Genomic DNA, 288,358 nt, shown 5'->3' on the forward strand with positions numbered 1-288,358 from the left:
ACAAATGTGCACCTCTTCAGAGCACAATCACTCAAAAAGAGAGCAGTGACTAAAAAGAGATAAATGAAAACATACTCCCTCCACCATGTAGCAGCAGAGGTAAGCTCTCAATACAAATTACTTGGGGTTTTGTTTGTTTGTTTGTTTGTTTTTGCAAGGAGAATGAGTAATTACATGAGAAATTCATGTGACAGTAGATGGATGTCACCATGGATAGTTCAGGAAACAAAGTATTTTAAAAAATTCTAATTACTGCAAATCTTAGTGGATTTAAAGCATTTGGGGGTCATCCATCAAAATTAAAGCCTACTGGGATTAGAGAACTATACTAGGATGGGATACATCTTGCATTACAGGGGGCTTTCCAAATTAAAGCCAAAATTCAGGGAACTTTGAACTTTTGCTAAAATTTAGACAAGTTGTAATTAATATGCATACAGGATGACTTGTAACTTGGTGGGTCATGTGTCTTTTTAAAAGTTGATAATGTTAATGCCATTTTTATTAATATGATTAATGCAAGCCAGTTTGTCTGATGAGAGGGAACAGAAGCAAATCAAAGTTAGCTGTCTGCTTATTTAAACTCAGATTGGTAGGAATATACACTGTTCCCTGGCCTGAGATATCAAATAGAGGAGAAGAAAAAAAAACCTTACAGAAATTGAACCATTATTTACTGAAGAGGATTGGAAGCTGTCATCCATCGAACAAGGCTTAGTCAACCAAACTTTTGGACATAATTGTACCTTCTACAAGATGCCAAGATAATGAATAAGGATTTCAAAGGAGTTTTATTAAAAGACAGTATTTTCTAGGCTGAGAAAGGGCTTTAGTTTGACAAACATCCTCTGAAAGTGAGCTAGGAAATCAGAGGGACAGTTTAATCCACACTGCCTTGATTTAGGCTCACTACACTTAGAAAAATAACTGCTGAAGCACAGGGCTGCTATTTATGAAGAATCAAACTTTCTCCTGTAATGTGACATGCCGCGGCTGCTGTGTCGAAAGCACTTCCCTCCCGTCCGAGCAGGGGGGGAGGCGGCCGGGGCTAGCTCAGAGCACAGCAGCAGCTAAGGGGGCACTACCCAGATCCGTCAGGGACGTCCGGGCTGCGCCTTCCTCGGCAGGACAGCAGCAACAGTATCGAAAAGAAGCGGCAAGGCGGAGAAGCCGAGAGAAAAGAGGGTCTTGACACGCCCGGTGTAGCTCAGTGGTTTTAATGTATCATTTCTCCACCGCGTCCAGGCGGGAAAAGACGCCACTGCGTCCAGGCGGGAAAAGACGAGACAAAAGGGGGAGAGGCAGTATATAAAGGGGTGTACAATAACCAATTGGGAGAAACTGAGGAGGGGAATTCAACATGACTGACAGGGGTGGCAACAAGTGGTACACGAACGAAGGAGGGGTTCAGGGCACCTGCCCAATCACCCCCTGTGGAAGGGAGAAGTTTCTGGAAGGATGGGGTGGTTTCAGGAGATGAACGGGGCTCTGGAGGAGGGGAAAAGGGCAGTCGCCAGGGGAACGGGGGTGGAGACAAGGGCTTGGCAGCGAGCCCAGACAGGGAGAACACCATTCGAGGGAAAGGGGGAACCAGGACTGAACCATCGAACTGGGTATAGGGGGGTAACTGGGGGGAAGCATCACAAAACAATACAAAACAGGGAAGATAACTCAATTGGGAACTGAACACACACCACAACAGTGACACCCATTAATGAATGAACCTGTGATGCAGCAACTCAGGCTCAAGAAAAGAGGAGACAAGAGAGGTTGGCAGCTCTGGAAGCCAAGCGTGCAGTGTCTCAGACTAAAACCTTGTACGGCATTGTTTCCACCCCTCCAGGGTCCTACTGAACTGCGCTAGAACACGGGTGATGTGAGTATGAGCCACGAGCCCACAGCTAACATCCACCCTGCAGCCCTGCTCCACAGCAGCTCCCCGTCCTGTGACTGTGCCCTCCCTGTCCCCACAGCTCCCCTTTCCTCCCCTCTGCTGCAGCCATGGCAGAGGCATCGAGGGGCTGCCTTGTGCATGCAAGCAACCCTGCAGAAAGTCCATTTCTCCTGTGTTTGCTGCACAAGATTTCATGCACAGCAGAAGTACTACTCCAGGCTTTACCACCCTGACAGCACATCTTCCTCACATCAGGAGGATGTGCCTGTCCTCCGTGTTCTCCTGTGCACAGGCACAGAGGGATGGACTGAATGTGCAGGGAAGTGGGAGTTTCACAATAGCCCTGGGCAAGGCTGAGCATACACACAGAGCTGTGCAGATCTGATGAACTCAGTTTACCAGCAAGCTCCTTCAGCAGACAACACAGCTAGGTCCATTGTTTTGTAGGGCACAGGCTTTCACTAAGAATTTGGTCCAACAGCTCTGAAGTGGAGAAATCACTATCTGCATACTGAACTGATTCTAAACTCTAGTGAGAAAGTCTTCACAGAGAGAAAGCTGAAAAAATGGAATGAATGCAGTGCTGAAGCAAGAGCCACATGTTTGCAGGCAAAGCATTGAAGACACTTCATCAGTATTGAGTCAGGGACTAAGGCAGGCAGTAAAAGTTTGGAAGAAGCATGCCTCTGGATAAGTTAAGTGCACTAGACAGTCCATACTCCATCACCAAAACTATTTTCAGAAGAGATGTGCATCCCCTGTCAAGTAGTTCCTGGACTCCTATTGTTTCTTCTTTTACTACCAAACCCAACCACAAGGAGGGAGATTCTTTCTACTCTCCCCCTTCCTCTGCCTTCTACCTGTTTATCTTTTGTCTGATCTCCATCCTGGAAAGCTCCCTGCAGCTAGTTTTTCACCAGATAGAAAGTGAAGCAAAAAACCCAAAATCAGTCTTCTTGCAAAAGCCTTTTTGTCCATCCTGCCATTAAATTCCTTCAAACATCTAAATTGCTATCTGTCTATCCCAATGGCTTCATATATTTACCATAATTTAATCCTCTGTTTTCACCGCTAGTGGAATTCTACCTCCTTTCCATCTTATTTGGTCACTGGTCTCCCATTTGGTTTTGATCTCATGCCCATGGACTGGTGGTGATGTAACTTCCAGTCTTCCTTCAGCATGTGATTGACACAGGTAATTAGACAAAAGGAGGAGGAAAGTATCCAAGTTTTTGCTTGACCCACACACTCTCAAAAAAGATGCCAGCCAATGAATGTGCAGATAACATGAGCAGTGTGTTGTCAGGACTGACAGCCCCTGGGGTGTACACAGCACTTTCTGCACCAGAGAAACCACAGCAGCTGCAGAGCTTCAATCAAAGCACATTTACATTAAATTCTTCGTTTCCAGGGCAGAGCCAAGACACCAACCCCCTAGAGCCAAACAATAAACAAAAATTTAAAAAGACCCCTAAAATACTGCAGATATCCCATGAAAGAGGTGGCACGTCATTAAACAATCTTTTCAAACAGCATTCAGCAGCTTAAATACTCCCCTGTGGAGTTACAAACCAGCTGTTACAAGGCAGAAACTGGGTCATTTCAAAGCATACAAAAATGCCCCATTTCATTATAAAACTTAAGATTTGCTAAAAAGTGGATACAAAATTGTAGAGGAAAAGAAATGTTAGAAAACCCATTATTCTCCCAGTCTATAAGATTAATCCAGTTCTCTTTAACATCATTTCTCTGCACTGCTTCAATCTGCAAGCTCTTACACATTTGAAATGGTTATTATATGCTCAATTCAGTGGGCTCCTGTTTGAAGGTGAAGGAATATGTTGTTAGCAGAGATTGCAGAGAAATGTAGATGAGTTTCTTTCATCTGCATCTTCTGACTCACCTCAGGAAGACAGCTAGCACCACAGCTTTCCTGGCTAGCACACTTTACCACAACCCACAGGACATGCTAATATCAGCATTTTCACAAAACAAAAACAAACAAAAAACGTTTTACAGGGAACCAGGGCATGTTGGGCTGACAGCAGCAGTCACATCAGTACTGTCTCAAACAGCAGCCATCATCTGGAGCCAGCACAGAGCAGCAATGGCCTGATGCACTGATTGTAGAGCTCAAACCCTTGGCAGCTGTACCACAGCCCCCACTGCTCCCCAAGAGTTTACCTTAAGAGATCCCACATGTTCACAGCCCCGGAGCATTCACAGAATCACAAGGCTGGAAGAGACCTTAAAGACTGAGTCCAACCCAAGCCCTAACACCTCAACTAAACCATAGCACTGAGTGCCACATCCAGTCTTTTTCTAAACACATCCAGGCATGGTGATTCCATCACCTCCCTGGGCAGACCATTCCAGTACTTCAGCACTCTCTTGTAAAAAACTTTTCCCTAATATCCAACCTGTATTTCCCTTGGCACAGCTTAAGACTGTTTCCTCTGGTTCTGTCAGTGGCTGCCTGGAGAGAGAGACCAACTCCCACCTGGCTCCAGCCACCTTTCAGGAAGTTGTAGAGAGTGACAAGGTCACCCCTGAGTCTCCTTTTCCCCAGCTCCCTCAGTCATTCCTCACAGGGCTTGTGTTCCAAGCCCCCTCTGCCTATGGATTAGGAGTTGCCATTCAGGATCACGCTGCAAAGGCAACAGAACTATGGAAACACACAGACAAGTACAATTCCAGCCAAGAAAACAGACAAACCACTGACACAGTTAAAAGCTTAATGGTCTCAACACAGCATTGATGCTTTGTGCAGACAAGGCATGACTACACTTAAAGCCACTTACAGAGCTGGCCAGGTACTTCAGGCTGGCACAAACAGCTGTGGAACAGCTAATGAACAGCTGCTAATGAGACATTTGCTCACTGTGGAAGACAGAAGGGGCGAGAAAGAAGCAGAGCATTTCTGTCACTGAATGTCCCTGGGCAACAAAAATTGTAAAGGAGGAGAGAGTTCACGGCGTGACATGTCAGGATCTTGAAGAGATGGGCACAGGCTCTTGGCAGCTGGGGTACTTAGGCTGCAATAGCCAGCAAGGGCGGGAAGATAGGATTTCAAAATTTCTGAGGAAAATCTTAATAACAGAGAAATTGTATCATAATAAGTAAATAGAATGGATGAGGGAAGTTTAGGAGATGAACCAAGAGAAAAATATAAAGTCTGAGACTGAATAAGTTGAGGTGAGACTACCAGCCAAACACTATAAGAGAGCTGTAAGAGCATAATTCAAAAATGGGCATGTGCTTTTATTGAAAATGGGAAGGGGAGAGAAAATGGATGTTCTAATTAGGTTTAGAAAGGTACGCAGGCTTCCCCCACTGCCATATCTCAGGTGTTTGCAAATTTAATCTAATTGCATTTTACCAATATCTACAAGGATATCTCAATACTATACATAATTTTACTTGGGTAAAGTTCCTATGCTACCTTACACAGTTGCCAGTATAAAAGAAATGGTACCTGTCAAGACAGTTGTTTGCTTGTACTCTCCTGTATGGCTATTTCCTCAATTTTTTGCTTATCTTATTCCTATTTTATATTTCAATAGGAAATTTATATATTTATATTTATCTACATGTTATGGTTCTGTCTCACATTGGGGACAAAATTATTTGTAGAAAACTTGTTTTTCTATTCTGTGTTTCCCACTTTTCCAGCATCTAGTTCACTGGGGTCTCATCACTCTAACAACATTTTTGTCCAGGATTAGATAAATAGCAAGAATGACAGCAACATGTCTTTAATTTCCATGTTTTTTCATATCTCCCAAATATGAGGAAAAAAGTCATGCCAAAAGCAGTGCATTTAATGTCAACATCCTGCTAGTTTCTTCTTCATGGAGCTCTGTGTGCTCTGAGGTGGACAGGAAGAAAAAAAACTCAAACTCGCAGCAGTTAGACTCCTGACTTTGAGGCAGCAGAAATTTGGTTGAGGAAAGGTCAGAGTGGAATAACAAATTTGGTTTTATTATATCAGGAAGAAGCTTAATAGAAACAAGATATGTAGATTAACCAGAACATAAATCTCTTCTAATGACTTCAGCCCAGATCATCATCTTTTAATAGCCTTTCATTTCAAATCATGAAGGTTTTTGGCATATGTACTATATTTCTATTGATTTAATTTTAAAATCAATAGAAGTGAGTCACATAGAATTCAACCTTTACTGACTTCAGCATTTTGATAGAAGCCTAAGAAACAGAAATTCACACCAAGGAGTCCAAACTGCTTGAACAGGGCTCCGTAACCATAATATAGACTTTAGATCTGCTTTTACATGAAACTTTCCTCCTTTATAAGACCTTAATCACAGAATCATAGAGAGGGTTGGAAGGGCTCTTTAAAGGCCACCTAGTCCAATCCCTCCTGCAATGAGTAGGGACAACTTCCACCAGAGCAGGATGTTCAGACCCCTATCCAACCTGGCTCTCAATGTTTCCAGGGTTGGGGCATTCACCACCTCTCACAGCAACCTGTTCCAGTGTCTCACCACCTTCACTGTAAAAAACCTCTTCCTTCAATCTAATCTCAATCAGTCCTGCAGTTTCAAACGTTACCTTGACCAATCTCAACAGACCTACTTGCATCACACACAGAAAGTCTGGATAAACAGAAGAGAACTTATTCAAGAAAAAGAGAAAGAATAGTTAAGGGAGAAAGGAAACAAATTGCAGACACTCACATGATGAGAAGTTCTGTCCCTTGGCAGAGGGACACAATGGCAAAAAAATAATTGCAAATGCCACTATTTTCACCTACTCCTTGAACTTTTCATGGCATCTCCTGCTGAACCCATGATGGTTTGACTCTCCCTTTAAAGTTAACCGAACAAGTTCTTGTCTTTGCAAAAAGACATAAAGTCACTGCATAACAGAGCTTGGGAAAACAGCAAAACTGAGCCTGAAGTGCTTTGTTCCATCACTTACAGACTGCCCTATCTGCCAATGCTCACAGTCCAGCTGTAGAAAGGGGAAATTTCTTACTCTCTAGAAATGAGAAGGAGTAGGTGTTTTGCAGCTTCCAGTTTGCCATCTCCAGCATTGTATCAACTTTCAAGAGCACAAATAAATGAGCTACACTTATGATGTGTATTTAAATTCCAATTATCATACAATTAAGCTACAACTATGCTTCTTGAGAAACAATATGCTCTGACAGCATAAACAAACCATCAGCAAAATTACTGAGATGGTTTCTTAGAGACAAAACCCTTTTTCATTTCTTACTGCTTGCCACAAGGATATTGCTTTACATCCAAAGGATGCCTCTCTCTATGTATGTGAGTTCTGGCATCACCATTCCTAAAATAGCTTTCAAAGCGTTTTTAAAACTACTCTTGTGGAACTTCTTCCCCCCTTCTTCTCCTGAATTAATCTGATAGGGCTTTCATAAATAAACACAGTCTCCCCTTCACAATGGGGAACAGAAACCATGGATTTTAGTCAACAGCATTTAAAGGAATTAAATCTTATCTTACAACATTTGAAAATAATTGTCAGTCCCCTCCCCCTCAAGCCCAGACAACCAAATATCCTGTCTTTGTCTTTATCTGGTATTTTTAAGTTCAGTCTCAAAGTCCAGCTCCTCTCTAAACTCCAAGGCCAGTCCTTGCAACATTTCCTCTTGTCAGGATATGGCTTTGTAAAACTGATCCCCTGGTTTGAATAAGGCTCAATTCATTGATGTAAATGGAGAATGCAAAAAAGTGCCTAAGTCTTAAGAACTTTCCCCTTCTTATTCTCCAGCCCAAGAAAGCCCACTGCCACTGCAGCTTCAAAGCAGCTGACATGCAGCCCAGAGATCAGGCAAGCGTTTCCTAGCTTATTATAGGCTGGTTTTCTGTGAGTCTCCCTCTCTCTAGATGTTATTCAGCAGACATGCAAATGAAGTATTGTCCAATTTGTTCCCAAGTTTCTTACAGAAATGCAGAAGCAGTGCTCTCCTTTGTACTCCCCTAAACTGCCCTACTGGCTGGCTCACAAATGTCTGCAATCTCTAGATGTGTTTCTGTATTAAAACAGAGTGAAATAAACTGTATTTCTTGAGTGACAGAACTCACACAAGCTTTACTAGTACTACATAAAATAAAACCTTTGCAAAGAGATCTCACTAAACCTCTGCAGTTTAGAGAGATAAATTACAGACACGGAAGTAGAAAGAGGGCACCTCCCTCCATTCCTTCTCCCTTCTTTCTTCTACATAATGGAACACCTATCAAGGCCAGAGTTTCTCTGGATAAATAGGTTTAAAAAGCAGCTATGGATCTCGGGTGCACAGGTAGTTTTAAGTGCACCAAGAAATCTTAAAATATGTTGGATGACAAGGAAGTAGCTTTTGAAACTGGACTACCTAAAACTGAGATATCACAATTGCCCCCCAGATAATTTCATTATATTTGGGCAATAACAATTTTCAGCATGCTTGATGGCTGTATGATTTATTGGCAGTCATGAGCATAAAGCACAGTCACAGCATGAGTGCTATGTAGCTGGAAAATATTTCCACAACTGCACTGAAAAGTGAAACCCAGATTTCAATTCTGAGAAAAAAACCCCACAATCTCCCATTTCAAATGAACCTGTAAGGTCTCAACAATTTCCAGATTTACCAGATTTACAAATTGGGCTCGGATACAAAACTTCCAAATGGCAAAGTTTTCTTTGCTTGATCATTCATTCTTGGCAAACTTTCTCACTATCAACTTCAAACCACTTAATTCTGTGAATCTTTTCTAAACTTAGACATCAACTAAACATATTTTCATTAGAATATAAAGAACAAAAGAAAGGCTCATTCTTTCTGCGGCTTGTTCATTTAAAGCAGCATTAAATGGGATTATTAAGATGTATTACCTGCCACCATTTGTGTTTTAGTTAATGATGGTATTTACACTTCTCATTTAGTTATGGAGAAAGTTTTTCATCAAATGAACTCTCTTCTGTCTTCCTTCTTGGGTTTTTTTCCTGCATTTTTTTCCCATAAGAGGTTTTTCTTCATTTTTTTTCTTTTCTTCCTTTGCAGATACCTTTGTCACATCACTCCTTCCCATTTCCTCTGAGAAACCTTTTTATCCTATAGTCACTGACGTGCCAGCAAAAGATTAACAACAAGCTCTTGTTCAAACAGTGCTGAACAAGCACCAGTAAGTTGGCACCATTTCAGAAAGTATAGGGAGCAGAAGTTTTCCTACTTGTTTATTATCCAAGAAACATATAAACAAAAAAAAAAAAAAAAATGGAGGACATGCAGCTCCCTCAAAGCCACTGCTGAGTGCTAGCACCTTTCTGTTTTTAAAGGCACATGCAATAGCTTCCAAAAACTGAAAATAAAAGCTTCTCCACCCTAAAACCTATTCTCTAAATAAATAAACAGATAAAAAATGCTTCTCCTGGAGTTCCTTATCTCCCACAAACATGCTACTAACAAGTCAGGCAACTAGACTCACTCCATACATCTCATACAGCTCTCCTGACAGACTTTTCTTCTGTCATGAGAGGGAGACTAGGCAGCCCCAAGAGGCATGACATTGCTGTAATGGAGAAAGCTCAAATACAACAATGATAAAGTATCAATAATACAAGGTCCCATAGGGCAGATCACTGAAAAATAAATTTCAGCTCAACGAACCAAGGAAAATCAATCCACATTGCTAAGGTAGTTGGTACATCAACAGGAGTCTGTGTACGAGCTGTTATTCCGCATTGCTGTGCTCATCACTAGCAAGAAATTAGCCTTTGTCCTGTGCACCCCATCAGAGGAGACGAGTGCACTTTATGAGGCAGAGTACAGCAACAACTAACAGGAATGGAAATGGCACGGGGTTCAAGATAGGTGGAGTTTTACAGCATTATGCTCGTGACACCACCCAGGAATACAGCAAGTTACACAGCTACAAATAGTGCAAAGCATACCCACACTATCTTTGCATGAAGCCACAGTCAGTTTATTTTGTCTCAGGCCATTACAAATTGTTATGGAATGTGGATAAAAAGGCAACTAGTAGCCAGTCTGATGGCAGGTTCACAGCCTGCAGCAATGCCCTGGTCAGGCAGTATCCTAAAAACAGAACACAGATACAATCATGGCTCTGTAATAGTGGAGTAATCTTGGAGACTGTTTACTCAGCAACACCAACACATCAAAGGAAAGGATGGCAGTGCATCAAGATCAGTCTGTGTAACTCCAAGCAAGGTTTGTTTATTGCTAATAGTTTTCCTGCTTAAGCTAAACCTCAAAACACAAAAGCCTTGAAGGGTCTGGAAACCTCACTTCAAATCACAGGTAAAATACGTCTCTGTGAGAACTGACTGAGCAGATTGCCACAAAGAATTTCAGAGCTGTGCCACAGACCACTACAAGGGTAGGGGTAGGTGGTGTGTGAGGAGCAGTGGTGTGAGGGCAAACACTGAAATAAGGGCATTAACTATGGCACAGGTCACTCTGGAATGATACATGCAGGAACATAAGGCCCTTTTCATGTGACTCTCTTCTGCCCCAAGTGTGGCAAGTAAGATTTCCCCCAATAAAGCACACCCTTGCAAAGGACAACTCAAAAATCCCCCCCACCCTCCACTCTGAAACACTTAAGTTTGCACCAAATGTCAGATCTTTTCTCATCTGATTCCATTGCCTCCTGCTTCCATTACACAACATTCCTACTCCCCGAGATAATCTAATCACAGTTCTAGCACCTCCCTGCTCAGCCAGGTTAAACATTATCAACCCCTCCCTCACCATCCAGCCGTCCTGTCTCTGGAGGATCTCATCCAGGTAGGCAATCTACACTTCTTTGAGACCTAATGAAGTTCACCCATCTCTGTTAGAATTTGGGAAAACTATAATGTGTATCCCCCCCCAGGCAGCAGCATGCAAACCCACAAACCTATCTCTGGTTCACCTAAAAAGCTACAAAATTGTCATCAACACAGCCAACATATGGGCAAGGTAACCTGACAAATGAGGAAGAAAATACTTTTGGAGGCCATTGGTGGAATCATTCAGATATAGTGCTTTTACCTTCTCTGTGTGGAAAATTTTCAAGCTGTATGATTTGATTTCAAAGGTCAATCTTTTATCCCAGCCACTCATGGTAATCAATTACCTTTATCTGCAAGTTCCCAATTTCACTGGCACATCTTATAAAATTTATCCCTTTCACCTGCTCCTCAATTAGTACTAGAAGTAAGCTAATGTTTTTGTGAGTTTTCAAGATACAAACCAAATTCATTGGACAAACTTCTTAACTCCCATATAAAATAGACACAATTTATCTCAAATATAAGGACTGCTACTAGCAGATGTCATCTGCTAGTTTCTTTCCACATCTCAAAAGCAAAATTGGGTTCTGCTGCAATAAGAAGTGGATTTCATTTTCATTCCTGACAAGTAAATCATGAAACACAAGAGTGATCTTCCAGATCAAGAAGGGAACAGGAAAAAAAACCAAAAAAACAACCCAGTGATAATAAAGAAAACAAGTTTCTCATGGAATTCTCAATCCATTTTGGATGACCACGCTCACAGGCCATTGAGATACAGTGCAGAGGATCTGTATAATCACTGAGACAGGCAAGGCCAGCAAAACACTTTATGAGGGACCTCAGAAAAAAATCCTGGTGTGGTTGCAAGTTGAGATAGGAAACTGCAGTGTCTGTCATTATGGAGAGGAAGGATGTGCTAGTGATTGATGTCACTGAAGAGATCTGGGGTGGGAGAAGAAGATAAAAACAGTTTTAGGGACTGTCTGAGGGAGCAGATGAGGATGCAAAGTGATATATCCATTGTAGGACAAAGATCAGGCTGAACATGGCTCAAGCTGGGATGTAGAAGAGCAGGATAATTTTAATTTTAATGCATGAGCCTAGGTAATAAAGGTACTACTGACAACAGCCATAGTGAAAATAGAATAAAAGCTTTTAAATTAAGGCTCAAGAATTTCACATGGAACACAATAAATTGGTAACAAAAATGTTAACAACAGGAAACACTTGAGTCACGTGTTCAAGCAAATTAATAGCTTCAAAAACCTACCAGCCACTTACCTTCAGGTATTTCTGGAGGGCTAATGATGTAAATTTACTAATGTTTGTAAAGAATTTGAAATTCAATGACACTCCATTAGCAAATTCAAAAAGAGTTATCCAAGGGCACTTTCTGCATTGTGGTCTAATGAGAACTAGGTAGCAGATATTTCTTTCAGTGCTCTGATCACTACACAGACCCACAGAAGCCAAGCTCTCTATTTTGGAGTGAATGTATGCACCTCCCCAGCTACACAGGGACAAGAAACTTGCCTTGTAGAACACGGGTGACTGTAGCAGCTTGACTACTGTGCAGATCCAGCTACCCAAAAGAGCAGGTATTTTCTAACATGATTACCACATGATCTGAACTCCCCACGCTGGCATCACCTGGCGTTCTCTCTCCTCCACAAGACCAGCACACACATCTCAGTGTACATACATACATCCTTCCAAAGCCAAGATGATGAGCCTGAAAACAGAGGTGTTTCCACTGGAATCCTTATAAAGCTTTTGGTTATTTTGCTAGCATGCAAACACTGTGTGAGCAGAATGCTATTTCACACTTCCCTCTGCTGCTAAAACCCTGGCATCCTGCTCCTAAACACTGTGACTTCTAAGTAAGGCACACTGTCCTCAGAGATGGACACTCCCCTGGAGAAGAACACAGTAACTGAGAACTGGAAAAATCATAAACAAACACTCCTTTCTGTGCACTAGATCTCCAGGCAATTCACACTAGCCAAATTTACATGGCAACAGCAGAAAGGGCCTTGGATTGCTATTACAAAATTATCTCCTTTGCCTAGTTACCTCCTCATCTCCCATCCTGCTGGCTACTGTGGCACTTACTGCAATAAAAGAGGCTGTTTTCCAAGCAGTACTGCTGTAGTTGGACTGGCCAATTCCTGCACAGATCCAGACAGATGCAAGCAGCTTCACAGTGAGAAGATCACTATTCAATGGGTTTGAGAAGATCATTATTCAATGGGATTATGTTTTTACTTGTGGCAGGTCTACGAAGCAAGAATCTTGTCACAGTCCACATTACTCCGAATTTTCTAAGTTCTTTACAATGTTGAGGATGTTTATGCAATTAAGTTTCACAAATTTAAGAATTATTTTTTGTTTTAAGATTAAGATTTGGGAATTAGCATTCATTCTGAATAAGAATTTTCACTGCTAAACATGAGATTATCTAAGGCCAAATTGCATGTTCATATGTCAAAGTAACACACAGCGTTTCAAAATCTAAACTTATCAATTTCCTGATGGAAACTGATAAATGGAGGCAGGTATCTCACACAGAATAATGGCTGGGTCTATCAAACAAAAATTCCTGAAACATTCCTAGAACACCCAGCCACTAAAATTTGATTGTAACACAATAAAATAACACCTAACTTTCACATAAGAAGAGCAAAAATGACAGAAATAGGCACCTGTAGTACTAAAGACAAGTATCCCAAACAGGTAAATTCTCTAATCAGCAATGTGACTAGTGACATACACAGTGCACAAGGATTTAACACACTGAAGGAAGTACCATGAAAATCTCAGCACTGAAGGTCTAATCCAACTGCAGGGAACAGTGATGAGGTTTAAACAGCAACACTTGTATTGTCATGCATAGTAGAGGGCTTCGATTTGCTAAACTTTTTCCAGAACACTGCGATACAGTAACAGAAAAAAAAAATGCTTTACACAGCTAAAATATTTTTGATGTTAAGAGTACAATGCTTGAGAACATAAATGCACAGGATATTAAAAGTATCAGTGTCAATTATTGTAATTTTCTTCAGGAAAAAATCCTATAAATTAATATACAGTCGGACTATGTGTTCACCACTTTGGATTCTAAATATTTAATGGTAGCATCTTTCTTCTATACAACTATTACATGCACATTCCAAAATTACTGCCAATTTATTAACTTTTACTACTGAAATTTAGAAATGAGGTAATGTGTGGGGATGAAAAACGCATGTCTCAAAGCAATGATTCACCTTATTTCAGAACAAGGCCTCATTTTTGTAGCTTACAAAACAATGTTTTTTAAGGCCCCTACACAGGACAGGTTATGCTGCTAAAGCATCATATGAAAAGTGGTAATATTCAAAAACAGAGACAGAGTCTTGAAAAATCATGGACCAACCCAACATTCTCTTAACATTAATTTTATAAAATACCTTACATGAACAGATAAAGAACTTGAGCATACATAATAACCAAAATTTAAAAAGAATGTTGAATAAAATATAAATTAATTGAACACATCACTAAATTTGCCACATTAGACAAGTTTATAAAAGGCATTTTCAGATAAAATAGTTATTTGAAAGAAAATCCTTCAAAATGGAAACTGCTGAAGTCCTTTTTCAAGAAGTCACTCCTAGAAGCGCTAAATTCCAGGTCATCAGGTAGCACCTGAATGTGCTTTGAATACGGTGTTCATTTGCTTCAAAATTTGTCAATATTTAAGACACAAATTTCAGGTCAGAGTTGTCAGTGCAAAGTAAAGCTTCAAGCTGAAAATGAGAGAAATACAACAGAAGAAATGATCCTGGTACAAAATTTCCTAAATTCACATTGTAAAAAAGCTGTGCCAGATGCACTCTTGAGATACTAGACATTAACAAATTTTACCAGAGGCCATTTTAGGGTTCCAGACAAGCCATTAACATGGCTAATTATACCAGTTTCCTTTACCACAATTTAAAGTTTTCCTACACATAGCCTTTGGAAAAGATCTGTGCTGCTGATATCCACTTGCTCTGCTTAACTTCTGATTAAGCCAATTTGCTTAAAATGAAGTAAAATGCAGTAACTTAGCCAAAAGGAGAGAAAAGGTGAGGCCAACAGACAACACAAGGATGGTCTAAAGACTTCAAATGTTTCTGAGTTTAACCAACTTTGTTCACCCAAGCACTCTCATTCAAGTCAGCCTCCCTTAAAGTTATATAAGTGTATAACATACTGCCAGGCTCAAACCCAGAAGTCTTTAAAAGGTTAAAAATATATTTAGAGAACTATGTCTTTAGAGAACTAGACTGCAGCCAGATTAATTTATTTTAAGCCTATTAATTCCTGCAGAGTAAACATCAACACTTTAGCAAAGCAATTTTGCTGTTTGACTTTAACCAGAACAGGTTTGAAACAGTCTGCATGCTCCACTATTTAGAAGTGTTATTAGCACACTCATTTAAAGATTAATGGAAATATTTTCAAGTTAGCACTCAAAATATTACTAATCAAGTTTGGTTTTTTAACAGATAATAAAAAAAGTGTCACTGGTGGGCACAACCAGAAAGAAGGAAAACTTTAAAAACCTTAATCTATCAGGCAGCAGTTTCAGCCTCTAATTGAAATAAAAGGATGTAATTTATACTAAGCTGCTGCATAAAAAGGAGAAAATGAGTCCCTCATTACAATTCAAAATTTCAAAACTCAATCTGCAGATTGTTTGCTTGTCCTTGTAAAGTGCTCTTTTTTTCATCATTGCTATGCTGGCAGTTATGCTAGAACCTCATTTCAGTAATTCCAGTACAACCAGAGTGTATAATTTAATAGCCTGAATCATTTTCAATTTACAGCTAGCTAAAATGCTACAGTGATGTTGCAAAGAAACCGAATGAACAAGAGGGTTCCATACTATACAAAACTTGTTCCCAAAACAGAGGAGATTAACTTGAGCCAAAAGCACAGAATATAACTTACACCAAAACTTTCCTGAAGTTGTACTTGAGGCATGAACAACTACAGGAAGATGCACAAACTCAGAAACATTTGCTTAAATCCAAATGCTGCAGCAGCTCTTCCCTATACCCCGTATTCTCCTGATCACCTTTTATCACTGTTGCAGATTAACAATATCCATATTATGCCTTGTGATGATACAAAATAATTTAATGGGTTTTAAGAACAAATTTTTTCATGAAACAATGGGACTTTGAGATAGCAGAGTAATTTCCAACATGTGTTCTCAGTTACTTCAAATATTGCAGTTCAACCACGTGCTGTCTTTAAAAACATCTTTACGAAAAACGCACTGGCTGATGAGATCTGATCCTGTAAGTGATAAAAATTCTAGCACTTGCTCAGAGTGAAAGAGAACACTAACAGCTGAAAGGGAATAATGAATATATTCTTCACACCCAGCCTGGCACACTGAAAATTTTCATATACTCATCACATATCAAAATGAGAGAAATATTCTAAATACCACATGTTATTTTTTATTTGTTCAATAGTATTAGAAGAAAAATTTCAAAGTTTCCTAAAAAAAAACCCAAGAAAGCAGCAATCTTAAGAATTTTTCTGGAAATACTTGGACTCAACTTTGAATGTACTCAGAATAGAATTGTCTTCTCTCTCTCTTTTCAAAATCAGGAAGATTTTTAAATTGGCTTGCATCAATTTGGGCTGAAAAATAAAATGTCAAAGTTTGGAGTATCACTAACCAAGTAAAGCAAAAATGTATTTCCAACTAAGCAGCTGGAAAGTGACTGAATGACTCTTGGTGTTAAACACATCCTTGAGGATTATGAAGTATACAGGGGAGGGAGGTTATTAAAAAACTTCGCAAAAAATATTGCTACAGTAGCATTAGGAATTAACAGTGCATCAAAGATTTAAAGCTTCCAAGTTAATACAAACTGATCCAAGCCACAATAAACCACAGGATAATCACTCAAACAAAACATTAACCGCATTCTACTTTACTGAATCTAGAACTGGAATTTACCTGAATACCTTTAATATAATTGAAAAAGATTCCTTTTAGTCTTGCCATGAAGAACTGGTGCCATTAGTGTGTAATCAATACACAGTATTATAATGTGCATTTGGCTTTTTTTAAAAATCTGCAATCAAATACTCAATTTTGAAAGAGATTTTACATGTGAGAACTCAGTATCACTGCTGCATGAAGCGTTTTATTTGTTGGTTGGGATTTTTTTGTGGAAACTGTATATAAAAGTCCTTGAGACTACAGGTCATGGAATTCTTGTTAAACAGAAAGCTGCCCAACATTACTGTCAAAATACCTTTAAAAAGGCAATTCACAGAATAATGTGTTTTACATTCAGATATTTCCTCTCTCAGAAGCAAAGGAATCTCAGAAGAAAAAAAAAATCAGTAGTGAAGGCCACATACTTTTTGCATTTGATAAGCTGAAATGCAAAAAAAAAAAAAAAATTAAAGCATCTTGTTAAAGGAAAAAAAAGACCAAAAGAAAAACAGAACTCCTGGAAAGTGATGATTTAGTTGATGAAGTGGTCAGCATGGAAACTGTTGGGAATGCTACAGCAGAACTGACCACAAGTACAAGGGAATATGAACAGGACATAGTACAGGCACATACTAGAAAACTGTAACTTGCCAACTTGTAAACAAGAAAAAGCATTTCACAGATTAAAAGTTCTAAGGAAGTAAACTTTTCTTAAATTATTTTGTAAGTTCAACCCTGATTTAAAAAAGTATGGCTAGCAAAAATACATAAGCCTCAGCATATTTATAAGTCTTGATGAGAGCAGCCAGGAGCCTTTGATAAACGGCTGGAAACAAACACCCTTCTGCTAAGGATGAAGAAAAATATTCCATTCTGTTCTTCCTCTCATTCCCCAATCCACATGTGTATCTGCAGAATTCACATGCTCCAAGAAAATCTTGATGCTGCTATAGATTGAGACGTGGGGAGACTGGTGGAGGAAAACAGACAAACTCTCTTAAAATACTGCGGGCCACATCAACATTATTCTGGGCAATTTCAAGTGCCCTCTTGACTTCTTCAAAGGAATAGCCCTCTCCCATAAGTTTTGCAATTTTTGCATCCACATTTTCCGTGGAACTGTCAGAGCTGTATGCTTTCCTGTGATGTATTTCTGGTGCAGTTCTCCGAGGAAGTGGTTTAGGGGGCCTGGCTGGTGCTTGTGAACCATCTGTTTCAAATAAAAGAGATAAAAATAATTATAAATTGGCCTAAGACCGTTTTATAGTTGGGGCTGGTCAAACCCCATGAAGCTGTTTTAAGAGTAAAATTCTAAAGGAACATGAAGAAATATTTTAGTTAACCAATATAGCCCATTTTAAAATTTTGACAGAAGCTGACATCCTCAAGAACACCCAAAATGGAAATAATGTAGCACTACACTATTTTAATAATAATATAGGAACATGGATTATTGAAAGCTGGAAGAAAAATAAAGTATGATGGAACAGAAAAAACAGTGAAAACAACCAGTCAAATTCTTAAATGCTATCCACTCTCCACCCACAATTTGAGAATATCTGAGTTTAAAATCAGAGTTAAAAAAACCCAAAACAAACTAACAAAAACCCACAAAGAAACAAAAAATCCAAGAAAAAAAATCCCTACAAAAACAAACAAATGAGCAAAACCCAAACACAAATTTGATTACAATTTTATTGAGGACCATAACTTGTGTAGAAGAGGAATCCAGACAAATATTCCTGAAGGAGAAAAATCCTTATTGGTCCATCATCTAGATTCTGTTCATTCAATTGCTACTCATGTCATGCACAGCAGCTAAACATAGGTACATAAACACGTGGTTTCTCCAAAAGACCTCCAGCCCTATTATTCCCATGATGAGAACAGAACACACTCCTTCCTCTCCAGTCCCCCTTTTGGAAATATCTCCTGGTTTCTTTTCTTCTATGGAAAGGCTACTTTCACAGTTAATGCTGGTGACTAAAAATCATGATGTGCTGGTGAAAAAAAGCTAGTATTCAAACTTGCTAATCTTCTCAGAGTCAAGAGTTCTGTGCTCAAGTAAACTTGGTACTTTACTGAAATGCCTTTATCCTCACTGATTCCACAATAAGAAGCTTAAATACAAGCAGGCACAGCGCAGAAAACACTTTCAAGAGCAAAGCATCTAAAAAATTAAGAAGTCTTTAATCCTTCAAAAATGGTTTTAACAAGTCCTATCAACAGTGACTTTGATAGATAAATTAGATGAATTTCTGGCTGTGATACTTCCTGTTTACTTACACTGAGAGCAGTGGCATTTTCCAGTGTTAAGTACTTCAGAGACTGTTCTTTAGGCATGGAAGACATGTTATATATCCAGTATTCTTGTTGTAACCTCATCATAACACTGGACAGAGAGAACTATAATTCAACCAAGTGCATTAAACACTTCGGATAAATAAAAGCAGTTCACACAAGAGCATGTTTAATGCAGGTGTATTTTCCTTTCAAGTTACTTTTTCCATCAATTTGGATGCATGCTGCTATAAAATTTAATTCCACTTCTTAATTCAGAGAGTTAATATTACCTTTAGCAAGGTGGTGATATTCCTATGACAAATGGATGAAAGAAATTTGATTAAACATTTAACTGTAAGGGGCTAAGATCTACAGGTACTAAGAGCTACTTCATATTTGTTTTGATTTTTTTCTCTCTGAAGATAAAAAGAATTATGTAAATGACCAACATTCTGAACAGATCCAAACCTGCTATGAAGGTGTGGAAGATCCATGAAACACTTGTCTGAGAAATTAACTACAGCTCAGGAAATGCGGTTAATCACTAAAAACTGAATCAGAAACAAGTTCAAATTTCTCACTTCACTTATTTTAGTAAACTCAAGGCTGCAAAAGAATAATATTCTTTATTTTTAGAATAATGGCACATCATTTAAAACCAATCTTTTTTCTTTTTTTCCACAAACCTTCAAGCTGTTTTAATATGTACATTCCATTAAGGACTTCATTTCTATACAGTGTGAAACAAAATTAAAGTTACAAACTTTGCATTTTCCCCTGGGCTTGAAGTACAGAAGAAATTCCTTATGCATAAATCAGATCCTTCCCTGTGCTTGTGTTACATGATGATATTTTTGCTTGACTCAGCCTAGTACAGGCTTAAAACTGAAGTTATTTCGTGTTTAAAACCTTCACTTCACTGAGGCTAACAAACTTTATTAAGCAATCACATCATTTAGAAAGGTCATTTTTAATTCCGTCAGCAGATTTGAAGCATAGGCTTTTTATTCTCACTACAGCAACATCTCTCTACAGCACAGATACTCTGAGATCTTCAGCGCTCTCAATTCCCATTATTATTTTTTTAAACGCTGACATCTCTTTCAATATCTTCACTTCCATTTAAAATTTCAGCTAAAGCTGGGTATCATATTGGATCCTGAGCTTAAAGATACTAAGCCTAAGCTGCATGTCCATCTGGACACTGAGATAGAGGTATTAAGCAGAACTTTCCTTCCCTACCTCCCATCCTCTGATGTTTCAGCCACCACAGATGTCTAACCAAAAATTCAAATAGATTTTCTAACTGTGCAATTCAATTATCAGTTTCTAGCATGAGCAGCTTCTTCCACCGCTCCCATTTCTGTAATTCAGCACTATGTTGAACCCTTAGGTCAGGGGTTAGTACAAAAGCAGACACAGGCCCATTTAATAAGTGTTTAAAAAGCACGGGGAAGGTGGTGAGAGCTCTATGGCACAGTGGGAGAGGCTGTTTGTAACAATGCCAAGTGTCTGCTTCTCTCTGCTGTGAAATGCCCTTCTTTTCTTCCCTCAATGCTTCTCCTGGATTCCTTGGTCTTTCACCAACAGCCTGAGGAGCATCAGAGAAACTGGTAACAAAGGCTTGTTGTGAAGGCCCTCTGTGGAACAGTGGCAAGCAGCTACACCTCACCTAAGCAGAGTACAGGAACAAAGCACATCCAGGGGACATGTGCTCTAAGGAACTCAGAGAGCGGGGAGGAGGTGAGGGAAGGACCCACTGCACACGCTGCTCCATCAAGCTGTAAGGCATGATCTTTGTACTTTGCAATACTGTGGATTACATTATTTCCTCTAGTGTTAACTGAAATGCACCCTGGAATAATATTTTTGTAAAAGGAATCCAAATTTGCAAGCATTTTCATAAGGCAAACTGAGGGAATGAATAGGCAGCAGGCAAATATATTAACCAATCATTTGAATCTGTATCTTACAGAATAGCTAAGTTCAGCAAAATAGAGCAGACATCAATTAGAGGCTTAATTTTCTTCTTCCTTTCCCTCTTATTATTGGCTGTGCTTAGGTAAAATACTCTAATTATTAGCAATACCATAGAATAACAGAATGGATTGGGTTGGAAAGGACCTTAAAGAAAATTTAATCCCACATCCCCTGCCATGGACAGAGACCCTTTCCACTAGACCAGACTGCTAAGAGCTATATCCAATCTGGCCTTGAACACTTCCAGGGATGAGGCAACCACAGCTTCTCTGGACAACTTAAGCCAGGGCCTCACCATCCTGAGAGTAAAGGACTTCTTCCTGATACCTCATCTAATCTCCTTCAGTTCTCTCCTGTCCTCTCACTGCCTGACTTTGTAAAGTCTCTCCTGCTTTGTTCTACACTCCTCTTACGTAGTGGAATGTCACAGCTAGGTCACCCCAAAGCCCTTCCTTCTCCAGACTGAACAATTCAAATTGTCTCAGACTTTCCTCACAGGAGAAGTGCCTCCATCCCTCTTATCACCTTGGTGGTCTTCTCCACTCACTCCAGCACGTCCATGTCTTATGCTGGATGCATTTCTCCAGGTGGGGTCTCACGACAGCAGAGCAGAGGTGCCGAATTCCCTCCTTTGCCCTGCTGGCCACACTGCTTTGGATGCAGCCCAGGAAAGCAGGATGCAATCCTTTTGGCTTTCTGGCACACACTGCCCGTTCATATCCAGCCTCTCATCAACAGCATCCTCAAGTCCTATCCCCTTTTCTTGCTCTTTTTGTAATAATTTTAAATAGTTGTATATAAGAAGTTGGAGAAACCGTGCCTTTTGGGGAGTGGCTTGCATGCCTGAGAACTACTTCTGAAGTGTTCAGTACTGGGTATCTGAATTAGAATAAATTACTCCGTAGACTTTAAGGATTCAGTTACACATGACAACAGCAATCTTAAAAACAGTGAAAGTGAAGCAGAGAAGTCAAAGCACTGCCCATGCTATTCTAGGAACCCAGTAGCTAAATTATAATTAGATTTTAGAGTGAACTCTGTTTCTTTTTCAGCTAGTTCAGAGATCTACCTTATAAAAGCACTGAAATGAATAATTTCTTAAGTGAGCTGAATAGTTCAGAATGAATGCAAAACCAAAGTTCCAAATACAGTTACACTCTCTACATTGTCTTTTTAAATCATAGATGAAGGTGAACCTGCTCATCCCGCAGCTCATCAGTTCTGTCCTTTGGAATTACTGACACTGTAAAAACAACTTTCCAATTAAGAGAATGACATGATCTATCACACAGTTTTCATCTAATTGAAATTAAATGGAATATCTTGCTGCATATCATGCTGATTTAGAATGATATTTATAGCAAAAGCTGACACGTGAAGTGTTTTAGAAGATAGCTGTGGGAAACAGATCGAAAAGTATTAAGTAGCACCAGAAAGCTCCAATTTCTTAACTATCAAGTATCTTGCAGTAATTTAGGAAAATTAAAAATGGTTCTATCACAGAAATGCAAGAATTGCAGGAAAATTCCATAGCTTTAAAAGTAGTTACATCATTGTCGTAATTTGCATTATAAGAGAACTCAAAACACCCTGAATAAATCAATGGAGCATTTAAAGACAAACAAATCCCTCATAATGCCACTTATAAAGCATTATAAACTCTTCCAACAACTGGAAACAAAAAGAGAAACAGCTATATTTGTAAAGATACCCTCCCAAAATAAATAGTATTTACCAAAGGCACCACACTAATTCACAATTATGCTATTCATTAGAAAAAATAAGTAAATCTGAAGAGAGCTTACAGAAATTTCCCATTTAAGTTGGAAAAACTTACTCTTTTTTTCCCCCTACACCTCAGCAGTACAAAAATCTGTATTTCTGAGAAGGAGAATGCAATTACTACTAAAAAATATCTTTTTTTTTCCACGTGGGAATGCTTCCTTATAACAATGGTGATTATTACAACTGAAAGATTTGAGAAAAGTCCTTTTCTTTATGCATAAAAAGTCTCTACACAACATTTTATCTATCCGGAGAATGATAAATGGTTCAAAACATCCCTTGGCTTTTCTTTGTGTGGTTTCTTCATACAGGAAAAGAATGTGGTTGGGCCAATGCTCCCCATTCCCCATGCACCATGTACATCTAAAGGAAAAGAAAATTTGTCTAAAAACTGGTGAAGGTACTTCGAAATTTGTCCATGAAGATACTTTGAAATTTGTACCATGCACATCTAAAGAAAAGAAAATTTGTTTAAAAACTGGTGAAGGTACAGGTAATACTGTTATTATTTTTATCCACTTAGTAGATTTCCTTTAAATTTACTATTTTTGTTGCCTGAAAACCGTAACCAAAATTTTTTTGGCAGAGGAATTGTTTCTACTGTACCTGTTCAGTTGAAAAGGAAGACTGAATTTTAAGTGGTTTTGATTCTTGCTGTTTTGTTAAAAAACGTCTTTAAAGCTTCTTAGACATTCAGACAGACATATTAGCAAAAGAGACAATAATACTTTAGAGAGTTAAGCTAGTTTTTTTTTTTAGGAGAAATGAAACAAAGATGGAAATCAGATGCTTGTGCTCCTCTCAGTACTTCTGATCTCTTATGAGCTTGAAAGGTGTCAGGAAAATCTGTGCTTTTCTCAAAAAATAAGGAACACTATAACTGACATAAGCATTCAGTTTGGCAGCTAGTAAAACAGATACTATAGTATATACACCTACACACAAGTAGCCACTCCTACCTCTAAAGTTTGCAGAACTTAAGTCTGTTACCCTTTGATGATTTCATACTTTTGTAGCAACATTACCATTGCAATTTGTTGTCCAGAATGACAAACTGGACTTTTATGGATGAAAGTTATATTCTTCACAGAATTGTAATTTTCTATAAGAACAGTTTTCTGCCTTACCTGAAAATGGAGGAAGTTGATCATAGTCTTGAGATGTCCTATTTGTTTTGATGTTTTCTCCAGGTGCTCTCCGAACAGGTGGCAAAGGAACATGACCAGTTATTGAGTCAAAATGGGGATCTGTGATAAAAGAGTTTTAAAAGTGTCTTAGAATAATCAGAATTACTATTTGAGGGAGGGCTGAAGCATAGAAGGTAGGATTAGAATAGCTTCCCATCATGCAAAGGAACCCTGAATCCAGAGGTGTCCTCTGACAGCACGTGCACATAAAACTCCAAATTCAGCATTCACAGTACACACGTAAATATGATTTGAAGTGCCAAACACAGGAGCACAGCTTAAAGGTGATTTGTCCTGCACTAACTGGGCTCTCTTTTCCTCACATCCATGAGGCACTTTCAACCACCCAACCCTGACGCTGCTGGGATTGTGTCTGGCCAGGCATTGAAGAGGTTGCAGTGCCTGAAGCAGCACAATTAGAAACATCCCAACTATTCAGTTTGCTTAGAGCTTCATTACACTTCTATGCTTTGCAGTTCACAAAGACTGCAGGGCTGATTTCCTATTCATACAGTCCCAGCTGTGGGTAAATATTACAGGAACAGAATTTGGTAAATGAGAGAAGTAAACCATTCTGATATATTGTCCCCTTCTCTTCTTTTTTCTTTGGCTACCAAAGATGCTGCTGAGTAAGTGCAGATCCATCCTGGACCTGGCTTCTGCTCTGGACTCAGTACTTGCAGAGTGTTTGTTTTGTATGTGAGAACAACTTCTTGCTGGTGTTGATGATGAGATTATTATTCTAATCTGACAGGCTATGATGGATAGCTGAGAAATCACGCTCAAGACTTGTATGGAAACCAATCATCAAAAACTCATCATAAATCTTCAACAACAGATTATGTGACAAGATGCAAAGCGAATAATATGGCTTTAGAAATACCATATGAATAAAAAAAGACCAATTCACACAACCATGCATGCCTAACTAGATGCAATCCATTGCTAAGATTAATGAGAACTGCTGCTGTACGATTGTATTCCTTATGCAAATATGAAGAAGAATACGTGGCTATAGATACATATTCCAGATAGTTATTTTAAAGCTATTAAATGTTTTTTAACACTATCAGTGACATTCTTAGATTATTTGGAATTTACACTTAAACATGTAAAACTCTGCATGCTTCTGGGCACTGGGCACAGGCAGATGGAGCTTGTGTGCATCTGTGTGTGAGGGCTCCTATTTTTCCTTTCTATTCCCATCAGAACTGAACAATGCAGTGTTATGAACTTATGAACATCAACCTTTAAATTCTGTAGCATGCTAAGTCTTTTCATCTGCATGCATTCAACAACTTAGATGAGAAAGTAACACACCCGAGTTGAATTTGCATTATAAAATACACAAAGCTTTGGCAAATTACTCAATGTCAGGCCTTGACTGGCAGCAAAACATACATAATAAAAGCATTCCACAAAAGGTCACTGCACTTCAACCTAAAGTAGCTCCTTTTCCCCCACACAGAGTTCCACTCACACAGGTCAGCCAAACACCAGAGAACCTGTCAGGCCATCATGCAGCTGCACATGACTGCTTGTCATTCACACTCTGGCCTTCCTGTAAAACTATCACCAAAACATTTCATTTTATCCCTCTCCATAGAGCCTCTAAGAAAAACAGAGAGGGGGAAGACAATACCTAACCCCATCACAAGGCAGATCACCCCTGAAAATATTCACAGAAAAGGTAAACTTAAGACACCAGCATCCTTTGAAAGCTTCCACAGAGAAAAAAAAAAATAAAAAATCACTTCACAGACATGTGCTATAACCCACAAAAATCCTGCTGTAATCTGTACCATAATCAGCAAATGTATTCAACTTCATTACCCTAAAACTCTTTTCAACTCAAAGACAAAAATCATAAATTGTAAACAAAGTTTTCATACCTTTTTTAAGCAAAATACCAGACTGAATGTATCACAGTGATTTATAGGGAAAGATAGGTGAAAACCTGACTTAGCAAAAAGGTTATGAACCCTAAAACTTAGCAACTGTATTAATAATATAGTTTTATAGCAAAATTTTACAACAGTTCTAACAAAGCTGAATATTCTTTTCCCTTATTTTATAACTTCTTTCAAAGTTTCAACATGAAAATATCCCCCATTAATTATGTTTTACTATTGAAAAGAATGGAGCTGCCAAAAAGATACAGACTAATATTACAGACTACAACGAAGAGTAGAATTAACTCAAATTAGATTGACGTAATTTGTGATAGTGAAAAGTGAAGTCTTTCTATTTTCTGAGTAGCTTCACCTCCACCATTTAAAATTTTGATTTTTTTTTAATGTTTTGCATAATGAGTTCTGAGGCCTGGTGACAACTTTATCATTGAACCTCTGAAATAAAGGAAAATAAAGCCTCTGAAATTAATGAAAATGAAATGAAACATGCTGTTTCCTCTGTATTCCTACCAGAATGAAGGAACAGTTCATGTCCTGAGGAGGGTCGGCTCCCTGAGCCAGCAGGCTTTGTGTGCTCAATCATGCTGTGCCGAGCAGGCGGTGGTGGTGGTGGAGGTGGGAGTGAGGGGGGTGAGTGATCAAATGCATCGTCACCTGCAGTTTAGAAATAAATTATTAGATGAGCAAAACTTCATTCAGAACTGCAGAATAAAGAAAAAAGCTAAAACTTTTATTTTTCTCTGGCTGCTGAGGCCTTTACTCCTACGATTCATCTGAGCAGTTCAGTGACTCCAGTAATGAAACTGTAAACCTGACTGTTAATACCCACAGTCCTCTTCTAAAACATGCTCTGAATGACCTTTTGCAGTGCTCAGTTTCTTTGCTGGGATGGAAGGAGAGATTGCTTTTAGTGACCCAATTGCCAAGAGTGTACTACAATGAAGGCTTCACAGAGTATCACAGCAGAATAACAGCTGTATTTCAGTGGCTAAGCAAGTGTGTTTATATACAAACACCAAAGCTGACTGCACTCAGTCTGCTACATTTATACTGTGTATTATCTCTATCTGCTTTTCAAAAGCTCTGACTCCAGATTTAAATGGAATTTTCTAGAGCTTGGCAAAAGAATGCACCTCTTATACAAAGGTGCTGCAAGCAGGAGTTATCAAGCACTGTGATTCTTATGTGTTATTTTGCCTTCATTTCTCCTGCATCTCAGGAACATTTCAGGGACCAGAGAGAGCATAGTGCAGGAACAAAGCAAATGTTCAAAAGGTTTTATGGAACCAGAAATTTGGATGCTGACACATACAGACACAACCATGCAGCTGAGTTTGTCAATGATAGTGTGGGTGGTCCCCAAGCATAGCACCAATATATATGCAGAGATCACTGATTTTTGTGTAGGAGAACAGAAATCAGGGTTGGAAAAAGGAGCTTTTGGTGCCTGTAGACAGCAGTGAGTTCTGAACTGTCCCTTGATGGGGAAAAAATCCCAGAACTTAACTTGTTAGTTTAATTTAGTGGTTTCAGTTTTTTATTCAAATACCATCTTTTTGGCATTCTTCTTTGTATTTGATAAAATAAATGAAATTATTTAAGCTATAGTAGGAAAAATGCTCCACTACTGCATTAAATTGCAATGCTCAGACTTCTTAGTAAGAGACAATTAAAGTTTATTTCAGGGAAAATGGTTTTTACTTTTCTGTATAGCTGGAATACAGATTTAGTATACCTTTTTGTTTGTCTCAAGTGAGGCCTTACAAACAGACTCCAAATGACACAAAATATTGACTGACAGCTGTAATATTTAGCTCATAGTCTGTTTGGTACTTCTAACCTACTCATCAATGGCTGTTTTTCAGTAAACATGGCATTTAGTTCATCTGGGCAGTGTTAACCATTTCATGTAATCAGCAAAAAGTCTGCAACCTAAAGGGGGCACCAGAAGATCATAATCGGAGGGTGTCCTGTTGAGCAAAGAGCTGTGTTTGGGGCTGTCTCTGGCAGGAGGCCGTGCAGGAGGCAAAGGTACCGGAACAGTAGGTGCATCATAGGCATCTCCTGAATGACACAACCACAAGAAGTGAATGTTTTCCTGCTGCACCCCGAGGGCAAGCAGCACAGAGTAAATCTTGTCAGCGAACAACAAACAACCAAAAACTGTACCTGACTCTGGATGTTTCGATTTCTTTATCTCGGAAGTAGCACCGTGGGTTCCATTCGCACATTGGCCATTCTCACACACCCTGAAGACAGACACGAAGCAGGAAGCAATCAACCATTTAGCCAAGCATTCATTAATTCCCTGAATGAGCAGCACCTGGCAGTTCACCATATGGAAACGAATCGGGGACAATAAGCTGCATCAATTTTAAAATTTACATTTTTAGATGTTGAGAGCAGATACTGGCTAACCCTCATTAAAACTGCTTTGAAGGATTATACTGCTTTCTTGGTGATGAACTGACATGGCTTAAAATAACACAGGCTGCAGTCCAAATTAGAGAAAAAACTAACATTAAATACAGTCCTTACTTCAGAGCTCAGGTCATTACTTTATTCACACAGTTACATCACAGGCTCAATATTAGTTCACCTTCACAGATGCTGAATTTTCTCTAGCAGAATTATGAGAAAAGGGAAATGTGGATTTTATAATGTAATTATCCACACCAAAGCATACCAGAAATAACATTAAACAAAACATAAGAAACACAAAAAAAAAAATCAAACAGAACACCACAATACACATTAGTAATAAATTTTGATTCAACTTTGCCAAACATTAAAAAAATCCTAGTGAAAACCCCTAAAACTGAACTAGCCAAAGCAGTTTTGCAGGAACGCATTCATTTCTGCATCAAAAAACTGAGCCTCGCTGATACTTCTACCACAGTTTACTGATTTTTTTTTTTAATGGATGCATATTCTGCCCTCAAAACTTAACAGTATCAAATTAATATGAAAGTCATCCAACCAAACAGTAAAGACTGCCTACAATCCTGCTGAAAATATTGGAGATTATTTTTGTAAGAAGACTTTATTCAAATATGGCAGGGAAAAACATTGAACAAACCTTTTCATAATCTTAAATACTGTTTAAAAATACGAAAGAAACAGGAAATTGCTCCTGTCACTGTAACAGTGGGCCCTGTATACTCAGAAAGTACCAGAGATTTTACTTGGAAAAAGGCCACCATACTAAGTAACTCCACCTTAAGGACACAAATCCCATTCCACCATGCACAATTATTATTAAACATTGGGAAATCTGCCAGAGTGATACAGTAAAAAAATTCAGATTTGGGGTTTTTACCAACAGGATTAATAAACCTATCAGCTTTGGCCAAACGGAAAGGAAGAGTGAATCAGGGTCTGGAATCTTTTGAAAGATTCCTTATAAACAGGAAAGAGGAAGTGAATTGCATTTGTGGTCCCAAGAGTTACAACTAAGAGTAATGAAATAAATATAAGAATAATTGAAAGATTTAAAAACAAACAAAAGCCCCTAGCGGTAAGAGATCTTTTGCTATAAATTAAATCCCCCAGAGAAGTGGTAGAGGAAGTGTTGCTTCTTACTTTGACATTAGATTGGTTCAATCTTTTAAATGCAGTGGATGCAACACTTCCTTTGACTCCTCACAATATACACCAAGTAATTAACAATATTTTCTACTCTAGTTTTAATGAATTATGCATTTTCAATAATGTAACTAGCCACAGGCAGCAAGGCAACTTAACATGGCACCACTTCAGAAGTAATCAGTCCATGATGAGCCCAGCCAAGTGATCAGTTTACAAACAATGCTGAAATGTCTGTTTACATTAACAGTAAACACCAGAAAAAAGGACATCAAATGAGTATTAACAAGCAAGCATTCTGTCCTTTCTCCTTTTGGAAAAAAAACTTTACTAAGAAAAGACAGCAAACATTCTTCTAAATGTAATAATGTAACATTCTTCTAACAATAGCCTAATTAGTAATGCTGAAATTCTTTCCTTTTATTTCTTATTTCTGAACTGACATTCATTCAGCAGTAACAAACCAGACAATTCAATGATCTGCCAGAGAGTACGACTGTGAATCATTTTTTGTATTATTCTTGAGATATTTTTAGATCTGTCATATCTACAGGTAAAAAAAGAGAAAAGGTAACACCAATTTGGAATAGGACGGAGCAATTACATAATTCTAATCTACAAAACATTCTGAAAAAATTTTAAGCTCTTAAGCTTACTGAAAACTCCAAGTACTATCCAAGAAGTTAGGAACACTTTGGAAAGAGATAAGAGAAAGTGACAAGTGACACTAGGGGAAAAAACTGAAATGTACTAAAAATGTATAACATTAAAAAAAAAAAAAGTTGATAAAAGTTTTGATGAACAATAATGAGAAGTTAAGTTTCATTGAAACAAAACATCCCTCCCATGTTACCTAATGAAATGCATTAACACAACATCAACCAGGAAACAGATTCCTTCTTGAAAACTTTATCTCAGCTTTCACATCTAAGCAGTGACATTAGCTAAAAGAAAGCATTTTAAGCATGCAGAACACCAGAATACTTTTTTTTTTAATGCCTGGGAGAATGGTTTGAGTTAAATTTTTTATCAGAATAAGAGGAGTTGGTGGTTTTAATCATGGAGCAACCTGAATAGCAAACGAAGGCATTTTATCTGTAGCGAGTCCTGAATTCATGTAAAAAGAACCCACCATATGAACAGTAAAACTGGAGAACACTTGGAAATGATCTTTTTATCTATAGTGTCAATTAATAATTCCAAGGGTCTGGTAAAAGACTGTACCAGCCAACTGAAGGCACTCAATTTTTTTTTCCTGTAAAATAAAAATTTTAAGATTCTATTTCTCCAGCTGCTTATTTGCTTAAGAACCTTTCAGTTTGAATCTATTTGCATCATTCCCACACAAAAGCACAACATGACCCCATTAAAATGGCATAGGAAAAAAGGATCAGGAATTGGAATTTTTTTCTTCTTGCTTTCCATTTTTTTGGTCAGCCAACATAGTTTTATTTATAATTGATTTTTTTTTTTTTAAGACTCATACAGTAGATAAAACTTTCAGTCTTGAAGTTCATTAAGCTTTGGCAACTGCTCAATATTCATGTCTATGCAGTGAAGCCTGGATCAGGATTTCTAGGAGACAATTTTTAACTTGCATGCAAAGAATAATCATATTATAAGCTTTTTTCCAGCTGCTTTAAATTATTACTTAAAAGGTCTAAAAATCATTATTGGCTAATTTTGGGGTGAGGGACATGTTGACCTTTATTGATAGTGGGTTCTCAACATCACATTCTGACAGAGAAAGGGGAAAAAATGGCAGAACTTTTTAATCACAGGAAGGTCTAAAATTTTTAGACCAACACCTGATTTTAATATCATACTTGTAACCTACAAGACAGGAAAACATTTGCCCTTTCCCCCCGCTAATGACTCCAGACTTATTGTTTTAATTCCAGCCATTCATATCTTTTTAAGGAGCAAAGTTGAGCAGGAACGCCACAGCATTCAGTTGCCACGTCCCTTGCTCCAAGCCTCCTTGTCATAATCCATTAGTAATTCTAAAGAGCAAAACTTTGGAGGTATTGTTTCAGAATATATTTAAAGCTAAGGAGACCTATTCCACCTGTATTTAAAAAAAGTTCTTTTTCTGAGAAGCACAAAGAAAATATACTGCCAAATGGGCTCAAAAAGCTAAAAAGACACACTATACATTGGGAAAACAAAGAATCAAAGTATGTACATACAGCTGCCAGTTCACATACTTTTCAGTACTGCATTGCTTTAAAATTGAATTATATAAAATGGAAAAGGCTAAGAATTTCAAAGCTGACTGGAAAGTTCAGTCACACAATTCTCCTTAAAATTAAAGTGTAAGAGTTTTAGGGTTTGTATCTCCTGGTCAGTTTTGAAAACCTCAATGTAAGGGAAAAAAAAAAAAAAGACAACAACCCAAAAAATAGTATCCAAAGGCAAAAACTACGCAGTTCTGACACAAGAGATTCAATGATGTGAATTTCATAGGTTTATATCTGTGGTGGTGGCCAAATGAAAAAGAAACATGGATAATCCCAGCTTCGAAAGCAGGCACGCTTAACCATCATTACAGACACTGAATACAGTTAATTTGGAAAAAGCAGAGGTTTTGTAAAAAAAAAAAAAAAAAAAATTTCAAGACTACTAAATCACCTTACCGAGCAAGAGGTTTTATATTATGACCATGAGGTGGTTGTGAGCTCAGTATTACAGGATGTGAAGAAGGAATTTTGTATTCATCATCATCATCTGGGTGTTCCCTTGATTTATCAGACAGAGAATTTGCTGAAGGACCAGGGCACCTAAGGAGATTAGAAAAATAATGGTTTATCTTTAGCTGTCAGGTACTTGACCTCAGATAATACTGAAAATACTTTTCTTTAGCCCAAACATCCTTAATATGTCTGCTACATATAAAGAAAGAAAAGCACCACGACAAACATACTTGCAAGGTTACTGACTTTTTGTCACTGAGAATGCATAGAGCAAAGGGCAGCTGCCCTTCCAAGAGTTAAACAGCTACTTTAAGCAAGCAGAGAATTGCAGCTACTTTAAACATAGCAGAGAATTGCAAAGAATTAGAGTACCAAATGGGCACTTCCAAGACAGCCTGTTTGCACTTATGGAAAGCACTGAATAGAAGTTAATTCAGGACAAAAGGTGTTTAGCAGTGCTGAGTGATGCAGAGGACATTCAGGCTTTCACTAGCCTGTCAAGCTGTGGAGTCCTCTCACAGGTCTGGAACGTGCCCTTAAGCCCTGCTCCTTCTGTCACTGGCTGATCTCAAGGGAGACAGGAATTCCAAGCCACAGTTGGCCTTAATGCAACTATGACTTCACCTTCAAAATTTTGTTAGCAAATGGGACAGACAGCAAGAGGAGAAATACCTTTCGGTGCTACTTTTCCCTCAACTACCTCAAGGCAACTAAATATTCCTAATATATTCAAAGACTACAAAAGGCGCTTGGAATTGGATGCATCGTTACATACTCAAAAATGGATGCTTCCTCATGCAAAATATCACTGTGGTTTATGGTACTTTGGAGACAGAGTCTGCTACTGATGTAGCAAAATGGGAGCTACTCACTGGAATGAAACAAACACTACTTAATGAAGTAGTGAGGGAAGTTTTGGGAAGAATCACGCTGTATCTTTGACATAAGAGTTTTAGGTATCTTTTCAGGAATTAATAGAGCAACTTGATCAAAACTGCTAAAAAAGTCTGACAATTACAGAAGTCGAATTAAAAACAACTATTTTCACATGTTTAGTCAGAAACATAGGGGCTGAGTGAAAAATAAAAATCAGATGTTCAGTTAGCAAGAATCCAATATTTCATTACTGAAGTACAGTTTATAATAACTGCTTTAGTAAAACAAAAAAAAAAATCAGCACTGTTTCCAGGAAAAATAAAAAAGCCAACAAAAACCTCCAGTGCTTTTCTATTAATGTAGCTTTTTAAGAAAAAAAAAAGTCATATTTGTAACATTATATTCAGTAAAAGCTGATTAAACAATTTAAGTAGGGACATTATAGAATTGTGAAATTTCAAATAAGAGCAATTTTGCCTCCTTGTTATTTAGAATAAGACATTTCATACATTATCAATGTATCCTTCAGTCAAATGTTTGGAATTACAGACTGATTATAACAAATAGAAAGAATAGAATGCCTTGGAGCTATATGAAACAAACTAGCTCTCAGTCTACCACACTGCACATGTTGGAGAGCATGAAAAAAATGAGCAACTTGCTCAGATTATTTGGAGTAGCACAGTTGTGAAAAGCAGAGTATTTTGAATCAAGTACAGTTCAACATTTATGAGTGCTGAGCGCAGTCACTTCAACAGGAGGAAAAATAGACTGTAAAAATATTCTCTCTGACATTTCCAAATAAATCATGCTAGATATTATTTGAGTTACATTTTTTGAAAGCAAACGCTGTGGTTGGTGGAAGTTGCTGTTTTTAAAGATTTTTTCCCCTTCCTCCCCAGTTTTTCTACCTACATATTGTCACAGAATATTATAGATTACTAGCATCTTTCCTAGTGGTGACAAAAACTTAATAATTTAAAATAAATTGAAAATAGACATACTAGTGTTTAACGAAAGAACATACAATGATCAATTTTTAGCAGTCATTCCATGTGGTATTTTAGTAATTAGATAATTTGAACTTCTTACTCCTAATGTTATGCATTGATAATTTTATGCTTTAAAACTCAAAATCTAAAATTGCCCATGCAATTTTTAAAAGGTGTAAGTACAAAGCCAAAACAGAACCAAAAGTTAACTTTTTCCTCAAAAATCAATGGGGTTTGGTTTTCACAAATGAGGGTTTTTCCTTCTTCCTGGAATTAATCAGTTTTCAATTCAGAAATCTTTGGCTAATAAAAGAATTTCTTTTGACCAAGCAGAAGTCACACATTCTAGCTTTGGACTGGCCTGACACGGATCTTCTGCCTGTACATATTGTTACAATATCGTGTGGATGTTCCAATGCTCTGTGTATACACTGTACTTTGGTTCTAGGCTACATCTGCAAGCATCTGAGTGAAAAAATGGGATTCTCATGAAGGAGAATGTTTTCCCATGCTATGAAATATGGAAATAAGAATATTCCCCTCTTCAGATTTTCATTAAGTTATGAAACAGACTAGAAGGGAACTGATTACACGAGGCATCAAGCTGGTACTCCTCTGAGATCCTACCTCCATCAGGTTACATCCCAACATTTAATTACAAATATGTCTGGATAACATGCTAATATTTTCTTCTGAACTGAAAAGAGAGAACTTCACCTCAGCAATTGCTCCACCTGAAAATAGGCTTCTAAATAAGAAAGTCAATGCTCCACTGCACCTTTATTGCAGTGCTCGGTGAGAAAAAACCCAGCATGTTAATAAAATGCTGAAATATATTTGTCTTCTATATTAAAACTAACTGAACACAAAAATGAAATGAGAAAGTTCTCAGGACTAATATGAACTGACTGTCCAATTATATTATTTAACAGCAAGAATCACAAGCAGAACACTGGAAAGAAGTTGTAGAATAGCATTATCGTGATACGCTCCAATTTCCTTAGGAAAACACAAAATAAGGACAGACCACACTACAGGACTTACAAGCTTTCAACTTTAAATATATCTTCTTCTGTACAAAATCCTGTGTCATTCCAAGTCTGAGATACTTGCTATGACAGCAACATCTTTATTTAAAAAATAAACAGTCATTTTACTGGAAGACTGTACAGTATTCTGTACAGTCTGCACTTGAAATGACAAATCTTCCCATGTTCTGGAACTCAGAAAGGTTGATCATATTTCAAATTATATAAAATGGTTTGGTTTTGGTTGCTTGTTTTTTAGCCACAACAAATAAGAGATGATAGTGTGAATCCTGGATAAAGCTCCATGTACTGAAAGCCCAGAAAGCCTGACTAGATTATGGGCAGAACAGTGACAGAACACATTTTTCAGCCCTAGCACTTTCCCTAGAATCTGTCATCTCCTGTGAAAAATAGCTCCGACCACACTTCTCCTGTAGTAATAGAAGCCAAACCAGACAGTATCTGCTCTCACTGCCAAATTCCTGTGAGCAAGATCTGCCACAATTTACCCTCTCTCCCTATACAAACATGCTGTGTCCAATTAACATTGGGACTGTTCCCACTTAATCAATACCATTTACATTTCCTTTGTCAAGGCACATTAAAATTCATGGCAAGCATATCAAGTTATATTAGCCAATTTCTTTCTTTTTCCCATTTTTTGTTTTGGCAGCAGAGAGTCAGTGCCATTACCTTACATTAACTATCACTTTTCTTTATAGATAAAGTTAACTTACTTTATACTAGGGATGACAGAGCCAGCTGGAAGAGGGGGTGAAAGCCGTGGAGGGACATCATATTCTTCATTTATCAGATGACCATTTGAAAAAACCTAAAAGTCACACAAATATTACAGTGAGTATCTCCTATCACTGTAGAAATTCATCAACTAGGTATTATACAATAAACCTTGAGAAGCCTGTGAGTAAAGGATTTCCCAGGAGTTCACACCACAGAGCTGTCTCTGAAGTGACTCTGAGGCCTGTTTTATCCCATTCTGGAGCTGTAGAATGTGTTAGTTTAAAACCTCACCAAAAGAAGAAGTTCACACGGCAAGGTACTAGACAGACACTCAGTTACAGCTGAACTGCTTGGGGGAAAAGTAAGATTTCAAGATTGCAAAGTGAGAGAGATGAAGTGTAATGGCAAAGCAACAGGTACATCATGCTGAACAAATTAATTATTAAAACGGTGATACAGCACCTGCCAGAATCCATCCTCTACCCACAGGATTATCTTTCCAATTCTTGGCTTCTACCAATAGCAAAAAGTTTATATTACAATTGATATATAAATCAGGGAAGAAAATTCATTCCATGTTTCCCTCATGAATGTAAATACAGCCTGAGATCGTAATTGAGGGTTGCTTCCTCTAATCAAATAGTTCAGATCTACAACCTGAAGATGACAGTTCCAGCAGTACTTGGTTAAAGATCTACATATGTAACTCCTCCAGACTACACTTCCACACTGACTTGGTATTCTAATTTGGGAAGTATTCATTCCATCAGCTTCAGTATTGTGCTAGACCACAGCAAGAATGCTACATGAAAGTACAGCTGAAGATACAAATTCAGTATCCTTTTAAAATCAATAGAAAACCCGCAGCATTTAAAAAACAGCCTAGTTCTAAGTAAAATTTTGGTGCTTTGCCTCAATGCTGAGGAAAGCATTATGTGGTAATAATTTAATTATATATAATATCATAGATGACTTAAGTACCTTTCATCATGTATGTCAACACTCCTTATAGACAGTAATGCAATTTCAGAAACCTACTTTCAAAATAACCAAAACTTCCATCTATATATATACACAAACACACACACACAAAACCAAAACAAAACTGGACATAGAAAGTTTAACTAGCTTGTGGTCTTGGGAAATGCAAATAGATGAAAAAAACGATTTCTAACTACCATGGCTTAACCACAAATCCATCAGTCTAAGTAAGAGCTATGTAGTCTTGCACAAGCTGTGTAGTCTTCAAAAAAACAGAGGAGCTTTGAGTTAACCTCAATGAATAAATTACTGAGCTGCTTTGATAAAACTGATTAAAGCAGAACTAGGAATTTTTTCTTAGGATATCACCATTTGATCTCTTTTCAAAGCTAAGTCTGACCAGCTGTAAATGGCTTTGCAAGTGCCTGAAGCTGCTAAATGCCAGAATTCACCTCACCTACAACAGAGCCAAATGGATCATCTACTATTCCATCAGAAAACGCACACACAGTTTTGGCATATGACAGTTCCAAAGTGGACTTGAGATTCTGTATTAGTACAGCATACAGGGATACGTTGTTATCGTGGATAATTTGCTAGAAGAATACAGCAAATCTATAATATTCTCTCAAAGATATTTTTCGAAAGTTTTACGTGAAAATTGTAACTTGAACGATCGTGTACTGTTGCTTTATAAATTACAGCACTTAACAAATAATTTCTTTATGAGCAGCTTATTATTAAGTGAGATGAATAGCAGATTTGTCTTTACAAACAAGCTGTGGGTCTGCTGGTAGATAAAACTAGCACTGAGAGATAAAAGAAAGAATGGGAAGGATTCCACTGACTGATGAATGGAAAAAGATATCTGTTTTACAAATAAACTTTAGGTTTGCTAAATGAAATTAGGCATTGAAAAATGAAGGAAACAATGAGGAAGAAAAACCTCTAAATTCCATAAGAATTAAAAAGGGAAGGTTATATGTTAGAGGGGAATCTCTGGTATCTGGCGTTCCGTTCCGGGAAGTCTGTGCCTCTCAAGTACCTCAGCCAATGGGAAAAGAGAGAAGGGAAATGTGGCCAGGAAATTTGGATAAAAAGGTAGGCTGCGTCCTCCAAAAATTTGAGAGACCCCAGGGGAATGCCCCATGGCCTCTCCCTTTATTCGAATAAAGCCAAAAAGGACTCCTCTGTCTTCTTTTTAGACATAAACCTCTGGTGTTTGTGGATTAATTTTCCTAACATTGACAGAAAAGATTCAGAAACCACGAATCAGCACTGGCCAATACAAACAGCGTGTTAGCCAAGGCAAGACAATGCTGCAGTAGGGTGTGAATTCAGGATTCGCTGGAAATACCTTGGCACTTTCTGCAGGCAGCTCGTGACGTCTGTGCTTCCTGATGAATCCCTGCTCCGAGCTCCCGCGGCCGAGCCTCCCGTTCACGTTTACAATGGCGGTCAGTCCTGCCTTGGGCGAGGCGTCGCCCCCGCCTCGGCAGCCCGCCAGCTGGCTTGTCCCGAACACGTCCCGGGGGCACCAGCCCTCGAGGGGTACGGGCTGTTCCCGGGCGGGCAGGCTCTCGGCGTGGTGCAGGTGCCTGGCGGCCCGGCCCTCCGGCAGCCCGGGCGGAGGCCGCTCCGGCGGCGGCGGAGGAGGGTCTCGCAGGGGAGGTGGCGGCGCTGGCAAAGGCTTGTCCTGTTTCCTCATCATGCAGGGAGAAGACTGAACGACACAGGAAGTTACAAAAAAAAGGAAAATTACACGGGGGCATGAATGTTACTCATGACCAAGTGTGGATTCATAATTTCGGAGATATTTTCTTGGCCCCGCAGCAGCACCTGGCAGGAGGTTAAATGCAGGCCTTGCAGGCATTCTGCAAACAACCCGGCCCTTCAGAAAGCACGCCCCCATTTCTGATGTTGCTTGAGTAAGCCAAGCAAGGAGTGGAAAGCAGAAAAGCCAGCTAACTCGGGCAGATTTATTTGACCCATAGTTTTTTTTCCAGTATCCTTTGTTTTGATCATCTGAATCACTTATTCATCTGCTGAAATGAGTTCTGTGGAGTGTTTGGAAGAAACAGGCTTCCTGATGTGGAAGAGAAACCCAAAACTCCAAACAAAATAAAATCCCAGAGGAATAACTCACTGACAGCAAATGAGCACACACAAAAAAAATATTATACAGCAAAGGGAAGAAGAAACAATTATTTCATTTTTGATTATATACCTAGGGATGACTCCAGTCTTGACATGACATGCACTATGTCAGAGTGCTGAATCTGTTTGAATTGCGGTTCAGTTTTTCAGGTAGCCGCCTAATTAGTTCGTAGTTTTACTTGCAATTAGCTTATCTGCAAGGAGCATTTGTCAGAATACTTGCTTTCTAAGAATTGAATTATATCATTGTCCTGGATTGCCAAGCAAATTGTATTCTATTTGCCATCTGTAACTAGGACAATCATAAATGGTTAAATGTGGTCTAAAATTATGTATGCTAATACTGAAAAGCTGAAACTCAGGTTATCAGGAAAAAGACCTCCTTGCTGCACAAATCTGAGCACAAATCTGACAAAACCAAAACATTTTCATTATGACTGAATTACTAATGGCAATTTACAAAGTAACAGTTGGGCCAGGTCTTTACAAATATTTTATCTCCAGCTACCATAAGCAATGCAGGGAAGATTATTTTCCTGGGAATGTATAATTTTCTTGGACTTTGGTAAGCCTGCATATTATTACCACTAAAATAAATGGAGGTCACCAAACTTTTTAATAAGAACAGCATTTGCTCTCACTTCACTGGCTAGCCCAGCACGATTCTTCAAGCAGTACCTCAACACGTCTTGAATTGAAAATAAAGTTATTCTACCTACAGGCCTATGGATATTAAGAGGAAGTAAACTAAATAAAGAACTGTTTAACTCACTTGCTAGTCAAGTAAATAAGTTATTTTCACCGTTAACACAGGAAAATAATACCCTGCTCTAGATTTTTTGTTATAACCTTATAGTTATAAATTATAGTTTTTAACATAGCAAAATAGAAGAGTTGTGGGGTATTTTTCCTGAAGGAGTAGTTTTGGCAGGACTAAATGATCTTTTTTTTTTTCTCTTAAATATAAAATTTTTTAATGTATGAGATTATTCTTTGTTGCCCCTGTCCTGTTTCTCTTGCACCCCACAATTTTTTTTTCCCAGGAAACGTTTAATATAAAAAAAGCACTGTCAATGCTTTTTCAAATTTCAAAGCAGCATCATCGCTATTCCTGGTTTAATTTCTTTTTTAAGCCATGAACCCTGCAAAAAAACCCTATTATAAAACTAGTTTTTAATGGATGTGGGATATGTCTGGTGTATATCCTTAATGTGTTATAATTCCTTTGCATAACATAAGAAGTTAAGAAAGAAGATTAAAGAAACTATTGAAACCTCTATTTTTTCTTCCAAATTATAAACCACTAAAATCTTAAAAAGATATTGACTTTCACCCTTTAAGTAAAAGCCTGATGAAAGAAACAAGCTACTACAAACTGGATTATTATGAGTACATAGGTTTCAATTCATGTCCTGAGCTTGAATTTGAATAAATCATATAAAAAGGAAAAATTTAATCTAATTTGCTCTCTCTATACAGCAATTATAATAAAACAATCAACTTGTTACAGAGAGTAGCAAACAGTATTTGTTCTTGTTCATGCTTATCCCCTCAAAAAATCATTGAATCTTTAGTATCACTAGTTTTACAAAACATGGCATACAAGCTTACTGGCTATAGAGCCGTTATTATTTCCCTTGAAATTTGAGTCCTATTATATGCCATTTAAGGTTTTGAAAGTAGTGTATCTGCATATATTTTTCTTGAAGGACACTGTGAAAATTGAACATAAATCATCATGAATAGAAAACATATAATTTGAATGAGATAATGACCTTTATTTTCAGAAAATTTTAGCTTCTATTTATTTTCATTAGTCAGAGTTTGTTACAGAACTGATCCATTACTGCAACATCTTTAAAATTCTGACCATAACCAAGTACAATATAATCATTAGACAAACTGAAGTCAGTTTGCAGCCAGAAATATTTAACTACATAAGGTATTATGGAAAAAGAAGAGACTTCATCAATCTGGACTGAATCTAAAGTTTCTTTAAACTAAAAGTAATTGAAATTCTTTTGGGCAGAGCAAAATCCTGAAAAAGCAGTATCCATGGAAAGGTTTAAAACAGTCCGCCTTACAAAACAAACAAGAAGCTCACCTTGGAAAGAAAAGCAAGTGCAATTTCTCAGAATTCTTATATCCAGAAATAATGGTTCAGTAACACTTACCTTTGGTGACCCGGTTGGGCTGGCACACGGTGACCGTGCAACTCCCTTCTGAATCAGATCCAGTCGGGGAGGGACAGGTGGAAGACTAAGATGAGGGATTTGCAGGGGGTCTGGAAGTGGTTTTCTTCTTTGTGCAAGAGGGGAAGATCCTGGGGAAGTCACTGGTGAATTCTGCCTGTCATTGCACTTCAGGAGAGAAAAAATAAAATTACCTTTTACCTGATGATCAAGTATACAACTTCCATTCCCCACCTAAGACACTTGATACTTATCAGATACTTACTAAGAGTCAATTATAATAGTCATTTTTCATAATGAACATCTGGTCAGTAGAGCTCATCTTATAGTTACTGAAAAAGAAGCCTACAAGTCATTCTATCTCAAAATTAAGACCCGTGTTAACACTTGTGATGAAGATAAAAGAATATGTATTCCAGCAATTTGTATAAAAACCTAACAATCACTGCCAAACATGAGGAAAAAAAAATCATAAATTCTACCATAGTACTGCTACCCTTGATAACTTTTTTATTAATAGAGAGTGTTCAATCTAAAGTTCTACAAATTACTTTTAAAAGCTGGACATCCATGATATTGCCTCTTACTGCCTACTGCCCATTTTCAAATCATACTTCCATACAAAACAGAATGTATGTATTCTGAAAATTTACCAGTCAAAGTCACCAGCAAGACATTAGGGCAAGAAGCGAAATCAGCAAAAAATAAATGAAGAGATTATAAAAATAATTTTAGAACAATTAAATCATTTAAGCAAATACTGAACTAACAACACAAACATTTAACATCCCCCTCCTGGGACAAATTATGATTTCTTTTTTCCTAGACCTATCCTTTCAAATTCATCAGAACCAAAAAAGATTTCAACTCTCAATATAGGGCTCCATCCAATTTTGCAACTAGTCCCTACCGCTCATCTGGCTCAGTTTTAACAAACACAGCTCAGGTGTTTGTTCAAGTTATTTCTCTGAACTAACTGTATGAGTATCAGTGCACTGTAATAAACCTGAATGTCTGTGCTATTCTGTGCTTTCCCTGAGAGTAGACACAAGTAGCTGGAAGACATTCCCACCAATGATCAGCTTTGGGCCACTTGTACGCTGAGGCATCCCAGTGTTCTCATATCACAGCTTGCCTAGAGAGGCAAAAAACCACCCATCTTTGGGCTAAACCCCTTGGATAAAAACTTCCCCCTCTCTTCATAAGCTTTTTCTCATGAATGCTGAACATCCCACAGTGATAACTGGGAGGAGAGTAGAAAGTTCTTTAACAAGAAAACAAACAAGCAACACTACCTTTCTTTACACACAATCATTATGTTAAAGAAACTGGAAACTTCATAAATTCAAAAGGAGAGTGAGGAAAAGGATCTAGAGCACTGATCCTTATCAATGCTCTGTACTACAGCTTAGTTTAATATCCCATTCTATACAACAGGGCTTGCTACCACATTTCCTTCAAAAATAGAAGCCACCACAGAATTACTGTCAACAGTGCATGAAAAAGCAGGAGAGGGGTGAGAAGATCTTGATAGCTAGAAGGGTAATGTGCAACTCCATCATCGGGATGATTTTTTTTTTTTTGTTGCTATTTAGAGTCTTCTCCACTTCCTCTACATGTGCAAGCTCAATGTCAGAACTAAACATTCAAATTCAAGAGACAGAGCAGTTTAAGATTTGTGGTCTTCATGGCTACCAGAAGTTTCTCAGTTTCTCCCTTCAATGAAGAGGTGGTTTCAATATTCATATTAAATGCCTTGAATACAGTCTTTAAATTTTCCTTGTTTCCTTTAACTGGTGAATGACCCTGTCCTTGACAGGAAGACCATAGAGATAAGCACATAAATTACCAAAGCATTTGGCCTCTCAACATTAAGGAATGTTGAATAACTAAGCAAGATATGTATCTTGCAATCATGCCTGAGCAACTATAATTATGGAATTACTATAAACTGAATGTCAATTCATTTTCCTTATCAGAAGGCATCTATCAGTTAAACAGCATAATAAACATTGTATCATTTAACAGCATTAGTTTTCAAAGTTTAGTTACATCTCCATAAAGCATTCCTGAAAGCCAAGAACTATGCAATACAATATACTCAAAGGATTAACTTCAGCAGATACAAAATGAATTTGTTTCCCAAATTATCTGAAATAGATCTAAATAAGCAGGTCACGCCTCCAAAAAGATTCAATTATTTAAAATAAATGAAAGTGATTCAGTTAAGTCTCAGCATTTTATGGTATTGCACAACATAATGCATTTCAGCCAGCAGGGAATTGTTCCAGAAGAGCAATCATGTATGTGATAGGAGTAGGAAACGAAGAGTAAGAAACATAGGAAATACTAAAAACCAATTATTGGACAGGAAGCATTTGTTCAGAATTTAGGATGTTCTAATTGTCGCATTATCAAACTAATTAACACAATTTCCTGAGAGAGCAACCTGAGAGTCTCAAATGGGAGACTGCCTGGAATTGTACAAATCCCAGCTAAGTGAACAGCATTGTTGTGATATCATTTTAAGAATATCTATCCCTGATTCTATCTGGTAAACTTCTCTTATACAGTTCTGCCCTAAAAAATCATTAGGCAAAATGATGCCCTCTTCCGTCAGTGTGCTCACTAGTTCCATCCATGTCAGACTTCTCTTCTGCTGCAACGACAGTCTAGCTTTTGCAGAGACAAAAATCATGGAATATTCACATTTAAAACCCATTCATTTAAAAGTTCAAGATACTTAAACCCTGACATGCTTTTAAACCCAATGAAGCAAGCAATTTAATTTATGTGATAAACTTCTAGTTCCATATATTAGCTTGGTGTTTGGCTACCTCTATGACATTCCACGGACAGTAATCCACAACTAAGAAAACAAAATGGAAAATTTTCACAGTAGTAAGTGTGTGAGAGGACTTGAATTTAGGCTTATATCCACGCCTTGTTATGTCTTATTTCAAAATAGCAAAGTAGTGTTTCAGTCCTCTGGACTACTACGCTATCGTACAGCGACAGCGCCAACAGAACAAGCTGTGACCCCCACAGATTTCAAAAAGGGAATTGATTACGGCCAACAAGTTAAAGAGTAACTTATCAGGCACAATTAAAAAAACCAAACTGAATAGCTGCAAGCAAAAGCAGCTTTTCTCCCCCTACAAGGAAGCTTAATCTGTATCAACACTTGGTGCTGAAGTAAGAGCAAAAGCTTTGCTGGGACAAATAATTCTTTGTTGGATCTACTGATACTAAAAATAAAACAAAACCGAATATTCCACAGCAGCAAACAGCTTTTCCTTGGCATTCAGTATCAGATTTCCATCATATTCCGAAAATCCCGTATTTTTCAGTCCACCCCCATCCAGCCTGTCCAGCTGCATCATTTGATGAGTGACAGCTAGGCCAACAAGATGGCTGCATCTCATGTCCATACCAAGGCATTAACAGACACACTAATATCTACTCTTTTTGGCACTCTACTCTCCTAAAATTCCTGTTTGTCACCTACTGGAGGTTTTTGTATATTTTCTATATGCTGGGAAAAAATGTGCAATGGGAGAGAGCAGTGACAAAAAGCAAAAACAAGCAAGTGATTAAGACATAATCTAGCTCAAATGAACTGGCAGTGACAGAAGACAGACCTTCAGTGTACAAAGGGGCTCTGCTGCACCACACAGAGACCTGGGCAATAAAGATGTAATTAAGGAGAAGAACACAGACTCCTTTGTAACAACATGGACTTCATCTGGTCGGAGTGACTGCTGCCAAGGGAAAAGCAGCTGTGACTTACTTTGCAGTTGTACTGCAGAAGGGACCACACTTGTGTTTTTCCATCAGATGTCCTTGTTACTGGGATACACTGGTTATCAGTTTGCCCCTCGCAGTTGTAAATTCAAGAAAAAGCCTGCTTCCAACACTGATTACAATTTCTAGTCAAGTTTTTATCTGATGGAAATATTAACAGCCAGGCTATTCAATCAAGAGTTTTCAAATACCTTTATGCTAAATAGGCACATATGAAAAGCATTCTCAACATAAATCCTAATGATTGATTCATTGAGGAATACTATCCTGCCTGTTAATGCCCTTGGAGCAAACTCAAACTACATGAGACATCTAAGAGGGTCCAAGCAGACCACCACAAGTAGTTCTCTGAAGTTTATTTATAATCAGGTGAGAGTAACTCACATATTTGTTATTTCTTGTTAAGATAAGCTGTGACCTAGGCAGAGCTGTATTATCTAGGCTCAAAACCTTAAATGAGGATATAAATTACATCACTTAACACTGATGACTGAAAACATGTTTTTAAGTCGATAGATTTACTCCTGTTATATTTGTTGACCCAAGAAAATGCATGTGAAGGAGGGAGAGGGAGTGAGGTCTCTGAGAGTCAGCAGCATACAGCCAAGGGAATCAGTAATTAGGGGAGGCACACTGCCTCCCAGCATTTATGCCCTTCAAATACTAGTAAGTAATCAGTTAAGTAAGTCACTCCGGTTGAGTGACATGATCTTAACACATTCCACCAATCAGGTGTACCATTACATAGGAAGTGATATATATATATATCAGTTCAGGTACTGTCACTGACATGTTTTATGAAAAATCTTTTCTTTAGGATTTTTCCCCTCTTGAGAAACTGAGAGGCCTCAAGAACAAACTGTAAACAATTTTTATCTGCTGCTGTGGAATGCAACAGGGGGAATCTGTGATTGGCCTCATCAGGCTGTTTCCAATTAAGAGCCAATCACAGTTCACCTGTCTGGCCAGTCTCAGTCTGAGAGAAGACTTTGTTATTCATTCCTTTTCTATTCTTAGCTTAGCCTTCTAGTGAAATCCTTTCTTCTATTCTTTTAGTATAGTTTTAATATATTATCTATCATAAAATAATAAATCAAACCTTCTGATACATAGAGTCAACTTTCTCATCTCTTCCCTCATCCTGGAACCCTTGTAGACAACACCACAAGGTACTGCTGGATGGAATATATGGCTACGTATTTCAAGTCTTATTTTACCAATTTTTATATTTTATACAATGAAATGAAAAACATTATTACCATGTGATACATGCCTTCTTCCATTACCAGAAAAAAAAGTTGATTTAATAACATGGAAATGAGTGAAAAACAGCCTCTTCCCATATATTGAGAGCCAAGGTCTTTTGTCATGATTTACCAAATCTGACCTAACTCACCTGCTGGAAGAAGCCTAGTCATGGCAAACTGTCTTTCAGCCTTGACAATTTCCTATCATTATTTTAAAGTACAGTGTGAATCAATCAATCAACCAGGGTTTTGCACATTCAGATATCTAGGAAATTAATTTCAGAGAAGACAGTAACACTCCAGATGGGGTAACTTCATCTACTTTTAGACAGAACTGTTTATAAACAATATTAATTCACTTTAAGGTACTGAAAACCTCATAGTCTTTTATACTGGTTGAGTCCTCTTCTGTGTTTTCATTGGATATTATTTGGATAAAAAAATTACCTTAAACACGTATGAATTCAAAATTATCTGCTCTTAGCAAGAACTCCTGCACTACCCATTTTCCTTATTTTCTTTCTTTTTAAAAGAAATCAAATTATGCCTTGTACTAAAGAAAAGCGACAGAAAACTCTTCATTTATTAGGACAATTAAATATTAACAGTATAGAATAATTAACATGCATTACTAGAGACTAAAATGTCCTCTTTAAAAATTAAAAAAAAAGAAAAGCTATTTTCAAAATTTACCTGAGCCTGTAATCTCCATTTTATAAAGGTGCATTTCGTAATGTTTTGCTTTGCTAGAACATAAGCTGAGAAGAGGAACATTTTGGGCAATAACTGCATTAGCTAATCTGATACCACAGGGCTGAAATTTCTTGGTGAGGAAACAATTAACAGAGGCTTTTGGCACAACTCTTCCTCTTTCTTTCATCAAGAAATATCTGAAGACAATTTGGAAATAAAAAAAAATAAGCTGATTGATGAGGCAGATAAACAGCCTAACTGCAACAGATTTCTCCAAAGCCTCTGTTGGAGTTGATCTGCTGCTACTGCTGACTCGTACACAACACCTAGCAGTAACTATTCATTTTTCTTAATGTGTATCCACTTACTAATTCCTTTAAGGAATAACTAAGGAGCTTCATGATTACCCTTTTCCTTAAAGCAGTTTCAAGTCTGAGATCTTTCAACCTCTTAGAAGTTTTGGAGTACAGTTCAGGGGTAAGAGTGATAAAGTGCAGAAATGGTATTTTTCTGATAACTGATTATTTCCACAATGCGTTGTGAAGCCCTACAGTCACTTTCACCAGATCTTCATGTCCCTGAAACTCATTTCTTCTAATGAGTTTCATAGCCCAGCTCACTACTAGCCAGATTTTTCTTAGAATGGTCAGCCAGGTGATTTGACACAAATATAGCCCATTTGATTTTCAAGGATTAACAGATTTATGTTGAGAAATCTTACCACAGCCCATGCAATAAAGTTAGAATTGAAAAATTTGTTCACAGAGATTACAATGTTACAACAGTACCAGCAGTTTGGCTGCAAGAGCTAAATTATTATCTTTGCCACCTTACTTCCATAATTTCAAAAAATTACATTACTGTGACACCGTCGTTACTCAGCACCCTGTTCATATGAACAGCGTTAGTGACAAAAGAAAATTTCACAAAGAGTAATGTTCTACATAATGTCACAGAGAAAAATCTAATTTCCTTAAGCAGGCTCCAAAGATACAATGATTAGCAGGAAAAATAAATAATGGTTAAAGAAATAGGCAAGTTTGATGAAGACATTGCTAACAAAAAGTATATATGAACAATGCCATATTACACAGTGCCATATTACACAGAGGTAGTATGGTTAAGACCATCACTGCACAATCAATGGTAACAATTTTAAGAAAACGGCAGCTAAAAATCACCAAATGACACAATAATTCAACAATTTCAAATAGACCTCAAGAGGGTGGCAGAGTGAAGATTTCTTTCACTGAACAATGAAATCAATGAAAAAAAAATAGCAAGGCCCAAAAGCACTCAAGCACTTGGTGGATACCTAAAAGAAGACGTCTTATAGTAAACCTATTGTTCCTTCTTTTGATAAAGGCATAATGCATTTTTGCCTTATCACGGAAGTGATAGCGTTATAAAAGCCCATCAATTCAAGGCTATCTCACAGAGGTCATGCTGCAGACTGCAATTTAAGTCCAGGCAGGAAGGATAAACTGTTCCCAAGGGTAGAGCATGTTGTATTACGTACACAACACAAGAATGATTCATAAGCCTTAAGAGGTTAGGAAGGATATCAGAAGCATGTATATTAACTGACAGATATTCTCAGATATGAGGGTGAAGAACACTTTTTTTTTTAACAAATGCAATGATAAGGAAATTGAAAAGTAAGATGTTACAAAATTAATTCCAAGGCAACAATTCAATCTAGATGACCTTAGTATAAGGAAAAATCTAGTAAATGCTCTGTCAAAATCAGTGTCGCATGGCCTCTGACAATATCTTCCAGGCTAAAATAGGGTAGTAAAAACTATCACCATAAAATAAACTTTTGTCAATGATAGTGCTTATTTATCAGTAATAAAATCTCTTGCAACAAAGATCTCAGAATTTTACACAGAGCCCTTTCAGGACAAAAAACATCCGAAAACACAAAGTCACTATGGATAATCTCAAAAATACTTTTCCCAGCAAGAGTACCTAATACTAGAAAAAAAAATAAATTCATAGATTACTCACATGAAACATACCTAAAAGCTACTTGTGTGCAGTATGAATTAGCTGTCAAGTCACTTTTATATAATAATAATATTGAAAACTGTTTAGAAACTCAGCTTTAATCCTAAAACATTCTATGCAAGTGTACAAAATGCAGAAAACAAATATCTATTCTTTACAAATAGAAGCTCAGGGAATTGATAGTTTGCATAAGAGTTTCAGCTGGTGCAAACTCACACTTTGCCCATTATAAACTAAGTTATCTTAGTTCACATCAGCTGAGAATCTGGATTTTTTTTTTCTCCAATTCAACTTCAGTTTTAATGCATCTGTATTGACACATTTTGTTTTTTCAACCCAACAACTGTTCAATAAGATGCTGTGAGCTAAAGCATGAAGTGCAGCCTCTCACTGTTTAAAGTTAGAGGCAGCATTGTTTACAAACATCTGGTTTTAGCTGTTATGCAGAGTTTGAGGAGTTACCTTTCGGACTGAAGCCAAACGATTCATCATTAGAGACTCTTCTCTATCATCATCATCATCCAAGTCCAACATGGGCATACTAAAGCTATCCATAATACTGCAGCACCTGGAATTCTCATCCCTGGGATCAAAAGGATCCACAATGATTGGCTCAGTCCCTTTGATTTCACAGCGGCAGAAAGGGCAGCCTTGGCCATCTGATTCCTACAGGAAGACAAAAACATTGATAAATTAAAAAAAACAAACAAAGAAACAAAACCAGCAATCATTTTAAAAGTAGGATTTATACCTTTTACACAGAAACATCCTCAACCAGTCTCTAAAAGCTTGTAAAGAAGGACTGGAGTAAACAGGAAAAAGATTAACAAATATTTAACTATAGTAAATCGTAAAATGACTGCACATTTAAAGCTTTCTCTCTTCAATAGACTAAGCTTTACTCAAAAATGACTAATCAAAATGTAGCTATTATCTCTGCAAAGCAATCAATCAGTCTTAATATTACAGGTCAGGAAGTAACATGTTTTCTTTCAGGCATACATTTTGCTATTTCTTCAAGAGAAAGAAGGTGAGGTGTGTAGACAGAGATTAAAGCATTTTATTATATACCTTTTATATTAGCCATAAAGTATTTCTTTTTCATTTGATGTTAGGAAATGCAGGCAAGCTTTATGGCATGCAGCTCTTCTTGGAAAAAAAAAATATTCAGTCTATCACAGCTGCAGCATTACCAGCATTCAGAGCACCTAAAGCTACAAACAGCTTTCTTCACATTTACATAAAAAATCAGGACTTAACTACATTTTTAATAAATTATATAGAAGATGGAATTGTTTTCACATATTATCAGAAACAAGAACTACTTGAATTTTAATTTTAAAGTAGTATGTGTTCAATCATTTTCAAGCAGCCATATTAAATTCCTTTTACTTATTTCAGAACTGTATTATTTCTCATAAGAAATAAACAAAAAGCCTTGAGATTCAGACTACTAATGAACAAAAATCAGAGAAGTCCTTCAAGCACTTATAGAAATATTTCCATCAAGAAGCACAACATAGATTTGAATTATAAAAAAACCAAAAAAACAAAAACACACCACCAAACAAATAAAACCACAAACAAACCCACACCCAGAAGAACTTTGAAGCTTTGAGAGTTCAATATAATTCAAAGTGAAATCAGAAATCACACTGTGTTGTATTTTGCAGTCACGTAGACAGACAGCTAAAGAGATATGAACACCAAAATTAATTCCAAAAAACCTACTTATACTGAAATATAACCAAGCAAGCACTGGTTTTTGATTTCTCAGATGAAAAATCAACATTAATTATCTTCTAGAATTATTTTTATCCTGACACTTGCCAGTCTTACTAAACTGACAGTTGATTTTACAGTTTTTGGATGAGCTGTATCACAAGGTCAGATAAGCATAAATTATTGTCTCCTGACATCACTTGCAGGATTAGCACTGGATTTTCATTTTGTATCGAAAGACACATCTACTCTACTTTCAGCACCATAAGTATGACTAACTAGTCAACTTTAGTACCTCAAAAATCATCTTTAAATTATATGGTCCTCCTGAAGTAGACATGGTCAAGTGAACAGAAGTCCTCCCTCACTCTGTACAACTCCTTAGAGTTTCATTTTCTTAAAAAAAACCCTATCAATGAAGCACAGAGCTTTTAGTTTTCAAGGCTTCCTTGTACCTGTGTTCTGCACTAGCAGTTTCCATCCTTTCTTTTGAAAAGCCTTAGTAACCAAACAAATCATCAGACTTAGATTCAACAGTATGACTATATACACGAGATGTCTGTATTAACCTGTCCCTGCCCTCAGAAAGGTTATTTAGACATTATTAACCTTACAATACAGCCTATATGCCCATATGCTTTTAAAAGACATATTTTCAGACAATAGATTTCTGTGGTATAAATTGACATTTTACTCCTGTTGTGTAATACAAAAAGGAAGCATGTAAACCAAGTCTTAGTTGAGAGACTGAGCCCCATAAAGGTGAACAGCTCAATCATCCTTAGTATTCTACGCAGATCAGATGCTGCTTACCCAGTTTTTTACTGCTCAGTGAAAACATCTGTACTGGATCTCTTGAGGCATGCTTAACGAGCCATTATGCTGCCAATTAAACAACCCGCCAGAAGCTCACAACAGCTGATGCTGTTACAGTGTAATACCTCTTCATTGCCTCACTAATTATACAAAAGTTAAATTTGTAATGAAGTCTGAAATGTACCTGACCAATTACAGCTGGTAGCTATGTTCTGATGAAACCTGGTGCATTCAAATATGTCAGTCTTTTGAGCCTAAAATGCTTTGTCATTGTCTTCCTGAATCCCTGTTCCATAGCCAAGTACTGGGGACCTCAGCTTCTCAAGTCTCCAGAATCAGAGCACATCACTGGCCTAAGACTGCAACATGCTCCTACCACACCACCCAACAATCAGAAGCACAAAGATTTCAGTCCTCCCGTTTAGCCCTGTCAGCTCAGCCAAAAAACAAAGGAACAGGCAAACAAAAGCAACAAAACTACACATCTCGGAATTTTTCAGAATTTTTTAAGTCAATGATTTATGTGGTCAGACCTCTAAGTCTGTAATTCAGAATGAAACTTGAAAGAATAGAGAAAGGGTACTCCTGAAATGAGAAACATTGTTGCAGCTCAGCAGCTGCTTAGTAGTGAAATAAATATCCTTTTGTGGGTATGCCTCAAATGGAATTTCCTACGAATTCCTGACCTACGGCCAATTTGAAAGATTTATGTTTGGAACATCAAACTCAAATTTCACAAAGAACAGAATTGGAAACTGAGAGTACTTCATTTTCAAGAAAGCTTTATTGCTAATGGAAGAAAAACTCAAATTATACTTCTGATATATTGTGTTGGTTTGCCACTGAGGCTTTCTTAATTAGGTAGAAAATGTCCTAATTAGAAAAGGAAAATTATAGTACTTGAAGACATTCCACAAATGTAAGAGTGAAAACACATTGATGGAGGATGAACTAATTTAAAAAACAGGTCCAAAATGGACTAGACTCAAGGATTCTTTTTACTCTTCTCACTACATTTGTAAGCAAAGACTGATATTAAGTGTGGAACAAAGTCCTCTCTGGGAACTGGATGAACCTTACTTCTCCCCATAAAATATAGATACGAAAGAAGGGGCAGGGATGATGCACATTGTAAAGAGGAATGACCTCAGCTTTAGACATTACTTTTTAGGTCAACTAAGGGTGCCCATTGTCCCTTTTCCCACAGACTGGTGCATCTCTGAACAAAACACACCAGCCTGGGTCACCAGGAAAACTCAGAGTTTTTTTTAGATGTTCTATAAATGACTGTGAGAGAAGGGAGTTTCCCCTCCATTCAATCTCTTAGTGCAACAACCATCTAAAGCCATCTAGGTGTTTCAGTGCTTTGCATGCTACTAATGTGAGACACAGGCATCCTAAAAGCCTAATTTTACACAGGTCTATTAATGACCTCCACTACTGAGTGGATCTTTTTCTCACCAAAGACATACTTTCTCCTTATAAAATGCTGTCTAGTCAGTTATCTATTCCCAGCAGCTATGTGTCCTCTTTGCACCTTTTAAATACTTCATGAAGTGACCTAAGTGACTGAATTGGCACCAAATACCCAGCCTGTACTGTCTGAGTAGGTGCTGGACTCAGGAAATAGTTTCCACTCAGCAGCAGTCAGCAAATGTCCTTGGCAAGACTACGAGTCCTGACTGCAAAGACTCCTGGAGCTTTATTTTTCACAGATTTCTGGTTTGAAAAATGAGGATGTTTATAATTTTGAATATATATACATCCTTGCACCTGGAAAAGTAAACATATACCCTCATTGTAAACACATAGGTGACAGAAATTCGTCCCTTTCCCCACCAGCTAAACTATGACAATACCTGCCATGCTGTAAGACAAGAAGTGCACATAAGGTGTCCACAAGGCTCTATCTTCACGTCCTTGTCATTCTCTGCACAGATTTTACACAGCTGAAAAGTGGAACCCATTTCACAGTACAATTCATACTGCTCCTGTAACAAAAAAAAGTAAAGCAATTATTTCTTTCCAACGATTTGTTCACAAAGAATATACTTCTCCAAATGCCCTGTTTTCCAATCTGCTTTACTTATTAATCAAGGAAGCTCTTGCTACTGATCTAAAAGCCACACCAAGGTTACTAAAACAGCTTACATTTTTGCTTCTTCCAAACTGTGATATACTACAATACATACCAAAAAGTGTTAAAAATATTTGTGCCTATTAGATTTTGTACAGACTTGTTATATCTAACTGCCTAATTTGTAAGGGACAAATTCTACTTTTCTTTGGTTGCAGATAAAAGGAAGAAAATGAACATATTAGGTGAAAAATTAAGTGAAGAATGGGAACAAAACTGGGATTTTAATTTCTAGGTATGAATTTAGGACTAAGATTATTGATTGAAAATGGACAAGCAAGAGGGCTTTTTCACCGACAGCAAGGATGTTGTATAGCAGTATGTTAAAGTACGCAATCCTTGTAAAGGAAGTATGGCAAGAATACCCTGCAGGATAACTTGGCAACAGTCATGCACAAATTATTCAGTACTTTGCATCATTACAAGACTGACAGGAAGGTAGAACACCAACATTAGAAAGAATAAATAGTAGACAAAACTCAAGTCCAGAACAGTTTTCTAGAAATAGTTGTAGTCGGGTAACTGGCAGTTAAATGCATTTGGACTGAAATAAGCTTTTTTAGCCTCGAAAAACCAAATTTTGAAAGCCTAAAGTAAGTACAGTCCAGATCATGGGAAAATAAGCAGCTACTGCTAAGTGAAGCGAGGGGACATGAGGCTAAGAAAAAGAGAAAACAAAGGAGAGAGCTTGTATCTGCAGCTGTAGTCAGTGTACTAAAGATGCTTATGGTGGAACTCTAGCAAGGAATTCATCTGCAGCAATCTAGCCCTGCAGCCACTTTCATACCATCTTTTCATTGTTTAAGGAGGATCACTGGCAACTTTAAACCTCTTCAGTTATATATTATTCAAGGTAAACTCACATAATTCTGACTCTGTTGAATTACCATCAGAATTAGCTAATAATGTCTTCATAACTACATGTGCAGAAATAACTTGATTCATTCATTGGATTCAAAATAAAATATGATTGGCTTGTGAAGAACAAGGTAGTCATAGACCATGTGCTGCTGCTTCTTTCTTTGAGAAAAAGTGAAGATATGGGCTGGAGCATTACTCCACACAACACAAATACCTGATAAATCTCCATTACTCTTTCATTATTACCTTAAGACTGGAGGGAAAGATGGAAGTCAGAGAAGTGGAAGCACTCAGGTTGTCTTCAGGTAATTGTTTTTAAGAATTCTCTTACTTACAAAACAGATATATTTGCAATGGTATTTCTGTTAATACTATAGATAGTAAAGAATATTTTTTTTCTAAAATACTTCTGGAGTAGAATGCACATAGAGCACACAGAAGTACAAAAGTTCAGCAGGTCATCCAGTTTGATTTGAAGAAACAGAAGACCATCTGGAAGAGCAGTGCTTGTATAAAGTCTGAGTCTTTCTCTGAACATATCCTCAAGTCTTCCAGATGTTTTCACCAGGAAAAATGTTCTACATAGTATTCCTTAACCTTCTAGTGTTAATTTTAGCACCATTTTTAACCAAGCATTTGCCTTGGGGTGGTTACTTCCTACTACTTGACTATCTGCAGAATGAATCACATCATCACTTAACAAGACTATAAACACAACTACATATTCTAATTTTCTCTGCAATTCTCTGCAAAATGACTCTGTTTAGGCATTTACTTACTTCTGCTGTTTTCCCTGATCTCTCTTTCAATTTTTGCAATAGACAAAAAAAAAAAGGAGAAAACTAGATACCCTGGAACTGGTATTTTTGTGATGTATGAACTTTTCCTCCTGGACCTGCCAACCAACTATACCATTCCTATTCAGGCTTCAAAACTATTGTTTGATCTTCATTTTGTTTCTGTATTCCCCTTTGTTATTAGCAAGGAAAAAACAAGCTACATAAATATCAGAAAAACCTTTAGTAGCTATTTGAAACACTTCTCACTTGGAAAAGGCTCACAATATACAAAACATTCCAAGACATGCCATCTGCATCACCATCCAGACTACAGTTTAAATGATTATTATCCTGGTCCTCACCTGAGCCCTTCTATCAACAGCGTATTTTCTCTCTTATGAACTTATTACTCACATTTTAATAAAACCTTATTATTACTGCTAGGTGAGATACTAAGGGAAGTGAAGATTACAAAGTAACTCAAAACTCTGCCAACATACCTGTGTGACTTTTATGTGATCATGTGGTGTGGGCTCACATAATCCTGTCAAATCAGGATTATAACTTCGTCCATCTGGGAACAGATAGCTGCATCACAAGAAGACTGTTATAAATATTCACATTTCTTTAGCTTTATTAGCTAAATCATACTTACAAAATTTCAAGGGGGCAGAATAAGTTACAGTAGACATTAACTAAAATAAATCATCTTTCCTCAGCCATCCATTTTATCTTTTGAGTGCAACTGAACTGCTACATATTCATTTTGACACATGCTCAAGTGTATTTATGAAAGCAGAGGAATGATTTTGACATCACTTGGATAGCTACCACTAGCATGCATCAGAGCTTTGATTAGCAGATAACCTTCTAGAGGTAGCCCAAAAGAGTATTATTTCAGATCTTTGTTTCACAGTGTACTCATACTTCCTAGTGATTTCCCACTGGGATCATCATGCTCAGGACTCTTTAGACTATTTCAAGTAAAGCTGCAGGAAAGAAGGTAACACATTTGTGTGTATCTGTATTATTATATATATATATATAAATATAATAATATTCTGTATGTCACAGTACAATATATGTGCATATCTGTATATATTGTGACAAGAATCTACACTGAGAACTTCTGATTCACACTGGACATTAGGCAAGAACCAATGGGAACATTTCAATTGTGTGGGAAATTAACAATAGGTTAAATGATATTATAGCAGCCCTAAGATGTTCTATATTCAGGTTTATGCTACCTGTAACTCAGAAACAGTTTCTTAAAGGTCATATATTTTTAAGTCACATAATGAAAAAGTTATAAGGTACAAAAATATCACTCTGCATAAAATATTCTCAGCTCCAGTTTTTGTTTGCTCAGTTTTTGTCAGAGAGAAACACTACCAATAGAAGTGTTTTTATTACAGGTATGAAATCATCATACCTGATAAAAAAAATACTAGACTGTGTAGGACTGAGAAAAATTATAAGACTACAAAAGATTTATCAACCTTTTTTTTCTTTTGAGGATTGATCAATTGCCTTTCCTTTTTCTTTCACATTATATATATTTATATTGGGTATAACAAAACATGTATCCCAGTGAAAAGATTCTGACACCAAATATTTTTCTGTTACTTCAGCTAACCTAGCAAAAATGTACTACTTCTCCCTATAAACTTACATTCTCCAATAATTATAAATCTTTTGAGTAAACTATTAGAATGTGGAAAATGTTCTGGCTGCACAATATATAAAAAAGCAATTACATAGCTTTCAAATCATTGTCCACAGTTGGACACATGAGTAACTGGAAGTAGTAACTGTTCAATAAACTTAAGTGCATTTGGGACTCTTGGGGGGCTGTGGGAGGGAAGGAGGGATCAATGCAACAGCTGTCTCATTTTAATTTCTCAAGGAATTTATTTGCTATGAGATATGACTTTGGTTAACTTTCAGTAACCCTGGTTAATGGAATTAACTAGAAACAAGTGTTTTTTAAATGAATTAAATAAGTGGTCCTTAAACTCTGAAAGAATGCTAACCACCATATGCAGTTTCTCTTTTTTAAACATCTTTAACTACCCATATAAGCATATAGGGAACAAGCAAATGAGGATTTCAAAGCCATGGGAGCTGTAAGAATTGGTACTTACAATCCTTCCCGGCTGCCATCGATCAAAGCTTGAAACAGAGGCTTATTGTGAGGTATGGTCTGCAGTATGTTCCCATCTCCAGTCACATAGCCAATGGCCCACTGGCCTAGGCGAGTGCAACTCAGTCTGAAAATGTAGCTTGATAAAAACAGGATGAATGATAAGTCAGTGTGATTCAGAGTTCAGCAAAAGAAGTGAAGAGAGCAATTATGGCCTCCGGTTGAGACACTGAATTTGGCCCCAGAACATTTGTGTAAGATTCCCAATTCTGCCATGTTCTTTGTAGAATTTTAAATAAACTTGTCTCTTCTACACTGTCAGTTTCTCATGGGCAGAAATAAAGTAAGAGCAGCTGCCTACCCCCTTCTTTTCATCTGCTTCTCTTTTAGTTCTCAGAGTGAAAGCTGCACATTCACCCTGAGCAGTTTCACTCAGACATGTCCATAAACCTCTTCAAGAAGAGTGTGTGATATGATCCAGTCTCCATAGCTACAACAGACACCTTTTGTGCATGTGCAGGCCAATCACCTGAGCAAGTGGAAGGAAAAATAAAAAGCCTCTTTAAGTGCAACAGAAATGCAAAAATGAATGATAAAACCTGCTCTACTAGAAAATGGTAATTTCAAGTGAGCCTGTGGAGGTGAACAAAAGAAATACCACTTCTGTTTCAAAAAAAAAAATCAAATATTTACTATACATTTGACTTAGATTTAAATACTTCTCTGTGTTACAGGTGATAGTTGACAGTATACATAATGCAGACAGAGAGCACAATCAGAAGATAAGGAAGATTACAAGCAAAGGATTGGGCAGGTATAGAGCTTCATACTCTACTCCCTTTCATGTCAGACACCATTTCACATGCAAAAACCTCACTGAGAAAAGCATCTCACAGTGAAAGACCACAAACTCAATTCTGTATTATAGAGCAGCTTTTCTTAATTACACATCAATATTTTATTTAGTTCTAAACTAATATGAGAAATCTAAGGCTCTCTGAAGTTTGTCAGAGCTCTTAAAGCCTTCAGTAGGGCCCACATTACACAGAAGTACTATTCATCTGAACAGAATCTTGAAATTTGCAGGATGTTTTAGTCAGATTAAAGAAGAAATTTCACTTCATATCCCCTCTTTCCCATTCCATAATTTCACCTAAGCAACTCAGAAAATAATTTTCTGATATGCAAGAGAAAGCTACTTTAAAACTGTCTATTGACAAGGAACATAAAAGCTACATAGGGTAATTTCTCTATCACAGCATAAGGATCAATTACAAAGAAAATACTAAATGTATCAAATGCTCTCAAAATCAATCTATTTATTTGACTTATGTAGTAGTGTCCATGAGTATCAAGCTAAAAATCAGCAGTTTTCTGTTGGAACCACAAGATTTTTGTATGTATGAACTTGATTACTAGGGTAACTTAAAATACAGTATACTATTTGCTGAAAATTGAAAGAAACCAAGGACAGAATGTGGGTATAACTGTTGGTAGACTTCACTAACAAGTTTCAAAGCAATGCACTGTAACTATGTGCTTCTGCAGAAATTTCAACAAGGAGAATTAGGGAAAAAGCTTTATAATTGTAAGATAAAACTAGCAAAATAAATTGTAAGTAATATAGGATTAAATTGATTATTGATTTTATTTTACTCCCAAGTGAATAAAAAACCCAGGACAACAGTGACATAGTGGTAAAAGCTCAGTTTAACTAATTTACTATGCACAGCACCACATCAAAAGTATTTAAAAATTCAGTATGTCATGATCTTTAATTTGACTGATTGCATTTCTAGGTGAAGAGTTTATGATATTGAATGATACAGGGAAAGGAAAAAGAAAGATATGAAACACAAAAGGAACAAAAAAGCACAGATTAATTTTATAACTTGAATGTTACCATGAAAGATGTTAAGATGATTTTTGCTTTACTATTAAGTAAAAATTCTATGTAAATTTTGAAAATCCAATTATATTTTGAAATATGTTTTTCAAGAATGTATTGCTGGTTTTACCTGATTCAGAAGAAGAAAGAAAAATCAATTTATTTTAAATTTCTTTCTGTTTATTTTCACATATTTAGACTTCAGTGTGCTAATATGATATTTTTTTGCCTCACTTCTTCAGTGCCGCAGTGGGTGTTAAATAAAATGCAAAAATATGCAAAATAGAAGTATGAACCCAGCATAACTATGTAGGTTCTGAGACAGCAAGTTTATTTGGAAAGCAATATGCAATGAAGCGTCTCACCTCCCAGGTTTAGTGCTGTATTTCTGCAGCCTTGCTTTCACTTCATCATACGTCAGGAATGCCATATATCCAGGATGTGTCACAGCTAAGAAGTTCCAATTCCTTAAGATTGAGCCCCACGGCTACAAAGAGAAGACAAAGAAGTAAAGGGAGTAAGCCAAGTAGTTCTGTATTTCTAATAAAACTCAAGTCTGTGAGTCAGAAATACCTGAAGTGTTTTAGCTTCAGCTGAAAAATACACAGGTTTCCTTTAGGTCTGAACGGTACCAAGGACTGTCCTATATACCCAATTTTGCTACAAGTGCTCCTTCAAAAGATTTATTCCAAGAACACCAAGCACAACTTTTTGGACTGAGACGCTGAAGACCCTGAATTTAAGAGATCTTCTATTCATAGCTACATAAAATATTAAACATATTTAGTTAGAGCCTGGAAAGTATGACTCCATGATGGTTTAATAAAAACATCAATTAAGCCTGAGACATCTTGAAGCACTTTGATAGTTAATGATAAGCAACACTAACAAATGAATCGTAATAAAGCTGCTAATTTGAGCTGTCATTCTTTTTTTTGTTCTCTACTTCTTGATTCCTTCAGTCACCACAATGGCATTAAAGCCAGAAAACAAAACAAATACTGATACTTCACCTGAGTATTTGCTAACCTCAATAGCAAATGCTTCAGAAAACTCAGTGAAACATGCCTGATCTGCTATCACTTCAAAGAATACGGAATAGTCCATTACTGTAAATTAAGAATGATTTTTTTAAAGTAGTGGATTAATACAGATATATAAATGTCCATTGCCAGCATTTGGGAAGTCAATAAACTGACACTAAATGGTTTGCAGATTTTTAATCTAATTCTCAGAAGATCAAGGCAGGTAAAGTTAAGTGACACAGGACAAGAGGCTTGTGCCCTGCAAATTCCCTTTAAAAGAACTTCTAAGGGCTAATCAGGCAGAGATGAAATGCCAGTGTGACATGCTTGAGCAGATTATCCTAACAGTTCTGCTTGAGAGTCTTACATTTCCCAGACAAACTCTAGCCACTACCTAAACACAGATGAATACCTGTTTATTTTAAAATTAATACCTCATCAAGTTGTACACATGGAATAGAAGACAGGTTTCAGCACAGAGGCCATAAGAAACCTTAAGTGTTTAAATTTCTCCAAAAGCAAGAGGAAAAAAGAAATAATTCTGGTCCTAGGTTCAAAACTTCATCCTGCCAGCTCCAACAAATTCAACCAGGCCAAGTGCAAGGTCCTGCACGGGGCTTGGGCAGTCCCAAGCACAAGTACAGGCTGAGTGGAGAATGGATTGAGAGCAGCCCTGATGAGCAGGACTTGGGTGTGCTGCTGGATGAGAGGCTGGACACAACCCAGCAAGGTGCACTCCCAGCTCAGAAAGCCAAATGTGTCCTGGGCTGCACCCAAAGCAGTGTGGCCAGCAGGGCAAAGGAGGGGATTCTCCATCTCCTCAACTCTCACGAGACCCCTCCCCCCTAAATAACTGCACCCAGCTCTTCGGCCCTCAGCACAGGAAGGACATGGACCTGCTGGAGCAAGTCCAGAGGAGGGACAGCAGGATGATCAAGTGGATGGAGCACCTCTCCTATAAAGACAGGCTAAGAGGGTTGGGATTATTCAGCCTGGAGAAGACTCTGGGGAAACCTGAAGCAGCATCCCAGTACCTAAAGGGGTCTACAGGAGAGCTGGAGAGGGACTTTACAAGGCTTGGAGTGATAGGACAAGGGGGAATGGTTTTGAACTGAAAGCCTATAAAGTTTAGACTGAATATTTGGAAGAAATTCTTCAGTCTAAGTGTAATGAAGGCACTGTAACAGGTTGCCCAGGGAAGCTGATCCACAACATTTCAGTTGATGCCCCATCCCTGAGTGTTCAGGTTAGATGGAGCTCTGAGCAAGCTGGTCTAGTGGAAGTGTGTCCTTACCCATGGCAGGGGGGCTGGAATGAGAGAATCTTTAGGGTCTCTTCCAACCCAAACCATTCAAAGGCAAGAACCCATAGCTTGCCTTGTGAGCAGAGTCTTACCAGAGCAGAAGTGCTAAATGGGACAAGATTCACTCACTTTCTCTTCAGTGGTAGTATTTTCACACCAAAGGACATGTTAACAGTAACAGATTAAAGCTCCTGCAGAGCATCCAGATATTCTGCTGTGCTAAGCTTTTCTCTGGTCAGGGAACACAGCACTTAAAGCTGTGCATACATAGAATGGGGAGGCAGGGGGAGCAACTTCACTTTCACAAGATCTCCATAAAGCAGAGTCGTGCTTTCTTTTGTGAATAAACACCATTACAAATGCAGCTTTTCTGTAACATAACCCACAGTTGGCAAAAGAGTATTTTGATTACTTAATTGGGATTTTCTCTCAGTGGGTGTACACACACATAGTTACAGAAGCTGTTTAAAAACTAGAGAAATAAAATGTAACCTCCTGGGAGAAGTTCTCAGACCAAGTTCAGTGCAAGTTCAGTTCAACAGTTACACAGCTTTTGCACCTAATCTGTTTGGCAAAACATATCTCTCTGCTTCTTTGCTGAATTAAAAGTTAACCCTTACCAGTCATCTCTCTTTACATGTATCTATACTGCTCATCCCCTTCTTCTAGCACAGGGCACAGTAATGAATCAAACCAGCAGTGGCCTCACAAAGAAAATAAGTGACCAGTATTTGTGGTCAGTTAAAAAGAGATTACTGACACCATTACCATTTGCAACTATTTGCAACATTTGTGACAATGTTGTGACTCAGAATGGAGAAGAGATAATCAAAATCAAAACTCTATATACTAAAATCATTAACCCCCTCCTGCCAGATTTTACTATTAACTTCATAATGGCACCCTTTCCCATAGCAGCAAAACTAGGACATCTGAGCAACAATTAGCGCAGGACAATGTGGAAAACAGAACAAACATCAATCCAGGGTTTGATGTAAAGTTGATATTTTGAACATATCTCCACCCGGCTAAAGAATAATGATAAATTCTTATAGGTTGGAAAAAGACCTTAAAGATCATTGAGTCCAACTGTTAATCCAGCACTGCCAAGTCCCCCACTAAATCATGTCCCTAAATGCTTGATAATCCTTTCAGTGAAGACACTTTTCCTAATGTCCAGTCTAAAACTTCCCTAGTGCAACTTGTGGTTCTGTACTAATTTACCACTGTACACTACTTTAGCACTGTACAACCAAATAAATGGTTGTATATCTCAATAGTTTCATATACAAAATAAATATCCAAAGTGATGAATATCAGAAACATCTAATATGTATGCAAACCAGTATAGTCTTCTATATTAACTAAAATACCTAAAGTATGTTCTGTAGAAGAGACATGAGGTTAAAATAGACACATACATACATGAAAAGCTTATTTCAGATAAACAGTAAAACAATTAATGCTATTCCCAAATATAGTTCCTTGTTGTAAATAAGCATTAATGGCAAAAATATGTTCATAAATAAAAGAGTTAGGCCTGTATTTAGCCTAAAAGAAAGTAATATGTACTGTCTTATGAGTTTGCAGACACACCTCATCTATATGTAGCTACAAATGCACAACAAAAAACACAACTAAAACTCTGATTATCAGGAGGTCTACATTTCTAGGAATATATTTAAAAATAGTGAAAAATAACTAAGCAGCAAACAGCTCTTATAATAACACTAGATGTGTGCAGAAATGAAGCAGGTGTTGCTGGATGCTTTCACTTTTTCAGATGTGTGTGTTGCTGCCTCTAACACCTCTGAAGGACTAAAAGAAATTCATAATTTATTTCTAATCCGCAATGTTTTAGTTCTTTCAGTTTTTAAAAAAATCTTCTTCCTTGCTTCAGGGCACTAAGCATCTCAAATTCACACAACTATCTATAATTTTCAAATCTTACCTGAAATAATCTAGTGAAGATATCAAATTCAAAAATTGAAATGTAGTCATTGCAGGTCAAGTCAATAGTAGATTTAAGAGCCATTGCTTCCAAACCAGAGCTAATCTGATGAACTTCATGAAGGCACTGCCTGAACACCTTCCATGGCACTATAGTTCTGTTAAACAGGTAGAAAGAATAAATTCAATGAAATAACATATTTAAGACTTGATACCTCATTTAGACATCAAAACTGAACTTTTAAAGGAGTGAACTGTAACATTAATTTGGTTTCTCTACAGAGGAAAAAAACCCTACAAATTAAGTTTTCTGAAAGCAGTCTAAGCAAATACGAGAATGGCTTACCTTCCTTTTAACACAACTGAATATCATTTATTTCACAATGATAAATATTCAAGCTTCCTTAGGAGTACCACAAAAGAACGGTGCAGAAACCAAAATACCCTACTAAGCAGGTGTTGCAATCTCACATCCTTTCAGAGATAATGTGAAGGACCTGCTCTATGCTTGTAAAAGAAATCCTTTCTTCACAGCCTTCCTTCCCAGAAGAATAAGTATCAATTTAATATCTGCAATTATGTGATCTTTGCTAAAGCTAAAGCTCTTGAACAGTGGTCAAGTAACATGACAGCAATCAACCAGATACCACTAAGAGTGGTCCAAGCCCTGCCACAAGCCATGACAGTTACATTATCTTTAATAGACAGGAAATTAGAATTATCCTTTCTAACACAGAGAGCCATGTTCTGTCAGATTCAGTTTCTGTTTGCACAGTTGAAGATAATGCAGGTTAGTTATTTTACCAGCTGAGTACTTGTATTTGGAAACTGGCATGAGGTTGATCACTTGAATGTGCTCCACCTTATCACTCTCAATAACAGCAATTCTTCTTATGTCATTAAGGTCAAGTCAAAATTTTGATAAGTCTCAACACCTCTTAAAAATGTTCTGCCACACATTGAGATTATATGATATTTTAAAAACATTTTAATTAACCAAAATATAATGCATAATTATTCACGACAACATCTCAATATCCAGAGTAATATTTTGTTAATAACTGCTAAACCAGCAAAAGACACAGGCCTCATAAACTCATTAATATTTCCTGTACATTTTATTTGTTCAAACTGCCTTAGTTTTTATAAGTATTTTCTCATGCAGAAATATAAATTACTTAATATGAATGGGAGAAATCAACTGTATTAAGTTGGTCCTGTATAACAAATACCATGCAGTTATCCTAAATTAAAAAAAAGCAGTAATTTGAAATACAACTAAAGATACACTCCTGTATTTCTATTGCATAAGATATTCACTGCATTTATAAGTGCAAAGAAATCCACTTGTTACATGCAGGCTTGTATTGAGAAAGTCATAAATGACAAAATGGGAAGTTTAATAGATCTCAGCAGATACTTTCATCTGTGTATGAAAAACAGGAAACCACAAAGAGCTGAAGAGAGATACCACATCAGATGCCATTTATGAAAGAATGCAGATCAAATTTTCATTAGGGTAAAGAGAGAATAAAACTTTGCATTAAATTCAGACCAAAGAAAAAAAAATAGAAAAGTCAATGCTTTTGTGGTGTTAAAGTTGTCTAAGTTCAAGCACCTAAAGCTTATTTAGCTCCTGTAACCATGGCTCCAAAATGTTTTCTGATTCTCTTTATAAACCAACCTAAATGGTTACAACACTGGGATCATGCTGAAATGGGGTTAGAAAAGTTTCAGGGTTGGCTGTGGGTTTTGCAAACTTTTTGTTTGGTTGTTATTTGTTGGGGTTTTCTTTGCAGGGGAGGTATTAATTTTATTGTTTGTGGTTTTTTAAAGGTTAAGGCAATAACCCTAAAACAAAAAAACAGTAGAGCATTTATCAGTTATGATCACAGCCATGCTACACCTTAACAACTGGCTTTTCATGCTTTGCACAGGACAGTTTCCTAGATGCAATTAACAAGTAGGATCTTTGGCTATCTACTCACTAACACCCTGCACCCCCAAAACTCCACCAGCGACACAGAAAACAAAAGTCTTCAGGAGAGTATGTTTTTAGAGCTCTGTTGGCTAGTACTTTGGCTAAGACAGAAACCAGATGCTGGAAAATGAGTGATTAGCTAATGAAATAACATCTAAAGTTATTTTTTGGGATTTCTCCAAGAACAAGTGCTTGGAATAGTGGTGGCCCAAATTTAAACACTAAATTCAGCAAGTTTTTTTCTCTGCAGCTTTGTGGGATAGGCCTTTTATCTTCTGCTTTCTTTAAATAAAGGTGTGAATTGGTTGTTGAAACCTGTTAACTCCTATTTCTCAGCAGCTATTTTATAGAGTTATCATTCCTAAATACTTTGAAACAGCACCAGGGATTATTTCTCCAGCAGTGTCTCTCTCCAGTTTACCCACACATATGCTGAGCTCTTTGAGACCTTGCAGACAGCACACACCCACTAAATGCAGGTGTTACTGAGGGTTCACAAGGTGAAGGTTTGTGCAGTGTCCTCCCCTCCTGCTCCTACATCACTGAAACCCGGTGACCTTTCAGGCACCCTGAGAAACACGTCCTCGGGCAGAGATCTGGGAGGGGTCACAAGCATGAAAGAAGCTTTCAGAGATGGCTGTCAAGTTGAGTTTCTTTCTGAATTAACATTTCACTGCTCTTGCTTTCTTGTGTTTTAGGGGATACACAGCCTTTAAAGGCACCTGTTCATGACTCGAGTCTAAAGAGTTATTTTAATTTGGGTTTTGATTGGTGACAGAGGCAGTGGAAGGGGAAAGAGAACAGGACCAAGGTTGAGATTGGGACTGTTCTAGTTAATAGCATGTTTAGATTGTTATTTAAATATATACATATGTTTACATGTAAAAAACACCTGTCCTTATTGAAAGAAAAAAATGAAATCCTGTTTGCAATGAAACCACTGCCTGCCACATTCAGCTCCTGAACCACAGAAGGCATCTCCTATAAATATTTTCAGGGATCTTTGTAATATTTGTTGCATCATGTCCTAATGATACCTTGCACTAGAGGCTGGCAGATATCCTCCACATGCCTCATGCTATTACGCTGAACCTGTGGACACTTGTCTAGGAGATGAGTCAGTCAGCTCTGCCTCAGCTCATCAGACAGACATGATTTGATATTCTGGTAACATTAGGTGTCTACAAAATCGGGCTGAGGAAGTGCAGGTCTCAGTATTTCAGGTATTTAATTGTAGTTACATAAGCCATCCCTTGTAGAAGAAGTGCCCATGACTGACTCCAGCTGAGACAATGTTCTGGGGAGTCTCTCACAGGAGAGGATGGTACTAAACAGTGACTGTACGTCCCTCAAAAGTTTGATCCCTAAATTTTACAGCACTACTGCATATGCACACATTACAAAGAGATATACCCAGAGCTTTGGTAACAATTTCTCTTTTTATAATACAATTTGAGGAAAAGAAAAATCAGACTAAATTACACATGCATACTGTTACTGTGCTCCATGTTAATTTATTGCAACCCTCTATCAGTTCAAAAATCTTCAGAGATATAATATCAGAAGGAAACAAAAATATGAAGAAAGCCACAGTGTACATGATGTACAGCAGTAAAAGAATAGAAGGATCTTGTCCAAGGAAATTCAAATCTCTACCTGCCAATCTCTTAGGAAACGATTTGTACATAACATGTCCTTGTACCGCCTTTCCTCATTATTAGAGTAGAAGCAAGCCCATGCCAATTCAAGGAAAGAAAACAAAATGAAACAAATTATCCTGAAAAATATTTCCTTAAGAGGCTTTCTCTGCATCTCTCAAACCAACAAAACTATCTGGATCTTGGTATTTACCCTGGAATTGTTTTCTTAAAAAGTCCTGTCAAAAACCCCAAAATAAGCCATTTCTCCTTTCAAAAACACTAAAATAAGCCATTTCTCCACAGGCCTCTCTAAATGACACTACTTCTCTCCCTTTCTTCTGCAATAGTACATCTAGCAAGTATATTTGAAAAGCAATGAATTCTAAAGTGTTCTAACTGAAATGCAAGATTTTAAAAACACTGTTATATAGGATGGTATCTATTTACTATTGTTGGCACACATCAAAGCAAAGTATGACTCTATAATCTCAAATACAGTGTTTTAAACACCACCCACACAATTTCCATAGGCTTAAAGGAAAAGGATTAGTGTCTAGCATGTGATTTTCAAGCAATTTAGCAGAGGAATTTAGGTCCTCTCTTCATTCCTGCCCTGATCATGTGCACGTGGGATTTTCTTAAACTCCCCAAATGTTGTTACATTATTAAAAAGCAAAAGACATTAAAATAAACCTGGAGATGAAGCATATATTTCCCGAGCATGAAGAGTACAGCACTTGAGTAAAACTGCAGAGATGCAGCTATCCTGGAATGTCAAGTGACACTGCTTCCATTTGAACCAGAGCAGACCACAAGAATGTCTAGGGAGGTACACATGTACCTGTATAACTTACAGTGAACATTTTTGTCTGCAAGCAACTTTCTCAAATGCTGCCAAAAAATGCACCATGAAAAGGCCTTTACTGTTTCCAGAGCAATCTCAAAAATATTCAAGCACATACTGACCCAGATAGAAACAACATTCTTTGTAAGTCAGCAGTGAGCAATGTGGATTTTGACTTATCACCACTGAAAAGAGCATTTTCTTAAGACTGCTGCTTCAGTTTTAAGTGAGAGACCACATGTTTCCACTGCTTCTGAACTGCAAAGCAAATAATTGACACACAGAAGGCTTGAGAAGTTCAATCCCAAGGGTATAAAAGAATTCTGCTATATCATGCCAGTACAATTGCTAAATAGTGACATCTTTCCCAACAAATACAGATGAATCTAATGAGAACAGAGAAGGTAAAAGAGAGAAAATCAGCCTTACAAAAAAAAAAAAAAAAAAAAAAAGCCACTTCCAAAGCTGTTTGTTTAACTGGACATTGCTGAAGAGACAGCAAGTTCCTTGAGACATACAGGAACTCTGCAATCCCCAAGTGTCCCCAAAGGGATACACTTCTCTATATTTTCAATTCTGATCTCTAACCACAAACCCAAAGCACACTCATGCTTTTGCACATAAACATTGCCTCTCCTGCCTATCCATGGAGAATGTGTACTCCTGTCTCCCAATCTCATGTGCCAAGGATCAGAACTTTCTTTTATCTTTTATTCATTCCATTTTACCTCATTCTTAGTTACCCAGAGCAGCTCTGAGGACTGCTGTTTTCCATTTTCTAGTCCTGTCTTGCAACTTTCTACTGACTTGCACTTCTTTATAACATTACCTGTTGTCTTATTTAAACTTTTTCATCTTGCATTCCCTTTACACTTCAGTTCATACTCGGATTTGAAGCTCTTTGGGCCAGGACCAACTCTTCAGATTGTATTTTTTCACTGTTTAGGCAGTAATGGGGCTCTTGGGCACTATCAGCCACAAGAACAGAAAATCAAGTAATAAATTAAGGGGATTAAGAAGGTGTGAAAACATAGCTTATCTGAGGTCTCCTGAACTTGAAAACATTTAACTGTCAGATAAGCTGTGCATTGTGGTCTGCCTGTTTTACTGCTTCTTCTGTGAACCCAAACCACTGAGGCTGTGTCTGCTCGATCCTGAGCCAAAAAGCACTGACCACAGCAGAACCACAGCTACTCAAAGTTTAGAATATCAATTTGAAATGCACTGTTTAACTGTTGTAGAGAAATCAATAGCCACTTTTTTTCATAAATTCCAATAAAAATAAATACATGTCAGCTCTCATCTAGAAAAAAGTACAGGAACATTAAAATAGTAATGTATTTGATCCCAACAGTGAAAGAATTTCTATTTCCTCAGCAGCTAAAAGGTGGGAAATCAATTTACCTGAAAACAATAACAAAAATGCCTTAACATTTTAAAAGTTTCACAAAAAAGAATGAAAATATTAAAAGTTAAAGAAATGGTAGAACTATGGAAAAAATGAAAATCTAAGAATATTAACATTTTCCTGCTGATTGATTCTGCAACATGAAGACAGCCACAAATCACAAATTTGTGTAACAAATTTTAATAGGTACCAAGCCCTGCATGACTTCTGTAGTTCTCAAATTCAGAAGCTGAAAGATCTGTTAGGTCATCTTGCCTACTCTCCTTCTCAGTTCAGGATTGCTCTCAGTGGCATTTTGCACATTTCTACTCAGGAAAAAAACCCAAACCTTAGAAGTTGTAAGGTGCTATAAAAATGAGTGAGAAATCAAGGGAAATTCTCATCAAGCATTATGTAGTAATAACATGTTGGTAATGAAGATGCTATCAGATTGTGTTTTATATGCATATTTACAACCCACTGGAGGGGGTTACTAAAGTATCTGTAAACAAATAACCCCTGATTGCATGCCTTACAGTTTCACAGATGCACTGAAAATTACTGCTCAGCCATAGAGGCAACTAGCACTTGCTTCAGCACAACTATAATGGTGAACCAGGGGTGAAGATTCACTCCACTGAAACCACTTGCTCCAATCATTGTACTCCACCAATCACATCTCAACTTCACCACTTTCCTGCTTTTGACATTATCAAGTTCTTTCTTGCTATAGATAAAGCTTTCGCCAATTTATTTCTTAGTTCTCTTTCAGTCAGCTCCTTCTTATTCTTTAAGAGGCTCTCTTTTTCCACATAGCCTGTGAAAATGCCAGAGACAATCTATTCCAGGCATTCAGCCTTTGGAATGTTCTCACTCATTCCTGATTTTTGTTTTCAGAAAGCAAATCCAAACAGTCTATTCCCCATCTCCCTGATATCTTTTCTCTGTCAGCTTCCTTGACAAAATCCAAACACCAAAATAATACTGGGCCTTCTATTGAATACTGCTGACCCCTCACCTACCCCCTGATTTGGATACATGTTTTACTTCATCCTTGCAGAGAAATCAATACCTCCAGTTTTTACTTCTTTATTAGCACCCTTCTCCTTCCACCCAGACAGTCAAAATCTCATTATCTCCCACCTTGATTTATCAATCCTCCCTATACACTCCTAAACACTGCATTGTGTATCCAGATCCCTTCCAAACATCCGATAACTTCCAAGGTCTCCCGTTCTCCTCTGAAACGTGCAATACTAGCAAAACCTCACAATTGTAAAGGCTCTGACTGTGTGCTCCTTTTACACTTTCTGCCTGTGTGAGGGCTGATGATTTCCATTATTGATATACCTGCTGCTCCCACAAAGCATTCCCTCCCAGATGAGCTTCTCCAACTACTGGCATTGTCTAGAAGATTTTTAGGGGTGTACCATAAAAGTGAAAGCTGAGAAGGTATTCAAAGGCCAAGAATATGTGGTTATCTCAGCACTTTGCTCTGAGGGAGCCATTCAAATTGCTTGCTGAGTTCTACACTCCGTCTACACACAGTGTACACATTGTACACTCAGTTCTACACAGTGTTTTCAACAGAAATCCAAAGAGCAGCTAGATGTATGATCCAAAGAGCCCAGCCATTTATTTTGCTCATGAGTTTGAAGCCACACAAATTTACACTTGACTAGCTCTAAACACAAAAAGAAAGATTGCAGACTATGACACCTATTAGTAACAGGATAAATAAACTTAGTTGCAGCTGCACAATTTTGCAGCAAGTGCTCAGACAGACAAATGTAACCAACAAAATTAAAACTTCCCCATTCACTGGACAAGAGCAGTAAAAAAAAAACTTTTTTTTTTCATAAAGTACAAACTGGAGTAATGAAAACTGTATGTATTGGATTTCAGCCTTCAGCAAACTGCAACATGTTGCTTTCTGTAAAAGGAAGTGTAGGTCACATTTACAAAAACTGAAAGCCAAACAGTCAGCTTAAAAATATAAATTACTATTGGTGACCTTCTTGCAATTTAAAATATTTCAAATTAAAAATTTAAAAATGTATTATTTCAGAAAGAAATGAGTGCAAAAACTTGATTCGATAAAAAAAGCATCCCATTCATTATGTTTAAAAACAGGAAGGTTTTTATGATAATACTATGTGGAAAAAATCATGATTTAATCTAATACTTCAAATTCCCTCCTTCCAATCAGATAAAACTGCAATAGAAATATTTTTTATACTACAGTTTACCATCAGAAGCCAAGATCCAGCACAACTTTTTATTTATGCCCTAATCTTGAGCAGCATTAGTCAGTAATAAGTAAGGGCTGCTGTTCAGAAACAAGTGAGGGGTCCAGGCTTGCCCTGCAAACAGAGAACACACAATCAAGTTCTTCCCCTCACTGCCTAAATAGACTTGGGGTCAGAAAGTCCTAGGGGCCTACCTTTAGGTGGCCAGGTTAGAGAAAGGTATTATGAGTCATTTGCAAAACCTTTATGCAGGCTTTGCTTTTAGAGAAGTGATACCAGCATATTTGCAAACTAAATTGTTACAACAGGTCCATTGCAAAGGATGTGGCTTACAGATATATATGCCATATATTTCTAAAAGGATTAGAAAATAATTAATATTTAAAAATGTTTCAGGCATTTTGTATAACAAAGAGATTAAGCATAATGCCAAATAAACTTTTTTCTCATCTGTTTGTTTGACATATGTGCTGTTACATGTTTTATAGTTACTTAAGCACAGTTAACTAAACCTGAGGTAATGGCAAGGCTGCCAAGCACAGATCTACTGCTCCTTGCTTAGAAGTCAGGCATCAAAACTAGCCTCACTTTATTGGAGAAGAGCTGGGAGCACCAGTAACTGTGCTTATTTACTTGATCTGAAAGTAAAGCATCTGACCAGAAATAACTCCAAATAAATGTCAGGCTACACTACAAAACCAAAGATATATATGTTTAACTTCATGTCACCAAACTGCCTTGATTCTTAGACATTTTTGATGAATTGATGTTTTAGGCAAAAAGCCAACAAAACCCATACATCCAGTCACCCTCCCTAAAAAAACAATCAAACAAAAAAAACCCCCAAACCAAAAAAACCCTCTCAAAGTACACATGGGAGAGCAGAGAAGGTCAGAGGGTTTGTACTGAAGGTTCATATTTAAATTGCATTCTATACAGAAATTTAAATAAGCAGGAAAAAAACGAAACCTAGAAAAGGCATGCCAAGAGCTTTGGGGCCATGAAAGGTTTTAGAAATAAGAGGTCCAGGAGATGAGTGAGAAGAGATTAAAAATGTGCAAGAAAAAGACAAGGGCAGAGTTGAGTTGTTCAGATGAAGCAATGCAGTTGAAAGATTCTTCTCACCAACCTTGTGCTAAAATCTCACTAATACGTTACAGTATCCCACTGTCTGACACCTCAAACACCTACCCATTGTGTCATCTCCCAATGGAAATTAGCAGGACCGGACCACTGGAAGGAAACTTGAATGAAATCTCTTGAAACTCCCACAGACAGTAAAAGTCAGTGGAGAATATCCCAAAGAGACAGCACAGAGAATAGGGGAGCTGAGGAAATGATAGAAAGAAAGAGCAGCTTGCAGAGGAGGAGAGCTGTAAATAACAATGACAGAAATGCAATTTGCAATCAAGACATCTGCTAAAGGTCATTCAAGGACAGAGCCAAACAGGAAAAGAGAAGTACCACAAGGAAATTTAAATTCTGAGAGTTCCTAAGAAAAGGGAAAAAAAGAGGAAGAAAAAATAGCAATGCTGAAAAAACACGATCATTAGTCATTTTATCAAAGATCCTGTTTTTCTTTTCTTGACTGACATGTTTTTGAAAAGCCTTGTCTGATAGAGAACCCTACATGTCACTTAAGTTAATCATTCAGAAAACTTTAGCTGAACTTTTGAAGTTATTTTGAAAATTAAATTCACATTAAAATGGATAACACAGAACATGGTTAAATTCCTTTTCTCCAACAAAACAGAGGACTTATACAGCAACTTCTTCATACTCTGACATTACTTACATGGGAAAGAAATCACCAGAATACACCACCATGAACCCAGAAAGAGGAAAGCTAACAGTGAGTGTGTTTAGACTAACAAAAAAACCCATGGAAGTGAAACATGCAAACTCACACTGAACAGAACTGATTTTCAAAAGTGCCAACCTACTACACTGTATTCTAAATAAAAAAATTACTTACTTTAAAGAGCTGTTTATGCTCAGAAGATGCAACAGATTGTTGCAGAAATTATTCTGCCTACATTGTGCAAGATACCAGAGCTGATGACCATAATGACTGCTCTTTTATCATGAAATATACACCAACCTATGGCCTCTGGCATTCCTCTTATGTCACTGTTACACTTATAAATATTACACATGAGAAAGAGAACAAGCTGAACATCTACTAGCTTATCTGTGTATTCACAATGGATATTTTTTTTCCATAAACAAACAAAAAGTCCCACATATGCCTACTTTTACATTTCACATGGATTAAATCACATATCTACATTTCACACACTTCATTTCACCAAATACTGTTATAGTTAGAAAGGTAAGGAAACATACTGTCCATGAAACTAATACCAAGTTCCTAATTCAGACTTTAGAGTTTTCATTTGTAGAATATATATATATATATATATATATATTAATATATATCTGATAATATATATATATATATATATATTTAATATGAAAGGACATTATTTGCCATATACTTTGTGAAAACAATGTACTGTCTTCACCCTATAATGGAACAAATAAACTTCTTGCAGTAAGGCTGAACTTAAGCACCCTCAACAAAACTACCTTTGAGCAAATTACAGCATTGGAAAAAAAACCTGCTAACAATGAACTCAGCAATTTCAGCCAATTTAAAGACCTAGATGAGAAATTATCTTCAAAACATCCACCAATCCTTATTTGGATTTTTGAAAAGTTCATTCTTTTAATGCTTATGTTTAGAAAGAACTGAGGATTTTACAAAGGTTACTTACTTATCTCCAAAGAATTTTCTCCAGAAATCTGCAGCATCAGCTTTGGTGATGCGAAAGTTATCACCCTGGAATTGTCCATTTGGAAAGATAGCCTTGATTTCTGCTAACATGTGGCTGAAGATGAGAGACAGCTTTGTAAGGTTTCTCCTGCAGATATAATAGGGAAAAAATCACATCAAATACTTAGAATTAAAAAAATTTAATCAATCTTTCAGTATTTCACATGTCCCATGTATTTGTGTAACAATCTCTGTGTGACACAAGAAAAACACTGAGCTTTCAACTGAAAACAAAGAAAAACACATCAGTGGTTTGTGTTTCTCTGGACTTCTGAGGACATATTTATTATAAGTCTCCATGAATATAAAACCACTTTTTGGAAACAGAACAAATTTGAGTTCTCAACTGCGTATTTAGATACACTTCTTGTGCATTACGCTTCTGTGTTTCTATTTCATTTACTCATTATAGAAACAAGAATTTATACTAATTAGACAGCTTATACATAAAAAATAAAAAAACAACAACAACAAAAAACTAAAAAACTACCCCACATCACACTCAAAAATCTAAAATTATAGTTTTGTATGTGACAACAAACCTGTTTCATTCCAGGTTTCCAGAAATATAAAGACGGCATAGAACTAGATTTACTAATTTTTCCTATGATAGTTTTATTATTTTTAATTTTTTAGCTTTCTCTTAGTGTATCTACTACTTGTTCTCCTTTCAAATGGTCTCTAGTTAAAACTTGCTTTCACTAGCAAATTATAAACAAAAACCTAACTTGTAAACAAAACAAAACAAAAAAAATCAAGCTTTTTTGCTATTTTCTCATTTCTATACATTTTTCAGGCTTGTATGAGTTAATCAAAAATTGCTTGGCTTTTGGCACAGAAATCCCATTTCTGTGGGAAATGGTGATGAGAGGAGAAAAGAGAGAAGAAGGAAACTTTATGAGAGCTTATACCTGGAGATTCCTTGATGCTCCTTGCAGGAAAAAAATGGCCATTTCCCAAGCTAATATACAAAATAGATGAGACCAAGCAGTTTCTGATGAAGGATTTGTATTCTTGTGAATTCTACTGGAGCATTTTAATGTGTTAGAAGTGCCCTATATATGTCAAGCCAGTTCAGCTTTAACCATCTCAGGTATTATATAAAAATGACTCAAGCAATTTAATGAAAACCACACATGCTTAAAATGCTTATCAATCATGTAATTTACAGTCTGTTTAAAGACAGTATTTTAAGTAAATTCAAACTTATTCTTAAGTTCCTTGACACATGGAAATATTAAGATACACATTTATTTTAGTTGAACATATTTCCTGGCGTCTTCCTAAAAGAACGCTCAATTTGGTACTGAGGTGGTAATTATTTCAACTACATTTTTGAACTCCATAATAGAGATTTCTGTGGAAGCTTTGTTGCAGATTTACTATAGGTTTTACTACCAAGAAAATGATGATACAGTTATTGTAAAAACATAAGTAATTTAAAACAAACAAGGCAGTCCCCAATGAATACACTCTCCCTTCCCTGAAGATTAAGAATGGCTAAAGGGCTAAGTCATTCAGAGTCCTCTAATTCCTTCAGCAAAATCAGATGTCTACAATTATGATGCTCAATAGTTCCTTGCTATCCCCCCTTCCTATTTCCTTTGTATTTTAATTATACCTATGTATTCTTTATTATTTTACTCATCAGAACTCAAGCCTGATGCAGAGGAGCAAGCAACAGCTTTTATCACGTGGCTTCCTCGGTCTGCCTTAGACCAAAGATTAAACCAGAAGCTTTCTGTACTTGGGACAGATGGGAACACGACTCGGTGCGAGTTTGAGCAGAGCTCTGCCTTGCCTGACACAATCAGTGTCCCACATTAATGTGCTGTGCTGCAGGGACTCTTTTCAGGTACAAATTCTCCTAGTGAGCTTGCTGGATCCCTGAGGCTTGAGCCCAGTGCTGAGTTAAGGGATGAAGTCACACAGAGATGCCGTCTGGGGACTTCCTTGCCCACAGGGCAGCGTGTGTCTGTCCCTGCAGAGGCACTGCCTGCTGGGCACAGCTGCACAGGGCATGGCCAGAACCAGCAGCTGCTAGGATGTGGGCAGCAAATGCACAGGAGAGACACCACCCAAATGGCTCCATCTAAATCACAAAGCCTCTTCCTTCCCTCTTAGAGCAGCGCCAGTCACTAAGTGCATCTGTGCACTTCTGTTCCAGTATACAAAATCAGAAGGAAAGGAAAAAAGTAACATTATTTTTTGTTTGCATTTGTATAAACAAGAAAAAGAATATTTTAACATCCAAGACAGCTTCTTTTCATCTGATAGCAAAGGTGAAACTTGAAACCAACTAAAAGCTTGTCTGTGCTTGAACATATTTCACAGCATGTACAAACAGCAAGAGATGACAAACTCCTGGTAATATATATGCAGGACGTTTGGTTTTTTTTCTCTTTAATTTTGATTCCTACTCCATGAGATCATTATCTCAAGTCCTTCTTTGGTATCAAAAAGCCATGATAAATCATGCCTCAATTTTTCACTTAACATATTTTTTCTTTAGAACTGCAAAGCACATATTGCACCATTTTTGCTCAGATATGCTTATGTGATACCAGATCTCAGTCCCTTCTTAAGGCAAAGATACAAAGCTCACTGATTTCAGAAACTGTTTTCAACAATTATGGTGCAGAGTTAATGGCACTGGGGTGGGCCAATGACTCTTCCTCTCTGGGCATTTCACTTGCCTGAAGATATCTATCCATTTCAGCAACGTACTTTTCCTTCCTTGGGGAGGGCTTTCCAAGGACACCTCAGGAAGCATGTACTCCACTTTATCAGACCTGGCAGCCCTGTGTAGCTGCATTTTTCAACTTAGGATGGTTCCCTTCCTTCCCACGTATGAAGGATGGAGCCATGTCAAACATTTTCCATCTTACTCTCCATTCATAAGTTTTTCCATCTTACTTTCCATTCATAAGTTTAAGACATTTGAAAAAACAACAACTAAAACCATCAAGGTTTGGCAATTTAGTGAACAATTCTAATGGAAGCCAAACCATTCAAACCATTAGAATCATTCCATCCGAGCACCTATTTTAGGTCTCATTGCCACCATGAAACTGTAAAGAAACCAGTCTGCATCTCTTGCAGTAACAAAGGCTTTCTTCTCCAGGTCATAGCAAAGACTGATACCGTGGCAAAGGGACAATTGCACTGGCAGCCTGGTGGAGCAGAAGAGATGAGCAGAAAGAGATATGTTCCAGAGACCCTTTGACTCACTGGATTCCAGCAGGGGAGATATCCTAAGGGATCACATTGAAGATACAGCTCAAAATAACAACATCTAAATTATACACAAATAGTGGTTTTAATGCCTCAGCAGCCAGCCTTCAGGGTTTAAAATTATAATATACTTTCGCTGGCACCCTGGGGCTGGTTAGAGGTGGAACTTCTTTCCTTAGCTGCGGAACAGAGCACAGACATTTTATCTCTGCAGAGAAGGGAGTGCATGCTGATGAGAAAAACCTTAACTTCCTGAAATTAAAATCAAACAACACTGCTTTATACAAAAGTGAACCAAGATGATAATTTGTTAGTATATAATAGCTACTGTGGTAAAACATAACAATATTTTAACACTAAATGATGTTATATCAACAGCATTTTATGTAACACACAGTGTAGGTCTCATCCATATTACTTGAAACATACTCAATACCTCCTAGATGATGTTTTTCCTATAATTCAAGCTTAGATTTTTGCTACCTTCCTTTCACTGAGTCAAACTAATGCCATACAGGTCAAATCCCATGCAGAACATGATTTCTGAAGTACCATTTTGTCAGTCATAGTCTATGGTTTGTTGCCAATCATCTTTGCCCATGTCAGACCTACTGAAGAGCCAACATGGTCTGAATCAACCCCAGAACACCTAAGATACAATTTTTATTTCACATAAACTTGTAAAGATCTACTGAATCAGTAAACATCTTTTGGTTAATGAGAAAGATGCATTTTTTTAATTTCAAAATGAATCTGTATTTAGAGGTTATACCTCATCAGCAAGATTTCTAAACAGAGAGCAAAGCCTGAAGACAAGAATTTTGGGTTTCTTCACTTCTCAGCAAATTACTATATTCTGAATCAATTTTCTCTTCAACTGTCAGGAGTGAGGTCAGGCTAGAGACTACTGCAAAGATTTAATAATTGAAGGACTTTTTAAATACCAGTCATATGCAATGTGAAAACAGGGCTTGATAATGGAGATACTATGACATCCCAGCCAAACCAAAACAGCAGCAGCAGCAGCTGAGTAGCAGGAGGTCTGAAAGCAGTCCTGCCCTCCTGGATCTACTGAAAAATGAAGTAAAGCATGATCAACATGCAATAGCATAGATAGGTTTTGGCTGTGTTAACTTTGTAATCACTGCATGAAGTTCATTTTACTTGCTGGAAGGCAGTATGGTCCAGCAAACAGGACTGGACAGGGAATTAGGCAGTGTCACTTCCTTTCTGCCACTGGCTTTAATTATGAGGTGAAAAGAACACCTGAGCCCTGCATTTACTGCAGGACATGGATAAACAGAACAAAATGTTCAGAGGGCTCCAAACTTGGAGAGCTCTGAACAAAACCGCACGGCAGATCCAGCCTGTGCAGAAATACACAAACCAAAGCATCCATCTGTGCCCTGGTCCTTCAGAATTATTGGATGTCACAGACAATAACCAAGACAAAGTCATTTTAACAGTAAATACTTGTTACTCCTGCAAAAACTTAAATATATATATATCTACCTCCACTCTACATGTATATAAAATTTCTGCTTTCATGCCTATGGATTATTATGCCCATGAAAAAAAAATATTTTACAGCTACAAATATTTCTGAAAAAAACCCCTCCAGTCTGGAAAAGAAATATGAATGCATATCTCTGCCATTATTTATGTCATTCCACAAATTAGTTTATTGCTGGATTTCCTTCTTCATTGCATCTAGTAAGTGTTTAATCTTTCTGCATCGACATTGATACACTTTGTTAAACAATCACCTGCTGTAATAAGCAACACACCAACTTTCCAACTCATAATATATAACTCAATCACCTGGCATGGCAAAACAGTCTTTAGAGTTAGAATAAAATCTGTTTGGCACCTAAGAATATTTTCCAGATAGAACTTTCACAAAAGTACACCAAACTATTCCTAAATAACAGATAATTCCTCTATAACCATTTTATAGAATAATCATTTAAAGACAGCTCTCTTAGCTGGCAAAACTGCAAATCATAACTGCATAGGAACCAAGATGAAAGAAAGTTTGAAATATGAATTTCATAAGGTGAATTGTTTATTTTGACTTCTAAAGATCCATCCCCCCCCAAATATTAAAGCCTCAAAATCCAAAGCATATGTACAGAGCTCATTTCACTTAATTAGTTCTATTCAAAACAGATCTCTGATCCATATGCTCGATTGTGGTAAAACACAAGGATTCTACAAAATACATGTTACTAACCCAAACAAACAGAATAGAGTCTTCTGATACAGGTATAAAAGAGGGAAATGAAGACCCATGTTCTGAGCTCTGTTACTCCATTCTCCCAGAGTTCAGAATTTATGTTTTGTGACTCCGATTTCCATTGTGTGAAAAAAGCTCTTTACAAATTATTTCAGATTTTTATGTTGCCACCATGAGGACAATTATAGCTGCTCATAAAACCCTTTCACAGGTGATACTTCTGCCATTAGCTACTGATAAGTGACTCTAATAGGAATGCACTAAGCCCAGGACAAAATACTGAAGAGAAAGAAAATCTGAAGAAATATGTGAATTCTTTAAGATCTCCAGAAGACATAGGGAAAAGACTAAAAATTAGACATGCTGATAGTGGTTCACTCTTGATAATACAGTACTACCCTGACTCATTCATCCCCCTTCCTCTTATAGAACTTCCTTTCTCAGAGACAGGAAACATAGGAAAAAGAATTAGTAAAAAAGCCTACCCAAAAAAAAAAAAAACCACCCAAAAACCCCAAAAGAAAACAACCCCACAAGAAAAACAATACCCCCCCCAAAAAACAATAACACTTCCACAAGAAAAAAAAAACAACAAAACAAAAACCCCAACACTTCTTTTTTAGAAATCTACAGGTGCAGAATGCAGTGAGATAATCTGAACAATGGAGTATTCCTTAACACTTTAGAGGAAGCAAAGGAAACCAAAGGTTCCTGTCAACAAGCTTGCAGAGATAAAAAATGCCTACCATCATATTTGGCAATCAGATCAACCCCGCTTCTGTCAAATGATTATTTTTAAAAGCTATATAAGGACAGGATATTGTTCAGGGACCAAAGTATATGAGCCTTTTCTTGGGATGAAATGTCCCTGGGACTAAGAATAATCATGAGCTCTACTTCCTACTTGTGCTACTGACTCATGGAAGGAACACATACAACTAAACTTTGATGTGTTGTAGTATTCCTCATCTGTAAGCTGTTCCACAAACAAAACCTAAAAACCTGCCTTAAACACGGCAAGATTCAGCCAATAACTAAATTTATCATATATTAAGCAAAAAAAAAAAAAAACAAAAAAACAAACCCAACAAAAAAACCAACCCAAAAAAACCCACCTAGTATAAAATTGTAAGAAACTAACTGGAGGCAACTATTACATTTCTTTGAGCCCTGGAGGAGCTGGGTTTATTACGGGTAGGAAAGCAGCATCCTTCCTTGAATGTCCTTCTTCAGCTTCTTTGTGACAGATACAAGGAATATGTGACAAGTCTGTGCTATTCACAATAGATACCAAAAAGAAGACATGGTAGACTTTGGGTAAAGATTGGGCAAGGATGATTTGAAAAACAAAAAGCTGAATTTTCCTCCATCTTTTCCTTTGCTTAGAAATTATTTTACATTGATAAACCAACTTTCACCAGCAGCCTGGTTCCTTTTGCTCTCACATTTTAAAAAAAGATTTAAATGGAAGAAGGCAATGCTTGAAGAATTCAAAATTTCATTTCATCTTGTGAAACTGCTTATCAGTTGTCATTGCTTTTATACCAGGTATTTATTGCCGAATTTATACAAAAACCGAAAATTAACCTAATATACAGCAGCTTATAAAGTGGAATATAAACACAGTAAACAAAGTGGAATATAAACACAGAGGAATGAAGAAGGCCAGAGTTTTTGCTAGTCTGTAACACTCTACAAACTGATGAGTCTGTCTTCTCACTGTTCCTTCATTTGTGAACTGGCATGCCACTGTGCCACCAACGTCTCTTCAGCAAAGTTCTATCCAAGGACTATGTTTGCTTTTTGCTAAACAAATGCTCCATGCAGCAGCAACCATGAACAGCTCTTGTTAGCTGGGCTTTAGGCTTTACAGTCCCAGTTTGGAAAATTTCATTACTTCCAGCTCTGTCCAAGGGGCATTTATCCACACAGATAAATGTCTCAAGGTACTCCTAAACAATTTTAATTTCTTTTCTCATTAGCCCTCTGGTTTATAAGGTAACAAATATAACCATGAAATGAAAATCTAAGGAGTGCTGGCAGGAACAAGAAGTAACAAAGGAAACATAGTCTGCATAAAACAAAATGTGAGTCATCAAAAATAGAGAGGTGTGTTGACAAGCTAAAGATTTAATAATTTTCCCCATAATTATTATCTCTAATTAGTTATGCAGAAGGATGGAGGTTACAAAAAAAACCCAAACAAACCCTCTAGAGAATGCTACTCTGAAAGCAATTTGCACGAAACTGATCTGAATATTTACAAGTACAAATACTTTGTGAAGGATAATCAATCCTATAACATTTTAAGTAACAACATAAACTAAGAGCTAACAGACTTATTGATTTACCTACCAAGACTTTCAATGGACCTACTAGATCATCTGTACAAAATACTTGATTTAACATCCCTAATCAAACACATACACAAACCCAGCTGGACACTGGCTGTTTAATTTTATTTTCTACTTTTTAAGAGTCTGTTGCTTTTGCACTATGGTTCCACTCATCAGTAACAACATGTTGTTCAAGAGCTGTTTGCTTTCTCCAACCTTCTCCCATACACATCTTTGTGTATATTGGTCCAACTGAACACTGAATTAAATCTAAAGCCTAATATCTGTATGTGTAAATGAAACTGAAGTTGTCACAGAATTCCCCAGGAACAACAGTAAACCCAGTCTTTGAAAAGCTGAATTAATTCACTGAACACAGAAATACAGAAAATGCAAATGAATTAATGTGAAGCACAGAAGACTGAATTAGCATCCTTTTACCATCTCCCAAAGCCTTTTACCATCACTACCTGAATTAGCATCTTTTTACCATCTTCCAAAGCCATCTTCCAAAGCTTCCTTCCTTAAGTGAAAGAGATATTCAAAACAACACTTGGTGAAAATCGCAGTCTTAAAGACAGAGGTGTGGTTGGTATAATTTTTTGGTACCCAATTAATCCAGTAAACACCTTGAAATGCACCACAAAGTGAGGTCACTACTATTATTCATACTATCCATGTACTGGAAGTATAACTGATACTACCAAAAAGTGTTAATACCTCCCCATATAACCATCTTCCTCGTAATTCTTGTAAGGATCACTTGGTTTGAAGATTATTTGCCTTGGATAGAGCACATCAGTGCCAGGCCAAGCAAAGCTGTGTTCAAAAAGGGACCCTGCTACACGGACCAACTCAAGTGACTCCAGAAGGGATAAGAGGCTGAATTTGGCACAAATCCTGCCACAGCCAACACAGCAGCCAAAGGCCAGAGCTGGCACAAGGAGGTACTGATTTGGCTAAATGCTTATCCCTCTGACAGTAATTGAGCATGAGCAAAGGAAAGTGGTTTAGTTCTGCGTCATGCTTCATCTAGTTTGCTGTCAAGCAAAAACTCAGGAAACTCAGTGGTTCTGAGGTGCAAATACCAACAAAGCACGTGTGCCATGCTGCGCCCCGAGCAATCCTCTTTGCCTCCCATCTGAGCAGCAAACGATTGATGCTGCTTCATTTCACTGGTCTGCAATGTGCTCATTTCCTATGCAGAAATAGTCCAAAACTTGGACTCAGGCTTCGCCTTCCAGTCAGACTATTATCTCACCTTAAAACATGCTGTTATGATGTTTTCTAAGTAAAATAAACTAAAAAGAGATTCATGAGGATTCTTATAGCAACCAGAAAAAGTACTTTAAATTCAAAACCGAATTTTGCAACAGCATAGCTTTTTGAGAAGACAAATATTTCTGATTGTTAGAGAGTGAATCCAAAATTTTTCAGGCCTACTGCTCATCACACTGAATGACTGTGGAAAAAAATCTGCAACACAATTTAGCCATATTTCAAAGCAGGACTGGTAAATACTTCTTTCTGACATTAAGGACTTTTGGCAAACTAATCCATACATATCCATATGCATCTTTTTCCATTTATATAATTCCCAAGTACCTAAATCCATTTTTGATATTTAACAGGAAATGGCCTTTGGATCCTATGTGCCTCCCAGTACTCTTGGTAAGACTGACACAAGTTTGGCTAAATGGTGGAACTGAGGGAAATCTTATCCAAGAAGGCCCAAAACAAAATTCAAAATTCTCAGCTCTGAATTCTGAGCTCATGGTACTTGACTATACATATGAAACACTTGCAGGACAAAACCTAAGTTTGAGCTAGCCTGCAGCTGTGAGGCACAGATCTAATTCTTACATAGGGGGCTTTTAACACAAAGGGGATAGAATTAAAATATTATTCTCCATTCTCTTAGCAAAGCCCACAATGAATTCAGAAAGAAAGATGAGATGTTTGATTCAAGAGCAAAGAAGACAGAAGATGGAGAAGGAAGATGGAAAGAAATAGATGGCAACATTGTACTCAGAGAAACTTTATTTACGAAGTATGATAATGCAGAGCAGCATAGGAAAGCCCATGAGAAAAAGCCAACACTTTTACAGAGAAGTTTGAACATCATGAAAAAATTAAACTATAAGGAGATGTATTAAACACCAGGAACAAATGTACCTATTTTGCAGTTTTTATCTAAGTGAACATCTCCTCTATGCATGCAGGCCTAGCCAGCCAACAGAGCCATGGAATAAAAAAATCTCACACTGTATTTAGAGACAGTCAAAATGAACAAACCCAAAGGGGATCAAGTGTGGCCACACCCAGAATGTTATTCCTGGCAATTCTTTTGAGACCTTTCCTTTTCAGTTATGATTTTGTTTCTGTTTGTATGAGTGGTAAGAACTACAGTAGTATTTTTACTGATCAGATCTTCTAATGCAGATAAGGGATCTCAAGAGAAGTTTTCAAATAACATCCACTTTCTTGCATTAGGCGTGTAGAGAAGTATCAAAACTGCTGTATTTTTAAAAGTGCTGTAACCTGCAGAGGTGGTTAGTACCTGCTGTGTCACACATGGTTTCCACTGAGTGCAAGACAACAAGCTGTCCCAGCATTCCCAGGAGCCTGGCCAAAAAGGAATTTTCCTGGCCAAGCTGCTTCTGAGACTTGAACAAAAGAAAATACTGAGCTTCACATATTGCCCTAGAATTCGACTTGAGAAAAAGCCCTCGGATTTTACTTTTTGAGCCTCTTGTGTATCATCACTTCTATTTATTTGCTCTGTGGCAGTGATAAAAGCATCTCATCAAAAGCAGAATTGTTTTACAAAAACTAACCCTCTTCATCCCATGTAGCTTTGTGTTGAAAGTGTCATCTTTAAATGAGTAGAGAAAATCTCCAGCTCTACACTTTAGGAAATATATTTTTTACAAACCTTCAAATATATAGGAATTTTGACCCTAAGCCCTGAAATAAGTTTCCACATAGGCAGACACTCATTACAGCATTCTAAGTGTTGTCACTAAAGCATTCTAAGAGTATTTTAGACCACATGAAAACATGATATTTATTCAAAATGGAAATTCAAGTGAAAGCTACATAAGCCATCAAAAAATAATACTCAAACCACGTCTCAAGTTATTGAATTCCTATCAAACATATAATAAAAATTTTCATTAGATGCACTCTAATCAAATTCACCTGAAATAATTCACTGAAAATAATTGAAACATTACTTAGAGCTGAGATGCTGCTAGTTTGCAACATTCAGGTAACAGAAATCTGTGTCCCATAGCTAAGCAGTGTCACACAAATGCATATGGCACAAAAATATACAAAATAAGATTTTTAAAGTACTGAAACTGTATGTGGGTCTCAGAATAATCACTGGGGTTTTATTTACTGACTGAGAGACTGTAAAGTGACTTGCACTGAGAGAAGAAAACTACCATCTCTGACCAAAATAGTAAACAACCTATTCCCTTTCACATACACCCTGAGGCATTCAATCTCCTGTCCTCCTGCATATGAGGAGCACATCGAAAGCATTTAAATCCAGATACATTGCTGCCACATTGCGTTAGGAACTTTATCTGTGCAGAAGAGCAGAGAGAGAAATATCAAATCCTTGGTTCCAAAATGCCACTTGAAATGATGCAATACATACTTATGGCCCTTGAGGATCAGGTCAGTGTGTATCCAACAGGACAGTTAGGAATAATCTGGCATCAACGGAATACACCACAGACCTTGGTCAAAGCCTAACAGATTTTGTAAGATGTGTGATTTCACACTGTATAGAAAAAAAGTAGAGCTGGCTGAAATATTTTCATCAGTAATTTGAACAGTAAAAGCAGGCACTAAAACCCACAGGGATATAGCTAGACAGACAGGTGTGTTTTTCATGTAAACAGGCAGAATCCTTGCCTTCAGGAAGTTCTGATGTCAAATCTCCAAACAGAAGCTGTCCATACAAATCAAAATACACCATTTTGCTTCTTCACTCCTTATCTCCCATGAAAAACAAAGGAAGAGAACAGAATGAAAAAGATTGAGATGTTATTTGCAAGAAATTACTCTCCTTTTTTTGGTCTAAAGTACAATAACCATGAAGAAATTTATACCCTGTCTGCTTATTATTTTTTTTACATGAAGCTATTCAAAGGCTTTAAGGCTGACAGATAACTGCAAATAGCTGCAGAGTGACTGCACAACAAAAACAGCAGATGTAGTTCAATATATGTGAAGGCATAATGTATTTGAACAAAAAATCTTGACCTGATGTAGAAAATGGCAGGCTCTGAGCTGTCCATTGTCAATCAGAAGCAAAATTTTCAATTATGATAGGTAATTCCATAAAAATATCTGCTCAGTGCTCATCAGCAATAAAAACCCACATCATAATTATAATTATAATGATCATAATTTATTAGCAAAATAAGAGAGGAAAAAACCCAGAAAACAAAATTATGCCACCATGTAGAGATACAGTCACCTGCTATCAAAGCAGACATATAAGAAACAGAGATAAAAGAGATTCACTGAAAGCCAAGTGAAGTTACCAAAGGTAAGAAATGGATGCAAACTGAGGAGGAATGAAGTATGGTGGGACTCTTCACGCTGGATGAGTAACCACAGAGGAACTCAGATAAGAGATCTACAAATTGCAAATGACATAAGGAAGATGGATGAGGACTGACAGTAACTAGAACATTTAGTGAAGGTGACAGGAAGCAAGCTCAAAAAATCCCTGATGCTCAGAAGTTGTTGCCTAAGGATACTGAGGAGGCAAGTTTAAATAGGTTTGAAGGGAAGCTGGGAAAACATCAGGAAGAGATGCTTCACTGAAGGTTACTAGAGTAACAATGCACAACAGATTCAGGAAATCCCTTAGCTAAAAACAGCCAAAGGCTGAGAGAGTACTAGGGAAACATACTAAATTAAACATGTTCGCCCCATTTATTCCTCCATAGGTATCTCCTTATGCTCACCACTGAAAACAATGATATAATGATTCAAATCAGCCTCTGTCTTAAAAGCAAGACACAGTACTTAAGAACTAAAGCACATGGTTCATAGATTACCCCCAAAGCTCTTAAGTTCACTTATTTCACTCACACAATTTGATTGCACAGAACTTCTAATACCTGATCATTCATAAATTAGTTTTGGATGCCTTGGTGAATGGAAGCATTCTACTGTTGATAATCATTCTTTTTCACCCCCATAACTGAGATTAGAAAGTTGAAGTTGCCCAAATCAGAGCCTGTAGCATGAGTGTGGCTACATGCTTCATCAGGTGAGTGGTCTGGCAGCATCTGGCAGCAGGAAAGGGCAGGTGGTGGAGCAGCACTGCTTGAGGCAAAGATTGAGAGAAGCACCAGGGCTGGTCAGGAGCAGAGCCCTGTACTGTGCTTTACAATGATAGCTGCAACAAGAACCTACAAGGGTACTTGCCAGCACTGGAGATGTGAGTAGTGTTAAGAGGGCTGGTGGTGAAATTGAACCACGGATGTCTTCCAAGATAATAATTTTCAACAGTGAAAGCCAAGTAAGACAGCATTCCTAAAATTAGATGAAGAGGCTCATAGAGGGCAAGCGTCCAAAGAGAAAAGGTTACTACACCACAGCTGCAGTGGAAACTTCCAAATTCTGAGCACCAGTGTGAAAAACTGTTATGTTTTACTTACTGCTACATTTTATCACATGCAGGCCATTAAAACAATACACATTAATAGAATCACAACTGGACACACAATTCCTTTTGGTAAAAATAGTTTTTAAACATGAAGGTTCCAGAATTCACACCTTAAGAGTTTACTCCCCTGAGACAACACTTGTGCAGTTTTGCCTAGCAAGACAGTTCACTTTGCTACTTGCAAAAGTAAACACTTTATGCAATTATGGATTCCTGGAACAATCCATCAGTCTCTGAAAACAAATTGCTTTGAAACGGGATTGTAAACCAAAAGACAATACTGGTCTTCCCCCAAAGACTGGAATGTAAACCTAAAGACAATACTGGTCTTCCCTCAAACACCGAAGCATTCCAGCTCTTGCTACCAAAGCAAGTAAGAACAGGAGATGGAAATTGAAACAAACAAAAATCTCTGGATACTAACACATCCAGCTGCAAGTTTCTAATCACTCTTTTTTTTTCATGAATCACCCTTAAAATCACTGCACTAAATATCCTCACCACCTGAAAATATTTATATTAAGATTATTTGAAATTATACTATCTTTAGTTTGGTTTTCTTTACCAACACTTCAATTTCTCTAATTACTTGAATGCTGTAGCTAAATTAAATAGATAAACATACTCTTAAGAGCCATCAGACTAAAATATTCACAGTCAAAAACATATTCTTACTTCTGTTTTTTCAGATCAGCCATCTTGGGATAGGAAAGGAGCACTAACTACCAAGTACACCATGTATTTAATCACCCTTTGATACTATGAATAATGAGAGATGACTGTTTAGATCTGAAGGGAAACAGAACAGGAAAAATAAAACTGCATTCCTTCCATCTCTGGGAAGCTCAGAGCACCTGGTACCACAGCAGGCAGCCTGCTGATGTTTGGCACAGTTTGAAATATCCTTGACGAAGAGCATCACTCGGTGTGGTGTATTTGGTGTTGGAAGACCTTTCACCCATATCAGCAGTTTTCATCCCACATAAAAGACATCTGACATGACGTGGATGACAAATACTATTGCTGTAATAAGCCGTATCTGACTTACTATAAGAAATACTTGTGATCAATAGCTATTGTTGGCTCTTACGGTCAAATAAACTACAATGCTTCTATCCTCTAGTGACTGAAAAAGGATCATTACCAAAAAAAGAACAATTACAGCCAACTACAAGAGATAATGCTGGAGAAGCTTGTGCAGCCAACTTGAAAAACATCTCAGTCTGTATCAGCAAAAAACAGAGTCCTTGGAAGTTTTTGTGTCCCAAGTCCCCTGTCCCTGGACAGCTTCCCAGAAAAAGCAACGTCCTGTACACCGGTTTCCACCAGAAGTCCCACAGTACTCCTTCACTCCTCCTATTCCCTAATGACTAAAAGTAAATTTTTCATCTGGCTCCCAGAGAAGAGAAAGGGAAGACTGTGAGAGACAGACAGGAAAGGGGAAACAGAGAAGGCAAAGGCCGAATAGCTATCCTGGAGCTTCTTGTTTCCCACCCACCAAGCCACATTCCACAGCCCCACAAGGGAGAGACCCCCCCTTTAGTACAGAAGATAAAGTAGTATCTGCCATGGAGCATTCTCTTACAGAATGTGCACCCATGGAAAAGACTGACACAAAATATGAAATATCCAGTGTGTTGGGTTCATGTGCTCATACCAGTCTAAAGCCCCCTGGTAAACATTTAGAAAGAGAAAGAACCTTACCCTATGTTAATATTCTGACACAAAAATTCCCAGAGACTTCTCCTGAGAGCTTGAGGATTAAAAGGCCTGGCTAGTATGTCATAGTGACTCATTGCTTAAGTCCAGAATATTAAAAGATAAGCTAGCCAGAAGAAACTTTACTTTTTCCATAAGTGATGTTAATTAAAAGGTCAAGAGATCAAGAGGAGGTATTGAGAGAAAAACCTCAGAAAGAGAAAATGAGGAGGACATTTAAAAAAATATATTTTTAAAAAGTGGGGATTAAAGGAGGATAAAATAAAACCCTTTGAAAGCTGAAAATGAGAAAAGGATGAAAAGGTAGAAATGAAAAGTGCAAAATTTATGTCTCTAATTCTTCTTTCAGAACTTTATAGTTCACATTTTCCTCCAGGTTTAGTCACCTTAATTGCACATATGATTCACAGCAGGCTCTCTTGCTAGTAACAGAAGATTCATGATTAAGAAGGCATAGTAAGTTTCAATTTCAATAGCTAAGACCTCAGTATATCTGAAAAAGTTATTTCAGTCAAAATGCACAAGTATGTGAACAATAACTCTCAGTTTGATTTCTCCATTTCTTGCTCTTTCTACAGTCTGGCTGCAAAGAGTCTAGTAATAACAGCAACAATGTATTAACACTGAGCAGTTCATCAACATCTCACACTAGTTGTACATAACTCTCTTAGGAGAATATGAAAGCTATTTCTTTCCAAAAGCAAGGCCTTAGTAGGTGTTAGGAGCAATATAGATAATTTTGGATTCAGACTGTGCTAGGCAGCAGTTTCAATTTGTAACATTACTCAAAAAATCACAGCTGTGGAAATAAGAAAATGTTCTTAAAATACTTAATTCTGAAGAGCTTACTTTAGCTTCCCTTAAATGGTTTTAATAGTATGTTTAAGGAAAATGCCACTGGGACAACACAGTTTCTTTTGGAAGAAAGGGCAATGCTAAATATATAACTTCTTACCTAAACTCTCAGCTCACTTAATGATAAATTTGAATGACAATGAAGTGATAGGAATGTGTTCAAGAGGGGGACTGTTTTTCCTGCAGACCAAAGTTGAGCCCTCAACTACAAAATTTAATCAGTCAAAATGGAGAACATTAACACTGCAGAGAATCTCTGAAAAAAGCATGACCTTCTGGGCAGGTGCTGGGAGGTCACAGACATTTTGCTGCAGGCTGGACATTTGAGCCTGTCATGTGCTGTTTTAGCTTTCCACACTTGTGCCTGTGCAAATTAACCACCAACAAGTGTAAAACATCAACTCCAACTCTGTACAGCTGCAAGTAAGTAGAGGTGCTGCTTACCTGTGGCTCAGGGCCAACACATTCAATGCCATGATCCTATACCACCATTTCATCCTCATACAACTCACAGTCAACTCCTCAACAATGGGTATTTAAACACAACATTATTTTTATCATCAAAGCTGGGGGTGGAGAGAGAGAGCCGGAGCAGGAGATCCTGGAAGCATTCAATAAAAACATCCACCTCACTGGTACATGGGAAACCTGAGCTTGTAACCTGTACTGAAGTAATTTTACAGTCAATCCACAGAACTCAGTGGATCCTGCTGCAAGCAAGTCTTGGCTGAAAACAATGTTCATCCCACTACAAATCTGGTACTATTTTCAGAATAGATGGTCTAAATTCTACCTAGCTTTCTGGGTGCTTATTTTTGAAAATTCATGAAAGGAAGGCCCACTGAGAAGCTACAACAACATTAACCAAAAAAAAAAAAAAAAAACAAAAAAAAAAAAACCAAAAAAAAAAACCCAAACAAAAAAACCCCACCCCCCCCCAAAAAAAAGAGGAAGAAACAGCACTAAATGCCTTCAATCTAAAATTATGCTTTTTCCCCAGGTAATAGGATTGCCTCAGAAAAAGACTTCCCTTGCTTTAGAAAACAACAGAACTGAATGCATTCATGCTTTGTTTCAATAATTATTATATCTGAGCACATTATTTTAATAGTCTTTGACTTTTTACTACTTAGACATACACTACCTCACAACCTACAGAAATGCAAATCCCCTTAGGATAAACCAGAAATTTCCTTCTGCTTGCTCAACAACTTTCTCTGTCAAAACAAACCCAGACTTATATTTTTTGGTCTAAAAATTAAAGATTTGAAAAAGCTTTGGATCAGATGTTTGTCAGGTAAACACTAGAAAGAAGCTCCTGCAAAATTTGATGTACAGCTGACAGCATTCTGTGACACCATAAAGCTGAGACCCTTTCAACCTGCAAATTTAGGTGATAATGGAAAGACACAGAAGATAAATCACCATATGAGTTGCTGTTATAGGGCTTACAAACACCAACATAAGTCATTGAAGCATTAGTCCAAGGGCAATCACTCAGCATTTCTCAGACTACAAGGACTTACTCCCAGATCCAGAACTTTAAGTGACACTATTTTCATAGGAGCCACAAGACCTCTAAGTCCATCAGGTTAAGTGTTAAGGGACAAACACTTCATCTCCAGTATTAAGAGAGTGTGTCTTGTACCCATGAGTTATCTGCATTAGTTACTGTATTATAAATCCCTAATCCAAACAGAGATCTCTAATTTTAATGAGCTGAACCATGAGGGAACCTCAGGCAAGGGTTATACTGTTTTTGTTTGACAAAGAACTTCATTGCCAGAGTTTTATGTGAAGCAAATATCTCACAACTTTCCATCAGCTTGTTAGCTCATCTCCCACCATCTCTCTCAACAGCAAAGCCATCTATGTAGATTCAAACAAAAGCCAGAAACCCTCTTTTCACAGAGGACTACAGCCTGCAGCTGCCAGCATTATCAACTGAAATCTTGCCCAGTACATAACAAGGATTAAAAAGAGAAAGGTTACAAGAAGTATTACTTCACAATTTATTATGTCTTCTGACAACAAGTAATAATCCCTTTCCTAATTATTAATCCTTAACTACTGACTTTTATAATGATTAGCTTCTATTATAATACACTGAAAGAGTAACAAGGTCCCTCTAAAGATAATGACAGGAAAGCTGAAAACCAAGACCAAAAATATTTCCTCAATTTAAGAATTCCTCATCCAAACTTCACTATTCATACAGGTTTCCTGGGATTCGTTTTCTCTATGTCTGAAAAAGTTTCAGCTTGTGGAGAGGGGAGAGATATGGCTTCCTGAAAGCCCTTCAGAATAAGTGTGTTTGTTCTGGAATACCCTTGGGGCACTCACTGCCCCTTGCACACCATCACTTACCCTCTGGATACAGTGCAGCTTGGCAAAACACCTCTTCAGCAGAGAACAAAAGACATGATATTAGCTCTCCTCCATTACGCAGGACAAGGTGATCCTTTTATTACAAAATTCCTACAAACCATAATACCAAGAATATATGCAATATATGGTGGGATTTACCTGAAACCCATGTCATAAAAACAGTGTGCTGTTTCTGCATGGTAAATGTCACATTAGCACACTACATAACAAAAATAACGTTCTCTTTTATTCCTAACTTTATATTATCTGCCTAGTCTACCACATTCACCTTTGCCCTTTGGTATTATCTTTAGATTACTTGCATTAATTTTAACATTTATTCAGCTGCCTTGAAGAGTATTTTTCAGCTACAAGTAGGAGTGAGGTAAGAATTAGCTATCTATATAACTAATAAACTAGTTCTGTCCTATATGCCTTTTGGTACCACAAGGCATTGAGAGACACACATGTGTGAAAATTATATATATATTTATCTGTATTTGGCAGTTAGCTTAAAAGGCGGTGCTGGGTTAAACATTGAACTTGATGACCTTAGAGGTCTTTTGCAACCTAAACCATTCTGTGTTTCTATGATACAACAACAGCAGGTCACTTCCCCTCCAACACTGTAAACAAACTGAAGTGGACATTTGTTTGTTAAGACACGCAGACTCCAGACACATTTTGAGTGTTGCCCCCAGTCCCATACTTCTTTTCATGTTCTCAGTTGCAATTACGACTTCTTAGGTGCATGACATATTACAATCTGACACCAATAATACATTTACATACCTTGCCTTACACATTTTGTCACCTTAGGAATTAAAAGGCTTCCCTTGCACTAACCATAAATTATTCTCATGCTCTGTGCAACCAAAGCAACTCAAAGAAAAGGCAGGATCAGGCAGCAGATCCATTGCTGCTACTGCTTGCCTCAAGCAGAATCCCAGCTTGGGCAGTGCTCCTCACACAGGGAGGACAACCCACTTCAGTTAAGCCCTCAACTCCACACAGTCTTTGCTGCTTCTTTCACAAAAAGACCATTATTATGTAAATAACTAAGGGTTTCATGAACCTCTGTAAGACAACATGTTGCAAGACAGTAAGAATTTGTTTTAACTAGGGTGTTAAAATGAACAGTTTGAATAGTTTTTGCTATATTCTACAGCAGATGCATGGTCAGTGTTTGCTCCCCTGATTGTTAAGAGAAAGTGAAGGCAAAAAGATACGTTTTTAACAAGAGTTCAAAAACCCCTGACTACACTGGCTTGTGTGTATTTCCTTGTAATAGGAACTAAAACAGGGCCAGGGCATGAGCACTCCTAGCTGCAGGTAGGTGCCTTGCCTTGACTGTCCCAGCCCCACCAGCCTTGTGCCACACAGCTCAGATACCATTCGGGCAACAGCTCCCATGGGAGACCATTCCCAGCTGGCCCAGTGGATCAGCTCTCCCTGTCTTTAGAAGAAGGCATGTCTTTCTAGACACACATGTCATACCACACCATGAGTCCTGGGGAATGACACAATGAGCATGGGCCCTTTTTATTAATGGACACAAAAATGGCCATCAGTGTTAGAGTGGAAATGTAAGGTAAATTGGTTACCAGTGATCGAACTCTTAAGGAACATTCTTAACACTCACAGAAAACAGTGAAACTCAGCAACTGTACAACTGCCTGATCAATTAAAAACGAAGCCTGAAAATACCAGAGTTAACCTGCAAGAAAAAGTTAATGGTAATTAAACTTCTGTAATGTTCGTTTCTGTTAAAGAAAATATGTCAGTTGTGAATACCAGCATATGTACCCAAGGAAAAAAAGAGCAAAGGAAGAACAGATTGAGTTTTTAAATAGAAGGCAAGAAACAATACAGCATGCACATTTGCTAATGAAAATATACCAGAAATTTTACAGTGTAAAAACCTGAATATTCACTCTCAAAAGCACAAAGCCATCTCAGCAGCTGTTGAAAACACTGCATTATCTCAGAATGTAACTATGACACAAATATACAAAACTATAAATACATTTACATCTGTAGCTTTTATCTAAAGCAAAGTATCTAAAGATGTTATGCATAAGAATATCAAATCCAGAAAGCAAACATCAGATTTTGATAAAGGTTGAGATATTCTTGAGTTTATATGGCATTAAATTTTGCTCTAAAGAGACAGACCCTTAAAAGGCAGAAACATAAAACATCATGAAGTCCACTGGAACTTTCAGCACTCCCCTTCTTTTTACATGAAAGTAGTCAAATATAAAACCATGAGAGTTTGCATGAAAGAATTTCCCCTTTCCATATAGATAAGAAGTTGCATATTTTGTTTAAAGTCTACCACAGTATTTTTAAAACAAAACATAACCCAAATGCTAAAGAACTTAAGAACAATGCTACATACTCTAAGATTACCTGAAAGATGAAAATTACCTTAGGAAGAACTGATACTTGTTGAGACCACTTGAAGATTCTCTTCCTATTTTAAAGTGTGGAATTTTTGTATCTACTTTGTTCAGCTGAACTCTCCCATCACAAATATTAGACTTGCACTCAAATGAAACTTACGCGGAAAACTCTGTCCTCTAGAAGGGGCAAAACCACAGAACTTCCCAAATGTAAGACTGGTGTTGAATCTCTTTTTCTTGTGCAAAATCTGTTCCAAATTTTCCTGTTTCAAAATAAGTTTCCATAATGATAATTAGTCACCCCAATTTCTACCAAATTCAGTAGGATCAGAATTCAAGTGGGAAGGATGCAACACATCCTCTGTGCAAAGTAAGTACACAACTGCCAAACTCTTTTCTGCATGGAGAAACTGCACAAAACCACCAGAAAAAAAATGCAACAAAACTCTATATGATTATTCCACACATGATCAGGTGGTATTTAAGTTTCAAAACAATATTTACATCTGGCTACAACTTTTTTTTTTTTTTTTTTTTTTTTTTTCCCCCGCATGCCGCGCAGGAAATCATAATGCTATACACATATTCTTGTGCATCTTAAGGTGGATCAGTTACACTCTGGGTAAGGAAAGGGTTAGCACGTGTCTTACACAAATGACCAGAGAAAACAGAGTAAATGCAGTAAACAGAAAAGCTCCAGAGTTCACTAAACAGCAAAATAGGATGAGAATGATGAGGAGTTTAATTATTGATTTTACCTTTCATAAAGAAATTGAAGACAAAGTGAGTAAGAACATCAATCAAATTGAAATTCTGATTATGCAAACACACAGTAAATGGAAAACTGCTTGGAAGCTTTATCTCACCAGTGGAACAGAGGTACTGAAAAGACATGTTCCCCACCCAAATATAATTTTCCATTCTCTTCCCTTCTTGTCTGTAAAAAAAACAGCCAAAACCAACTGCACAGCAAAACCAAAAGGTTCAACACTCCCTTCACTTACGTTGTGCACTAGTTTACAAATCTCTTTGTGATTTCCTCATCCATGAACAGGAATGAAACTATCATTATCAGGAGCAGAATCCTTTTGCAAAAGTAGGAGAAGGTTATCCCACACCACATGATACAGAAAGCAGCTTATTCATGTTTACTTTACTAAGCAGACATTTCACCTCTGGAGCTGATAAACAATTGTGAAAACATTTTCAGTTTCCACAAGGAGATGGAACACTTAAGAGAAATATATATTTTGTAGGTCCCCATTCATTAATAAAAACACAGTAGCAAACTTTTACTGAATATGATCTGTGCAAGCAAGCCCATGAAGGCCTTTTAAGTTCCACCAGCCCTACAAAAATGCATTGCATTTAACTGCTTTAAAAATAAGTCACTATCGTGAATTACATACAGCAAATTAAGCAAATGGAAACCACATTCTCTAGATAAAAATCAATTAGCATGATGCATGCTGTGTTATACTGTTATCCATAACATATTAATAATCAACTAATGAAAATTCTTAGGATGAAAAGCCAGTTCTTTCTGTCAGTACCCCCTATAGAATGAAGAAATGTTGCCCTGCCCTGCCAAGGATCCTAGTTTTACAAACAGGAAATGGACCAACAGAAAGTCAAAGCAAGTGTACCAAAGGTGGCCTAAGAGGCCAGGGTGAAACTGGATGGAGGCTGAAAAACAGGGTTCCAGGCCCTTTCTCTGCACACTAAAAATCACTGGCTGAAAAAGAAAAAGGCACCTGCCCTGCTTGAGTCTGTCTAAGCCAGACCACACTGCTGGTATTTGAAACAGTAGTTGAAGAACAGGTGAAGTTCTGATAGTCTGCAAAAGATTTTTTGCCACCTCCTAATCCGTAACTTCATCTGAACTATTTTTGCCATGGGAAACATAAACGCTCACCTATTTGCCAAAGACCCTGCAGTAAATGAAGAAACTCCTCTTGATGTGACACCAGCACAGCATTGTATTCACCGAACTTAGATCCTTCCCCACCTATTTGCTTAAACAGCTTAAAGTTCTGAGCCTGGTCTTGATATCTTCACCTGTCATTTTAGATAAAATTTTCATTTCTGATTTCAGGTATTTCAAACATGTTTCATATATTTTCATTTTCCCATTCTACTTATAAAGCACAATCTGTTTGGCATCTACAAAATTTTCTTTAAATTTAACATTATTAAGGTAAAGCCTGAAATGGGCAGAGAGCCCAAGCATGGTTTTGCGGCTTGGCTTGAGTTCAAACAGAAAGCAGTAAGAAAATTCCAAGGCAAGGAAACCCACCTTTTCAAGTCAGGACCATTACAACAACAGCTCTCAGGCTGCTCTATGCACCCAGTCTCTCCATAGATACCCCAAAAGTAAGGCCCAGACCACTCTGGCCTCCCCAGTATGTACCACCATAAAACTGAAAGATAGGTATGACAGACCATAAGATACTCATGCTGCTTTTTTCTATCTTCTATAGAAAAGTTAAAAAATAACCACTACAACAGGTGTGGTGTATCAGTGCCCAGACTCTCCTAAGCAAGGCAGGTTAGTCTCTGCACTTGCAAATACACTGCCAGATTTTTTCTCATTTGATGATAATGACCACGGACCTTATGTAAAAAAAGTTCAATCAAAACACCATAGAGGTCCCCTTCAAAAGCATAATTATCCTTCCACTTGGCTGAAGTGCAAACTAGCAGAATAAGAGGCAATTAATTAAAAAGCCACATTAATTTCATGGCGTTTTTTTGCTACCCTGCTGTGCAGCTTGACAGTCACTGAGTAAGGGGAAAGAGAAAATCAGGGAAAATATTTGTAAGTGACAAATTAAGGACTGTATTCTGCAACTAAGAAGGAGTTAATGAAGGAACTATTTTATAGATGTCTCAGGAATGAAGATTTGCAAACTGGCATGTGGAAGGATTACACAATCTGGCAGAGTGGGCTGGGCAATCAGATGAGGAGATAACAGACACCAGGAAGGGCACTGAGAGAAGTTATACACTCATGAAATAAAAAAAACCAGCAGATCAGTTTAATTAAAACTTTTTTGTTCAAACACTTTTGTAAGGAGACATTCTCTATGTGTGCCAATGCTTTGACTTTTTTTCTTAAGTAACATTTTCCAATTATTTTATTATTTATTCCTTTTTCCAGCATCTCTGCCATTGAAAGGATAAAATTTAAAATTTTTCTCAGTCTCCCTTCTTTGTCTCTGTGCCTCTGTTTTATTTAGTTATAATTTCTTCTCAAATTGTTTTGCCCTAAGTTTATTTTTTCATTCCAGTGCAATGACCAAGAAGTCAGACTGCACTATCAGAAATGTCAACAACTTCAACCACACAACAGCAAAGTCTCTCTTAACACATGAATGAGCACCACTTAGTTTTGCATTCAAAACACTGATCATTTAGCTCTATTATGAAACAGTAGACAGCACGTAATCAAAAAGAGTGCACTATTCACCAAGTGAGCACATATAATCATGTACAAAACATACACATTTTTAAAGAGTCCTTCAGAGCCCTGAAGATGACCATTCATTCAAAGAAAAGAAAAGAAAAGAAAAGAAAAGAAAAGAAAAGAAAAGAAAAGAAAAGAAAAGAAAAGAAAAGAAAAGAAAAGAAAAGAAAAGAAAAGAAAAGAAAAGAAAGAAAAGAAAGAGAAAAGGGAATATTTAGCCATATTCCAAGTATTAGAATGCCTGTGAAAAGTCTTCCACAGAAGTTGCACTATATTAGACATTATTAAAACTGTACATTTGTACATTACAGCATTTCCTTTGAGCAGAATACATATTAACAAAGTATCAAGGATGACCTTCTTAATTAGTCCACAGTTGATTTACATCCAGAGCTCACAGTTCTTACCCAGAACATCTAAATGAGCCCCAGCGATTTTTGCCTAAACAATTTTCAAGCATGTTTTTCTTTAGTTTCTATTCAAAAAGTGCATATTTACAAACACTACTACAAAGCAGTACTACTTTTCCCAATGAGATTTTATCAATGTTATGACGTTAAATTCTAGCTATGTCTATCTCTACAAATACAGTTTTCTTCCAAGGAAAGAATAAATGGTTAAAAATACTTTAAAATTTTTACATATTTTTTCCTATGCAAAATATTTCACCTTGAAGATATTTGCTTTCATTTCAGCCAAAATAAATGGAAAATTAATAAAGAAAGACTGTACAGAGCATATAATGACACAGCATACTCATCTCATTAAATTTGCTAAATAACTAATCCAAGTTAGGTTACTCACTTTTAAAACTCAAGCAAATCTACCAAAGGACTATTGCAACTGCTTAAAAACAGTTTAAAACTGTTGTAGCAAAAACCTGCCAAATAATATCAAAGACTGGAACTTTACTCTTTTTGCTGAGACATAACATCAGCTCACGGTTTAGGTTTTTATTACTACAGGAGGAAAGAAAAGGCAGAAGAAAAGTCAACACAGTCATGGCTGGTTTAAACACACTACTGAAAATGCTTAACTGATTTCTACTATCACTACTTTTCAGAAATGGTATCTTGGCACAACTTGTTCCTTGCCTGTATCTGTTTTGGCATATTTTGGTGTTGGCAAATAAACTGTTTCATAAAACAAACACACTCCAAACACTAAAATTATACCATAAACAGAGAATTAATTTTTACCTAGAGCACTAAACCTTTTATTAGCATTAGAAAGCTTCCTTTACGTGTGAGATCTTAAAGTTTTGGGGTTTTTGTTTGTTTTTTTAACTAAGTAACCAAAATTTGGCTAAAAATTAATGAATTCTTGTTTCAGATAATAAGGAAGCTTTTCAGGAAAAGGGGATTCCTAAAAATACTTTGTAAAGTTTCTGTTTGATTTTTTTTTTCCTTCCAAATGATAAATAGAAGCATGAGACTACAGGAAGACAAGACTGAAATAAAAATTGGATTTTCGACTGTACTACCACATTTCCTGAAGTAATATTCTGAGGGTCAGAAAATTCACCATTTGTTTGACGTAATTTTTAAGAACTAATATTTGCCACCTTTTAAGCATTGAAGATAAGAAAAGAAATACAATAGTGCCATCACTCTTAATATGTTTTATTATGCATTAACTGTAACACTTTGTTTCAGTAAGTTTCTTCACATCATAGTACTTTTACAAATAAGATGAGACAGTAAAAACATCAGGCTACTGGCAACAGTTCCAAGAATAACAAACTTTGAACCAAGAAACAATGAAAACTTCTTACTTCAGTGCTTAGCAGTAAGTATAAAACAATCAAGTATTTGTTTACATCAAAAACTGCTACAGGTTGATTACATTTGATTAATATGCAAACATTCCTGAAAATCCTGACAAACATTTATCAGAGGAATAAGGTAATATCAAGTAAAGGAACAATTTTCAGCACTTTCACCCTTTTCCGATAGTAGTTTCTATCAGTAATCCTTTTATTTCTTTTGCTACTGTACATCTCCACTGCCACTGGCATTTGGAACACTGCACTACAAAGAGCATAGCATGGATGCTCCTTGGATCTGAACTGAATCTCTCAAATGATAACAAGTACTGTAAGCTGGCCACAGAAATGTCACAGCAGCAGCTTTTGCCATGATGTGGAAACACTGACAAATCCAAAACCATTTTTGTAACTGTTAGGTTATTTCACAATATGTTAAGATCATTATGACATTTTTGGGCTACTTCACAGGGTTACTTTAATAGATAAAATTTTCTTTCCCACAAATACCTTGGCACTCCCCTCCTGCCTTTTTTTTTTTCCTGATTAAACATCTCAGAAGTTCACAGTGCTGCTCTACCCATCTGTTCCTGGGAGTCCCTCAGAAATATCACCCACCAGTTCCTTCATTCATTAGTTTATTTGCTGCATGCAAAGAAAATGAAATGTTTTTTTTCTGAATACTTACTTTCCCTAAAATTATCAAGTCCATTATTTATGGCACCAGTAGCAAGCATTTTCTCTAAAGAACAAATGCAACATCTGGAATTTTATTTTGCTTGCTTCTAACAGTGTTTGACATTTTCATACCTTGAAATAGAGCTTAGTTTTCATTCCAAATTACATCTCTAGACACAGAAAGATGTCAGCTTCACCACAATTTTGGCTGCAATTCATTTTTAAGAAATGATTAAATATCATGGGATTTTGACTGTGATTAAAAAACACCTATCAGTAATTCAAAATTTCATTCATTTTTATAATTAACTAGTTCAGAATTTTTGCAAGACAGAAAACAGAGAAGGCAAAGGCATCTAACAAACAGGTTTATCTTTTTGTTTATGATGATGAAGATGAATATCATTAATGCAGCCTATTTCAGAATTAATCTGGTAGAAAGATGGAAGGTAGGTTTTTTATTTTTTATTCATAACAATCTGTCTTTTTTTAAGCTATTCTGTCTAGCAGTTAGATTAATTTTTATATTAATCCAAATGAGAGATATTTTCCTCCTCATTCTAATATTTTTCACAAATTATTAATCCTTTACTTGCTCCTACAAAAGCTTAAAATCCTTTGCATTGTGACCAGTGAGCACATAGAGAAGATGTACACTGATGATAGCATTGCCTAGAAAATTAAAAACCCAGAGCATACAAAAATAGATCCTCCTACACAGACATACTATAAATGCATTTCTTTAGAGGACAGCAAATATGATTTTAGTGAATGGCCATTATATATGTGAGAATATGCTCTTCTCTGAAAGAGAAGAAAGCTTTTGCTCTCTTCATGTACCACATTTGTCAGCAATATCAGAAAAGGGTTTTTTTGCCCATATTTAGGCACACTATTTTAGATTAATTTTGCAGATTTATCTTCCCCTTTTGTGTTAAAAAGATTAAATACTTCATGATAAAGCTCCCTGTAATACCAGCAGAAATAATATGTACCAGTTGTCCCTGACTGTATCAACACAGACTGTAGTATCATAAGTACCACGAAGTTCAGCTGTTCAGGCAGCTTGAGATTTCCCTTCCAGAAGCAAAAAATTACTGATGGAGAAAAATCAGTTGGAAAACTGAATTTCAAGGCACTGCCTGAAAGGGGAGAGAAATTAAAAAGGACACTCCTCAACAGCCAGCAGGAACAAAGTTGCCTGTGAGCTGCAATACAGAAAGTGGACTCCAGCAGAGGCTCCAGCTTTTATAAAACCAGCATTGCATCCCCCCACAGTCAAGATACAGTCCTGCAGTTAGGCATCACAACAATTGCATTTCAGAACATATTGTACAACTCCAGATGACTGTAGATGCACTCCCTAGCAGTTGGAGCACCTTCTGTTTCTCCTACTTCCTTAGCTGGTACTCCTGAGGGATCTCCAAATTAAAGACACTCACATGTTTTTCTGCCATTTGACTAAGCAATTAATGAGACAAAGATTTTCTTTGGACTATAACTCAGAGGTCTATAAACAATTTCACTATTTCAAATGCAAGATTAACATTAAATATGCTCCCAGAAGCACCTCCCCAGCTCTATTTAGGTTGCAACAGTTCTCTACTTGAGTTAAACAAGACTTTTGTAGAAGCTTTGTGTAAGTTCAGGCAATTTTTCCCTTTCTAACATGCTTATATCAGAAAACAAAAAGTCACCCTAAATTTAAGCTGGGTTCAACAAAGGACACAATTTTTGAGCCACTTCTGAAGTTACTAATCTAAAATTAAGAAAAAGGAAAGTTGTTCAATTGTGCAACAGTGTAGCAGGGCAGAACTGACCAGATTCCTGGTGTTTCAGGACACAAAAACTGAAACTCTGAAACTCACCCAGTATTCATGAAGCTCTTTGTGACTATCAAACTCCTGACTGAACTGACATGGATGTGGAAACCTTGAGGGATGTTTCAATCAGACTAACGAAATTAATGGCTGCTTAACTTCACCGTTACTCTTTCAATTTTCCCACTAAGAGCTGTCCTCCAGCAAACACCCTGAATACGAATTATTACTGCAAAGCACTCAGACACTACTGTGATCAGTCTTACCAGTGCCATCGTAGAAATCAGGAATTTATTATTCAGTCATGAGTAAGACAGATAGGCAGAAAGAAGTTTCAGATTACACAACGTATAAGTAAAACTAAAACCACCAAATTATTCTGAACTTATTGAAACATTGAGGTTATGCAAATAGTGTGCATTAACATATAATTCTGAATATGATATAAATGAAAACTATATCCACATGCATGTATACAAAAGGGGTCCTGAGGAATTTTATCATGCATATCCTTAGAATAAAAGTCTTGTCTCCTGAAAGAAGTGGGACATATTTCCAATCTTTTGTACCAAATTCATAAGAAAAACTAAAGTAGTTATGCTTGCTTTTCTTAAAGTTTAAATACTTGGTAACATACCTTCAGTGGCTTTAACATTTTTCAAAGTTCTCATTATGCTAGCACAGTCTATAAAAGCAAAGAGCAATAACAGATTTTACTAGACTGCATTTGTGGAATCAGAAGATAAATATAATAGAGAAGTATTGCAAATACGTTACTGGTTGTACTATAATCATCAAAAACAAAATATCACACTAAAAACAAATATACTGCCATTGCCTTGAATGTCACTTCAGTGTGTTGAGCTCAGGTCTACCTCTTTATTTAAAATTCAGTCATGAGGTTGTATAAATACTGATCCCGAAATTGTATCTTTCCTATAGAGACCAAAATAATGTAATTTTTCTCCTTTTCCCATAATACTAGTAATTTGAAATATTAGTATAATATTGAAGAAAGCCTAACGAGGCAGACCACTGCACTTAGGAGATCCAACTTGACTCTCCCATTTAGTGCACGTGCTTCAAGTCATGGATGTAGCTCATATTCTTCACATAACAGTACAACTTTTGTTTATCACACGGGACCGTAGAATCATAGGAAATACTGAGTTGGGAGGAACCCATCAGGGTCATCAAGGCCAACTCCTGGTCCTGTGCAGGACACACCAAGAGTCACCCTGTGCCTGAGAGCATTATCCAAATGCTTCCTGAACTCTGTCAGGCTGGTGCTGTGAACTTCCCCAGGGAGCCTGGTCCCCAGCCACGCTCTGGGTGAAAAATTCCTTCCTGATTGTTTAAACACAGTTCTCAGTTTAACTGACTGATGTGTTTGTTTGACTAGCCAGAAATATTTACAGAAACTGCAAGTAGCTGTAGTTTACTATTACAAATACAAATGTTTCTTAAAAGATTTATTAGACAACAATATAGTCTAGAAAGCAAAATCAAAATCAAATGCTTTAAAAAAAAATTCACCCACCATAAAATAACTCAGCAGGGACAGAATGGCATAAAGAATGTTCCCAAAGAACCCCAGCACAAAAAAAATACTTTATCTAGTGGCCAAAAGTTTCCCTGAATAAACTGGAAATACTTTGGTAAATATCTCAGACTACCTTGCAACTCAACTTATGTTTGTATATCACCACAAGTTTTACTTCATTCGCCTGTTTCAGCAAAGAGTTTCTTCTGTGGGCCAGTTCCTGCCACTAGCACAATCACTAGAAGAAGATTGCATTGAACATCAATTTGTGTGCTTATCATCACTTCTGTCTTAGGAAGACATTATTATTTCTGTTAATTTAGCACAGAGAGGCCTCAATCACAACTGAGGCCTTTGTTTGTCAGGCTCTGTACAAACCAGAACAGGAAGCTCTAAAGGCTTTCAAATAAGGATGCAAGACTGCAGACAACACAAAAACTGGCAGAAGTGGTTGATACACCAGAGGGTTGTGCTTCCATCCAGAGGACCTTGAACATGGGCTCTCAGGAACCTGAGGCAGTTCAGCAGGAGAGATGCCAAGCCCTGCACTTGAGGAGACACTACAACACTACCCCATGCAGCAGTCAGTACGTGCCGGGGGCCATGCAGCTGGAAGGCAGCTTTCAGAAAAGGATGTGATGTCCTGCTGGACACCAAGCTGAACACAAGCCAGGGACATGCCCTTGCAGCCAAGAGGGCCAATGCCATGCTGTCTTGCATTAGGAGGAGTGCTACCATCCAGTGATCTCTGCTCAGCATCTGTGAGCCACACCTGGAGCACTGCATCCAGCCCTGGGCTCTCCACTACGAGAGAGACAGAGCTACTGCAAGAAATTCAGCAAGGGGCCATGAAGATAGATGGAACTGGAGTATTTCACATGAGACAGCCAAGATTATTTAGAGTGGAGAAGACAAGGCTCAGGTGAAATCCCATCAATGTGTAAAAATACCTAAATGAAGGATGCAAGGAGGAGAGATATAAGCTCAAAGCCATCAATACAGACTGAAACACAGGAGGTTCTCTCGTAACATCAGGAAACATTTTTTCCTGTGAGGGTAACCAAGCACTGTCATGGGTTGCCCAGGGAGGTGGTAGGGTCCCCATCCCTGGAGACAGACAAAAGTCACCTGGACATGGTTGTGGGCAACTGGCTCTAAGTGGCCCTTCTTGAACAGAGTGTTGGAACAGATGAGCTCCAGGGGTCCCTTACAACCTCAACCATTCTGCAATCCTTTTTTTATTTTACTCACTCAATTCAACATAAACAATTATGTAGGGAATCACATGACTCATTAATTCCAGGACTAAATGCATGATAAGTAGTATTACAGTGACAATAATCTAAGAATAAAGCTGATGCAATACCAAGAAGTTTACACCTCATTTAATTTAATAATGTGCAAATATCTATTGGGATTTTAGTTGATCCTAATCCCAGGTCAGTCTGTGAAAGACCTGGAAGTTTCAAAATATACATTTTCATTTACATTAAAAATCTGAGAAGAGGAAAACAGTATAGAAGAATACCAGAGCAAAGTAAGACCATATAGGAAACTTTAAAAATGTTTATACATGGAAAATTAATTATATCAAATAGCCTCATTTCACTTTGATTGTCATTTACTATCATAAACAAACTCATGCCTGAATACTCTCAAATTAATTGCTCAGTTTTCATCAGTACATGCCATATGATTGGTATCTCAATTCAGAAAATGTTACTTGCTTTAAACACCAGATTTAGCAAAGCACATCCTTAACTTTTGAAGTAAAATAGAAGCATCCCTTTTAGAAGCAACTAACTGTGTTTATAAAGACTCAGCTAATTATTTGCATGCCTGATGTTCAAAACAATATGCTAGTCAAGCAAGGACACAAATATCCTGACAGAATTGTACTTGGGATACAGTCACAGAGTTCCAAAACCATTTCCTTATAGACACAAAGAAAAACTCATCAGCTTAACAGACACAAGGGTACTGGTCTAGAAGTGAAACAGGGAGTGAAAAGTTAAACTTTTACAGCTTACCAAGTTTCATTCTACATTTGGTATGGGTAAAAGAAACCACAACTCTTACAAAGTTTCACTAATTTAAGCTTAAATATCTCTTTTAAACAGTTAGAATCCTACAAAATTCCTCTGTATGTAAGACTTCTATAATGCAATAGCACCCTGAATACCTTCCTGTACACTGCAGTCCATTGACTATTGTCTTGCAGGGGACAGGAAGCTTGGAACCATGGAGAGGCTCCTGCTCAGCACATAATCACTAACAGCTCAATAAGGGGCTGCCCCTGTCAAGGCAAGATTTAATCAACAGTATTTGAAATGTAGTTCAGACTGCTGTGCTAGCAGAATTCATCCAAACATCTCACAGGGAGGAAGCAGACCATGACAAATATTTCTTTTTACTGGCACTACACATAGAGATGAACAGCTGTTACAGTGAGGTATAAACCTGCCTGCTATTTTCAGCAAAAGCAGGAGGACAGTCATTCTTTGAGCTCTCTGGCAGTAGATGTTGTTGAACTGACGTGTTCTGTGCTGCTGCTTGGCACAGCTTTGGTGTCCACAGAGCAGACTTCCCAGTTTCATGAAAGCTGGCCTTCACTCTGCACTGAAGGGCACAACTGTTAGGGATTCTATACACTGACTATATGCCTTTCACAGCCCAAAACATGAATGGCAGACTGTAAAAGCCAAACAGTGAAAAATGCAAAAAAAAGTGAATTAAGGTAAGCAGTTATGGAGAAGATGCTGTGGACAGTGTTAGGATGACACAGAAAACCACCTGAGAGAGGCACAGCTTTCCTGCAGCTGGGGGTGCTGGAGCAGGGGCTGCGCCCCAGCTTCCACAGCCTCTTGCCCCACAGCAGGGACGGCATTGACACACACAGATCAATCCTCACTGGTTTAATTTACCTTATGTTTTAAGGCATGGATTCCCTCACAGCCTGGTAATAGACTGCTCTGCTTACTGTAGCCCCAAGGAAAGCCCTTTCAGAAGCCTGCTTTACCAGCAATCATGGTGGCCAGTGGTATGGCTCTGACAGCAAGTAAATTCAGTGAAGGACCCACTGAATTCTTAAAGAAATGTTCTGGGAGCTGCAGTGTCAATAAAATCCTTTATTTACAGAACCACAAGAAATTTCAAAAGAGAAATACCTGTATCAAACAAGTCATGAAAAGTTTTAATATATTGAAGTCTCATATATTGAAGTCTCCAAGTTTAAAAAGCATAAAACTAGAATTCTACACTATTGCTAGAAAAGTTACGTTTCATCATAAGGTATTTAAAATTATTTTGCCCTACTGACCAGCTTACTTTGAATATGACAAACATAACATTTACAGTAAAACCACAAAATATAACACTATGACAAGAAGGAACATAGATATAAATATTTTTAAACATTAGAATATAAAATTTAATTCAACAGCAGCATCAGATTGGGAGTAATGATTATTCAAAATAATAGAGCTTTTCATTGGCAAAAGCTATACAATGTGACTGAAAACATTTTATGGGAAGAAAATAAACAGAACATTTACATTTGAAATTTTGACTATCTTCAAAAGCTAAGGTTCTGCACACTTTTTTTTAACAGAAGGCAATCTAATATTTTATTCCTATACAGTTCTAGAAAAATTTCACACATGGTGTCTACAAGAAATTTTTAAAGTCGTCTGGAAGCATTATATTCATTTTTACAACACCAAAACCCAAAATATCTAAAGAGGAACCTTATTTAAAATTATACATTCTTCTTCATAAAAAAGCTTAGCTCCCTCTACACACATCTTACTTGTCCGAAGACAAGTTTATGCCTTTGCTTTCAAATTCTAAATGTGGTAAATCTGAAAGACAACTAAACACACAGGACCCCCACCATGGGCAGGGCATGATAATAATCTTCATGTAGAGAATTTAACTATACACACATCTGGCAATTGTGTGGCCCAAGCACAAATAGCAGTATCTCCAAATGTTGGCCAGAAATTATGAACACCTTGTACTGGAAAAAATAAATTATTCAGCAGAGGAGTAAAACCCCAAGGAGTTACAATACTTGCTATATTAAAAGGAGACATAATATGCAGAGTGGAAGAGAAGCATCTCAGAAATTTAAATCTCTATGTGCCTGTCAAAATGTAAAGCCAGCTTTCTGTGTTTTACTGATGAATACACATTTTGCTAACAAACTTGTGCATGTAAATTTTGTCACTGAGGCTACAATCTCACTGTTTGTAATTTAGTGGACTGAAACCTCTTCTTATGTCAGCAGGCATAAAGGAGCAGCTCAGTTAGTCTTTAGTTACCTTTCCTTGATGATTTGTTTGTATTATAGACCTCCCTTCAGAACACAACATGATAAACTAAACCCTTGGGAGTCAAAACAAGGGGCTGGTCAAGATTATCTTGGGAGTTATTTCCGATCAGTAGAAGTACATGTGAAAAGGAGACCTGGGTTCATTAACAGCTCTTCAAGGAAATTAGCATGCCTTACACATCAGAATACATCCTGAGCCTTAAAATGTCAGTCTCTCACTGTGTTATATTTATAGCCTAGCAAACTAATATTCTGCTTTTCTAAGCATAACTAAACCCTGAAGCTTAAAAATCTGCATGGTTGATGAGTTTTGAGGTACAGCTTTTGAAGGGCCACATTCATCTTCAACATGAACAGGCCACTTAAAATGAAGGACTTCCAGGCACTAGTCTCCCATCTTCAGACATACCCTTCCATGAAATGTCATAGGATTTCTCCAGACTTTCTGTAACTCTACCTTTTCTTACATATATGTAAATGTTACTAACAGTGCTCTCTCTTGAAACATACTCAGACCACAGGTTGTTTCCATGGTCCTTCCCTATTCAACTTAGGGGTGAGAAAACCATGTGGCTCTGTCTCAAACATCTTGCTCTGTGCTCTTTTATTTTGAAAGTCACATGCTGCTTTTAGATTTAACAAGAGTAATAGTCTATGCTTACTGTATGGCTAAAAAAGAAAAAAAAGATAATTCTATTATGAGTGTTTACCTATTTACATAATTTTGGTAAGGCTTTGGTCCACCATCTACAATCTGCTTCCTTGCAGCTTAACTGAACACGTCCTTCTGTATAAAACATGCACATAAATTAGCAGACAAAATCAATTACCCTTGCATCGTGCTAGCTGCCTTCTTCCCTCCAAAATGGAATTTTGTTAGCTCGACATTTTTTATTGCTTAAAGACTGAACAGAATTCAAGGTGCCTTAGCCACTTCCTCATCACCAGGGAATATCTTTTTCAGTGGACCTTGTCTCCCACTATATTCCTCCTCTGTGCCAGCATTGCTCCATTCTCATATGTCACCTTCCCAAACTAAAGTGTTTAGTTTGGGGAGGTCTCCTCTCCAGTCATTTACAACCAAATTTGTCTGTGTGGCTCTGTGAGCTTTACCCAGTCTGTTTTCAGTTCTACTGTCATCCAGCTGGTATCTATGAAACATGCATGCAGTGGATTATAGCTCAGCAAAGGCAGCATCAGATGTATCCATACCCCAAAGCTCCCCACAGCTTTCCTCCTCCAAAGAAGGAAAAAATAAAAAAAAAGGTGGCAGGGGAGAAAGGGACTGGAAATCTCTGTTACCAATAGATGACATCCTGTTAACTTCAGTCACACGAGTCCATGTGATACATACTCAGTAAGTATTAAACTGAAACCAGAGTCTATTATTAAAAAAAAAAAAAATCTATCTGATGCCAGCTGATACAACATTAAAATAGATTATATTTTAGGACAGTTATTTATACATTTATACAGCTATGACCTGCTCTCTGCAAGAACCCAAATAAAGGACACACAAACTTATGAAGAAAATTATTTCTCTCCCCCTATCTCTGGGCAGCTGGCTTCAGGTGGCCTTACTTGAGCAGAGGGGTTGAACCATATAATCTCCAGAGGTCCCTTCCAACTTCAGTTATGCAGATCCTAAGATCAGCAAGCCCACTTGGAAATCCAAGTCTAACAAGAAATGAAATTGAGGAGTTCACTGTTCAATGCTAACATCACTTTTTCAGAAAAAGACTGAATTTCCATTATAGAAAGTTAATAAATAAAAAGTTAAATAAATATCAACTCAAAAAGGAGTAAGATTCCCACAAGACCCAATTCCCAAGCTGTGTTAACTGAAGTTTAAAACTAGTTTCTGTGCATCCCCAACTGTGTCCTGGAGGACTATCTGTCCAAGAGTTCCAGCTTGAGAGCATTTCTGTACTGAAAATTGAGACACTGGACATAAGATGCTGGAGCATTCCCTACACTCAGGCAGGCACAGCAACAACAGCCAGCCCCAGGAGAACCACTTCTGTTCTAAGGGCAAGATCATTTTGAGAACAGCATTTCTTCATTCAGTACAGCTGAAGACAAAACTCAGTGACCTTTGGAAATAAAGACTGTTCCAATTAGCTTTAAAACCTCCACTTTCTCATCACAGACTTCTGAATACTTAGATACAAGAGTGGTAATATGAATGTAGGTTTAATCATGAGTGAGTCAAATTGGCACCTTTTTCACATGCTGTTGCAAATCATTGCATCTTACCTGTACTACATATAACTAACTCAAAAAAAAAAAAAACCTAGCTCTATTTCCTGTTACTGTAACAGAAACTAAATCCCATTTTCAAGTTGTTAAAAAGAAATGGTTACAACTAATTAAGTTCACTTACTCCAGCTTTGCTTAATAAACAAAATCAGAAAAATTTAATGTTTCATGGAAATTTAGTTATGTAATGTGGTTCTGCTATTATTCATTATATCCACTGTGTATATGTTTGATGCCAGGCAATGTCTAAAAAGTTTTTAATCCAGCTTGGTAGCTATCTGCATAAAAAGCAAATTTGTCCTGGTAACTCTACATCCAATGTGCTAGTTTTTCCAGGAAAGATTGTCCTGGTCTTACAGCAAATCCCTAGATCAGAAAGGGGTTTAACAAAGGCAAATATCTTCTTAAGTATCCTTCCCTTTTTAATAAAAATATGGAAGCAGAAAAATCTTCAGCATGATATAATACAGAAATCAAAGCAAGAGCCTGAAGAGCTGGAGACACTCTTTCTGGCACTGCTCTGAACAAGCTACATAATCCTAGGAAAATTGGTTTCACACCTCTCTGTATCTTAATTTCCACAATTTCTAGTTGAAGAAAAATCTAAAAGCACTTTTGTATTAAGAACTAAATACCATATAAAAATCAGGAATATGGCCAAAATCCCACTTGTACTTATTTCACACATAACACTAACAGGTCAGTCTTTGTGTAAAATATATAAACCACTGGCATGTGAGGGTGGGAATCAAATGCTTCCAAGTTTTTATCTACACATTAGAACATTACTAGGTATGATTCTGAATCAACTTTCAGAAATACAGTGCAACAATCATTTTAAAATGATGCTTTAAAAAAATATGTCTTAAAGTGCATTCATCATTTGTCAAGTTTTAGAGACATGAAAACATATATTAACTTTGATACAAACTGTCTTACCATAGCAGCTTATTAAAATAATGATGCAAAAATTAAACAGGAGGGATTTCTTTGGCAAAAGACCTTAGTATTATAAAACTATTTTGCTAAGTCAGATAATAAAATTTAGAGCAGTTTCATCTCCAACAGTGAGATAAGTAATATAATAAAAACCATAGAATGCAGCTCTCTGTTTTGATATATTTTGAGTCAGCTGGAGTTATTTCTCCATGCACTCCAATTCAAAACACTTCCATATGACAAAAGCAAAAGCTTAACTTCTTTCATCCTTAACTTGATCCCTACGTCAGTATTACACAGAGTATAACTTCACTAACTCAAATACATTGGGATACCACCTTTCACAGAAACAAAACTGTGTGTTGACAAATTGTGATGCATTGTATTTATCAGATATATTACTGAGGCAGCCTTTGCCCTGAAAATGAGCACATTTTATCCTGCAAACCAGAAGATGCACTGACATCCAAAAGCATGCACTAAAAACAAACTGGTTTTGGAAGGAGTGGTGGCAGGAGTAGCAGAATCGGCAATTTTGAGTGTCAAGATTCAGATTTCTGGACAGTAGCCATTGTTTAGCATTTTCTTTAAAACTTACGGTAAGGGACAGAGAAAATGAAACCATCACACTTTAATTAGATCACTTTAAGTTAAAATGATCACACAACAAATTAGAACTTACTGGTGGGTAAATCAGACTTGAATAGACATTCAGCTGTCTAATAAATCTTGCTTCATTCTTCACTGCAAAGAACAGTCAAACCCTCCATAGCTTTGACTTAAAAGAGGTACATAAACTAAGTTCAGTCTACAATTCAGCCACAAATTCCAGATTAAGTAGGTACCATAAACCAAATGGAATCAAATTAAATTACACACTTGAAGCACTCCTTGGAGAGAACTATTGACTAAATGTTGATTTTTCAGGAACAAAACACTGAGGTCATATATAGCCAGGGGAAATTAAGACATGTACATTTTGTGTGTTCGTCTCATGAACTCTTAATAAATTTGACTAACTACTCTAAATGCCTACGCCTCTATCCATAAAAAGAGATTCAAAGAGAAAGAAATCTGAGGGGGTCATTTGCTTTTACACAAACTAAACCAATCATGTGCTACCAAATGTCAGAAAACAGAATATTGTTATTCATCTCATGCTTACTGATTTGCCAAAAAGTCACAGGCCACAAAGATATCAGGTTCAAACATAGGTCAGTCAGGACTTCATGTATCTTGCCTCTCCTTCACTCTTACTCTGCAAGCTTTTATCTTCCAACCCTCTCTGGCCATCCCTAACACGTTTTAAGACTGTTACAAGAGCAACACAAAGCCCAATGTAATATATCCCAACTCTGCACCAAATTCAGTCCACTTATTTAATGAGAAGTAAATTAGTCTTATTTTAACACTCATCTCTGTTGCATTGCTTTGCCCCACAATTTGCAAACCAAATTTCAAACTAATTCGCAGCTAAAATCTTATTAATATTTAGTTAGGAACAGAATGGGAACAGAAGAGTGAGGAAAAGTTTCCTCTATTTAACTTTGAAAGCACAAGTTCAGGCAGTATCAAGTACTTATCCTCTAATGGTTCATGGGCAGATTTCTTCAAACAAATTATACTAGACAGGGTACACTGCCTTGTGAAGCAAAGCAAAACTCTCAGTGTAATCAAGTATCTAAGCTAAAAAGATAAAGTATGATTGTTTAAAAATAAATCTCTCTGAACATAAAAAACTAACTAGCCTTTGTAAGATCACTTTGAAGAGTTAAAATACTGTACAAATAAAACTGCCATTCAAACATTAACAACATCAAAAAGAATAAAGTAAGCATTTTGTGAAGGTCTGGTGAACATTTGCTGGACTGGCAAAATAGAAATGTTCTCTAATTATTCAAAGATGAAAGAGTATCTATTTAAGTGCATGTGATTGTTTGAGTAGTCCTTGATGGGACAGCATTATGACTACTTAGTTCTTTCCATTATAAGGTAAAGAGTATATAAAATCTCAGCTTTTAGTGTAAAACTATGTTATAACACTGCAGTCATGGACAGCTGTATCTGCTGACTATATTATTTTTTCTCCCCAGGGGGCCATACATTCATCCTAAATTCACTGAGGAATCAAGCCTTGTGGAAGAAGGAACCCTGGGGACATTTTAGCAACACTGCAGTGGGGAGGGAATGCTAATTATGAAAATGAGGCAGAACCATTACAGTGAGAGCTCCAGGGTATGTAGGACTTACACAGAAATGAAAGTAGTTGCAAAATAAGAAATATGACTAATCCAAGGCAATTCAAACACCTCTTTCTTTTATCAAGATTGGTGTGCATTTTATCGTCCATCTAGCTACTCTTGAAAGGAGCTTGCTGTTACAAATGAAAATAAATTTTGTAATATTAAATCCAGAAAGTGTATGGTCTTTATGAAAAACTACAAAAGGATACATAAAACTAGAATGCTATCAAGTACACTTTATTAAGCAGAATGAAATCTATATGAAACCTAAATTACTCTCAAACTTCCAGAATGTCATCAAATACTCAGACTTGCATATGCTCTCATCACTGTTTCAAATATTATTAGATGGTATCTTAAAAAGTAAATGCCTAAAGAAATTTTGATTTTGTCTAAGGTTTGTGTAAATTCCCTCTATCTCTGATGTGTATCATTCAGAGGAAACATGCTAATATGAGTTTAGGCATCAGCCACAGGAATTTAATCCAACATCAGTGCAGTCTGATGCTAAAAAGACAGAAGCACTTACAAGCATGAATAAATTAGGTAAACAATCACATTTTGCAGATGGAAAAAATAGGACACAGACCTTCTAATCACAAATTACAGCCATCATCCTGCAAAGCTATTTACTGCAGGACACAGTAGTGGCTGGCCATCTACGAACATTTATTGAACTCCAAATTAGATCTTTACACAAGATTTAATGCCTTAGTGACCTGTAGACTTCATTCTAGACATGCAATTCTCTTGGACTAACATTAAAAGGAACTCAGACCACAGTGATTCATCTAATCAGAACGGCAGTTGGATTGCATACCCAACACATAAATGTGTTATGAGCCCTGCTAGTTACCTGATTGCATGGAAGACCAGGTCATCACCTGGGTCATTATTTCCCCTGCAAGCTTCACCCACTCCCAAAAAGGTTCAAAAGGTTACACTAGTGTTTGCTTCAGGGTTTAACCTCTTCAGCTCACAGAGGATAAGCTCTTGCAACACCTGGGCTCATTGCCCCTTGCAGTCAAAATTTCAGGTTCCAGAAGATACTTCGAAGTTTGAGGAGGGGCTATGATTAGCTGGTGGGAGTGCACAGCCAGGGTTTCAGAACAGAAAATCTCAGGTTTTTGTCAATATAATATTTCTTTATCAACATTAACTGGTGTTTCCTAAGGGAGGCACAAAAATTAAGGTCAGCAATTTGCATAACTGCTGTCACTATGCATATTACCTGATGTACTGGTCATCTAGCTCCTCTCAAGAGCTTCAAGTAACAGGAACAGGAATCATTAACAGGATTCATTCCATATAAAACAATAATTAGAATAATCTACCACTGCAGAAACATGGGATCACTGGATGTGCAGAGCTGCACAAGAGAAGTGTTTTTACAGCAATGTCCCACCCACCCATCTTTCCTATCAGGGGTGCACAGAGCTCTTTCCAGGGGTGTTGGTTCTCAACTCGGATTTCAAAATGTGGAAGAACATTGCTTTGCTTATCTTCAAACTGCAGGCTTGTCTTGTTGAACCCTGTTGCTCAGATGAAACCATTTGACATTTATATGGAGGGTTGTAGATGGCATTCAGCTAAAGAGGGCTGAAAACACATTCATTTAAAATATAACTTTCGTCCAGCAAATACAATCACACATAAGTAAATCCCAAGCTATAACATAACATTTTGTTTACAGCATGTAGCTTTTGAAACTATAGGAGAAGTTATTGTTCCTGCACGCAAACTGAAATGTTTGAAGTCTGCCTGTTTCAACATCCAGCGTGAACTCTGCTCCTACACAGCCACCCACATGCTACAGAATCAGCATGTCCTGTCCCATGGCTTGCCCTGCTGAGTCTATGAAACAAGATGGATGCTTAATTAGGCAAAGGCTCCCAGCAAGAAAACATTGTAACTTGGGGGAACACAGTTTAAATACTGTCACAGTGTAAACACGCTACTGACTTACCACATTTCTCAGTATATTAAAAAAAGACTGATTTGACAGATAAGGGAGACACCAATTAATTACAGACTATTACAGAGATAGAACCTCAATCAGCTGAAAGAAATTCAGTGAAACCGGAGGTTGCCTGTACTCAAACACGGTTACTAGAAAAACAATTGCTGTTCAGCTTAGACAACAGTCCCAAGCCCAAGCCCATGTTTTCTTACCATAAATCCCTTACAATTCCTCAAAAATAGTGGCATCTACTATAGCTTCAGGACACTTAATGATAAGGTACTGCTTCAGAGTTAAGAGTCTATCACTAGACCTCTAGATGTATTATATTCAAATTGCAGACAGTAATTTAATTCAGCTTATATTCACCTGGCAAAAAGTCACACTTGAAAGCTACAATGACTGAGGCTGTGTGTAAAGTTCCATCTCAGACAACTTTGACATGCAGGCTAAAACAAGGCTCTCAAAATAGGGAACTATTCTGGAAATGCTGACACATCTTTAACTCTGTGAGTGGGCGCCAATATAATACACACATTGTGTACACATATGTTGCTGACTTCCTGGGAAGCTTAGCTGAAAGCCCACATGGTTGATGTGGGACAGCAGGAATGCCTCTTTGAAAGCACTCACACTGCTTATTCATAGTATCTCAAACAAAACCCAAGGCATATGGTAAAATTATGCCATTTCACAAAACAGCACTTACAGAAGTGAACAATCCTTTTGAATCAAAACTACCCTTGACACTTCAACAAAGAAAAAAACACCTTGATGACAGAATTTACACACAATAGCAAGCATTCAAATAAAAATTAATCTTAAGAGCTAGAATTGCAGAGGTCATCAACAGTTTAATAAAGTGAGTTATATCCATCACAAAAAACCCTACTTCACTTGTTCTTTTTCTGCTAAAGCACACACCTACCATAGCGGGTCAGACTCCCCAAAGAACAATGAAACAATAAAGGGACCATCTGCTGTTACACAAAGCAAATTGAAAATCCAGGAATAAAATATATGGGAGCTGTACTAAAACCAGCACTACGTTTCTATTTGCTTTCACTTCAGATTCTTAGCTAAGCTTTTAGAAACACAAACAAGTAAAAAAGGCTACCACACAGCACAGCTATACGAGAGAGACACCAGTATACATAAAGGTAAAAAGAACATGAAACATCCTTTGAGACATTTTTTCCCCCTTTTCTTGGCAACTCTAAACCATACACCAATTTTCCAGTGACAAATACTCTTCCTTCTGTTAATACAGCAAATGGCTGGCATGCACAGAACTGATGTTCCACAAGGATACAGTAGGATATGACAGGTATCTTAAATTGCACATCCATTAATATAGACAAGTTAAACATCTTCACAGCTGTCAATTGATTTCACTCTAAGGTTTACTTGTCATTGCCTCCTCCTAGCTCATTTAGGCACATCAAGCACACGGCAAACTCTTTAACAGGCTTAAAACAAGTGTGAACAAATAATTGCCCAAGGAAAAGACTGCCCTGGAAAGACTTTCTGCACAGTACAACATCACTTGAAAACAAAGCACAAATAAACAAAGCTACAGTACATACGTGTGGCTCCTTTTTCCAACAGGTGCTTCAAACTGGTGTAACAGATATGTCTCTTCTGTTCCATTATGTCTGAAGTATTTAGCCACTAGACACTTTTAACATGTTAAAACAGAAACTAAGAGATGGGGGTTTGCTCTTTTTTGTTGCTTTGTTTACTCTGAGTAAACATAAGCTAGTTTATTTCATTAATATTACCCTCTCCAGGAGACTGGGTGCACTGGCATTCTAAGTTTTGAGGAGGTGTGTCAAAAGTCCTTTCAGTAATCTACTCCTATAACAAACTGCATTCTCAGAAATCATCAAATATAGAACTGATTTTTAGAGCAAACATCAAAAAATCTATCCTTCAAACCCATTTAAAGATATATCGAAGGATTTTAAAAAACTGTGTTTATCTTTTAGGTTGTCCATGACAGTTTAGCATCAATAACAGTAAATTCACGCAGCACAAACAAATGAAAACCCTGAAAAATCTTTCACACTTTCAGAAAAGCATTTTGTAGTCATATTCCTCTTGAGCCTCTAAAAAACTCGTATGTGGTATTCAAACACATCTCTTCCTGGCATTAAGATTCATTAAAGATTATTTCAAAGTGACTGCAAACATCCATGATCCTCACAGAACAGCTTCCCACCCCCATTCCTTTCTTCCTCCCAATGGAAATGGAAAAATGAAAGAAAGTAAGTAAGTCTTTTTCAGTGGCACTTCATAAGGCAGGATTCCTTTCAGACAATCATTCCAAGCCTGTCAGTCATACATGGGTGTAGTTAATGAACCCACATAAGCACAGACTGGAGGACAGCTGGGCACTGACTGGGTCACCCCTGCTCCATTCCTGCTGAACACCCCCCAGATGAACATTTTCTTCTTACATGGCTGTGCTCTGTAAGTGATTAGAGCCCCATTCCTCATAGGGCATTAATTATAGGGATTAACAGTAAAAGGAAACACATGAACAGGATGCTACATACTTTTGGGTTTGTGTGGCGCTTTTTTTTTTTGCTTTTAATCTTTGTGTATTTGCTACAGCAATGAATTAAAGAGTAAAAAGGATGTGCAGAGATCTGAAAAAAAGAGTACAATACAGTCTTCCAGTCTGCCCTATTAAAGAAGTACATTTAAAAAAAAATACTGGAGGACAGGATTTCAGCCGGCTGACATATGAGTTTCTAAGCAAGACAAAAAAAAATGGCTATATGTGCCACATTTTCTCTATCTTCCCAATTTCAGCAAAGAATATGTATCATTAAGCTGTAAAACCACTGGAGCATTAGCCACTGGGAATGAGCTGTCAGTAAGATGCACTTATGAAGTGGATTAAAAATTCTTATGAAGCTAGAACAGACACAAGCCTTTATCAGCACTCCTATCACCCACCATTAATCTGCTGCTATAACCAAAAATCATGTAACTGTAAATGCTACTCTTAATTCTAGAAAAACCTGGAACTGCTGTACTGTAAATTAAATAGCCTAATACTTACATCTAAGTGACCTACTATGACTCAGGCAACCAGTAAAAAATAACCTACGCTAGAAATAAAGCATAGCTGCTCAAACTCAGAACAAAAAAAACAGAGACAGCCTATTCATTATGACCAACTCAGCGTTATTGAGTTGATCTAGCAACCAAATATGTGCTTTTCCTATTACAGGGTTTCAGAACTGAAGGATAGAACAATATTTCATTTCAAAAAGATTAGGGTTTTTTCCAGTATTTTAAAACCAAATACTTAGGAATGAAGAGACAAGAACAAGCTAAGTTAACATAACATAGACATCTCCTTTATTGCTGGCACATTAGGCAAGCAGATGTTCTTAACAGAGACTGTCATCATTTTTAATGACAAACAACAGTTGGAACACAGGTTCTCCACTTCAGGATTTTCACAACGGGCTGTATATCTGAACAGAAATATTCTCAGGCTCTATTTGTTTCATTATATCTTCTTTTAACTTGCATGACATTTATAGAGTATTCAATACAACTTGCACAGCTCTACCCTAAGCGTGCCGATGGAAGGCTTACACACCGTACTTGCTGAAACTTTTAATTTTGACTTTAAAGAAATTATTTTTCTTCTGTCAAAACTAAATGTCCTCCAAAAATAAGAATGGTGCTCAGGGATTTTAATACTAAACCTTAAAGTAATTTGGTAACACAATAATTAGTTTTTTACAAGTTACACAATGACTAATTCTCTATAGCCCCATAAACTGTTCAAAATGCTGACATGAAAAACGTCTGAAGGTGTTTCTCCTTGTCTTTTCACATCCTCCCACTGAAGAGCAGTTAGAACTATAGGCCTGCTCTAGGATATACACCTGTCAGGTCTCACCAATTAATGACTGCTTAAAAAAAAAATAATTTAACGTTGTTCTAACAAATGTTCTTGAGTACAAGACGTTTTATTACTGATCCTGCATTTCATACTTCCCATGACAGACATGCATGACTCAGAATCAATTCCAAAATGAGTTCACAAACTATTCTGTTGGCTAAGGACCATTTTCCATTGGAACAATTTGAAAACAGATGCTAATACATTTGTCTGTCTTACATTAATGCCCTTAAAATTGTAACAGGAGGCAAATTTTTTCTGATGTAGTCATTTCTTAAAGAATACTATATTGCCCAAAATGTACTATTTTAAGGGGGATAACTAACAAATGAACTTATCACCTCTTTAAAAGTAACAAGATTTCTGATACAGAGCCAATGAAGGTGTTTGGGTTTTTTTCAGGACAAGGAGTTTAGTAAAAGCCTTCAGAACATTACTGAGGCCTTACACACACACAAGAAACAACTAAGATGATTAAAATGTTTTTGTTCTTACTGTAACCAAGACTAGAATTTGTCACAGAATAATCCTCTACACAAGCTATGGAATGATCACAGATTTTCTACTAAGTATGTAGGTTTCACTTCTTTGAATGTGTGTCCTGGTTCTGGACAGGGTTAATTTTTACAGTAGCTGGGATGGCAGGCACGGCCAGGATCTGGACATGATTCCATCCCACCTCAGGTCATTTCCTTCTGGTCAGAGCGGTGGCAACGCTGGTCCTGAGCCAGAGGGAACTTGGCTGCAGTCAGGCCAAGCTCCACACTCTCCCTTTTGTAAGCTTTTGTTATTAACATGGTTACTGCTCCTGCTCATTTTCCTATCTCATTGCAGCTTCCAGTAAATTTTTCTATCTGTGCCTTTTGTGCCTCTAAGTTCTCCTCTCCAACCTGCTGCAGCAGGGAGAGGGGAAACTGAGGGGAGCAAGTGGCAGGGTGTGGTTTGGGGTTGGTGGAAACACTAAACTGAGGAATATTTTTTTATTAAACCAAGAACATAAGTCAGTCAACAGATACTAGGAAAAAAGGTGAACACTGGGCCCCAGATATAATTAATCAGCATTTCCAAGAGACACTTATTTTACTCACTCATAAACAAGCCCATGGATCCTCCTCTTTCTGCCATCAGTACCCCATGTCTGATCCAATCCTGCAATATGTCAAGTACTTTCTCAATAGTCTTGATATTCTCCACTGTTGGGTCATGTTGAGATAAACAGACACAGTGCAATACAGTGTATTGGAGCTCAGAAGACAGAGAGAGGGGATAATCAGGAGCTGATAAGACTTCCACACCTTATTACTCAGTATTCCTGCCCACCAGGAGACATTTGCATTGGGCAAGGTAAATGCAAAACTGGGACTAATATTTAAAATGAGATATTGTTGTGGATTTTATTTCTAAAGACACATCTGTTCAGTACCACAGACAAAACAAAGTAAGGCTCAAACTATTACTAGTTATAACTTTGAGTAAGAATTGTGGAATAAATAAAGTAATCTTGACACATTTTTGCAACAGGTGATAGGAATAATTTCCTTTTTTATTGTTGTTTCAAATTTCAAAGCCATATAGTTTCACTGTTTTATCTTATGGGAAAGCAAGGATATGTTTTGTGAACTCTCCACAAGTGGCATCAAGTAGAAGACAAAAATAAAATTTAATTATTTTTCCCCAGTTTTTTTCTCCCACTCTAGAGTCACAGCTTGCCAAAAATAAGCTACAGACTAGCTCATCAGGTGGGCTGTCCAGGTCCCAGTGGAATCCTGATTTATACAATACTATAGATACTATACTAGACTAAATCTCCACTGTTTGACCATTCAAGAATCATAAATGAAGGTCCTCTTTCAAAGACATCACAACAGCCTTACCCATCCAGAAATTAAATTTAGCTCAATCCATATGCTAGCACATGCTATAATCTTTCATTGTATACCCCAGAAATGTGTTTCTTAGGCATCTGCTACTTCTATGTTTCCCCTTTATTTTATCGTCTTATATCATAGTAGGAAGAAATACAGTTAAATCTACCTCTACTTTGGATACAGCAGAAGAAGCAAAGTAATAATTATTATGACCAAATATACTAAAATGAACAAACAATTACTTCACCAATTTTCTGATCTTCCAAGATACTTGCAAGATATAAGTGCAATAAAGTCAATACACTGTTCAATATGTATTTAACTTCACATAATGTCAAAGATTACATAATAAAAGAGATTATGGGGAAAATTTTCCATTATGAGACAGAACAGCTCCTTAATTCCAACATGAAATCTGAGCATGAAATGACGGTGAAAGTATCCATTGTTTTATCGTATGCTAGAGAAAAATATAAAAACATTTCAATAATGAATACCTTGGTTGCACTCAAGCAAAAATATTAAAAATGTTTTTAGTCATCTACATTATTAACTAGAAACTGGTTGCTTGACAGTCACCTGGTTGCTTCCTCAGGAAGTTTAATCCCTCATGTCAATTCACTTACTAACTTCTTTTTCCATCTGCACTATAGGTTAAGATGTACTTCTCTTCAGAGTTTACTCTTGGTCCTTTGCATGGATTACTCAACCTGCTTATCTGGATTTTTTTAACAGTTTTGTTCATTGCACAGTCTTTTTTGTGTAAATATCACATTTTCTTTCAAATCAAGCAAATTATATTCCTAAACTCAAGAGAATATGCTTTAAAATTATTTGGAATTGCTCAATATAAAAGAATGAAACATGCCAACATATTCATCTTGCAAGCAAGAAAACTGTTTTGTGCATACAACAGCAAACCTACATTCTTAACAACAAATCCTTGTTCCCCCAATACAAATTAACCATATTAAAGCTTTGCCTCGTTCTAGAGCATGCACAGTATTATTGCACGATCTGTGAAGACAAAGTCACCTTGCAAACGTGCAGCCACTGATGAAAAGACTTGCTAAATAGTTATATTAACTCTGTTATTTTTAGTATGATTCAAGTAAATTAACTTTATTAATATTGAAGCAAAGAACAGAATAGCAGAATAGGAAGGAAAAAAAAATAAGTCAAATGATCACAAAGTATTTTTTAAATTCCAGGACATTATCAAAGTATCCCTTAGCATGCCAGATTTTAATGAATGGAATACAGTAGTTCCATCCATCAGCTTTTCCATCCATATCCCACTCTCTCATTTTTGTTTTGAACTAAAACTTCAACTGTGGTAATCAAAATATATACTGCCACTTTTTCAGATGAAGGTTATTTCTTACTCTTTACAGGTTAGTGAAATTGTCTTTACTATAGGCTTGATACATAACAAGCATGTCTTCTAAGCTGGTTTTTTGATCAAGCATTCTTTGGACAAAGGATTACCATTACAGCACATTTGTTTTTACAAACTGGCTTTACTGAACTTTCAAAGAGCTTCTATTGACTAAATAGCAAGTGTACCACTTAAAAGTGATTATTCCCAACCTTTTTTTCATCTCTTTATAGAATAAAAGCAGACTTTTATTCTTTCATGTTTCTAATTTTTAATGGAAAACAATGCCACAGAAAATTAGGAAAATGAAGCCATTTCTTTTTATAGCCTAAAAATAAAATTTTATGTGCTTATAAGTTTAGGCATACAATTCATACAAATGGATCCTTTTTTCTATAATCCTCCTTGTGTTCCTGCCTGCATGGCAAGCAGCTTCCATCATGCAGGCTAGTGTTGAGGGCATCCTAAAACAAATACCTTATCACTGAATACAGAACTCTTCTGGAGATAGAGAAGCAGAGACCAAATTTTCTAAAAATCTAATGCACATAGAAAAGTGATTGATGAAAAATGCATTCATGTCCATGACAGGAGACTTCGTTACTACATGCTAAATTGAGGAGTCAGAGCTGCCTGCTCCTCAGAAAGTTCCCAAAGTTGCTAACTTGGGCTGTATCGTACCTAAGAACACAGCTCTATTTATACTTGGTGACCATGGTCCGCCCCCACAAGCACAGCTGCTCCCTATACAGACTCTGCAGGCAAGGAGAAGGGGTGTGGAAAAGGGATGTGAGACACAGAGCTGTTGCAGACGAGAAATGGGTACCAGTATCCTCACTGCAATGGAGTATTTCCAGACATCTCTCACCAAAAGTACTGTACGTTCAGAAAACCACCTACTTCCCCTAGTTCATTGTGCCATCCTATATTATGCTCTAAAGAGAAATTGAAATCATACAGAAAACTATGTCAGTCATTTTCCAACAGTCATTTTGCATAATCCTAGCAGCAGAACTACCAGTAGCTTTATCATAAAGGAAACTAATATATAGAAAGCCTACAGGACTGATTCCCCTAACTGTACTTTTTGAGAGCTTTCACACCTGCTGAAAATGGGCATGGCACCTTAAAATTTGGCAACAGCATCATCCACACTTTCATAAGGCACAAAATAATTATATAAAACACAGCAAGGAAAATATCAGACTATGCATATATCTCCTTACAACCAGATGAACTCTACTCAGACATGACTCCCACATTACTTGTAAAAGGTCTGAAAGAGAACTTTCACTATCATACAAAATGCTGTTTGATTTTATAAGAGTAAAAAGTAAAAGAAAGTGTACATATCTGTCCTCTACACAACTAGATATGAATCAAGGATTTAAATCAATAATAAGAATTTACAAGCCATTATTTTTTCATTAGGATCTTTTGTGGTTTTAGAAATCCTTGTCTTCTTCTGCAATCTGAATAAATAGTTGTCTCTAAGTAACTCTGGTACTAATACTTCCTTTGTTCTCATTTGACAATACCCGCCCCCAAGCACTAAAGATGATAAAAAAAAAAATCTAAAATTCAAATATGGCCTTACAACAACTGCAGTCACACAGCCTGTTCGCATTTATGCTGAGAACAAGCTGTCATAATACTGCTCTACCATTTGTAACCTCCATGCATTCTCACCTGCCCTCTGCAACAAGAGTCTCTTTGTCTGAGAAGTGGGTTTGTGTAACATTCCTTTTTTTAACTTAAACTATAACCAAAAATAGCAAACAGCTTGTGCTCCACCAAATCTGCACTAAAGGTCAGCTACTCATGTGGGTCAGGTACACCAAAGAGTTTATTAAAGCTATTTGGTTTACATCTGGTTTTACATCACATCTAAGGAACAGGAGGGGAGAAGAGGGTGGAAATTCTCACCATAACATAAAAGCTTAAAAATAAAAAATTTATTGCACTTCCTCCTCCTATGCAACCCCATCTAACCAGTCATGCACTCACTTTTCCTCAGAAGAAGCCTCTTTGTTAGAGGCTATTCATTGTAGCCAAGTTCCATTCCCAATTACCTTATCATACATTATGCATTGAAAGAGAAAGTGCCCTCCTTTTTTTAGGGACACACAGGCACAATGGGCCAACACTACAAAAGACTTTCAAGCAGAGTAAGGCAACGTCTGCTAAAAATCTAGCGAAGGAATGATCTAAAATTACAGGTAAATAAATACAAGAGGGGAAAAAAACAAATACTAGATTCCTTTCTCTCAGCTTCAGCAAGACTAGAGTAGAAAAGTCAATGTATTATATCTCTAAAATGTATCAAGATTAAGTTTAGGGGTTTATATATCATGTTAAGCAATGGACTGATGGTATGTATACCTAAAAAGAATTTACTGGAGACCAAAAACTACATTATATGCTTGGAAACAGAACAAATCACAGGATACCAAAGAGCCCATAACTTTTATTCAACAATTACCAAGTTATCTATGTGATGTCAACCAAAAGCCAAAACTGGCTCTTTGAAAAGGGCCACTAACAACATCCTTTTATGAAACTGTACATTCTATTTGTCAAACAAAAAAAATCAGCCAAAACAATCTTAACTTCTCCAAACAAAATCATCCTGAATTAAAACTTTACTCTTCCTGATCCTTCCCACAATCAACAAAACCTGCTCTGCCTGGAGACACAAACAAGTTGTGAAGCTAGCTAAGTTATAAACTTCCTAAATTCTTATAAATAAAACAGCAAGGTCATGATATAAGCGGAGGTAATTCAAGGAAGCAGAGTAAGTCACCTCATACTTACCACAGGACAGAAGTACACAAAGAGCTACTGCATTACAGTTGGCACACCTGACACCCATCCTGATACTATTTTAACCTCTTATCAAGTCTGTAATTTCAGAATAAGCAGAAATAGGTGAGAAATTTCTGCAGCAGAAAGAACGTTGTGTACTTTAATGTACCAATTCAAGGACTTGATCCAAGAACCATAACTGATCACAGCTGTCAACACGGACTTAAGGAAGAGGTATGGAATACTCTATAAACCCAGTAACACCTGTGACCAGTAAAAAAGGAGAACTTGATCTATCATTTGAATTGCAGGTACCAGACCTCCTCAGAAGATTTAAGAGATTGTAAGAATTCTGCATCAACATTTAAACAAGCTGTACAATATAGAAACAATTAATTTGAATCAAGACACCAAATGGCCAGATGCACAAGAGAATTTAATAAGACTTTCTAGACAGAAACAGAAGTGGTTTTGTGATCATCTTGAAGGACTTCTTTGACTCTGACATTTCCTTCATGCACATCTTCATACACTGACCACAAAATCGCCACAGGTCTTCTCCTCTTGACATCTTCATCTGTACCATCCACTACTTTAAAAATATCTATCTTCCACTTCTGGAATACCACTTTAAAACAAATAGCCAACCAACTCTGGCTGAACCAAGGAGCATTTTAAGAGATTATTAAAAAACAAGTATACACCCTGGTTTTATACTTTTCTGCCTTTCCTCATATAAAGGGCCTATAGCAGAAGGCAGGCAATATCAAAAGTCAGAAAATAAGTCTCATTTCAAGACATTCTTCTAAGGATATGATTTACAGGAAATCACAGGAAACGTCCCACTTGTCTCCATTAGAAAGAAGTGAAGACTATGTCCAGCACCTTGAATGAATCCAAATGTAATCTTCCCACTGCCACTTTATTCCTTCTATTCTTATTATTTTAACTTCTGTGCTTGATTTCTACACCTGGATAACACATTTGTCTCAAAAACTGCCATTCAACAGAGTTCTTATTTTTTCTGAATGCCTAATTCTGGAATACAGTAAAAGGGAAGGAAGTTTGGACTTCACTGAAATGATGCTTTCCAGCTTTAGTTTACTTCCCAATAAACAAAGGGCAAAAAGAAAAGCAATGAAAAGAAGAAAAGAAACCCCAAAACCTTCAAAGACACAGAAAGCCTTTTAAGAGTAGATGAGCCTGAACCAGTAATTCTAATAAGCTTGCTTTAATAACCTTTTAAAAAGTAAAATCTGTGACAACAAGTAAAATTACTGCAGTCACAGAAAGACTTCTGTGTGATCTATATCTAGTACAGTTTGCAGAACTTACTGGACATTATCTCTTACTTCATTAAGCAAGAAGACTGAAAGGACATAATTTTGTAGAAGACACCATACTCAGAAAATGAAGCAGTTAAGCACAAGAAATGAACTTGCAAACCCTATTTTCTCTTCTTAGCAAGACTCATCCAATAGAGTACAGAATGACAGCACTTACTACTCTTAAATAGCTATCATATGTGTTTGATACAGAAACAAGATACTGTGGCAGCCAGATTATGTACAAATGACTGACACAAAAGCTTACATTGCATAAGTCCTGCTTCTCTAACTTGTTTCATCCAAAGCATCTTTGAAAACTAAAATTTATGATAAATTATTCACAACAGAGTAATTTTTCTGTCATCACACAAATAAAATCACATGTATATTGGCACTGGTTCCTAAATGTACCATCACTATAGAAATGAAGGTTAGTCAATAATGCTAATAGTCTAAAATGATACCAATCAAATTTATGAAAAATGAAGCTTTTCTCTTCTCCATGATGCCCTTTTATCCAGAAACCAAAACAGAGTAAGAATGAAAACCACAGAAACTGTCCAGGTGCTAACATTTGCCTTACCTTTTTTTAAAACTATTTCCCAATAATTCTACTACAAATTGACTAGAATTTGACAGCCAGTTTGGAAGCATCTTCAAAAACACAATCTTTAAATGATCACTGTTACAATTACACTATAATGCTAACAAGTAAGGTTAATGCAAGCATATTTGGAAGCAAAGAAAACACAAAAACTTCATTTGCTAAGTTACCAAGAATTAGCATGATCAAGTATATTGAAGCACTGCTTAGCAGTGCTCAGATACTGCATCATATGGCTCAGCAGGCAAGTACACCTTAATTCAACTTAAAACTAGGACATACATACAGATAAAGCATCACCAGTAGATGAAAGAAGATGCACTGAAATCATAAAGATACAGACTTTTACTTGGAATGACATGGGTCATGATCCAATGAAGTGATGTTTACAATTTTTTGAAGTCAGAATGCAATTTTTACAGGAAACACAGCTAACAATTTGAACACAAGAAAAAACATTTCTATTACACTCCTATTTTCAAGCTCTGAACTCCATCAGCTGGGCAAAATCAGATAGCTGTCACTTTCTGAAATACTGATTTTAAAAGCCTGAAATAATTATTATGATTCAGTGCACTTTATTAGTATGATTTGTTTTAAAATCCCTCCTCTCCAACCATCTCACAAGAACGACCCAAATAGACTGTAAATATGCTAACTACACCTTCTTCAAAGGAAGCACACCTATGCTCCACAAAAAACGTCCTCCTATCACCACTGTTACCCTAACACAGGAAATTAAATGGATAACTGAAAAGAAGCAACTCTAGCAACTAGAGTTACTAACATACTGCCTGAATGACTGTGCAGAGCTCACAGCAAGCAGGTTGAAAAAGTGACACTGAAATTTGCTTCAATTTTTGCTAACTTTAAGCAAACCTGTAACTAGATTAGGGTTTCAGACAACACAGGTAAGTCAAAATAAAACAAGTTATATAATCGAACTACTTCAGTTAAATTTCCCTTGTAATAACAAGTTCATATTTCCTTTGAAACACAATGACTTCTGTCATTTTTCATGCACCAAATGGGATACCTAAAATAGGTAGCAATAGGCTCTGTAATGAACTCTCAAGAGTTCTGGTAAGAACACACCTATAGTGAAAGCAAGGCTTTACACACTTACGAATTCAAACACAAAAATCATTCATTCACAAAATCTTTACTGATCACTAAAATACCTTAAACAGTTTATTTTTCTCCTCTTGGAGCATTTTTGCCTAAGTATATTCACACGTGGACATTGTTTTGATTTTAAGAAAAAGTTTTGATGTTGAGAAAAAGTCCTTAGATGTCAAGCAAATTTCAGACATGCTACCCAGCCCAAAAGACTACCACAGTCTTTGAATAGCTATAATCACTGCCAAAGATCTGGAAGGAACATATGTATAATTCAAACATAACAGCAGTGACATTTACAAGAATGTAGACATTTCCCTACTTCTACCAACAATTTCACCAGCTGTAAAACTATACTGCCACCATGCCTGCCTCAGAGCTCAAGTGCAGACAGACAGAAGATCAGGAATTCAATCCTCCATTCACTTGTCATCTCATTCCCCACTATCTCCTTTAAAAAGAGGAGACTTCAGAAAGAGCAATGTTTTTTTCATTCGCATAGATTTACAGTAATACCACACAAGGCAAAGGCTAATGGCCACAACAGTGTTGTATCCTTCTCTTCCCAAAACAAGATTGCCTAATATTTTAAAAAATAGTATTTCAGGAAATTCTGTGCGAGATCCGCAATCAAATCAAATATTAAAAACTTCTTCAGTTACCACCAAGAGTGCAGATAAAGTGGACATTAATTCCTTTTATTAAAACTGAACCATTGCAAATCAAGAATCCATTAGATTTCTGAAAAGGTTTCACAGGATGAAACTAACATTATCATTACCTTATCATAAAATGACATAATAACTGAAAAGTGTGAATATTGTTTTGCTTCATTCCATCACTTGTGAAAACTCTAAGCCAATATTAATCATAGCTCCCACAGTTTAAGGATCTAGGGTAGGGAGGGAGTTCAAGCTCAATCCAAGTGAACAGTCACTCTCTCTACCACAGGAAAAGCTACATACTGTAAGCCCTGAGAATAAGTAATTACAATTAAATGAATGTTTTATGAAGGAAATGCACTTGGTTTTAAAGGTCACAAAGCGACAGGTAAGAGCATACAGTGAAACAAATCCAGCAAATTACTGGTTGAACTGCAGGGTCAATGAATCCAAGCAATAAATATTTTGGCTCTTTGAATAATTAAAAATGTCAAAACACAATGGCTGCAGACAACAGTGTTAAGAATGCAGACAGACCAGATGATCTACTTCTCATTTAACTTACCTGTCCTGTGACTGCTCTTCATACATTCTTTCCTTTCCTTCTTTAAAGAGTCTTATGGCCCGTTTGGATTTTTTCATAAGGCTGTCAATGTAGATTTTAAAATACTCATTCTCACTGAGTTGTGCAAGTTTCTGGTTGTCATCATATTTGCTCAGTATAAGTCGCAAATGTTGGTAAGTATCAGGCAGAATGTCAAGTATATAAGGTGGGCTGTTTTTGAGTTGAAGCTTTGGGTTTTGGCACAATCTTACCTATAAGCAAAAAAAAAAGAGAATGTAAAAGACAAGAAAACCATTGAGACAGAAACTGATCTGATATTTTCCAATTTATTGGGTATAATATACTTCTCTAGCCTCCAGTCCTAAAGAATTAAATCCTACTTCATTTATATTCTGTGAAAATCCAACATTGTCTCTAATGTCAAAAGAGGCAAAATTTTACTTAATCTTGTCCCATCTATAAAAAGCAAACAAGCTTACCTACATATTTTGTGGGTTTGCCCTGAAAGTATGTCTTTTCCTGTCTAATATATGCCAAGGAGCATAACAAAACACAGCATGCAAAAATACCAAGAGCAGTACTTTCATACAGATCTGTTTTCTGCAGGTTAACTTAGCTACAGGTGTTTAAGTATCTACTAAAAACTGACATAAATTACTTTGCCATCTGCTGGCTCTCTTTATCCAACAATATAGCCTCTGAGACCCTGGGGAAATTTAATTTTGAAAGCTCTGCACATAAGAAAATGGTCTGAACTGTGATAGTTCTTCAAAAGTTATTATGTACAACAGACAGACTTTGGGTCACTCAAAACCAGATATTGTAAACCAGGAAACAAAAACATTATAAAGTCATTGTTTTCCAGCTCCTGGCTGGAACAGAAGTTCAATGCTTTGCTTTTGGCTGGGCGAGGAGGTGCCCACCAAAGCTTCTTTTTCATTCCCCTACCCATAACAAAAGACTCATATGTCAAGACAAGGACAGGGAGAGATCATTCACCAAACACTGTCACAGGTACTTACTCTTAAGGTACTCAGTCTCGACTCGGGGAACTTAATTCATTTAATTACCAAATCAAATCAGAGTAGGGTAACAAGAAAATAAAACCAAACCTTAAAAACGTATTCCACCCACCACTCCCTCCTTCCTGGGCCTAATTTTATTTTCCCCTCTACCTCCTCCCCCACAGCAGTACAGTGAACTGGGGCTACGGTCAGTTCATCACTCCTTGTCTCTACCACTCCTCCCTCCTCAGTGGGAGAACTCCTCACACTCTTCCCTTGCTCCAGACAGGAGTCCCTCCCACAGGAGACAGTCGTCTTTTAACTTCCCCAATGTGAGTCTTTCTCACCGACCACAGTTGTTCACTAACTCCTCTAGAACATACATAGGGTGTAGTCCTTCAGGAACAGACTGCTTCAGCATGGATCCTCTGCAGGGACACAAGTTCTGCTGGGACACCTGCTCCAGTGTGGGCTCTTCTCCCCATGGGACCACAGATCCTGCCAGGAACCTCTTCTAGCACAGGTTCCTTAGGGTATCCCAGCCCACATCAGCCTGCTCTGGCGTGGGGTCCTCCATGGCTTACAGTGAACGTTGGCTCCACTGTGGACCTGCATGGCCTTCACCATGCAGGGGAATCTCTGCTCCAGCACCCAGAACACCACCCCCTACTTCACGGAGCCGCGTGGCTGCAGAGGTGTCTCTCTCACATATTCTCACTCCCTTCTTCCCTGGCTGCAATTTGCTTCTGCACAGGAGCTTTTCTCCCCCTTCTTTAAGACATTACCCCAGAGGCACCACTGTTGCCAATGGCCAGCAGCAGATCCATCGTGGAGCTGGCTGCTCTACTGGACAGGAGGAGCCTCAGCAAAACTACCCCTGTAGTCCCTTCACTACTAAAATTTTGCCACTTAAACCAAATAGAAGAAAACATCTCAATGGACTTGGAATCATTGTGATCCCAAATGGCACAAATATTAATTGAATATGTATTATTCAAAGAATAAGTTTAGGCTAATAGAATACCTTTATTTGAATCTAGTTTCCACTGGAAATCATACTGGAAGAGAAAGGTACTGTTTATTCGCTACACATCCATTACATAACAAGATTAGAATTGTCTCTGACCTATCTACATTTTCTGATAGTTCTGTAATGCTCTGTTCTTGAAGCAGAAGAGACTAAAACTAACAGGTAGTTTTTGACTGCTGATGCACTGAGCTACTCAAGCTCAGCTAAAGCATTGCATAGGGACACATTCTAGATATGTATGCAGCTGTACATATGCAAATACTTATGAAGAAATTAAGACCATGTGGTATAAAAGTTTTATAGGCATCATTTGGAGATTGCCACATTATATTTAAGTGACTTTGACATTCTTTTGAGGTAACTAATGAGGTCATAAAAACATCTTAATACTGCTGAAAGTAAATTCCTATTCCTACTAATCTATTAACTTGAAAAAAATGCATCCTTGAGCTTTTGTGGGTGAGAGGGGAAAAAACCAATATCCTGTAACGCTCACCTCTCTAAACTCAGAGCCCTATCACTATTGCTGACCTCTCCTGTAGTATCTACATCTACACCATTAAGAAATTCACTGCCTTAAGATTGCTGCCGCTAACAGACCTTCAGGCATACTAAACAAAAAAAAGAAAGCAAACAGGTAATAGTCTGTGTGTGAAATGTACAGTGCAAGAACACAACCAGGCAATTGGACTGAGGTAACAGGGGTCATCGTTAGAAAAGTGGAGATAGAGTGAACAAAAGTCAAGCACTTGGAAGTTTTTAAAAAGTTTAGCACCATTTGAAACAGTATTTATTTTGCTCTCCTCATTTCACTTATTGCTATTTTAGTAATTTCCGTTATTCTTTCAATTTTTAGACCAAGTAATATCAGGAAGCCTTCTGATGCGTTGTAGAACAGTCCTTATCCCATCAAAATTACATTTTGAAATTTACATCTCAGTAAGAAAAAAAAAAAAAAAAAAGGAAGCAGGCAAATATGAATACATGAGCTGTTCAAAATGCTGAAGAATGGTTCAGAGACTGAACACCAGCAGTTTGGTATTTCTAGACCTAAACAGCAAAGTTCCACAGCAAGCTCTCAAATAATTTAATGGCTTATGAAGGAATTCCTTAAAGTTGAGAATGTGCTGGAAGGAAACAAAGGAAAGTAAAGCATATTTGATCATCTCTTGACCAGTGATGAAGTCTGAAACTGCAATCCACAACTGCAAGAGCTCTGAAACTGAAAATAACTTGTTTATATTTTATGTGATATAGATAAGGTCATCAGGATTTAAAAAAGGGACAACAGGGCCCCAGTTGAAAGTTAGGAGATGTCAAAAGCAGGATTTTCAAAGAAAAAAGGTTGGCTATGATAGCATTCTTGCAAGATCAGAAAAGCACTGAAGTTAAGCTGACAGGTCGAATTCTCTAAGGAGATGTTAGAAACACGGGCAAAGAATCTTACATGTGTAGCTAGACCTGAAAATCAACCATGCAGAGACATACATGAATTTCTTTTAGTAGAAGAGTAAGAAGAACTGGAATCCCAAATACAGAAGTGAAAGTCTTTATGAAAACCAGATTTTTTTTCCTCTGAACTTTGAGTTCACTGTGATTTCTGGTTTAGTGAAAACTTGAAACTAGACTGACATTCTTCACAAGACCACTACAGGTGACACAAATCTGTAACTGATCGAGCCTTACAACTCTCTGAAGTAACAAGCACAAGGGAAAAAAACATCTGAAAGATCAAAATGTTTATTCAGAGAAAAAAGCAATGAGAACAGACCACAAGCAGAGAAGGCTGCAATCATTCTGAATTACTTATTAAACCTAACTTAAATCTCATGAACAAAGAATTATCTCTCTGAAGCCTATCTTTTTGATCAAATGTGCCAACAAGCAGTTTATTAAAAAATTCATACATATTAGAAATACCATTAAAATATTAAAACAAGAAAAAAATTGCTCATGCTGGTTGCTCTATTTTCAACAGTCAGTCCATTCAGCTATACAAAAAGAATATTCAGTTATAAGGAAGGACTATTTTCTCTTTCAGAAATTCTTGAAAGTTTTTTCAGGTCTCAGATCATTACATGCAAGACAGTTTACAACTGAATTTGGAGAGCTAAATACAGCACATTAGCAGAACCTGCCACTTTAGAATAAGCTTTTAAGAAAGCCACACAAAAATTCTTCAACACCTTCATTAGCTTTATGCATTATAATTGAAAAAAATACTAATATTATGTTCAAATCAGAGATCCACTGAAGTAGTATAAGGTTTCCTTCACTTTACAGAGTACACAAGGCTTCAAAGGAAGTAAGTCTGTAAGGGGATGGTTGGTAAACCATATGGTTTCCAGTCAGGATGTCCTGACACATACCACAGCAGTTCACAATTAAAAGTAAGCAATAAGAAAAGACACCTGCTGACGCAAAAGATTTGCCAAGAGCTTTCTTCAAAAGAAAACAGTACTCAAAACAAACAAACACACAAAAAAAAAAAAAAAAACAATACCCCTAAAATACAGAAATCTGTGTTGCACTTTACAAGGCAACTCTCACCAACACATTAGGAGCGGACATGAATCATATGCTGTGTGATTTTTGTATTGTTATGAATGGAAGTAAGCATGTATATATTTAGCAAGCACTCAGTGGTAAAAAATGAAAGGCAGTAAGCAAGTTAGCAAAAAATATCTCTCTTATTGAGGCAAACTGAGACAAAATTAAGCTCCTTTCAGTAGCTCACACTCAGGGAAAATCCAAGTACTTAATCCAGAATCACAGAAACAATGAGACTGCAACTCTGTGAAAACTGAGGCATTACCTTAATCTACCAGAAACTGATTTTGAAACAGTTAACTCTGGAACTTCCAGACAATTTAACTCTAGTTCCTTTGCAGAAAAACATTAACCCCCTCTCCCCTTCTCGCTCACCCCTAACCAAAATAAATGCCACTACTCACAACTTTTGAAGATATTTGTCTTATAAGGCATTTTTTCATAGCATCGTGGAAGATGAGAGTAATGGAGGCCGATTGTACACAGACAATTAATTTCTTGCTAAAAACTATCTTCTATTCACTTTTTAAAGCAAAGTTGAAAGCCCTTGACTCATTTGACAAAAGGACCCTAGTTCAAGTAAAGGATAGCAGCCTTAACACAATCTGTTTAAACACCTAAGGCTAGTCAAAGACAATACAAGGAAAGTAACTCAGCTAAAACAGAGTAAGAATCTAATGATTGGGACATCCGCTAAACACTGTTTTCAGCTGCAGTGAATGGGTCAGAACAATTGGAGCATCACTGCTCACACAATTCCAAAACTACAGTTCCAAATTCCCCAACTGAACAAGTGTCTTCTGCCAGTCTTTGTTTCTGCGCAAAACAGTCAAAGAATTAGAAAACACCTTGACACACCACAGACAGCATAAAGGTAGCTCTGCAGTTAAGATACCATAACAATTCTTCAGCAATCCACAACATCCAATGCAACAGCAATGAATTCTGAAAAACTTAATCAGGAGGGGCTAATAAGGAAAATGGTCCAAGTTTGAACATTATACTTCTTTGACACAGATTTCTTCTTGCCTGAAGTTACCTTAACTGCAATGCATTTCATTTTCCATAGGAAAAAAACTAGTGACCCAAACACCAATAATTTTTCCTGAGAATACAGTAAGTGCTTGTTTATCAGCTACCACACTGCAACTGAGCCATATGTTTCCACAGTGGAAGAATAAACAATAAGAATGCTGATGCCACAGACACACAAGGACAGTTGACTTTGAAGGGTAATTTTACTTCCTTCCAATTAGAAAGAGAGAAGCTTCTGTTTCTCTGTTTAATTTTGTAGTCCTTTTCCATAAGCAGCATACACAGGACATAAGATTTCCTACCAACTTTGACCACAGAATCAATTACATGAAATTTTGCAAAGGATAACTTATGCACTCAGTTTCAACTACCATGCTCTGTATACTCAGATGCTGACAGATGTTAATTTAAAGAAAACCACAATACTAAGCTGCAGAGGTAGCACAGCTTTTACTCACTAAGTCAATTGTATAAGCTTTGGAGAAGCACTCTAGTTTGCTCTTAAATAATTAGTAAATAGCAAATCAATGCCATCTGCATTTATACAAAGTCAAGCAACTGGTGGGCTGTGACAGTGCACCCAAATAGTTTAGTCAATATTGTTAATCTTCATGGTAGAAAATTTAATTATTTTCAGGCCCAATGCATAGGAGGAATGAAAAGTGATTAAAAGGTGATGAAATATACCTGTTTTTAAAAATCCTGTTCAGAATGTATTATAATTTTACCAGCTTAAATCCCACACAAATGAAGCGTGAAAAATAGTACTGGCAACTCTAAATAGTCCAAGCAGTAAACAGACCTAACTATTCCAATGTTTACATAGTAGTAATTCTCTCCCAAAGTTGGTCTCAACATGCCATTATTCTCTAATAATAACACACGGCTAGGGTCTAGCCTTTAAAAGCCATCAGGTTTACAAATTCAGAAAAACAAAAACTCATGTAACTTATACACAGTTTAAAGGAAAACCTGAGTTATTTGTTAACAATATTCATTTTTCATTTATTTACAGGATACAAACTTTCCAAAACATAAAGGGTGTTTTAAAAACAGTAATTTGCTTCCTGCAAATCCAGAGATATATGGTCAACTTTCTTATACAATGCAAGCATTGAAAAGCAAAGTCTTCTAAACCATTAAAGAAATATTATCTTTAGCATTGCACAAAAACTGAAGTGTTCTTGGTTCTTAATGATAAAGCTACTGCTTACCCACGAGAAAAGCAGTAGAGAAACTTGACATTGATGATTAATATTGCTTTCCCTTTAATAATGCAGGTAATATTGTAAATTTACATAAGACATACAAATAAGCTACAAAAAGTATAGATCCCAGTGTATGAAGTATAAAAAGGAAAGATATATGGACAGATAGCAATTTACATTCACTGATTATCTACATGCAGATTATTTTTTTTTATTCCCCACAAGAATGTTTGAATAATGCTCCTGCTTAGAGCCTTGTTTGTAAAAGTTACCATAAGCAACATTCTGTCCTGCTAAAGAACTCTTTTTCAAAATCCATTATTATTTTCACACTGAAAATAAAAGAGAAAGCACCCAAACAGAACTGCAATATTCTGCCTATTATAACCTAAAGTATCAGTACATGGAAAATTCACATTATCGCGAAATCCGAACAATTTGAAAGCAGGACAATTCTAACCAATTCTACACAAAGAAGTTTGCATGTTGTCTAGGTAGCCAGAATTTTTGCATACACCAGAAAACTACTCTCATAGTACAGTTCTCACAGGGTAGGAATGTTTGGTTAATCCCTTATTGTTGCAAACAAGTAATTAATACAGAAAACCTCATCTGCCAGAGGACAAAATTACAGGAAGAAATGAAGGAAAGGTAGAATATAGCAATTTTAAAAAAGAAAAAGATGCAAACCAGAATTTGAGCTCTGCCACTAGTTTTTAAGGCTGCTCTTTTTTAAGAGTCTGGTCAAGATAAAAGCTTTGCTTTGTTTCCATTATTCATTTTCTTAAAATCATTAGATTGGGGGAAAACTTCAGCTCCCTTACTACAGCAATAAGATGACTATCACAGCTACTATAGTTAAAGAATAAACAAACATAATAACCGGTATTACAACAAGTAAAATAGGCCTCCAAGCCACAACCTTACTATGGGTAGCACCCTACTGACTTGGCAGAACTTCTGCCTTTGCTAGGTATTAATTTGATCAGTCACCCACCACAGAAATCAGTCATAGGACACACTCCAGAAATTGGATTTAAAACAACAGTTGACCGAGCAGGTTTCTATTTCTGACTTTAATCCCTGGGTTTGATCTAGATGGAGGAAAAAATTACCTTCCTGTGGCTGCTGCCACACAAGGCTCTGAGATTTAAATCTGTTTGCCAGCGTATTAAATTTACTCAAACACATCCTTTCACTACAAGTACCAAATGCTAAAATCTCAACCAACAAGCCTGAGCATTCTCACACTATGACATCATCCTGTCTGGTATACTTTAATACAATTTGGAAATAAAATTTGATTAACTGAGAGCAGCTTAAAGAGGATACATTAAAGATCCAAATTGAGGACACTTATACAGTAAAATGAAAAAGGAAGCACAGCACCCAGCCTTTCCAGTGACTTCTACCAAACAGGCCTTCCTGGCTATTCTGATGGGCTGTGACAAATACAGTTATCCTGTAGTGGATGAGTGAAAGCAATCCAGAAGTCCAAGAAGTGGGATAAAGACTTCCTGGTAACAGTGATTTTCAAACAAATTAGGGTGTAACCTTACTATATAGATCTGTAAATGGCCTGACACAGAGAAATCAGAGCTCTGCATTCCCCACGTGGTTTCAACAACAAACCAGATTCCTAGTTCCCAAGCTGAAAACTTCCTCCTACTGAAGAAGAGTACCTACTTTCGAGTATTTATAGTTGTAGTACTTAACACAAGAAAACTCACTGTTAACAGCATCCTGACCATTGACAAGAAAATTTCAACAGTCTTTGTGATAATAATTTTTATTAAACCTGGGGTTTCAGTTTATAATTGCTGCCATCAAACACAGTGGAAATACAGATACTATTCTTGGACCATCAAAAAAGAGCCTTCGAGGACTTTAAAAAATACTTAAACACTTGTAAAGCCATACTACATTAGTCTCCACCCAGCCAGTATAACTAATTATTAATGTCAAGAAATGTTGAACATCTTATTTCACAAGAGCCACAGGGAAAGCAAAGAGTTGCGCTAAATCATAGAGTGATTAAAAAGTCGCAACTGTATCACCATACAGACCCAAGGCCAACAGGTAGCAACCCTCACTGCTCAGCAGTTCCAAGAGAAAGCTTTTAAGTATCACCCAGTGTGCAAAGAGAGTGCCTGCATCTCTGGAACAGACAGCCATGTTACAATCAAACTCTTCCTAGAACTGGTAAGGCACTCTCCTAGATAAGCTATTATGATACAAGCTGTCATTTCAAACAATACTAAACAACATGTATCAGGCTGGTGAGGGGAAACATTAGAGCTAAAAAGCTACAGTCTATCCCCCCACTTCCTGAAAAATGAGTTTCAGTACAGTGTATTTCTAGTTTCAAAATTAATAGTAGACGTACTTATAAGTCATTAAAATGCAGAACACATACTTAAAAAGTTAGGCATGCCATACTAATCTGTTTACTAAACTGACAAGAGTGACATCCCCCAGTCCCCACGCACATTCCTAAAAGCACAAACACATCTATGTTGCCATCACCAACATATCTCACAGGACAATTAGCTAAACTGAAGTTTAATACTTCAGAGGTCTTGTTTGCAGACTAACAGTGTGACAACATGAAACACACAGAATATATGACTACAAGTCTAAGTTAAGCAGCTTTTGGTTAGGACAGCTCTTCAACTTTGAGTCATTTTAAAGGATCTGAAAATAACAATAGCCTAAGGCAAACACACACATTTGTTTTCCTTCCACAAACCAAGACTTAAAAAAACATAGCCAGAGGCCACTGGAAAGGGAAAAAAAAGAAACGAAAAAAAGACAAATGATGATTAAATAACCTCAAACATAAGTCCCCTTACTTTCTGAGGCATATGCAGTACAGCACTCAGAGCTGCGGGAAGAAGCTGTTTGTCCCTGTGTACCTATTTAAATAGCCCCATTCTTCACTGTGTGTACACACGAACGCACAGAGACACCCACCACTTTGTCCATAAGTTTCCAGGTCTTCTCCACAGTCCTGCGGTCAGCAGCTGCCTGCTTGGGAGGGCCCACAGCATCCTGAATAGCATCGATGAAGCCCAGGATCCGTCCCTTGCGCGGGTTCCGGCCGTTGAGAGAATTGGCCATCTGGGAGCCAAGCTGGCCGCAACGACAGAGAAACACAGGCTCACAAGGTGCTCCAAAAACATCTTGTCATATAACCCGCCGCAGCCTGGGAGGCAACACTTCCTTCTCCACGGGCAGGAAAGGGCAAGATCAGGGCATGTTTAGGAAGGCGCTTAACTTTTCATGACAAACAGCGTAAACCCACCTGGCCCGGGTTTACACTGGCAGAAGCGATCCCGGATTTATTGTCAACACCGACAGTCGGGAGGGGGGAAACACACCCGCGCCCGGCTCCGCGCCGCGCCCCTGCCCGTCCCTGCGCCCGCCGGCCGCGGGCACATGCCCGACACCGCACAACAAAAGAGGCCTCGGCGGAGCGAGGGCAGGAGCGGGAGGAGGGAGCAGAGGAAAGCAGCAGCAGGCAAGCACCCGCAGGGCAGGCGAGGGCAGCGGCACGCACACGGACCCGGCTCCCAGCACAGGCACGGACCGGCACGGCACGGCGCGGCACGGCCGGGTGACAAGGGCGAAAGCGGCCGCCGGGAGAGCAGGGAGCAGACGGCGGCAGGGAGGCTCCTCGGCCCCCACGGCGGAGCGGAGCGCAGGAGAAGCGTCTCTCCGGACGAGGCTCTCCTCCCTACGGTTGCGGCGGCTTCAGTGCCGCGGGAGGCAGGCGGAGCGCATCCCGCCCCAACGCCCGCGCCCGTCCCGCTCCGCTCGGCGCCAGCCGCCCCGCAGGACTCTGCCCCGTGCGGCTGCTGCTGGCGGCGGGCGAGCGAGCGGTGCCTCAAGGGGAAGCGTGGAGAACTACTACCCTGCTGCCCGCATCGCCCTCCCGTACCCCAGCCCAGTCAGCCCGGCGGGTGGGTGGGAATGTGCGCGCGTGTGTGGAGAGTCCTACAGGCACATGCAAAAGAGACAGAGAGAGAGAAAGAGAGAGAGAGAGAGATGCACACGCACAGGTCTGTCTGCGGCACCGCTCGCAGCCCCCGGCAGGCTGTGGTCTCCCCGCACTCCTAGGAAGTGATGCTGGCTCCCCGGCGGCGGCGGCCCCGCTCCTTCAGCCGCGCCCGCCCCCTCCCCGCGGCGCGCTGGCGGCCGCTCCTCTCCTCGGAACATGCCCACCCCCGGGACAACACTGCGTGCGCGCCTGCGCGCCGCGCCGCCAGCGCGGCCCTCTGCCCGGGGGCGGGAACCCTGCCGCACGAGAGCCAATCGTAAGGGCAAATATTTTGATTGACGTAGAATCTAGCAAATGGGCGGGGGTACAGGCACGGGGCGGGGCAGCGGCCGGGAGCGGGGTCGGGATGGGGAGGGGGCGGGAAGCAGCGGCCGGCCCGGGCGGGAGCGGTGTCAGGGCTGATCAGGGCCGGGCTCTGGTCCCACCGGTGCTGCCTGATCCCGTCGGCTGAGGGGCATAGCCTGAGGCCTCTGGGGGTGGTGGTGCCCGGGTGGGGTTGCCTTCGTGGGGACGCAGACCTTGTCCCTGGCTGTGGGGACTCCAGGCGCTGTGGCAGCTTGTCCCTCCCTCCCTCCCCTGGTGAGGCCGTGGGACCCCTGCGTGCTGAGCGTGCCCAGTGTGGTAACTAACTACTGGTAGCTCCTGCCACCTTTCTCAGCGCGCTGCCTTTGCGCTTCCCCTTCGCGCTTTTGGGAGTTCGCTGGGTTTTTTTGTGGCCACAGAGAACGAGAACTTTTTTTCCCTCTGTCTGGTTTCTTTTCTTGTTTTGTTGCTTTTTTTTTTTTTTTTTTTTTTTTTTTTTTTTTGAGTATGAGGGAGCTTTGCTGTTAAGCAAGTGCTGAGATTTCCGTATTTCCATGCTGGAAATGGGCTGGAGAGTTCCGAGAGGTGGTCAGGAAAAATGTAAGCACTTTCTAGTTTAAAAAGCCCTTTTAGATGCCATTATTTTGATACGAGCACTTCTCCTGGGGATATGGTAAATAAAACTCCACCGATTGAATGCTGCAAAGAGTGAGGCTTACCTGCCCAGGGTGCACACTTGACTTCAGATCCCTTTGACGATTGTCCACGGAGTTACTATACTTTGCAAGGGTTAATCTTCTAATGAGCTGTAGTAAAAGGAAACAAAAATGCAACTCTTAGTATCAAATTTTTTCTTTTCTTAAGGCAATTGTATTAGGGGAGTATTTTTAAGTTTTGGTTTTCAAAATATTTGCAAATTCTAGTAGTTTTCTTTCCAAAGATTTTCCTTCTTAATGGTTTGCTCTTTTTCTTGGTTCTTTCCCTGCTTTTTCTTGGATTTGACTTTTTTATTAAAACAGGAGTCAGGAAAAACAATAGAAAATCTAGTAGAATATTTCAGTGTTGCTTTTATTCATATTTTAATTTATAGGCATTTTTATTGCAGTTATCGTCCCGTTGATTTAAAATACCATGTTATTCTTTTGAACACATAAAACAATAAAATCCTATCAATAATGTCTTCCTCAAAGGTTGTTCCTCTATAGCTTTAAAATATGAATTGGCAGTTACTTGCCTTAAGTGGGTTGGAAGCTTCTCATTTTATTGTAGTCTCCGTAAATTACCCTCTTCCCTGTGTTGGTTTAAAACCTCTCTGGCTGATGTCCCTATCCCTTTTTTTTTGGAGCTCGGCTTTGGTGAGATTAAGTTGACAGTGACTGCTTACTCTGTTGCTATCTTTCATTTGGTTGTGAAAAAAGCAGAGGAGCTGACGCTTTTTTAGAACTTGTAAAGTCTCTGGTTCCTGTTCTCGATTGCTTTGTTTTCATTGTTGTTATGTCATTCCCTTCATATCCCACACTCTGCCAAGAGCTGTGATCTGTGAGCTCTTGGTAGCTGTCTGGGGCTGAGTCATGGTGTCTTGCATGCAGTTCATCCGAGTGCAGGGCCAGCAGGAGCGAGCAGCTCGGTTCCCTGCATCCCTCTGTAGCCCTGCTGCGTTGTTAAGGGAGTAGCCAGCTCCATGGGGAAAGTGAGTGGCTTTCAAGCAGTGTTCTCTCATTGCCTGTGATGTACAGTAAGTACAGATGTTCTGGGAATTGCAGTCCTCAGAGGGTCATGTGAGTACATTGGAAGCAAGCCAGCTGGGAGAGCAGGTGGAAGGGATACCTATGGCTGCAGCTTCAAGGCTGTTAAGGATGGGTCAGGATTCTGCAGGCTGTGCTGTGAAGGACGAGAAGACACAGCGCTGCTGGTGTGGCTTCAAGCACACAGAGTGACAAGGCTGACAGAAGACAGCTGAGAGGTGAGGCTGAGAGGAGTGAAGCAAACAGCTGCTGTGTTTGAAGTTCAGGGCATGTCTTGTTAGCAGTTAGCACAAAAAGACTGAGCTTGTCAGCTGGGTCTTTGAGGTCTATAAGGATTAAGGGTGGTGGCTGAAGGCACTTGCCACCTGGAATATTTTAATACAGGCCGGCAGCACTGTGTTAATGCCCAGGTATTCCTACTCCCCAGCTTCAGGCTCTCTGATAGGCTAAACTAGGAAGCTACCCTGCTATGTATAGATCCACTGAGAGACCACAGGGTGTTTCAATGCAGAAACCTTGGTCAGGTACTTTAAATCTCCAGGAGAGAGCGTCTTTCTCTTTGGGCTACATGTAAGGTACATGTGTACGTTTGGTGTCTAAGGTCCAAAAATTTTGTATATACAGTTAAAATGGCTCCACAGATCTCTTCTACTTAAATGCTCTCCAACTGAATGTTGATTCTACTTGTTATTATACTGAAAAATATTACAGTTTGTATCTGTGATTTAATCACTCTATGAAAACACTACAGAATTAAGAACAGTAAGTCTGAGGTGTCAGATTTTGAGATTTGTATATTGCATGAGACTGATCCTCAGCCTAGTCAAGGTTCTAATAGGTCATGTAATGATGATGACATTAGAATGTCCTCCAGGATTTGGTAAAATTTTGTTGTGAAAATTGTGGAGTAAAGGTAGTTGGGAGTCAGAATATGATGAAGGAATTAAGACAGTGTAAAAGAAGCCTTGAATTCTTAAGTCCTGCTTTGTAAAGTAGGGATTTTAGGTCAAAACATTTTACTGAAAAGCAATATCATGTGACTTCTTGAAAAACCCAACTGCTTGGTAGGGAAGAAAGCAGATATAAAAGATTAGGCTAACATTTACATTTGTCCATCGTAGTATGTTTCCTATCAGTTAACTGTTTTGGGTTTTGTTGGGATTTTGTTTTTGTGGAGGTTTTTTGGTTGTTTTTTTGCTTTCTTGGTGACACTCATTCTTCTGGAGTTATTAGACTGCCTTATGAATGAAACTTTATGTTGGTGCTCTTGAATGAATTCCATTCCATCAAAAAGCAATTGACAGGCATTGGAAGCCAGAGAGAGATGTTTTGGTTTGGTTTTCTTTGTTCACCAGCTATTAAAATATTACTGATTTTCCACAGTCAGTCAATGCATGTGGTTTGGGAGCTTTTGTCATTTGTGTGTTTGTTGCTGTGGCACAAGTGGTTTTGTACCCAAATATACTGAAGCATAAAAACAATGAAGAGGACAGATGTAGGTTCTGTTTATAGCAAATCAATAAGATAAGGTTAATATAGTATATAATATGCTGAGTTAAGGGATATGGTAGCAATGCTTGTAAAGCTTAAGGCCTCCATTTAAAAAACTGAATGTGAAGTGACTTCTTGCTAATTGTAACACAATATCCTGGCTATCCCAGCATCCTTAAACTTTCTCTTGGTGTTTACACTGAATATGTACAATGTGTTGAAAAGGCAGCTGTTCATGGGGGTGTAGTATCCTGTGGTGCAGGGTCAGGCAGTGGTTTAATGGCTGCGCTCTGACAAGGTCATCCTCTTCCCAGGATGTGCAGTGCCCCAGCAAAATGCAGCTGGTCCCTCTTTGCAGGGAAGATGAAGCTTCGAGGGTCACTGGAACACACTGGTATTTTGGTGTCCTATCTGTTGTGTAAAAACATCAAACAAAACCAGCAAACAAGAAACCCCCACACCACAACCCAGACAAATAAAACAACCAAAAAAGAGAAAAGATAATTATTGGAATAACAGATAAGTTCCAGGACTATTTGCTTAAACACCTTTTGGCTAGCCCATTCTAGATACATACAGTATCTTATGCTACCCTTCTCTCCCGTATTCAATTACTGCATAATCACCTGTAATAGTTGTTAAGAATATTAAAGTGGAATAAATACAAAATGGTTCCATGTTGTCATTTTGCCGTGCCCACCATCAAGAATACTAGGATATTTAGATAAAAAAAAATGCAAAAAAGGGTTTATAAACTGCAAGCCAGCATCAGGGATAATTTTTTAAAATAGATTGCAATGTACTTACCTGGGTTTTATTGTAGCAAACTGAGAGACGGAAAGCAAAACCAATCACCCATGACATTCAATATTCTCTTACTAATAATATAAATTGGTATAATAATAGATACTTTTCCTGCCTTAGTGGGTAATTACTTAGAGAAAATTAGTGATGAGATTGGCAGTTTGTTGTCAGATTATAATCTAGTTAATTTGGCTACTGTTATTTTTCCTCTACTTGTGTTTTTTCATAGTCATCAAGTACTCAAGCTTGCTTTTTAAAAACTTTTGTTACTGCTTTCTAGAAGTGAAAATATGTTCTTTTCACACATGAAATGTGAATAGTGTAATAGTTTAACCCACTTTGCTGTTGAACTACTGCAAGAAAGAAAAAAAAAGGCTGTCTTTCCAATGCCTTTCCAAGTTTCTGTACACTGTAAAGATCCATCATCAGTTGTAGTGCATGGATCCATCATCCATGCAGTACAACTGATGATAATACAGTGTTGCTGTATTAGTTCACCCTCCTGAGTAATTAAATCCTCTTTTTATCCTTGATGTGGAAAGACAAGCTAAATTTAGCTCTGTCTGTACCTGTAAATAAAATGGGCCAGGCACTGTTCTTGGGCCCTGAGGCCAGGAATGCTGGCACAGGGGTGGTCACCAACATCCTTCCTGAAAATTACACCAGCCTCTCCACCCCTTCACATCCCACATCCAAGTAGTGGTCCATCATCTGTGCTAACCCTGAACCTCCCTGGGGTTTGTTTGGGAAAACAGCAGCTGACATGGGCCAAAACTACTCAGCAGTATCTCAATATTCTATTGCCACACTTCATGGTGTGCCTAGATCATTGTGGCTGCAGTAACTAGACAGATATTGTTGGAGTTTGTATGCATATAAATATACACACATGCATATGCACAATGTAATAGATAGTTCATCTTTTTTTCATTTTGGTTGGGCTGCAAATAATAAATTTGTTTTCAACTGGCTTCTTGAGGAGTGAAGTCTTTAAAGGGCAAGAATTTGACTGAGGCTCTTGTGCTCACATTTTCAAATCTTTCCTTTACACTCGGAGCAAATCTACTTAAGTATGATATTGTTTCCCTTGCAAAATACAGTACATCCATTTGCCTGACTATGAGTAATTAAAAATGTGTTCTCTGTTTGCAGAATGAGTATGAAAACTAATTGTGGGGCCAGGCCTGTGTTTGTTTACATACCTCACTAATGAGTTTGTTTGCTGTAAACTAGACAGCCCACTTCAAAACACATCTCTGCCTTAATATATTGTATTAAAAAAGTGTGTCAGCTTAATTTTAAAACAACCTACCCCTCAGGGAGTGTTCTTCTGTTTCTTTTCTGTTATTAATTGCATCCATCTGCCGGAGCAGGTGCAAAGGCTTTAACTAAGTCCTGTCATTTTAATACTACTTCTTGAATTTGCTCCATCTGTGCAATGGCATAAAAAAAACAATGCCTATATCCAATTTTTCTTTTTTTCCTTTTTTTTTTTTTTTTTTTTTTTTAATATTATCCCCCTGTTCCTTCTGAGCGCCATGATCTTAGTTCTTCCCAGTCTTGGTCTGATAAAACAATCTTTAACTCCAACATCCTTTTTGATGTCTTGCCAAAGTACAACTGGGTTTTCTTGTTTGACTCAATAATTAGGAAGTTTTCCATTCAAATAGCTCTTTTTTTTTTTTTTTTTGCCAAAATTTTTAAGATTTTCAGCTTGTGGTAAGAGGTTGTAAAATACTCCCAGGAACTTTTCATTACCATCTTTCTCTGGAGTAGGAGTTGCGTTTTGACAGGAAACAAGCCTGTGTCTATTCTGTGCTTCTGCAAGTCAAAAGAAGCTCAGTTAGTGGAGATTTGAACTATATTGCTAGCAGCTTTAATTGAAATAGTCAGATAAGACAGTGTAATAGAGGCTTTTCCTTCAGAAAACCATGTTTTCAGTTGAGTAAAATAGCATCTTAAACAGGGAAGTTATGCAGTGCTAGGAAATCATAGCTTAAGCATGATGAGTTATTTGCTTAAATTTCTTCTTCATTGTCACTTCCAATATTCTTGTTCGTCCTTCTAAAACAAGACAACTTTTTGTACTGTAATATGCTTGACTCAGTGGCTGTGAATTTGTGGTGTATCTTGTGTTTCCTGTGTGCTTCAAGTTCTGATGATATTTTGTTTGTGAGCAATGGCAGGAACCTTTTTTCTTTAGTAGCATAAACAAGTTGGGGGTTTTTTCCCTTTTCTTACTTACCTCCATTTAAAATATTTTTTTCCACATTGAAAAGTAAATCATGTATTTTGTAAGGCAAGTCACTGTTTTAATAGAACTGAGAAATTTTTGACCTTTTGCATGGGTTGTTTTGTAACACAAACTGCATTTGGTACTTCTGATTATTTGCTTCAGACCATTTGGTTATTCTCAGAATGAGCTGATAAGATTTTTGTATCAATTGCTCACACTTCAGAATCCAATTGGTGACTATTTTTCTACTTTGTCACAAGAATTTTTTTCTTTTTCCCCTCAGGGAAATGGAAACCAGTGAATCAGACTTCTGGGGAGAGAAATAACTGTTTTTTTCCTTTTGAAAATATTCATTTTATGGCATCAAAAAATCATATTGTGAACAACAGTGAACACCACCTTGAAATGTGCTTTTGCATTATTCTATTAATTCTTTTGTGTGAGAGAGTATAACATTTGTTTCCATTAAGTTTCAGATTAAGGCATGTTGTGTCCAAGTAAATATAAAAAGGTCAAAGCAAAACTAATAATGAAGTGAAGCTTGAATTAACCTATTTTGTTGAATTTCTTAAATTTTCCTGTCAAGTTTTCAGTGTATCCAGTTCTACATGGATGCCCTCATTGTTTAGACAGCCAGGAATTGTCCAGCAGAACATTGTGACCCTTGTACCAAGCTGCACAAAAGTATTTTTAATTACTAGGAATGTGATTTTATTTCAGTCTGGGTTTTTTTTTTTTTCACTCTGCAGATTTATTTCCCTGTGTTTTTATTTTGTTCAGTTACCATTCACTTGCTGGTAAATGCAAAACCAGCTATACTGGCTTACAATACTGTTTGCCAGTATTTTCCTCTCTCTTTTCTATTTTTCTTGGCTTTTTAAAAGGGTCTGGTATTTTACAGATTTTCTTGAAATAGTGTAGGACTATAGGGTATAACAAAAAATGTCTTCTTATGTAGTTCAGTTCTTCTTAAACTCTTACTTCATCAGAACTGACGATGAACTGACGATGAACACTCCAATACAATTTTTCACATACCTACCAATAATGCATGCTGCTCATAGGTTTTACCATGTTTTTCTGTGAAGTAGCCAGACCATGTCACAGTGCTCACTTTTTAAGGAATGAAATATTTATATTTAAAGCCTTGTATCACTCAACAGCTGTATAATTTTGGCACCAGGTACAGTACGTGGCTGGTACTCAGTCTGCCATATTAAGTGAAAATTTCTCTTCAGATTTTCTATGTAGATATAAATAAAAGGTGATAATATTACCTATATTGTCCCTAGTTTTCAAGTTTGCCCTTTTTTGTGCCTTTCTCTTCATGAAAAGACAGTCTGACTGCTATTTTTCACAAGAAATATTGTTAATATTCTTATATGTCAGCAGTGTGGACAATGTGTTATGTTTTACTCAGTCCTGGTAGAAAGGAATATCAGAAACTGAGTTTTTAATATTTGGCGTTTTTGTCCAAAACTTGAGAAGAAAGTTTGGAGGAGGTAGGAAAGCCCTGTGTCTTGGAAGTTTTTTGCATGGGTTTTCCTTTTCCCTATAGGCAATGCACCCAGAATTTTGAGAGAAAAGTAGTAATCTGATTAATGTCTATTCATGAATCCTTGAAAAGGCAGGTTGATCTCATAAAAGTGGATATTTGATAGTGGAAAATTTACTGAATGTGAAGGTTTCTCTTTTTGAAGGTACATTGAGGCGCAGAGTTGCCTGCTAATTCTAAAACACTTGTATACTTTGCTTGTGCCTCGTTTTCTGAACTTGATTTTAAAAAAATACTTCACTTTTTTCCATAGATACACGCCTTGGGCTGTTTATTTTTCATGTGTAGCATACTTAAATATTGTCAGATTAAAGGAGAATAATATGGATTCATTAACTCCTCAGTTCTTTGATGCTATATAAATTGGCTTTGGACTTCTTCTGTCAGAGCCTCAGCAAGACTGTCCCCACACTGTTTCATAATTGCCACTTTGCTGTCTGGCTTCACTGTCTAACACAGCTGAAGAGACTGTACAACTTCCAGGGAAAAAAGTCCATATGCTAGAAGGATTGGTTGAAGCTTGGCTCAACACATCCAAAAGACTCCTCTTTTCATTCATCTTAAAAGTCATCTTCTGAAGGAGATGAGTGCTTTAAAGCAGACAACCTAATGTATTCAGGGAGCTTTTTCCTTTTGGTGACAAACAGAAGTGTAGTAATTTTGTCCCCTTTTCTGTACAATTTCAATGCAACTTCTAGGGATGCGTGGGAATTCTTACTCCCTTTCTTCTTCATAGCTCTGTGTCAGCTAGAGCAGTATAAAGGCAGGAGTAATTCACTTTGCAGACCCTGAATAAAGGTACATTCTGCTGCTCTTAAGCTCAAAGAGACCTCACTTGCAAGGCTTTTCAACCCAATTTCATTATCTTGCACAGCCTCATGACATAATAAAGTCTACAGTTCCGTGGAGTGTCTCTTCCTGTACTAGTGCAATATCTCCTGCCCGTGTGGAATATCTACTTTAACTTACAGGCACTGAAATGATAGGTGGTTGTGACTTTTATAGAAACAGGCAAATCTGCACTTTTAAAAAGCAGAACATGTTAGGTACTGTGGTGCATGTGACAGAGTGCATGCCACTTCAAATATTTTAAATATGTGGAACACTTCATAAAAGGAAAAAATTGTAATGTGCATCTCTCTCCTTTTTTTTTTTTCCTTTGGTCAAAGCTGAAAATATTTTCTCATGGACTTACTTCCTTTTACTCATTGGGCATCTATATATACTTTTTTCTTTTCCACTAGGCTAAATCATGCCAGTTGAATTTTTAACTCTATTTAACCTGATTACTGAGCCACAAAGCCTGTGAATAGTGTAGTTGGTGGAGCCAAAAAGCAGAGATACAGCAGGTAACTTACTCAGAAATAAGGTAATTTGGACAGTAAATAAAACCTTTTAAATGTCTGAAAAGAATGTAGTGATTATATAAATGGAAAATGTGTTCATTTGCAGGTCCTCTTGTGTTACTGTGTAAGGGCAGAACTAACAGAAGGCTGTTATCTTCATGTGCAATTGTATCAATGACCTCTGAAGGAGGAGGAAAGGAAACAAAGATGAGGTAAAATGATCAGAAAGCAATCAGAGAAAATATGCTGTAAGCAATAGGTAGAGATTGAAATCTGTTCAAAAATACAGACTTGTGGCTGTAGTTAAATGCCTTGATTTCACTGACATTATGCAAGTATCACCCTGGGATTTTATTTAAAGGCCTCTCATGTGTTCAAGATTTGAAAAAGTTGAGACTTCAGACTTGATGTTTAAATGAAATGCATTTGTTTATCACACTTTGCAGAGTTTCTGAAACCTTCCTGGTAGGTACCACAGCTAAAACTAAATTGTATTTTTACTTTAAAAAGATATTTATTTTGTAAGAAAGAAACATGAGTTCTTCACTGCCTGTGCAAGTAGCACTTGATCTATTCTCAATTACTTGCGTAGCTTATCTGTCAGTCAGTTCGGCTTCTCTTACAAGATACTATACATTGATGCTCACTCAAACTTTCTGCATTTTAATTTGAGTGGCTGCTCTGCCTGGCATTGTAGAAGTTGCAGCTTCCTTTTAAAGAATGCTCATTTGCTGAAATAGTGAAACTTGGCTGACTACTGGAAGGAGTGCCTGGGAAGGGAGCTCAAAAACTTTGATATTCTTTGTGAATAATTGACTGTAATTCCATCTTTCGCTGAGTAGAACACAAAAATGTCATGAGATTTGGTTTTTGTTGGTTTTTTTTTGTTGGTTTTTTTTAATGGGTCTTCCAGCCAAAATTTAAAATGTTAAAATACAATCTATAAGCTGCTTATGAATAAAAAGTAGGATAAGAGTTAGTCATAATTTTGGCAATGGCTTAGAAGCTAATCAATTTGCTGCAGCTACAGCTCTTCTATGAAGTGGTATATCCACAAGCACAGTTATGTGAAACCTTGTTTGGATCTCACTTGTGCAATTTTACTGTATTTTAGTGGGATTTTAATATAATCTTGGAAATAATATGTCTGATTAGCCAAAAAAAACAGTAGAAAAATGCAGTAGAAAAAACAGTAGAAAAATGCAGTAGTGTTCTTTTAGGTGATGTTACTACAGGCTTGTGGAAGGACAAGTAACATTAGGTAATTTGGTTTTCACTCAGCTGATGATATTTTTCAGAATAATAAGCTTGTAGAGTCAACAGGAAAACCATTGGCACTAATGTGTCACTGTATTGCGTGAAGCATTTAAACACCATGAGTCTGAGATATTTAATTTTACATGTTCTCAATGCCTTTTTTTAAATAGTGGTCTTATTTTTAAAGTATGTTGAAAAGTTTAGAGTGAAGTGACATCAGTGGAACTATCTTGGTTTAAACCAAAATGTAAAATGTGGCTCTTCAGATTGTCTTTTAACTTGTCAAGTTTCCTTGGTTTTGTGGATTTATATCTTCAGTTTTGCTTAATCACTTTCTCTGTTTAGTGCTGTATTCTCTCATTTTTAATGTACTTATGTAGGCTTAAGGTTCATCTTTGTCCAAGTATGTTGCTAAAATAAGGGTAATTCTTCAAGAGTTGTTAGCAGCACAAATGTAAGAATGTAAACTTGCAAAATGTGTATGACTTTGCAGGAAATTGTTTGGGGTCTCTCAGTCTGTGTATGTGTATATGTGTGTGAAGACCAGAAAAGCAAACTTGAGTGACTTCTCACATCTTAATCATACAGGCAGAACTTTGTCCTGTTAAAGAGGATATGTTTGGTTTCACAGTTTTTTCCATAGATGAGCTTGCTTAAATGCAACTTGGTTGTAGTTCTCAATGGATTTTGTTTTTAAAGTGGACACTGGGTACTGCCTAAAAATAAAACTGGTCAAATTTCTCTGAGTTTTTTCTCTTTTCTGCATGAAATTTACCCATCCAGACTAATGAGTCAGTTTAATTTTTTCCATGTACCTCTGATGTAACAGAAAAAAACCTGTCTTTTTAAATAGTCATGACAGTCATAGCTATTACAAAAGGGTGCGTGGGGGAGGAAAATAAAACAAACTAGGTGGGAACAAGTCTAGACCTACAGTGACTATTAGTGTCATAAACCAGTAAATGAAAGCCATGTATCTATAAAAACTCACTGATAATGTGTCCTTGCTCTGCATAACACTGGCATGAGAACTCGACTGTATTCATCATTAAAATGAAATTTTGAAAAACCCTCTTACAGACTTCAAACTATTGATGTTAATCAATGTTTGAAATCAAAACCTTTACTCATCAAAATGTGAGTAAACCTTTTTTCACAAATATACAAATCACGTAAGGATGGAAATCATCATTACACAGAGTTGTACTTTTTTAAAGTTAGGAGGCTTGCTTCTATCCTGAGGGTGGTGTATTCCTTTATTTGCCCAGTCTTCTCCACAATGACTTCAGATAGTCATATGATCATGCCTAATTTTTACACTGATCAGAAAATATCTTGTTTAAAGTCCATCTCATTTTCTTATATGAGTAGAAACTTTTCTTTTCTTGTAAACTGCTCAGTTAACTAAGATCTTGAGTCTGTCAAATTCTCACTGGCATTCTTAGCATGTCGTCTTCATTATTTTAGTAAAACCTATTTTACATGACTATGCAAGGGACAAGAGGGAAATAATTACCCATCAAAGAAAACTTTTTCAAAATAATGGATGATAGACAAAGCAACAAGAATTAAACTATTTAGAGGAGAACTTAAAAAAAAACTGAATCGACTCTGAAGTATTGAAAAAGGCATAAAAGTAAGGTCTGCCCTTTGTTTCTGCCACTGTTGTTTTTTCCTTCTATGCCCTTTTCTTCTCGGCTCCCCAGAGGCCTTTGCTTACAGTGCGAGAGTGACATTGTGTGTATCACAGAAAAGCAAATACAGTGCTTCACTTGTAATCTTAGCTCCTACTGCCCACACAGGTTCATGAGCTCTCTTCCTTTAACCTTGCATATTGGTAACTGGAAAGCTTGGAAGGACAAATAAGATAGAAGAGAAACTTATGCACCATATTGGGGTTATGTTGATCCTTCTTTTTCAAAGGTGACAAAAATAATTTACCCCACAAAAAACAGAGTTTAAATGGTCCCTACCTGTTTCCAGCTGTGGTTTTCTGAAGAAATGTTCTGGGGAGGATTTTACTTCTACTTTGCCCGTTGTCTTCCTGTCTAGCCTCCCATGTCATAGCACAGAATTGCTGAGCTCTCTGTTCCCTGAACTAGATTATATATACAGGCAGATGGTGGGGAATCAGAGAGGTGGTTGGTTTTGTAGTTTAGCAGCATAGTGTCTACTAGTTGGTGCAGTAATAGAGCAAAAGATGGTCCTGAGAGAGCTGCTTTTTCTTGCTGTTTACATACCACACAGATTTGCTATCTCTGATTTCAATTATCTTTTTTGTTTTTAATGACACCTATAGATAAAGGATAAAGCACATTCTCATATTAGAGGAAATTCTGCAGTATATGTTCCAGAGCTGTAAACTTTCTTAAAAGCTTTGGGACACCTGCCTCATGAAATCTGAACTTCAGTAAAAGTTGAGTGCAGGGACTAGCCAGCATTCACTTTTTCAGTTGATTTTACTCTGTTGTTTTTTTCCTTTGAATGTTGCATTTTGGATGCTGTTTAACTTTTAACCTCCATTGCCTATGCTGGTGTTTAAACTGCCCAGCTTGCTTAATAGGAGGGCAAAAGAAGAAAGAGGAGAATGAGCTTGAGCAGCAGAGCAGGCATGAAGACAATAAATTTAGCTGACTTCTGGAACTGCAGCTGTAATGTTGTGGAATTTGATACAGATGGAAAACAGGAGTTGAAAAGCACAAAATTTCCAGCGTGGGTGCCATTTTGAGTAGGCTGTGTGGGTGGAGAATGGTGCTAAATGCCAAGCAGGGAAGTAGAAGGGAGGGTCTCTTTCCAACTAGTAACAGACAGCTAGAAGTGGAGGGGAGGGGGTTGGGGAAGTGGTTTAAATGTCCCAGCTCAGCTATTTTGTAATAAATCACTAATACTTGTGGGTAAAGCTCAGCTCATCAGTGTTTGCTACTTCCTTGTCCATAGAATTCTTTTCCCCAGTAGTTTCAGTATTACTTTTTATGGTGTCTCTGTTTAATGACCTACTGTATGTAATCAGATTTTCATGAGTCTCTGAAATCTCTTTTTGGCCGGACTGCACAACATATAGCAGGGTAAAATTTTGATTAATTGTCATTCTTCGGTATGAAAGTAGAATTACTTTTAAGAGTGAAGTGCTGTTCCTTACAGGACATGCAATACCAGTGTTAATGGGCATTTCTGCTTCTGCTTTCAGATTCTCAATCCAAGTTATGATGCTTTGTTTTGGCATCAAGCCCAGGTCCAGGAGCAGATATTTTCATTTGGTGCAGATGTAGTTCCTGTGTGTTCATATGACTCTCCTTAAAAAAAAAAAAAAAAAAAAAAAGTATGCAGCAAACAATTCCTAATTTGAAAAAAAAGCTTTTCCTCCAGTAGCTTTTAAGAGGCAGTTCCCTGCCTTGAAAAAGCATGGCAATACGTAGGCTGTTTGGTACATTAACATACAGAGGAAAAGGGGAAGGACAAAGTTATTATGCTTGATTGTCACTAAGTATTGAGAGTGTTCTTGTCTACCTGTCAGTTAAAGGTGGATTTGTTGCTCAAGATGGACTCATGCCACTTTGATGGCAGAAGTCCTTTGTAATGAATGGCCCAACATTTTTCTTCTCTCATGTTATGTTTTAGATGAAGCCATAAAGGGTTTTGAATATTTATATGTTCTGGTTCACTTTTGGACTAATTGGAGGTCTGTGGAAACAAAAAAAAAAAGTGTCCCTTAGTGTTTCAGAAGGATCCTATGGGTTGAAACACAGAGCATTTCTTTTGTAATGTGAACAATTTAACTCCGTCTTGTGTGTAAGAAATGGAGTATAACGGTTGTAATCACTTGGCTTTTATTGTTCAAGGAGAACCCTTTTGTTAGTTTGCAGCTTCTGAGAGGAAGGTTGTAGTTCTTGCAAGCCTTTCCTTTAGGAAAGATTATGAGAATCCCACACAGTAACATTTAAAACTCTGCTTTCAGCTACAGACAGAAAAGAAGGCTGTGCTGTATGTAGTGCATAGCAAAAGTGGAAATGACTCAGTTCAACAAGTTCCCAAGTGTATTGATGGTTCATTTCAGAGGGAATGACACTGCAATGCATGTGGTAATTATCTCCGTGAAGAAAGCACATGGTCTTGTGAATGAAATTTAGTATTTAAGAGCAATGTTAGGTGTGAAGTAATAATTGGGAAGTCATTTGGAATGCAAAAGCAGGGAAAATAGGATGGGTCTTTATACAACTAGAAAGTATAACCATGGATTGTTCACAAATACTAGTAACATCAAGTATTCTTTTCACTGAATTTTAAATTATAACTATCAGGCTTAGGGGAGAGAGGGTTCAATTCCCCCCCCCCCCCCTTTATCCAATGCACTTTTTTAAGGGTTTAAAATGCAGTTCTGGTGCTTGCAAGATGTCCACAACTGCTTATGCTCTGAAATCATATCGCAAACAAAGGGAAATGCATAGTTTTACCACCTCTCCCAGCTGCTGTCACAAGAAACACTGACTCAGACACACCTGTGAGTCAGATTTCCTGTAGCTTCCTTCCTGCAGCCTGGTAATTTGCCTCCTACTTCACCTGTAACCTTTACTGCTGTTCTCAACCTCTGCATTGTCTCTCCTAATGTCACCAGGCAGCAGAAGTGAAACTAAGCTGTCTCTTACTGTCTTCTTCCAACCCATCTATTCTGAAAAAAGGGCAACAAGTCAGAAAAGTACTCTGTTCCTCTGTTCTTGAGGACAGCACTTGGTTAGACAAATTATAAAAGGACCTTCTTTTTCTCCAAACTGATAAGTAACCAGGACATAAGCTACATAAACAGGAACTGAAGAAAATCAAAGGTCATGATGTTTATTAAATGCAGTGGAGATTCTTACACAAGCTGATTTGCTAAAGGAGAGTAATGTGGTTTATTTAAATTATGTTTCTTTCCTCTGGTTTCACAGACAGTTGTGTTCTTCATGGGGCCTCTGTTGTTTCATAATTCACTCTTGATTTTAATGTCCTTTAAAAGAACTGACCCTCAGTTTATTGTTTTCAAATGAGCCAATGATTTTGAATCTTTTCCTTTTCGGTTGTCTTAGATTCTCTGAAGGGTCCAAAACAAGTGCTGAATTACCTGTTTTACAGAGATATTTCAAGTTGCATAACTGACATAAGAGATCATTGCAGAAGAAAAATTACATCTTTGCATTGATTATTGTCATGGTAGACTACCTAATTAGACATGCAGACAAAAATCTCTAATAAGTGAAAAAAAAAAAGTCCACCCTGCAATATATTTAGACATCAGTAAGAAATGAAATGAGTTAACAACAAGAGAAACAAATGGTCTGTGGTTAATTTGATCACTTCCTTTGCTGCAAAAAGGCAACCATCAAGTTTTAGAAGGCTTATTCAGATGTGACAGGGACAACCCCTAAGCAACAGCAGCAGAAACATCCACCACTAATCATTCTCCTTTGCCAGCTTTTATTCCAGTCCTGCAATTGCTCTGCTCACAAAAAGAAAATATGAAAGACTGTTCTGCTTGAGGAAGGACAGTCAGACTAAATGTTCAAAAGTACAGCCCCTGACACTTCTTACAGATTTAAATTTTCATTTTAAACATTCTGTAATAAAATACAGCATATGTAACATAACAAGCAAACCTTGTGCAGAAGTTGTCTTTTGCTTTTCTATTATTAAGCACAACCTGCATCAGTCTGGGGAATACTGGAACAAGAAATAACTGTTAAAATGCTAAGTGCCTTTTGCTTTATGAGAATAGTGGGACAGGATCAGAGAATTTTAGGCAAGTTTTGGTTCCTTAGAATTCAACATGGTTTGGAGTCCAAGCTATACCCAGACAGATAAATTTGAGGTGAAACCAGACTAAATGAGGAATGCCTTATGGATCTGATTTTGAGTCAGATGAAGAGAGCAGAAATGTTATAAAAAAAAAAAATCATTAATTTTATCATTTTACCCAAAATCTAGAAATGGCAGTCTAAGAGCTTGACCCTGGCAGATCTGAAACATCTTTGACCCTGTTTCAGGTCTGAGTTTGGCTGTTGTTGAAAATACAGATTAAGAGAGTGCATCTGTGGCATATTTTTCATATTAAATGGTTTATTCATAATTTGATAAGCATAATTCCACTTTACTCCACGTGCAAGGGCTTTTACACCATGTGGATGTTTCATTGCACATTAACTTTTGCACACAAAAATGTCCTGTTTAAATTTGTGAATTCACTACATAGAATTGTGAATTCACTATATAGAACTGCTCTTTATCTTTCTAACCAGTTGGAGCATCTCTGCAAGCATTTAACAAAAGAACCTGCAACTTTGGTTTTTTAACTCCAAGTAGTGTGTTGAAAATCTTTGCATTGCTCAGCAAACAGTCCTTTGGGGTGTTCTGCTTAGGTGGAGAGACAGTCTGCCTGGATTAGGTCCCTATTCAGGACTCCTCACCTCAAAAAACCTGCCTTTCTGAGCAGCTGATGGAGTCTTCGCTTGCTTGGCATCGTCATCAGCATGCAAGAAATTTTACAGCAAGTAATTGCAGCCCATTTACCAATGACCCACTCTGGAGATGCTCAAGAGAAACAAAGCAAAGCCACCAAGTTTTCAAGGCAGAAGGACAAAAAGATTTAGCTATTAGGAATTCTGGAGAAAAAGTAGCTTCTGTAATACAACACAAGGTGAACTCGTGAAGTGCTCTATCAGTGGATACAAGTCACAGCTGTATGACATTTAATGAAAGCTTTCAAAAAAGCCTCTTAATCTGATTACTAACAAAACATCAGCATTTTCCCTAATGTTAAGAGGCTTTCAGTGTAGTATTTATGCACTGCAGTAAGAAAAATGAATTGGTCACTAGCCTCTGTTGAATTGGTCACTAGCCTCTGTTATGTGTAATTTGCTATATTTCTATCTTGGGGCAGAATTTTGATCTTTACTCTGCTTAAGTCCTCTACCAGATATTTGTCTAATTTCCTATTTAAGGATGTGTGACTCACTTTTATATTTATTTTGTGTATGTGTGTACATTTTTTGTCAATGTACTTCAGATGATGCTGGCTGTCTCAAGTTACATCAAAATGGGCATTTCTAAGAGACTACTGGCATTTGCAGAAAATCTTTTCTTAAGCACCTAGTCTTACCTACAGTTATAAGTGCTTTGGTTTGGTTTGTTTGTTCTTGTCCTTTTTTTTTTCTGTAAGGCATAAAAATCTTCTAGGACAACTACTCAAAAAGTATGAATTAGAACTAGACTTGGAAGAAGTTTTATTTTTATCTTGTGTTTTTCTGGGTTTTGTTTTGGGGGTATTTTTTCATGTTGCATTTAATTTGAAGTCTAACATACAGAATCTCCAAGTGTAGGTTGAAATACTGAGGGCAACTGACATGAAGTTCATTAGCACTCTATTGGGTTTGTATGGCTTGGATTTTGATACCAGGGATGGCCACAGAGGTGACTTCTCTGAGAAGTTGCTGAAAGCTTCCACCATGTCTGGTAGAGCCAATCCCTGATGGCTCTGAAGATGGACATGCTGCTGGCCAAGGCTGGGCCAATTACAGGTGGTGGTAATGCCTCTGTGATAACGGATTTAAGAAGAAATCAAAACAAAGGTTGCAGGGCAGTTCTAATTCCAGTCAGAGAAGAGCAGTGTGGGAGTATGTGAGACAAAGAACTGTGCAGACCCCAAGGTCAGTGAAGGAGCAGGGGCAGGAGATGCTCCAGGCTCTGGAGCTGAGATTCCCTGCTGGCCATGGTGAAGCAGCCGTGCAACTGCAGGACATGGGGTTCCACAGGGGAAGCAGAGATCCACCCACAGGCTGTGGAGGAGCCTCATGCCAGACTGTGTGGGTGCCTGGAGGAGGCTGTGACCCTGTGGGAGACCCCTGGAGAGAGAAGCCCTGGCTCCCAGGCTGGAGCAGCCTGTCCTTGAGGGACTGCACCCCATGGAAGAATGACCCACACAGCAGCAGTTCTGGGAGGACTGTTGCCCATGGGAAGGACTCAGGTTGCAGCAGTTTTGGGAGGACTGTTGCTTGTGAGATTGAGCCACATCAGAAAGGTTCATGGAGAACCATCTTCATGGGAGGGATCCCATGCAGCTGCAGGAGAAACTTCAGGTGATGAACTGACCATAACCCACATTCCCTGTCTTCTGCTGGGGCAGGAGGTAGAGCTGGGAAGGAGCAAAGGGTGGAGGGAAGGCATTTTTCATTTTTAAGGGCTTGTCTTCTTATTATCCTGCTTTTATTTTGTGAGTAATAAATTCACTTTACATCTCTAAGTTGAGCCTGTTTTGTATTTTATGAGTGATGTCTCTTCGTCCTCATCTGAACCCGTGGACCCTTTGTTAAATTTTCCCTCCTCTGCCCCGCTGCAGAGGAGGTGAGTGAGCAGCTTTCATGGGTACCTGGCATCTGGCCTGGGTCAACCCCCAACAGGTATCAAATCATTCTCATCTATACACCCTTCCAAAGATCTTTTTCTGTCAAATGAGTAATGAGTTTGCAAGAGATGTGCTAAGTGCAGCAAAACCCATGAACATGGTTCAGTTAAAAGGAGGTATATTGTATTAAAGCATACATTTTACTTGGGTATTCATAAATATATTAATTTAGGACATTATATCCCTTTAGTGACCTATTTGTAAAAGTTTGTCTTCTATGATACAGCTGTTTGTATAGTTAATAGACTGTCTCTACACCTGAGTTCTTAGCTTCTGTTACACTGAGTAAGAGTCTGCCTCAACCAGCAGCAGGAGTAGGATTAATAACTCCTTCTCTCTTTTCTCCTTTTTGGACATGTACCACTATAAATTTTAAGTTTGGTAAGCATCTCAGATAGAAGTTTTTGACTGCCTTCTGGCCAGTCTACTTTCAAATAAGCCTTCCAGGATCTGTAATCCACATTACATAGACCATTAATGAATAGAGGATTTCTTTTCAGAAGTAAGAAATGGTAGCAGCTGCATAGGATCATATTTTTACTCTACAAAAGATTCAAAGCATGCTTTCAATGCCCAGGCATGTTCTCCTGTTTGTATTTTGATTTCTCTAATTTATTTATGTGCTTTTGAAATGAGCTTGGTTTTGGAATGTGCCTGGTTTTCTCCACGAATTGAGCCACCAAATACTTGGGTCAAACCTGCTAGAAACTATTTCATCATGGATTAATAATTTTCAGGATAGGTATTTACAATTTTGCAAGCAAATATTTAAAATCTTTAAAAACTCTTAACTGCTTTTAAAAATCTAATCTCTGTAAATGTGAGTTATGATCGTGAATGATAGAAATTGGTAACAGCAATCCACAGAAAATAAATGTAGCTCATATTTTAAAACATTTATAAATACTGTATATGTGGTTTTTTGGAAACTCTGAAAACCTTAAAATATCTGACAGCTGTGGAAATCTTATGGTTTCTTTGACCACATATGTTGGTCAGTTTTGCTTGTAAAGATTATAGTCATTGTATACTCATGTTTTAAAAAATTCATCAGTCTGGCAATGTGCCTTGATGAGGATCTTGACTTATTTTGAAAGACGCCTTTAGTAAGTTTTCAAGAGAGCCTCAGGATCCCTGAACAAGTAGGAGTTAGAAGCCCCTGTTGCGTTCTTTCTGTTAGGTTGTTTATAGAAAGTCATAGTGTGTTTCAAGCTAAAACCTTATAAAATAATTTTATATTCTGTACTCCAACTATGTGCATAAGCTTAGACCGGGCAACTTTGACACAGGAAATCACTGATGTGTTTGTAGGATTGACATCTAGAGGAAACAAGAAAATTAAGAACATGTGGTGAACATAGCTCTAGCATTTTGCTCGATTGTTCTTGTTAAAGATTAATATGTCAATGTGATATACAGTGAAATAAGTGTTGCCAATCTCTCCTGGTCATCCAGTAAAACAAGGCATGTGTGTCTCTGTGTGACAGAGGTGAGTGAAGGAACTTGGCATCCCATACCACCACCCCAAAACTGCAACATGGCAAGTAATTTCCAATGCTTCTTTCAAGGACATGCTGCCCCAGCAACATCTTAAGCATAATAGGGCCTAGAAACCATAATGGATCCTTTTCCATTATAAAAATGTCTCTTTGTCTCTTCTTTGGGAATGTTGTAAGGAAGTATGCTGTGTATAAAAGGACTTCCATATTTAAGCAGGAAGAGAAGTACAAGTTTGTATACAAAGATGGAATTAACTGCAAACCTTCCTTTCCTCTCTTCCCTCCCTTTGTTTTTTTAACTCTGTAGCTGACATCAAAATGACAGCAGGAACAAACTCATATTTCTATGTACTCACAAAAAGAGAATGGGAATTTAAGGCATTGGTGCATGTCCTTTGTATGTTAAGAAGAAAAATATTAGGACGATTTAGAATCTGTGTTCAGTCTTTAGTATTTTTCATGAAGCTGCTAATAAAGGGCTTCTTTTTGTTTTGCTGCAGTGTAATTTTAATGCTGCTGACAGACCTAGTTGCTAAAATTCAACCTCTGGTTATTCACAGAGTAGATACAACAGCTGCAGCTGCATTTTCTTGAGAATGTTCCAGAAGCTATACTTCTCCCTTTGGGGACCACTTACTGAGGAATGTGGAGAACTTGGTGTCAGTATTGACACAGTCCTTGGACTATTTTCTAAGGTTATGCAAAATCTCTTGACTTCATTGTCATGGCAGCCACCACTCACTTGAAACTGAACACTGACCTCCAATTTTACATACAGCAGCTTTTTCTATCAGATTGGAACTAGTGACCTGTGGGTAGGAATGCTTTATATGCAAGTACTGATGTGCTTATCTGAATTGTTGGTGGCAGTCCTGGGAAGTAATGTCATACTTAATTTTGACAGTGAAGTTATTTCTCTCAAGTAAGGGTGGGAGTTGGGCTCATTAAGTTAGTTTTTTGAATTGTAACAAACAAGTCAAAAAATAGATTAAATATCTCTTAAATATGTGGTGAGACTGTACAGGTCTCTAGTGCTTGTGAGTGAAGCTACAGCATAAACAAGTCACCAAGTACCTATCTATACCTACACACCTGTCAGCTCTTTAACTCCTTTGCAGTAAGTAATTGTGCAGTCATTGACTATAAGCTGCTGAGGACTGGGAGACATTTAAATATTGGTATAGATATCAGCCTATTTTTAGACCCTTTAGACCTAATTATTTCACTTTTATTTAAGGGCAGGTTCTTAAATTTTGGACTTAAATAGATAGTGAACAGGTATTTATGCTTATGGTACTATGCAAATGTTTCATTTATTTAATAAAAAATGCAGTAGAACCCATTTCACCAGTATTTATGAATTTAAGAGCTCCCAGGGAATAATAGGTGAAGAAAGAAGAATTTGAGGTTTTACAGTAATACTGTTCCTTCTTGAGCTCTTTCAATATTATCTATATTAGTCTATCAGAAGTATCCTTGTATGTATTCCAGCTCTTAATGACTCATTCTGAGCATAAAAAAAACCCCTTCCAATTGTGTAGACAACTGAGTAATTTCTGAAACTCTTAAGGGTTTGGAATTGTCCAGTAGTGTGGTTAATTTCCATGTGTGTGGTTAATTTCCATGTGGTGTATATTTCTAGTCCCTTTTTTTGGTCAATGAGTATGCTTTGGTTCCTCTGTAACATTTACAGGAACAGGAAGCAATGATGCTATTAGTACTCTGAGCCTGGATTTTTGTTTTGTTCCAGGCAGAGTTCCTAGCCTTGAGACCAAGTATGTCATTTGGCAGTTTGAAAAGCTTTACCTCCTTGAAAAAGTAGTTACTTGCAAAACCCTATAAGGAAATTAGTTCTTTCTTGTTGAGCAACAAGTTTTTGCTAATCGGGACTGTTATTCCTATCTCCTGGATCATTCAAATTTAAAAGTTTATACTTTTTTCACGGCACTTCTGTATATCTAGAAATGTTAGGCTGCTCCTAATCTGAAAATTTATGGATCAAGCTGCATCTATAACAGAATAGGAAGCAAATCAAACAGAAGGAATATTTTATCATTGCCTCTATAAAACAAAACAGTCAAGCCAAGATGGAGTTTCAAAGGCTCATTTCTAAGCTGTTAGGTTTTACTTAGTGAAAGAACCTAGTGACTTACATTGCCACTTATTTATCAGTAGTTATTTATGAAACTTGCATAGATACATTTTATATTAGACTGTCACTTCAATTCTAATTCAGTGTTTACTGTTTTTCAAATTTGACTTTGTTTTTAAAATGTATATCAACCAGTATTGATAAAAAAATGCCTTGAAAATGAAAGGTTCCTGTCAGAATCCATTCCATCAATGTAATTAAAAGAATATATTAAAGATTTCATTTACTAAAATGCCATGCCATTCTTTAGTACAGCAGGTTTTGAGCAACATGCCTGCAACTATATTTCATTCTGGGTCAGTTCTGAAATCCTTTTTCTCTCTCCACCCTTTTATTGTCTCTTCTTTGCCCTAAACTCAAAGGATTTAAAAAAATAGATTAAAAAGATTAAAAAAAAAAAAAAACCCTGAATCATCCTTTGTCAGACAGTGATTCCATGGTTTTGGTTTTCCCCATTTAAAAATTTCTAAGGACCATATCATTCTGTCCGCTGTAAAAGACACTACTGTACTTTCAGTAGTAAGTGGTTAATTTGTGGGGTAAGAGGAAGGAAATAGCAACCTCTGAAGCATTCTGTCTTACTTAGGAGTCATATCACATTTTCTCAGAGTACAGAATCCTGTGTGACTTGGGAAACAAAAACAAAGTAGATTCCTGCCTATTTGTACAAGGAGCAGCATTTTCTCTCCTGATTTTATTACATGGTTTTTTACTGCCCAATGTAGTCACCTGTGCTCTGAGAAGCCAGTTCATTCTAGAAACTGATTATTAAAAATGGCAGCTTCAACCAAAACTCTGTGATAGCCAAGTTGTCTTGTGCTGCCTAAGAATGTTCTGAAACAAAGAAATTTAACTCAGCAGAGAGGTTGAGGGGGGAACTTTAGGGGCAGGTGGGTACATAGCCCATATTTCTAAACAAGGTACCTTACAGGGCAGAAATTCTGTGATGCTTATCATATCCTAAGTCTCAAACTCTGCTCTCAGCATGGCTGGCTCACCACACTGGAAGTCTGTAGAAGCATGCTAAATGTCAACTTGCATGCTTCATAACTCTGCATGTCTAGTTTGTGGTGGTTCCAAGCAGTTTGCTGTGACAGGAATATCCTATATAAGGTTGTTCTGCAGCAATTCAGTGAATTTTTGGAAGTTATCTTGCCCTTGTATCTGCAGCCTCATGCACTCTCTCTCTCCCTTTCTCCATTAAAAGGAGATATTATAAAGTTTGAAGGGTTTTACTTACTAATTTTTTACATCCTTTCTATTTTGATGTGAACAATGTTTTTTCCTCATGGAATGTGATTCAGCAGAGCAGGCAAAGATTTCTTTAGCTTTAAAGTTGTTTAAATGGACTCTGGGTTAAAAAGAACCCATTCCCAGCCTGTCTCTATAAACAGATGCTTCAGGCCAAAACCTGACTTTCCTTTCTTGAGGGACCCCAGGGGAGGGATCCTTGTTTAGCCAGATGTGATATACAATTACCCAAGGATGCTCATTCTTCCCTCTCCTCAGCTGAGTTCAGTGTTACCTGATCATGAGAACTTCAGTATTCAGTGCTGTACCACAGGCTGTTGTGTTTTGAGTGTGTCTGAGTTCCCCATAAATGGTACAGGAATCCCATTTTGTTGTGACAAAGTAGTGCCAAGCATTTACATTGTTTCAGAATATGGGTCCTCAGTTGTCCCCTTGATAATATGAAAAAAATGAAAGCCATGTTAATGTGGTGAGCCATTTTGTCTTACCTTTCTTTTGCAGTCTAGTTGCTAATAAATGTTACTTATTTGGTAAAATGTCCAAATAGAACACACTGCTTTTTAATTTAAACTTTTTTTTTTGTAAATCCAGTCCTTTTTATGTTGATGTGCACATTGAATCAAGCAAATGGCTGCTTGAAGTGGTTGTTAAAGTCTCTATGATATCAGCAAATGACCTAAGTATAACTTTGGGAAGTTTTTTGCATAACTTCCAGGAGCTGGAGGGCAACTGAAGTAATAAGTGATTATGACTCATAAAGAATAAAAGGAGCTGTAGTGGGAAATTACAGGAAAGAGCATAAGCTCTGGCTTTTCCCTGCTGTGATTTAGGGCTATTTTTATTAGAGACAAGGGAACTTTTCTGTGCCTACAGAGGAGGCAAAATAAACAGGGACATAGATATCCTTAGAGAAAAAGGTAGGTGAATGAACTAAGGAAGTAAGGTACTAATAATCTCCAAATTCTGATGAAGGAAGAACCAGGAACTTGCTTTTATTTTCTTTTTCCCCCTCTGTTTTCCATTGACCCCCCCCCCCCCCCAATCCCTTCAGTAATCAAGTGCACTAAGGTTAGGGTGCATCCATACTGTTTTCAGGGTCTCTAACAGTTGAAGTTACTGCAACAAATTCTTCAAACTAGAACTAGTGAAGGAGTTCAAGCTGTCCTCAGTTGGACTGGACTGTGAAACCTCCTATTTTACTGTAACTGGGGTGAAACTTCTTATTTTACTGTAACTGGAGTGAAAGATGCAAAATGTTATGAGCAATGTCTTCCTGAGCCCTGTGTTACTTATAGAGAAATGCCTGCGTATGCAAAAGCTGTCCTTGAAATTAGGATAAAAAAAGACACTACTATTCTCAAGAAAACAAGTGTGGTAACAACAAAAGCAAGCTAGATGTAATTTCTCATTAATATAACATGCCTTCCCTTCCAGTGTCTGCCAGATTTTCAGAAAGCTCCTTTTTGAGATGGGCAGAACTTGTAGCTGCTGAATTCAAGGTGGATGTTTGTGCTTGTGTATCTGTGGAGGCCTAACAGACAAGAAAGATTTGATCATTTGAAAGACCAAAACATAAAAATAGGAAAGGAAAATCATAAGATAAATTCTTCTGTTACAAAAGCTCTCTTCCTACTCCTCGCTGTGAGTGCAACAAGAAAGCCTATACCTACAGCTGCCCTGTGCGTCACTTGTGTTAGCATAACTCCTCCACACCCACAAAGGCACACAAAGCTACTTTGCTTGGAGCTGGAATAATGCCATCCAGGAGTAACAGCCAAAAGGAAAAAATTCCTTTCAGCAACATTCATTGCCCAAAGCCAAAAACAAAGCAGAAAGATGCACTTCTCTCTTTCACGCTCATGAAGCTGGTGACAGTGCCAACACAAACCGTGACTGATGCCCTGAAATGGCGCCAGTCCATGTCACTGTCACTGATTCAGTGATGCAACCTGAGTTTACACTAACTAATTTTCTTGTAAGTTAAAGCTTTTTAAAGTAGTTTAAAATTTTTGGGCAATGGAGCTGGTAAAGGGTCAGGAGCACAAGTCCTGAGGAAATTGGGAGTGTTTAGCCTGGAGAAAAGGAGGCTAACAGGGGACCTTAACGCTCTCTACAACTTCCTGGAACGTTGTTGCCAGGTGAGGGTTGGCCTCTTCTCCCAGGCAACTAGAGACAAAACAACTGGAGATGTGCTTAAACTGCACCAAGGGAGGTTCAGTTTGGACATCAGGAAAAATTTCTTCCCTGAAAGGATTGTCAGGCATTGGAAAGGGCTGCCCAGGACAGGGGGGAATCACTATCCCTGGAAGTGTTTGAGAAACAACCAGACATGATACTTAGTGCCATGGTTTTGTTGACAAGATGGTGCTCAGTCAAAGATTGGACTTGATCACCTTGAATGTCTTTTCCAACCTTACTGATTCTGATTTCCCATTATGTTATTATACTTGTTATAAATTATAATTTCGTTGCTATGCTATGCTCGAGGCTCAAAGTAGCCTATACTTCAGGTACCTTTTTATATTACTTCCTTGTAAAGCTTTAAAAGGGAAATGAGATTATATCATAGGAAGGAAAACTGCTTGCCTCAAGTTATTAGGGTCTGTACTTATTACTCAAATCACAGGTAGGCAACTCACAGATTTGAGGAAAGGGGCGTTAATTTATCCTCATGGTTTACCAATGAAGAAACATGAGAGATGTATCTGAAGAGAAGGCAAAAGAGCAGCTAATTTCAGGAAAATGAAAATGAGTAAGGAGAGAAAATTTTAAACTGTATCTGTACTTGGATACTGACCACCTCAGCTTCTAAATCTAGATGAACATGGATTTCAGCTGCAGTCTAAGAGTGAGGTGCTCCCAAGCCAGCCAAACTTCACATGGCCTGAAAATCAAAAATGCAAGTACATAAGCAAATAAAAGCAATAACTTTGATCCACGTTCTTGCCCTGAATAATGAGTGGTTCAGGACCTGGGAGTTTAAAAGTTTGTATGTGTATAATTGATATGCAACCTAAATAAATACTCTGATTGGAGGTCATGGAGTCAGATTTTAAAAGGTCCCTGGTACCATGTGATCTCTGTTTAATCATCTAATTTGGAAAGTAATGCACAGATACCACTGAGATGCTTAACATCACCTTTAAACACCAGTGAACAAAGATTTAGGGTAGCATAAGGTAGGGAAGTTTGATGTGGAATGCTGGTGTAGGGCCAACCGTTGTTTATCGGGAAATGCAGCATTGGCGGTCAGTAACATAAAATAGTAACAAAAAATGTAAGCTGATTTCAGAAAGGAATTAGAAAATATTTTAATTCATACATTTAGGAATGTAAAGTAGAATACTTCACAGTGAGAACTTTCAAATGTACCAAACCAGAGCTAGTATGTCTGTGATTTATGTAAGGCTCACAAAAAAAAAAAAAAAAAAAAAAAAAAAAAAAAAAAAATCTCTTCCTTGACAAAATCAAAGCTACCTGCTTTTTGTTTGCAGAGCTGTTCATTTTTAGGCTAGCTGCATTAATGATAAAAAACCAAGAAAGTTAAAATTTATATTTATTCTCCAAGTAGTCACTGTGTCACTGAGGAGAATGAAACTGCAGATGCCTTTGTTCATTATTACGCAAAAGATTTACAAATTTGGTCAGCTTTAGACCTTTATGCAATTTCTAATTTCCTTGATATTCTTCTCTGAAACAAAATAAAATTACATATATAGAGATTTTGTATCACAGAAATAATCCCTCTTGGTTTGATTTCTTGGATAATTTTCCCATTACCTACATCTTGTTTAAAAATTTGTAAAACCATCCACAATCCAACACCAGTGAATGCAGCCTCTACAATCAATGTGTAAGCTGAGGACCTGACCTCTCCTTTTCAAACCAGACACTATGTCCCATATTACAGCACATTTTTGTACAAACTCTGCCAGCTTGTTACAGGCACCGCAGCTTTTCTAGCACTGAGAGCAGCCCAGAGGCCATAAAACAACAGAGGCTACCACTGTAGCTTAAATGATGACTTCCATCTGGGGCCACTGCAGAAGGCAGAGAGTCTGATGCAGTCTTACTCCTTTTTTGATCTGCTCTAGAAAGTACATTCTAGGTGAGATACACCTAGAGATAATCACTCTCTGAGCAGTTTTAGATAATATAATAGAGCAACAAGGAAGTTATCGTGTGGGTTCACGATAACTTCGTGAGCAGGAAGGGAGGAAGACTTTCAGAGAGAGCAGAGCAAAAGAATTTCTTCAAGTCCCTCCTTCTAGCTATAGATTCTTGCTGTGTCTTATATTGAAATATTCTAGAAGCAGTATGAGTGCTTGTCAAAATCATGCAAATATCAATTATTGTCTTGGGAGAAAATTCAAACAAAAGTTCATTGGTGGAGAGCAGGCAAGCACATTTTGTTTTAGAGGTGCTTTAGATCACCCTGCAGTTCCACCTCTTGCTGATGTTATTCTAATGAATTATTCTATTCAAATGAATAATGAATAATAATGAATCTATTCTATTCAAACTACTGTATTTTATGCACTTCAGCAGCTAAGTGAATTTTAATATGTTTTGTGATATACTCCCCACATCAGAAGAACTGCAAAGCACTTAAACAGGGCACTATATTTAGGAGAGAGTCAGTTTTTTTTTTTTTTTTTTCACAATTGGCCTAGAATGTACCATGTTTGCAGTAATCTGCCACCTGCTCCTGTTTTCCTCAGCTAAATCTACCCCAAGCTCAGCTTTAGAAATCTATATAAATAGATCAGTATCCTATTTCTACAGACTGGCTATTTGATCTGGCAGATTTTTTCTTCTTGTTTCTAACTTTAGTGAAATACTTTTCCTGCTAACTTCATGATGTTCCTTGCTGTTTCATTTATTGTTTTCTAAGTAGATCTCTAGTTCTGCAGTATATGAATGCCAAGAGTATTCCCAGTCCCAGAGCATTGATCTCAGAATAGCAAATCTAAATGAGATAAATGTCAAGAAAAATAATTCTTATTGGTATTTTCTTTTTCTGTTATTACTAGATAAAGAAAAATCCACTACTATAATTTGGCTTTTAAGGGCTCTTATTTACCAGAGACCAAGTTTAGACTCAAGGCAAATTTTCATTATGAGAATGACTAGCAGAGATATGACTTCTGGCTTCCTTTTTGTAGCTAGTTAATTACGTCAGCTTTGAGAGCTATGACCCTTTTCAGGGTTACTTATTTTGGTGGCAAAAGTTGTTTGGTCAAGTTTGATTGCACTGAAGCCAAGTAAAATGACCTATTCCACAAGGCTTCCTGGCCCCACCCTTGTTCAGTGGAATCCCCTGGGGCTGGGCTGCCTGAGCTTTGACACCTAGGAAGGGTCTTAGAAGTGTGAGAGCCTGGGGACTGTTAACCCCAGTGGAATTTGAGGCTTAAGGTAGTTGTATTGTGGGTTTCCTTCCATGGTGAAATGGACTCAGGGTGGTTTGTTCTTTCCCCATACTAAAGTGAATGGGGGAAAATGTAGAGCAAATTCAAGTTTACAAAGTGCTGAATTTTTGTCATGTTCTTTACAATTTTTTTTCTGAACTCAGTTGATAAGGGACTTTGTTATGTGATTGAATTACTCTCCTTGTAGGGTGAAAAATCTTGGGTATATTTTTGGTTTGCCTATCTTTCTCTTATTATATATCTAATAGTTCAGACCCATGAAGCACTGATTTTTATTTTTTTTTAACAATGCCAAGGAGAATTATCACATTTTCTTTTTGCTTTTGTCAATTAAAAATTATTCTTCTTTGTCATAGTAAAGGAAGTTTAGAATATTTAGTCAAAAGCAAAAGTCACTAGTTGAAGTTAGACCTTGAAAAATATGTGAGACCTTGAAAAATATATAGGAGATGTGTAATTTAGAGGAATTTTATTTTGAAACACCTTAATTCCTAAAGTATCTAGGATCAAAGTATTGATTCCCTGTATCTTGCTAATTTTGGAATATGCTGGTTGAAAGTGATAAATCTTGATTTGTTTTTTCAAAAGTTTTTTTTAAAATTTGAACAAGAATTATTTTGTTTTGGAGAGAAAAGAAGTCATGATCACTGTTGATGCTTTTAACATTTAAATTTTTTTTTAATAAAATGTGGAAGAGTGAGCATGCTAGAATTTATCCTTATTTTCAAAGTATCAGATAATGTTTGTATGTTTATACATGAGCATGAACTTCTTGGACCACAACAGTTATTTCATTAGTAGTCAAACTGGTTTCATTGTCTTTATATAAGCTGCTTTCAAAGATTTGGGGTCATGAGGATAAAACATGCTTAAATAACTTAAATGCAAGCAAGAACCTCACCAACTGTGTTTTGAACTGTGAGTGGCAGTGCATCTGGAGCAGTAGGTGACTTTCCCAGAGCTGCTTAGTTCTTATAGAAGATCCAGCTTTTTTTTACATTGCTTTCAGTTTGTATAACATAAAAAAAAAAAGTTGCCATTTAAAAAATTAGATGCCATTAAAAAATTAAGGTAAGGATAGTAACTTCAGTAGCCTAAAAGTGACTGATTTCCAAGGGTTCCAGTGACAAATCCTTTCTTTCTGTTGTATGAATGAGTAAAGACTTGAGGAAGAAGATTGTGGTTTTGTTATATCATACTGTGACAATCAGCATTGGTTAGAGGGATTATTGTTTAATTACCATAATTTAAAGGGTAATAATCTATGTCTTTTATGTTTTGCTTGATCTGTTGTGTCAGTGGGTATTCAAGACATTGAAGTTCTTTTTTAAATCCCTTTACTTTGTAGAGTACTCAATATCAAGGAGTGATGATGCATAAGGAATTTGTGGTTAATTTCTAAAGTAGTCCTTAGGAATCGATATGTACATGCAAATCCTTGCAAGTAGAAATGAATTTGTTCTTGTAATTTGTTTAATTTTCCTTTCTCTGGGATAAACCTCCATAACAAGTTTCTGTGCAGCTGTGTGTGTGTGGCCTTAGCTAAGATTTTCAGTTCTTGCCTTGCCCTAAGAGTCATGTCAGACGGAAGGGGAGGCAGGAGTCTTGGAAGAAAGGTGGCATTTTGCAGAAAAATAAAATGACCTGTTAGTACAAATAAATGCATTATAAGCTACCTGCTAGCAACATGTGCACAAAGGAAACTCTACTCAGAAGTTTGTCTTGGTTGCCCAAGGCCAATGCTGCTATAGCAATACAAGTTCATGCACTGGGATAACAAGGGAAGATTCTGGAACTGTGTGGATGTTGCCGTCTATATAAAGTGGTGAGCATGGAGTCTAGTTTCCATATCTATAATATGGGAATAATCATCTTCCCCACTGGTAATGCACATCTTATGATAAGTAGCTGCTTGATATGCTGAACATCAGCTACAACCTATTTTGATTTGTTGGTTTTGCTGTGATTGATCACAGCAGAAGCAGATGTTAAGTCCTAAGCAGAGGGAATAATTTAGGATGTGCGTCCTTTAGAACACTTTTTGTTAAGCCTGGGAGAACTGAAAGTAGTAAATTCAAGCAGAGTTGCAGACCAATAGCACATTCTGAGATATGCTATTCTGTACTTAGAGCAAATAGGTGCATTAGTCCCAGAAGACCACATTTCAAACCATTAAATAGACATAATGAGGTGATACATTGGTATAATTACAGCTAGTGGCAGGAAGAGAATTTGAAATCTGTGCCTGGACACTTACAAGGGCTGTGCCTGAGGCAGCTGAATAGAACCAGCTTCTTAAGCCTGTGTGATAGGTACATCAACTATCCCTTAAAAACACCTTCAGTAGCTTCTGCTTCCTACCATCGCTATTCTGTCAAGAAATGCAACTCTGGTTGAGTAGTGGTTCCATATGATCTTGTTCCAACCTGTTAAAATTCAGGTTTAGCAGTCTTTGCTTTTGACACTGGTAGTGGTCATAGTCTGAGGAATTAAATTTTTGATCAAAACCCACAATTTCAGCCTTTTAAATACCACTCAATGAGATGTCTCTAGTAAGCCTTTTTTTTTTTTTTTTTTTGATTAAGAGAAGGAAATAAATCCCCCCCCCCAAAAAAAAAAACAAAACAAAAAAACCACACTTGAATACAGAACTTAGCAGCACAGCTTTCCCATTAAATTATAATAATGGATGTCAAAAATACAGTTGCATGCTTGCTCCTGACATGGTACTTTCCCACTCCCAAGCCTTTTCTGCATTTTGTTTTTGGTGCTGAGCACATGCTTTCAGGCTCAGTCATGAACTATATATTGACAAGAGGGCTCAGAGTGTGCAGATCTGATGGTGAAATACCAGGTGGAACCATAATTTCTAGACTAATTAGATGTCATTTCCAATCATTGTCTTTTGGTTTCTCATTCCTGCATTAATTTTAAACCTGGAAGGTGAACTTTCTTTTGAGCTGATGACTGATTTTGTGAATGACCATCTGGAGATTATTCTCCCATAGAAAATTTCCTCATCCTCTTTAAAATTGAACTATTACCTAGCACTAGATGCATGTCTGTGGGTTTGGCATAAAACTCAAGGGGACATTATTTTTGGATGTTCACATATATATGTGTGTGTATTCGTGTTGCAGACGGACTGGGAGGGCTGTTATTCACACTACTTTTTTTTCTGCTGGCTTCAACAAAAGAGCAGCTGGTTCTACTAATGAATGTTTAAGGTGCCCATTTTTTCTCTCCAGTCTCATCTGTGCTGCAGGGAAACATATTCTGATGGGAACATTTCATGGCACAATTATTCATTAAATGACATTGTAGTTCCCAAGGTATAGTAACTGTTTATTTCCTTTACAGAGGTCTTCCCATTGTTTCCTTTTGTAGTCAGCCTCATGAAATATAGGGATGAACAATGATAGGACTCAAAACACCTTGAACTTTTCAGAAAAATGTCTGAATAGGAATAGTGTAGTGTTCTGAACGCAGAGGGGGATTTGCAAAGATCACTTGGAATTCCTCTTAGCTTGCCACTAGGAAAGTCAGTGGTAAAACTCCTAGGCTTCTTAGACTTTAAGGAAAACCTGGCTGTGCCAAATTTCAACCTTAGTCATTCAGGTTTGAAATGACTTGTACAAGCAAATACATCTCCATCCATATTAGCCTCTTTTCCTTCGTCAGTGTATGCTGTTGAAATGAAACTGTTTCTAAATGCAGCTGACTGGCTGATGCATTAAAAACTGAAACTATTTCTTTAAGGTCATCTTCTTGAAACTGTAACTTCTAGTAATTTAGAAGATTTTGATTTATATCCTGTGAAAGGAACAGTTACTTAAAAATGGTACATTACAAATGGTACACTCAAAAAAAATTTAATTTATTTTAATAAGCAACCACAAAAGCTCTACTGCAATAACTATAAAGAATGGATCACAGCTTTAAACTCTGCAGTAATTATAACTTCACAAGTTCACAAAATCTAGATTAAGAAATAAAGAGTCCAAACTATGTCCAGATTGGAAAAATGATGTGTTTTGACTGTCTTTTCTTTATAGAATTCATACTTTCAAGCTTTTCTCCAGAGGACCTCTAACTTCTTCTACTTTATAGGTATACAAAAATATTTACTTAGGTGAATTTTTGCTGACTATTGTGTTACTCCCAATAAAGGTTAGAAAATCCAGTGTGCCCTGATGCTTATTTCTTTCCATTACAAGATTCATTCAGTATCTTGTGAACTTTTATCCTGCTTGCTGTTATGAGTCATGTTATGGTAGCACCTGTAGGAAATCAAGTGCTGTATTGGGACTTTGTACTCTAGGAGAACACTCTCTCTAAAGCTGCCTGCCAATTACAGTGTAGATTTTCCTGCTGCAGGGAAGGTTAGTCATTACTTTCTTCTCCTCTCTCTCCTAGCTGCCACCAAAAGCAAAGGATTTATTTATTATTTGCTAATCTTTGGCATTAAATGACACCCAACAAAACAAACCACGCCCCCCCCCCCCACTCCACACCAAAAAAAAAAAAAGTCATGAGGGATAGTTTAGGCAGTGTACAGGGTCAGTGAATCAGACACCGATGTACCTGTAGGGATGTACTGGTACTTCATGCTGTGGCATGAATCCCACAACAAATCACTGGTGAGAGCAATGGCACCTTACCCAACCATTTCTTGGGTATGTCTGATGGTGATGTAAAGTTTGAAACAGCCATTACTGAGCTGATAAGCTCCTGAGAAATGCCCCTGAACAACTGCAAGTGGCACAAATAATCTTTTTTGTGTGAATGAATGCCCATGTGCTTTTCAGGTATTTTGGGTCATCTTTAATTGCCTGCAGCCCTTTTCCATTTTTCCCATTTTTGACAGCAGTGGTAAAACCAAGAGAGCTAGAGGATGTAGTTGCAAGGTCTCTCCTGGAGTTTCTGTGCACCAACAAGAGACACTAGTTGTTGAAACTGCTTGGTACTATCCATGTTTTCACACTTGGAAACAATTTTCATCTTTTTCAAGAATAAATTTTCAAAACACAAACCCTTTAAAAATAATAACACTGATGGGATAGAACAATACACATCTTTTTCATGACCCCTTCTTTCTACCTGAAATATCTAAGAGGAGATGATGGGCTTCTATTACCTGTAATAACTCTACAGGATCTGTAGGCATCTGTACTGCTTTTATGAACACATATGCAATCACAAACTGAAATTAGAGAGAGTTAGTAACACTGTGCTGTACAAACACCACTTTCCTTTATCATTTTCAGAGCACTGTAAAAAACTCCATGTAGCTGTAATGATCAGTGGTAATTTTACCTAAGCCTTTATTTTGCAGTTTGAACATGCATGAAATAGGTAAATACCTATTTTATTGATCCATCAACTGAAGCTAAAAGAGGGAAAAAGCCCAAACCAACTCTACTAAAGCAAATGGGGAGGTTCTGTACTGCTTTTAGAGCAAATTGGATATTGTGAGCATCTTGCCTGAGGCCATGTAATAAATAGCTTATACAGGTATGAGTGGAACAAAGGCACCATACTATTCTATAATATTGTTCTAACTGCTCAAAATCAAAAGCATAGCATTAAATGTATCATTTGTTAAGGTCATTTTAGCAACACTACCAACTCTGCATTTTTTTCATAAGCAAACTATATTTTAATTTTTTTTTTTGCTTTCTAATATTTCAGACATTCTTAAAGATATATGGTCAAATTTCATCCTTTGTTCAACTAGAAATAAGGTGTATCTATAGATGGAGCAATGTTTTTTCACTGGTGTATCAGAGAGCAGAATTTGGCTCTATTGATTTCAAAACCCCCTTAACTTCTCTTAACTGGATAAAATGTAATGACCATCTCTTTATTAGTGGTATTAATGCTGAGCTGTAGATATGGATAAAATAGTAAATTACTCCTGATTTCCATAGTGCCAAAAGGTAGATATTTAATTTAAAAAGTAAACAAAAACCAACACAACCCCAATCTTTTTTAAAAAATTTGTATCTTTTCTCAGCTGTCTGCAATTTTTAAAAGAAAAGACTTTAGGTGGTTGTGTATGTTTTCTACAGCCAAAGTGGGTTGAGCTTTCTGTTCCATCTTTAGACTCCAGTGAGATGCCTGAGGCAGCATGAGTAGAAGATGGAAAATGAATCTTTTCAAAAAGATTCAGAAATCATTTTGATAAGTCTGTATTTCCTCGCTTGACTTGACAGTTTTATTTCTTTGTAGAGCCACTGGCCATTGCTGTCTTTGATTCTTCTAACTTAACATACTGCAGTCAAGCATTTAATACCTTACAGAATCTGAAATTTTTTTACTAAGGCAAAGCAGGGTGGTGGGGGAGGGGGCAGCAAGGAGCAGCAAATATGGTGGATTTAGTAACAGCTGCAAGAAGCTCATTACAGGGCTTTGAGTTTGGTCCCTGTTGAATCTTTGTGGTAATTCAGCTTTAGGCAACACGAGTCTAGAGAGGTGGTGACATGAAAGCCTCAAGGAGGAACAGAGGAACAAACTGAAGCAGGCTGAGCAGGAAGAAGGTATACATGAAGCAAAAAAAAATGAAGTGTAATAATCCTTGTCTACATCAATATACTTGCTAAATGTTTTGGTTTTTAAATTTTTTTTCCAAAGACACATGTAATTATTTCAGATACATTTTCTGGCTTTTGACACCATGTGTCCTATTGGAGCTGCTCTTTTTCTGTTTGCACATTAGCGTGGGAAGTGTTTCAGAGCTGCCAGACTATGTCCCTTTCTTTAAAAGTGGGTGGGAAGTATGTGGATAGTCCTGCTTTGTGCAGAGGAGACAGCATGGGAAAAAAAAACCCAAACACTTGCATCATTAGCTTCAGGATCTCTACCTTCTGAAATTCTTCTTGTAAAACAAACTAACAATCATACCCCCCTCCAAAAAGAAAGAAAGCCCAAACTAAAAAACAGCCACATATTAAAAAAAACCCCAAGGAAACAAAAAAAAGAGTATAATGCACCCAAAACCAACACTTGGAAGTTTTAGGCCACATGGAGCTATGGTAGCCATGAACTTAATCATAAGCCAAAACAGTGCTGGTTCTCTCACATAGAAACTGATTGTGCTTGCAATTGTTGTTCTCCATATTAATAGAGGGTTGCCCTTCTAAGTGGAGGTAACAAAGTAAATTTTTTGTTGTTTTCTGGACTCTCATTGGAATTCATGTATGGGAAAATTTGGTGGAAGAGAAATGTGCCCACTAGACTTTGGAATTTTGAACAATCAAGAGTGAAATTTTATTTTATTCTTCCATCAGCACTGTATTCTTCAAGAGATCAGGAAAATGAGGAGGTGTACCAAGCTGGCTCTGGGCAGAACAGTGGCACTACTGGCTCTATGTGTTTTACTCACATGCAGCTTAAATTTGGACATCAGTAGTTTTGGCAATGAAAACTGGAATGGGGAAGGTCCTCATGCAGCACTGTGTTGGTGGAATGGTGTGACTGACACAGTTGACAAAGGTTTGCAATACCAGACCATTCTTATTTTCTTATTCTGTATGTTGAGGACAGAAATAATGGATATGTCCAAAGCTTTCTGAGGAGCTGCTCCTGTTTCTGACCCTGCTGTCTCATTTGCATAGTTCTTTGAGAGCTCTGGCAGAGCTCTTAACAAGGCTTATGACAGGATGGGAGAGGAGAGAAAATGAAATCCTAGCAACAGCGAAGAAGCAGAGGGAGAAAGCCTGGGGGGAAGAAGGAAGATGAATATGCCATTTGGAGATTTTGGAGATAAATCACCCTCCAACGGAGGTGGGGCACAACACATGCTTTGCTCAGCTACTCAAAAGCAGGAGTCTTTTGGAACTGCAAGCCTAAGTCATATGCCTGTGCATACAACATGCCTGCCCTGCTGCACTTGCATCTACTTAGGAGATCACTGCCACTACATCATCTAACCAAAACATAAAAACAATGCAATGAGTCACCACTGCCAAATAACTGTAAGTTTTAAAATCAGCTCATATGTGCTCAATAGGTCATTCTGTTCTAACCTGATGCACCACACAAAGACATGGCAACCCTTTTCTTGGCTTAAAGGCAGTTGTCCATTTGGTAGATCTAGCTATGGATTTAAATCCAAGCCGACCATACTGGGGCAGTAAATAGCTCTGGATTTCTCTATGTCTTGGTAAATCTTTAATTTGGTTTTTTGTTTGTTTGTTTTTCCCTCTTTAACATAGGAGTTTGGACTTGTAAGTATGCTAGAAATCAAGATGACACAAACTTGTTTTTGATTCCTGTTATGTGGCCTCTCACCAGTTCTCTTGGTACTATCCATAGACCCTTCTGCCAAGATTCTGACAACTACAAGCTGCTGAGACTATAAGAAATAGAATCCCCAAAGTTAGTCCCCAAGTCATCAGGTACCCTAAGTGCATGCAATAGCCAAACTTTAGACATTAGGGCATTAAAATTCTTGCTATTATTTATTGCAGTCCCCATGTACATATGTGACACAGGGTATGACAGAAGAGCTAGCACAAGATAATTGAATTAAATGAATTCTGAAAAGTGCTAGAATAAAACTATGGGTGCTTCCCTGGTATCTTAGAGCAAATATAACTTTTGAGAAGAAAGTACATTTTTCTTTTGGAATAGATCTTTTCTCTCAGCAGTAACAGAGAATATATAAACCATATAACAGCCCAGGGGCTTAATAATGAGTTTTGGTACAGCAGATTTGTAAGTAGTGGGGAGTGGTTGGGGGGAACATTCTGCTCCCTTTGTTCCTTTCCTTTTTCCGAGTTATAGCTTTGGAAAATTAAAAAAAAAATTCTCTTTGCTGTAATACTTTTGATATTGGCACTGCTTGGCAAGAGTAATCTTCACTTACCTGCTTCATGCACCAGTGAAGTTCTTCATGGCAGTGCATGTGTGCAATTAGATAATACTTCTGAAATCTTCAGGGTCCATTGCTGGGACACAGAGGAGAACTTGTGAGGTTAAAAAGTGCAGCAAAGGGTACAACCCTACTACATTATTCAGATCAAAGGTAGAAAGCAGGCAGCAGAAGTGTGAAAAGCTTTTTCTCTGAGACATCAAAGTGAATGAAACTTAATTTTAATCTTTTGATTGAAGTAATGATTTTCAGATTATATTCAGTGTTCTGTGCTTTGCAAGGCTTGATATCACATGTAACCATGTTTGGTTCTGAAGAGGCCTTGAATTAAGGGTCTTGCCTACAGGAAAATGAACAAGAAGGCTTCAAGGTACTTAAGGTAATGATTGTCCTGCAGTCTGTCTGGGCAGAAAAGGACCAAAGCAGAGACCGAAAGTGAATGCTTTGTGGCTTAGAGCAGGATGAAGTAGAGAGAGAAGTGATAGAAAGAAGTTAATACAGAAGTTTGTGGAGGCATTGATGTACCTCTGTTATAGGTACTTGTTTCTAATACTAAAACCTTGGAAGGCTAGGGGGAAGTAAGAAAGGGTGGGTGGAAGAAGGAGGACTTGCTGGGTTGTGTGGACAATGGGTCCATCCTTATTCCTCATGACCTTCACACTTCCTTGTCCTGTTGTATCTTTTTAGACAAAATTATTAAATGACAGTTACCCAACTGCTTCAGGAGTGAAATACTGCTAAGGCAGGGGATGCAAGAGTGGTAGTGATGCACTCACATCTATTCATCTGGCAGGAGAGTGTGACAGCCAATCTTTCAGCTGCTCCAAAGCAACAGGTGTCTTGGGGTGCTCATGAAGGCTGACTACTATAAACTTTCCAAAAATCTATGAGTATGTCTGTGCCCATAACTCAAGTTAAAGATTCATGATGAGAGATCTGGTGTATTCTTTATTCAGTTATTTTTTCCACCCACACTGCTACAGCCTCTGCTGCTTAGAAAATAAAAGTGAGAGTGGCAAGTGAAAGGGAAGAGACATTTAATATACCTGACACCTAGTTCAATTTTCACATCTGAAAGTCACGTGCATTTTTTTGAGAAGTATGCTCTTTGAAAGGTAATTCCTCAGCTAGGCTATTTCAATAATTGCTTCCCACTAACTACCCACCATGTCCACCTCCATGTTTTGTGCAATACTTGGAGGTAACAAGTTACCCTCTGTGCTCTGTCTGAAGTGTGAGCAGAAATACTTGGAAATGTCTATTTCCATAGGCATGCCATAAGACATGGAGAGTGTTGAGTGAACCACAGATAAAAGGTGCTGAAGATGTAAAGCAAAGAACCTTTTCAATACTGAATAATATCCTGTTTGCCTGTCAATGAAAACATTTGCATTTTTTATCTGGACAAGCAGTCTAAAAGTAGGAAGTAACAGAGGAGGCCTTCTTCATACCACTGAAACAAGCTTCATGTTCCTGGCCTTGATCTTCATGGGAACTTTAACCAGCCTGGCATCTGCTGAGAGGTGAATGAAGAAAGGCGCAAGAAGCTGAGAAGTTTTCTGGAGTGCATTCATGGTGACTTCAGCTGTAGCTGCTGAGGGCCCTGACAAAGGGCTGCTCTTTGCTTGGCCTGACACAAGAGAGGAAGAACTTGCAAAAACTACGAAGATAGGGGTGACCTTGGCCACACTGAGCACAGGATGCTGGAATTCAAGCTCCTGAGAAAATAGAGCAAGGCATATAGGAGGATAACAATCCCTGGACTTTAGAAGAGCAGATTTTTTTCCCCTTTAGGAGTCTCCTGGAAGAATGCTGTGGGGTACAGTCCAAGAGAGCTGCTTGGGTGGTTTGTTTTTGTTTTCCTCTTGGACTTGGAGGATGCAACTTAAGGGTTGCATCCTCCAAGTCCAAGAGTAGTTCAACCCAACATGCAGGAAATTGAAGCCAAGGTGGTAGGAGATTTGTGTGGATGAACAATGATATTTGATGAAATTCGATATAAAAAAGATGCATACACAGGATTCAAAAGGTCAAGTGACCTAGGATGAGTATAACCAAATATACAGAGACAGGGTTAGGAATGCCAGTACCAATGTAGCATTTTAATCTAGTAAGATTAGATTTAAAAGTAAAAAGAGCTTCCTACAGGTCTATCAGCAGTGCAGGAAAGACCAAGAAAAACATGGGCTGAGTGCTGAATGGGGAAGGAGACTTGTTGACAAGTGACATGGAAAAGACTGACATGCCCAATGCCTTTTTTGCTTTGATCTCTACTAGTAAGACCTGTCTTCCCAAAGGCCTTTGAGACCAGTGGGAAAGTCTAGAAAAAGGAAGACTTAGCTAAGGAGGTGAGAATCAGGTTAGGGGATTTTAAATGACCTTTGTCAAGCACAAATCCAGGTGTCTGGATGGGATACACCCCTGTATGCTGAGGAAATTGGCTGATATCATTGTATGGCCACTTTTGATCTTGGAAGGTTGTGCTGGTAGGGGAAGGTTCCTGAGGACTGGAAATGAGTACATGATGCACCTGTCTTCAAGAAGAGAATGAAGAAAAAGCTGGGAAGCTTAAGGCCAGTCAACTTTACCTTGGTCCCTGGGAAGGTATGGAGTGAATAATTCTGGAAACCATTTCCAAACACAGCAAGAATAAGTAGAGGATTGGATTAGTCAGCACGGATTTATGAAGGGAAGATTTTCCCTGGATTGTATTAGAGCCTTCTACATGAAATGAGTGGTTGTGGTTGGTGATGGTGTGATGCAAGCAGATGATCAGTGGATGCTTATCTTCACTTCAGTAATGCTTTCAACACTGTCTTACAAAACATCCTCATAGACAAGCTGATGAAGGATGAACCAGATAAGTGAGTGAATAGGGAGATAAACTGAAATCTGCTTGAATTGTAAGGCTCAAAGACTTGTGGTCAAAAGCATGAAGTTCCAGCTGGAGATCAGTCACTAGTGGTGTACCCTAAAGGTTAATACTGTTTAATATCTTGATGGGGCAGAGTGTACACTCAGGAAGTCACAGATCATGCAAAACTGGGAGGAATTGTGGATTGCCAAGATAATTGTGTTTCTTTTCAGAGAAATCTTAACAGGCTGAGCAAGGCAAACAGCATTGTGGGTTGTATTAGGAGGAGTGTCACAAGCAGGTTGAAGTCCCTCCGCAGCCTTTGTGAGACCACCACTGGAGTGCTGTGTCTATTTCTGTGCTCCCCAGTAAAAAAGAGACATGGACATACAGCAGTGAGTCTCCTGAAGGTCCCCTCTGCTGATTAAGGGACTAGGACATTAGTCATGCAAAAATTTGGATTATTTAACCTTGTGTGTATCTTATCACTATGCATTAATAATAACTCTTGGAGGGAGCAAAGAAGATGGAGGCAGATTCTTCATGGTGGTGTCCTGTGAAGGGCCAAGAGGGTATGAACTGAAATACAGGCAATTCCATTTCCGACCAGTAGAAATAACCCAGCTTGTTTTCTGACAGAGTGGCTTTCCACTGGCTTAGTTCCCAGCAGTGTGTGGAGTCTGCATCCTTGGAGATGTCCTGTGTCCAGCTAGACTTCAACTTATCAAACTTATCTGAGTTTACTCTGCTTTGGTCAAGGAGGTTGGACTAGAAAATTCCTAGATGAACTTCAAAGATTTTTAATTTTTTAAAAATTTTTATTTATTTTTTCCTCTTCACTTTTTTTTTTTTTTTTTTTTTTTTGTGGAAGTCCATGAAACTGAAATATGATCACTGTAGGAACCAGAATCCTATTGAAGTCTCATGAAAATTATGCTAAATTATAGCATTTGAGGATAAAATTATAAATACAAAAAAGCAATGTGTTTTCCTTACTTTAATAATGAACAGGTGTCCTGATTTTTCTTTCAATTTTTGAGTCCCAATGTGTGCCTGTGAATGGACTGAATAGTTTACAGAGTTGGCAGCACTGCAAACACTTTGAGGCCAAGACATAAGAAATCCCACCCTATCAGAGCCATCCTACCTATATCAGGGACTTTTCTTATGATCTAGCTTATAGCTACAAGATAGAAATTCTTATTATAGGCTCATTCAAGAAAATAAGAAGTTTTAAAAAAAGGTTAAAACAATGTATAGCACAGCAGGCTAACTTTTAAAATGTTGATTTTTTTTTTTTTTAATGAGCATGTCATAAACCTAGAACAGTTTGAAATGGACATGAGATTCTAATATCAACTGACATGCTAACATTTCAGTCTACATGGTCAAACTGGTGATGCTTGTTTAGGGTCTAGTCTTTGGGACTCTTTATTGTGTGTAGAGTTTCCCTTACAGGAGATAGGAAATGGTTACTTGGGCAGCTAGCCCATACTGCTGGGTTTTAAATGCACAGCCACATGTAGACAGAGATATTTCTGCATCTGTGGGGGCTGAGATGGGGAAAAGAAGTGGTGTTGTAGCCAAACCTCTTCTGTCTGAATCCATGAAACCGTTGACTGCAAAGAGAAGAATCAAAATGTGACTCTTTTATTGTCTGGTTCCTTTTAATGTGGGACTCTTCTGTGTATCCAGGCAGGGCTCACAGCACTTTTATTTTTAAACATCTGGAAATAGTAATGGTAATATCTGTGCTTGGGAATAAGCTTTAGACAGGTGAGAGGACGCACTAATAAATTTGGGGCACTCGTATTTGGATCCTTCTTCTGCTGCAGACTTTCATCTTTGCATTTTCCACCTCTCACAAATACGACCTCTTCTTACATTCCTTTCCTGTACATCGTCCTAATTTGAAACCTTCTGTAGGTGTAAGGTAAAAAGGGAAAACTGAGTAGTGGACACCTCATGTCATGGGAAAAGTTCCACCACTGTCCCCAGTGCTTTGGCTCCAAGAAATTTCATCAAACTTAAATATTAATGCAAAGTTAGTTTTGTTTGTTACCAGCTCATCTGGCAACTGATTTGTTTGATTCTTGCTATTTTTTTGTTCTGGCAAGTTTGATCAGCAGGAACAAGAAGACATGTCTTCAAGTCTGAGGGCAGCCCCTATTCTTTCCAAATCCAGTTTTAGAGAACTGCAACAAAAGAGTGAACGTAGATATTTAGTAACACTGAGTGACTAATGCGAGGTTACATATAGGAAATTCCCAGTTACCCAAAACTCCATTTATAAACAATGTTTGTAATTCCATCTTCTCTTGACTGCTGATCATTTGACCTCAGATTTATCCAAATACCCTGGATAAACCAAATGTGGTTTGGCAGCCGGGCTTCTGTTATATTTAAGCTTGATTCATAGTATGGCAATAGTCTGGTAATGACACATATCCACTTTTCCATAACGTTCTCAAAAACCCATGGATAAAACATGAGTGCATAAATGCTAGGACTGCCTTGCTTCAAATTATAGTGGTAGGAGAAAAGAAAGTATTTTTAAGATCACACAAATACACATTTGCAGATTGCTCAGTTACAAAGGGCTGTGAGGAAGGGAGATGTCTCCTTCCCTAGAGCTCAGTAAACCTCTTTGGCACAGAAATGTCTGTTTCAGGCATGAGAAGAAAACCAAGGAAGGAAAGATGTTCCTGGGTCATGCAAAGGTGTAGGTACCCAGGTCAGAGCAGGTGTCAGGAGCAGGGAGGCTGGTAGAAGAAAAACAAGGGGAGTAAAAACCAGGCCTCAGAGATGGGAAAAAAAAATATTTTTCAGAATCCCCAAGAGGACTTTGCAGCACAAAAACCCCAATGAACTGATGGTTTGAAATGGAACACTCCTGAAAACAAGGGATCCTTCCTACCAGAGGACAGGCATATTTGGTTAGATTATGTCTATCCTGAGATTTTTTACATTTATGTATTTCATATTTTGAGTGTATTGTTCTATTAAAGCCCAGTCTGCATGTTTCAAAATGCTTGTGGTCTATTTTGATAAGTTCAACTTGAGGGAGAGGTTCAGCAAGATTCACTAGAGTTCTCAGTGATTACAGCAATTTTGAAGTAGGTTTGTAAAAATTCCTTTCCAAGAAAAATTTTGAAATAGGTTTTCCAGAATACCTTTCCAAAGAATATATACTTTTTAAAGTTTGTGGGGGTTTTTGTTTGATTTAGAAATTATTTTTTCTCTTATCTGAAGCAGAGATACAAAATTCTGGGAGTATTTGAAATTTGAATACTTTCAGAATAAAACCCTTGTGGAACCTCATCTGTAGCCTAGATTAAATTTCCACAAACTAGTAAATGACTGAGAACTTACGGAAAGTACCATTTTTCTATGGAATGTCACCGTTGTGTCAGTTAACTGGAAGATCCTGCCTTTCTAAAGGTTTTATAGGCTTCTTGGATTTTTTTTTCCTGACTGCTAAAGAAATTCCTGGTGATGACAAATTGTCTCTGTATGAAGTGTAAACCAGAATCCCTCTGACCAGTTGTGGTTAGCAAAATTCCCACACTATTTTTGCAATAAAAATGTTTGCCAGAAAATTCAGTCTAAAATTCTACTTACGTTAGGTATGCTTTGCCTAATGAACTTACTCTCCTAGTTCCTCCATACTGTCAGTTCAATTTTAAATAGAATATAATACAATTCTTTTTATATTGTCTAAAAACTTAGAGCTTTTCAATTTTTTTTTTTAAAGTAAAACACAGATTAAGAAAGCTCAGATTCAGACTGCCTCTTCATGACTTCACAGCTGTGACAGTTCACATCATTTAATGCTATAGGGCCCCAGGTGTTTATTTGGTGACACCAAATGTATCATTTGGGTAGTTGGCATAGATAGAGCCGAGCCTCTTTCTTGCCCTGCAGTTGAGAATGAGCACTTTGGATGGGGTTTAATGTCAACATTTCTGATGAATTCCAGAGCAAACTGATTAATACCTAAAATTGGCTGTTGGATCTTTGGTCTGTCGAAGATGTGGTTGGAGAAGTCTCTCACTGTCTTGCTCAGTTAGTGTGTGACCTTTGATTAAGTCCTTCCACTTCTCTTTTCTCCACTCACAGTCTGTAAAGGATTATAATGGTTACAGAATCTCTTAGATTTATTGTGAAAATTATTGGGCTAATAACTTTAAAGCCCTCTAGCTCATCAAAAGATACTTCAGATTATTTTTCCCCCTCTTATTAATGATCTAAGAGAGGTTTGAGCTAATGAATAGGAGGTGACAAAACATCTCCCATTATTAGTTCCAAGAAACATCTACTACTTTTAAATCATAAAAAAGAAGCACAGATTGTTTGACAAGGTTTCCAACACTGGCTGTGAATGATTCTTACTGAAATTGCTGAATCATTCTGCACAATGTTTTATGTTCATTAAAAATCCACATGTTCAGTGAATTACCCTGAAACTCCAATCTTTCTTACATTAACAAATGAGTTTTATCAGACCATTAATTTAGGCTTTTAAAAATTTTATACAGACTCTTAAGACTTGTGTGAAGAATTCAATATGCTTGGTCATCTGGCATTGATTTTAGAATTCAAAAGTATCAGCCTGAGCTTTAACCGCTCCTCATTGGTTTGAACCTTCTTTAGCTTAAAGGGCTTAATTTGCTTTAACTGATACATGTTTAGGGAGGAAAATTTACAGTCTCAAGGAAAAGTGGTGAAAGGCAACAGAGCTGTACAATGGCTTTAGGAAACAAAGGATGTGGATAAAGGAAAATAAAGTGGATTTGGACATAGGTCAGTTGGAAGAGAAATGGATCAAAACAAATAAGTATATTTGATGCTCTCAATAGCCAAACAAGTATATATGAGGCTCCCAAAAGCCACAGGTGGGTGGTATGATTATCTTGTCATTTGTCTAAAGCTTTGGTTCTTCTCTTGAATTTAACAGCAAATCTCTTGAGTAATTTGTTGGGAAAAAAAATATCATTCCAGGTCCTATGGTATCTTGGTCAGAAAAACCATCCTTCACAGTGGTGAGCTGACGCCTTATGGATTAATATTGTTAATGCTCCTAGAGTTGGTTCCTTGTGTTTTTTAAGGGGTAGATAACTGTAGTGTTTTCTCTTAGGGAAATGCTGATTCGGGAGAATAAGTGGTGTTTTTTTCTGGCCCAAAACACAAGAGGGAAGACCAGTACAAGTTAAAACTTGCAGCTTCTTTCTGATATTTCACAATCCCTTAAAGTATACCTACTTAGCAAATTTGTATAATTTGCTCTTTAAATCCTTCTGGAATTTACATGTTCCGGGACCAACCTGTACTTTCTACTATCTAATTTTACCTTTGTGGAAGCATTAAAACTGGATATACTCCTAGTAGCCTGGTTTGTCACTCTGCTGCTGGAGAATAGCATGGCCACACTAATGGTACAGTATAGTGGAATCCTGAAACAAGGCCTCTCATTGAATTTTGTTGGTAATATAAAATTACTATTACTTTTTGTTGGTTGAAAAAAGAGTGATCTCTTCCTAGCTGGAAACTCTGTTACATACAATGAAGTGCTGTACAAAGAGCTCTGGAGGAATTAACTCTTATTGCTCTCTTATTTTCTGTACATACCATGCTGAATTTCTGCACAAACATTTGCATAAACTCAGTTTCTTGCTCTGTTAGCATCCTGTTCTGTCCAAGGGAATTAGATGTTTGTGAAATCTGATGCATTTTATGCTCCTCTAGTCCTAAATCATCATCGACATAATGGTGGGTCTTTAGAAGCTTCATTCTAAGAACAGGTGACCTAATTGGCTCTTTCACAGTGCTGATACAGAAAGCTGACAGTGGTTGCTACCATTGTCATCTTTCACTTTTAAGGAAAACTCTGGGATCACACTCATATTGCTAGTGTCTCACCCTTATTCTCTGGGAAATCAGATGCAATTTCTAATTCTTTTTTTGGTTTTATGGTGTCATTCTAGTGGACAATTTGATAAATACACTTAATTATGTTTTGGGTTTTTTAATACAAAATGTGTTCAGGCCAGCACTTGAACCATCTGAAACCCCTCTTCTTACTTACTCTGCAACTGGACATCATGGAATCATAGAATCAACTAGGCTGGAAAAGACCTTTGAAATCATCAGGTCCAGCCCATGGCCAAACACCACCTTGTTAATTACATCATGGCACTGAGTGCCATATCCAGATTTTTCTTACACACCTCCAGGGATGGTGACTCCAGCCCATCCCTGGATAGCCTAGATTGAAAGGTCTTCTTATAGACAACCCAGACTGAAATCCCAGTCTTAATTTTCTTATTATGTATTCCCTCTGTTTTACTTTTTTTTCTCCATACTTGCCCAAGGAAATTTCCAGCCTTTCAAGACATTCACATTTTTAGCATTTGTTCTCCTTATTTTGAGAGACTGTCACTTAGGCTGGTTCTTGCTACAATAACTGGCATGTGTAATCAAATTTCAGACTAATAATAGAAAAATATAACTTTCTTTCATACTTTTAATCTGTCAATATTTGTAGACTTTTTCATAAATGTGAAAATCATTCCTGTGCAGGCAAACTATGCAGTCCTCTGGTGAACCATTGTGTTTCATTAATCTGGGGGGCAGGGGGAGTTTACAAAAGGCAGTAGCTGTGTGGAGGCTCTAAGGGGAAAATACTTTTTTTTTTTTAAGTGAATGCTACTCTTGAGTTTTCTACACTTACCACTCTAAATAACACTCTGATTTGTGGTAGGTGCTAAATAAATTTTGGCTTATAGACATACCACTGACCAATTTTGAATGGCACTTGCAGGAAACACCATGGCAGTAGACAGTCGTGCCTTTCACATCTGAGATCTGTTGACCTGTGGCCTTTAGGTCAAGGTCTTCTGCTGACAGACTACACTGCAAATGTTAAATTTGTGGGCAGCTTCTCAGGTGACCTGTGCTAGGCTGTTGTTTCCTGCCTGTTGGACAGCAACAGTGAGAGCTGCTTTGTGTGGAGGTCTGTGATGCTGGAGATTCAGCAAATTCAACTTGATTCCCAAGAGGACTTTGGGAGGGTCATAGAACATCTTCAGTACTTTGTCCTATCCAAATGTCTGTACAGAAAGTCATTATAGATCAATCTTCCTAAGGTCTCAGAATCCTGACCCCTCCTATCAGCAAAGTGTGAGCAAAAACTTCAAAGTGTTGAAGACAGAAGGAAATTGGATTTGTGCCTAGGACTAGACTAGATAGGACTAAACTAGCTTACAAGAGGCAAAGGAAATACACCTGCCAGGAGGAAAAAGGTAATTTGTTCAGACTTACAATTCCTGTGATGTACTTTACTGGGGGAAAGTTTTTTTCTTTGATTTGTCTTTTGTATTCAAGGTACTGCAGACTGCTGTGAATTAATAAATTAGAACTGCAGCACCTATGTAAGCAAATGTAGCTCCAATTATACATTTGGCAAAAACTTTCTACAACTGTCTACAACAAGTTGAAAGTGGTATGAAACACAGAGATGTTTAATTTTTGGACTAGAATGTATTGCCCTCCAAAACTGTCATGTAGATTTAAATATCTATCTAGAACCAGTGGCAAGCATCACATTCTCCTAATCTTTCCTGAATATGCACTTTTATTAGATAAAAGTTTATTATATAATGCTAAATATGTTGTAATAAAATATTCTAGCTAAATCTAAACCCACAGCAGCCCGCCACTTTATGTTTCTTATGTATTCTTCCAAAAATATTAATAATTTAATACATACTTTTATGTAAGACAGCTTTACAAACTTATGCAAATTTGTCAAGAGACTATTACTTACATTGGATTATAAGTAAATAGGTGTTGTAGGAAAAAGCAAAATTTAGGCAAGTAACTATTCACATATTAATGAGGATTTCTTCCAAATTTCTCAGCCAGAGTTTAAAAAAAAAAAAAAAATCTTCCAACCCACTGCTTGTAGGGTTAGCCAGGCTTATATTTTTTACACCAGCATAGACAGATACTAGATATTTTCTGTGGCTCTGTCCTTGCTGTGTCTCCACACTGTACCTTCTTAATGACTCTGAAATGACTTAATGATGTTGGTCAAGAAAGAAATGCAAGGCAAAGTATGGCTGCTTTTTTATCCACTGGTTGTGATCTCACTCCCTTCCAGCTGGCAGGGCCAAATGCAGAGTGGGGCCATGGTTTTTCTTATCTTTGAGAAGTAAAATACAGTTTTATCTATAATGTGGTCAAAAGCTTGCACTAGTCCTTACCTTAACTTCCCAAGCCATTGTAATAACAGCAAAAACTGCATGCAGAACCTCACCTGTTACTCTTGAGCACTTCAGAGAAATGCATTAGTTAATTACTAACTATTATTACTGCCAGCTGATACTTGTTTAAGTTTATTTTACTACAGCCTGATGTGGAATAATTCTGTCCCGTGGTATGCAGATGTTTTCCTTAAATCTGAGAAACTCTGGGTGTAGAGGTAAACACACTGGCTGTTCTGAAAGGGAAATTCTTTTGTGAATCCTTATTTCTCAGCTATATTTCCCGTCTGTCGTGTTACCTACCTATTCTCCCACTGTCTGTGAACTTAGTGCTCCATCCTATGCCTGCCTTCCAGTATCTACAGAGTCCATAACACAGGCAACAGGAGTTGCTTATTGCTCTTGCAGAGGTGGCCCTTATAGGAACATCTCCATTTTACGGTCTCCAACACATTCATTGCAGCATTAAATGCTGAAAATGCAAAACTTGACTCTTAGCTTTACCTCTATCACATAGGAGACCTGATTTACCTATTTCAATAACCATAACAACACCTGTGCCTTTCCTCTGAAGGATATAAGTGTGATAAAAAGCTGGTGTGAGTAATAAGTTATCCAGTTTAGGGACCAAGTTGGGTTGGAAAAATTAATTTCAAAGGATACCAAAGCATACCATTTACCTCAAGCTAAAATGTTTTGTTGTTTCTTCTAGATTCATAAGATCAGTTTCTTTTTCATTATAAATTTTATTTGTGTTTTTAAAACACAATGTTTTGATTTATACATTTTTTTTTTCTGATGGAATTCTCTGTGGGAATTGCTATGATAAACTACAAATAGACATCTTCAAATTACAGTTTTACTTATTTCCATAATATATGATAAAAGCATTTGCTTGGTTTCATTATCCTGTCTTATCTTGTAAATATTTCTACCATCATCATCCCAGCCAATACTTATGAACTAGTTAGAAATTACTTGGACTCAATAGCAGCTGCATTCTACTAAATGGATGCAATTTAAATGAGACCCCTCTCAATTTAAGAACTGCTTTTCACCTTTCTGCTGAGAATCTCACAGATGTAAAGTTTGTCATACTACATCCTCTCTTCACCTTAGAGAAATTTATGCCCCTTATGTTTAATTTGTATGAAATTAAATATTTTGTAATGCAGTAGTTGCTAAATAAATTCTTTTAATGATGTAACGCATTCATAATGACAATCTAAAAAAATGTAAATATATTTCATATAAAAGTTCAGAGAAAGGTGAGGGACAATGGCAAAGAAAATCTACAAGTGTGTTTAGAATGAGGTAGAAGAGTTTTTTTCTTCCAGTTTTGTGTGACATATAAAAAAGCAGAAACTAGAACTTTTCTTAGTATCTCCCTTCTTTCTCTGCCTCCCCCCACTTTGCAAACCTCAAAACTTTAAATTGATTTCAAGTTTTAAATAAACAAAATCCTGATGGATTACACAGTGGCAATTAGAACAGGGAATACAGCGAAGTTTTAGCTTTAAAAAAAGACCCAACCAAGTAAATTTTGTCTCTATGGCTTTAAATTTTTGTGCGTATGTGTGTGTGCTTATGTGTGTGTGTTAAGGAATTCTGTGTTGGTATTGGGTTGTTAAATTCTTCATAATTGAGCATTTATAAACACTTGGTATATACGGAGTTTTTGATTTATGAAATGGGCCCAGTGGTCAAAAGATATAAGATTCATTTCAGTAATATATTTGTCTGGTGGCACCTGATCTATGAATCAAGAGAGTGATTTTCCAGTCAGGCAAGTGCTTTGCGAGTAAGACTGATTTATAAGTGAGAAAATAATGGATTGTTCATGTGCCTGATTTATAAGTAGCATTACTGTCATACAGATGGTTTGAAACTCAATACTTTATATGTTCGATGTAAATATCTATTTTATTAATAGAAATTGATTGATTTATGTGACTGATTTGTAAATCTTTATTCTAGATTTTAGCAGAAGTCATGCTCTGATATACATTATTTCTCAAACAGGCTATTTTCCAAGGTCCAAATTTTGTAATCACAGTTTAGCTTATTGATATTTACTTTGCATTCTTCTTGCTTCATGTTCTTACCAAGATGAATTACTTTCTTTGTCCTTTTTAGGGTACTGCCTTGATGAATGTTGTAAATGGGTGGTGTTCTTTCACTTCACACCTTCTCTCCTGTGATGCTTTCTGCATAGCATTCATATTTACCAATTATTTCTGACCTCTGTTTATGTCTGAATGCCACTTCAAGAGCATCTAGTGCTTTTTCTTAGTAGCTGCTTACAAATTACCACAGCAAACAAACTAATGAATGGATAGAAACTGTAGCCGAGGCTTGATAATACTTCACAAATCTGTTAGTGGCTTGGGAATTTGGGTTATAAACCAAGTACTTTGAGATAGTACTTTGAGATTATGTACTTTCAGTCACATAATTAAATGGAATAAATTTGTTCCATCTGAGATCAAAAGGAAAAGGTGTCCATAAGGTGGATCCTTCTGCAGGTTTTAATCAGTGTTGGATGATATCTAAAATGTATTTGCAGTACTTAATCTTCTTTTTTTCCCTCTTGATACTATTCCTCCATTGAGGACCTTCACAAATTTTTTACTGGAGTCTGTACTCCACAACATATCCTTTTCATCAGTGGAATTCTTGAATAAAGAGCAAAAATTTTGAACTTTATATTAAAAAAGAAGAAGCTTTTAACTGAAAATGATACAGCAGATTTGAGTCCATTTTTGGGACAGCTTCAAAAATGTTAGTAATTTGGAAGACTACAAGCAGTACTTTACACAAACAGTGCCTAATTGAGCTATTCATAGTGGGGATTCAGATCCTTATTGAAATGCTTACTATTGGTCATCTGGCTTTGTTTGCTGTTTAATGGTTTAATCTTCACACAGTCTCAACAAACAGCTTACTTTAATGAGTTGTGATTACAGTCAAGACAAACATATGCAGGAATCAAAACTCAAGCTTACTAATTTGTGGGGGAATAATGTCAGGAAGAGGGGGGTGAGCGAGAGTTTGGATCAGCATTGGATCACTGGATATGGAGCATTGCAGCAGTGCATTGAGGCCCTGACTTATCATGTCACTTTGCAAGGCAACTTTCAATGAGGAAAAGGAACAGTTCAAGGATATAAATAACCTAGATCACTTTCACTTTAAAGTTAGGGTCAAATCTCATTATACTGTACATGGGATGCAGCAGGCCATGAGAGAGAAAACTGGAGCTATGATCCCTTCAGTCAGCGGTTAAATTCATGACTGTTTGAAGAGATATCCCAGTTAGTACCCAGCTTATTGGGAATTTATAGCACAATGAAGATGGGGAAAGAGCAAGCAAGATTGTCATGGAGCAAAGCCAAATGGAAAGGGTCAGGAATGCACAACCTTGCAGGGGCTGTCATACAATCATATCATGACTATTGGTCATATCCTTGACCTGTAGACTTTCAGTGGATAAGATAAATGCATGTGGATAGAAAAGAATTCTGGAAGTCCACAGCAATGCAGTGACTTGGCCAAGGCCAGAGAAAGTGAGAATGAAACACCAATATATCAGTTCTGTGATAAATGGATCTTTTTAGATAAATGTATCTAAAAAGATTTGTGATTAAAACTTTGTTCTTGTTCTCCTTTTCTAGTCTTTAGTCACTGCATCTCAAACAACATGAACAACTATAAACTGTAGAGGGTTTTGCGTGGCAGAAGCTTTAAGCAGATCTTATGTTAATTAGAATAAGCTAGAGTAGCTTCAGATCTTGTAAAGACCATAATTTATATGATCAAATTCATGTTGAAGAGATTCACTTACAGCACATTAACTCATTGTAAAAGATCTGATAAAGTTTAGATGAGCAACACAATTGACTATATTTCTTGGAACATTAATTATAATTTCAACTTTAATACGCTTACAACTGTTACTTTGAGAATAAAAGGGCAATTTAAAATGACAAAACATTAGGTTTTTATGGATTGTGCTTCATTTACACTACCATATTTTTAAGTTATTGTGGGATTAGATACTGTAACTTCAATTTATATCTGGCTGGAAAATTTCTGAGGGTTTTTGCATACTGAAAATTTGCAGTTGGAGAAAATATTTAGCAATCATTTCCTCAAATCCTGCGATTTGAAAGCTGTGATGTGAAAGCTGGAGGGAAATATTTTGGTCTGACAGAAATCTGCACATGTGGTTTCACAAATCACAGAAAAGTGGAGTTCAGTACCAAACTGGTCTCCATCATTAGCACATAGAAAGAGTTCTGTTATCTTGAAAGTCCTGGTGAGCTTGGTTTGGGTTTTCTCTCTGAACTGCAGTAGGCATGACTCTTTGTTTCTACCTTGGCCTTGCCCTTATCTGTCCTTTCACATATATGCTGAAGCCCTATCTACTGACTCAGGCAGAAGGAATGGGCAAATATCATCAAACTATAATTTCAGACCTAGTGCAGTTGATTTGGTGAAGAGGATTTGTGTCCAGTTAACTGAAATAATATATTTTCTGTTTGATTTAAAAAAAAACTAGTCAATTTTGAAATGCTAGAACATTTTTATTTGTGTGTTTCCAGACATAGTCTGTATTTTCACCTCTTCTCCTGAGAGTGACGCCTTTTCTCTTTCAAGTTTCTGCTCTAATCCATAAAAAAAACCCCTCAGAATTTCTTACAGGACAAGAGCAATGACTGACAACAAGTTTCCCCTCTAGCTGTTTCACAAGTGTTTGAGTAGGCAAAAGGCTTCAAATTCACACATTGAGTTACAGCTGTAGCCCCTATATAGTTACCTTTAAGTACCTGTAGTAGGTTTTTTTGGATTTTGAATCTGAAAGGACAGTATTTGGATTCTCAGCATAAACCATTAATGCCTAGAGCCTCCCAGCATTTACACCAGTTCTTTGTTAATTTCCCTTATGTTGCCATCTCATTCATCATTTACATACACAACCACTTTAATGGTATTGTATAAGTGCCTGAGCACTGCTGCCCATTTCTCACTTTTTATTTTTAACATTTCTAGAAATAACTATGCACACCATACGTGACTGTCTTGTCTTTCTTCCCTTTCTTTAAAAGCTTTTGTTTACTGCCCATTGTCACGTTGTGAATATAGTGTATGAATTTATCATGAGCACCAGAATGTTCCTCACAGCTGTAACTCTACATTCTTCTCCAGTACCATTTTTCATGAGCCTTTTAAAAGATGAAATTAATGAAAAACATCACTGGACAAATTACTCAGTTCTGAGTGTGTGTGTCTGTGTGTACATAGGACTTGGGAGGAGAGACCTTTTGGAAATATCTACTGTTGGCAAGCCACAAAATTTCCTACTAACACAAGGGATCTTACAAATGCGACTAACAAGTGAGCATAATGTTGTTTGTACAGTGTGTCACACTCATTTTACAGGAGCTTGCTTCCTCTGTCATAGAAACATAATCCCTATACTATTAACTCTTTTTCTCATGACTAGATCTTTGTGTTTAGGCCCTCTCTTTAAAGTAAAGTACTGCAGTAAAAGTCTTAGTTGTGATCTCTTGGAATATTAAGGGAGATATTGCAGCTCTGTGCTAACAAACATCCTGGCTTTGGTAAAGAGCACGGAACCACTGGAAAGAAACAAAGCTGGCAGAGTGGTAACCAGGATGTAATTCCATATGCGTCCTCTCATTTGAAGGCCTCATTTCCTTTCTGTACTTGAATCAGCAGGTATAGAGATCCATGAAAGTAAACCATGAGTTCTGGGAAAGAAATGAGCAACGAAATTGCAGTTGAAGCTCCAAGGTTTGGCTCCTATCTAAGGCCAAACACAGAACACCGCCTTGTTTCTCTATTTCACCTATGTGGTTTTTTGCCCATTTTTCCTCTATACACTTGCTTGTATTTTGAACATCAAGCTGAGCACATTAGCAGCAGGATACATTGCATTGTTAAACTGCATCACAGTTACTGGGATCCAAGCCCCAAGCTTTGCAATGGCCACCTAGGAATTGCATATTGCGAAAAGAGAATAATGACTAATGGAGTTTAAATAACATGGCTATTGGACTACAGTGTATGCCATTCCAAATTCATTTCTGACAAAACTGCGCCCCAAACAGTGTTGAAATACTGAACTCTTATACTCCACTGTGTTGAGCTGCAATGGAAGTCCCAAATTCAAATATTCAGAGAAATATAAGGAGCATTCTTGGAAAATTCATTGACTACAGGAGTTAAAACCTGTGGTGTAACACAATATATGTAACATACTAAAGCAACGCTTGCCATTTGAAGGATTGTGATGTACAAAATTGTGAACTGTTACTGCAGCTGAAGTTGCTTTACAGCTTTAATGCAGGTTTTGGTGTAGGATTCTGGAAGAGGTTACTGGGAGCTTTTAGCTTCAGGTGCTAGCCCTCTGCAGGAGACTGCCAACCCCGCAGTGTGCTCAGCTCAGTGTTCTCATGCATAACTCAGACATCTTAAAAATGAGGTGCTCAACTCCGGATGCCAGAGTATGAGATGAAACCATTGAGATATATTCATGTATTTTTCCTGTTGTTCTCCAAGGATGACTGCTCAGTAAAATAATGTTAAAAATTGCAACAGCATTATTTCCTAGAGCTCAGATCTTAAATCCATCCTTAGTTTCATTTTAGTTACAACTCCCTGGCTTTCTTTATAACACAGTCTGAAGAACTGAGATGCTGAATCTGTGAGATGACAAACTGGGGAAGTGCTTGAATAAAATGGTTTCTTTAAGTATTCTAGGTTATATTTGTAGATGCACTCTTTTGTTTCTTTAAAAAAGGCTGAGTTTTTGTTTTGGTTGTTTGTTATAAAATATAAAAAGGATGGTTGACTTGTCAGCCTAACATTGGAAAAGCGTTTAGTGACCTCAGTCCCACGTTTGGGTGACTAAGAGCCGTATTGCTATGAATTTACTGGAGATGCATGTTTCTTGACTGGTGTAAACTACCAGAATGTATCTGATTAGAGGAAAATGTTAGCATTTTTGGAGAGCTAAAAGTCCAACTGATGTTTTATTTCTATGTGCCAGTCAGCAGAATAAGGAGAGTGTCCATTTCCCAGCAGATCTACTTGGGTCCAAATCTTGTGCCTGCTGCATCTTTTGTTAAAATTTTGCTAGGGAATTGAAAGGGAGGATGGGTCTGGGACCATTACTCAAAGAATTTCTAGTGTTGCCTATTATGTCATTAAGTACCAGTGCTTTGGAGAAATCAGGTTTTCCCCCTCTGCTTTGTAAGATTAGAATTGGTAGAAGTCAAATAACTGGCTTGCATCAAACCTTTTACTGTTTGACTAGACTACTGTCTGTAATAAAATTCAGCTTCAAACATGACTCATGGTTTGTAGAAGAATGATGAACTTTAGTAACCACTGTAATAAGCGTCCAGCTTTTTGTGCCCACAGGTGTACATATATAGGTTAGACCTCCTGTCCCTTAGCCAGGAACCTGAGCTTGGATCAATATTGTATGGTGTGGCCCTGAAAAGATTTATGTCTCTGCTCACTTTTAATTTTATGACTTTGCTGAATATATTTAGAAAGAGGTGCTCTTCATTTAAGGAAATGAAGCAGCAGCTGTTGCTTGGAATGAAAATTTTGTTCAACTGAGGCCAAAGCAACATCCTAAAATAGTGTAATTCCTTCAACTGTTAATACAATAGTAACCTGTCAAAGCTGACAAGACAGTTTTGTGATTTCCCGTGAATTTTAGTGTTACACATTTTTGCTGTGCCAAAACTTGAGAGCAGACACTCTGGATCATGAAGCTGGCAGAAAATGGTGAGTCGTTGACTGGTGCCAAGATAAAACAACTGTAGGATAAAAATCCACCACTGAAATCTGTGCTTTTGGGGAGTAATTTGATTAAACAGCTCATATTTCTGTCAGCAAAACCCTCAAGAATGTTTATCCTTAATTGCATCAGCATAAAAGTTGATAATCAAGGACTTCAGGAAAAATTTACAGAAATGACAGTGTTCTCTAACTAAATTATTAAACATCATATTATTTTCACGTATGAATCCCAACGAGCTTCTGTTCTTATGTGCCTAGGAATTACTTGGCATTGATTTCAGGAAAAATAATTCTTTGAGAGAAGATGACAAGTGTGATTTTGAAATCCAGACTTATGAAAAATTAGTCACTTTACTTCTTGTCATTTGATTATGGGGAAAAATGGTGTTACTGAAGATATTTTAGATTAGAATGAATTGAAAGTAAAGAGAGCAGGATAGCACTATAGCACTAATGGGGGAGGAGGATGGGTCTGGGCCTGAGCTGGGGACATCCTCTCCATTCTTCGTTACGTGAGCCAGAGAGTGCTCTGCAGGAGGGGTGGGCCATAGAGTCTCCTTATAAATCCCTGGCAGCTGTAAATAAAAGGAGAGAGAGAATTAAAATGTCTGACGGTTAATGCTTATTATTTTCCCAGCTCATTTTTCCAAGAACAAGATTTAGGACATGCACATGGGATGAGCTGCTTTTCTGGGAGCAAGGGGGGAGAGAGGGAGGGGTTAAGTTACTCCTTTGTGTGTTATGTAGTGCTGAGGTATGGGAGTAGGGAAGAGAAATGACATCTGGTGCTGATCTCAAACACCCACGCAATGAGAGGGATAGATCATCACTCCATCCTTAATTCCTCTTTACTAGGAATCCCAATTCTTTTCTGGAATTGTGTCACCATGCAGAATAAATCAGTACACAAGCCAGGTTGCTTTATTTGTGGTACTGTTTTTTAATACAAAAAGGGAAGAAGCTAAGTGGTTTTAATGTAATTAAAGCATAGTTGGAAGAAAATAAAAGTTGAAACCCAATATTCTTGAGCAACACCTTACCTTTTTATCACATGCTTAGCTCTCTTAGTATATTAAGATCCAGAAGAGAATTTCTCTATGCTGGCCATTGTTTCTTTATTCCTGCTACATAACTTACAATTTTCTCTATGGAAGATCTGTGGGGATTAGCTATTAAGTGCTCTTTGAAGTCTTGGTCTCTAGGAGAATGTTTTTTTAAATGGCAGGCTTTCCAGTATATTTCTAAGGAAAATGAGAACAACTGTATTTTAACCTCTGAATCTTTCACAACCAGAGGCTGTAACTTTCATCAGGCATTTCACTTGCCTGATCTTGTTGACAATGCAGTGTTTTCAAGCATAATTGAGTAGGTAGAAATGACTGCTGATCTACCTTGTATTACTTTCTTGAGGTTTGTTTTGTTTCTGCCAGTTTACGGCCTTATGGGGGAGGGTGTTAGGTGTTCTGAGCCATCTGGAGATCCTTTTGCTCAGAAGCTTAGACCAGTGCCCTTTTACCCCATTTATTCTCACTGGGCATTTGTCTAGTTGTTTTTCTTTGCCTCAGCATGCTAACCTGCATTTTTTTCAGTTTAATTTCATTCTCCTTTTTTCAGATTTCTCTTTTGCTTTTTTTTTTGGGATCATTTTAAATTCTATTTGTATCCTCCAGCACACTGGCAATCACTCCCAGCTTGATGTACCTGCAAAATTAATAATCTTACTGTCTTTTCATCAGCCAGTTTATTAAGGAAAGTATCAAGTAGTCCTGTACTTAGGATAGGCCCCTGTGGAATCTTGTGGCAGGTATGCCAAACATGGTTTCAGAATCAGTTCCCATAATGAACTATACATATTGGCTAATAAACCTTTTAAAATTACTTTTTTATATTGCTTTGGGAGCTCTAATGTGTGGTTTCTTCATAAATTTTGTGGCATAGTGTATTACCTTAACAATTAGTTCTTGAGTTTGTTTGACTGAAGAAGTTTACTTGGGTTTTTATTTCTTCTAAGAACACAACCAGCTGTAAGAGTGATTGCAAGGCCCTTTTGGTCATAGGGCACTGTAAGTGAAGAGAAGGCTGGAAGAAACAAGAGTGACAATGAAATCAGAAAGTCCCCTAATATCTGCAGTTATACATGCTGCAATCCAGAGGGTAAGAAGATTAGGCTGATCTATGCACCTGGTTCCATAGGCTGATAATCATAAAAATCTTCCTGACCCTTCTTGGACAGCTTGTGTGTGGTCTGAACTTGGAATAGCTGATAAACAGAGGGATCTTCCTCCTACTTTAGCAGGGGTTTAATGCTAATACGTTTTCTTCAGCAGGCTCCAGTAGTTGTTATGGCTAAAAATAGATGCTATTTTCTATTTTTATAATTGCTGTGTGTAGAGAAACTCGAGGGAATTTGTTTTTAGGACCTCGGAAATATGAAAATAGTCACCTTGCAGAACTCATGCAAAGGCCATGTTATTGATCACCAGAAGTTGTGCAGATGCTGTAAAAGGAGGAACACCATTTCTTAAAGACAGAGGACATCTGATACAGTAAGTTCACCCAGTACTGTGCCATATGGAATCACTGGTTAGGGCCTGAAAAGAGCACTGAAAATTTTATCTATTAAGCTGGGCTTGGTGCCATGTGACTGTCAATAATACCTGGACCTAGGCTGGTTGTTTCCAACCACTCTGGGTGTGTGCATGGTACTTTATTGATTTTTCCATTTCCTGGGTTTCCAGGGTAGTCCACACTGCTCTGGTTTGTCTGTAATCAGTAGCATACCCTGCCTCATACATGCTGACACTGTTCTACCAGTTCAGGCAAAGGCAGGCTTCAAAGTTTACCTTTACTTGCTGCTAACATCTCACTTCTTAACTGAAAGCTGATATTTTGGCATGCTTACAAGTTTGGTACCTTGGGTCTTGTCTTAAGCATAAATCTGAAGAGATGCTGGAAAATCAAAGATTTTGTTTGTCTTTATTTTTGAGTAGGGCATCAGGGTGCAGAATGAGGTCTGTGTGTGGATTCAGCCACGTTCCAGTCTCAGCCTCAAAACATACAAAAGGGTGCTGATTCTGCATTTTCTAAATTCTGCCTGCCCTGTTAATGAGAATTGGTATCTGCTGTCCGTCTGCAAGTGGTGTCCTTAAGAGGTGAGGTTCTGTTAACCTCATCCGAGCTGGTAGGACTTTGCAAGAAACCTTGCATAGGTTTGGATGGATTGAGAGAAAGAATTGTGATGTGCTTGAAACAAAGAGCAAACCTTCTGTGCACGTGAAGTCACACAGCCCCAAAATAGCTGTGCTCACAGGCTCAAGTATTTTGCACTTCATGGATCATTGTCCGTAGTGGGCCCTAAGTCCTGCTAAGCCAGACTCAGTTGACTTTGCAGGCCTTCTCTTGATGATGAAATTCCCTGTTGCCACTAGACTCTAAAGAGGATTTAGCTGCCAAAATCATTACAGAATATCAAACAAGCAACTGCCTCTTATGATTGCATGCCTTTTTTTTTTAATTGACCTCTCTATTACATATTTATTTAATAAGTGCCTTAATAAATAAGTATTTGATATGAAGATCTTTCTAAAAAGAAGCAACTCTGGCACCAACAGTAGAAGAGCACAAGTACAGGCATAATGATACATTCCTTCATTTGAAAAATGTCCTCCTGTGTGCAGTTTAAGACTGGCACTTAGTGAAGGCAGTTTTCATAGCTGTGGACCACCATGGCTATAAGGGAAATTTAGTACCTCTAATTAGAGAAAATACTGCCTTTCTCCGCAAGCCTGTCCTTAGTAATTGAAGAATAATGTGTTAAACCATTATGGTCATTAAATATATGAAGAGGAGGGTACACTTATTTCAGTTTGCCTTTTAAAAAATGGCTCATTAATAATTTAAAACCCTTTGCTTCAGGGTTTTTTAAACACCTAACTAAAAATTAGACTCCTAATTACATGTTAATAGTACAGTGGCAAAATGGGAGGGAAGAAGAGAATCATAATTACTCATTCTCTCTGGCCGTATTTCAGCAAGTCATTTAAACACGTGGTTAAAGCCTTCAGTAGTCAGAGAAGAAAAGGACTGCAGGCACTCAGTAGCATAAAGAAGGCAGGCACAGGAAAAATGAAACTGCAGTGTGCAAATGCTGTTCTATAGTGCTTGCTGTCAGAAATGTCTGAAGGGTTGAAGTTCTGTTTCAAGAGAGACTGAATTTGGAATGAAACCAAAATTAGAGAGAATTGTCTTTTCCAAAGGAAAATAGAAATAAGCATACTATTCAGTATGAGTACAGAGATTCCTTGTCAACAGAGTCACAACAGCTCATTTTGAAAGGTGGCAGGAGAAGACTGTCTGGTGCACTGGCCTACTTCCATCATAGATATCCATATGTGCTTTTTGGAAAAGCTTTTGTTCCTGAGATTTGGTCCTGATAAATGTACTGAATTGCTTCAGATCTGTACATCTTAGGCAGATTGACAGATACTAGTGGATAGGATTCATGCTTTCTAAGTAGGTTTCCTAATGCAGTATTCTTTTCTATGAAACAGTGTCAGCTTTTGCTGTTATATTTCTAATGAATGATGTATGTACTGAGTACTGGTGGAGCACTTTACCGCTTTGACTCACTCCTGCTGGCAAAAATATAGCATTTTAACAGCTTGTGAAGAGCTAGAGAAACTTAAATGGGCTTAGACTAACTGGCATCACCAACATTTCTTCTGTCATTAATGTTTGTATTTCTGCTCAATTTTCTTACTTGTGTCCAGATGGCCAGAAGAAAAAAAAAAAAAAATCCAAGATCAAATGTAGTAGAAAATAGGAGCACACCCTTTTCAACTCCTCCTCTTACATGTTGTTTTTCTGCTTGCCTTAATACCAGATCATGTTAATGATGCCTTAGCATAGAGTGAAGAATAATACAGAACTGTGATGTATCTGCATATTGTTAGTTGCTTGATGACTGTCAGCTGACAGCTGACCTTATAGATGCTGAAAAATAGTGCAGTTTTTACAGGCTTTAGAATTTCAATGGATGAACCTAGGATTGAATCAGGGTTGCCACTCTGTCATTTGTCTCGGAAACCAGCAAGTTTCAGCTCCCTACTTTAAGAGAAATATTTTCTTACTATTGTTCATGAACCCTAGATGGATTGACTGAACTCTTTGGCTAGTTTCAGAAATCCAAATCTTTAGCTTTTTTACTCTACAAGCAAAATGACAATATGTTTTATATTGCCCTATAGCAACAAAATGTTCGTAGGCTTCTACTCTTTCATGTGAAAGAGCGAGCCTATTATCAGATTGTCCATTTGCTTGATTCGTTTTGTAAGGTTACCCATTTTGGTCTCCAAGGAGTTGAAAATTTTCCCTGGCCGGTGCAGTTTGTGATTACCTTGTTCCACCTTTATGGCATGTTCTGCTTTCAACAACATTAAAAGCAGAATACCATCATTTTCTGTAATTCACAAAGGTATTGGCAGATTAAAGCTTTCAGCCATACAGGCAATGCTTCATTTTACTGCCTCAAAGATAAAGATCCTTTTGCAATAGAGGATATCACAAGAAATAAATAGAGAAGGTGAAAGAGAGAGCAAGACTTGCTTCTCTCCCCTTGAGGGTGGCATGGTGAAACTGTTAAAATGGTGGTGGAGGGAGAAAAACTCATTACCCCAGCAGTTAACATTGCCTCATGTACAGACTGTTCTTGGTGGCACAGCACCCACAGGTTTGGTGTTTATATAAGCAAAGGCCATGGAAGCATGACAATGCCTCAGTCCACAGCTGAGGTTCATAAACCTGGACAGTCCATTTCATCAGTTCGAGGTCTGATCTTGCTTGTAAATTAGGTGAATGCCTCTATCACTAGGAACATTGGGACTGAGGCTGTAACTAAAATCAAGAGCCTTTTTCTTTGTCGATGTGTGTTGGGTTTGATTTTGGTAGAGGCTTTTGTTTTGTGGTTTTTGTTTGGTTTGGCTTGCTTTGGTTTTTCCCTTGTCTTCCAAAAGATGCTCCTGTTATTTAAGCTCAGTCTGCTGTTCCTTGCAGACACTGACTTCCATGGGTTCATGCCTATGTCTGCCGTGGTGTGGGGCTGAAATGGGGCCTGAGTCACAGCTGTCAGCAATACACAGAGATCCTCTCTGCCAGCTGTTCCTCTGTGCTGCAGGTCTGAGTGAGCAGGGATGTGCAGTGTGCCACGTGCTTCCCTTGAGGACAAGGCATGCTGATAATGCCATGTGCCTTCCAGGGCCCCTCACTCTCCTCAGGACAGCAGTAAGACAGTGTCTGAGGAGCAATTGCTAAGTAATTCAGAGAGCCTCAAAGCAACTGGACCAGATCCCAAGTCTTACTTAGTAAATACACAGCAAAACTGCTCAAAGGATTTCTAGGCAGTGCATGTGATTAATTGTGATGTGCTCTTTTAAGATTTTTCCAGTTTAAAGTAAATAAAATGAAAAATGCTTTTCTGGGGAAGCAAAGTAGTCTTGTATCCATATTGAATTCAGTCAAATAATTGCAGATCCTATTTTTTAATATCTTGAATGAAGCAGTAATTTTCTCTTTGATTTGTGACAAGGGAGAGGACCAGTGGGGAGAGTTAATAGTTACTGAAGGAAAGTTATTGCTTTCCTTGATGTTTCTTCCCTTCCTTGGTTACCCAGACTGAGCTGAGACCTTCTTACACACTGTGTGCACTTGCATAACAAACAAGAAGTTCACCAGAAAGATATGCTGTAATTTTGGGAAATAAGTGGAAAAACTTTTCAAGGAGAAAAGAAAATACTCTCCACATAAAGTTATCTTTCTAACACAGAAAAAAAAAATATAACCTAATTTTACATATGTATTTATCTGTACTTTTTACTGGCCAATCTTTACAAAGGCGTGAATTTGCCAAAAAGGTGAGGCACATGCTGAATACTTACCTTTATTGGCATGAAGACAGTAGAAGCTAATTCAAGCCAAAAAAATAATATATTTTTTCTCGGGATTCAAAGGAGCTTTGACTATGAATTTCACTAAAATGATAGAAGGACCTGATTTTTTTTTTCCCCTGTGGTTTCTGGAGTATTTTTTACCACCACAGCTTTGAAAGCACTGTACAAAAAATGAATATGAATAAATGGAGTAGTCTTACATGTGGAGGAAAACAGAAGGTCATAGATGAGTTATGGCATGCCCCATCTTAGCCAGTCAGTACCAGAGCAGAGAACTGAATCCAGGTGTCTTGATTTCACCTTGGAGTGTATCACATTGTCTCTGGTGAAACCCTTAAACTTATCTGTGGCTTTGCCAAGAGAATAAATAGCTGCATCCCTAGTGTTTACCCTTTTGGTAAATGACCTGAGTAATGGGGAATTCTTGCCATGAAGAATTTAAAGATAGACAAAATTATAGGTAGAGACCCAGGTAATGGATGTAATTTGACTTTTAGGATGTGGAAATTTGGGAAGGTTTTATAGGAATTAGTACTGTATTTGCAATGGCATTTACAAGCCACTTAAAGGAATCTGTAGAAGTGATATGGAGAACTGTGAGTTAAAACTGAGGTCAAACAGCTACAGAAAGTCTCTAAATTTTCTCCATCTTTTAATCCTTATATTACTATTGGAAGTAGTGATGCAGACAACCTATTTTCAAACAATTCCAATTATTGATATATCTCTGATTAACCTTTACTATAACAAGTATTTATGTATTCAGAATTTTATGATTAAACCAAAAAAGTTAAATGATTAACAACAATATACAATTGTTAAATTATAGTCTTGTCATTTCTGAGGTGAAACCCAGTTTCTCCATCTTATGTGGATTGTGCAATGGGGTCTTGAGTCTGGTAAATCTCTGATGAGCTCACTCCAGAAAAGAGAGTCTACCTAATGTTCTATGGCAGGCTGTAGGCAAACCATGGCTGAAAAACAGCATGAGTGTGCTACAGCACCCAACAGCCTGTTCTAGGAGACACTGGGTTGGAACGGAAGCCCTTCCAGTCAAATGAATGCATGTAGGAACTTCTGCTAACTAGTGCTCCCCAGCTCAGCTAAGACTAACATGTCAGTGATATGCTAAGAGGATATACATGAAGAAATAGGCTTTATCTAATATATGAAACACAAAGGGAGATAGGGAATTTAGAAAAATGCTAAAGCTCTGTTCTCTCCTCAGCCAGAGGGTGAAATGCAATGCACTGACTTCAGTTCTTGCAGCAGCAACACTTGAGGCATCCACAGTTTTCTATTTATTTATTTATCTCTTCAGCTTCTTAAATAACTTAAAACCAAATAAAATCCCACCCAAAAATTAAGTCTGTCTTGGGTATGGAAGAGTAGGCCCTTGCATGCTCCATGAATGTGTCTTTGTAGAGGTTATCAGTGACTCTGCTGAATACTACTATCACAGGTATTGTCAAGCACCATTAGGCATGTGAAGCAGCAATATTGTCAGGTCTTTGGATTTTTGTGCTGGTTTGAATGAAGCCTCAGGTCTCAAAACTGTTTTAGTAATCCGACAATCTGTTCCACTTTTGAGAAATTGATATTCCCATCCACAGGTGAAGTACAGACAAAAGTTTCTCCCATTCTCCAGCATCCAAAAGCTAAAAGGAAAACAAGAATGTGAAAGTCATGATTTAGAACTCCAGTAGCATAACTTCAGTGTTTGGGTTTTGGTAATATTGAAACAGTCTTACAGGAAGATGACTGATTACATCTGAATACAGGGAATTCCTCCTTCTACTTTCTGTAAGGCTTCTTGAGGGCTGTGTTAAAGAGCACCCATACATTTTGTGTACTACAAGGATGGGCTGTGCCTTGTCTAGAAGGGGTCTGATATAATCTTGTACACAGCTGGAAATTGGAGGGTACTTTCTGTTTGACTTCTTGCATTTTGAAGAGTCAAGCTGATTTTAAACTCAGTTAACTGAAGTATACTTGAAAGAAATCTCAGGGAGTGGAAAGAGCTGTTAGTCTTCAGTGTGCATATTGTTGCTGAGGATTTTTTATTTTTCCTGAAGAAAGCACCTGCTCTTACATCAGCCCAGACAGAAAAAAAACATTTCCAGAGGCTGAGAACAAGCAGTAGTTTGCTTAAGAATAAGGGAATGAATAGATCTGCTGCCTCCTTAATATTGCAATTTACAGCTGACTTCCCTGTCCTTTGCAGAAGAAGAGAGTCCTCTCATAGTCCTCTGAATTTAGTGGGATCAAGGTTGCCTGCAAGAGATTTCTTCCAGCTGCAGGTTGTTAAAATGCAAATCGCTGAGGTCTCCTGTTATAAGGGAACAGAGAGACCAGCCTCTCTTTTGCCTCAGGCAACAGGTAGTAAGTCTGTGCAGGAAAGAAAGTATAATCTATTTTTCTGATATTTAATCGTGATAATAGCCAGGGATAAGGGCTTTACTGTGCTGGACACTGTTAAGTTAATCTGCCCTGCACAGCCCCTGTTCATAAAGACACAACAGGTGTTAGTACAGAGCTATAAGTACAGGAAAGCTGGGTCCATTTTTGCATAAATTAATATCACAGTGATCTTAATTGGCACAAGGGAGACGCCAGTGCCAACAGACACTAATCCATCAGCATCAAGGCAGCAGTAGAGGTGTGTGACTCTGGTTCAGCTGTGGTAGGGTGCACGTACATCAGCGTCACATTCTGCCAATGCAGAACCACAGAAAAATAGTAATTTTGCTGTCCCAGACTCCCTTTTCTCCTCCCTTCCTCCCCTCTTCCTCTCTTTCTCTTCTTTCTCTTGCAGATGGAGTCTTCTGCCACTTTGCTCCACTTGGACAGAAAGGCTTGAGGCAGAGAACTGGTTTTCTTAGAGATGGAAAATTCCTGTTGGTATGTGGCTGAGGGAGGGGTCAAGGCCAGCTGACTCATTTTTAACCTTTCCTATCTGTCTCTTTAGGTGGAACAACACTCTGCACAGGCAGCTTCCTGAAGGCATCAGACCCCATCAGGACACTTGCTCTAGTGATCTTAACTAGCCTTTCCTTTGAAGTTTACTAAATTGTAGAAAGAGCAGGCAAACTAACCAGCTCCTTATGTCTTCTCAGCTTGGCCAGATTTCAGAGGGACTTTGGTGTGGCTGAGAATTTTCCACTTCTCCAGACATTTCACTGTTTTCTTCCATTGCTCTGCTATGCTTTATTCTGCCTCACTGTAATCCCTGTTTCTGAGTTTTCAGGGAGAGGGTTTTCAAATGGGATGCTTGTATCCTTTTGCTGAGTTGGAGAGGGGTCTGAACAGCAAGTTTGACATAGTTGCAGCCTGAAGTCCAGTTTCTGGTGGAACTTTCAAGCTGTACCAACTTTCTGTGGACTGGCTCTCCTGAGTGACTCTGAGCAAATGTTTGTTTGCCCAGCACTTAAAGTAACTGATTCTAATTCCAATACCAAGATGTTGACATAGTAATATAGAGGGGAAAATTATTTTTTTTTTTATGTAGGATGGAGAGAAGGGATGAGAGACAGGTAGATGCTGAGGCACGTAGCAAGGCAGAAAAAAAAAGGGTCGTGGTTTGTGAGGAAGGGATTTTGAAAAAAAAGAAAGAGTATTGATCAAAACCAGGTCCACTTAAGAATGTTTACCGCAGAACTGCCTTCTGGTACAATGTAGTGTCAGGCATTGTTGCATCCAGGAGAAAGCTGAAGTCACTGTGGATTGCTGGTGTTTCACTAGTCCATTCTTGAGAAGACCAGGGCCAGGTATTGTTATGATGAGTTTAATGCCTGCTTGTTCTAAGAAACTTTGAACATCTAAGGCAGCAAAACACCTCGTTCATCCCTTTAACAAGGATAGCATTTTTCTTTAAATTTAAATTTACTAACTGTAAGCTAAATTTGTCAACCTGAAAATGAGGGGAACTTGCTTAGTAGTTTAAGTTCCCTGTGAGGTTTGCAAGTTGTGAAACCATTTCCTCCCTCTTATTGGTCATGGCCTCCATTCCCTCAGCTCCATCAAACACTTGTGAAAACTGTTGATGGGGAAGGTAAGAATTGATTTGAGCCCACTTGTGTAGAAAGTCAAATTCATCCATCTTGATTTTTCTCCTACCTTGGCCAGCTGGTGGAAAATTGCTTTTTCCTCCTAGCAAAGACTAAGAACTAGACCATCTGGAAAAAAAAATAGTATGAGTTCATGCTTATTGGAGACACCATAGAGCCATTAGCTATTTGGTTGCTGTAACTTTTATTTGTAGGTTTTACTTCAAAGCTTTATACATGTGGGCTTGAAGGATTCCTCCATTCAGAAGCATTTGAATTGAATTGATTCATAGACTTGATTGCTAATGTAAGTTTTTTGCATGTGTCCTGTGGGTAGGAATTTTCCATGTCCTCCTACAGGAATCTTTTGTGATCTTCCTGTGCACAAGTTGTGCAAGGCCTATTTTTAGGTAGTCCTAATACCACTGCACTTAAAACACTGGTCAGAAGTAAGAGGGATTCTCCAAATGTGAAGTGAAACAATTTGCCAATTTTCTCCATATTTTTGTAGGGAATTTAAATCTTAGGCTGTAACCAATTGCAATAATTTCCTCATCACGAGGTAGTGGCCAAACCTAGTGACTTAACCCAGTGTGTGCATGAGTGTTGCTGACTGCAAGCGTCGTCTTCTAAAGCCATCTCCTTCCAAGGTAGTGCTCCTCATAATCTCTACTGTGCTATAATGTTTCTTTGAGGGGTTCAATACCTACTGCTTCCCAGAACAGGGCTGAGTTTCACCAGTGCCTCGACAATGTAGCCACAGGGCACAGGAGAGGATGAGAATATTTGATCGGTCTGTGTCAGTGAGTTTAGTGTGAGATGCTGACCTTCAAAGAAAGCCCTGTGGTAGGAACAGAGAGGTTGAAGAGCCAGATAATAGAGAACTCAGGACGAAATTAAATCAGGTGCTGTGATGCAGGGTGCAAATATAAAATGCAAGTGAATCAGAGACTTCTATGTGGACTAGCCTGAAAGAAAAGAAAGGGGACAGCTGCTGTTTAAGCACAATGAATTTTCAGTTAAATAATATTGAATACTGACTGTATTGTGGGGTAGAGATACAAAGCAAGTTCTTCCAGGAAAAAGAGGTTATTTTTGCTACTTTTCACTGTACTGAAGAGACCATATCATTTTTCATTTTTGGTCTCCATTTTCTGAAAAGAAATTTCAAATGACATGGAGCTTGGGCTAAAAGGAGAGTTCTAGTTCAGCTAGAAGAGTATGTTCCAAGAGTATGACGCAGGAAAGACTTCACTGTTCTCTAAGATTTAATGAATTAAAAAATGATTGACATTTCCAAGAAAAAAGAAAAAAGAGGAAAACAGTGTAAGTTATTAATTGACACCTATGGTGGCAGCTTGTGTATAGAGATAATGGGAAGAATTAATAGAGCTTTTTTCAGATTTAAAGTAAGATATATTTTAAAGTAATAGTGTTTATTTTGTCATATATAAGAAGATATGTTATACCTGTCATCAAGAAAATGAAAATACACTTTCTCGTGTGCATCAGCTAGACACTTTTAGAAAATAAAGCATGTATTTTGAGTCTAATCCCTTTAAACTTAGCTACCTCTCTAAAAGCTTAGAAACAGAGAGAAGCAGCACATTTGAAAAAGTTTCCATAATAATTTTCAAGAGAGGTTTCATAAATAAACAAGAATTGAAGCTGACATCTACCTATATTTAGAGGAAGCTGAACTGTATTTATTTTCAGCTTTGTATAAACTACCCCACCCGCCAAAAGTTATTAGAAGATACAGACATATTATTCCGGGGCTCTGTCAACTATCTTGAGGAAAAAAAAAAAAAAAAAAGTACACATATGAATTTATAATCCTTTGTTTTCTGGGTTTTCTGTGAAATCAAAATATAACTCTATGTTTATATATGCATACTAAAGATGAGTAGGTGTATGATGCAGATTTGTGGAACTTTTTTTCTGCCCAGATGCAAGCATGAGAAGAGGAATAGTGCTATGGGCAGACTTTGCATGCAAATCTCAGTTCCAGAACTCAGTCATCACATCTGTTCTACAGCTGTCCTCTACTTTTTAAGAAGCTCTTACTTGGTTTGAGAAACCAGATATGGAGATGAACTAAACACTGACATTTGAGAGCGTGACTGGAAGTGTTCTGGAGTGTCACTCTTCATTTGTGAGACCTCACATAGGTAATATGGCCATCCCCAAACTCCTGGGAGATTTTACAGTACCATTCTTTGTGTCCCCTCAGAGCTGCTGTAAAGCAGTGGTGTCACCTAGACTTACGTACTGCGCTCTGATGTAAGTGAAGCCCTGGAGGTGCATTTTCAAGTCTGTTTTAAAGTTTTTGAAATCAGCTGGTCTTGCTTTATGTCTTCTAAACACACAGTATCTGGAGATAATTGACTGGTTGTTGCAGGACAGTTGTTATGAAAAAGCCAGAAGGCACATTCCTCCCTCAGGCTGGGTCTGATATGAGGTCTGCTGAAGTCACATCAGGCCATCACGTAATTTATTTTTAATTTACTGAATATGTTGCCTTGGGGTCACATAATTGCTAGAAAATCTGAAGTGATTTATGTCATGTCTGTACAATTTCCACACACAAACTTGCTGCAGACACACTGCAAAGTCAGGATCATCAGTAAGGAAAAGGGAGACCTCTCAGAAGACAGTGTGTCTCTCAGGCTTCCTCTGCTGACTGATGAATCACAGGGACACAGAAGAACTGAGAATTCTCTTACAGCAATTTGTAGAGGTTTGCCCTTCAAAGCCATCTCCTGAAGTGTCAGGCAGTAAAACTTGCCTTCCAGGAATGCTGGCAATTTTCCTCAAGCCTAGGAAGTCTTGAGGGTCTCAGTCTGCGGGGGTGCAGGTGTTCACTTTAAACAGGGGGTAGAGAGGACAAAACCAAGGAGGCTGAACCCCCACAGTGGAGCTCTGTCTGATGGAAGCCAGAAAGGAGCACAGCCCAGAGCAAGGCTCACGAGTCAGTGACTCCAGTCTCACCTATGGAATACCCTGTGATTCCAGAGCACCAAATGTTGCTGCTTGGCCTGGCCTGGAGGGACTGCCCCTCCTTTATTTCGGCCTTAGGCTTTAAAAAGAATCAAAACCAAAAAAAACGAACAAAAAAAACCCACCTTATCCTTACCAAAATAAAAGGAAACATTCATAAAAATGGCTTGTGTGTGTTTAAGTAGAAAGAAGTATCTTGGGAATTATGAACTTGCAGAAGGCAAGTACAGGGGTAGGGCAGCACAGCAGGTATGAAGAAGATCCTACTGGATCAGAAAAGCCAGTGACCAAATAAGCCTGTGTCAATCAAAGACCATACTGTAGTGAGAAGAGTTTGGGTGAGCTGGGAGAGACAGAGAACTTGTATCTAAGTTTGCATCAGAAAGGCATTTGTGCATAGAAATGAGGACAGATGTAAAGCTGAGCTTCCTTAATTGCAGATTCAGTGGCTGAATTTATCAGAAACACTCTTCCCCTTCCCTCTTTCACTGGTTCATCTATTTTGTACGTTTTGACCAAAGCAAAAAGGTCCTCAATGGTAGTAGTCAGCCAGCTACCCTGTATCATTTTTTATTCATTTGCCAGATATAGAAAGATATAACCAGACCATAAATAACGATAATCTCTTCCTGGAACATCCTGAGGGGTTAACAAACAAATACTGTAAAGTGCTATGGGATTCCTAATGAATGCAAGGACTTCCTGATGGCTTACCTTGGAAGGGAGAATGTGATGAAGAAAGTGGCTTGTGTATGGTTCTAATTGCACTAAAGGCCTTTGGAAAATATCTTGAAGTAGTCTCTTTTGAGTTGTATTTTTGAAGGTTTCATCTCCCTCATCTGTAGCAAAACTCATTCAGTTGGGCATTTATGACAGGAAGTGCTTAATGTTCACATCTGTATTTTCTCACTCCGGTACTTAGCCTGTAAAAAAAATACTGGCTTTGCAAGGATTTAGATGTATAATGTCCTCAGAATTTAGCTTTTCAGTTTCAAAAATCACACACACAGAATTCAAAAGCCAAAATGTTCATGTTTCAAAGGTTTTTGCAGGTAAGGAGGACAAGAAAATAGCCAGAAAATAATTTTAGTATTGACAAAACCCAGGAGATGGGTACATTATTTCTGTTATGTTCTTCTGTCAGACTTTCATGCTAATAGCTCTCAGTGTACAGATAATAGCAGGGTCATTCCATGACTGTGTTTCTGTGAACTAATGGCACCTATGATGTATTGGCTTTAAACCTGCTTTATTAAGTTTATTCTGCTGAGTCAGATCTTCAGAGGCTGAAAATAATTGAATCCTTTGCAGAGCATCTAACCCTTGTTATAAATTTTTCAAGTCAGAAAAAAAAAAAAATCAAAGCTAGTTGTACTGTCACCTGTGTATTCCTTGATCTAAATTACCAGTTTGTGTACTCTTCTACTTTCCCTTTGCCCCTTTGGACAACTGATATTACAATTTCCAAGCATGCTTGGCTAGATAACAATCAAGTATGGCCCATTCTGGGTAGAAAACCACATATAAAAAGGAAAAACCATATATAAAAAGTGCAGCCTTACCCAACAATCTAAGCATCACCAAGGAAGCAATGAAAGTTGATAATACTATAGCTAGCTAACAGTGCAAAAATAAATTATTTCAGCAAGTTATCACTCTATATAGTCTACCTGGCCAGGAATTTATAATATTGTTGTCACAGAAATTCAAAGTGAAAAGCACACAGCTGTGAAAAAAACCTTAGCTATTGCTAAGGCTTCTAGGTGGGAGCTGTGTCAGGGAAATGGGCTTATGCCACCCATGTTGGTATAGATTATTGTCTTTTCTACCTAGCTGAAACAATTCCATTAGTTTGTGCCAAGCTATTACTTGTTGGTGCTCCGTGCTCCAGTTTGAAGGTGTTATGTGGTGACCAAAGGTACCAATGCCTGTGTGTGACAGAAGAAGGGCCCACAGAAGGCCCTTCTGTGAGTTTTGAAGGGGGTGCTGGCAGTGACAGGACATTAAATGAATCAGTGAGCAACAGGCTGAGAAGTTTGGACTAGAGCCTAGGTTGCCTCACTCCCCCTCCCTAGGGCTTCCTGTTTGGAGAGTTTGCTTAAAAAGCAAGGGCTCAGATCCCAGATGCCTCAGTTGAGGTCTGCATTGTAGTAGGCAAGTTTTCAAGTGGGCCAAGCACCATGACCTAGACTGTTGTTTATCTGTGCTTCAGAGTGATCAAAAAGATGAGTAGGAGGGGATGCAGATAATGTGCTGGGTGACCTTCACTGAGGGGCTTAACGTCATTGCATCTCTATTTCCAGTAATGGGAAATGAAGATTGCTACACTCATCACTAAAACTGCTGTTTAAGTTTCTGGGTATGATCCATTATTTAAATGTTGATGATAACTCTAAATGCTTCTGACGTTTTGAGATGATCTGTCAGATTTACACTGCACATCTATTTTGGGGAAAGGGAGTCAAAGCATGCTTAGTAAAATGACCTGATCTGATACTAAGTAAGAAATTTCATTCAAAATTGATAGAACTTTTAAATCCCCTACTCTTAGAATTGATTTAACACTTCTTTGCAACTCCATACTTAAAACAGTAAAATTGAGTTGTGCAGTTTCATGTGTAATGACCTGCAATGAGTTTGTTCACAGTACTGAGAGTGGAAAATATATATAGGATGTATCTCAGCTTTTTCTGCATTGTGTGAGATTCAAAATAATGAGACCAAGAATGTTTAAATCTTTCTCACCCTTCAACTGCCTTCCTCAAGCATGTTTTGGTTAAATAGTTGACTTTATGCTTTTAATGAGATGAAGCATGTCCTAAAGGTGTAGTGCTATAGGAAGGGAAAATAGCTTGGTCAGTGATCCCATACAGGTGCAGACTCCTAAATCTACCATCTCTGCATTTGTTTTGCTTTTGAAATTCGATTTACCACTTGAGAAGCAGATGGTGGATTGTAGGCCAACAGCAAAACAGTCAGGATCATGGAAAAAAAAAATCTATAAAATGAACCTCAGACTTCTGGAAGCTCAGTTGTCTGGAAACCTTTGAAAATTGGTGGGTTTTGAGTGCCTATCTTAATGGAACAGGATATATTTGGTTATACTGCAGCACTTTTATGTTGGGATATTGCTTATTAGGAAGATGAAATGTTGCCTGCTCCTTTTCCTCTTTACAGCTTTTGTTTAATTCTACATGAGGTCTCATTTACACTTGCAGGAGGTCTGTGTCTGGATCTGAACCCTGTTGAGCTGAGTGCTGCACTTTGTACAAAAGCTGTGCTATCTCTGAAAGAACTTGTGATCTAAATGATCACAAGTAGGAGGTAGGAGTATCTTCATTTTCTGCAGCCATGTATAGTTGTTGATGTTTACACAGAGAAGATAGAAAATGCTAACAGATTTCAATTAATTAGCAAATTCTGATATTTTAGTGAGATTTTGTCCCCAGCTTTGTGGAAATAAGAAGGACATGCAGGACAGTGGGAGCAATGTTTCACATTTGAAGTGTAGGGTGAGATTTTAGTTTTGCAGCACAGGAAAAACAAGAAATGTGAGGATGTGATCATACCATGTTATCCTGCTATTCAGTTACTTAGTGCCAGTGCAGCCTTACGACTGCAGGCTGTGATTTTTGTCAGCTGTTAAACTGAATTTAAATTCCTCTGTTTTGGATGAGGGGTCACCCAGGGAAACTCACAGTGAGGACAGTAATGAGGCACTGGTGGGAAATGTTCATCTCTTTCAGAACAGACAGCTTAGTGACACTAGTGACAAAAGACTGCTTAACACAAATCATGGACCTGGCATGGCAGGTGAGCTGTGTGTGAGCTCTTACTGCAGAGGTGATCATCTGTGTGGATGAAGAGAGCAGCTAGGGCTCCCAGCTCTGCTGCTTGTATTTCCAACAGCCTGCAGGGTGCTCTGGAGGAAGGCAAATCCCTTCTCATACCATGTGTTACACCCAGGACCATTTTGGTAGAGACAGGGCTGTCTGCTACAACTTTCACCTATTTCACTGCTGTCTTTCCTCCCACCCCTTTAAAAGAAATTTTTCATCTGCTGCTTATGCCATTAGGCCAGATGCTTCTCCAGTAAACATTCACCTCCAGCAGAACCACGGGTGATGAAAGTAGTTCTGCACATGGGATTTTCCTCTAGGTAAACCTCCCTTATCACAAAACCAAAAGCTTTGCCCTATTAGAGCGGCATTTATGGCCCCTGGAGAAACCACTCTGTGCCTTTGAACCATGGAGGCCCGGGGCTCAATGGAAATGAAGAAGAGAAAAAAGACAGAAGATGTGAAGCTGTGTTTTTTTACTTTCCAAATAATTAGAGAGGTTCTAATTAGGCTCTTTACTAACTGTTTTTCATTGAAAGTCTTTGTGTGCAGCTGCGTTCTATTCTGATTTTCTGGGTGAATATAAAATGGGAGACATTTTTCAGGAGCTGACCCTGTGCAAATGGCCAGCATGTGATGGAGTGATCCCTTAGGTAGCATCAGTTTGCATGCTCTTGCTTTTCCAGTGTCTACTCAGATTGTGCCAAGGCAAAGTCATTGCTTGTACTTGGGTTATCAGGTGTCCTATTTTTCTTCATCCAGCTTTGTCTCAGGCTATTTTTTCAGAGGATACAGCAAAGTTGTCAAGGTTCATTTTCATCAGAGTTGAACTCATTTATGTGAAGGTATAATCTGTGGGGCACTTATTCATTATACAAAATTCTCACACTGTCCTAATAATTTTGGCCCTAACAGTGAGCATAGTTAAAAAGAATCTGAACATATGCTGAAAAAAATTGAACTTTGGCCATTCCTTCCTAATGGACTATGAACAGTTATTGCTATGGGTTGTGTTTGCAGTTCATGCTCTGGTAAAAGTGTCCATTAAATGTAAGACCTGCAAGCTCATTTTTTAGGAATTAATAGCTTTGTCTTGTGCAGTCTGTAGCAGCATTTTACTTAACAGATTTTTCCTTGGGCTACAGGGGATTGTCTACCAGCCTGTGCATTTCTTCCCCATTCATAGCCTGCTCATATAGAAGTAGATGTCTAAAGCAATAGGAGTGAAAAGGCCAAGGCAGACTTTGGGCATGGCCTGTGTTGCAGACATGCACTTGCTTATGCATAGACTTTTTGAAAGTATATTTGAGAGACATTACCTTTTGAGAAGAAAAATAACATGGTGTCTGTTATCTACATTCTGTACTACCGCACTAAATCAGAGTGACAAAACTATGCACCCAATTTCTAATGCAGCCTCAAAGTTTGCCTGGTGGCTGGAGGTCAGCTGCTGGGTTATAGGGTTGGTCAGTTTAGATGACAGATAAAATCCCCATGCCTACAGATGGGGGCAAGAGGGGAAAGGACAACTATTTAGCTTCCTAAGCAGTGAGTATCCAGAAATTTCATTTCCCACTCTGTCAGTGGCTCTGCACATGTTCTTAGTGCAGTCACAAGGTTAACATTTCAAAGTATGTCCATTTGTTTTGAAGGTCTCAACATCTGAAAAATCTTTTTCTTTTTTCTTGCAGGTGCCGTGAACTTTTAAAACTGCTATTGGAACAAAAGGTATCAAAGCATATTGCACTTTATTATGAAGTGATTTTCAGTTAGAATACTCCAAATCCCCATGATTTCCAAAATTAGTAGTCATTTTTGAGAATGTTGCCTTTATCTTCTGTGGGTCTGGCTTCATCCTGTGCAATGAACACAGTCATGGCTTATACTTTACAGAGCTATTGCAGTGTATGGTTAGTGTACAGGAATGCTTCACGATCCTCAAATGATTAAACTCCCAGATAAAATTCAAGGTTTTTGCACTCTCAATAGCATTGATGCATTTGTTCTTCAGGCATTGCTCCAGTCTCCATTCTCAAGCATAATGATGCAGCAGGCTTTTCTGAAGAAAGGTGTATGTATTAGGGGTGCTTAGACCAGGACAGTACCCCTGGCTCATACTCATTGTCAGGTAGGGATGCACTGGAAGCTGGGGGATCACAGGGTCACATTGTGAGCAGTAGTTCCTTGTTCTGCCCTGACACCAAGTGTAGTTTTAAGCCCCCCTAATGCTGGGTCAATGCCATGAGCTCCTGTTTCCTGTGTGCATCGTGGGAGGTGTTTGCTTCTGGTGGGTGAAGCTATTTGCTGTTGGATCATAATCTGCTTCTACTGCTATGTCACACTTGTTGATATTCCAACTCCAGAGTTGAAAAGGAGAAGAATAATTACCTTATAATAGTTTTTCAGTCTGTTTCAATGGAATTTCTCCAACTTGACCTATCAAGGGTGAATGTATTGCACCATTGTATTAATAATAAAAACTTACTGTATTTGCTTAGATTCTGTAAAACAAATATTTTAAATTAATATTTAATATTATCATTTTCCTTTGCTTGTAACTTTAAGCATAGTCTTCAGTATCTGGCTAGCTGTTAACTTTTCAAATTAGAAAAATTCTAATTTTGGCCAGAGGACTTAGGAGACAGAGTCTGACTGGACATCTTTCTCTTCTTTTGCACTGGAGCTACATCACTGCATTTGGTTATTCTCTTATACCAGTATTCATAAGATTATAATCAAGCCTGCTATGAAGTTTTTCCTCCCCAGGATAATGCATGTAACTAGAATCTGACTTGTGCAAGGAGGATGTTTGTGTGAGCAGAAACCCAGATACAACTGGAAACACCTCAGTGGAAACGGAAGGAGCAGAAAGACTAGTGTTACATTTAGCAAATGCTTGTGTCTGCTGAGATGTTACTTTTCTTACAAGTTGAAACTATTTTCTGCTGCTATTTTTTTTTTAAGCTGTTGTGGAAAAAGTGGTGTCTTGAGTCATTCTACTGTTTATCGCCATCCAAATCAAAGGGCACAAAATTAGGTTTGTGTTTTCACAGAGAAGATTGATGCTGACACACAGCTGTCCCTTCCTCCTCCTCAGCACATCAAGACTGAATGTTTTGCAGATTATAAACTTGGTCCTCCTGAGGAGTCTGAAATAAAACATCTTTTGTCTCAAGTGTTTTGGTGTTTGCTCTAAAGAAATCATCAACCTTCATTGTTTATTTTTTCTTCTGCAGAAAAGGGGGGGGTTGGAAAAGTCATCCATCCATCTGTTTTCAATCTTAGTTTTTATAAATCTAAAAGTAAACAGGCCCCATAGTCCACCCAAAACCTGTGTTTATTGGCAGTTTAGAACCAAGGACAATGTATACTTCATAATCAGTTTATCTCAAAAATTGTACAGACTAGAAAAGAAATCAGTGATGGTGTTTACCACTTAAAAGTAAAATAATGTATTTTTAGACATCTGCACCAACACAAATTACTTCTAACAAGGCCAGAACACTACTATTTAAATTCCTCTTTGTAGACTACTCTTTCTTTCATCTCTTGCTCTTATCCTTCAGTGGATTGTGTTGGATATGAGGAACCACTGAAATACTGCTGTACTGATATGAAAGGTTAAGGAAGGTTATCTCAGAGGCAGGGTGTGTGCTCAGATTTTTTGCACACAAGGCAAATTTAACTTAAAGAATGACAAATCTTTTGCAGGGCAACCCAGTGAGCTGTGGTATGTATATTGCTTAAGTTAAGGCTTCAGCCATGGTGTCTACATTGAAATCTTGATGGTTTAGGGACAGTGGTAGAGATGGCTTCAGAAAAGACTGGATGCTGTGCTATCTATGGCCCTAAAACTGTTGCTAACCTACAATGTTGCTATTGTGATTCATGTAATGATAGAGCAACAACTCTGTGTAAGTGTCTCTGTGTGTGTGTGTGTGTGTGTGTGTGTGTGTGTGTGTGTGTGTGTGTGTGTGTGTGTGTGTATGTGTGTGTCCATAGCCCCCCCCTTAAATTTCCAGGGAGTTAATTCTATTTCCTCTGGTGTATAGACATATTTGCAAAACTGCAAAGACATTTCAGATATTAAGAGCGGTAGCACATGAATAGACACTTGTTGGAATGTATTTATGTGCATGCACATACATAAAACAAACAAAAATTGACATTGTACCTGTAATTGAATTGGAGAGATATTCAGTGCTAAGATTCCCACAGCGTCTGTTCACGGGCATGAAAAAGCTTGTTTTCTCTGCAACTTCTCATCTCCTTTTTCCTCTTGACTTACTCTCTATTTTCAGTCCTTTTGAAGCTTCATAGTGCAGGAGAACCAAAGCCTAAAAAGCAGGATTGCCTAACTGGAAAAGCCATAGCATTGTTATGATTAATTTGGCTGGAGTAGAAAAGCTGCCCACAGAGTAGTACTGCTATCAGTAGTTGACTTGATTTCTGTGGATGGGATCCCTGAATAAAGCATGAAGGTTGCAGGGGATCTTCATTTTTCTGTATTACAATGCCACATGTGGTCTCATGTAGAGAATATTGATGCCCCATCATCTTTAAAGACAGAAGCTGTTTAGCTGGGGAAAGCAGTAAGAGGCCCGCACAAAGACAGAGAGAACTTTAAACTCTGGAGGGGAAGGAAGGCTCCAGAGGAAATCCCCTGTGAGGAGTCAATAAGCTGTCTTAATGACATTTCACTCTTTGCAGTTCTCTCACGAGTCTCGCTGGATTGGTTGCTCTCTGCTAAAATTCCTGCAGCAAGTTTCACTCTGTTCTTTCTTAATTTCCTCAAGCACGCTGGTGCATTTTCTTGTTTACTTAAATCTTTGTCTTTCCATCTCAGGGTAGTTTTTTCCTCTCTGTAGCTGTTAAGTTATGCACAAGGTCAGATGATTACTCAGAACTTCCTGGAAAGCCTCTTGTTTGTTTTAAACAAAAGTACTCAGGAAGTTCCTCAGCTCTTCCAGCAGAGCTGCACTGGCAGAGGTTGCCAAGCCTCCAACTGCCCTTACTGCATTTTTTGGAAGATGTGCTAAAATAAATTTTAGTACAGTACTAAACTCAGCCTATGTCAGCATTGCCCCATATATTTCAAATGCTGAGACTATTTTAAAGATCTTCTGCACCTCAGTTAATAGAAAAATGTTGCCTCACTCACTATGATGGCAGTGTGTCAGTCAGGCTTTTCAGTGTTCTCCACCAAGCCTGCCATCTTCAGATTAGAATGTTCCAATCCAGGCACAAATTTGATGCTTTTACAGCTCATCTTCCCCTTCTACACAGAGGCTTTCAGTCTTACTCAGCTGGTGAGGCCTCACCCTGCTTCAGACACTTCCTGCATGACACAGACTCAAGGAGCTAAAGGTAAGTATATTAAAGATAAAAGGATGGAAAATAAAACACAAACTCAAATGGCTTGGCACACAGATTCTCTTTAGGCTCACAGCCCCTGGTGGCTCATTTCAAAGCACTTGAATCTATACAATTAGATAGACTGTTTCCTGTGATGTTGGGTTATGGAGCAATCATTTTAATGTATTTATATCCTGATACAATATTTGCTTCTCTTTCAACCCTCTCTGAGCAGAGACATAGCAATACAAGTGAGGGAGCACCGAGGAGCTGTTGTGTGTATTTGTGTGTAAAGATTTAATTCTCCAAAGAGCCATCACACTGTGGGAGAATTAAAGAGAGATGGCAGCTCCTTCCCAATTCTGACCTCTGAGTTCTCCACACCTATGCCATGAGATGTTTCTGGGAAGGTCTAATAGCTGTTGCATTCAGCTGTTACCTTGGAAATGGTAAATCTGTATATAAGGCCAGGCGCTTCCAATATGAAAATGCTACTGATGTGGCTAAATTAGTTTAGAGACTACTGGTGCATGAGAGCACTTGCAATACTACTTCTAATCATAAAGATGCTGGCAACTTAGCTTCAGCTACCATCAGCTACCAGTGCAACACTTTAAAAATTTATTCTGAGATCTCCACAGAAGGGGCCTGTACAGACTTGGTCTCCATGAGCTGGTCAAATAATGCTCCTGTAGACGAAATCATTTTGCAATCAAGTCTTTAGTTTGCGGCATGCGTCTGCATTCCCTCTCCAGAAAAAAAGGTGGGAGGACAGGAAGCTGTTGGTGCTGCCACCTGGGCTTAGCAGCTGCAGGATTCAGAGGTTAGAATGACTTTGACCTTTCTGGCAGCCCTAAACCTCACTGGGGCTTAGGCATCTGAAGAAGCAGGTTGAATCTCAAAATAGACTAATAATTTCCATGAAAAAAATCAAAATAAAATAAAACCACAAAACTCAAGACCACCGTGGAATACCAGTGTCTGTGCTACACGAACCACTGCTCTTCAGCCAGGTGGGTCTTGCTGCCAAATAACATTTTGTAGAACTTATTCCAAATGCTTTGGGGCTGAATTGCTTTCCAAATTATCAGGACTTTCTATTTCAGCTTTTTGGCAAGTTTACAAGTGTACAGTATGTAGATACACCACTGATTTGTTTGGGTCTTTTCCTTCACAGAAAGGAGGCTACTGCCAGCAGACAGAGCAAGGAAAAATAACTTTGTGTTGAGCTCAATGAATTCAGTTCAGCTGGTACTGGAAGAGTGAGGTTTTTCTGGTTTTCCTCTCAACATGCCAAGAAGGTCTTTGCAGTAAGGACTAGGCAAAATGTAAGTGCAATTTATCATTCCTGTTGTTTTATTGTATCAGGAAGCTGGGAAACTTGGTTTTGTAAGTGGCTCTTGCTAATTCAAGATCCCCATCTTTTCTCATTGAAAGCAGGTCTTGGAAATTTGTTCCAAAGAGTCATGAAATACTGAGTTATAGTGAAGCTGTGGTATACTTCCTCTGACAAATTATTAGTCAAGGCTGCAATGATAAGAACTGGTAACATTTAGTGTGCTCTGCTCTTTAGTGCTCGAAGGTCATCAAAACTAGGCCATAACTGCTGCTCATGTAGAGCTTTTCTGACTCACTGCACATGAAGTCAAACTCAGACCCAACTTGGGAAGTGTCTTTAACATTGAAAATGCAACATTTAGATTGTGGTTGCCATTTATATAAAATAATTTTTTATGATTATTGCAGAAAAAAAACCTTGTACATATCATCTGTCTTTGGTGCTAAGTTATAGTAATTTATAGCTATTTCAAAACTGGATCCAAGCCCCACAAATATGTTCACAAAGTTTATGAAGAATGTATCCAGTTAACACTTTACTTGCATGAGAGAAAAAATTCAACATTTTAGTGCAAAATTTAAACATTCTTTTTGTTGGAAAAGTTCTAAGAATTTCTAGTGTTAGACATTATAACATTTTTTCATTCATACATGTGGAAGAGGATAACATCTTTCTCTAGTACAGGTTTTTAGCCATAATGTTTCTGAAATAGATTAATATTATTTGGGATCCCTAATAGGAAACTGGCCAGACATTAGCATTCAAAACATGGCAGCAATTCTGTAATAATAAGAAAATTACGCTTTACAGACAAGTAAACTCTGCAGAAAGGAGCTGATTACATCCTTGAGTAAAATAGACAATAGTTGTGGATGCTCATATTTTGCTGTGCTGATTCTAATTGTTGCAACCAGGGTTTCTAGGAGCTAAGGAGTCATTTTTGTGCAGGCATTCACAGGCTTTGGCATTTAGTAGGACAGGAAGACGTCTGCCAGCTGATTTCCCACGGACTAGTTCACAGTCAGATGCTGGAAGTTTACAACTTAATGTCTACTAATACAGATTCAAACCAGCAGACCAGAGAAAAAAGTGATTTGCTTTCCTTCACTAGTTCCCTTAATCCTTTCAACTCTTGCATTCTCTCTTTCCTAGACTTGATTATATTTGTCATGCAACACATTGGTGGCTGAATGAATATGCATGAAATATGCACCACTTGTTTAGCAACTGAGCAATTGGTTATGATAATTGCCTGCTAGAAACCTTTTTTTCCTAGGTTGCTCTGCTTATGCTGTGTTTGGTTGTTTTTAACTTGCATCCCCTCCCCAGTTTAATTCTGAGTAAGTTATCCTAAGAATAGGTATGCACTCAATTTGTAAAAGCAATTTGTTTATTGTACCTGCAAATGAATAAGGTTGGATTGTTTGTTCAATAAATCTTGTAGTCATCCACTCTGTAGTTTAACCTAACAAACACTGCTAGTGGTTTGCCTAACATTAGGCTGAGCCTCTTCCTTACCTGGATGTATGTTTTTTGAGATTGTTAGCATATTGCCTTCCTTAGGCATAACTTCTTTCTGCACACAGCCTGTGAGCATTCCTGCAAATAACAGAAGCTCAGTGTTTCCACGCGTAGTAAACACTCATCTTCAAGTTCCTGGAAAAATAGCAAGAGGGGAAGGAAGGAGGCCAGAACAAATTACAACTGGGAATGCATGACTGTATCTGTGGATATTATTTTCCCGCTATTCTGCCATTCCTTGTGCTTCGCACAGTCTTACTCTTTTTAAGACAGGGAAAAACTCAGTGAGACAGAAGGATAATGGCAAATGTCTAACAGCTTTGGTGATAGAAGCATGATATTCTTTAATTCAGATTTCAAGTGATTTGTTTGGCTTATATTTGCACTATAATCTAATTTGTTTCTTTATAAGACTAAGGTTATGAAAGAAGTATTGCTGAAGGGTATTTTTTTTTTTTTTTGTAATGGGTAGTCTAAATCTTCCCAGAAAGTCTTGGAAGCACAGGAGTTCAGTACTAATAGCGACTGTACTAATAGCGACAGCCATGTGTTTTATAATCTTTCCTAGGCAGTATGTCAATCTAGGGTGAAAGGAGATCATTGCAAGTATCTTGAGAAAAGGCCATCCAAGCCTCACTTGTCCAGCTTGGTAATATTTACTTAATAGCAATTCACCTCAGGAGACTCCGTCCTGTAGATTTGAAGTTAAGGCTTTCTATATCAATAACCTTCAGGGTAAGCACAGAATAACATTTCTCTTCATGCTCTTTTCTGCTTCTGGTGGGGGAGCTCTGCCAGTAATGCAAAAGGGTAGTTAGGACCCCAAGGCTCAGATGGCTCAGCTAAAGAGAACCATTTGTGATGACTGTGTCAGGTCTCTGAACACTAGACAAGTTATTTTACACTCACTGTGAAACCCTCTGTCAGAAAAAGAAAATTTTGAATTACCACCAATCAGGGCTGAACTATTGATTAAAAAGGGTAAGATTTTGTATGCCATAACCTTGTATTAAAAGGAAGAATGTGTCACTTCAAAGCAGGGGGACTGCTAGCCTTGCTTCGGAAAATGTATGCAAAAGTTGCAAAAAAGCCCCAATACTGAACTTTATTTGGAAAGGCAGGCAAGCAGAGATATGTGCCTAATTCTAACATTTAAGCTCATTTTGCTTCCAGATTTGTTGTCTTTGTACCATACTCTGTCAAGTAACATGTGAGGACTAGAGTTTTCAAAACCATGGATGAGCTACAAGGGATGGACTCTGCCGTCCTTTTCTGTTTGATGCAGAGTTTTGGAAGTCTAGGAGTTGCTTAATACTTCCCAAAATAATGATTTATATAATAATGATTTATAGCTTCCTGTAGTTCTTCATCTTTGTCTTCATTTTTGTACTGCATATTGTCGGATCTGGAGGAGATGTATCTGAGGGCAGGTCTTCATTCTTGGATTATTCTGGCAGAGATACCATGTTGTCAAACAGATGATTTCATTGGTAGAGGGAAAGAGAAGCTCTCAATTTTGTGTGGGCTTTTTAACAGAGACTTGCCAGCCTAATCTTGTGAAACTAAGACATTTGATTAATTCTGCCACTCAGTGGAACTGCCTTATCTTTACTATGTTTGACATTTAACAGTTCAGTTGAATTTGCCCAAAACGAAGGGGAAGGGGGAAGATGAAGGCGGGTGGGAGAGGGGGGCAACTGAAATCTACTTTCCTGCTAAATTCAAACAAAATTTAGCAGAAACAAGTCATTGTCAAGATGCAGGAGCCACTATTACTTGCACTGGTAAGAAGAGCAAGAAGCCGGTGTCATTCATATAAAGGAAGAGTGACCTGCAGCCCTTGCTGGGCTCACTGAAGATAGGACAAATCCAGAGCAAGCCTGAAGTGGCATTTGTTTTAGTGCTGCTGCCCTGGAGAGTAAGTGGGTGTGACAAGAACCAGAGAGGGACCTGAGCTGAGCTGAAATCCCACAGCAAAGCCACCTCTCAGCCAGAGGTGCTGACGCACAGTCTGCTGGACTGCCGCCTTCCAAGCTCTTCCTCAGCCACGGTTTCATTTGTTCACGTGCAAGTGTCTCTGACTAACCCTATTAAAGTTTCAAGAGGGCTTTTTGAGGTTGGTTTATTATCAGAGATGTTTTCTTGTTAGCCCTCTCTTGGTAAGTGGATAAGGAATTTTAAAGCCCTTTTCTATCTGGATGGCAGTTGTTTGAATCACCAGTTGTTACCTACCCTTTGGAAGAACCTCTTTTATTGTTTCCATGACCCAGACTTGAATCTCAGTTCAATTTGACAAATGTACAATTATTACAAAGGAGTTTTATGGCAGAATAAAAAAGAGAAATTTTCCATTCCTACAGGAAGGCTTTTTCCATGTGTTTGATTCAACATCTAGTATCTAGAGTTGTTTGAGCAAAGAACAAAACTATCAATTTGTAACTTATCTTTTCCATCAAAATGCATTGTATCTGCTTTTGAGTAAAGCCTTAACTTTTGTTTTTCTGTGCTTCAAAAGAATTTTATTTTTAAGTTAAAGTTTTGGGATTTTTAAAAATTTATATCACAAAGCTGTGGCAAATCTAGGTGACACCACCTCTTGTGGGTTTTTGCTTGTTCAGCCAAAGGTAGAGGATAAAGGTAGGAAAAGAAGCAACATTATTTGTTCACTATTTTAAGAAATGTAACTAAACTTCAAGAATAACAGCGTCAATGAACACTCTTCTAATTTTAGACTCTGTTTGAATTCCCCTCTGTACCTGATCTGACACCACAGGTGTCACTATTTCTTGAGAAAATATGGATATTAAATAAATTTAATTATTAGTTTACATATCTTAAGAACAAGGAGTTCCATCCTTAGAGGAAGTATAACCTGGCAGTAAGCCAGCATGGCTTAGAATGTGTCCCGAGAGGCCTCAATAATTTTTCATAAGGTATTATACCAACACTACCACCTACAGGAGTTCAACAAAAGGGATACAGCGATTTACAAAAATTCAAAATAGAACAGAAATCAATGTTCTTTGAGTCTGATCTTCCTCAATATCCAGCATTTTGGGGAAAATCCTCAGCTATATCTGGAACTATTAAGACACAAGTCTTTCATGAATCCAAACATTTCTATGGAGAGCCAAACTTGTGCAAGGCAGCGCTTGTTGCACTGTAACCCACTGTGCTAGAAATTTAAAATCTCTTGTTCTTCAGGTCTTAAGTGTGAGCATGTATCATTAAAATTTAAACCTCACAAACCTCCATAGATCAGAGGCCAATCTGCACAAAAACTTGCCTTGGTTTAATGTTTAGTTATACAGCAGTACCAGTATTTTAGCCTGTGTGGAAGCTGTATTGCTTGTACAGATGTTGTATATATCTCATTGCTTTTTAGTAAGCTGCCATTATGCCAGCATGCACAGAAGTGTTTGAAAATAGATGGAGGCAATTGAAAAGAAAATATATCATTACTTGTGGTATCTTTCAGTCTACTGGACTTTGAAGGATTCTGTTTCCAGTCATCCACTATCATTGCTTACAGTAGTTCAAATTATTTACCCAAAGAAAGAAAACAGTGAAGCTGTAGCTTTGAAAAGTATTTACGCTGAATAAATGTCAAGTTACATTTCCTCATTTTATCACTTTCTTGTCAGTCAATGCCAAGCTGAGAGAGATGATCCATAAATAGCAGACAAGTTTAAGTGTGCATCTACAAAAGAAAGGAGTGCTAAACATTCTTGTCCTGGGTAGTAAGGCACTAAAAATTGTGCTCAAGCTCAGTGAATTTCAGGGAAGCTCAGGTACAGAAAAGCAATAGGCATAGTTGCTTAGCACTCCATGGAACCCATTTTTCAATAAAATGCACCAAAATGGCAATTACATGGAGTCTATCCAATCTATCAGTGAGAAATAAATTTATTGAGAGTTGTCCTATTCCATGTTGTCTCATATCCTTATTGGCATTTTAATTTCCTCTATCAGGTACAAAAAGCTAAAGTTTCTGAGTTGATACTTATGAGATTTGTTCCCAATGCCCTGTGTTTGTGTGTTTATATCCCCCAAACTTGCTAGGAGTTTCATTCTGGCCTTGACAAGCTTAGTTCAAGCTTAGTCCATTAGGGGTGCCATCTCTGGAAGCAGCCAGAGCATATGTGCAACCCTGACTTTTAAGTGTTTGGCCTAAGTAAGAGGACATGTGTGACAAGGTTCCTGGTTGGCATGTTGACTGTGGAGTGGAGAGGTCAGTCTCAGGGGCTTTACTTGCAGCTCCTGCAAGTTATTTGGCTGTTGTAGTAGCTGGCTGCACTTCCCAGGTGGCAGAGGGGTTTTTCAGTGCAGGCACTGCTCAGGAAGAACATTCTGTTTATTAAAAGGAGGTTGGAGGCACCTGGGAAAACACGTCACAGAAGCAATTGATTTCAATAGTTAATCCATAACTTCGCTGCTCTCTTTTCTTTAGCTTTTCTAGGTTAACTATGATGTTTTCAGACGTGTTTTCTAGTTAAGGAGATAAAATAAGAAGTTTTTAATAACATGTGAACTGTGGAAGGAGGCAAGAAAAATCTGTGGGGGTGTCAAGCAGCAAGACTTGGGGCCTGAGCTTAGATGCATGGGCAAAATGCATAATAAAACATTAAAATAGAGAAGCAAAACTGACTTGCCCAGAACTGTTGAACAATACTTCCTGTCAGGTCTGACAAAAGCACTGATACCAAGCAGCAGAATATAAGGTTACTGATGGTCATCATATCTAAGGAGTCTTGAATAGCTGCAGTTGACTATATGACATTCTAGAAACAAGCTTTCCAACTACATGTAAAACTATTGCTGAGATATCAAAAGAATTCTCAGGAGTATCTTCTACAAACTCCAAGCAGTAGTGCTTGGGAAGCTTGTCTTAATTAAAATTGAGACAGAAGCAGACAAAAAACCCCCAAAACCCCAAACACCCAAAACCCAAAGGTGGGAAAGAGAAAGAAAACCGCTAAAATAATTGTGTCTGCAAAGTCAGACATCCAAAAGGTCACAGTTCTTGGTTCTTCCCCAAGGTCTCTTGGGTGTTTAAACCTAGTATTTTAACAATCTTCTCTATATTAAACCTTGTAAACCACTTAAGACACTTAAGATGAACAGTGCCAGTGTTGCTTTATGTGTCCTTGGTATTAGATATTAAGATTCAGGTTGACACATATTACTTTACATTATAACCTGGATTGAAAAGTTCTGATATGAAAAAGATCAAAATTAACAGGTTTAATCAAAATAATTTAAAAAGAGCAGTAGAATAGTAATAATTGTAACCATAGAGACTCACAATAAAAGTTTACCATTGTTTCAAAATTCTCTCTTCTATTAATTTTCCCATTATAGGGAAAGTATGGCTTTTTAGGCAATGGGATAACTGGCTCATTCCATTGGGCCTATGGCCAAATAGAGTACTGTGAATCTGAAATACCTTCATGCAGACATCTCACACTGCATGATGGTGCTGAATTTTTATACCTTTTTCTTGAGAGTAGTTGACTTGAGCAAGTTTTTCTATTGGTGTGTTACAGGTTTGCAAAGCACACAAGGACCCTGGCCTTTGTGACAGTCCTTAACAGAAGTGGCATGATTTGCTTGGTGGAAGCTGGTTGACACATTCTACATCTGGTCAGATGCTTGAAGGATCAGGGCTGAGTAGGCTCCTTTTCCTTTTCCTTTTCCTTTTCCTTTTCCTTTTCCTTTTCCTTTTCCTTTTCCGTTTCCTTTTCCTTTTCCTTTTCCTTTTCCTTTTCCTTTTCCTTTTCCTTTTCCTTTTCCTTTTCCTTTTTCCTTTTCCTTTTCCTTTTCCTTTTCCTTCTTTCCCTTCATATTACCATAGAGTAGATGAAAGGATGGAATGGAGCTCTATGCATGCTTTGCCTTTCCATAAAAAGAGAAATACAGTTTTCAGTCCTTCTCAATCTACCTCTACTTAAATTCTAAGAATGAGTTAATTAAATACATGGTTTCCTTAAGATGTCTAAAACTGGCTTTAAAACTGAGAATCAAACATCACTCTTCCTAAACACATTGTGCACTGTTTAGTCAATTTGCAACTCTTAAAGCACTATTTTTTTTTTTTGTTAACCTCTACACTTGCACTGAACTTTGTAGATGGGGCTTTACAAAGTACGATTTTATTTCTGTGCTGATGGAAAGCTGCTCTGTTGGCCAGCCTTAATGCCTCAACATGATTTTGCAACTGAATCTCAGCTGCCATCCAGGGACTTCTCAAGAACCAACAACAGATCTGACAGGCTGTCTGCCTGAGGGATGCCCAGTGCCCCTCTTACAAGACCCATTATACTGAAGTGTCCTAAATGTGACACTGTTGTCCTTTCTTGTAGCACTTTGCCTCTGTGCTAAACAATGCCAGAACTCTGAGCTGGCCTCCTAATGATGGACAAAACCAGCAAGGGAGAGTCTGAGTGATAGTAATATATTTTTTGAATATGTACTAAGGAAGTGTTCCTGCAAAAGGAGTGATTACAAAAAAATGCAAACACTTTCGCAGCATCATGAGCTCCAGCTTGTTCATAGGGAGTGAGTCTGGTTCAAGAACTGACTCTAAACTGTGAATTTAGAGAGCAATCTAATTCTCGAGCAGCTTGCAAACCTTCATCTCCAAGGTCCACTGCTTCTGTGTAAAGCTTCAAATAATATAGGTGAGCAGCAAAATAGCAGCTTTTCCTATGTTTTCCCAGCAAGGACACCCTTCATACCAACAGCTGGCATTGACATTAGTTAAGCACTGGGACACAAGACTTGGTGGGCACAGGGTAAGATCTTGTCATCTACTCCACAGAAACAATCTGTGCATGTTCTGGTTCTCAACAACAAACTGAAAGAAAGCTGGAGCAGTCTGGCCCTACCTGGGCAGAAGCTGGGGTAGACTTGACTTTGCTACAACTAAAAGCTCCATGTGATGAGATGATAACCAGCTGTTGGTGCATGGTACCTTGTTATGGTGTGAAGCTCTGCTTCCTCCTTGCCTCCCTCCTGCCCTCTTCCTAACTGCTGTCTGTCAAGTTCCACATTCCAGCTGGGGCATCGTGTGATTGGCAGAAGTTCAAAAGATGCTTTTCAGACCTGGAATCATTGGCCTGTCCAGGTGTCATTGTCCCCTGAGACCCTCCCCCCCACACCTGGTTGGTGGCTCACCTATCCTCTCCTTCCCACCTCCCGGTGAGCTTAAAAGGCGTTGAAGCCATGTGGTGGGGTTCTGTCGGAGCTGTTACTGAAATTCAGAACTGTACCACCCTGGAATAAACTCTGGATTTAACCCTCTGGCAGAACCCGCTCTCTTTCTCTTCACCATCACCTGAACTTTTTCCACTAGAGGTTAACTGAGTTTCTGCTCTGCATGGGCTCATTCTGAGTGCCTAACAGCAACTGCCTGCGAGCCAAAGGTGTCTCTGAGGAGAAATATCCCCAGTAGTCACCTCTAGCTCAGTGCAATCTATAGTACCTCATGCATGTGGCAAAAAAAGAATGAACCTGTTGCCTGAATTTTATGTGTCACAATGCAAAAGGCTCAAATGCCTGATTAAAGACTTAAAAGATGGTCCATGACCACTCTGTTTGATTTAATAAAATTACTGAGTTTTGATAACTCCATTTTTAAATTGTGAATGCCATTTACTAGTGGTGTGGGCTTGGTGAGCATGTTGTTTCCACCAGCTTTACTTCTCTGTGAGGAAAATTACCTGTACATGGCTAGGCTAAATTCCAGTTTACACAGGAGTAAGGACAGAATCAGATAGCCTCTGTGTGTTAAATGGTGTTTGTAGTGACTATTTGCTATTTTTAAGTCATAAGAGTCATATGTATACACTGACTGTGGTGCTGTATGTGGCAGTTAGGAAGGTCTTTAACCCTGTTTATCTGTTGATGCTAAGAGAATGCAGAAAGAATTAAAAGGTAGTTTGAAATGGCACTAATTTGCTTGTTCCTCATTATTGCAGCTCATAAAGATTTTGATTTGCATACTGGATAAAGTCCTGATTTGTATTTTGAGGTTATTTCATTTCCTGTTATGCTTGCAATGCAAATTACCTTTGTGTAGGGCAGAATACTCTGCCCTCTGAAAAAAGGCTAGAAGATATTATTTTGGTAGGGCAGGCTGCAGGTTATATTTTTTTTTCTGTTCTGTTCTATATTTTTTCTGTTCTCATTTTTTTATTGTCAGTGAAAGATCTTCTTAAACCCCAATGTGTGCACTCACCTCAGCAAACTCTTCCAACAGCAGCTGAATTCTTTTAATTGAGTCTTTCACAAAACCAGGACCAAGCAGACAGCAGACGAAAAATACATTAAATCAATCTCACAAAAGTGGACTCACCAGAGCAAAGAAGTTAGGATCAGACTAGGTAGACTTACGAGTGTCTGGGGGGAAAAAAATTAATTCTCCCAAACTGGGAATGAAACTATGCATGCAATCTTAGTTGTAATTATTACTCTGCTCTTAACTCTAATGATGTTGGGATTTATGCAGCACTTTTCATATGTAAATTTCTCATCAGATTGCTAATTGTCTCAACATAGACAGAGCCTTGTCTAAATATGGCTGGAAAAGAGTGCAAGGATTTTTCCACAATGTCACATACAGACAGCTATTACAATTTTCGTTTTGTGTTCTAAAGAGATGATGCTTTTACACCACACACCAAACAGCTCTGTCTGTGTGTGTGCCTCATAATGTCAGAGCACTTTCAGCCAAATATGACAGAGCACTAAAGGCCCAAAACACTCAAATTTCCCAAATATTTTAAGGAAATAGAAGACTAAATTCAGGGAAGAGACTCTATTACCATTTCCACTGAGAGAAAGCCTGCAATGTTTCCTGTTTTCCACGGGATGCCAGAGAGTTTTTCTCTCTGTACAAGCTCTGTACAGGTAAACAGAAGGAAACTCATCAGTCAGTTTTCACCTCCTTACCCATGAGAGAATCCAATCACAGGACAAAGTGATAGGAAACCAGATTTCATTGCTTGAGGTATGGTGGAGTAAGAGTTAATTCTGGCTTTTAAAAACACAGTGATTTTGAAGCAGCTCCCCTCCTGTGAAAAAGCAGAGAGAAGCAAGGAGACAGAATTCAGCCTCCACTTTTTCAAACTTTCAGTAAATTACTTTCCTTGTCATCCAAAATGTGTTCATGAAGGGAATTGAGGCTCTGGAAAAATTAGCTGAAAAGACATTTTCCTGTTGGAACATGCTATTTAGCTGAAACATGTGCCATTTTCAATGCAATTGGATGTAAAGAAATTGTAAAGCAAATGTCAGTAAGTTTGTGCCTTGTTTGCTTAGACATTTTCCTTCTGTTTGCAATCTATTTTGCATTGTATCATACAGTAAGAAAAATATATAGGAAAAACTTCTAAATTTAATCAAAGGAAAACTTTTTGAAAAGCCCAAATGGGATCAGTTTAGATTTAATTTAGAAAAAAAAGAGGTTTTTCTTTCAGATTCAGAAGAAAAATAAAATTCAGAAAGCTCCAATTTCCGCTAGATTACAATTTTAGTTTCTAATTGCAACCACTCCAAGGAGCCTCCTTCCTGAGTACTCTATCAAGAAACATGTCTAATTCTATCTAAATAATTTATATCTTGTGTTTAATGAATTTAATGATGGAGGTCTAGCAAACGTTTTAGACTAAAGACTAACATGGTTGTTTTTATCTCTATGTTTGAGTGTTTTCTCATGCCACTGGACACAAGATGAAAAGGCTGTTTCCACAGCAAAAAAGTATATGCTAGGGGTGAAAGAAATGTGCATAAGGGTACAATTGCTAAATAATGGGAATGCAGCCATTGACCCAAGTATAGGATGACGAGTAATTTCTTTTTTATTCTTCTGAATTAAATATTTGCTTTGCTAGTAATATCACTGTTACCAGGATCTTGTTTCTCAATAGAATTCAAAGAATGTTTCTGTAAAAATGCATTATTTTCTTCCTTTAGATTTTCTCAAAGAGTTGTAACAGTGAGGAATTCTTATGAATAGAGTAAGAGACAAAAACCATTGACATGCAATTTTTAATTACTTTGCATTTTTTTAAATTGCATTTTGAAAATTTTGATGGTAGAAGCAACAGTTACTAAATCTGCACTAAAAGCTATTTTAAAACTGCAAAATCTTGAACAGGCTGAAGTTTTCTTTGTTTTGGGTTTGTGTATATATCACAAAGTAATGATGGGGGCACTGCAAGCCTCTGTAATCTTCTAAACTCAAGCACCTTCAAATAAAGGCCTTACTCTTTCTTGAAGCTTTAGAAACCAGGTGCAATGATACCAACTTGCTCAACTTTTGTAGTGTCACGTGAAAACGGAAATCATCAAGATGTTGTGAACTTCTCTACTAGGAAAGGATTCTTTTTCACAGAAAATGGTAAAGCTCTGTTCAATGTATTTAGCACTGAAGGAAGAAAATATGCTGTAACAGGAAAATAATCTTATATTTGCCTAAAGTTTATGTAAGAAAATATGTTAGAACCAAAAGGAAGCTTATTGTTTTGCGAGCCTGTGGTTGAGTATTTTCTCCATCTGGGAGAAAGTGTGAGAATAGAATGAGAAAAATAATAACCTATGGAACTGTAAAGTGTCCTGGGGATTTTATTCTCCTAGGCATCACATTAGTTCCAGAGGCTCTGTTTTTTTTTTCCTTTCTGTTTTACTAGGCCATTCCTTTAAGCATCTCTGGGTTACCCAGTTTTGGGGGAGAAATCAAGCTAAAATAAAGCAAGAAAGTGATGAGACTAGGCAGTAATTCCATGCACTTAACTACAGTTATTTAGAAATTACCAAGTCAGTTGCACAAGCGTAGTCTGGCGAAGTGCAGCAGCAGTCACTGGCATAAGAGAGCTAGTTTGTGCTGTGGGTATGAAGGGAGCTGGTTCACTTTTTCCACCTGTGAGCTGCGGAGAGCTGCGTGGGACACTGCCAGTCTGGTTTGACCTGCGTAAAAATACCTGGAAACTGTGAGATCTGATTTGGTACAAACTCCACACCCACCTGTGCTGTCACTTCATTACTTTATTAGTCACACAGGGCTGTATTGTTCATGGGATTCTTGTGCACTAGTAGATTGGAGGTGCTTCATGGTACATATTGACTTGACCCTGAAAGGAATTGAGTGCTGTAGCCTTAATTTAGCCTAACACATCAGTATGTGTATGAATTTAAAGTTTCAAGTCCTCTCACTGCTGGAGGGGAAGGTTAAGGACCTTGTACCCTACATAAAACTTCAGTAGACCCATAAATACAGAGGAAAAGTGTAATTCTGCTAGTTAGACATCTGAGCTGGACTTCTAGATGTCTTTCTGAACCAGAAACCTAGACTAATATAATATTTTGCACCTGCTTATTTAGTGTCTTGACCTTTACTGTTACCATCTAGCTTTTTTCACCTCTCCTGCTATTTTTCATCAAAGAAGGAATATTATTAGTCTGCTATAGCTTCCTAGCCTACCCAGAAGCATGAAGGAAGTGTGAGTTTTACATGTGAAAATGCACTGCACTGATGGTAGGACAACTGTCGCTGGTGGTGTGAGAGAGGTGAGGTAAAGCAGCCAGTTGCACAGCTGCAGAGGTGGACAGCTTGTGAATTGATGCTGGAGATTCATCACCTGACTCCCAGCACTGGGCAGCATGCTCTGTGCAAGTTGCTGGTCATAAATAATTATTAATAGTAATCCACTGTAGCTACAGAGTTCAGGTGTCAATATTAATGAAGTGAAATTACCAGCGGCTTTCGCTGGGAATTAAGTGTTGACCACGGCAGTTGATGTAAATCAGTTGTGAATAGCAGTGAGGTCAGATGCATGCAAATGAAAAAGATCTTTCTCAGCTATTGCCAATGGCTTTTTTTGCCAGCTATCTCATTTCTTTCTAATGTTTACCTTTTGTCACCATCCAGTTGGTAGGTAGAGTGGTACAGATGGGTCTGTGTAAAAGCTCATGTGCCAAAAATTGCTGCTCCTGCTTGCTTTTGGAAAAGGATCAGTATCAAGAGTGGGCTCTGCAGTGAGATGAGAGTGCTGGGTGGCATATTGGTGAGACAGAAATTGCATATAAATTAGTTGAAGTGGGTTATTTTCTGGGAAGTTTGAAAGTGTAAAAATGTAGATCTCTGTGGATATACAGTTCAAGAAGCATAGGGAATTCCTGCAATAAAAAGAGAAATTATCTAACCCATTTTTACTAGGAAGTTTGTCAAAATCTACAGCAATCTGGGGTAAAATGAAAGATTAATGTTAGAATCAGGAATTTCCTTGCATGTAATCCCACTTACTTACAACGAATATTTATGATGGCCTTGTTCATAATTCAATCTAATTTTCTAGCCAGCCCTTATCAGAGAGCCTTTTGGTTTTTTCTCCCTATAGGATTTCCTTGGGGCCACATTTCCTGAGAGTGTGCTGGCTATCTTCAAGAGGACCAGAGAGTGTAATGGTTTGGACAGACGGTGCTGCTGATGCTGTAGAAGTAATGATGGGGATTGAGAAATGGGTACAGGAGCTGCATCTTTCTTACTCTGTCATGTAAATCGTGTAATACTCTATGACTTTCTGGTGCTTTGTTCTCTGCTCCTTTGGTGATTTCCTGTTTTACTTTCTGCCCTCTTTTATGACTCATGTATGGCTTTGTCTCCAGCAGTGGTGGCCCTTATAGATTGTGTTATGGACACAATCTATAAGGGCTACATGAACACAGTGGGAGCAGCCTTAAATGGGAAGTGAGACTCTTGGGGAGCTTTGTTACAACCTGCTCTGCAGGATAGCTGGCTCAACAAGGTCTGTTCACCCAGAGAAAGCAGATGCAACAAAAATCAGAAGGGAAAAAAAGATATTGAGAAACCTTATAGATCATTTAATCAAATGAGAGGGTGATTTTCCCAGGTTAACTGTGGGTGAGTGTGTGCCTGTATGATTTGAAGAACTGCTAGGTGTCAGCTAAGGCTTCAGGGATCTGGAAAGCTGTCCTTCAACCAATGCTCACCTTTCCAAGAACACAGTGGAGCTATCTGACCTGCTGTACGTTTCCATCACCATTTGCTGGCACTATCTCCATTTTCTGATTGCAGGTGTGTTCAACTAAAATAAAATTCATCCCTTCTAGATATGTTGCACTGTGCAGCAACTTGATGTTTATATATTGATATATTGTATATTGGTGTTTTGCTTTTTCCCATGATGAAATTCTAGAAGAAAATGCAGGTGAACAACACCACTACCTATCCAAGTTACTCAGTTAAATTTGGGTGAAATCCTCATTCTCAGCAATTCTCTTCCCCATAATCTCTTCTGTTCAACCTCTGTGGAGAGCCAGACAAGCTGTGAGAAGGCTGGCTGGACTTTTACTCTTTGGGCAAGTGGATTCCACAGAAAGTTTGCCTTTTTACGTCAAGGGTTTTGCTCTTGTATCCTGCATATGTGCCTGTGCATGTGTGTCTCTGTGTGTGTGTGTGCGTGTGTGTCTGTGCATGTGTCTCTCTCTCTCTCTCTGTGTGTGTGTGTGCGTGTGTGTGTGTCTGTCTGTCTGTTTAGGGAGGAAAGGGTGCTCTTTTGTGGCTGTCCCTGTACCAGAAGGCACTACTGCTCAGTATGGACAGTAGTCTTCAGCCAGGCTAAAGCTGGAAACAAGACGACCTCAGTGTTTTTTTTAAAAGCACTGTATTTTGAAGAACTTGCTGCACCAACCAGAGAGTGCCCTGGGAGGAGAAAAACCTGGGGGGTGCATGTTGTTCTTAGAGTAGTTGTTTTTGAGGGGTTGAATTCTGTCCTCAGCCATAAGGTATGACTGTCATCTGTGCTTGAGGCACACAGAAGTCAACTTTGGCAAGGTTTCTTTGTTAAATAGTGGCAGAAATGCCCATTCAAGTCTACAAGATTACCCTTTCCTCAGAAAAAGAATCAAACACAGCAGCCATCACTTTAATCATCCTTGCTATTGATCTTTAGAACATGGCTTTGAATGCTACCATCAGAGGCATTACAGACAAAAGCATTTTCTCATTTTCTCACAAAAGAGAATTTTTTGGCCCTACAATACAAAAAGTTTAAAGTCTAAAATAAATGTTTCAAGATACTGTCATTTCATTTGAATTGGCTCAGTTATGGCAAAAGGTTCTTCATTTTATGAGATTATAATTCCTATTTTAAGGATCAATTGAGCTTTTGAGACTTTGGCCCTTGAAGAAAGCATTGCCATAGGAAGCATTGTTCAAGGCTATGTACCTCACAAAAGCTTTGGGATCCCTATGGCTGCATATCACCAATCCACCTTACGAGACACTATCTGTTAAATGGATGATTTCCCAATTTTAGCAGAGTCAGATACATCAGGACAAACAGGCATGTCAGTCTGGAATGTCCCACACAGACCCCACAGAATGACAGGATCAATTAGGTCAGAAAAGACTTTGGAATCCAACCTATGACCCAACACCACCTCACCAACTAAACCATGACATTGAGTGTCACATCCAGTCTTAAACACCACCAGGGACCGTGACTCCACCACTCCACTTCCACCCTGGGCAGCTCATTCCAAAGCCCAATGACTGTTTCTGTAAGAATTTTTTTCTATTAACTAGCCTAAACTTCCCCTGGTGCAGCTTAAGACTTGAAGCCAAATCCCAGAGTTTATGAAGCACAGTACAGGAGCCAGTGTGCTTCAGAGGAGGGATTATCTTTTCGTTCTCCTCTTCCTGGAACAGCATAGAAATTGCAACAGTTCTTGGCATATCCTTGAGCATCCAAGAAGTTCTCTTTATCTCACATCAGATGGAACATCAGCCCTGTACTCTGCTCTCAGATATTCCATGTTCAAGCTCTTCCCCATCTCCTACCACAGCCACTGCAGCTGTTCTTAGGTAGGAACTTTATTACTTTTATACTGCTTGAGGATTACTTTTATACTGCTTTTGTGGCAGGAAAACCCTTCCCTTGTGATAGGACACAGCAGTAGTACAGAGAGAAAGAGTGCAGGGTAAGGGTATGACCCTTTGGGTATGGTTATAAGCTGTAGTAGATGCCTCAGCCTTTCTGGGGTGCGCGGAAATCAATGATGTATGCAGACTTCTGTCCCTCTTCCTAAAGTTTAGCATGTTCTTCATTTGATTATTGTAACTTTATAAATTTCTTTTTCTCAATTAGAAGAATGATAATCAAACTAGATAATGGCTGTGCTTTAAGGGTTTGCTTGATGGCTGGCATGGTCTTTTGGCTATGCATAAAGTGTCTTTTTCCAAGATCTTTTGAACCGAGCTATTTACTAGAGGTTGCAAAAGCTCAGGATTCAGGCAATTGGTTCCCCATGCCTTAATCTTGTTTCTGAATGTTTCAATTAGTGTTTGCCTGAACCATTTTTTCATTGTGAATTGTTTCAAATTATTCTGTAGAGCCCCACAGCCTTGGAAATCACTTTCATTTAGAACTTTGTAAGGGCTTGCTCAGAGAGAGTAAGACAAACAAGGTAAGAGACCCTTTCCTTCAGAACTTTTCCAGGTTGAGTTGAGTGTTAGCTGCCAAAGCCTGTAATTTTAAGAACCTACAGAAACAATCAAAGCCTAGTTTAACTTTACAGCTGGATTCCAACCTTGCAAACAGCAGATTCTGGCATGAATGCCACATGTTGTTATGCTAAAGAGTTTGCTCAGGAGCTGCATTTCTATGCACTGACCAAAAAGATTCACTTGAGAGCCCATCTGCTTCCTGCTATGATAATATAACATTATCCCAGGGAGCAAGAAGATGAGCTTACATTTCCTTGCCAGCACTTGAAAGCTGTCAGAGGAGACGTGGAGAGATATAGAGATATTCGGGTCACATTTTGTAGTTCCATTCTCTATGAAAGGTCAAGAAAGGTCTTTAAGTATGGAGAAAAGTCTGAAACCGCCCCCCAGACCAATAAATTATTAACTGAGATTTCCCATTGATGATGCCTAAAAGAGTTCTGCATGACCTCCATGGATGTGTAATTAAGTTATAAATGGTGTGCTCTCCAGTCTTCATTAAGGACTGTGTTTGGGAACAATGAAGGCTTGTCCAGAATACATCCAAACTATCCTGCTAAGTTTGGAATCAGTGTAGACCTACTCACAGTAGCTTTCTGTTGCCACACCACCTGTTCAATGCAGTAGCATGGACCACTGCATGGGTTAATTGAACTCAGGTTTTAGACCCGTGGCTCAGCCTGCCATGGCTACTGTGGTAAGATCCTCAGCTAATTACTGTAAAGTTAGCAACACTGTGCTACTGCAGCCACTGAAGTGCAGGCTCACCTTGAGAAAAGCTTGGCCAGAAGATATGTAATAAAGAATTTATTAAGCAAGTTTTGTCCCTCTGGTTATAAACTCTAATAGCTGTGATGTGGGGAAATTAGGCTCATTGCAAGCTGAATTCACTTAAGATACAAGTAAGAGGGATCTCTGAGGCCTTACAGCTCTGAGACAACATGTTCCTGTGAAGGCAGAAGCATGATCATCTGTTGTGCCCTGTTTTGGTCCTTTTTAAGCTCTCAAAACCATAAAGAAAAGGGACCTTTTAAATAATATGAATCATAAGCATTTCAATAAGTTTTATTAATAGAAGAGACTTTAAAATAAATATAATTAAAAATATTCCTATGCATCGCATGTTTACTTGTGCTAATCTTACCTCCATAACCACGTTTTTCCATTACCCTAGCCATGCTGGTAATCCTAGGAACAGGCATCTTGGTCTGTTGTGAAGTGCTTTGCATGCTGACAGAGTGTTCTAATTGATTGCCAAACTCTAATTTTGTTTCTTTTATGAAAAAGACAAATTGCAAAGGAAACCCTTTAATAAACAAAACCCTCTTTCTTCTGTAGCCTTCTGTCACAGGAGAAGACAAGCTTATTTCTACATGGGCCTCCAGAAAGAGCACAGAGCCAGAGACTGATTTAACATTGTGAGGGAATAATGACCCTAAAGGGTAAAATGTGGAGCTGTCTTACCAAAATAGCACTGTGATCCACAAAAGACTTGCCAGGGAGGAAGAGGAGGAGCTAGGAGCATTTATTTTCCTGTTCCCAGTGGACCTTTAGGAGATGGAATGATAGGTGTATGAACTGTTTGGTTATGCTGGGCTTTTTCTTCTCATGCAAACACTGCTAACCCCAAATTCCATATGGTGGGAAGCAGAAGTATTTTTACCGGGCTGAAAATCACTTCATTGACCATGAATCTCTTTCACTTCTGGATCTTGCTGCTGTTACAGAGCCCAGATAGTGTTTTTAAGTGCAAATCCCAACTACAGGACTGACAGCTTTTTCATAATCCAAGAATTTTAATTTCAGTTATTCTTTAAGCCACAGGAGCAGATGATTTCATTCAAGAAAAACCTTGGAGTTTTTAATGGAAGAGAAGAAAAAGAGAAACTCAAGAAAAATATAGTAGAACTGTAATTTCTCTAAACCAGAATATTTTCCAAGATACATTAGTATCTTTTGAGGCATACTCAGTCTTAGCAGAACCCTTTGGAATGTGCTTCATTGTGAGACTTCAGTTTTATTGAGGCCATTGTCCAAAAAATTAAGATAAGCCAGAACATATATTTTCTTTATTTTCCTTCAGACTATTTTCCAGTATTCTTCACCCAGATTGCTTCATCAGGCAGGTTATTTTGTCATAAATACTTGCCTCTGAAGGATTTCAGTAGCAAAGTAGGAGCTTTCTGCAGAAGGAAAGTAAGGGAAATAAATGTTTTTTTTTACCTGCCTGTGTTCTTTTTTTCTATAACAAAAGGAGCAATTCAGAAGCATAAGATATCCCTTAAAACAGAAGCAACCAGTATCTGTCTGCACCTTATTAAAAACCATGCTATTTTGAAACTTCCTAGCTAGACACTCAACTTGTGTAATTTGTGCGTCAAAATATTATGGGATGTGAGTTTCCAAAAGGAGAAAGCATACAGAAGTCACCTGATATGACTCTACTGAGACAAGGAGTGAAGTGGTGTTTCTCATGATTGCCATGGGAAGGTGAGGGTGCACAATTATCCCACTACTACTCTAAAATTGCAATTACAAATGGAGACTTCCTGGAGCAGAGGAGATCAGAAATGCACTTGCTAGAAGGCTGATGGAAACACATGCAGAGAAAATTATTCACTCTCAAAGCTGGGAAGAGTGGTGGGTTTTTTCTCCTCAGGGTCACTACAGCCTATTGAAGGCACAGTGTACCTGTATGCACATATACACAATGATGTCCATTTATCCTGTACCTATTGTTCCCCTCTGTCTTTCATCTGAAACTTCCAAGGCAGTTGTCAGTGCCACTCCAGGCTGTGAACCACTTTGAAGACAATGAAGGAAGCTTTGAACGTGGCTCATTTCCCCATGGCAGTGTGTTGCAAGTTTCAATGCATTCCTGGTGGCTGCCTTGCTGGAGAGACCCACGGATTCTCCTCGTAGCTAGTTTCTCAAGGACTGTGGCTTCATGCCAGGTCACTGTGCTGGAGTTTTGATAAGAAGAGAGAAAGCCAGATCAGCATTTGTCCAGATGGGATTGAGTCTCTTGCCAGCTGGAGATCGTAGAACATGTTATTCATGGATGCTGCCAAGATCAAACTTACTTTTTTCTGAAGAATCCAGAACTACTTCTAAGCTAGAGATTGATCTGGTATTGCTGTACTTGTGCTGTAGGGCTCTAAAAACTTGTGGGTTTTTTCATATTGTAGAGCTACTGCTATCTGATATGTAATCCAAGTCAAGCAGCAACACAGTTTAGCTTAGTCACTGGGATGCAAAGATGCCAAATCTAACAGGCTCAGCAAGTCTAAAGGCTGTCTTTGTCTTGATTTTATTTTGAAAACAGAATTACTGATAAGTGCAAAAACTCTGTAGATAAGAGTGGGTTCTGAAGCTGTCTTTACTGAACAAAGACATAGACTAACTAATTCAACCATGTCAATAGAGGCTTTATATTCTCATGTGGGAGAGTCTTGCTGATTGTTCCAGTCATTTGCTGATTTTGTTGATGACAATTATGCTTGCTAGCTAGAGAGGTGTTTAACTAAAACATTTCCAACTGTCAGATGGCCAACAACCGATACTTTCCAACATCTTTTCGTCTTGGAGAAATGATCCATGCAGAGGGTTTGAAAGAGTGGAGTAAATCAGTCTAGACAATAAAGTATGGTGTCAAAAAGGATGAGGGCAAAGTAACTTTACATATATGCTGCTGTAAAGAGAAAAGGAATATTTTTCTCATGCAGTCTAGCCTAGGTGGAGCAGGAAAAAATGGGCTTCAATTGCATTGAGAGAAAAAAAAAAAATCTTCAATTGCATTATTGAGGAAAAAAACTTCTAATAAGAAGTGAATTCCCAGAATAGATCAGCTGCAAAGGTTATGGAGTCTCTATCAGGAGTTTTTAAGAATTTTAAGCTTTTAAGAACAGTTCATATAAAAATCAGAAAAAGGAGAAATTGAGGTGAATTTGGGACTGATAAGTTGTCTTCAAATCACTTTCAGCACTTGGCTTGTTGCTTAACATGACAAGAAGAGTATAAAAAGGAACATTTTTCTAACATTAAAGGACCATAACAGTAAGTTAAAAAAAATACTGTGAGAGACACTATCTTAATATAATCAATGCTATTTACCAAATAGTTAAAAAAAACACAAATATGTTTGTGGGAGTAGGGAGAGGAGAGGAGCAGAGTGGCATATTGAGGGGAGGAGAACAGAGTCTGTAATGTGCTAAGCCCATGGTTCCAATTTAGAGAAAACTTGCATCTTGTCTGGCTTTCCCCTTAAATTACAGGAGGGAAAAACACCACTAGCACCACAAACCCAAACAGTCTTCCAAGCTTGCAGCAGAAACAGAACAAAAGGGAATGGCAGAGCTTTGCCCCATCACAAACTGTCCAGATGGAAACAGGTACATTGTGTCCACAGGAGATGTCATAAAGATTCCTTTATTTTTGATTGCATGTTAATCCAAAATAAGATTTAACTGGTGCCTTTCAGGTCCCATCTGCCCTGGCACACGCAGAAACAGGCCTGGAGACCACAATTATCACAGCTTCTGCAATTTCCAGAATGGGCTTTATGTAGGTGGAATTGCCGTGCTGCTGCTACAGCCATGTCCATGCAAAGACAAGGGAGAGTTCAGAATAAAGCCATTTAGCCTTGATCCACTTTGCTCATGTGGTATTTTGCAATAGGGTTTTGGGGGCCTTTTGCACTTGTGGAATCCCCCCTCTAAATAGTTCTCATTGATTTTTTTTTAATACATTTAGCTAAAATACATGCTCTTAAATGTAGAATATTCAGCAGTGACTTTTTGCTCATTTGCCTTTAAAGCTCTCTGCAAGTCTCATTGGCATCCCAAAAAGATTTTAAAATTAGATCATAGAGGAAACCAGTTTAAAGCTTACTGGAAAAGAGCTGATCTCTTTTCTTTAATTTTGGTTTATGCCTAAGTAAGCATAATCTCTTGGTTGCAAAATTAAACAATGTCCATAGAAAACTATCTTCACTAAAATATGTACAAGGCATCATAACCAACCTGATGCCTTACCTGGTACTTCAGCTAATATTTTCCTGTTGATATTCAGGAAATCAGACTGGGAAAATGGGAAGAAAAAACTGTATTTTGGTAATTCTGGTAGCAAAATATACTACTGCATTTTTTTGTCTTGAAATTTCTATAAGGAACAACCACATCTCATGACTGCTGCATTCAGGGCCCCATGCTGTAAGTGATCTTGACAGAAAAAAGCTGGTGTGATCTTATCACATGTGTTTGTGTAACAAAATAAATGCCTCCCTTGATATTCATATTGATATTCTCCTGGACTTCCACTGCCTCCCAAGAACACCTCATGCAACCCTGACGGGCCTTGAACCTATAGCAACATGTGGTAAAGCAAAAACTTACACTCTTGATTAAGTTCTTAACTAACTTCCTAATTCTGAGAGAAGAGCTGTATAGCCATAATATTGCCTCTAAGTTGAACCATGCTGTCTTCAGACCAGGAGGCTGAAATGTGACCTGTTTTGCATGCAGGGATTTTGGGACAGTGTCTGCTGAGGGAGGTCTGGCATCTGGACGTACTATTGTTTCCACTGCCTGAGAGCTTTCCTCTTATAGACTAAGTAACCTCAGTCTTGAACTTTGTTTATACCGCAGGAGTCATGTTCTCTATGACTCACAAAGCCTTTGGCAAACAAAAATATTGAGCCTTTTTTGAAGAGTTAAGAGGCTTCAGAGGAATGCTGAACTGAGAGACACTCAGGCGAAAAGGAGAGGAGAGCTTTGGGAGAAAGCTGCTCACATGGGCCTCCGGTAAAAGACAGAGAGCCTTAGATATTGTTCAGCAGCAGAATGAAGCGAAGGAAAATAGAGGGTAATCTTGGAAGCAGGAGTGCAAACTCATAAATAAGTTATGTGCCTGCCTGTGGTTGACAGGGCAGAAGAGAGTTTCCAGGTGCCTGATCCTCAAACACAGACCATCCACATCAGACATTAAGTCTCTGGATCTGGACTGCCCTCAGAGGTCAGAGAAGGATGATGAAGTTCCTCAGACTGTCCTTCCACTTCTCCAAATCTATTCATTAGATATCAGACAGGTCCTAATGCATCACATAAAACAGATTTTAAGTGTAAAAATCATCACTAATCTGAAATTGCTTGTTGTCTTGCCCCCTCAAAAACAGTAAAAACTCTAGAAAACTCTAGAAAACTCACAGAAAGACAACATAAACCATATTTTCTGCCATTAAAATAATTCTTCCAGTATTTATATGACTCAAGTAATATAATCTGTGAAAAACTGGTAATTTGCTCTAATCTGGCTGCCCTGTAAACAGGGAGAAGAGCGGGTGAAAGGTAAGGACCTAGAAGAGTAGAGATCAAAACAGTGCTGGGGAAACAGAGAGGAATGGAAAGCAATAAATCACAAAGCACTACTGTATCATCTTAGGCACCTAAGTTATTGATCAAAGCTTGTTGTCAGCTAATGTGGAAAGAGAAGGGAGGACACGAGGAATCAGCCAAGTGGTGAAGGGCAATCCGTGGTTTCCCACAGGTGTGGGAGGTGTGTCTGTATAAATCACAGCCCTAGCGATTTGTGCCTGCTTACCCACAGAATGACAAAGAAGATTCCCCTTCTACCTTCCCTAGGATGTCCCTGGGAGTTTCACAGAGCTGTGGAGCCTAGGTCCCTTAACACAACTGCTATGAGTCCTAGGGAAGCTTATCTCCTCTATTCAGGGGCAACCAGGCAGGAAAAAGCTATCAGTGGAGAAAGTGTGAGAGTCCTTGATAGTTATCTTCTCCTTGGAAGCCCCTGCAGAGCAGAGGCTGGAAGAGGTGCCTTCTCTGCCTGCAATATCTGCAATAGCCTCACCTCCTTCCAAGCCTACGAGTACCATTTTGCCTTAAAGAAGTGGAGAGCATACAGAGGACAGTCAGGACAGTCAGTCTTGTTGTGGGGGGAAACACGGCGAGGGGACAAAGGACAAGGTAAAAGGCTGACAAAGCTCACATCAGCAATTCTGTGTTAAAGGTCTTGTGGATGTGTGTGCTGGAGACGTCACAGGTCTCTGAAAGAATTGGTGAGGTGTGTCAGCTTTCCTCTGCAATCTTTCCACTGATAGGAAATGTTTCCATTGGGCAGTGTCCCAGAACTACAGTGACAGCTTAGCAGCTCCTGTGTGAAGATCATGTTCCTTTTATTTTTTGCAAGAAAAATTCAATATACGGCATTACAGTGCTAAGAAAAAATACTCTAAAATCAGAATATTTTGGAACAAAGTAGATCTGGGATAAAGCTAACTCAAAATAGACACAATAAACACTCAATTGGTGTTGACTGTGAAATTCATGTGCTCATACAACCAATTAACACAACATGATGTTAGTAATGGTACTGTCAGATAAGTTTCAGTCTAGCTTATCTAGCAATTCCAGCCAGAGCTGTATAAACCTGGTCTTCCTTGTCATGCCATTAAATAATAAGCACTGAATATTTGACATCTGTTCAAATGCTTACTGTGTTTCATGCTGAATGGATTTTTCCACAGGTAGGGAAAATAATGTCCCATATTAACCAGGGCTTAGTGGGGCTCTGTGGCAGAGCTCTGTAAAGCATAATAGAAAGTTTTTGCTGTCCGAGTTCTATTCTCAGTCACAGCAGTTGGTTGAAGTCTCAGTTTTTATTCACTGAGGATCTGGCTGTGAGACCTGGTTTGGCACTCTTATCCCATATTTAGACTAGCACAGGCCAGCTGAAAATCAGCAAGGATGTGGGGTGTGGTTCCTCACAGGGAACACTCTGACATGCATGTTGGTTTAGTTTGCTTGTTTGGAGAAGTGAACACATTCACAAGCAGAATGGTAGAGAAAATTAAGACTCATCTTTTGGCAAGAAAGCTGCTATTACCATAAACCAAGACGATTTATATACCAATTCTTGTTTTATTATCATCTCTGAATTGCAGTGACATTGTTTGAGATGAGAATTTCCTGAGGACAGCATATACATGCTCCCAAATACAAGATTCCTTTGCTTTTGTGTTCAATTTAAGCTGGTTTTAAAAATTATTTTTAGTCTTGGGGCAGAGAAAATAATCTCTGTGTATGTATGTGCTTTTCATCACATGCCAGCTAGGATGGTCTTTTATTCTTAGTAATTCAGTGACATAATTTCACTGTCATTAACTGAACAAAGTATTTGTCTTCTAATGAAATCTAAAAAAGAGGCTGAAAATAGGGTTTGATGGGAGTAAATTCAGTCTTTTTTTTCTGAACTGTAGACTTTAAAGCATGAACCATGCTTTTAATGTGTCCATGCTGCCTTGATGGAACTGGAGACATACCCCCATCACTTTCTACCTAAGACTTACTGGAAGTATCACTTAAAGGAGAGAAGGCAGCCTACCTGCTGCATTGAGTCTATTGCAAGGTGAAGATGGTGGAGAGCCTCATATCTGGATTAACTTCGGGTTCCTTTAGAAGCCCAGCTCAAAGGCTGATGGTACTGCAATAGCTCAGATCTCTTGGTGTGTGTCAGAGCCTACAGATATTCCTCTATTGATCTTTAACAGGACCTCTTGCCCCCTGTTATTCCGTGACCCTAAGATGCTCAGTTGCATTGATCAATTCCATTCCCAGGTCCTCTCTCAAAGGGTAATTTGGGTTCAGATGTACATGTTGGGCATGGAATTGTGAGCATCTTGAGTGCAGCTGCTGAGATAATCTGCTCCTTGAAATTTAAATTGCATCTTTCCCTCTTCGATACTTTGCCCAAGTGCCATTCAAAACCTGCACAAGATTACGATGCAGTTTCAGATACTGTTCCTGGAAGCTCCTGATGTTCAGATGCAGGTACATCAGAGGAAATTCAGCACACAGCAACACAGATGATTAGAGGAGCTGACATGATTGCTTACAAGGAAAGTTGAAAATGTGCAATGCACGTAACTTGGCTAAGCAGCAGCTGGCTCAAGTGTCAGATGAAGACAAATGAGAGGAATCAGTGTGGGCATGTGATATGAGACAAATCCAGAGGTAGGAAACATTTTGGCTGAATAGCAGCCAGTGTTATGAAGAGAAAGATCTAGGTGATCAGCAAGCCCTGACCTTTTTCATAACCGGAATTTTTAGCATCTCAGTCTCCTCTCCTGGGAGGAACAGGATGGAAAAAGAAAACAGGCTAAATAAGAAGGGCAGACAGGTTGCGACCCAGCCTGTTCCAGGTTGTATAATTTAGGTATTAGATGTAGGATGAGTTTCAAAGAAAATGGTGGAAACTCCATGAAACAAAGACAGAGTAGTGTGCCAGTGAATGCTCCACAGGGGTCAATTAGGAAACTGTAGAAGGATGTATTAGAATAATTTCTAAATGGTAATTATGCCAAACACACTCAGCAAACAAAAATAAGTTAAAAATAAAATCCAAAGGCATAATGATTTCCAGCTGTATTTACCTTTCTTTCAATGAATAGACTGTAAAGCTGGCAGGTTTTTATCCATCTTAATCCATCAGTCAGTCAATGAACCAGTCTTAAATTCCAGGGCTAGGTTTGTGCCACACGGACTTCTCTCCAGTGAGCAGCTCCTACGACAGAATTTGCAAAATTTTATAATATTCTTTCTGATTTTTTAAATTCTTTTGGGTATATGCAGCCAATTCATCTTTCTGAGGTAATCAAGTATTCAGGGTACCTAAGTCATAGGAAAAGAGGTAAGAGTAATATCAATGCAAAGAACATCATGGGTACCCACTCTCTATTTATTTGGACTCTTGTCCAACAGTTGTTTTCAATCTATGCAGGTCATACAACACTGTGATATTGTGTGTAACAATTGACAATTACCATATCTTCTAGTATCTTTTGCCTTTGTTCTAGTACCTAGGGCTATTGCCACTCTAGCAATGGCCATACTTACTCTTTTCAGCCTCTCTGAATTTCAGTCTGCTGCAAAGCTAGAGGTAGTTTACAAACCACATGAACAGCTGTGCAGAAGTCTAATACAAAATTGTTTCTGTGCTTGTCTAGTTGTGATAATGTGATTATGTGCCCAAGAGACAAGGAACGAGACATATTTTTGTCTTTTGAACACTTATAATATCTGGTGCTACTTACTTCATTTTCCTGCTTAAAAACCAATGAGATTAGGAGAGATGTACTTTCTTTTCCCCCTATTTCTTAAACACTATTTTCGGAAACCCTGCTGTTATAATAATTCATGCTGACTAACAGATTAGCATTTTTTGATGAATTTCAGAAAGCACATGTTTCTATATCTGCAATTTTTGTGGATTCTGTTAATGCAGTTGTTTAAAAGTTAAAACAAAAAACTTTAGCAGCAGGAACATTACTTCTAGGACTCTGTCTGGCTAACATTAGTCACACAAGTCTGCAGAGAATCTGTCAACAGAATAGTGAAGAGTTAAATTCTGTGAATGTTTGTGTGTTTGTTCCAATTGAAAACAGTATCTGTATGGAAGTAATAGAGCAGCACGTGGCCTTAAGCCTTTCTCAACAGCCAAAAAGTGCTCCATTATCTGGATTTTCTCTTGCAGACTTTCTCCCTCCAGGAGAAAACTCTGTGTACTGGATGTTCTTGAAATGAAAGAATAACACTGTAAACATCCTCATAATTAACCCATCTTGCCTAAAATGAGAATCTTCCTAAAACATGCTTAACCTTTCTGGGATGATGATGTTTAAAATCCAGCTGTGGTGGACGGCTCTGATCTGAAGCACTGTAATAAGGAGAGAATTTGTAAAACGAAACCTATGAGAGGAAAAAAATGTCATAGATGAGAGAGGGGAGGCTAAAATCAGATTAAGACATTTCATTTCTTTTCCCCGTCTTCCTGTTTGTCTTTGTCTTTTTTCAGGGTGTGGGGTGAGGTGGCACCTACTATGCAAGGCTCAATTTGAAGACTTAAATTCTTAAATAAATTTGTAGGAATTGTCCAGGATCCTTGCCTGGAAAATAGTGCCAAACATATTTGTCAAAGGGGCAGGTGAGAAGACACTGGGGTGTTTTTTTCAGTTGGTTTGTTTTATTTTGTGGGATTTTTAACATCTTGTGAACAGTTTGAGTGGGGACTTTATTATTAATATTTTGCACTTCATCCCATGCCACTTGCACATATGTTTTTGGAATAAGAGAGATTAAGTAAAATCGTTTTAATCCTTTCCTTTCCTGCAGTGTATTTGGATGAAAGAGTCTGCAGTAATTACCACCAGGCATCTGGCTACCCCCCCAGAGTGGGCACATGCCTGATTTTTCTTGTTCTCCAAAAATGTTCTTGGATTTTTCCCTTTGCCTTTAAAGATGTTATGTTTACAGCACTGTGCCTCAAGCTCTGTTTATTGAATTTCCTGCTAGGATGTGTGAAAGGGAGTTAATATACTCGTCCTTGTTTGTCTTCATGAGCTCTTCCCTGAGCTGCCTGGTACAGCTCACACAGCTGGCAGTAGCTGGAATGTCCAATACTGCTGCTGCAGATTCATGTCTGACAAGAGTAAGTGGAAACAGGCATTCCTGGAGAACACTGACCACTCACTCTGTACTTGTATTTTATCTTTGTTACCAGCAGTTAACAAGGAGGACTGATGCAAAGGTCATTTACAAACCAAATTTAAGGGGCTTGTATTAAAACAGGGGAAGGGGAAAGTTCTGCTCTCTGCTCAGTGTGTATGTGTGCAGAAGAGTTAAGGCAGCTTGTCTAAAAGGAGGACGTGCCATGGATGTAGTTTTAGCAAGGTAATTTTCTATGTGAAACTCCTCCTAAGTATGATCTCTTCTGTCTGAATTTTGTTCTTATAACTTTAAAACTCTGATGAGAATGTTGAAGGACTTTTGCCTTGATTTATTGTTCCCTTTAAGTTGTTTAGTTTTAAATGAGTTGGGAGATTAAGAGCATACTTAGAGGAGGTTAATTGTGGTGACTTCTGTGGCATGTGTGATTCTGCATTGCTGGCTCTTATTTCAGCTCTGCTGACTGGCTGTAGCTTGGACACAGAATGTTAAGACTGTGCTTGGGAAGAGCTTAGGATAGAATAGGACAAGCCTGCCTGCTCCTGGGATGATTTACCCACATCACCAGGAACGAAAAGGTCATCCTGTATGACCCCACTGTCAGTTTTCAGGCTCCACCCCAAGCAGTTCCTGAGATTGCTTGTCCTTAGTCTGTACCCTGGTGTATGCTCATGTATAAACAACAGAGTGAACAAGTTTGACCTGGAAAACAACTTCAAACTTGGCTTGACTTGCAGTGTAAACATACATTCAGAGGCATTTTGAGAAACAGCAATCCATACTCAGAATGGCTTCAGATACTGCAGAAACTTGTACCAACTTTAAAGACAAGTCTAATACTAAATACTTGGCTAAATACTTACAAAGTCATGGACAGGAAGAGTGTGGTATGTGAAGTATGTGTTTAAATTGAGGTTAGGCTGATTAAGAGTAACTTAAAATCAATAGCTATGTATTCAAGTAGCTAATCAATAAAATATTTAGGAATAGGAACACACTGAAATTCCTAAAGGTGCAAATGTAAACTTTTTTAGATATTTATAACATTGCAAAAAAATCCAACCCACAAACACCCTATGTCCATCTTTGAAGTTTAACTGTCTCTGTACATCTGGGTCCCCAGATATTGCAGAAATGAGAGCTGTATTAATGTCCTGCAAACTGACAGGTTGCTAGGTAAGTGAAGATTGGAGAGTTGGGAAAAACTTGAGATAGCCCAATAGTGAAATTGTAGTTGTGAATTTCTATCGTTGATGTGCTCTTCTTCACCAGCCAGTGCTGTAGAAAGAGCATCTTTATGGTGTCCTGTCAGGCTGTCAGTGACAAAAGACACTGGGCTCTGAGAGCTGTCATGAAAGTATTAAAATCTCCTGTGTGCAAAACAAAACACAGAAGAGAAAAATGATGAAAAAAACCTCCTGAAAACAATTTTCTCTCCTCCCCCTGCCCTCCCACCCCTCCCCCCCAATTGAGAAAGCTACTTTTCCAGCACTCTGACATTTCTCAAATGAGGAAACCACTAATTTCTCATCTATGTGTTATTCTTCTTTAATAGTGTTCTAGGACACTAAAGTTAGCCAATATCATCTTGTGTGAAAAAATCCAGCCCACTACAGAATTTAAGAAAACTGCCTGTATTTTAATTTATTTAAAGTAAGTTATTGACTTAAAGTAAGTAAAGTTACCACATTTGGGGATTTTGCTGTTTGATTTTTTTCTTGTGTAAGAAGCCAACATCAGAGCAGGAATATAAATGTTTGTATTCCTATGTTAGAACATATCCTTTCATGTTTGTACTGTATTTCAAAGCTGAAGGAATAGTGAAGTCTCATTTACACTTCATTTAGCTAAGAATATGTTCATTAAGTTCTATAAAAGTAGAGTTTGCCCAAAAGGCAGTGGCTGCAGCAGTGGGAGAGGCACCTTAAAAGCCTTCTACAGACACCTTCCACTAGGAAGGTGGCAAAAGAAAGATAAACACAGTGGCAAAAGAAAGATAAACTTTCCACCTCATTTTTTTGGTGAGCATACACACCTCTTCTTGTGCACAGAAGTAGTTTGACACTAACCAGCAGACAGCTTCCAGGCAGCAAAGATGGAGATGCCAACTGTGAAGTGAGGAACCAATGTAGCATACTTATCTTAGTTTTAATATTGCATCTGTGGAATGGTGCCTAGGAAACTCACTTTGCAAAAATGTGACCTGATCTGCCTTCTCTTAAAATTTTTCTGTGTAAATGGACCACTGCTGTTTCATTACTTGCTCATTTTTTGTATGATGTTGTCATAATGTGACTGCAGTCATGTAAGTGGTTTTGAGAGGGCAAGGACATATCTTTATGAAGAGATCTAAGTGCTTGTGCAGTTTTACACTTGTGCAGGTTAACATGCTTCATTTCAGCTTGGAGTTGCATTATAGTTCATGAGATGTTCACGAGTACAGATGACTCAATCTAACTGGCAACATTATCTGATTTTGTTTTTTTTATGTTCCATTTCACTGTGTGCAAGTGCTGCTGAAGGAGTATTGTGTAGGTGGAATTATTTAAAGGTTAGTAAGGGTGATGTCACCTAATAGGACTGTTTGTTTGGACTCAACAGGACAGCTAAGCAGTAAAGTATGTCTGATTTCTTTCTTCAAGCAAAACTGATGTGAAAAAGTTCTCAAAATACAGAGTTGTTCACACAACACATGGAAAAGATAGACAGTAAGAGAACAGTTCTGAGATTACAGAACCAATTTTATGTACAAAATTATACATACAAAACAAAGCCCAACCCATTATGTTTATGCCCTTACTCAAATTGATCACTTTTGCTCCCAAGAATAATTGCATTAAGGTATTTTGGTTTTTTCCCAAAATCACAGGAATTAAGATGCTTTCAATTAATTGGTGTTCTAACTGTTAAAATAGTGATGATGAGTCTCTGAGAAAGACCTTCAAAAAAGATTTAATCATTCCTTGTAAGTTTGTAACCTCTTTGCTCTTTATATGCGCCAGTATAAATCTTGAGACATCCCTTAATCAAGTCCCAGACAAGTGTCTCTTTGGGGACATATACACAAATGGAGGGATTGGTTCTTTTCTCTTTACTGAAGGATTAAGTAAGATGGAAGAGAAGAGCAGAAAGATGTGAAAGAATAAATTAGCCAGGAGAGTTGAAAAAAGAGGAAGGGGAGAGGTAGGCGAGAAAGAAGACATGAGTATGAAGGAAGGAAAATAGTCTGAGAGGAAGGAACTGAGAAGCCTCAAGGAAAGTAATTTTTGACACTGATAAAGTTATCATTTTCAGTATGATTATTGTGAAACTAGTATCTGAGGCTAAGAGAGTCCCAAGTGCTTGTGTTGAGATGTTCTGTGGTTGGGTTTCTCACGAGGGGTGGTTATTGCTGTGTGCAGGATACTCCCCTCAGCTGGGTGAAAGATACATCAGAAGTGTACAGGTTGTACAAACACACATCTTGAGCTACTGGAAACCACTCGCTGCCAAAGTTCCTTTATATTCTGAAAATGACCAACTGGAAACCATAATACACTCTGATGCAAAATTGAAAAAATCCTCTCCATGAAAGTAATCTTGCTTCTAGGCTGTGGAAATGAGGTGAGGAGAGAAACCTCCCAAACTAGATTAAGAAAATACTGTTTTCATTTTTCCAAATTCAAATAGAAGTTTTCCTTATTCTTGATAAGGCTGTTTTTTTTTTTTCCCAGACAACATGATATTAAGGTGGGCTGCCACTCCACTGTCTAGTGCTTTCATCCAGGTCAAAGACTTATGTCTCTGAGGTACTCTGACATCAGCCTGGGGCTTTTACCTTGGAGTGGAATGATAAGACACAACTTTATTTCAGGGGATCAGAGGAGAGAAATAAAATATTGAATGTATCTATGCAAAGTTACACAAAACCTGCAAATATTTAGTAGTCCAGTGAATGAACAATTTGACTGGACAAGACATGAGTGTTTCTAGCAAGATTCTGTTTAGAACGAGCAACTTTTTACTGGGGTTAACCATTAAATTGGTCAAAATATCTTTGCTACTTTCCACACCATGTTTGCACACCGAGCCTTTGTGATTCAGCCTAGAAAATCTAAAAACTGTTGATACAAGGCCACTGTTTGCAGAATCATTTCCTTGGGTATAATCAATGTTGTAGTCATGCTCTCGATTCACTCATGGGGATCAAGGTCGCAGAGTAACAGTGAAGCCAAGTACATGAAGAGTGATCTTTTTTCACACTTCCCTCTTCATTTTAGAATAGCCATGTTGATATGTTGTTTTGCTTGACTGCTGATATCTACCTCTATCTCGGGGTGGGAGGGACAGTGCATATCTACTCATCTTTGAAGAAAAGAGATGGGATATTGCGTTTCAGGGGACCAGAACCATTTCACTGCTCTGAGGTGCACTAAAATCATGCTCTTTTGCTATAGCCCTGTGACCTCCTCTCCCTGGCTTAGCTGCTCAGTATTCTAGCAACTTGCCCTCACTCATGGTTTTTGCATGAACCTACCTCTGTGTGACTTTGGACAAATTTTTATTTTTCCCAAGATGCCGTATAGTACCAAGGTAATATACAAGATTGTTTGCTTTAGGAAAACCAGGTCTTAGTCCCGTTTTATTTTGTAAGCCCTTCCCTGTTATAATGCTTCCTATAACTGGTGAGGGTATTTCCTTTACAAACATAGTTTTCCAGGCATCTATAATTGTAATCTAAGATTGTAGTGATACATTGAAAAAATAAGTTTTTGTCTTGAAGTTACAGAGTATTCATCATGAGTTAAAGGAAAATAGTTTCCCAGTTTTTCCCTTAACTGTTTTGGGTTTTAAGTAGTTTTGGTTTTTTGTTTATTTGTTTCGTTTTTTGGTGTTGGAGGTTTTTTTGTTGCTTTTTTTTTTTACTCCTGGGAATTTGCAGTTTATGTGGCATGGGTAAATGGAAGTTAGATATCCTAGTAACCAGTGGAGAAGGTGTCCAGTCATTTTTTGTTTCTGACGGTACTGCTGAGAATTCTCCTTGTCATAAAAAGTCTTTTGTGCAGTTCCCCTCTTCCTTTAGGCTTTAATCCAGCAAAACACTTACAACACCAAGTGGTCTCATTTGCTTTCAGTAACAATATTCACAGACTTAACATAAAGCATGTGTTGGAGTGCTTTCCTGGGTCAGGGACTGCATTACTTGATCTGCATATTAAGTCTGCTTGTATGCTATTCTAGAAGTTTCATAAACCCACAGTACCAGCTTTCCATTGTACTTAGTATTTTCGTACAGTACACGTGTGCAGACGATCGCAGGTTAATGAAACTTGTGAATAGACACCCAAATGTGCACCTAGCTGTGCTTGTTAGAGCTGCGATATTCAGGGAGTCATTTTTCACACAGCTACGTTTGCAAAGAACAAACTGAGTTTTTTTCTCCAAGTTGTTGTGCTTCATTTTGAGATTTCAGAATGACAGGTTAGGGAAATAATCAACAAGGTGATTAAAATAGCCAGTCTTTGCTATAGCCAGTCAGGTTGGGCAAAGTGATTAGTAGTAAATTTCCCACTGAAAGCACCAGTGCATACTAACATTACTTGAACCTGACCCCTGGTTTGCTGAGGGCTCACCATCTGTCTACTTAATTTTTTTATTTTTAAAAATCTTTTTAAAGTTGTCATATCTTTACAAAGGGTTGAGAAAATAGCTTTTGAATGAAGAGCCAAGTTGGCTGCCAATGGGCAGCCCTCATTCGTGTCAGTAGTAAGCAGAGGGCATTCCTTTTTCTACTCCACCCCCTCTCTCTGCAGCACCTGGAGCTTTGCCCGCGCAGGACATGATGTGGACTGGCTGTCCGCAGCCACAGCAGCCCTGCTGCTGGTCAGGTTCCTGCCCTGGAGGACCTCCGGGTGTTCTCGCCTCCTCAGACTCTCGGTATCCGCGCACACCTGAGGGCGTAGCCCAGGGCTGTCTGCGCCCGGGCATGCCAAGAGCATGTCTGGGCTGCAACGTCAGGATTAGGGCAAGGTGAGTAGCAGAGGTATTGGGAGGCGCCCAGCAAGAAGCGATGGAGCGATAGCTGCTGGCCCTGCAGCTGTTCCGCGGGCTGCTCGGCAGGACGGGGCTCCTGGGAGCCCGGGGCACGCGGCAGCGCCATCCCCCGAGCGCCGGGAACAAACCACGCGCTTATCTGCGCTCGGGCGGGGAGAAATTAAGGATCCGTGTGACACACAGAGGGAATTAGTGCCAAGGTCAAGTGTTCCCTGAGTCATTTAAAGCCGTAACTTGTGCTGATCTCACCTTCTATTTTTGCCGTTTGGTCCTTTATTAATAATATTCTAATGAGAACTGACAGCTCTGGTGGGACATTTGGGATAGCTTAGATCTGAAAACAGTTACCTGGAAATAATTAACTGACAAGGAGACTTCAGCTAAGATTTCTGTAAGACAGAAAAACCCTCACCAAAATCCTGGACACAAAGTGGATTTTCATCCCATATGTGCTTACTGCATTTTAAAGTACCACACTGAAAAAAGAAATCCCTTAAAAAAACAAACAAACAAAAAACAACAACAAAAAGCAAAACCAACCTTATTTCTAATTAAAAAATTTGTCTTAAAAGTTTTATTTTTCTATTTTATCAACAATTATTTTGGTTTTCAGTTAAGAGCTTAGTTGAAACTCAAACTTGAAAGTTCTGTTCCAGTTCTCAGTATTGTCGATATTTTTTCCTGAGTGGGGAAGATGAATGAGAGATGTCTCTTTTGCATGTTTGAAGAAATGCTTTGACTTCACAATTTCCAAAATAGGAAAAACATTTTTAAACCAGGTTTTTCTTTCCTTGAAATTGCCTATACAAGATCTGACAGATTAAAAAACCAAAAATCAAAACCAAAATCATTATTTAACTCAAACTATTATTTAGAGCTGGGACCCTACCCTGCATAATGACAGTGCAGCTGTGGTGTCTTGTCCTTCAGGAAACTGAAATAGAATCAGCCTCTACTTCCCGCAAAACCTCCTGTGCTCTCTAGGGCAGCATAATCAGAAGTCTTAGCAGCCTTTACCAGCCACTAAACCAACTCTAGTTCTGTCTTAATATAGAAAGAACAGTTATTTTACACCATGCTGGGTATGGGCATGACCCAGAAGATGGTGAGGTGCTACTGACTTCTTTTGAGACATACATAAAGTTTGACCATTTTTATCAACAGAGGTGATGGGGGAGACAGTTTCAAAATGTGTTACTGTGATTGAAATTTTAGTTTTACTAAGTTTGTTCTTGTTAAATTTTTCAATAATTGCAGATAAATCTGTATTTTTCACTGCTTGTTGTGGTAAGGGCAGTGTCAAAGTGATCCAAGAGAGGATCTTGTCTTCTCTTTTTGTTTTGTAATGTGGTATCTTTGGCAAAGAGAATCATGTCTCATTCCTTCATGGCTGATGAATTGTGTCTCTAAAATGAGGTTTGCAAGGTTCTTCCAGTGTCGTTCTGAATTTGAGATCTTTGTTTTCTTTCTAGCTCTGGATTTCTAATAAATACATTCCAAAATTTTGTCTCTACTGTCATCTTCCAGAAAGGGACAAACTTTGTGAGGGTGAAGGTGTCACAATAAGACAGAGTTAAGCTGTACATTTAAGGTGATTAATGCATTGCCTGTTTAGCCAAAGTAGTGTGAGGAATGATGGCAGATGGTCATGCAAGATTCAGCTGGGGAGACTGTGAGGGGTGCTGGGATTTGGTGAAGAAGACAGTCTTGGCCTCTGTTAAAATAAAGAAAGTGGTGTGTTAATTAATGCATTTTAGTCAATGATTTTTAGACAGCATTTTTCTGTTAATCTCAGATGTGGTTTGAAGTTTTTACATTAGAATCTGTTGAGTAGCTGACCATAGTCTGTAAAACATATCTTAAAGATGATAAACCTTATCTCTGCATGAAGACAAAAATAAAAACATACTTCCTTTCAGTACATCCAATCCCAGCTATCTGGGTATTTGCCTCAGGCTTCTCATCATTACCCACAAAATGAGAAATTACTGCCTCTAGCCCAGTGATTAGTGTGAGCACTCCCTAAACTGAACAGCCAGAGAACATTAGCTATGTTTGGTGAACCACCTAGTTAACATTTTGAGCTAACTTGCTGGTTTTTTCTGACGTGAATTAGGAGAAGTTCCTGTGAATCAGGTCTCCCAGCAGAGCAGTGTGTGTTTGTGACACACACTTAGTAACTTCGAGGGAGTGGTTTCCAGCAGCAGGTAAAAATAAATTGGAAATACTGGGGAAGAGAAGGCATGGTTTTCAGTGTTGCTCCCTGAAGTGTGACCAAATATTTGCGGTCTCCAAACCCTGGCTTGATTTGTGTGAGACAGGAGATAAGAGCTGCTGAGGGGGAAACAGAGATGGGATTTGTAGAAAGGTATAGCTTTATTTGTGAGGGTGTTTTTCCATGATCTCTGTCTCACACCCACATAAGTGTTCCATCTTCCATGTGCCTCTGTCTTGAAGCATTCATCTTGCCTCTTCATCTTACTGACCCTTGTATCTGCAGCAGCTGAAGTAGCAGCTTTTCCTATCTGATGCCCCCCATGATTGCCACCTACTTTAAATCAGGCCCAGAAGGTGTTTGAGAATTCTGCCTCTGCTGTTCTTCCTCTCTCCTCTACACATCATCTCCAACTATATCACTGTTGGGAGTCTAACAAACTAAAGCCAGAGGTTTGAAACACAGATAAGAAGACAGAGGATGTTTATGCCTGGGGAAAGCAGAGGTATATATTAATAATATTGTTTTTAATATTTTTTCTCCTAGTTGTACAAATCCTGCCACTTTAAAGTTTATTCACTTCTAAAGAGAATAGTAGTTTTTCCATTGGGTATGCCTGCAAAGCACTGTAAATCATTTATGTCACTCTTCACACTTCAACCATTCTACTGTTATTTCATTCTGAGATCAAGGGGTGTGCTGGGACAAATAAATTTCTAATTGGCAATTTAAAGGGGATCTGGGAAACACATGCATTCTCAGTTGTCACAGCATAACCCCAGATTATCTGAAAGTGTGTGAGAAAGACTGAACAGAGATACAAGCGCAGGGGAAGAAAGTAAGCCTCCCACACCTGATTTTCACTTTCCTTGAGTCAGATAGATGAAAATCATGCCCATGTCATGTCTATATCATATCTGATGTAGTTAAAGCTTTGAAGAGTTGATACTCTAGTGTTAACCTTAACCTGACTGACAGAATCTTTACTGGAGTTGACGTGAGCGAATATATCAAGAAGAAGATAAATTAATCACTCTGGTGAGCTTCATTAGTACCATCATGGGCAAAAATGAGATTGCATCTAATACACTAACAAGGAATCCATTATGCTGCTCCTGTGGAGGGCTGTGCTTGAGGGAAGAATGGATAAGAATGAAAAAAGTGGATTTGGGGAGTGTAAAAATCTTGATTCTAAGTGAATTCAGGGGGGAATAGTTAATGGGACAGACGACTGTGTTATTTCTTCTGGAAATAAAAGTACATTTGGTCTCTGAATTCACCAAAAAACATGACCCCGAAATTCTTCTGCTTTATGTAATATTTCACCCAAAAAATCAAGATAAATTTATGAGAACCTCTGGAAACAGTAGAAACTCCTAGAGGAAGTTTGAGCCCTGACCTTTTCTCAAACTGTCTGTATAGATCTGATCGCTGCTGTATTTGCAGAGCAAAACCACCCCTTCCTGCTAGTCACCAATAAGAGCTGCTCCAATGTGCATGTAGGTCTACAGTGTTTATGTAGACCAGTGACTTTGCACTCCAAAGAGGACAACCTGATAGGGAAGTCAGATTAGTTGTGTGGCCTATAGACAAGAGGTATCTAACATTTCCTACCCAAAGCATTTTAGAAAGGTACTCCTTTAATTGCTTTACAAAAAAAAAAAAAAAAAAAAAAAAAAAGGTGTGTGTGCTGTAACGTACAAGCTGAGTGTCTGTGGGGCTGGAAAGAATGTTCATGGCAGGGTGAAAAAGAGAAGATCTGTTTTCCTGATACCCTGGATAGTTGCGGGTCACCTGAGCTTGGCACACCAAACTTCTCTTTCCTCGTGTCCTAGAGTATAGTGCTCTGTAGCCTCCAGAAGTTCCACACCAGTGGGTGGTAATGGAAGCTCTGCTGATCTATGGCTTTTTTTTTTTTTTTTCTTGTGTGTTTTAAAATCCTGAAATGCATTACCATTATTTTGGCTTTATATTTTTAGTTCCCTCATCTGTAGCATCTTCTGAATGTCCCTTATTCTGGGGAAACCTTTTTTTGTTAAAACCACAAACTAAACACATGTTCTGAGTCCCTAGGCACTTGTAGGAAAAAGTAGAGCCTAATATATTTTATGTATTGGAGGGATGACAAACTAATGGAGGCTGCAGCATGCAGATATATGGTTAGGTGAACTACAGTCCTCGTTGGATGCAAAAGCTGTGAACAATGAGGACTCTCTAGAAAACCAAAAGCACTCACTTAGGAATTACATTACCAAACAGTGAAAAGTGGGATTTGTGAACTGTCATGCTTTTTTGCCTTAATATTTGTTTTAGAGCCTTGTTGGGGGAGGAAGAAGATATAAAATGAAATTAATCTGATCGTCTGTCAAAATGTTTAAGTGAAGAAAAATATACAGAGGTCTGCCTGAATCATCAAAAAAATTGATGGACTGGGTTTTCCTCCATGACTAAGGAGTTACAGCTCATGACTGCCAAGGGAGAAATAGCCTATTGTTCTATTGTTCTTTGTTGAAAACTGGAAACAAAAAGGTAACCACATTTCTGAACTTTTTTATTTTCTTGGAATATTAATGCTCAATATAATGTATTATTATTTCAGCTGCCCAGGGCTCTCAGAACTTTTTTAGCGTATAGAATGAGTTATATAATTATCAGTATTGAAAGGGGTCTTATTCTTGTTCTAAACCATAGAGAGGGTTCAGGGCAGAAGCACATACGTAGCACACACAGCTGTACAGCCCTGTCTGTCACTAGCTGAAAAGGCCCCATTTTATTCCAAGTCTAGAGGGATCTCTGACTGTAATGTCTTCGGAACAGTCAGTTTAAGCACTGAAATCTGAGCTCTTCACTCTGTGAATGTGTATCTAGGTTAAGGATCTGCTTTTCAAATATATTTCTTAAATTTTCTTCTGAAAGTACTGCCAACACCAGTAGGTCACATACTGGGGAAGTAGAGGACTTCTTGCTCCACCAGAAATTTTTCTGAGCTTCTACCTCCTTGCTGTAAATTGACTATTGATGCCTTGTCTCACACAGAGTGAAGTCAGATACCCCCCTGGAGCGTCTGAAGCAGTGTTTATTGATACACACTCTAAGGAGAAAGCTGCATTGCTATTTCACATTCTCTTTGCTAAGTTGGTACTGGGTTTTCTAGTCAAGCCCAGATGTAAGCCTGTGTTCTAGACCCCACCAATAAGGAGCTGTCTTCCCCCACCTGTTGGTGAAGCAGAGGGAAGAGAGCTTATGAGGGATTTTTAGCTGAAATGGTGCCTCCCATACATTTCAGACATATGGGTGAATAAGCTGTGACTAATAGTAATTTTGTTGTGTGATATCAGAGGTAATAAACAGAGAGCATTGTGAGTGAAGATGTTGCATCAGGTTATCTCAATTTTGTCTTGTAAAGTGTCGAGGGCAAGCCACATGAAGCACTGATTATTAACTCTGGTGTGACTTGTACATCAGGATTGTGAATGCTAATGAACCTCCCTGTTGACCATAATAGAACTGATGTTTGATGTGAATCTGATTAATCTTGTAGATTAATCTGTGCTACAAGAAGTTTTTTGATCAGGAGAATTAAAAACCTGGTTCTACTGCTGTTAAGGATCATGAGAGGTCCAGAAGCATATTTAGGAAAGTTTACTGAAGGACTATGTGAAGGCAGCATTCATGAGAGTAGCAAGGGAGGAAGAGATGAAAGAATTTAAAAGAGGACACATCCTTTCACCTACTACAGAGAGAACTGATTCCTATCTTCTGACTGATAGGGCATGTGGCAAAAATGTCATGATGTAATAAAATATTCCAGAAATGGAGGACAAGAGCTTTTCTGAGAAGGTGGGCATAGACCTGACTTGAATGAATGTTGCTAGTGTTTGCCAACAAACTGTGAGGTGGTTAGCAAATCTGGGATACAGAGAAGGGGCAACACTAGCAAATAAAAAGGTGTTTACATTTGTCAAGCAACCAAAAACTTATGAGGAAAACAAAGCTAGGGAATACAGTCAGGAATACCTGAAAAGCAGGCATTTGGTGTTCATTGGTATTGACATATAAAAATAAAGATACTGGGGTTTTTTATTTTTCCACCATCAGGTAGTATTTCTTTCCTCCGCCTTTACAATTTTTTTTTTTTTTTTTTTTTTTTTTTACATCCACACTTTTTCCAAAGGGAAAGCAGTAGCTGCCTAAAGTGGCTAAGGAAGCTGTTTACATTTATCTACATTCCTGACATTAGTTAATATTTAGAGGAGCCATTCTTGAGGCTCCAGAGGAGCCTATATTTGAACACAGAGCTTTCTGCCAAATACATCTGGCAGAAAGGTTACCAATATATTTGGTTTTGAAGACAAGCACCTGCTTGAGGCTGAAATGTTGACATTTAGTATCTTTGCATGTGGTGTGTTTGCAGCTCTGCTGTATACACAGGCTGCACGCATGTTGTGCTGGTAAATATTTCTTCACTCTCTGTCCTGGAGTGCAGAATTGTTTAGCTGTAGAAAAGGGAGAATTCACAATAGCAGTGCACTCTTCTGTTCCAGCAGTGATAAACATTTGACTGCCATTATGTTCAGCCTGGACTATTTTGTCAATACTCTGAGCTCTCCATGTGTGAATAATCATCACTCTAGTAATCTAGGTTCATCTTGCAAACTTTTATTCATAAAATTAAACCCACAGGCCTTAATGGGACAAAATATGTGAGGAAAGGGTACCAACAGGCAGAGCTGAAGAAAAAGGCCCTTAGAGAATGATGTAGTATTTAGAGTTTGAGATAATAAAGTATGGTGTAGCACAAATGTCTCACTAATAGATGGTAATATGTTATGAAAATTAAAATGCCACTCCTGGAGTACTGGGCTGTGTGATACAGAATTTTTGGGACATGTGCTGACAAAAAGCATAGGCTTTTCAGATGGAGTCAAACTACATTTTAACCAATTTTAAGTATTTCAATTTCCATAGGTTTTCTTTAAAATTATATGTTAGGCAATGTGTATGAAGCAGCTGTCATATTCCCAATGAAAATAATATGTCTACTTTTGTATTCAAAGCTCATGGTGCCTGTCCTGGTACTAAGAGAAAATAGAAATGCATCAGTCAAAAACAGCTGTTACTCGTGGTGCATTAAAAAGTACCTGGTCTAAATACACATCTCTACAAGGTTAGATTTCAGCCCAATTTGGAAGTTTTTAAAACTTTCAAAGTTGAGGTTGTTACTGAAGCTTAGGTTCATACCTTACAAAAGATATATTATTGTGGTTAATTTTACAGGAATGAGCTCTAAAACCTCAGTAAAACATCCCCTTCTCTTCATGAATCAAAATAGGTTTGTTGCCCACTGAAATCTTTCAATCCTTGAAAAATAAAATGTCTAGGGTTACATTAGTGAATGATTCTATCAGTCATGAGTCTGTCATTCAAACAGTTGAAAGTTGACTAGGCCAACAGTTTAACTACAAATAAATTCAGCCACCTGCATTAGCAGCCAGGGACTGTAGGTCTCTCTAGCGAGGCCTCATCTGCAGAGTGCTTGCCCTGAGGAAGCCTGTCAGATCCCACAAGAACTGTTTTCAGACTGATAGGTTGCCATTGTTTGTTCTTGATCATTTAATCTCTCCTGCACAGATGGGCAAGGGGAGCAGGATGGGAATGCTGGTACCCATGTACTGGATGTGGATCATTAAAGCCAGCATTAGCAGATGATGTGGGGCTCAGGTGTCTTCCTGGTGGGATACACAAGTAAATTATTTATATAAATAAATAGTCATCCAAGACAATTAGCAGCCATAAAATGAAATGTGGTGTATGCTAGTCTGTCTCTCTCCCTTGCTTACAAAGCCAAACTCTTTTAAATAGGGGTGTTAGTGGGTCAGTTGGTTATTGGCCCTGCCAAATCATAAGTTGTACTTTGGCTCTGTGGGAACAGATTGGCTGTGACTGCAATCATCCCCGTCCCCCCTCTCTAGTGTATTCCCCTGGATAATGAACCTAGGAAGATGTAAATTAACTCAGCTCCTCTGACAGCATTGCTTGTGTCTCTTCAACAGCTGTGCTGTTAGCATGGATATGTATGGATTAATGGCATCTTTGTGTCTCCTGCATGGTTGTTATCATATGCAGCAATGGAGAGCAAGAGCATCCTGGATCATGGAATCTTTGGTACTCTTGATTCTGCATGAAGGGGGACTCGTGCAAACCAGCTCTAGTACTCAGTGTGCTCCTGTCTGTAAGGGTTTACAGACAAAAATGCCTGGAGGCAGCTTTTGTCCTTGTAAAGGATAATGATGCAGAGATGGGGCTGCACATGTGGTAATCCACCCTGTGCATGCTGGAGAGCATTGTATGGAGCCAGCCAGGAGCAGCTCTGAGCCTGAACTGGCTCCACACAGAGCAGCACAGCATGTCTGCGCTGTGCTCCACGTGTTTTCAGGTGCCTTTTCACATGGACATTACCAAACTGTTCCCACATCTGCACCAGCCCTGCATGCAGTTAGGGCCACATAAACACAATTTGGTGCCTAAAATAATAAGCCACTGTGGACATTAACAGCCTCAGTAGGCTTTGCATCCTCCACACAGACTCTATTCTATATGCACAGAGGTCTGCTACATGCCTTTGGAGCACTAAACCTCTGTCCACATTAAAAAAAAAAATGCAATCATACCAGCTAACATTACATGACAATGGTCTGTTCAGTTTTCAAATGTGGAACAAGACTTTTAGATACGTGTATTCAGTTTCATTTTTGCTGCTGTGCTTCCTAATGTCCTGGTCAAGACTTGGGCTGAAAGTAGTAGGCTCTCCTTTGAGGCATAGGGGAGGGCATAAAGAACAACTTCTTCCAAGAGCCTCTTTCAGAACTCCAATTTAAAGCAAAACCTTTCCAAAGCCCACTTCAGTCTTTTTTCTCTGTGAGAAAAGTGCTTTACCCCCTCCCTGTGCACCATACATGAGCAAAAGAGGCCTATTTTTTATGGCAGAAAGGTACTTGTTTTCTTAGAGTTTGTTTTGTTTCCCATGCGTGTTTAGCTGCTCTGTGGAATGTTGTGAAAGAGGCTTTTTTTTTTTGAGTGCATCAGTCATCTCTGGCAAAGGGCTGCTAGAGGTTTAGGCTACCTGTATTATCTTAGCAGTGATTTTATGTCACTAAATACCAAGCTATTAGCACAACCTTGCCATTGGGGATGGTCACACTTTGTGTGTCAGTGTGTGTATGTGCTTTTTTGCTAAGTCTCATCTCTCCCAGCCTGTAGTCTGGTCGTTTGAGCTGAAGTTCGCAAACAGCATAATAATGCTGGAGTCACAAAAGAGAAGCTAATGGCTGCACTTGCTATTGTAAACCTGATTTCCACAGGCTCAGCAGGGCTTGGCATATCAGAGGCAAGCTCAGTAAAAGGGACCCTGCTGCTGCAGCTGTGCCCCAGCAGTTGGATTTTCATCGTCAGCCTGGAATGGAAGCTGTGCTGGGGAAGCTCCTGACTGCCTCCTGCAATGCACTGAGTGGCCTTGGCTCCAGTGGGAGCCTGACATGCTACAGCTGAATTAAATGGATGGTGTTACTGTGCAGGAGGCCTGTATAAGCTCAAGGATCCAGGTGAGCACTGAGGAGGCTTCAGGGGTTTGCCCTCCAAGAGAGGACAACCCAGCTCCAAAGACAGTAGAGGAGAATGGAAGCATTCATTTAATACCAAGCTCTGTGCTTCTGTGAGAGCTGAAGCAATCCTCCTTTTGAGAGAGATTGCCTGTGCCAACTCAAAATTGGTAGTGTCCTCCTTAGGCTTCTTTCAAACATGTGATTGTCTTAATGAGAGAAGAACATCCTTGTACTCCATATGCTTTCTAAGTACCTGCTACTGCTGCACTACCCAGTAATTCTCCTTTTTGTATGTCATATCCCTTGATGCCTTCCATTTGCTGTTTGGGCCAAGGCTAAGTTCAGGCTCTCAGTAACTTCCAGAAAGTACTGAACAGCCCATGGAAGGACTAAGCAGTTTTTCTTTGTGTTCGTCTGTCCCTCTTCTCCCACATTATTGCTGTGCACTCCATGTAATGTGAGAGAGGAAAGTCTGTGCAGTCCCAATGTACATATCTCCTCCCTAAATTAATTAATTTAAGTTGTTTGGAAGCACCTGTGACAATGAGACTAAAAATATCTCCAGTCATCTCCAATAATGTCTTGGGTTTCTATGGAAACACATGGTTCTATTACTGTACATAGAATACAGAATATTCTGGTTGTGCTGTAACATTTCATGTTGAAGAGGAAAATTTTCTTGAGACATTTTGAAAGCCAAAAGCTAGTACTTCCATGGACTTCCATGGGTTGGGATGTGCTGGTGGCTCTTCCTCTTTTCTAGTCTGTATAGTTCTCAAAATGTAATGCAGTGCATTTGTATATCAGACATACCAATGGGTACTATCTAGTGCCCATTGTTAGATGACTTAGGCCCAGAGGGTTGTGGTTTAGAGCTATCTCTCCTCATTTCAGGCAAATTTGAAATTGTCTTAAAGATAATTAAGTCCTTATTATCTGGCATCAGCAAAGAGAAAATCTATCCAAATGCTTCCTGGAGTATGGGAAATGAGAGGAAAATTTGGCAATTGCATAAGCTTACTAATCATTTAGCACAAACACACTGCTCTGCCAATATGCATTCCTGTATTTGCAGATAACCCACAGCATATGGCATTTCTTTCCGGGCAGGCATTATGTGTTAGGCTCAGGTTATTGCAGTGGAGGAGAAGGAACCCCAAACAAAAGGTGCAAACATATAGGAAGAAGCTAAGGATAGTTACATACTTAAGAGATATATTTTTTTAAATGGAAATACTTTAGTTTCTCTATAGCAAGGGTCTGAACTACAGAGCAGAACGTGCTATGCCTTCTATGGCCTGTGTTGTGTATTATTTGAACACCTCATTACTCATATGCATTTGTTGTGGTCACGCATTTTGCCCTTCCTTGCACTGCTGGTGTAAGCACTGTCTTTCTTAGAGCATTGATCCATCCAAGCGTAGTTGGTACCATATAGAAAAGCATTCCAATTGTAAAAATTTAAATACATTTAAAATTCTGTCCTTATGTGACTTTCTCAGGGACTCCAAGGAAGCCTTGGAGGGGAAGAACGGAGCCTGATTCTGCTGAGTTGCAGGGGAACGTTTACACGTACCAAAAGCATGGGGTGCATTTGCCAGCACTGAGCCAAGTAGCCTGGCAGGAGATTGATTTGGTTGGTGGCTGAGTCCTACCAGACCAGTCTTACATCAGAAAAAACTACTCTGTTGCCCAGTTCAAGCCAGAGACTCCGTAATGCTACTGCTCCTCATGCAGAAAATGAACAGCAGTTGCCCAGTGCTGCTGGCCATGCATCCTCCTCCCTGCAGGTAGCAAGCTGGAATAAAGGCATCGCTCCACTCCACTTACACTGTGAGGCATTGACTCATTTCCACAGAGAACTGAGTGCTTTCAGTTCTCCTTAAATTCAAGTCAACCCACACTGAATCAGACTCAGTCCTTCTAGTAGCAGGGCAACTTGAAGAAAGGCAGCATGGGATGGTGAGAAAGGAAGGACAGAGATGTTGTATTTAATCCAGAAAGCATTTTTGGCCTTTCACTGAAAACACAGCTGGGGGTTTGTGAAGGAAAGAGCACTTTTTTTTTCCTCTCTAAAATATATAGGTTTTTTTATTATGTGTGTGTGAGAATTTGAAAACGTCTAAAGGAAACTAAACATCTTTTTAAAATGTGTATCTATACCAAAAAATATAAAAGAAAGTTTTGATTAAAAAATTAAACCAGCTTCTACCTACTAATTTCAATTACCAATAATTCATAATGTAAATAAAAATCTCAATCACTTAAAAATGTTTAAAATTTTTCTTTTTTTGATTTTTATTTTTTTGTCTGGTGGTACTAATGTGATCAAATCAGGTCAATGAAGAAGACAAATGAAGAGATTCAGCTTCAATGAAGAAGACAAATGCATTGAGATTCCCAACAAGGTTGTCTGTCAGTAGCACAGGATTATATGATCCTGCCATTTGGCTCTGTGTTTGCTCTTGGTGTGGCTGATAATTTCATCACCTTCCCTGAAGTTACATTTCATTCTCCATAAATTCTTTAGTGTCTTTTTAAGCCTTCATACTGGAGCATTTTTCTCCAGGAATGCCCTGGTCTGATCTGTTGTTATGGTGGCATGTCACATTCAGTTACTGTACATGTCTCACTAGGTGCAATGCAATGCTGGCTGCCATTATTGGCTAATAACTATATTGTGAGTGAGTCTTGCTTGTGGGGCAGTTTGCTGGAAAACACAGCTGGGAATACTGGTTTCAGAGTGTGTGCTCTTGGAACTGTCTTGACATCCATGAAATGCTTCATTATAGAGAGATATGACAGAGCTGTGGGCTGTGCCCATATCGGCAAACTCCTGCCCAAACTCTCCATAGCCGCTACCCTCGGTGTGGCTCTGACAGCAATAGCAGCTGATGGGATAAATGAATTGACTGCAGCTTCCCAAATCCCTCAGAGCAACACCCACAGTTGTGACTGCCTCAACTTTCTGCTCTGTTCATGCTTGCTCTCTACAAGCCAGTGTCCTCCTACTGCTGTCTGAAATGGCTCCTCCTGCCTTCTTATCTCCCCTGGTCCTCTCCATCCCACACACCATACCTCCCCATAATAATACCAGGGCTTTTTTTACACCTCTACTGCTGGCCCTGACCAGCACTGCTTCTGGGACTAAGTGAGGAAGCCCAGCAGAGCAGGTTCAGCTTGATTTGGTGCCTTGCTCTCAGCTCTAGTCTGCTTCATCTGTTGGTGATGTGAACACAGCTCCACTTGCAGCTTCTGCAGCTTCTAGCACAGACATTTCATCCTGTGCCAAGCATGTCAGTGTGACAGCCAAATTTAGCATGCCAGTCACTGATACAGCTTCCCCTGATACATCTCAGCAGAGAGAGTGGGAAATTGTGCCAAAAAATACTCTGTTGTGTTGAATGAGAGATTGATAGTGCCATTAATAAAGCTATTGCTAGCAAATAACACCTCTGTATACAAAGAGACTGAATTGCCCATCAGAACCATCTGCCCCTTCTTTGTCTCTTTTCTGCACTGTCTTTGAGCATTTTTTTGTAACATCTATTTGGAACACTTCTGCTTTATTGGTTTCCCAGGGGTATGAAAGTCGAGTTCTCTCTCCAAACAGAAGGAATTACACATTGCTGTAACCCTGCTGCATAGCACAAAAGGTTTGGAGTTTTAAATCTTAGCTTTTTGAGTTCCCCTTTGGTAGCCTGAACCACCATGAATGATGTACAGGTAGTTTTAATGATACAAACTATGCCTGATGTAAATCTAACTCATGTGAGCAGTCCTCTCTTTTCTGCCTGAGTGGCATCATAAGCAGTGTTGTCACCTGAAGTATCATCCTTTGCATCTGAAATAGCAGCACATGAAATGAAGGTTGTTGTTTGCAGGCAATCTTCAAAGTCAGGTCACACTGCCAGTTCCATCACTTGTCACACTGTGAGATGCTTCTCTCCCCCTTCCCTGTCACCAGCCCCATACTGTGGGGTTATATACAATAAAACACTTTGGATTTTCTTCCCCCCCAGTTTCTCAATATATAGGGTGCTTTTGAAATAAATTTGTAAGACCATTTTCTCTGCAACCACGCTTGATAAAAAGAAGTGGTCTCTAATGGAAATGGAAAACTTTGTCTTATCGTTCCCTTATCCTCATAGGATGTGCAGCCTAAAGAGAAACATTTAATATACAATTCTGTGAGAAAACTGGAAGAGCTACAGACCTGTAGCTCATTTATTTCAAGGATATTCTCTGCCTTATTAACAGCTAGATGTGGGGCTGTTAATAAACACAAAGATACCAGGAGAAGCTGAAGTTTAGAGAGAACCAAGACCTGTCCTGAAATTTGGCTGGACACACCCCGGTGCTTCATAGGAATGTGTACCTTCCTTTCCCTTCACTGTCTTTTCGAAGTCAAGAGTGCTTTTACTGGTTAAGATTTAATTTTTAAAATATTCTTTAGCCCCAAGCATATAGAAATGTTTCTCAAAGGGAAGCATGAAAATTTGAAAAAGGCTTCCTTGAATTTCCTCTACACTAGCTACTAGCTCCTTTTCTTAGGAACTTATTACTGAGTTATACAGATCTGCCTGGGAGCTGAAACTTCAATTTGTTTAAGTGTATATATTAACCACCATACTCTGCATTGCAGAGTATGGTGGTTAATATATACACTATCTGATGATGGTTTTATGCTGATATCATAAAGTATATAATTTCCAAGTCTTCTCCTGTCATTTCCAAGTTTTTTCTCAGTAAAAGAAACCCACCAAAGTATTAAGTACCTGCAAAAGAGCAGAACCATCAGTTAAGAGTTTTGTGCAAGTACATTTTGACCTTGAAGCTATACAGTTTTAAAAATAGTGTTCCTTGGGTCTTCCAGAAGATACAACAATAACTGTGAGGAACAGACTAATGATTTAATTTCCTGCATGTGCCTGCACACTAATTGTTGTATCAGTATTGATAATTCCCAAGGTCATGGGCACTTGCTGTTCTGAGCTTAGTCTGCTTTTGCTATGGAAGTGGGATGACAGCTGTGTGCATGTGTGCTGTGAGTGCAAACTGAATTCAAAGCACACTGTGCACCTGATTTTCAAGGGCAAAGCTGAAACTAGGTTTTCTCCCTGTTTTGTTTTGCAATTAAAAGGAAAAAGAAAGAGAGAGAAATATGGGGTGGGGGGTAGTCTGACAGTTGAGCTTTGTTATTGCATTATTTACTTTAATAAAACCATAATACTAATGACAAGTAGCTTTTTTACCTCTTTCATCAAAGGCATTTGACACACAAATAAAGAAAGAACCAAAGGGATGTGAAATGCAGCGGACAACTGTTGGGTTGGGGCCTTGGATGAACTCAGCTATTGACATCACTATGGCATTAGATCTGTACAGGCCTGTTATGACATTATAACCTTTTAAAATTTCAATAGGTTAGCTCTGTTTGTTTAGGTTTTATGATTTGTTTGAGGATGGCATGATTTAAGAGTTATTAGGTGGAAAAGACCTGGAAGTGACAGATGTGATAGAGAGGTATGTGAAAAGAAGAAGGATTTACTGTGATTATTTCTTCCCCCCTTTAAGTGGAATGACTGTGATTAAAGTTGGGTGAGTATCATTTTTAAAAAGGGAAGGTTTTCAAGTATACACTCACATAAATTGCTTTACAGAATGCCTGACCCCTTTTCTCTTACCACAACAGATTTATTTCCTAAAAAGCTTTCGTTCTGAGGAAGGGAAGTGTTATAGATACTCCTGCCAACATATATCCATCTGTGAATGCTGGTGTGAATATTTCTATGTTTGAATCAGAGCATGGGGTGGCTGCCTGTGGCCTGGGAACCATTCAGTCAGGAAGCAGATGGCTCTGTGGCAGCTACAAGCACATGATGAGAGTTACTGGGACCACTCAGGAATGCTGTCTGAGCAATGCTCATCATAAACACTGAATATGTCGTGCAGTCTGAGGGAGAAATATGTCTATATAAATGGGTTTTTCAGTATGCCTGCATCTGTAAGTTGGACTGTTTCATTACATCAGTTCTACCATTGATATGCAAAAGCAAATGTGTTCTGAATATTTAGCCAGGTGCCAGTTAAGTCAGAGGCAGCAATATAGCAAACTCCATGAGTGGAATTTTTGTTAAGAACTACATGGTACATGTTCTAGATTTACAAGGAAAAAAAATTATTTTGGTCTGTATTTAATGACAACACTGCTAGATTATTCTGGCCATTTCAGTAGCTGGCTTGTCCCATGTTCCAATCCCAAGGACCAGAAGTTCAGTTTTCCCTGATAAATGCTGCCTCAAATTTGGAACCCATTCTGTCCATACATGTCTGTTACCAGTTATGGCAGACCCAACTTTGCTATCACCAAAACTTCCCTTGCATTAAATATTTTGCATCAGTCACCTGCATTCTATATTATGTTTCAACTTCTCCAGTTTTAGACAGCCCCATATGTGTTTCTGGATCCTTTTAGATCCAAAATAACAGATAGATTAATTATAATTAAAAGATGCATGTACATTATTATAATTTTGCTAGAGATTACGCATAGTGTTTTTAAATGTAATAACTGGATAGAGAGTAGACAAAGGAATACTTCCCTTTGTTTAAATATATTTCAAGAGCAAATCAGTTGTCTTGTGCTGGGTCAGTATTGGAATTCCTGGATCTTAAAATGCAAGCATGTCCTTCAAATAAGATACTGTTTTCTTTGTAAGTGGTCATGAAATTCATTGCATCTTTCACAAATTGAAATTGCATAAACACAAAATTATTGTAAAAGAAGAATTGGGCCCAAGGTGTTATTTTTAGTGAGTCTTTTGAGTGCTGTGGTGGTATTTTCTCATATAATAATAATGATGGTGATTGGAGCTTGCTCTCCCTAAGCTGGTTTCCATCATTCATTCATCTATAAATTGAGTTTGAATGCAGATTGAGTTCTGGTGGAGAATTACTTCACACAGTTTTTCCTCTACTGATCTTTTATTCAGTTGAGCTGGTGAGATGCCCTGCTTACATTTCCAAGGTTTGCCTTCAACATTGACTTTGAATAAAGAACTGAAGAATGAATTGATTCTTTCTTTCAACCAAAAATGGTTTTCTTAATCTTTATAATACTTTTTAAGACTAACAGAATTAATACTTCACAACATTTTTAATACTGTATACAAGGGGAGTGAAAGTTTTTCTCTAATTCTTCCAGGCATTCTCTATTTCCTGCTTAGAGCCTGCATCCCTGGGACAAGGATAAATTGAAAGGACATGCTAGCAAGCCCACAGACTGAGCACTGAACCAACCTTCTCCTTCTCTAATCAATGTCATCACCATTTCAAGAAAAACAATCGGTCCTGTTGTTTTCCTAGTGTAAAAGATTGTGTTCCCTGGATCCACCAAGGATCTATGGCACCAGCCCTTCTCTTATGATGCCTTTTATGTGTTATGCACAAAGAAGATTTAAATGTTCTCCAGATGATTCTGGGCATGCCTCAGTCCCCAGATCCTTCAGAGAATCTTACTCCGGAATCAAGAGGAGCAATGAACTCCATTATAAAATGTTGTGTCAAGTGTTGAAGGAGAAGGAAGCTTCTCCTTCCTTTTTGCCCTCAGGAGAAGGGCAAAAATTGCCCACCATGAAGAAGATCATTCATGCTGGGGATGAATGACATGGCTTTTGTATGTTTCAAATGTTGTGCAGATTGCAAAATTCCCCACGATGGTCTGGGAAGGTGCAATACAACAGGAAGGGATCTGTCACTTCAGTTTTGCTCTGCAATGATATTGACAGGGTTACTCTGTAAAACTCTAACAGATCTGAAATAAGGAAAATGAGTACCTGAGTTCTCAACAGGCAATATAGGAGGGACCTCAACATTTTCTTTTGGGGCAGCTGTAATGCCTTTCTTTTGCTCTGAGTTGGGTGCACTAGAAAAGAAATGTTGTTTTTGTGGTCAAAAACAACAAAAAGGACTTTCCTATCAAAAAGTCTTCGGTTTGTTGTCTAGAAGTGGTTTGTCCGTGAAGTTAAGTTTTATGGTCTGTTTTCAGTTTCTTGGTACTATAATGACATTAAGATATGTATCAACCAGAAATTGTATCCCTTCTTGTGGAAATTTTGTATTTTTTCACCTTCTACCTATGGCTGTGATCTTGGACCACCATTGAGCAATCTACAGAACCTGAATTCCTTGACTTTGTTTTTAATTATCCTGCCTGATGAAACAGCAGCCCATTATTCAATTATCTCTCCCACACGTACCCTTGACTATAGTCATCATTATTTTATGCAGCACCTTTCTTTCCCTTTAGATGTCCTGGATTCCTAGTCTGAGGAGCTTTAATTCCACAACCATAGCTACTTGATTTTAACAGGTTTTACACTGGTGTTTCAAATTATTTGGTTAATAAGTGACAACTATGTAAAGCCTGAAGACCAATTTTCATTATATAATGCTGTGCAATTTAATGTAGGAGTAGCTATGATAAAACACTGTATTGTACAGCAAGTAACATTGCTTTGTCCCAAAAGAGACACAGTCCAGAGGCCTGGATGCCAAACCAGACCTCCTGCACTCTAGATAATGCATCTTCCACAACCATGTATAAAAATTATGTTGGTTAGGAATAAACCAATACTCCTTGATTGTGTCCCAGTTAGAGTGAGTGATATTTTGTTGAGGGTACAGTTCCAAACATCCTCAATTATTGTATACAGCATACTCCTGCCTGATCCCAAATTCCTGGATATCTTAATGCAATCAGGAAATGATGGATTAGCACTTCGATGTTATGCCAATCTGATTAATTGTGAGGTAATATTGTTCCCAAATTGCCCATTTGTTTGGAAAACAACTTTAGTCACTGTGTTACCAAGGAAGACATTGATTTTCTTCCTTTTTTTAATTCAAGCTAAAAGTTAAGAGGAGTCCTGGGGAATTGGTTTTGCCAAAGTTGATGTATTGGGTCTGGCTGGGCAGGAGATAACTTTCTTCATATCAGTCTCTATAGTTCTGCATTTATAATTTGTGGCTAAAACAGTGTTGATAATCCACCAGTGTTTTGGCTATGGCTAACCAATGTTTGCACAGTGTCACAGCTTGCGTTCTCCTGCTCCACCAAGGAGTAGGCTGATGCTTGGGAAGGGACACAGCAGGACAGCCAACCTGAATTGACCGAAGGGATAACCCTGACCATGTAACAACATGTTCAGCAATAAAAGCTGGGCAGAGCAAGAAGGAGGTGAGAGCTTTCTCTTCCCAGGTGGCCATTGCTCAGGGACTGGCTGGGCCATCAGTCTGCTTGTGGGAGTTGGTGAGTTATTGCCTTCCAATTGCTGCTTGATTTCTTCTTCAGCTATTTTACTGTCTTTAACTTGACCTATGGGTTTATTGGCTTTTGTTCTTCCTATTTTGTCCCCCATCCCAATGAACACGGTGGAGTGGGTTAGAGGCTCTGTGGTTGCTTGGCTCCTGGCCAGTGTCAATCCACCACAGCAAAAATTTTTAATTCTTCCCTACGTAAGAAACTGCTGGCAGCGCATTCCAAGATGCTCAGCCTGGCTCTCTGGTCAGGCCTGTTCCTTACCCTCCATTTCCCAGTGGAGTCCAGTCCAGTGTTTGTTGTATTCTTTCATCTTCTGATGGCAAAATCCTGTTCTGCATCCAGTATTGAGGAGAGCTGAATCAGACCTTTGTTTACTTACTACACTAAAATTAGCATTTTCCTATCTGTATCAGTTGTGGAGTCCTTGAATAAAAATTTTTAAGGGACAGAATGTGACTTGTGACAATATAAACAGCAAATTATTTTTGAGTGCTGAGGGGATAGGGTGGTTCCTGGCTGCCAGGTTAGAAGGGCCATAGGCTGGAACTTGGTAGCAGTGCTCCAGCTATATACCATCTGCATTTCTTTTAATGACAAAAATAATCACCAGTTTCCTGCACTGCTGTCAAAAAGCTGAGCCAACATGCCGATCTGGGAGTGTGATCTGGAGTTCTGGTCTGGCTACATCAGCTGTGCTTTTCAGCCAGTTCCAGAAGCAGATTCTGTAATATTGGTGAGGTTTGATCCAGGAAAAGTACAGATGTTGCAGCGTGTTGCAAGTACTTTGGCAGTCAGAAAGATTCAGTCCAGTCCTTGGACATTTTTCTATTTGTCTCATATAACATTTGTGCCATGGAGCAGAAGCAAAAGTAGACAATCTGACAAAAGTTGGATTTTTCCCCATGGAAGCATCCATACAGCTGGACAGAGACCCTAATAACTCTTAATATTTACTCTCCTAACATTTGCACTACAAAACAGAAAAGATAGATTGCAACAGTAGATCCTTGAACCAGAGACAATGATTATAGCTGAGTTCAGGTTCTTAGGCACCCACAGAAATTTATTAGCATTCTCTTTGCCCACTGTTTTCTCTCAAATGTTTTGACAAACCACTTCTAGTCTTCACTGACTTGGCAGTGACCTGGTCTGATGTGCTCTGACAGCCATTACAGTACCAAACTTAGAATCCTATGTTGCTATTTTGGGGTGAGATTAATGTACACCATTTATCTTTCACGGAGGAGTTAAGTCAGCTGGAGAGCATACCTTAGGTGAACTTGGGTTAGTCTTACTCTATGTTTGTCCTGGTTTTTATCAGAAGTGCATAAGAACTGAGGCAAAGAAGCCGATGAAGTTGCTTCAGTATCTGGCCAAACCAGTCTGTTAAGCACATTCCACAAGCTTTACATTAGCACTGGAAACTTCACTGCTGTGCTTCCTTAGGATACATGTGTATGGGGGTATCCATAAATCCACCTGCTGCACTAGTCTGGGTGGTATTAAACCACAGAGAAAGCATCAATCTTTTCCCTTGCACTTTATTTGTTCAAGGCCATGCCAGTTTTATGCAGAATCTCATGAAATTTAAAAGTTATTGAAATTGGCTACATATAAACATTTGGATCATCCAGGTATATAAAGATCATAGTAAAGAATGGATGAGAAAAAGTGATACTGAATGATTATGTTAATAGGTCTATTCCATCATGAAAACAGCATGGAAAATTCTTCTGAAACAAACCTTTGCAAAGTCAGTGACAAACATCTCCTGCCAAATGCAAATGTTCATTCAGACCTGACCTCCAGCAAGGTATGGTTCATAATTTCTGCTTGTGTTGCTCTGTGGAATTTGCGAGTGCTGATCTTGACCTTGGATTTGCTGCTAAGCTTAAGAATAGTCAAAATATTTAGCTCACAAAAATGAAAACCTCTTTTGGCCATGCCTTTCTTCAGACATCTACATTATTTAAATAAATTACTCAGAAATTTAATTTTACCTGTGTTACAGGCAGAGAGATGATTCTTATAAGGCTTTTGCAAAAAACCTGAGATCCAGCAGGAGATGATGTATCTTACTTCTATTCATCTGCAGCACTGCAATGAAACACGGGGAAAATGCTTTTATGGAAACCAATACTCTCTCCATTTTTAAAAATTAAATTTAAAAAATCATCCAATTGTGTCACTTGCATCAATCCATGACTATGAAGGTTTTTGCACAAACACTGGTGCTGGCGATATCATATCTCTGGCTCTGCTATTCCTTGACTCCTTAGTACTCTCCAGAACCTGGCCACCAAATCTTTGTACAGAAAAAAAGAGACAGCTTTCTGTAACTTGTGTGATTTCTCATTACCGCCTTCTGTAAAAAGGCTCCCCTATCTCTTCTTCCCCTTGAGTCCAAAGTCTTGAATGCCTTAGAGAATAATTTCAATATTCTGCAATCCTTACATATTATTTCTTCAATTTGTCTCAAGTATTCCAAATCTTTATTCAATGCAGTCTATAATAACTTTGACTTAGCTTCTTTCTTTATATTGCACAGAATAATGTGCCAGCACAGCACTATAAGAGAGCTGTGTAATTACTGTTGCAATTGGTGATGGATGGCAAACCGGGTTCATGCATGCACTGTGCTCCCTCTTCAGTAACAGGAGACTCAGAGAGGTGAGGATAACAGCTTGCATGCTGGAAGCAACATTCACACCCAATTCAAATATTATAATGGGACTCAAGATGATAGCATGCAGAGGTATCTGCTGGACTTGAATTCTGTTGAGCTGCTTTGTTGCATTTTCAACAAAATTTCTTAATTTGCGCTTTCACTGTGCTCTAAAATTTTGTTCTGCCTGTTTCGTGACAATTTTAGATCCAGACCTGTGCTATCTCTTTTCAGATGAGCTTCATGGAAGAGTCAGGTTCAGGAATACTTGGTGCAGCTGCCAGAGGCAGGGAAAAACATTCCTTTAAAACCACCATGAGATTCAGTCTCTTCTCCTTCAAACACAAGGTGTATTCCCAATGATCCCATCTTAAATAAATAAAAGTGTATACATTAAAACAACAGCAGCACTACACACAGCTATCCGCTCAAGAGCTGAGGAAGAGCTAACCATTTATAAAACAGAATAAACATGTTATTTAGCTGAATATACTAATGGAAAGGTGGCGTGTGTGAACGGAGAGGAAGCAACAGCCATTTGTCAAAGGGGCTCTTTGCCACTCAGTCACTTTGGAGTGGGTTGCTATTGCGCATTTCATGTTAGAGAATCCAGCAGACTTGTCATGGGATGTTTAGAAATTGGCATGCCTGCTGCGGCTATACTGGTTTTTAGGGCAGCTCTGAGGTCCCAAGGCTCCCTTCACTGGCACAGTTGAGTGCAAGAAGGACTGGAGCACACCCAAGAGAGCCAGTGCCCAAGTGTGTATGAGCTCCTCTGGAGGCTCCGCCTGCACAGGCTGGGCAATATGGGCAGGACAGGGAGCATGCAGTGCCCACAAGCTGTTGGGAACTTTTCCACTGTGCTGGAGTTGTAGACTTGTTTTTTGTCAAGGACACCGGGAAATGCTCAGCAAAGGGAAAGGTTTTGGAGTATTGTGGAGCAGCCTTCCCAGCACAGAGTACAGCCTGACCTGATTGATTTACCCTGGTTCTGGAAATACTGGGCTAACTTCTTAGACATGTCACATCTCCTCATGTCACTCTACCAAATCTTAGAGATCAAATAACAAAAATGTCCAGTAAGCCAAAGATTCCCTTGGCGTTACTGCAGTCATGGGGAATAGACCAAAGTGAGGCAATTTCTAGGGTGGGGATATCATAAAGAGCTGCTTTGTATTCTCACAAATGGAGCTGAACCCAGAGCTTATTAACTGCAGCTGGAAAACTAGTTCAAAATAGTAACATGTCCTGTAGTAAAAGCATGTATCATCTGTGTTAAAAACAGGTCTCATTGTTTTTCTTTCATATTCTCCAGGCTGTTGTGATTAGTTCAAAGTACATTATTCTGTAGGCATTAATTTCCTGTTTCTACATAAAGACACTTTTTAAAATACTTCTAGGTGTCCTGTCACACATCCCCATGGCAGTGAAACTTGCAGGCCTTCTGTTCAACTTGAGGTCATTTCTTGGGTCTCCCAAACTGTCCACAGTTTGCTGGTGGGTCTCACCTCGTTACACACTTTGGGGACAACAGAACAGTATACTAAAGGAAGAGATTTAGCAAAATAAACACCCACAGGGTTAAAATGTAAAATATTACAAATCTATATTAAGCATCCGACGACTCTGGCCTTGTCCCCAGGTTTAGTTTAAATTTGCAGGGGAGACCAAGCCTCTCCATGTCGCCCTCTAGCAAGAAAAGACTCCTTTTTGCTGAAGGAGTAGAGAATACTGCTGCTTTAACTGACACTATCTCAGCCTGAGTATTTAAGCTCTCACCTTTAGTGGATTTTTGCAGAACAGGTCCAAAGACAAACACATTCTGTTGGCTGAAGGCCCATTGCTTCCTTCAACAGACCAGAGGAGGGATTCTTGATTGCTTGATCTCATATTTCTGGGCAACCCTGCCAGTGTCTAGGTCTTCCTACCCAATGGATTATTTAGTACCCCAAAAATACAGGGTACAGATAGCTCCACAGAGACATGTGAAATTCATAGCAACTGTATAAACTCTTTTCTCCAAAGTCCTGCAGTCTGCAAGTAAAATTCCTATGGCAGTTAGTTGCTGGAGGCTCATTTTATTCACTCATTGCTCTGCTGGCTGTATAAAGTAGCTGTGCTTTAGTTTCATAATGTTATGGTGAAAGAAGTGAGCCTGTTTCTTGGAATTCAGCCCTGTCGCCTTGTTCACCCTGCACATATCTTTATTCAATCAGAGATTTCAGAGATGCACCTGCTGCTTCCCCTGCTGTGATACACTGCTGTTTGCTGGAAGGGACTGAGAATTTTTCTGAAATTGCTTATATTTCCTGGGAATGGACCTTTGGGATAGTACTGCAGCTCTAGTTGTATGCAACTGGGGTTTTGCCAGCAATCCTTCCAGTATGGTGTCTGGGTGGCCAAGAGAATAAATTGCACTCAGTTGAATTTTGACCCCTGGCTTCTTGGCTGCCACCAACTTGGCTTTTTACCATTGTCAGGCTTTAAGCAAAGGGTTCTTTGTTTGGATGGAATCCATTCCTGAGACAGCAGCTCAGTTATGTTGGTTTTGCTGTGAACACAGGCCTAAGGAGGTAGATTCTTCCTGTTTCCCTTTTTAGACAAATCCTGTCTGTCCTCTTCAGGAGAGAAATATCCTCTTTTTACACTTCAAAGAATGTAAAAAAGCATTCAAACTAGAAAGCAAAGATGGAGAAGGGTAATCTCAACTTGTAAATGCAGGGGTTTAGGTGGTGCACTTTGTGGTGTGGAGGAGGGGGTGAAGGTAGCCTCAGAATTCTGTCTGTGAAGATTCAGTTTCACTGCAGATTTTAAGTTGTAAATTTTTGTTGGATTTTGCAGGAAATTTCCACATACTGGGTGGGATAATGGATTGCTTTAAACCACAACTTTCTTTTGAAACATAAGCCTAACTTTAGTATTTGTTTCTGTGGCTACTAAGACCTTAAGACATTGATTTCTCTACTCAGGCTAATTACCAGAAATAAGAGATAGCCTAAATTCTCTATTGCTCTGTCTGAACAAAATTAGCCTGACCTAATACTATTTCCTCTTTTGTCTACATATTAACTCTAGAATTACATTGGGTTTTGGTGCTTAGCCTTGGGATATAAAAATTGCTTCCTTTCCCATGTGTTTGGCAGAGCAAAATACAACTTGACAAATATCTTCCTTGTTTAGAAGTTCTAAGAACTGAGGTTCAAATATACTTCCCAAGAGGATGATTCCTTGTGCCTTCCTTTTTGCTGTCTTTCTTCCCTGTCCCGATGTTTAAAAGGAGCTTTTACATTTTAATGTTTTCCAAGCTGTACAGGAGGAGAGAAACATGTAGCTGTGGGAAACCTTCGAGTTGCTGAAGTTGTGTGGAAGGCAAAGAGAATTGCAAAGCCCTGTCTCAGCACCAAAGGCCCCAGGGAAGCTGCAGAGCCATGTGGAGAGAGTTATGGTGTTTGCTTCTGATGTGCCTGTCCAAGGCGGGTTGAGGTCTCTCGTAAGCAGAGGAAAGTATCCATCTATCTAATGTCCCCATAAGGTGGAGCAGTGCTATTCCTGTTTTACAGATGAAAAATGCTCTTCAAAGGCTAACTCCAGTCGTCTGAAGGAGCCTCTCTGTTTCCACAAGCTGTAGGAAAAACAAAGATTTGCTTAACTATAGTAAACCTTTGGTTAATCTCCCCTACTTTCACCATCCCCCAAAGAGAATTTTTCTAGGTCATGCAGAAATTATGAAATAATACCTTGGAGCAAGGAATGCCTCCCACTCCTTATAATTGCCAGCCTGGCATGCTGGCCACTCGGCCATCTTTCCTGACGGTTGTTCAGCTTCATGTAACCATTAAATAAAGTTTTCATGTGGATATTTATGTAGAGTGCCTATGGTACTTCAATAGAAGCTGGCAATAAATTCTCTCTTGAATCACTCTGTTACCACTGACTCCAGACTTCTTTAGATAATGGTTGATAAAGTTCAAAACATTAATTTCCACCAATAAACAGAAACTGGAAGCCTAGGGAGTTAATAGGGCTTTTTCATCTCAGCCTAACTCTCTGATCTAATTTCAGATAGCAGGAAATATGCCAACTTTAGCCGCTAATTAGAGTTACTCTTTGGAGATTATTTGTAGCAGACCTCCAAGCTTCTTATAACAAAAATGCACTGGCAGTCCTGCCAGTATAAATATGTTAGCTGTTTGTAGTGTAGGGGCCATTTGAATTATGCAATGAATTGTTACAAAGTGTTTTAAAATACATCAGACTTCACAAAAAGTAATTTTTATCCAGAAACCATGGTTCTGTAATTCCTTGGGAACAGTAAATGTGGCAACGTTGCCATTTTGTCTCTTTTCTTGCAGGTGCTGAAAGTTTTTAAACAATAAAGAATGAGGTGGTATAAGTGACTGCATTTTATTTTTCATACTTTCTTTGATCCTGTTCTGGAGAGTGCTCTTGGCACCATTTTCTGCTGAACTCTGCTCATATTTACTCAGGATTAGGCTTCCACTCCACTCTAGAATGCATCTTGCTCTCAGAGAAAGAAAGGAACTCTTTCATCATGACAAACAATCCTCTTGTGAGACTGGCTCTTGATGCCCTCACAGCGAGCTGCAGCTCTCTCAGAAAGTTCTGTTTCCCAGTGTAGCTATGCTTGCTGTCCCACAGAAGTAAGAGATGCAGAATCTCACCCAGACGGAATGAAGAATATGAATAAGTGTGTGGCAACAGAGGTGTGATTATCAGATTCATTCTATTAATAGCTTTTCCTCTTGTAGCACTCTTATTTTGTTCTTTTACCTCACCTCTCATTCAACGTTGAGCTCTTTTATGTGCAGTTTCTGTAGCATCTAGGTAATGGTGGTCATAAAACGGTTTATAAAATTAACCAATCCTTGCATTACTCCTGTGGGAAATTCCTTGAGCTTTCTTGCATGTGTACAGTGATGAGCCAGTGAGAGCAACACTGAGAATGGAATCACATCCCACTTCTACTGCTGCCCATTGCTCATCCACGAAGATGGAAAAATGTGCCATTACTGGTTGCAGCTCCTGCTAAATCAGTAGGATTTCTAAAGAGCTTTCTACAGAGCACTGCTGCGGAACCCAGAGTGCTTCTGAGGCAGTGGGAGAAACAGAAACGCACAGGAGAAAGGGAACACTCATGTCCTAGGCCTTTGTGGTTTGACTGGTTTTTCTGCATCGCTATTTAAAAAAGGTGTCAGAACACCTTGGGTGCTGTATTCCTTTTCTCTTCCTTTGCCTTCTCTAAACTAGATTCCCCTGGCCAGTCTGCAGCTTCCAGGGTGATTTTCACATTAGTAATGACAAGAATTAGAGTGCACAGGTAATTCAGAAAAATGAGGATATGAACTAACTACAATATGGTTGATATATCAGAAAACATTTTTAAAGAAAAATATTTTGACTTTCAGCCTATTGACTGTGAAAATATTTAAGTTAGGTGAAAAAAAAACTTTTCTAGCAAAGGCACTTTGTGGAAAATGTTGTCCAGCCCAGTCCCGTGCTTCCTTTGTATTCCTTCTTTAAAGCAGTGGTTTGCTGTTTTGCTTTGTTTTGTTCTTTTTCCTATGTAAACCTTTCATTTAAAATTCAGGTCTTGTTTCACCTGAAAAGTTATGGATGGCTGGAGAAGTTGAAGGGTGACAGAGAAATCACGCAAGTGAAACCAAATTAACATGAGTGGAGAAATTGGTTTTATTTTGATTCTCCATAGCAAATCAACTGTATGGCCATTTAAACTTTCATGATATGCTAGTGCTGATATCAAATGAGACAGGGATTCTGGGCTGGTAGTGTTTTCTTGCTCTACCTAGTAATCTGAGGGGCAGATTTAGAAGAAGTAGGTTGTGCCTTAGTGGCAGAACATTTTAAAGTCACGGTCCCTTCCCTCAGTGAAATGAATTTACAAGAGCTAAGAATCCCAAAAATTGAAATCCCCTGCCAAGCTCATATGCCCTCTTCCTCTGAGCTGTTTCAGTGATCAGGCTGCCTGCCAATGCCTTTGTGTCAGTCAGGCAACTACAGGTGATCATTAAGCATTTAAGCATTGCTTCAGTAGTTGTCTCCTCTGTCCTGCCCCATATATTTATACAGCCTGGTGGTCCACACTGGAGGATGTCTGAGGAACTGTGAATCCTTATGTGAGTTGTGAATGAATCCAAGTCTGCAAATGACTGTGCAAAACAGGAGGCAGTGGAGTATCTGGCCCATCGTTCTTTTTAATTAACCTCTCTAAGAAGAAATACCTTAGAGAAAGTGATTTCCATCCTGACCTTTTATGCAATGATGGAGGAACTGACAATCTAAGGGGAACTGTGGAAGAATAAAGAAGATAAATGCTGATACTCCTAGATTATCAAACAGGGGGACAAAAAAAGAAAAAAGGAACAAGTAGAAGAATGTATCTTTATTTTGTTTTAATTCTTATGAAGGATATGATGTCCACTCCTTTAGATCATTTTAAGGCAGATATGCAGCAAAACTTAAGAATAAAAAGCTTTTCTTTTCTTCATTTGCAGTTGTACATGTCAGCACAGACGGAAATGTAGCTGTGGGCAAGTGTAAGGAAGGGACCTCACACCATCCAGGGAGGTGGTGGAGTCACCATCCCTGGATGTGTTTAAGAAAAGACTTAAGGATGTGGCACTCAGTACCATGATTTAGTTGAGGTGTTAGGGCATGGATTGGACTTGATGACCAACCTAGTATTGGTCTCTTCCAACCTAGTAACTGTGAATTCTGTGACCTCAGCTTGCAGAGCTCTGAGGTGCAATGCCGCCTGCCAAAGCTGTGTCCCAGGACCATGATTGCCCTGCAGCATGGATGAGAGGAGAGGGGAGAATGCATGGGGTAAATTATATCCTAGTGCAGAAGGTGCTTATGTACAGCATAAGACACCATGATGCTCCCAAAGGAAACACAGTTAGGAAATTTAAGTAAATTGTTTCTTGGTGTCTCAGAGAAGACATCAGGGCAAACAATTTCTTTGAAAAAAGGGTATGTGGGTGGTTTGGCCAGCAGCAGTGTTTTGGTTTTGTCTACTGTAGGGAATTACTTTTTTCCCAAACTCCCCCAGCCAGCTTAATTTAGAACAGATTTAAGTTATGCTAGGGGTAATATATTAAGAGAATGCCAGGACTGTGGAGGTCAACTTCAGCAACAATGTGCATTGGATATTGGATATTGCTTATAATCTGGATCCCACTTTAATTCATTAGAAATCCAGTGTAAGGAGCCATAATTTTCATAGTGTGAAATAAAAAGGGCAGAAATTACGAATAGTGAGCAGGACAGTGTAAAATTGTAGGTAGTATGTACACGAGTGACAGTTTTATCTTACTGCTTTTAGCTGTCATCTTTGACATCCTTCCCTTTTTGGGTATAAACTTGTGTGCCTACATATGTTTTTACTGTTCTCTTCCAGAGAACATCTGTCAGTACACATGATCTGTCTTACCTATTAAATGGCCTCCCTGAACTGCTATAAGCATAGGCATAGTGATGGGTACACACTCTGGGATCACTAAAAGGTGTTACCTAGCACCAAAATTAATGTATTTTAGTCATTAGTATACATAGGATTTGCTTCCAAGTATCTGGACAGCCTGGTATTTAAAAATTCAACTTTTGTGCTGCAGGATATTTGCCACATCTTAGTTTTCAGAAAGTGGTGAGCTCACTGAGTGGGAATTGAAAAGAGAGAGTTTATAAAAGGAGATGGGAGGAGCTCAGCTTTGCAGTCTTTAATTTTATGCCAAGCTGTGGGCATAAAATTCCTGATTGTAGGTCAAGCCCAACTACCTCCCTTGGGAGCAGCAAAACCCCCAGATCGGATCCAAAACTACTGCAGGTTTGAAAGCCAGTTGGAGATATTCAGTGTACAGAAATGTGGGGGTACTGAAGTGCTCCACCTTTCATTCTGTGTTCCTGTGTAAAAAGAGTAATTTCCTGAAACAGTGTCTGTAAAACACAAATGTGGATTTGAGCATTAACACCCACAGAGATGAGGAAAAGCAGCTCTCAGGGTTATATGCCTGCTTGGCATTTTATCTAAACACCATCACTTTCAGTGCCTCAGTTCTGTGTCCTTTCATGCAAAATCCCTGAAAATCCAGCTCTTCTTTCTTGTCTTGCTAGAATACAAGAAAACAGAAGTTTCCAAATGCTTTTCTGAAACTTGACTGGGTGAATGAATTGCTCACAGACCTGCTCAAGGTCTTGAAGTTCATCTGTGCTCACCAAGCCAAGGTGCCATGCCAGCAATCCAGTCTGTGCTAGCACTGTGATGTGAGTGAGGGGGGAAAGGCTTCTCCTTGGGCACTCAGTTATGGTCCTGTCCCAGCTCTCCCACAGGAGCCTGCCTCCCTCCTCTCATGGCACAGAAGGCTGGGGAGGATGGTCACTTCGCTTTAGAGCCTAAGCTGGATCCCAGCTTTCCTTACTGACCACTGTTCCCCACGGCTAAGTGAGGGTGGCAAGGTCTTCTGGCAGGGCTGGCTCACTGAGTTGACCTCACAGCTCTGCCCTGGGGCAGCTGCCAGCCCGTGCTCAGCCCAGGCCTGCCCAGTGGGGTGCTGAGAGCAGCACTGGGCTGCAGCTGCTGCTCTGGGCCCTGAGTTCAGCTCAGGAGAAGCCTCACAACAGCAGGTGTGAGGTCCTGCTGCTGCCCAACGCCCACGCCAAGCTGACGGGCACTCACCACGATGCCAGGCACTC

At 38.3% G+C, this 288,358-nt stretch overlaps 1 protein-coding gene across 2 annotated transcripts; it reads right to left on the reverse strand.

Annotated features, from left to right (window-relative positions):
- Positions 1-13,211: 13,211 nt before the first annotated feature.
- Positions 13,212-141,520, reverse strand: CBLB (Cbl proto-oncogene B). Of its 2 annotated transcripts, XM_018920181.3 has the most exons (19): positions 141,369-141,520; positions 140,283-140,441; positions 130,483-130,733; positions 74,311-74,457; positions 63,434-63,590; positions 59,520-59,641; positions 57,268-57,405; positions 55,621-55,708; positions 53,203-53,334; positions 49,268-49,471; positions 41,034-41,219; positions 38,060-38,425; positions 35,718-35,812; positions 32,028-32,171; positions 27,976-28,055; positions 27,739-27,870; positions 26,317-26,460; positions 23,834-23,953; positions 13,212-17,868 (listed from the first exon to the last, which is right to left on the reverse strand). In XM_018920181.3, the coding sequence occupies exons 2-19, from the start codon at positions 140,427-140,429 to the stop codon at positions 17,606-17,608; spliced, it is 2,916 nt and encodes a 971-aa protein (XP_018775726.2). In that variant the 5' UTR covers positions 140,430-140,441; positions 141,369-141,520; the 3' UTR covers positions 13,212-17,605. The 2 variants fall into 2 exon arrangements, with proteins under 2 accessions (XP_018775726.2, XP_018775727.3); XM_018920182.3 differs by lacking the exon at positions 27,739-27,870 and having other exon boundaries at positions 141,369-141,495.
- Positions 141,521-288,358: the final 146,838 nt, after the last annotated feature.

The sequence above is a fragment of the Serinus canaria genome, chromosome 1, assembly GCF_022539315.1.
Source record: "Serinus canaria isolate serCan28SL12 chromosome 1, serCan2020, whole genome shotgun sequence".
Taxonomy (NCBI): domain Eukaryota; kingdom Metazoa; phylum Chordata; class Aves; order Passeriformes; family Fringillidae; genus Serinus; species Serinus canaria.

Bases quoted from the DNA above. Each gene is read 5' to 3' on its own strand.
- CBLB (XM_018920181.3), bottom strand. From the start codon at position 140,429: ATGGCCAATTCTCTCAACGGCCGGAACCCGCGCAAGGGACGGATCCTG. The intron at 35,813-38,059 runs GTATTTCCAGCG...TGTGACTTTTAG, and splicing joins TGCCTGCAGAAAGTGCCAAG to GTTTTTTCAAATGGTCATCT. The intron at 28,056-32,027 runs GTAAGGTGATTT...GTCTGTCTTCAG, and splicing joins AATATAAAACCTCTTGCTCG to GGTGTGTGAGAATGGCCAAT.